Below are 288,358 nucleotides of genomic sequence, written 5' to 3'. Positions count from 1 at the left end.
AATGTCCCTGTCTTCCAGGTCAGACTCGCTATGGTATGCTGAACAGGCTGAGGCAAAGCTCCAGAAGTTTATTGGGAGAACTGAAGATCTGCGGAGATGGTGAAATTACTAGTCTAACAAATCTCCTTGGATCAAGGGAGGACACAGGTAGGTCATGAATGGCATCCAAATACCTGGGTTGGAACTGTTTGCGGGGGACAGACTGTGAAGGCAACCATGGGCTACAGTTGACCTGAGTATTTTTTTCTAGACCTGGGGTGAGATAGTAGTGGTCATACCTCTCCATTTGATGCCACTCTTTTCAACTCTCACCACCAGAATCTACCTGACGCCTGCAGTGTGGAAGGCAGAATAATCAGCCCTAAAAGATGTCCATGTCTTAATCCACCTGATCTGTGAATGTGTTACCTCACCCAATAAAAGGCACTTTGTTGGGGGTGCCTGGATGGCTCAGTTGGTTAAGCATCCAACTTTGGCTCAGGTCATGATCTCGCAGTTCATGAGTTTGAGGCCTGCGTCAGGCTTTGTGCTGACAGCTCAGATCCTGGAGCCTGCTTCAGATTCTGTGTTTCCCTCTCTCTCTGCCCTTTTCCTGCTCATGTTCTGTCTCTCTCTCTCTCAAAAATAAATAAACATCAAAAAAATGTTTAAGAAAACAAAACAAAACAAAAGGCACATTGCAGAGGTGATTAAATTAAGGATCGTAAATTGGGGAGGTTATTCTGGATTATCCAGGTGGGTGGGCCGACTGTAATCACATGGGTCCTTATAAGAGGAAGGCAGAAATGTCAGAGAAAAGGAAAATGTGACAATGGAATCAGGGATCAAAGTGATACAGTTGCTGGTTTTGAACGTGAAAGCGGGGGGTGGGGTGGGGGGAGGCACAAGCCAAGAAACATGGGTAGCCTGTAGTAGGTAGAAGGGCAAGAATTCTCACTTACAGCCTCCAGGAGGAATGATACCTGATGATGCCTTTTCTTTAGCCTCCTGGAAGTGATTTCAGACTTTTGACCTCCAGAACTGTAAGATAATCAATTTGTGTTAATTTAAGCCACTGTATTTTTACTCAATTGGTATAGCAGCTACATGGGAAACTAATACATGTGGTAAGAAAATATTGAAATAATTCTTTCAAGCTCCTAAAACCCCAGTTTAAAAAAAAAATCCTGATGAGACATCAGCTCCCCACCCCAACCCCGATCGAACGATACTATTTTACTGTGGGAAATCTCATTTTCAAATCTGGAAGTTTCAGTGTTGCTCATTCACATTTAGACTATCAGGAACATCATAGGGTGTCTCAGTGATGGGGATAGCTATCTTTCTTTATGGGCTGATACCCAGTTCCAGTGCAGTTGTGTTCTTGATATGAGGAAGGGTCCTCTTTCAGAGAGAAAGACCCAGGCTTCTAGCTCACCAATGATAACATTAGTTAAATGATCACGGTGATTCATAGGGTGGGGGTTGGAGTAAATGGCCAGTCTATATAATTTCTATATGAGAAATATCAACAAGTGCTAAATGACATATTCAAGTATTCTTGGAGGAAGAAATTAGGAAATGGAAATACTAAGAACAAAAATATACCCCACCCTAACTCAGTGTTAACATAATAAAACTATGTATTATTCCAAGTTGAACAATGCAGTGTATTATGATTACTTTATTATACAGCTTTTTGTTTTCTGTTAAGTTAGTATTTGCTTTGGTTTTGTTTTTTTAGTTTTCTAGATAAACATCACTATTTCATATTCAAACTTTGGGACTGAAGTATAAATCTCTCAAGATGGTCAAACACATGAGGTAATTTACATACTTTATTTTTTCTTGGTTACATCTCTCCTGAGTCTCTCTGTCCTCCTACTCACCTCTAGACTGGTCCCTCTCTACATTTACCACAAGAGCTCTTATGCTGGATTAACTCTACTTTAGGGTTAAGAGTACTAGACTGATGGAGAGGTGACCTCAAGGAAACTGCTTTGGAGTATGTGCCAGTTCTGATTTTTTTCCTGACAAAACTTTATAGCCTCAATTTCATACAGGGAATGTTCTCAATCATATTGTATTAACCCCAACCCCTGATCAACCCTCAGTATTTTTTAACTGGTAATGAGTCAAGTATATCCGGTAAACAAAAGTAGTTGGCAAGAACTCAAGGTGTAGTTAAGTGAACAAAGACTTGATAAGCTGTTAATGGTGCTCTGACAGTAAGTCTAGCTCCTACTATATACATGGTGGTCTGAGCCCACACCTGTCCCTGGCAAATCACCCAAAAGGGGTAAGTGTAGGGGCACTTTGGCCCAAGAAGGGAGCCACAGTATCAACTACATTCCTAAAGCCAGATTAAAAAAATGGGATGATGGATTAAAAATGATGATGTTATGTTGGATAATTGTTTCCCTGGATTCCTAGTTTCTTAGACAATTTTTCTAGATAGAGCATGTGTTCTCAAATGGGAGTGATAAAATCTTAGATATTATAATAACCATTGTTCTCCAAAGGGCATACTACATAAATAGATATACAGTATATTTATGATATTAAAATTTTATGGAGTGGAGAGTGATTTGGAAAATTTGTCAAAAAAAGATTCCTTAGAAGGGCAATAACAACAACAACAACAACAAAAAGATTGAGGAAAATATTGCTCTAGAGAAAGTTGGTTTCTATTATTGGTCTCCTCATAATATACTTTTAATATATTTTATTTGATAATTAAAATTTAAGTTGGATGGTAAAGTGGATTGTCTTCTATTGTGTTCATGATTGGAAAAATAATTCCTACAAAACCAGCCTCCTTTCAGGACACTTCAATAGTCATGGCCCAGGAAGCGGAGGTAAAACCAAGGTACCCCAGGGTTACCTATTAGTAGTTGTCCACATCTATAAAAACCAGAGATAGAGGAAAAAATTGTATATGAATTTCACCTGACCATAAGATGAGAGATGGGTTGTACATGCTTCCAGACCAACTTAGTGATGAGACTCATTGTATTCTTAGCAGTTGCCTGGAGCAAATTTCTTAGTGCTAGTGAGTGGTTTCCTTCCATTATAAGTTGTGCATTCTGTGAGTGTGTCCTGAGGACCCTAATAACCAATTATACTGCCACTTTAAAAAATATTGTAGTAAAAATTGAGAATAATTTCACATAACCAGCTGCCGAAGGCAAAGCTGGGAGCCCTGGGGTAAAACATTGGGTAGCTTGAATCCATTACTTGTTAGAAGAAGGAGGTCAAGTGTGCTCAAATCACAGAGGTCAGCAAACTTTGTCTGTCAAGGTCCAGATAGTAAATATTTTAAGCTTTGTGGGACACTTGGTCTCTGTCATAACTCTTGACTTAGCGTTTGTGGTACAAAAGAAGCAAAAGGCAATTCATGGATGAATAAACATAGTTGTGTTCCCAAAAAAACTTTACTTATAAAAATAGGCAGCAGGCAAATTTGGCCTGCCAGCCCTTGCTCATGTGTATTATTTACCATTTACAACCATGGAATTTACTTTCTTTAAAAGGGTGTATCTCTTATCTATGGAAATACTTAGAATGTCCTGGTATTTTTCCTGGTAGAAATGGAATGGAATGAGAAACTGGAAGCTCCAGCTGAAGGCCCCTTAGGATGCTAAAATTTCTTAGCAAAAAGCCCAGTTTTGGGTACGATTCTGGTGGCAGACATAGGGTGGGCGGTAAGTTTCTTCTTGGAGCATTATAACCTCAGGGGTCTCGATGGCCTGACTCATGGATGAATGAGGCCTATTCAGTGGTTCCTGTCCAAGCCCACCTATGGACTGCGGAAAACTGCTAGCTGTGCCAGATGGAATTAGTCTCAGGAGGCTGAGAAGGTTTTGGTGGGAAATTATATACTGTACCTTGTTTTATGATAGAATCCTTATGAACTCACAGGCCCATGTGACTTCTGTATTTACTACCCTCCCCTCACTGTGCCCCCACAATGACACTACTTTTCAGCAGGGTCTAAAGTAGAACAAGAGTGTGATGACTGGAACCCGTAGCCTTCTGGAGGGTGTTGCTTTCAGAATGAATGAAGTGGGTAGGCTCAAAGGCCACCTGAGTCCATCCCACATGCTGCAGAAGAGTCCTAAGAAATACTTGTATTGGGCCAATGAGTAGTATGTATAAGTCTACTATATGAACTGTGATAGAACATAGAGCCAGAATGTTTTCTATGTAAGCTATGGAACTATAAAGTGAACTTTGGAAGGACAGTAGAAATGTATTTTGTAAAACTGGAATGCTAAGAGCTGCTACATGAAGTCCAGCTCCTGAGGAATATTTTGTTAAAAAAAATGACCTGCCCACCACCTTTGGGTCTACCCTAGATGAATAACCCTTTCACTACAGAATTTGATTTTGAATTTAGATGAGTCTAAGTTGATTAAGCAGTTCCAAAAAATTAAATGACCACACAGGGAACCATGTGAGCTTGTATTCAAAAGGCAACATTTACATTCCACAGGAAAACATAAAGCCTCTGAAATACGTCCAGTGACTGATATGGGGGCTCCCCATGGTTTATCAAACCTATAGGGAGAATTAAATGTAAGGTGGATTATGCTTCAGTAAGGATGATTTCAACCAATGTCATTTTAAGTCTTGAGGATTTCTGCAAATACAGATGGTAAGTGATTATGTCATTAACCTTACATCATGTGGGTTTATGTGTTTTTCTCCTCATTGCTATACCTTTATTCTTCCTGGAAGATACTTTTGGGGGAATTTTTTAGAAGTCTATTAATATAAATTTATCTAAGGGATATCTAGTTAATCTGTTAATATCTAAAGCTTTATTCATTCATTTTTTTAAAAATCTCTGTTGAGCACTATTATGGCTGAACTATGTCTCCCTCCCCCTAAAATGCCTATGTCAAAGCCCTAACCTTCAGTACTTCAGAATGTGACTATATTTAGAGATAGGACCTTTCAACAGGTATTTAAAGTAAAATGGTGTCATTAGGGGAGGCCCTAACCCACAGTTCATATATGTAGACTTATACACACTACTCATTGACCCAATACAAGTATTTCTTAGGACTCTTCTGCAGCATGTGCAATGGACTCAGGTGGCTTTTGACTGGTGTCCTTATAAGAAGAGATTAGTAGAACACAGATAAGATGCTAGATACACACATGCAAACAAGAAAGGCCATGTGAGGACACAGCAAGAAGGCCACCATCCACAAGCTAAGGAGAATGTCCTCCAGAGAGACCAAACCTGCTAGAACAAAGGTGTGCATTTGGGGGGAGAGGAGGAGGCTCCAAGGTCCAAACATAGGCCCTCCTCTCTGGCAAATAATATATTCTGTGCATTTGCCTATCATTGCACATGGCAGTTTCTTTGCATATCCATGAGGCTGTGTTTGGGGGAGGACAGGACAGGAAAGCATGTCTTAACATTTGTATCCCAGCCCCTAACACTTAGCCTAGCACAGAGCTAGCACTCAAGCAACAAAGGGTCATGAAGGTCAGGCTTAGGACTCAGAACTGTTTTCTTGGGCAACTAGAGTTCCGGCAAAAGCTCCTTAGAGTCCTCAGACCTGAAGCCGGGAGCGATCCCAGAATCTGGGTCAGGACTGATTGAGGTAAAGAGTGGGTTTTAAGGGGTTCCAGCTGGACAACTATCATTTTACTTGATGAATGCTTTTAAAGAGCAGAGCCTGCAAAGAGAAGATCACAATGCTCGTGCTCAGATTATTGCAGATTCCAAGTGAACAGGATCTGAAAGCGTCGAGCCCTCTTAAATGTTGTACTATCTGTGAGACAGATTGGTGAGAATGATTAGTCTTTCTTTCCCATCTCCTCTTCCTCTGCCCCCAGCTTAGCCTAGATTCCATCACCTGGGCTGGAGGAGGAGCCTCCCAGAAGGCTGGGCTTCCCTGGAGTGCTTGCAGCTGAGGTCACCACATCAGTGTGCATATTTTCTGGAGAGACAACGACAGGTGAGTTCACTAACGATGGTCTCCATCCCTGCAGCCCTGTGGGCAGTCAGAAGCACAGGCCCTGCCATGTAACTTCTAAAAATTAACTGGTAAGATTTGATGTCAGTAAAACCAAAAATGACCCTGGCAGGACGAACACTGATGTGTATGGGAAGGTCAGGCAGGTTCTCCTCCCCTGCTGGTCCCATGGAGGACAGCCTTGCTGCTTCTGGCCCCAGAGGAGCCCGATCTGCCAGCAGATAAGACTATGGATCCCTTCCACCCCCCGGATTTAACAAAGAGGAAGAGGTTTCAGTGGTGACCTGGGACAAAGCCTGAGTGGAGTGGGCTTGGGGGTGAACAGAAGGAGAGGAAATTGGGGACGGTGAGAAATGACTACTTTTGGGGCACCTGGTTGGCTCGGTTGGGCTTGATTTCAGCTCAGATCATGATCTCGAAGTTTGTGGGTTCAAACCCTGCACTGGACTTTGTGCCGGCAGCATGGAACCTGCTTAGGGTTCTCTGCTCCCTCTCTCTTTGCCCCTTCCCTGCTCTCTCTCTCTCTCAAAAATAAATAAATAAAACATTTTTAAAAAAGAAATAGGATGGTAAGGGTGCCTGTGTGTCTCAGCGGATTGAACTTCTGACTCTTGATTTCAGCTCAGATATGATCCTACAGTCATGAGATCAAGCCCAGCATCGGGCTCTGCACTGCATGAAGCCTCCTTAAGATTCTCTTTCTCTTCCTCTGCTTCTCCCCATCCCCGCCCCGCGCTCACACAGATGCTCTCTCTCTCTCTCTCAAATAAACAATGAAAAAGAGGGAGGGAAGGAAGGTTGGGCTCAAGAGAAGATGGCACAGTTGTGTGCTCATGGAGAGTAGAGGGGGCAGGACTGACCATGTCAGACATAGATGGAACAAGTGGACTTGAATGGTGTGAGTTAGATATTAGAGGGAGAGCTGGGATGTACAACTGAGGGTGATAAAGGGCCCAGACACTATCTTGAAAACAGCCAGGGCTGATCTCACAGGGGGATGATCTTGCTGCTAGAGTGAGCATTCCTGCTTAAATTATGCTGTCAAGGCTTCTAGTGCCGTGGGGGAGGACCTGGCAGATGAGAGCCAGGTCCTGTGGATGGCTGAGTAGTGAGGCTGGAACACCTACGTTCCCAGGGGCGTGTGAAACAGAGCCACTGTGTCACCTCCCAGCTGCCCATCTCAGGACTTCCACGTAGCAGAGGAAGAAAATCTCTCACGTTGGCTACTGCTGTTTTGGTTCTCAATTCTTTGCAGCTGAACTTAATTCTAACTAATATAAATAGTAATAAAGAAAAAGCCAGTGTAGCAAAATTTCATTAGATAAAAAAGAATTTGGGGCTGAAAGTAATAAGTAGTGACAAAGAAGGGCAGTACCTAAATAATAAAAGGAATAATTCTCCTCCCCCAAAATCATGTTCTTAAATGAACTTATTAACATAGTATGTTGTATAAATATGTGTATATATTTAAATAGACTTCATTTTTAAGGGAAGTTTTAAGTTCACAGAGAAATTGAATAGAAAGTATACAGTTTTGGGGCCCCTGGGGGGCACAGGCAGGTGGGTGTCCAACTTCGGCTCGGGTCATGGTCTCATGGTTCGTGAGTTCCAGTCTCACATCAAGCTCTGTGCTGGCAGCTCGGGGCCTGGAGCCTGCTTCGGATTCTGTGTCTCCTTCTTTCTTTGTGCCTTCCCTGCTTGCATTCTCTTTCTCTCAAGAATAAATAAACATTAAAAAATTAAAAAAAAAAACAAAGTATACAGTTTTCCCATATACCCTCTGCCCCCACACATGCATAGCCTCCCCATTATCAACATTCCCAACTGAAGTGGTACATTTTTTCTGGTCAGTGAACCTACACTGACACATTATTATGACCCGGAGTCCATAGTTTACTCTAAGGTTCACTCTTGGTGGTGTACATTCTATGGGTTTGGACAAATGTATAATGACCTGTATCCCCCGTAATGGTATCATACAGGGTAATTTCACTGCCCTCAAAGTCCTCTGTACTCCCCCTGTTCATCTTGCACTCTTCCCTAACCCCTGGCAACCACTGGTCTTTTCACTATTTCCATAGTTTTGCCTTTTCCAGAATATAGCTAGAATTGTACAATATTTTGCCTTTTCAGATCGGCTTCTTTCACTTAGTAATATACACTTAAGTTTGCTTGATGTCTTTTCATGGCTTGACGGCTCTTTCCTTGTTAATGATGAATAATTTTCCACTGACTGGATGTGCCATAGCTTGTTCATTCACCTACTGAAGGACATCTTGGTTGCTTCCAAGTTTGGGCAATTGTGTGCAGGTTTTTGGGTGGTCATAAATTTTCAACTCCTTTGGGTAAATAATAAGAAGCATGACCGCTGGATTGTATGGTAGGAGTTTGTTTGTAAAAAAAAAAAAAGCCACCAAACTGTCTTCTAAAGTGAATATACCATTTTGCAATCCTACCAGAAATGAATGAGAATTTCTGTTACTCCACATCCTCACCAGCATTTTGGTGTTGCCAATGTTCTGGATTTGGGCCATTCTAACAGGTATGTAGAGATATCCTGTTGTTTTAATTTGCATTTCCTTAATGACATATGATGTGGAGCATCTTTTCATATGTTGACTTGTCATTTGTGTAGCTCCTTTGGTGGGGTGTCTGTTGAGGTCTTTGGCCCATTTTTAAAAAATCAGTTGTTTGTATTCTTATTGTTGACCTTTAAAAGTTCTTTGTATGCTTTGGGTAACAGTCCTTTATCAAATGTGTCTTTTGCAAAGGTTTTTCTCCCAGTCTGTGGCTGTCTTTTCATTCTGTTGCAGAGAAAAAAAATTTTATTTGAATGAAATCCGACTTAATTCTTTCTTTCATGGATCCTGCCTTTGACATTGCCTTGAAAAAGTCATCACCGAACCCAAGGTCTTCTAGATTTTCTCCTATGTTATCTTCTAGGAGTTTTATAGTTTTGCATTTTACATTTAAGTCTCTAGTCCATTTTGAGGTCAGTCTTGTGAAGAGTATAAGGAAGTCTGAGTCTAGATTCTTTTTTTTTTTTTTTTGCATGTAGATGTCCAGTTGTTAATCATTTGCTGAAATATCTATTTTGCTGCATTGTTTTCTCTTTGCTCTTTTGTGAAAGATCATCTTACTATATTTATGTGGGTCTATTTCTGAGCTCTCTCTATTCTTTTTTTTTTTTTTTTTTGACAGAGAGAGTAAGTGTGAGCAAGGGCCAGAGGGAGAGAGGGAGAGGGAATTCCAACAAGGCTCCACGCTGGGTGTAGACCCCAATGCAGGGCTGATCCCAAGACCATGAGATCATGACCTGAGCCAAAATCAAGAGTTGGACCCAGACGCCCCTGCACTCTCTATCCTGCTCTGTTGATCTTTTTTTTTTTTTTTTTGGCCAATGCTGCACTGACATGATTACTATAGCTTTATAGTATGTCTTGTAGTTGAGTAGTGTCAATCCTCCAGATTTCTTCTTCTTCAGTATTGTACATGTTATATTTTAATATACTCTTATCAGACATGAGTGCTCAAGTGAACTAAAAACTGGTAGTAAATAAATAGAGCATAAATATACAAAAACTGACCATGTATTATGTCCTAAAGTTTACCCTTAGTTGCAGACAACAGAATCTACCCAAGCTAATTTGAGCAGAAGAGAACTAATGAGATATTAGGTAGTTTCTTGATTCTCCAGGAGGGCCAGAGAGCCAGGCTTGTATAGCACATAATCAGCAGCGAAGTGTTCAGGGCCCCTACAACCAGGAAAAATGCCGAACCACATCATGGAGTGGCTTTAGCAGAAACCTCACTGCCTCACCTCTGCTACCTGCACTCTGTACCTTTGACATTAGGGGCCAGACGCCAGTCAGTGCTCCCTGCAGGAGCCTCAAGTCTAGCACGCAATGTGTGCTTAGTGGAAACTAGTTAAATAGGTCTCTCCACACTCAAAATCCACCAGCCCAAACAGTTTACCTGCCAAGCTCTTCTAAAACTTCATGCAAAAAAGCTTTAATAAATTATTTCACAGACTAGAAAAAGAGGGAATGCTACCCAACTCATTTTATGAGACTAGTATAACTTTGATACTCAAATCAGAATATAAAATTATAGGCCAATCTCTCTTATAAATTTTAAAAATTGAATTAAAAAATTGTAAATCAAATGTAACACTATATTACTGAAACAAAACAAAAACCAAAAACATTTATCATGACCAAGTAGGGCCTTTGGGGAACACGAGGTTGAGAGATGTAGTCCAGTGTATATTTAAGACAATAGGTTCTGGAACCAGTGTATCTGCTACTTCCTAGCTGTGTGACATTGGGCAATTTGCCTAACCTCTCTTTGCCTTGGTTTCTCACCTATAAAATGGATGTAATAATAGTTCCTACCTTATAGGATTATTGTGCAGAGTAAATGAGTGAAATAAATCAGGAACTTAGAAAAGAGCCTCAATTAAGTTGTCATTATCTCGTGCATGTGATTATCAATTGCAGTAGACATAGACACCGATAAAGAAAGATGACACTACAGACTGACATCTGCAGCAGGTGCTGGCCAAGGATGACGACAAACCAGAAACTGCCTTCCCTCTATGCTTACATACCAACCTAGGGGGACAAAGGAGACAGTTCTGGGATGGACGGAGCCCAAATCTGAATTCTGAACCTTAGGCTGACAAAGAAGTTACTGAATTGAACTGAATTTCCCTGAATGGGAGCAATCGAGTTTTTGCATCAGGCACAATAGGGGTTCAAAGTCAGATATCAAACTGAGTTATGGAAACTGAAGCTACATTTGAGCACTCCTGAGTCAGTGCTGTGAACAGAGCCGGCTATATGATTTGAAGGCTGGTGCAAAATAAAAATGCAAGGCCCCTTGTTCAAAAAGTAAGAATATCGTACTCTAAAAGATATTAAAGTGTAATACGCTTTATTCCAAGGTCCCTCTCTCAACTTGTCACGGTGTTTTTAATTTGCCATTTAATGTCATTCTGAGTAAAGAAATATTAAAGTTTTAAATTATTAGCGTGAATTTTACCATTCATCTTTATATTGTGCAATGACAGTTTTAAATGCAAATTTAAGAACTTTTAACTCCTTTGTGGAATCACTGAAATTACTCAATTCAGATTTCATAGCTCATATATGAATATGTATTTTGTTCTTACCGGAACAGTGGAAATACTGCATAAAACTAGCTTAACTGGCTTTATTTTACTTCATGATAGACACACATTCTGCCAACACTCTTCACCCTCACCTTACTGATGATTAAGGAAGGACTGAAAGAAAAGGAACTAAGGATCACTAAGTCTTTCCCTTTCTTTCAATAAAACAGCAGCATTTATAACCCACCTTTACTCACTTGCTGAAAATCCATGCATCGTGGGTCCATCAGAGTCAAGAGAAGAGAGTGTTACAACAAGGTTCAGCATGGAATGAAAACATGGATGTTGTGAATTACCTTAGAGAAAGCTGTTTTGTTGGAGTGATGTGGGTGGAAGCCACATTGAAGGGCTCACATTGAACTATGAGAGGAGGTGAGGAGACAGGGACAGTAAGTATTAACAAGAAGTTTGTCTGTGAAGGATAGGCAAGGGCAGCACCTATGGGGGTTGTAGGATTTTGAGGAAGGATTAGTTTTTGTTTTATTTTGTTTTGTTTTGTTTTTAAGTAGGCTCCATGCCCAGAGTGGAGCCCAAGGCCTGAGCTAAGATCAAGAGTCAGACGCTACTGGCACCTGGGTGACTCAGTCAGTTGGGTGTCTGTCTTCAGCTCAGGTCATGATCTCACAGTTTGTGAGTTCAAGCCCACATCAGGCTCTCTGATGTCAGCACAGAGCCCACTTTGGATCCTCTGTCCCCCTCTCTGCTCCTCACCTGCTTGCGTGCACACGCTGTCAGTCTGTCTGTCTCGCTCTCAAAAAAAGAAGAAAAAAGATCAGATGTTCTACTCACTGAGTAGGTGCCCTGAAAGAGAGAATCTTAAGCAGAACCCATGCTCAGTGGGGATCCCCACAAGGGGCTCCATCCCACAACCCTGGGATCATGACCCAAGCTGAAATCAAGAGTTGGTTGCTCAACTGACTGAGCCACCTAGGCACCCCTAAGAAGTTTTTAACTGACAAACTCCTACCTCATAGGATTGTGGTGATGATTAAATGCATAATCCACGTGAAGGGTTAAATCTAGTGCCTGGTACACAGTAAGCGCTCAACAAACATTAGCTTTAAAAATAGAGTGAAGTAGTATTAACATCTCCATTTTATAGAATTTCAACTCCACCTTATTCCAAACTTTCAAATGTTCCATTAAATGATTTCACATCATGGGATGCTTGGCTGGCTCAGTTCAGAGAGCATATGACTCTTGATCTCGGGGTCATGGGTTCGAGCCCCACGTCGGGTGTAAAGATTACTCAAATAAATAAGTTTTCTTTAAATCATTTTTAGAGAGAGAGAGCATATGAGCAGGGGAGAGGGGCAGAGGGAGACAGAGAGACTCTCAAGCAGGTTACACACTCAATGTGGAGCCTACCATGGGCTCGATCCCATGTCCCTGGGATCCCGACCTGAGCCAAAATCAAGAATCAGACACTCAATCTACTGAGCTCCCCAGGTGCCCCTAAATAACTTTTTAAAAAGTAAATGTGACTTCACATCCTGCTAAATTACCATTCTTACCTTCTGATTAAGCCACTCAGGCAAAGAAACTTGCTAAAGTGTCCGGAGTACTAACCAAGAGAAGTTGGACAAAATATTAACAATACTTATTCTTTAATACACTACTTACTCTTTAATTCTCATAACAATTACATATTCTTCCCTCAGCATATGTAATGAATGCAGGAGACCATCCTTTTCCATCCCCAAGTCTTTTGGAAAACCAGCAGGTTTGAGACCAGTCAACACTATGAAGAGAGCGCCACCTACTGCTGAGAAACTTAAAGGCATTCTCAGATAGTCCTAATGTCTTGATTTGGTTTAAAGACATTACTTGTCCCAGAGATCCTTCAGACGGATGAAACTTAGATGGTACTTATTTCGGTTAGCTGGCTAAAAAATTAAAACTTGAAAAGTTCTCTTTTACTTTCAACTAGTTAATTCGTTAAATGGCCAAATATCCCCCCTCCTGGAAAGTTTTAACTAGAAAATTTTATCTTTTAACTACTTAAGAGGTTTTAAGTTTTAAAATTTAAATTAAGTTGCTTTAACTTTGAGTGATTTCAGTAATTGGCATTTCTAAGACTAGCTTGATGGGCTTGCATTTTTGAGCTAACCCAAGAAATTTCAATTCTTCCTTCATCAGTCACTTTCTTTATGCCAGGCACTTGACACAAGGGGATACAGAGTTTTGAAAAATTATCTCAATAGAGAGCAACAATATAAAAATATTATTGGGGTGCCTGGATGGCTCAGTTGGTTGAGTGTCCGACTTCAGCTCAGGTCATGATCTCACAGTTCATGGGTTCCAGCCCTGTGTCGGGCTCTGTGCTGGCAGCCTGGAGCCTTGAGCCTGCTTTGGTTTCTATGTCTCCCTCTCTCTCTGCTCCTCCCCCATTCATGCTCTGTCTCTCTCTGTCTCTCAAAAATAAATTAAAAAGTTAAAAAAAATGTTTAAAAATATTATCAAATGTTAAATGCTAAAATGGAAATCTATAGGAAATAAAACCAGAAAAGAGAGGAGGGGACAGTTAGTTCTGCATGAGATTCTGCAGAAGTGACAGTTGATTTACAGAATGTCAGAACAGGAGGAACTAATTCTGGGTGCCTGGCTGGCTCAGTTGGTGGTGCACATGACTCTTGATCTCAAAGTTGTAAATTCAAACCCCACGTTGGGTGTAGAGATTACTTAAAAATAAAATCTTAAAAAACAAAGGAACTAATTCATTTGTCCATTCACTTATAAAGTGCCTACCCTGTGTACAAAGATAAATCAGACAATTCATTTTCTATAAGAGCTCACAGCTAGCAAGGGGCTTAGGTAGCAAGATATTTAAACAAGTTATTCACACCCCTGCCTTTGTATAAAGCCAGAATACAATTTGGTAATCTGGAATGGAAATGTAAACATCAAGAGACCCAGATACCTATGCATACAAAGAACTCAAGACCCAGTGTAAAGTGTTATAATAGGAGTAACTACAGTTTACATTGGTAACAGAAAGATGGCATGATTAACCCCACAACTCAGTGAGTCCTTCCACTGGACTATGAGTCCATTGAGGGTGAAACTTGGTCTTATTTATTTATTTTGTAACCCCTGGGCCAGCACAGGGCCTGCAACATAGCAACCAGTCAAGGCTGAGCAAATTGTGCCCAAGGGAGAGAAAAGACAAAGAATGGTTCACCAAGGAGAAGATTGAACTGGATGTGGAAGTTAAGAAGTGTTCAAGGTTAACAACAGGTGGAGACGGGACTGGAAAAAAGAAGCCAAAGAAGGGAATCTGAGCAAAGGAATTAGTACAGAAAAGACAGATTTGTGAACACGCATAGCCCACTGAGGAAACCGTCAATAGCTCGGTATATATGGAGTGTAGGGTGGGAATAGGGAAGTGATGGGGTATGAAACTAGAGAAGTAGGGGGAAACTCACTTCATGGTCGGGGGTGGTGCTTGCACACTATGTGTGGGAATTAGGACATTACTGTGCACAGACGTGTTAAAAGGGCAACTCTAATGGCATGGAGAGGATGGATCAAAGTGGGAAGGAAGCTAAATAGGAGAAACTTGGCAAGAAGGTGTGCAATTAGAGAGTGCAGAAGATATATGTGACCATTTTGGCAATATGGAGGTCTAGAGATCCTGAAATTTTTCTGCTGGATATCATCCAAAAATACTCAACAAAATACAATATACACACTCTCTCAGTCTCCCTCTTTTACATGATTAGATGAGTTGCAAGAAGGAAAGGGAAACCAGAAGAATCAGGAATGAAATGGGAGTTTAAAGCCTGGAAGGAGAGTAGGGAAAGGAAAGATGAAATCAGTGAGGGAAGTGAATGATGAAGTCGTCGGGCATCTTAAGGCACAGGAACCAAGGGTAGCAATGTCACTGCACAGAGGAACCTGGGAATAAAGACTTGGGCCCACCCAGGCAGGGAGATGGTGGAGACCACTCTAGGTAAAGCTGGGACACAGGAAACACTGTTGAAGGAAGCTGGGTGGGGGGAATCTTCTCCAGAAATGTGGAGAATAAAGAAAATTTTTTTTGGTTTGGGTTTGGAGAAAAGGTTTAAAACAGAAAGTCTCCGATGAGAATTTTAGTAATTGACTCTCACATGATTTGGGCCTGAATTTACATTTATTCTGAAGGTCTTAAAAACTGAAAGCCTCTCCTTCTCCCAAATAATTATTTAAAATGGATCCAGGTCTGGAGTGCCTCTGGGCGTAATTGAAGAAATCCTCCTTGGGAAAAAAGTCGGATTAGTTTTCTACGGCTGCTGTAACAAATTACAGTGGCTTAAAACAATATAAGTACTCATGTAATGATGTCCACTGGACAATCCAGAATAATTTTTTCATTTCAAGGTCCTTAACCTTAATCATGCCTGCAAAGTTTTTTTTTCCATGTAAGACAATATATTCATAGGTTTCAGGCAATAGGACATCAGCATCTTTGAGAGATCGTTATTCTACCTACCATAAGAACCCTCAACCCATACCTCAGAATATTCCTGCAGCTCTAGTTATGACAAATGTGGGCTTACAATCTAAAAGGACAAAAAGCAAAAAATCCGACACAAAGAAAAAGCCACCATGAGCAAGCGTCAATCAAAAAAGAAAAAAAAATCAATAGAACCAGACTGGAAAAGATTTCAGATACTGGAATTACTGGATAGAAAATTTTTAAATAACAGTATTTTATGGGGGCACCTGGGTGGCTCAGTTGGTTGAGTGTCCGACTTCAGCTCAGGTCATGATCTTGTGGTTTGTGAGTTCGAGCCCCATGTCGGGCTCTGTGCTGACAGCTTTAAGCCCGGAGCCTGCTTTGGATTCTGTGTCTACCTCTCTCTCTCTGCCCCTCCCCTGCTCATACTCTGTCTCTCTCTCTCAAAAACGAATAAACTAAAAAAAAAAATGTTTTTTTTAAATAACATATTTTATGTTTAAGTAAATGAAAGATAAAATTTAAGACATGAGTAAAGAGGGAAAAAAACCCAAATATGCAGACAGATGAAAACATTTATATATATATATATATATATATATATATATATGTATAAAACACACACACACACATATATACGTAACTTTAGGAAATGGAAAACATTACAAAGGAAATGAAAAACTCAGTGCTAGGGTAGATAGTGCTAAGATAAATAGCAAACTAGATGTACCTAAAGAGATCACTGGTTAAATGGAAGATAGGACTGAAGAAATTATGCAGAAATGGTGGTCAAATGCATATGAAAAATATGAAGAAATTAAGAGACATAGAATGTAAAGTTAAGGCAAGTTTATTAAGTATATCTATCTTTCATATACTACATATGAGAGTATTGCCAAATATTTGGCTACATTACTACTCTTTAGGCCTTTACCTGCTGTATAAAAACTACCCCCAAACACAATGCCTTTTTTTTTTAATCTTTATTTTTGAGAGAGAGAGAGAGAGAGAGAGAGAGAGAGAGAGAGAGAGAGACAGGGTGTGAGTGGGGGAGGGGCACAGAGAGAGGGAGACACAGAATCGGAAGCAGGCTCCAGGCTCTGAGCTGTCAGCACAGAGCCCAACGCGGGGCTTGAACTCATGAACCATGAGATCATGACCTGAGCCGAAGTCAGATGCCCGATTGACTGCACCACCCAGGTGTCCCCCAAACACAATGCCTTAAAACTACAACCATTTTATTTGTTCACATTCTGAAGGTCAAGAGTGTGACCAAAACTTGGGTGGATAGTTCTTTTGCTCCACATTGTTTCATGAAGTTGCATGTCAGATGGTGCTAGTGCCCTCCCATGTCTGATGACTTGGCAGGGCTGACTGGAAGACTAGAACTCTACACTGCCTTGCTACACATCATTCTCTTCACGTAGCTTGGTGGGCTAACTTTAAGGGTGGCTTGGTGCTGAGAGTGTCCCACACAACAAAGAAAGAATCTGTAGATCTCTTCGAGATCAGTCTTAAAAATTATAAAGTATCACTTCTACTACATTCTATCAAGCAAAATAGGTCACAGGGACAGGACAGCTTCAAGAAGAGAGAAAAATAGAACCTACGTACGCTACTTTGGGTTTTTACGGAACTTTACAATCTGATTCTTAAATTTACATGGAAGGGTAAAAGCTAAAATTAGATAAAACATTCTTGAAGTAAGATAGGACATACTTGTTCTATCAGATACCAAGACTTATTTCAAAAGTATAGTGACTATACAGGTAATTAATCCGGAAAATGTGTAAACAGACTCATATTTGTAAACAGATATATGACAGAGGTTTCTACTGATCCCTGGGGTAAGGATGGACTATTTAATAAATGAGCTGGGATAACTTTTTATCCATATGGAAAAAATAAAATAAAATTGGGTTCATACTTTAGATCACACACAAAAAATCTTTATTTAAAAGCCAAATGTAAAAACTTTTAAACTTTTTGAAGAAAATATTGGAAAAAATATTTTTAACCTCAGGATAGGAAAGACTAGATTGAAAATAAAAGGAAAAGCAAAAAAAAAAAAAAAAAAAAAAAAGCTAACCATAAAGATAAACCACAAAGATTAAGACTGATAAATTTGACCATATTAAAATTAGGAACATCTATTTATTAAAACAAAACATAAAAAGAGTGAAAAAGTAAATCTCACAAGTGTTTTTTTGTGTGTTTTTAGAAATCAATCACTTGATTCCAAATTTACATGGAATGCAAAGCAATTCTAGAATAGTTCAAATAATTTTGAAGAAGAACAAAGTCAGAGGACTGACACTACTTGATTTTAAGATTCACTATAAAGCTACGATAATCAAGATTGTGTGGTATTTGTGTAAGGACAGATGTATATATATTTTTTAAATTGAACATTGACACACAATGTTCTATTAGTTTCAGGTGTACAACATAGTGATTCAACAGCTCTATAGGTTATATTATGCTCATCACAGGTGGAACTACCATCTGTCACCATAAAATACTATTATAATACTATTGACTATATTCCCTATGGAGTTATCTTTCGTTTCCATTTTTTATTCCATAACTGGAAGCCTGTATCTCCCACTCCCCTTCACCCATTTTGCTCATCCTCCCAGCCCCCTCCTCTTGTATATATACACCACATCTTCTTTATCCATTCATCTTTCAATGGACACTTCAGTTGCTTCCATATCTTGGCTAGTGTAAATAATGCTGCAATAAACATAGGGGTGCACTATTTTCAAAACAGTGTTTCCATTTTCTTTGGGTAAATACCCAGCACTGGAATTATTGGATCATACGGTATTTCTAATTTTAACTTTTTGATGAACCTCTATCCTGTTTTCCACAGTGGCTGCACCAGTTTACATTCCTACCAACAATGCACAAGTGCTCCTTTTTCTCTACATCCTGGCTAATACTTGTTATTTCTTGTCTTTTTGATACTAGCCATTCTGACAAGTGTAAGGTGACATATCATTGTGGTTTTGATTTGCATCTCCCTGATGATGAATAATGTTGAGCACATTTTCATATATCTCTTGGCCATTTGTATGTCTTTGAAAAAATGTCTATTCAGGTCTGTTGCCTATTTTTAAATTGGATTATTTTGTGGGTTTTTTTTTTTTTTTGGTGTTGAATTATATAGTTTTTCAATATATTTTGGATACTAACTCTTTATCAGATATATCATTTGCAAAAATCTTCAGACATATATATTAATAGAATTTATTAAGAGTTCAGAAGCAAAAAAAAAAATAGAGTTAAGAAATAAACCCACATGTATATAATTAATTGATTTTTAACCAAGGTACCAGGGTAATTCAAAGGAGAAAATATGGTCTTTTCAAAAAATGGTGCCAGAATATCTATACACAAAATTGGATAATCTCAACTGTTATTTCACACCACATCCAAAAGTACTTTTCTACTTCAAGTAGAAAATAGAACTAAATATGGGAATACAAGCTGGTGCAGCCACTCTGGAAAACAGTATGGAGGTCCCTCAAAAAACTAAAAATAGAACTGCCCTACGACCCAGCAATTGCACTACTATGCATTTATCGATAGGATACAGGTGTGCTGTTTCAAAGGGACACATGCACCCCCATGTTTATAGCAGCACTATCAACAATATCCAAAGTATGGAAAGAGCCCAAATGTCCATTGATGGATGAATGGGTAAAGAAAATGTGGTATATCTATATCTATATCTATATCTAGATTATATAGATATAGATATAGATATAGATATAGATATAGATATAGATATAGATATACATACATACACACACAATAGAGTATTACTCAGCAATCAAAAAGAATGAAATTTTGCCATTTGCAACTACATGGATGGAACTGGCGAGTATTATGCTAAGTGAAATTAGTCAGAGAAAGACAAAAATCATATGACTTCACTCATATGAGGACTTTAAGAGACAAAACAGATGAACATAAGGGAAGGGAAACAAAAAGAATATAAAAACAGGGAGCGGGACAAAACAGAGACTCATAAATATGGAGAACAAACTGAGGGTTACTGGAGGGGTTGTGGAGGGGCGATAGGCTAACTGGGTAAGGGGCATTAAGGAATCTACTCCTGAAATTGTTGTTGCACCATATGCTAACTAATTTGGATGTAAATTTTAAAAAAATAAAAAATAAAATAAAAAAAAAGAAAATAGAACTAAATATAAGTGCTGAAATTATAAAATTTCCAGAAGAAAACATAGGAGAAAGTCTTTTTGACCTTAGGTTAGGCAACAATTTCTTAGATACAACACTAAAAGTATGAACCATAAAGTAAAAAGAATGATAAATTGGAATTCATCAAAATTAAAAATTTTTGTTTTTCAGAAGACATTGTTAAAAAACTAAAAGGGAAGCTACATAAAGCAAACATTTGCAAAATATATCTGATGAAAACTTGTATCTGGAATATAAGAAGTCTTACAACAATAAGAAGAAAATAACCCAATTAAAAAAATAGTCACAAGACTTGAACAGAAACATTGTTAAAGAAAATATACAGGAACACCTGGGTGGCTCAGTCAGTTTAGCATCCGACTCCTGACCTCAGTTCAGGTCATGATCTCACAATTCTTGAGATCAAGCCCCAGCTTGGGATCTGTACTGACAGCATGGATCCTGCTTGGGATTCTCTCTCTCTCCCTCTCTCTCTCTGCCCCTCCCTTGTGCTCTCTCTCTCTCTCTCTCAAAATAAATAAATACACATGAAAAATTTTAAAAAGAAAATATACAAATGGCAAACTAGCACATAAAAAGCTCTTCAAATTCATTAGTTATTAGGAAAATACAAATTTAAGCCACAGTGAGTTACTGGTTTTTTTTTTTCTTTTTTAAATTTATTTATTTAAGCCATCTCTATATCTAGTGTGGAACTCGAACTCACAACCCCAAGGTCAAGAGCCACACGCTCTACCCACTCAGCCAGCCAAGCGCCCAATGAGTTACTGTCTTATATCTTCTGGTTTTAAATTAAAGTTAAAAAATTTGACAGTCTCAAGTGTTGGATGTCTCAAGTGAGGATGAAAAGAACCAGGAATTCTTGTACATTGTGTAGGAGTACACTAGTATAAACACTTTGGAAGACAGTTTGGCATTATCTAGCAAAGTTGACATATACCATGAACAGGTGCATGTGTCTACTACAAGATATACATGGGTACCTATTAAAGGGAAAAAAATTGGGAATAATTTAAATGTTCACTGATAGGAGAATGGATAAATAAACTGTGACATAGTCACACAATAGAGTAGCACACAACCTCAAAAAAAATGAGTCAACTACAGCTATATCCAATAACATAGCTGAAGCCCTCCAACATGAAAAATAAAAATCAAGCTATAGAATGTTACTACTTATATAAACTTTGATACCAAATATGATGGGATAAGTTATCCCAATGCACATGTATATTTGATAGAATTATAAAGATAAGAGGAGAATGAATGCAAAGTTGTGGTTACCTAGGGAGAAAGGCTGGAGGATGGAATGGGGAAGGAGCCCAATGGGGAACCTTCAGATCTACTGACACCCAGCTTTTCAGTTGGTTTGTGGTTTCACAGGTGCTCATTTTATTATTGTGCCACAAGTTATATTCGTGTCTTGTGTATTCCATGTCTCTCAAATAGTTCATAATGAATAAAAAATATCTGGAAAGCAGGCTAAATGGGTGAAAAAGAAGAAGTGTGGGACAGTAACAAAAGTTACTATGTAGCAGGTAGAAATCTATGATGGGTAATTTTTTGAAAATTCTTGAAATTTGTCTTGCTCTACCAGATACATAGTTTTTCCTTCTGTGGAATCCTGCTTCTTCAAGCAAATGCTAGCTAAATTTGTGTTAACTAAACTTGTACTATGTCTGTTTAAAAGGTCTGGACAAGGAACATGAGGGATTTCTAATAAATATAGCTGCTTGGTGACAGTGCTTGTAGTTCTTATATCAGGTTATCTCAAGCTTCCTTAAAAGACTGAAGTGGAAAAATGTCAAAACTATCCCTTTTATGGGAGTTTTACAATATAGAATTGTGTCTGTCTTGCCTCCGGAGATAAGGGAAATTTTGATTATGCAGATGTTGTCAGTTCTTATCTTTTCCATCCTCTCCCTAGCAATTGTTGAAATGTTGGCCAAATTAAGGGTTATGAGTTTGAACCCCATGTTGGGAGTAGAGATTACATTAAACGTTTTAAAAAATATATTAGGGGTGCTCGGTGGCTCAGTCAGTTGAGTGTCCAACTCTTTTTTTTTTTTTTTTAATATATGAAATTTATTGTCAAATTGGTTTCCATACAACACCCAGTGCTCATCCCAAAAGGTGCCCTCCTCAATACCCATCACCCACCCTCCCCTCCCTCCCACCCCCCATCAACCCTCAGTTTGTTCTCAGTTTTTAACAGTCTCTTATGCTTTGGCTCTCTCCCACTCTAACCTCTTTTTTTTTTTTTTTTTCCTTCCCCTCCCCCATGGGTTTCTGTCAAGTTTCTCAGGATCCACATAAGAGTGAAACCATATGGTATCTGTCTTTCTCTGTATGGCTTATTTCACTTAGCATCACACTCTCCAGTTCCATCCACGTTGCTACAAAAGGCCATATTTCATTTTTTCTCATTGCCACGTAGTATTCCATTGTGTATGTAAACCACAATTTCTTTATCCATTCATCAGTTGATGGACATTTAGGCTCTTTCCATAATTTGGCTATTGTTGAGAGTGCTGCTATAAACATTGGGGTACAAGTGCCCCTATGCATCAGTACTCCTGTATCCCTTGGGTAAATTCCTAGCAGTGCTATTGCTGGGTCATAGGGTAGGTCTATTTTTAATTTTCTGAGGAACCTCCACACTGCTTTCCAGAGCGGCTGCACCAATTTGCATTCCTACCAACAGTGCAAGAGGTTTCCCATTTCTCCACATCCTCTCCAGCATCTATAGTCTCCTGATTTGTTCATTTTGGCCACTCTGACTGGTGTGAGGTGATATCTGAGTGTGGTTTTGATTTGTATTTCCCTGATAAGGAGCGACGTTGAACATCTTTTCATGTGCCTGTTGGCCATCCGGATGTCTTCTTTAGAGAAGTGTCTATTCATGTTTTCTGCCCATTTCTTCACTGGGTTATTTGTTTTTCAGGTGTGGGGTTTGGTGAGCTCTTTATAGATTTTGGATACTAGCCCTTTGTCTGATATGTCATTTGCAAATATCTTTTCCCATTCCGTTGGTTGCCTTTTAGTTTTGTTGGTTGTTTCCTTTGCTGTGCAGAAGCTTTTTATCTTCATAAGGTCCCAGTAATTCACTTTTGCTTTTAATTCCCTTGCCTTTGGGGATGTGCCAAGTAAGAGATTGCTACGGCTGAGGTCAGAGAGGTCTTTTCCTGCTTTCTCCTCTAAGGTTTTGATGGTTTCCTGTCTCACATTCAGGTCCTTTATCCATTTTGAGTTTATTTTTGTGAATGGTGTGAGAAAGTGGTCTAGTTTCAACCTTCTGCATGTTGCTGTCCAGTTCTCCCAGCACCATTTGTTAAAGAGACTGTCTTTTTTCCATTGGATGTTCTTTCCTGCTTTGTCAAAGATGACTTGGCCATACGTTTGTGGGTCTAGTTCTGGGGTTTCTATTCTATTCCATTGGTCTATGTGTCTGTTTTTGTGCCAATACCATGCTGTCTTGATGATGACAGCTTTGTAGTAGAGGCTAAAGTCTGGGATTGTGATTCCTCCTGCTTTGGTCTTGTTCTTCAAAATTACTTTGGCTATTCGGGGCCTTTTGTGGTTCCATATGAATTTTAGGATTGCTTGTTCTAGTTTCGAGAAGCATGCTGGTGCAATTTTGATTGGGATTGCATTGAATGTGTAGATAGCTTTGGGTAGTATTGACATTTTGACAATACTTATTCTTCCAATCCATGAGCAGGGAATGTCTTTCCATTTCTTTAAATCTTCTTCAGTTACCTTCATAAGCTTTCTATAGTTTTCAGCATACAGATCTTTTTTTTTTTAATTTTTTTTAATTTTTAATGTTTTTTATTTATTTTTGAGACAGAGAGAGACAGAGCATGAACGGGGGAGGGGCAGAGAGAGAGGGAGACAGAGAATCAGAAGCAGGCTCCAGGCTCTGAGCCATCAGCCCAGAGCCTGACGTGGGGCTCGAACTCATGGACCGCGAGATCGTGACCTGAGCCGAAGTCGGATGCTTAACCGACTGAGCCACCCAGGCGCCCCCAGCATACAGATCTTTTACATCTTTGGTTAGATTTATTCCTAGGTATTTTATGCTTCTTGGTGCAATTGTGAATGGGATCAGTTTCTTTATTTGTCTTTCTGTTGCTTCATTGTTAGTGTATAAGAATGCAACTGATTTCTGTACATTGATTTTGTATCCTGCAACTTTGCTGAATTCATGTATCAGTTCTAGCAGACTTTTGGTGGAGTCTATCGGATTTTCCATGTATAATATCATGTCATCTGCAAAAAGCGAAAGCTTGACTTCATCTTTGCCAATTTTGATGCCTTTGATTTCCTTTTGTTGTCTGATTGCTGATGCTAGAACTTCCAGCACTATGTTAAACAACAGCGGTGAGAGTGGGCATCCCTGTCGTTTTCCTGATCTCAGGGAAAAAGCTCTCAGTTTTTCCCCGTTGAGGATGATGTTAGCTGTGGGCTTTTCATAAATGGCTTTTATGATCTTTAAGTATGTTCCTTCTATCCCGACTTTCTCAAGGGTTTTTATTAAGAAAGGGTGCTGGATTTTGTCAAAGGCCTTTTCTGCATCGATTGACAGGATCATATGGTTCTTCTCTTTTTTTTTGTTAATGTGATGTATCATGTTGATTGATTTGTGAATGTTGAACCAGCCCTGCATCCCAGGAATGAATCCCACTTGATCATGGTGAATAATTCTTTTTATATGCCGTTGAATTCGATTTGCTAGTATCTTATTGAGAATTTTTGCATCCATATTCATCAGGGATATTGGCCTGTAGTTCTCTTTTTTTACTGGGTCTCTGTCTGGTTTAAGAATCAAAGTAATACTGGCTTCATAGAATGAGTCTAGAAGTTTTCCTTCCCTTTCTATTTCTTGGAATAGCTTGAGAAGGATAGGTATTATCTCTGCTTTAAACGTCTGGTAGAACTCCCCTGGGAAGCCATCTGGTCCTGGACTCTTATTTGTTGGGAGATTTTTGATAACCGATTCAATTTCTTCGCTGGTTATGGGTCTGTTCAAGCTTTCTATTTCCTCCTGATTGAGTTTTGGAAGAGTGTGGGTGTTTAGGAATTTGTCCATTTCTTCCAGGTTGTCCAGTTTGTTGGCATATAATTTTTCATAGTATTCCCTGATAATTGTTTGTATCTCTGAGGGATTGGTTGTAATAATTCCATTTTCATTCATGATTTTATCTATTTGGGTCTTCTCCCTTTTCTTTTTGAGAAGCCTGGCTAGAGGTTTGTCAATTTTGTTTATTTTTTCAAAAAACCAACTCTTGGTTTCGTTGATCTGCTCTACAGTTTTTTTAGATTCTATATTGTTTATTTCTGCTCTGGTCTTTATTATTTCTCTTCTTCTGCTGGGTTTAGGCTGCCTTTGCTGTTCTGCTTCTGTTTCCTTTAGGTGTGCTATTAGATTTTGTATTTGGGATTTTTCTTGTTTCTTGAGATAGGCCTGGATTGCAATGTATTTTCCTCTCAGGACTGCCTTCGCTGCGTCCCAAAGCGTTTGGATTGTTGTATTTTCATTTTCATTTGTTTCCATATATTTTTTAATTTCTTCTCTAATTGCCTGGTTGACCCACTCATTCGTTAGTAGGGTGTTCTTTAACCTCCATGCTTTTGGAGGTTTTCCAGACTTTTTCCTGTGGTTGATTTCAAGCTTCATAGCATTGTGGTCTGAAAGTATGCATGGCATAATTTCAATTCTTGTAAACTTATGAAGGGCTGTTTTGTGACCCAGTATATGATCTATCTTGGAGAATGTTCCATGTGCACTCGAGAAGAAAGTATATTCTGTTGCTTTGGGATGCAGAGTTCTAAATATATCTGTCAAGTCCATCTGATCCAATGTATCATTCAGGGCCCTTGTTTCTTTATTGACCATGTGTCTAGATGATCTATCCATTTCTGTAAGTGGGGTGTTAAAATCCCCTGCAATTACCACATTCTTATCAATAAGGTTGCTTATGTTTATGAGTAATTGTTTTATATATTTGGGGGCTCCAGTATTCGGCGCATAGACATTTATAATTGTTAGCTCTTCCTGATGGATAGACCCTGTAATTATTATATAATGCCCTTCTTCATCTCTTGTTACAGCCTTTAATTTAAAGTCTAATTTGTCTGATATAAGTATGGCTACTCCAGCCTTCTTTTGGCTTCCAGTAGCATGATAAATAGTTCTCCATCCCCTCACTCTCAATCTAAAGGTGTCCTCAGATCTAAAATGAGTCTCTTGTAGACAGCAAATAGATGGGTCTTGTTTTTTTATCCATTCTGATAGCCTATGTCTTTTGGTGGGCACATTTAATCCATTTACATTCAGTGTTATTATAGAAAGATACGAGTTTAGAGTCATTGTGATGTCTGTATGTTTTATGCTTGTAGTGATGTCTCTGGTACTTTGTCTCACAGGATCCCCCTTAGGATCTCTTGTAGGGCTGGTTTCATGGTGACAAATTCCTTCAGTTTTTGTTTGTTTGGGAAGACCTTTATCTCTCCTTCTATTCTAAATGACAGACTTGCTGGATAAAGGATTCTCGGCTGCATATTTTTTCTGTTTAGCACACTGAAGATATCGTGCCAATCCTTTCTGGCCTGCCAAGTTTCAAAAGAGAGATCAGTCACGAGTCTTATAGGTCTCCCTTTATATGTGAGGGCACGTTTATCCATTGCTGCTTTCAGAATTTTCTCTTTATCCTTGTATTTTGCCAATTTCACTATGATATGTCGTGCAGAAGATCGATTCAAGTTACGTCTGAAGGGAGTTCTCTGTGTCTCTTGGATTTCAATGCCTTTTTCCTTCCCCAGTTCAGGGAAGTTCTCAGCTATAATTTGTTCAAGTACCCCTTCAGCACCTTTCCCTCTCTCTTCCTCCTCTGGGATACCAATTATGCGTATATTATTTCTTTTTAGTGTATCACTTAGTTCTCTAATTTTCCCCTCATACTCCTGGATTTTTTTATCTCTCTTTCTCTCAGCTTCCTCTTTTTCCATGACTTTATCTTCTAGTTCACCTATTCTCTCCTCTGCCTCTTCAAGCCGAGCTGTCGTCGTTTCCATTTTGTTTTGCATTTCGTTTAAAGCGCTTTTCAGCTCCTCGTGACTGTTCCTTAGTCCCTTGATCTCTGTAGCAAGAGATTCTCTGCTGTCCTGTATACTGTTTTCAAGCCCAGCGATTAATTTTATGACTATTATTCTAAATTCACTTTCTGTTATATGATTTAAATCCTTTTTGATCAGTTCATTAGCTGTTGTTATTTCCTGGAGATTCTTCTGAGGGGAATTCTTCCGTTTGGTCATTTTGGATAGTCCCTGGAGTGGTGAGGACCTGCAGGGCACTTCCCCTGTGCTGTGGTGTATAACTGGAGTTGGTGGGCGGGGCCGCAGTTCACCCTGATGTCTGCCCCCAGCCCACCGCTGGGGCCACAGTCAGATTGGTGTGTGCCTTCTCTTCCCCTCTCCTAGGGGCGGGATTCACTGTGGGGTGGCATGGCCCATCTGGGCTACTTGCACACTGCCAGGCTTGTGGTGCTGGGGATCTGGCATATTAGCTGGGGTGGGTAGGCAAGGTGCACGGGGACAGGAGGGGCAGGCTTAGCTCGCTTCTCCTTAGGTGATCCACTTCAGGAGGGGCCCTGTGGCAGCGGGAGGGAGTCAGATCCGCTGCCGGAGGTTTGGCTCCACAGAAGCACAGAGTTGGGTGTTTGCGCGGAGCGAGCAAGTTCCCTGGCAGGAACTGGTTCCCTTTGGGATTTTGGCTGGGGGATGGGCGGGGGAGATGGCGCTGGCAAGCGCCTTTGTTCCCCACCAAACTGAGCTCTGTCATCTGGGGGCTCAGCAGCTCTCCCTCCCTTTGTCCTCCAGCCTTCCCGCTTTCTGAGCAGAGCTGTTAACTTATGACCTCCCAGACGCTAAGTCGCGCTTGCTGTCGGAACACAGTCCGTCAGGCCCCTCCTCTTTTGCCAGCCAGACTTGGGGGCTCTGCTTGGCCGGCAAGCTGCCCCTCCGCCCCGGCTCCCTCCCGCCAGTCCGTGGAGCGCACACCGCCTCGCCGCCCTTCCTACCCTCTTCCGTGGGCCTCTCGTCTGCGCTTGGCTCCGGAGACTCCGTTCTGCTAATCCTCTGGCGGTTTTATGGGTTATTTAGGCAGGTGTAGGTGGAATCTAAGTGATCAGTAGGACGCGCGGTGAGCCCAGCGTCCTCCTACGCCACCATCTTCCCTCCAGTATCGAGTGTCCAACTCTTGATTTCAGCTTGGGTCATGATCCCAGGGTCATGGGATTGAGCCATGCATCAGGCTCTGCATTAAGCATGGAGCCTGCTTGGGATTCTCTCTCTCCCTCTGCCCCTCCCCACCACCACTTGGACCTCTCTTTCTCTCTCTCTCTCAAAAAAAACAAAACAAAACACCAAAAACTAAAAATAAAATCTTAGGGACACCTGGGTGGCTCAGTCAGTTAAGCATCCGAGTTTCATTTAGGTCATGATCTCACAGTTCGTGAGTTTGAGACCTAAGCTGGGCTCTGTGCTGACATCTCAGAGCCTGAAACCTACTTCAGATTCTGTGTCTCCCTCTTTGCCTGCGTGCGCTCTCTCTCTCTCTCTCTCTCTCTCAAAAAAAAAAAATAATAATAAACATTAAAAAAAAACTTAAAAAAATAAAAAATTGGAAACACCAACATAGTTTATTTTATTCCTTGCAAAGATTCAGAATTTTTCTCTAAAGTTAAAGTAACTAAAATATTTGTGATGATACTTAAACAAGTATAAATGTAAGGTAAACATATTACAGTTGAGATATAATATCATTCACACACCCACTCTCATTTATATTAGTTCTTATAATTACATATGAAAATATAAAATGCAAACCTGTACAAAGTATTTTCTTTAATCTTAATGGGTAGTTTCTAAACTGTGATGTTTATGATGATTCTTAATTACAATATTAATTTTATTGTATGTTAATATTAAATTACCTTTAAAAATTCTTAATTGGAATGTAGAAGAAGTAGCTATATTTATTTAAAGACTTTTTAAACATTAAAAAAAATAGTGTAAGGAAGTGGTCCAGTTTCATTCTTTTGCATGGTGCTGTCCAGGTTTCCCAACATCATTTGTTGAAGAGACTCTTTTTTTCCATTGGATAGTCTTTCCTGCTTTGTCTAAGACTAGTTGACCATATAGTTGTGGGTTCGTTATCTAGATTTTCTGTTCTTTTCCATTGATCTATGTGTCTGTTTTTGTGCCAGTACCATACGGTCTTGATCACTATAGCTTTGTAATATAAAATCAAAATAGATGAAAGACCTAAATGTGAGACAGAAAACCATTAAAATCCTAGAGGTGTAGATCACAGGCAGTTACCTCTTTGACATCAGCAGTAGCACCTTCTTTCTAGATACGTCTCCTCAGGCAAGGGAAACAAAAGCAAAAATAAACTATTGGGACTTCATCAAAATAAAAAGTTTCTGTACAGTGAAAGAAACAACAAAACTAAAAGGCAACCTACAGAATGGGAGAAGATATTTGCAAATGACATATCTGATAAAGGGTTAGTATCCAAAATCTATAAAGAACTTATCAAATTCAACACCCAAAAAACAAATAATCCAGTTTAAAAATGGGCAGAAGACACACCTGGGTGGCTCAGTGGGATAAGTGTCCAGCTTAAGCAAAGGTCATGATCTCATGGTTCATGGGTTGGAGCCCTGCATCGGGCTCTGTCCTGACAGCTCAGAGCCTGGAGGCTGCTTGAGATTCTGTGTCTCCCTCTCTCTCTGCCGCTCCCCTGCTCACACTGTCTCTCTCACTCTCTCTCAAAAATAAGTAAACATCGGGGCACCTGGGTGGCTCAGTCGGTTGGGCATCTGACTTTGGCTCAGGTCATGATCTCACGATCCATGAGTTCGAGCCCCACATCGGGCTCTGTGCTGACAGCTCAGAGCCTGAAGCCTGCTTCGGACTCTGTATCTCCCTCTCTTTCTGACCTTTCCCCACTCGTGCTCTATCTCTCCCTGTCTCTCAAAAACAAATAGACGTTTAAAAATAAATAAATAAGCATTAAAATACTTTTTTTAAAATAAATAAATGGGCAGAAGACATGAATAGACATTTCTCCAGTGAAGACATAGAGATGGTTAATGGACACATGAAAAGATGCTCAACGTTACTCATAATCAGGGAAATACAAATGAGATACACTACAATGAGATATCACTCCACACCTGTTGGAATGCTAAAATTAACAACACGAGAAACAACAGGTGTTTGAGAGGATGCACAGAAAGGAGGATCCTCTTTCTTACACAGTTGGTGGGAATGCAAACTGATGCAGCCACTCTGCAAAATAGTATGGAGTTTCCTCAAAAAGCTAAAAATAGAACCACCTTCCCATTGCAACAGTTGTACTACTAGGTATTTACCTAAAGGACACAAAAATACAGATTTGAAGGGATATATGCACCCAAATGTTTAAATAGCACTATCATCAATAGCCAAATTATGGAAAAAGCCCAAATGCCCATTGACTGATGAATGGATAAAGAAATGGTATGTATGTGTACACACACACACACACACACACACACACACACACTAGAATATTACTCAGCCATCAAAATAATGAAATCTTGCCATTTACAATGACGTGGATGGAGATAGAGAGTATTATGCTAAGTGAAATAAGCCAGTCAGAGAAAGACAAATGCCATATGATTTCACTCATATGTGGAATTTAAGAAACAAAGCAGATGAACATGGAGGAGAAAAAGAGAGAGAGAGGCAAACCAGAAAACAAACTTTTAACTATGGACAACAAACTGATGGTTACCAGAGAGGGGCGGGTGGCGTTTAAATGGGTGATTGGTATTCAGGAGGGCACTGGTTGTCATGAGCACTGGGTGTTGTGTATGTAAGTGATGAATCACTAAATTCTACATCTGAAATTAATGCTATACTGACTGTTAACTAACTGGAATTGAAATAAAAACTTGGAGAAAAAAATTTTTTAAAAATAAGCATAAAAATAAATGTTCAACATTAATTGCCTGCAATAAAAGATTAAAAATAATACTAGGAAATATATATTTGCATATTTTAAAAACCCTATAGTTAAAGGGATACTTACCCCAAATCTCATATAAAATTCTATATCAAAATTAGGTCATCTGTCTGATATATCCCTTGTGAAAATTAATACAAGGAAACTCATTTAGATGGAATCTGGAGGCCAGCAAGGAGAGCTCTCACACCCTAGCACTCCTTGTCAATTGCAGACCCAAAGACCTTGCGCTTGGATGCTACTTTACCCTATCTCAACTGAAGAAGAAAGTTTTTCCTCCTCCCCCTGCAACAGCCCAGCCAATGAGAAACTGTCACAACTCATCCAATGAAAAGCCCCTATACTTTGAACTCCCAGTTTAATCCAATGGACTTGGTGTGTAACAGCCCTCCCAGGTTCCCACTCTCCTCTATAAAAGAGCAGTCTTTTCTTGTTCTCCCTGCTTGCCTATGGTTTTGCCTTAGCTTCCTTATCCCACATTGCAATTCTCTGCTATTCCCAAATGAACTTATTTTTGCTGGTAAAATAACTGGCAATTTTGTTTTTTCAGGTTAACATTACCTGATGATACGAAGTGCAATCCAGAGAGGCCCCGAACAGCCCCAAAGCAGGTGAGCAAACAGGTACCAGTACCCACAGAACCAACTGAGCTCACTGCTTTCTCACTGACCCTGGAGTTTGAGGATGAGTTTTCTCCTGGATTTCCAGCTTTGCTCTCTTTGTGTTCAAGTCCTCTAGGCTTTAATCAGGATCTCTGTTAAGGCCTTGTTTTTCTGGGAGTACTAATTTGACCTTCAGTCTGACTCCTTTTGAGAATCAGACTGTTTCTGTTGGCACTGTGCCAGTTAGAACTGTATTGGCCTTTGATCCAACTCCTCTTCTGCACTGGGCTGTTCCTATTGGAACTGTGCTGACCTTTGGTCTGATTCCTTCTGGACCCAGGCTGTTCCTGTTAAAACTGCTGTTTAGGAATTTTTATCTTTGCTTTAGAGAAAAACCTTCAAGAAATAGAATCCCAGCCATCAGAATGCTTTGAGGGTGCCTCACTTTCCTTTACTGGGACTCTGGCCAGTTTTATGTCTAAAAACCATGGTCCACCTCATGCACATGTATAACTAAATGGACTAACTTTACCAAAAGTAATTTGGGACACCAACATCCATTATGGGGAATTTTCAATCTCCCCAGACTTGTTTTATTAAAAAAAAAATGAATTAGAAAACTATGCAACTAACAGGCAAGAAACAGATAACTGAATGGGATGCCTATTGTAATTGGTAACATGAAGCTTCCAAACTTTTTCAGGATTCTAAGTTTGCCTCTTAACAAAATACTATTTCTAAATTAACTGAGGCAAACAAACAATTGAAAGAAATCAAAATAGCTTCTGAGACCTCCTTTCCCCTCCCTTATCTTCATCTACAGACATATGGCAGCCACCTTGTGCTCAAGCCCTGCCTCCAGCACCATTTTCCTCTTTCTCTCTGCCAAATTTCTCTTTTCCTCTGAATCTCTCTCCGCTTTCTCCTCTCCTGAACCTATTAAAAATTGCCTCTTTAAAGTTAACTCTTCTGAGGATCTAAATGTACTCTTAAGTTTTATCTCCCCCAGACTAGGGCTGAATCGCAAACCACAGTTAAAGGCTTTCCTAAAGTGACAGAGGGCCCCCCATAATTTGCTGAAGAATTTAACAGTTATTCAGACTCACCAACTTGGTTTCTCAGATTTCTTAAATTTTTTTTTTAACATTTATTTATTTTTGAGACAAAGAGAGACAGAGCATGAACGGGGGAGGGTCAGAGAGAGGGGGAGACACAGAATCGGAAGCAGGCTCCAGGCTCTGAGCTGTCAGCACAGAGCCCGACGCGGGGCTCAAACCCACAGACCGTGAGATCATGACCTGAGCCGAAGTCAGCTGCTTAACCGACTGAGCCACCCAGGCGCCCCTCAGATTTCTATCAATTAGTCCACATGCTTGTTGGTGAGGACCAGGCCAAACATCGGATGGAACTAACCCAATGGGAACATCCTGAAGCGAATTTAGAGAAACAAACCCCTAACTTTTGGCAAGATGGCTAGAATACTCGCTGGAAATCTCCACAGAGCAGTTATAATAGCTTTTCCTAAGCCTGCTGATTGGAACACATTTCAGGATTGCACACAAAAGCCTGATGGGCCTGTTCAAAGCTATTACAAAAGACTCTAAATTGTTTTTAAAGAATCTGGTCTTCCTTTAGATGTTGAATCCACTTGGGTAGCATTTAACTTTTGGCTTATAAATAGGCTGAACCAGGATCTTTCTCCTTTAGTTAAAAGGACCAAGATGGAATCAGAACCTATACCCATTTCAGATTTAGTTAACTTGATAAACTAGCTCACTCATATCCTAGATAAATCAGTCACCTAAGAGAAAGACCACTAAGATGCTTAATTTTAACTCTGGCAAATGAAGGCTCCTGAACTAACCAAACCTCCTAGTTTCTGTTATTATTGCAAAGAGCCAGGGTGTTGGGGAAAAAAAATTGCTACCAATTTATTTTATTTTATTTTTTAAGTTTATTTATTTATTTTGAGAGAGAGAGAGAGAGAACAAGCAAGGGTAGTGGCAGAGAGAGAGAAGAAAGAGACAGAATCCCAAGCAGCAGGCTCCACGCTGTCAGCACAGAGCCCAGTGCAGGGCTCAAACTCACGGACTGTGAGATGATGACCTGAACCGAGATCAAGAGTTGGATGCTTAACCGACTGAGTCCCTCAGGCACACGAAGATTGCTGCCAGTTTAAGAGCTCCAGGTACCTTAAGCCCTCCAGCCAGCCTTTCCAATGTCTTCCCAATTCCCAGTGGGGGGAATGGGAATTTCTCTTAATCAGCTTGCAGAATCCACTCTCCAGTTTGGGAATGAATCTCTCAGTATTGACACCAGAGCTACAGACTTGGTGCTCAGCCCCACTGCTATAAAGCAGTGCCTGCCTCAGAATACAAAAACAGTTCAAATAGCAGGGGTCTCTAATAAACTTTGACAGATCCCTGTCTCTAACCTATTCCCTTCAACATTTTTTATTTGTTCCATCTCCAACAACACTGTACAGCTGAGTCTGGGGACACTGGTTATTTGTTCCTATTGGATTAGCTACCATCCTCTTTACGGGCAAAATCCTGAATTGGTATTGGCAGAATCCACAGTGCACCTCCCGTCAAGATTCACATCAATTCCTCAAAAGCTCCCCCCAGAATACCCTATAAATAAAGAAGCTCTTCAAGACATCAAGCCCATAATAAAAGATTACAAGGCTCAGGGCTTCATTATCCTCTACACTAGTCCCTATAATATCACACTTTTATCTGTGAGAAAACCCAATGTCTGAGGCTTCAGGTTTGTCCAGGACCTCTGAGCAACAAATAATCCTGTTACTCCTGTTATTCTTGGCCCCCGGTTATTCCTGACCCCCATACGCTCTTGACATCCATTCCCACTGAAAGCAAATTTTTCACTGTAATTCATCTATACAGTGCGGTTTTTTTTTAGTATTCCAGCTGATAAGGGTAGCCAATATCTTTTTGCTTTCATTTGGGAAGAATGGAAATACACCTGGACAGTCATGCCCCAGGATCTTGCAGAATCTTTATTTTTCACAAACCCTAAAAATTGGTTTGGATGACAGAAAGTTTTCTGCAGTCTCCACTTTGTTACAATACACAGATGATTTGTTTCTCTGCTCTCCTTCTCAAACCTCTTCGCCAGAAGACAGAAAACTTTTGGCAGTCTTCTTAAACTCAGGTTCAGTACTGAACTGCATCTGATCTTGAAACAAGGGCAATGTTTGGATCCAAATGAAACCCCCCAGTTACTGCTTATGCTGACAGATTACCTTTGACTGTCTGTGGCAATTTACAGGAAACTCCTCTAACCAATGCAGATTTTTCATGACTTATTGATGGCTCTTATTTAAGGGATGAAAATGGCAAGTATTGTGCTAGGTATGCTATTGCTACTCCTTTTGAAGTCATTGCGGTAGCACCTTTACCTTTGGCTATTTCAGCCCAACAAGTTGTTATATGCCCTGACTCAAGCTTGTACCGTAACCAAGGGGAAACCCGCAAACATTCACACCAATTGTCAGTATGCCTTTGGGGAAGCTCATGACTTTGGAATGTTATGGAAACAACAAGGTTTCCTTACCTCCAATGGGGATAAAATTAAAAATGTTTCCTGTGTCCAGAATTTATTAGATGCCATACTTTTGCTGACTTCTCTGGCTATCACTAAGGTTCCTAGGCATTCCAGACTCATCTCCCTGGAGGTCAAATGAAACCAGTAAGCAAACCTATGTTATGGTCCAAAGGGATGATAATTTGGAGAAATTGACAATAAGAGATATCCAACAATTAGCCCCAGAGAGGGAAAAACAATATTGGAAAACTAGTAAGTCTGGTTTGGACCAAATAAGAATCCAGCCCCTACCAGAAATTCTAACAGTCCCACTAGCACTGAACATGCATTAAACCATTCATCTACTGACAAAATAATAGCAATTTATAAATCAGTATTGGTGGGGAAATACTAATAAGGCCACAGAAAGTGCCCACCTCAGCTGTTCAACCTGTCCAAAGCAGAATCCAAAGAAACCTGTTCGTACAAATGGATTTCATAGAGCTCATGGACATAAATATGTTTTAGTCATAATTTGTATGCTTTCTCTCTGGACCAAAGCTTTCTCTTGTAGACAGGCCACGCTTCCTTTGTTGCTAAACTCTGTTAGAAAAGATTACCCCTGGGATGCCTGGCTAGCTCAGTTGGTAGAGCATGCAACTCTTGATCCTGGGGTTGTAAATTTGTGCCCCACGTTGGGTGTAGAGGTTACTTACAAATAAAACCTTAGAAGAAAAGGTTACCTCTGCCTGGAGAACCCCTCTTGAACTTCATAGCAATCGGGGAACCCCTTTTACCAGTCAGGTGCTTCAACAAGCCTGTGCTGTTTGGCCAGTTTTACAATGCTTTTATTGTGCATGCCATCACCAATCCTCGGGGTTAGTGGAACATACTAATGGCACTATTAAGACTCAGTTGGGAAAATTTGTGGAAACCCTCAAAATACATTGGCCGAAAGGATTGCCGTTGTTCCTTCTAAATCTCAGTCCCACCCCCTTGGGAACTCACAGACTTTCATCCTTTGAGACAGTCACAGGCATCCAATGCACTTGCCCTCTGCCTCCTTTGACCCACAGTTGATAAAAGGAGATATACTTCAATATTGTAAAGGCCCAATTTCTTCTATTAAAACTAACCATGCTTTGGTAGAGCAATCTTTTCACTGTGCACTCCCAGGAGATGAAAACCTTAATCATCATGCCTTGGCAACATGGAGATTTCAAAAGATACCTCCAGAAAGACTCTCTTCAACCTCACTGGAAACTAACCAACCCTTATGCCACCAAAATTGGGGAAATAGACTCTTGGATTCATGTGACACATCTAAAGAAAGCAACAAGCCCTGACTGGACCTGCACATCATCTGGTGACCTAAAAGTAAAGATTTCCAGGAATCAAAACAGATGACATTTGATGGGACAGCTTTCCCAGGATGTCTGGACCAGGCCTGTATACCTTTTTCTCATTGTCGCTGCTTCTGTCTCTTTTGTGGAAAGACCATTCTCTTATCTGCTTTTTCAAATTCATACAAAAGGGAGAAACCTCTTACCATCTTTTGGAAATAGCCTCATCATGATCCTATGACAAATTAATTTTCACTTGCTTTTTCTGAAGGCTTGGAAAATTTAGAATTCACAAAAAGTCTTTTCTCATCTGAACCATTAACTGACTCTAGATTCTTATCCAAATTCATGGTTTCTGAATTTACAGCTCTACAATATCACTGAGAACACATTTGGTTCCAAACAGTTCTTTTGAGATGACACTTTCTCAAAAACACTTTTGCAGTTTTGCTGTTTTGCGAAAAGTTCATCAGCTATTGCTTCCTGTTTATACCTGTACCGTATCTTCCCAAATCCACTCAGTTAATTCTGTAGTGTGCCTTTGCAGTATTCACTATTTTGTGTTCATGGTTGCTTTAGGCAGAGGTTTCTAGGAGACATACATGACTACAGGTTTACCATCATGAGAGAGCCTTTTTCCCCTAAATAATAATAATCAGTGCCAATAAATATCTCAGTTGGCTACTTTCACACCTAGAGTCCTGGTGTAGAACCATCATACACGATTTGGAATTCTCATGTTACTTCTACTTCTTCTGTTTTATATAATTATTTTGAGTTTTGTATTTTGTCACCTGTCAAAAGTTTTTTAAATGATGTACCCAATAAGACGATGCTGGTTTGATGCTTTGAGACGATCTCCAACACTTACAGTTTTAATAAATATGGACTATAGATGGGAAGTGCCTAAGAGGTCTCCCCCCCAACCTTCCTTGTTACTCAGATGTGGCCTCAGTGTTTTTCAGCTGCTATGCTCCTTTTCTTTGACATGGGACATGACAACTAGGAAAGATTCTTCTTGGCACTGAGGGACAAAACTACTAAATATGGAGAATCTAACTCTTGATCAGTGATGCTTTCAAAGAAAGATCTTGAACAAAAGGGTGAAATATGAAAATTAATAATAGGAAATATCATTTTGAATGAAGCTGGGAGGCCAGCAAAGGGAGTGCTCTTACACACTGGCACTCCTTGGCAGCTGCAGAACCAACAAGAAGAGAGAGGGACCTTGCAAGTGGATACTGCTTTACTCCATCCCAGCAGAAGGAAGAAAGTTTTTCTTACTCCCCCGTCAACAGCCCGGCCAATGAGTGACTGTCACAAGTCAGCCAATGAAAAGCTACTATACTTTGAAATCCCAGTTTACTCCAATGGACTTTTTGTTTATAATAGCCCTCCCAGCTTCCCCTTTCCTCTATAAAAAAGGGTTCCATTCCTTCGTTCTCTAGATTTGCCTATGATTTTGCTTTAGTTTGTTCTAGATTGTAATTCTCTGCTATTACTGAACAAAACCATTCTTGCTGGTAAAATAACTAGCAGTTTTATTTTTTAAGGTTAACACCCTGAGTGATAGGACTTCTACTTTAAGATAATATTCACAGAAAGATTGGAGTAATTTGTTATATTAATGACCCCAGTGACTCAGGACCCCCCTCCTCCCCCATATCCATGCCTTTATGAAAACCCTTAACTTTGGGTTTGGCCATGGGATTTCCTTTGGCCAAAGGGAGTAATACAGACAGAGGGTTGGTACATGCTTGTACACTGGGTTTTGCCCTCGTGGAACTCTGCTTACCATGACTGTGTAGAGAAGCCCCATGCCACCTCTTTGAGGAGGAACATCCAAGGGAGAGGGAAGCCTAGTCAACCCCACTGATTCCAGTTCCCGGGTGACCCTCCCAGCTGAATGCATCCTCCAAGGGAACATAGCCAACCCACAGAATCATGAGAAATAAGAAATTGTTATTTTACGCCACCAAGTTTTGGGGTGGCTCCATACCAAGACCTACACAAAATCTAAATCTGAATTAGTTAGGCTGAAAGATAGTCATCATACAGTCCTCATGTTAGAGCCAACTATATTCTTCTCTGATTGAAAAATACATGCACTCTTTTTAAAAGCCCAGAATGAAATGGCAAAGTAATATACAGTGACTTATGACTTACTTAGATTTATTTTTTTAATTATGGTTTATAATAATATTGTGGTTTTTAAACATGTAATATGGTAAAACAACATATTATATAGTACATTCAAGTTAGTAAGAAAATATTTTTAAAGATGGACCTGGAATTCGCTAGAAGGCAAGGATGCTTTCAAAATGTTGAGAGACCAGAGTGCCTAGGTGGCTGTCTGTTAAGCATCCGACTACGGCTCAGGTTATGATCTTGTGGTTTGTGAGTTTGAGCCCTGCATCGGGCTCTGTGCTGACAGCTCGGAGCATGGAGACTGCTTTGGATTCTGTCTCCCTCTCTCTCTGCCCCTCCCACTCATGCTCTCTCTCTCTCTTTCAAAAATGAATAAACATTAAAAAAAAAAATGTTCAGAGACCTGGAAGCCTGTTTAAAAGGAGTCCCCACGGGTTAAAACAGGAATCTTATTTGCTTCAAAAATCCAATCAGAATTATACTTAATTAAAACATGTTAAGACTATAAAAAGCCATGAGTCCATAGTAATACTCATAATGATACTCTCTTGGAATTTATTTCCTCTCCAAGTACTTAGTACTTTATTAAAGTAAACTTTATTCAGAGTAGAAAAAATATTGAAGTTTAACTGTAGATCTCTCTTCAGGATGGGTTAAATATACAAAGGATAAGAGAATCTTAATGGTATGAGAAAGACAAGACTCCCTTTCCGTGAAATATAAATAGGCTCTTGAGACTTCCTGCTACCCCCACAGCACCCACCCCCTTACCGGACATTCCTCTACTAAATTGTTACCAAACATTAAAGAAGTGGAGCAAGGCATTCCCTGAATAGGCAAGGGAAGTCATTCCACCTGACCCTGGGGCTGTAGATTGGGAAACAAAAATTTTAAATCTTGAAGCCAAGTGGATTTTACCTTTTAAACAGACTTTAATTTGTGGAAAGAATCATTTATTTAAATTGAACTACTGAATGGTGGTTTTACTAGCTGTTTTGAGGTTGGTTGCCTTTTGTGGTTACTAAAGATGCTGGATTACAGCCAAATGTTCACATACTGAGCCTTTTTTTTTTTTTTTTTTTTTTTTTTAACTAGCACCCAGAAGGTGAGGTTGGAAGAATGGTCATTCCAATCTCAAATAATCTGTTCCTGTTGAGCTTATTTGCTCTATTTGCTCCTTTCCCAGGAGATGAAATCAGTGAATAATTCACTTACAGTGCTTAAATATGTGTGTGTGTGTGTAATATATATATATATATTTATAAATATATATAATATATGCATATATTATATATATAATATATATATTAGTCTTTAAATTTTTTCAAAGTTATACATGTGCCTGACTTAAAGAGTTAAATGCTTCCAACAAGACTTCATTTCCCTCAAGGCAACTACTTTCAACTTTAAGCTGATTCTTTGGTATTTACCTCCACTTATCTAAATAACATGCTCATATTTCTACTTCTTGGTTTTTCAGTCAGCCATTATCTACTGACTTCTTGATACGAAAGGCAAGGAGTCAGCTTTCTTCTGCACATTCCTCTGCACTCTACCACCACACATGTGCACTTCTAGTCTTTTAATTCTCCCGGTATTGTTACAGCATAATTTGCTCATCCTGCCCAATCAGCAGGAAGTCATTGATGTCAGAGATTATGGGATGCGCTTCAGGATATCCAGAAGGTGCAGATCTCTTTCGGGTTTTTTTGATCACACAGGATAGGAATGTTAACATAGCCCCGGGCCACACTGTAAATGTGTACTTTTGTCTGTTTTGTGGGAATGCCAACTGTTTCTGATCCTTTCTTATGATTGGAATAGAAAAGAATGCGTTCACTAAATCAACGATGTGCACCAAATACTGGAGGCTGTATTAATTTACTTTAGCAAGTGCACTACATCTGGCACGGCAGCTGCCATCAGACCTACTAATTGGTTGAGCTTTACAGTAATCTGCTGTCGTCCTTCAGAGACCATCTATTTTTTGCACGGCCACATAACGAGTTAAACGGAGCTATGATGGGAATCTGCAACTCTGTATCCTTTAAACTCCTAAGAGTGGCCCTAATTTCAGCCATCCCTTCTTGAGATACAGTATTATTTTGACTTCTGGTGCCATGGTTGGCTGGGGAGGGGGGGCTATTTCAGAGACCCCGACTTGGCATTCTGCACTATGATGGCTTTTTTACTTCACAGGCAAACATCCCAAGGGGTTTGTACCAATTGTCAAATACGTGAATCCCATTATAGTTTGGGGACTGGGGAAATGACCATTGGGTGAGACCACATACCCAAGGGACCCACTCTGAGCCAGACCTTGTCATCTATTAACTGGCCTCTATGCTCCCACTCTAACAGGGTCATGATGATGCTTTTGGTCTCTGGGTATCAATGTCAATTCAGACCCTGTGTCTAACAGTCCTTGAAATGTCTGGGTATTCCCATTTCCTCAAGGTACAATTACCAAGGTAAATGACAAAAGATACTTTGGGGATGGGCTAGGAAAATCATTACCATTTATACTTGAAATGTAATAGGGTCCTTCCTCCTGAGGCCTTCTTCAGTCAGTGGATTCCAGGTCTGTAAACTAACTCAGGTGTGCAAATGGATTAAGGAACAGTGGGTGACTTTATTGAATGAAGGATCTTAGTCTCCTGGTCATTATCCTTGATTTTTTCTTCTGCTGATACAAACTAAATAGGACCTTTGTTGGCTGCCTGTTTTGCCCCTAAGGATACTGTGTCCTGTTAACCATTTCCATAACTGTGTGGGTTAGGTCCACATTATAATACTTGTAATTTCCTGGCTTCTGGTCATTGAGCACTGCCACTTGGCCTCTACTCCTTTGGGGTCCTGGCATATGCATTGCTATCAGTGAACCAGGTTCTAGAGGCCTTTACTGCCTTCAGCCATGACTTGCAGAGAGTCACCACAAGTTTTGAGTGGTATTCCTGCCCTTTGAACCAATGCATTCCTTATGGCCTTGATAAATGGCCTCTGAGCTGTCCTTCAGAACAGAATTATCATAACCTTTGGGCTGTACATAGCACATCCATTCTAACATATTCACTTCCTTGAGCCTTTTAATCTTTTCATGTCCTACCTACCTGCCCTAGCACTTCTGGCATTTCAGTTTTAGTCAAAGTCACTGTTTTTTGTTTTTGTTTTTGTTTTTGTTTTTCATCCTTCTAGGAGCCATCACAGCAGTGAGTTCACACAACTCTTGAGACCCTGGCCAGGATGTTAAATATTTTGGGAGAGTGCTCCAGCATCAATAGTATTCTCCCTATCCCATTTTATGGTCTGGCCTCCTTTATCAAGCCTTCTGTGAATCCAGTCCCATGCATAGTCCCCAAGCTCCTGGTGGTACATGCTGGTTAGGTCTTACATCTTTTTTGGGGAATAGTCCTTTACCTCCATTATTAGGCACAGCACTTCTCAACTAGGTTATGCTATAAGCCCTAATTATAGGCCTAGTGGCCAGAAGATTTGTGTGTGTATGTGGCGGGGCGGTGGGGGGGAGGGGGGTCTACCATGGGAGGGGGAAACCTGTTGCCTTCCAGTTAGAAGCCTCTGCAAAGTCTTCTAGCACAGGAAAGTGATAGTTCTTGGTAGGGAGGAGTGAGCCACAGTCACTAGGCATCTGAGGAGCCCGAGGATTGAAAATCTTTAGGAGCACCACCCAGATGTCCCTTCCATGTGTTGGAATGCTAGGTTTTCTCAATCATGGCCCTGACCTTGGCACAACAGACCTGCCATTTTTGGTTATTTAACCATATTTTAGCCACTCTAAAGTTTGAGTCTTGTTGCTTGTCATTCTCCACCCCTTCCCTGCTAATGAGACCTTTTTTGTGTGTGTACAATAATGAGGTTCTCTGGCTTTCATTCCTCACTTGCAATTGCCTATTACCTATCCTCAGTTGTTCATTATTTTTCTGTAACCAGTGGAGCTTAGTAATAGCCATCCAGTTCTGTTATTCTTATCACTCTTACTTTTACCTCAAATATCTCAAATGCCTGAAATGTCACACCTTTGGTGTTCCCTTCCACCTGGTATATCACCCCAGTTGGACTATCACCTTGTGCCAGGGGCTGCCTGTGCTTCATCAGCAGGTGGTCCATAATCCATCTCTCAAATTCCATCTTATTGTCTACTCTCTCCAACCAATCCTGGTACCAGTTATCACAGGTAGGGTTCTTGGGAAGCAGACACTGGGACAGAGCATAGAAGATATGGAAGGAAGGGAGAGGAAGCAGGACTGGGCAGAGAAAGAAGTCAAATTCTAATACAGGTGTAATAAAGCTTTGAACAACCTGCCCAGAAGCTCCAGAGTGAATATCATACATCAGAGGTGTCCCATGGTGGGCCCTAATGGCTGAGCCTTTCTATTCCAGTCTTGTGCAATCACCCAATATTGGCTGCCGTGGAAATGTCATAACCTTGGGCAAGGCTTCTCTCTGCAGCTGAAGTAGACCCTGATGGAGCTGACAATTGGAGACAGTCCCCGCAGCTTGGGAGCAAGTCCTTCCTTGAAGGGTGTTCTGGGCATCATGTCCATATCTACTACTAGGGCAAACATAGTTATCGAGCACATCCTCTTCTGCAAAGAACCAACAATATGCTTTTTTTTTTTAATCTTCTGCTCCCCCACCTGGAGAAATCTTTTTTTTTTTTTTTAAGTTTTTTATTTTGAGAGAGAGAGAGAGAGAGAGAGAGGAAGCGAGTGGGAGAGGGGCACAGGAAGAGATAGAATCCTAAGCAGGTGCCACACTCAGCGCAGAGCCAGAGGTGGGGCTCAATCTCACAGCCACAAGATCTCGACATCAAGAGTCAGATGCTTACCCTACTGAGCCACCCAGGCGCTCAGGGAAATCTTTTATTGAATCAGGAAAGGAGAAGCATAGCAGAGAATATTTGTCCTCCAATATCAATTGTATACTTCTTCCTTGATTATGACCTCTTACTGGACATACAGACACAGAGAATAAATTTAGTTCTGGCCCATGGGTTGTAAGCAGGAGTGGTGTGTACAACTTCCAGGAAGTATTTTTCAAGGGAGGAGGCATGATCATCTTGCCCCTTTTCTCTTTTCTGCTTATTAGAATGTAGACAAGATGGCTGGAACTTAAGTAGCCATCTGGACCAGAAGGTAGAAGCCACACATGTTAAGAATGGAGGAAATTAGGTCCCTGATGGTCATGGAATCACCACTAATTAGACTTCCTACTTCTGCACTCTGTTTATGTGATGAAGAAATAAATGTGCATCTTGGCTAAGGACACTTAAAAAAATATTCTGTTTCTCATAGATTAACCTATTCCTATCTGATGCAGAATTTGAGCCCTATAAACTTCCTACAGCACATTACATGACCTTAAAATAAATGAACTGTCACTTTAGTGGAAGCATTAGGGCAATGTGTGGTAAAGACTCAGATATTGCCACATGGAAAACTGGTGACCCTTACTGTCCAGTTGCAAGATATTTGTAATATGAGGGAAATAATTGGTAAAATTTATAGAACTTGGTATTCGCTGGCTTTAAATTTTTGCCAGTTTCAGCAAAGTTCTTTGAGAGATTAACTCAGGCCAGAGCTAGTCAATCTGCAAGTAGGGATGGAAAGGTATTCAGCTTTCCTAAGAGGGGAACTCTGTCTATAATCTAAGTGGATTAAGAGTTCTATAATTTGGAAGGGCTGAAAAAACACCAACTACGTTTATACCTTTAAGTCAAAGCACACAGGAACTGCCTGTGAATAAAAGCCTTGCAAGGAAATGTGCCTGCCGTTCAGCCATACAAGGCTGACAAAAATGGGATAAAGAATGCTGTCCACCTGTTAAGTCCCCTTGTTTCAGATGCCCCCAAGGTAGCTGTCATTAAGAGTGAGGTAGTTGCACTGCACATGGAAGCCAGGAAATAAGAGTCTTTGGGCTTAAAAATTATATCTTGTCAAGAACTAGAGCTGTAATTTCTCCCACATAGTACTGAGTGAAAGGAAAAGGATCAGAGACCTTTTACATTTTTGCATCAGTTATATTGCCAGATACACCAAGCCTGCTATGCATCCATGGGCTTTCGCTCTTGCTATTGACAAGCACAGTTATGGAGGTTTTGGTATTTCTGGAGCAGCATTAGCAGAGGTGTCAATATCTAGCCACTAGTACTGTGGGCTCTAACATTCAGGACTGAACACATGTATTGTGCAAGAGTAGATCACAGTGTGTGTAGTGTGGTTCTGGAGTTGGCAACACGGGCAGCCTTCTGATGGTCGTGGTTCCTAGGTATTGCAGGAGCAATGCAGTTCAGGAGTTTTCATTTCCTGATCATAAAAGAGTCATCTTTCCCTTGGTGGCCAGTTCTGTGAAGACTTTGGGACTCATTCCTGAAAATTAATCTGAGTCTATTTAATCAACACTCCCAAGTATTTAATGCTCTTTTTGCTTATACCAGGGGAGTGGATTCTATTCTCTTCAACTGAATCTTGACTCATATTATGTAGCATAGAGGAAGAATGGTGGCTGCAGACAATAGGATCTCAGTTAAGATAAGAGAAGGGGTGGCTGGGTGGCTCAGTTGGTTGAGTGTCCGACTTTGGCTCTGGTCATGATCTTGCAGTTCGTGGGTTTGAGCCCCACGTCGGGCTCTGTGCTGACAGCTCAGAGCCTGGAGCCTGCTTCAGATTCTGTGTCTCCCTCTCTCTCTGCTCCTCCCCTGCTCCCACATGCTCTCTCTTTCAAAATTGAACAAACGTTAAAAAAAATTAAAAAAGAGAACTAGAATTAGGAAAATTATAATAGGAAACTAGAATTGGTTACCTATCCTGGTAGAGTTTGAAAGTAGCAATGATTCTGCTAGTACTAGAGAATGAAATTGTCTAGTCCATGATACACAATGGCAAACTAAGGGACTGACCTATAATTATATTTCTAGTTCTGTCCTTGTCTATTTTGGGTTATACTGGCTTCAAAATGAGTTGGGCTGCTTTCTTTTCTGCTCTCAAATAGGAATTATTAATCCCTTGAAAGTAGCTCAAACCCTAACTTTGAGCTTATTTTACCCAGTGATAGCAGCATTAATTTCTCTTTAGGCAGTGACTTTGAACTTTATGTTCAGTATGAACATGTCATACTGTTCTTTGTATAAATTCAGTGATTAGGACCTTTAATGTCTCACTTTTTTTTTTTTTTTTTTGAGATAGAGTCAGTGAGAGAGAGAGAGAGAGAGAGAGAGAGAGAAGAGAGGAGAGAAGCCCAAGCTATCAGCACAGAGCCCAATGAGGGCTTGATTTCACCAACCATGAGATCATTACCTGAGCTGAAACCAAGAGTTGGAGGCTTAACCTACTGAGCCACGCAGGCGCCCCTAAAGTCTCACTCTTAAAATGAGTATTTGTTATGGGTGTTGATTTTAAGATGGGTAAATTAAGAGGCAGTTACTTGGATTTAGGATTCTTGGCTGGGCAAGGGAAATGGTCATCAATGCTCTGCAGAGTTTTAGGATAAAGATTTCCACTCTAGGTGATTTCTTCCAGTCTTGTGATTTTAAATACCATTTGGTGACTCCTAAATTTATATCACTTGATCTAAATTCTCCAACCTTGCTGTTGGCTCAACTTCTATTTAAAATAGGCATCTGAGTTTTAGTGTGTGAGAACAATGTCACCTCACAACAAACCCACTGCTACCTAATGTTCCCCATTTTAGCAAGGGCCAACCACTATCCAGTTGCTTTGGGGAAAAAATAATCCTGGTCACTTTTGTCTCTTTTTTGTTACAATCTATCAAGGGATCCTGTTCACTCTACTTCAAAATATATTCTGAACTGGGGAGCCTGGGTGGCTCAATCAATTGGGCATCTGACCGTTGCTTTTGGCTCAGGTCATGATCTTGTGGTTCCTGGGATGGAGTCCTGCATCCAGCTCTGTGCTGGTGGCACAGGGCCTGCTTGGGATTCTCTCTCTCTCCCTCTCCCCCTGCTGAATCTCTCTCAGGATAAAAAAACAAAACCCCAAATACATCCAGAATCCTACCAGTTCTTAACATTTCTACTGCCACCTTATTGCAAGCCAAATAATTTATTTCCTGGAAGTCTGAAATAGCCTCCTAGCTAACTTTCCTGCTTGCATGTTTGAAGGTCAACAATCTATCCACCATAAGCAGCCACTTTACAAATTATGCCACTGCCCAGTTCAAAACCATCCAATGAATTCCATCTCCTTACCCTGCTTAATCAGAGCCCTGCAGATGTCACTACTCTCATTTCCCACAGTCATCACATCTAGGCTCATTTTGCTCTAAATACCCTAGCCTACTTGCTTCTTTCCAGTATATGCATATGAAGCTTGGACTTTTAAAAACTTGTTCTCTGCCTGAACCATTCTTCCCTGAGATTCCTCCAAGGCTCACTCCACTTTCATTCAGCTCAAATGTCAACTCAAAGAGGTCTTTCCAGACTCGTATCTAAAACTGTCCACTCTCTATCTCCTTTCTCTACCACTCATTATGTCCTATCATTTTAACTTCTGCCCCTCTCTAGAATGTAAAGCTCCTTTCGAGCAGGGAATGCATTTCATTCACGCCGTGTCCGTAGCGCCTTGAAAAATGCCTTGCAACTTGGTAGGCACCTAAAAACCAGCTTGATTAAATGCATTTGAACTGAACTTATCCTGCTTAACTTGCTTTGCGAGGTCACCTCACTAAGGTAAGCATACTAACAAAAGGAAGCAAAAATCAGGTAAGGCCTGGCTCGCCGCATTTGAGCCCCAAGTAAGGGCTCGCGCAGAAACACTTTCCAGCACCCGCAGCCGGAGCTGGGCCTTAAAGTGCTCTTTTCGTTTCCTTGTCTGGCCGGGAAGGGAAAGGAGTCAACGGGAGAAAATGAGGCGTGGAAGGGCTGAGGAAGGAGCCTCAGCGCTACCGTATACGGTTGAGAATACGCTGTTATCCACGACAGCGCTGGTTTCTATTGGATGGTCCCGGGGCTGGGGCTGCGATTCCGATCAGAAAGCCCAGGCACCGAGCACCAAGCACACCAGTCAGCCATTTTCCGAAACTAGTCTCCCTAGTAACCCCGCCCAAATGTGTACGCAAGAAAGGGGGGCGGGACTTATTGTGAGGGCCTCACTCCGGAAACCGCACCCGCGGAGGCGTCCCACCGTCAAGGATTCACAAAACGCGGAGCGAGATTTAACAGTCGGCAGCGAAAGCGCGCACTCGAACGCCAATGAGAGCGGAAGGAGTGGACCGCTCCTGAAGGGTACTCTGCATATCCAGCAATGATTGGTGGAGTCCTCCTGTCTTCTTTTTGGTATTGGCTGGACTTCCTCCGCCCACCCACTTGCTTTTGTCTAGGTACTTCTGATTGGCTCCTTCAGCGTGGTGGTGGGAGACAAGGTTTGGGGGATTGCTCATCGCAGATTGGTGGATTTGAGCACCTAGCGTCGTCTTCCCGAGGAAGGAGTCCGTCCCATCTTCTCTCTGTCCCGTCTCCCGACCCGTACGCCTTTCCTCAACTCGCGCGCACGAATGGTTAAAAAAAAAAAAAAAAAAAAAAAAAAGGGTGTGAGGCTCGAGCCCGCCAGCCAGGCCTCCAGCACCTAGCGCGCGCCCTCAGCGAGGACCCGCGCGAGCTGCCCCTGACGCTGCCTGCGCTGTTTGAAACTGCAGAACCCGTTAGGATCTTGGGAAAACTACCGTTCCAGCTGGTTCCGGACCCCGTGCGTGGCAGGGGGGCGAGTGGCGGTCGCGAGGCGGCTCTTGCCTTTCGCGTCCCTGCAGCGTGGAGACTAGAACTGGCACTTTCGAAGGACGCCACCTCCAATCGCAGTGCTGGCGCGGGCGGAGGCTAAAACACGGGGGTCCTGAGACTGAGGAAAACGCGCCAAGTTCCCCTCGGTGGTGGAGTGGGAAAGACCCTAGCGGTTCAGGCGCTTGGCGAGCGGGACTACTTCTGGCGCGCCTCGCCATCCCGGGGCGGGGGAGGGCGGGGGCGGGCGCCGCTCCGGGGATGTAGTTGGTGCCGGCGCAGGGCAGGACCGAGCGGCAGCCCGGGTTCCCGCTCTTGAGAGCGAATGGTCACTCCCCTGCGGGGAGGGCAATCCGGGCAGCTTTTCCTTGGGTCGGGGCCCCCGCGGGCTCGGGGCAGGGGCTCACCTGTCGCACCCACATACATCCCGGCTGGACTCGGGGCGTCACCGCCGCGGACCGTGCTTTGGGCCATGACCAGGTAAGGAGGGCCTGGGGAGGAGAGGCCGGTGCCTGGGCGCCGAGACAAGTTCGGCCGGCCCCCAAGGGGGTCGCCCTAGGACCCCGGCGTCGGTTCCGCGGGGGGGTGTGGAGGGGGAGACGCCGGGACCGCTTCGCTGCTGCGCCCTTGCGGAGCTGCCAGTCGAGCCCTCTGGGCACCGGTGGCAGGGAGGGGCGCCCCTCCTGCCGCCGCGGGGATACGGGGAGGCAGGTGCGGGCTGGGCGTCAATAGGCCGATTCCGCGGGCGAGGGGCCCGGAGCTGCGGTGCGGGCCGGAGTCGCCACCGGCCAGCCTCCCGCAGGACCCAGGGCTGTGTCTGACCGGCACGGACGGCAGCACAGCCTCGCCTTTTCACTTTTCGTTCCTAGAGGTGCGGCGTAGGGAGAGCATGTTTTCACTCACGTTGTCCGGTGTCGGGAATTGCTAAATTTTATCGCGCACTGTAACTTAATTTTTCCAGAAGTATTTAGAAAGCCACGTGTTTTTAAGCCTTTGTCGAGGATGTTATCCTTGTTTTACGTTTTTCGTGAAAAACTGGCATTGAGTGCTGTCGTCTTATAAAGGGAAGAACTTGAAACTAGTGGGACTGAATGTTCGTATTGTCATTTGTTCAAGAGTATCTAATGTTCGCTTTATTGTGTTTTCTGTGACATTTGATTTAGACTTCTAGGAGAAACGTTTTAGTTTTTCCAGTAATAAAGCCAGGAGTGAGAAATGGTGTAAGATACGGCATCTGGTAAAAATGTGGTATTTTCAGCAACGTTAAATGGTTAGTGATTTGAGGGAGCCAGGAGGGTTTAATTGCTTAGGATCTATCCGTTATTTCAACTGCTTGGTCGTTTTTTCTTCTACTTATTTAAGTCCGGTTACTACTCGGTGTCTTAGAGAATCCACTTTACATCATTTATAAGAATTGGCTCCCAGGAAAAATCTTTTACGAGAATCATTAATGCTTAGAGATCCCTGACAACTTCGCGTAGGCTGGTTTGTCGTTCGTGATAGCTTTCCATCAGTAGCAGTAAGTGGCTAGGAGGGTAAATTGAGTTAGGGAGGGGGATGGGGAAATTGGTCAACTTTGCAGTTACTCCTGAGTTGAGTCTCAAAAGTGTGGTTTCACAACCGAGTTCAATGTTGCGAATTCCCAGATCAGAGACAGTGGAGTGAAATGCTTGTTAGTAAAGATGGAGTTTGAATTTTGTTAGTTTCTCTGTTCATCCTATTACTGTGTCTGTATTGCAGTCATTGCTGAGGTTTTGTGCTCTAATACCCCAGATAATTCCCTCCCCCCTCCCCCCGATATCTTAAGAAAATAGGACGTGTGTATAAAATAAATACCACAAATACTGCTGGGGGGGTTTTCATCCAAAAGATTTAACAGTGAAAAAAGTTTTAAAAAGGTAAAATCTTTTTTTCTACTCAAGGGAGCATTTAACAAAATTTATAGTTTAAAAGAAGTTTTGGAAAATCAGTATATTGTGTCTAGTCAGTAACAGTTTGGTAGCACAAAGTGCAGCAGTTCTTTGCACCATTTTCTCAACTTTACATCTTTTATTACTTTTCACTCAAATTTTTAGGTATAATTGAAAACCAGATCTATGCCTTTGCTTGTATCCAAATTATATTTTTTTATTGGAGTACAGTTGACACACAATGTTACATTAGTTTCTGGTGTACAACATAGTGACTTGTGCAAGTTACATTTTATATAAGCTTTTTTAGAGACTATTTCATGTATTCATATTAATAACTAGAAAAGGCTTTGGAGGGAGGACTCCTTCACTTCCAGCACTCTTAATTTCCCATTCATCCCTTTCTTTTTTACCTCGTGCTTTAGAATTAGAGATGGTTGTTGCTCAATGTTTTCCGAATGAATAAATTAAAATAAAAATTAACTTCTTAGTCAATACTGCTTTACCGTAGGTCTACTCAAATGGGGGTATTTTGTGGTGTGACCCTTAATCTCGTAGGCTAATAAATAATAAAAGTTCAGTATCTGATATTTTTGTTTAAGAAAGCTAAGGACAAATGACAAGCTCCTTCGTTTAAGCAATAAACATTGAGTGCCTGTTATTGATCAAGCATTGGGTTTTCAAATGTGAAGATCTAATTGGTACCATTCCTTGGTAATTTTCAAAATTTAATGATCTTACTGCCTACAGCTGATAACTGAAAATAATGAAACCTTTTCTGTGATTAACAGATATGATTGGTGATTACAACATCCTTGTATAAGTTAATTCTTGTCAACTCCTTGGGATTTGAAGAGAAAATGCCTGGTGTCATACCTAGTGAAAGTAATGGGCTTTCAAAAGGTAGCCCATCCAAAAAAAATAGACTTTCCTTGAAGTTTTTTCAGAAAAAGGAAACTAAGAGAGCCTTGGATTTCACAGATTCTCAAGAAAATGAAGAAAAAGCTTCTGAATATAGAGGATCTGAAATGTATGTATCTTAAGTATATCTTGGTACTTTTAAAATTCCGTATCAGTGAAGAAGCAGTGAACTTTGATACCTCCATTCTGATCTGATAGTCTATGGAGGCAAAAACACACAGCAGTGAGACAAACCTAGCAGTGTATAGTAGAAACAGCAAAACTGTAAATAATCGTCCAAAAAAGGGGGGGGGGGCCTGGGTGGCTCAGTCGGTTAGGCATCTGACTTCAGCTCAGGTCATGATCTCACAGTGCATAGTGCACGAGTTCGAGCCCCGTGTGTCGGGCTCTGTGCTGACAGCTCAGAGCCTGGAGCCTGCTTTAGATTCTGTGTCTCCCTCTCTCTCTGCTCCTTCCCCATTCATGCTCTGTCTCTGTCTCTCAAAAATAAATGTTAAAAAAAAATTTAGAAACAGCAAAACTGGCTGGCTCAGCACAGGATCACATCCATAATGTTAACCCGTTAACATTGATGGTCAGCCAGTTAGATTGACTTGGAGAAATATTTGTTGGCTAAAATTATTTTTCAATTTAAACTTATTTGTAATGTAACACATTCTGTGTAAGGGTAAAGAAATAACGTGATTTGGGGTGTTTTTGTTTTTTTTTTGTTTTTTTTTTTTTGGTTCAGAAGACTTGACAACCTAGTGTATGAATTATCAAACCTATTGGCATGTAGTTGCCAATAAGATAAAAATAAATCTTTTGGTGCAAATCCTTTAGTGATTGAAATCTGAACAAAATGGAATGCTTACGTATAGTTGTAATTAGAGTCTATACTAGCTCGCTATTCAACAAATAGGTACACTGCTATATGACTAAAATGGGTTTGGTCCCATGTGTAATTTCCTAATATTTCCCAGTAATCAGTTTAGGAGATGTGAACCTTATGTTTACCAGCATTCATGCCTATAAACACTTTGAGGTGCCAGGGTAGTAGCTAGCTGCTATAAAATAAAAATTCTGTGAGGACCTACTATTTGTTAAAATAAGGTAAAAGAATAACTTGAACAATTCGTTTTAAAGTGAAGGACAACTGTGTAATTCTCTTTATCTACTCTTTCCTTTTACCAGAACCTGACCTCTTAGGTGGTGCATCCTCTCCTAGATATTGTCATAGCTTATTTCCAGGTTTCTGTTCAGAGTTAGACTACTTTTATTTTTTTTATTTTTTATTTATTTTATTTATTTATTTATTTTTGGGACAGAGAGAGACAGAGCATGAACGGGGGAGGGGCAGAGAGAGAGGGAGACACAGAATCGGAAACAGGCTCCAGGCTCCGAGCCATCAGCCCAGAGCCTGACGCGGGGCTCGAACTCACGGACCGCGAGATCATGACCTGGCTGAAGTCGGACGCTTAACCGACTGCGCCACCCAGGCGCCCCAGAGTTAGACTACTTTTAAAAATTATGTAGGTTTAACTAATCACAGTACCAGTCCCTCAATTTTCTACTCTCTAAAATGGGATTAATAGCTCAGGATGGAATTGAGGCTTGTTGTGTATAATGGTTTTAAAGTGTTTATAAAACTTTTATTCTGAGTATGTAGCAATTTTTGCACCTGTATAGATTTCTTAGAAAAGTGTCACCTGAATAAAATCCATATCTCAGTTCATACAATTTTTGGGAAAAGACTATATCTAAGGAAGTGTTCGTTCCACTTTGTTTCTTTAAGATACTATACTTCATAATACCTCTCTCTGCTTATATTTTATAGTGATCAAGTTGTTCCTGCAGCACAGTCCTCACCTATAAACTGTGAGAAGAGAGAAAACTTGTTACCATTTGTGGGACTGAATAATCTTGGCAATACTTGTTATCTTAATAGTATACTTCAGGTAAGTTGAGGATTTTGCTACATAATAAAGCTTTAGTAGGCAAAGCATGATGTAACATTTAATGTTTGAGAATTTCAGAGTGGAGTATTTTAATTGTCCATATGGTCTTTGACTGTAAATGAACTAGAATGGACTAAAGTAATGATTCTAAATTGCATGTTACCAGCTTCCTTTGGGGTAAGAGGAAGTAATATATTAAATAAAATTGGGCTAGCAAAATTGAATTGACATTGGTTAACTGGAAGATGACAAATCCTTGGTTTTTCTGCCTTATTCCTAGTACTATGGTGATGTGTATTTTAACCTTTGGAACTCTGTTTTATATTGTACTCTTAGAACCCTACATCCTAGCAATATGTGCCTGGGCTCACTGCTTTGCTGCCAGTGAGGGAAGACAGTGAGCTACTATGATGAAATATAAAACAATTTTTGACACAGTATTAATTTCAGAATTTTAACTAATGCACATTTAAAAATGCTCTACAGGGGTGCCTGGGTGGCTCAGTCGGTTGTCTGACTTTGGCTCAGGTCATGATCTTGCGGTTCTTGAGTTCAAGCCCCACGTCGGGGTCTGTGCTGACAGCTCAGATTCTATGTTTCCTTCTGTCCCTCCTTCCCTTTTCGCACGCTCTCTCTCAAATAAAAATTTTGAAAAAATTTTTAAAATGCTCTACAAAAAACATAGTACTTTAATGGTTTTAGTTACATTGTTGTTTGTTCAGTAAACACTCAGACAGTCTTACTTTTTATAGGTATTATATTTTTGTCCTGGTTTTAAATCTGGAGTGAAGCACTTATTTAACATTATTTCAAGGAAGAAAGAAGCCCTGAAAGATGAAGCCAATCAAAAAGATAAGGTAAAAAATAAAAGAACAGAAAATATATAAAAAGTAAAGTAATGGAAATTAACTTGCTTAGAAATTAAAAAGTAATAGAAACACAGGATTTGGGAGGAGGATAACAGACTAGTTCTCTGAAATGGAATTTCTTAGTATCCTGTGTTTTTAAGAAAGGCAATTTTTCCATTCTTGTAGGTTAGCTAACTAGGTTATCATCTTTTACAGTGTCTTCTCTTGCCCTCTAATTTATTGCTTACCAATAAACATTGTATATCACAGTCACAGTTTATCATGCCCTTGTATCTCCTGTTATTTATATATTGTGTTTTCAAATTCACTCACAACCTTTGATTTACACAGTCAGAAAACCATTATCTTCCCTGTAATTGAAAATAATCAAAAACTCAAAATTGTTTAAAGTTTGTATACCTCTATAGAATTAGTGTTAGAATGAAATTAAATTTAGCAAAGCTAGTATTGTCTAGTGAAACACAAGAAAAGGGGAAGGTACTTAATTTGTTCATAAATCAAAATAATGGTTTGTGTGTTTCTTTCTTGACAGGGAAATTGTAAAGAAGATTCTTTGGCAAGTTATGAACTCATATGCAGTTTACAGTCCTTGATCATTTCAGTTGAACAGCTTCAGGCTAGCTTTCTCTTAAATCCAGAGAAATACACTGATGAACTTGCTACTCAGCCAAGGCGACTGCTTAACACACTCAGGTATTGTGCCTATAATTTTAGGATTCCAACTTAGTAGCTTACTGCTTTCTTTGGGGGAGAGTGATATGGGAACAAATAGGGGGAGTGAAGGGCCAGGAAAATAGAAACTACAGATCCTATACTCACTGGTATCCCAGAGGCTCTGGAAATTAGAAATCTTTTTGTAAGTTTGGTACTAAATTCATTAGATGTGAATTGGTATGAGGCTATTAATAGTCTTTGTTCATTTTTATTTATAATGTGAATACTCACATTTTTAAATAGGAATAGTAATATGTTTAATTATGGGATACTGCCCCTTGGGTTAAAATAAATTTATTACATGCCATATGTATTTTTTTAATCTGAAAATTAGTGAATTCTCAGATTTGGTCCTAAGAGATTTCAGACTAGGAATTGTAGGTTTTTAGTCAAAATATATTATGCATAAGAACTATGAATACCAAATATTCCAGTTTTGTTGTATGTGTTTGCATAACTATTAGGTCACTGGATTAGATTTTTTTTGTATTGTCTTAAATGAAACATTATCCAATATATAAATAGCCTTACCTAATGTTACAGGGTAAATCTTAAAACTAAGTAACTTTTTAAAGAATAGACCTAGGTGAGGGGTGCCTGGCTTAGTTGGTAGAGCACGTGACTCTTGATCTCAGAGTTGTGAGTTCAAGCCCCACATTGGGTGTAGAGATTACTTAACAGTAAAAAAAAAATAGACCTAGGTGTAATTGTTATACGTTTGTTAATGGGCAATATAGCATGGTGGCCAACAGCAGGTTTGAATCCTGGCTTTGCATCTCTTTGACCTTGGGCAAGCTACCTTATCTGTAAAATCATGGTGATACAGTACTTACCTTATAGGGTTATTGTGAGAATTATGTTCTACATCTAATATAAAAAGCATCTTGAATAAACCCTGGTACATGGTAAACTATACAAATACTAGCTGTTACTAGTATTTGTGATAATGAATATGAGGTAAAATTTGTTTTTATTTTTAATCACAAGTTTAGGTAAGTAGTTTCAAATTAGTTGAATAAATGTTCTCAGGTTTTTAAAATAATTTGATACCCCTGTAAATGAATTAATTTCTCTATAGAAAGGATGTGTTTTTTATATTCTATCTTGAAAACTAGAATAGATGAAATGGAAATTTTTATTTATAGGGAACTCAACCCTATGTATGAAGGATATCTACAGCATGATGCACAGGAAGTATTACAGTGTATTTTGGGAAACATTCAAGAAACATGCCAACTCCTAAAAAAAGAAGAAGTAAAAAATGTGGTAGAATTATCTACTAAGGTAGAAGAAAAACCTCATCAGAAGGAGGAAATGAGTGGTATTAACACCACAGAGATGGACAGTATGAGGCATTCTGAAGACTATAAAGAAAAACTCACAAAAGGAAATGGGAAAAGAAAAAATGACATTGAATTTGGTAACATAAAGAAAAAAATTAAAGCCTCTAAGGAACACCAGTCACTGGAAGAGAACCAGAGACAAACCAGATCAAAAAGGAAAGCTACAGGTGATACATTAGAGATTCCTTCTAAAATAATCCCCAAGTATGTTTCTGAAAATGAAAGTTCAAGACCCTCACAAAAGAAATCAAGAGTTAAAATAAATTGGTTAAAGCCTGCAACTAAGCAACCCAGCATTCTTTCTAAATTCTGTAGTCTGGGGAAAATAACAACAAACCAGGGATCCAAAGGACAGTCGAAAGAAAATGAATATGATCTTGAAGAGGACTTGGGGAAGTGTGAAAATGAAAGCACAACTAATGGTTGTGAACTTGAATCTCCAGGGAATAATGTTAAGTCCGTTAATGTTAATGAAGTTAAGCCCATAAACAAAGGTCAGTATAATTTATTCTTAGACATTGATAGGTAGGATTAACAGCTGCAGAACTGCAGTGTTCTCTTAGATACATGAACAAGATAAATGTGGTTCAAGTTGTAAGAAAACTTTAACACTGTGAACTGTGTGGTGTTTTAACCACTGTGCTCAGATGTGTGTGTATAAATCTCACTAATCTTAAGGTAATGTTAATTTATGGTTTATAAATGAGGGGAATTCCATACATTTTAAGGAAAGAGAATTATTTTACCCCCTCTGTAGTACTAGACAATAAACTCATGAAAGAAATTGCATTTAATGAAATACAATTTTAGAGAACTAAGTAGTTCTACTGTAGTTGAACTGCGTAGCTACCTAATTGTGTCCAACTCTCAGAGAAAATGTGTAGTATTGATGTGGTTAATGGTTTTTACCAAAAGTGTCATACTTATTTTGGGGTTGTTTCTATAGGAGTTTCTTTGGGAAGGGACTTAAGGTGACAAAATTGTGACTTCCCTTTTTAGAGACCACAGTAATTCATCTTCAAAACGATCTTTACAGGGAATTTATGTATCATGAATAAGACACCTCTTAATGTTAATAAGAAAGTTTAGATCTAAAAGTCAGCTTTTTATTCATGATACACTTGAAACAATATTGGTTATTTGGGCTACGCTGAGCTGAAAATTTTTCCTATTTTTGTTTTAGGTGCAGAGCAAATTGGTTTTGAGCTAGTAGAGAAATTATTTCAAGGTCAGCTGGTATTAAGGACTCGTTGCTTAGAATGTGAAAGTTTAACAGAAAGAAGAGAAGATTTTCAGGACATCAGTGTGCCAGTACAAGAAGATGAGCTTTCCAAAGTAGAGGAGAGTTCTGAAAGTAAGCAAAATTGGAGTCTTGTATGGATGATAGAATAAGTAGTTTTCGTCAACAAAACACAGTCTAATAATAGCTTGTATAATTACTGGGAAAAAAAATAGTGTCTCTGGTATAATAAAATCTTTCTGCTCATATAGATTCACTTGTTAATAATTAACATTTAGAAGATTATGGTATCTTTATTTTGATGTGTAGAGTATGTTATAATGGGAAGTGAAATGCTTTATTAAGTTTTAGATATCTCAGTCTTAGAGCTACAGAGGATATTTTTGTTCACAATATTTGAGCCAGTGTTTTGTCTAGTATAAAAGGACAAGAAGTAGGGAAACGTTATGGGAGGTGATCATGAGACTGGCTTGTTCAGATATCGGAAGTTAGCCATTAAAGTGTAAACTAAAAAGTCTGTCTTAACATTGAATCAGAGACTAGGTTATCATCATTTTGCTGGCCCTGTCACCTAAATACTTTGTATTTGACCAGCCAAGTATAAGTATTTAAAAGATATGTGTCCTGTTGAGGATGATAAACTTAAGTTTCTGAAACTAAAATGTCTTTATTGTTTGGGAAGGATTAGTCAAATGAAATTGCATGCTAATTTTGAACATGGAACTTGTTTAATTTTTAAATGTCTGAGAGGTTTTTCATTTGTGAGTGAAAGGATTCTCTTATGTAGTTTCTCCAGAGCCAAAAACAGAAATGAAGACCCTGAGATGGGCAATTTCACAGTTTGCTTCAGTGGAGAGGATTGTAGGAGAAGATAAATATTTCTGTGAAAATTGCCATCATTATACTGAAGCCGAACGAAGTCTTTTGTTTGACAAAATGCCTGAAGTTATAACTATTCATTTGAAGTGCTTTGCTGCTAGTGGCTTGGAGTGAGTATTATAAATAAAAGCTATATGAAAAAAAATGAGCTGCTATAAGTTTTGTTCAAAATACTATAATAGTAACAAAATAGTGTAATAGCATAATATAAAGATAACCTTAGAAAAGTTTGTTATTAAGTTTACTTGTAAAAATGCATCAATATAAATCCTTTTGGTATGAATACATAGTCTAGGGTTCTTCCCATATCTTTTAATCTTCGTTCCTTACTAGATACAGTTTCAAGTTGAAGTGATTAAAGCAGGAAACAGATCTTGTATACATCAAGGTTTTTTGAGGGGTGAAAAAGGCAAAATTATATTTAAGGTAAGCCAAGAATCAAACTAGTCTTTGAAGAAAATTCAAGTATCTTTGTGACATGTATACATGTCATTGTAGATTTTATTCCGTCCCATATTAACGAATCATTTGAAGTTAGCACGGGAGCCTCCAGTAGCTCTCTACACACTTTATTATTACAGAAGAAGACATACAGTGTTTTCTTTCAGTGGATTTTTTCTTTGCTGTTTATTTTTATTCCCCAAATCTTGGTAGAGATGGCTGTCACATTAAAATTACTCTCTAAAGGATTTTGAAGTTAAATGGCATTTAAAACACTGGCTTTCTCATTGTACAAAATTAGGAAAGTTAAAGGGGCACCTTGGTGGCCCAGTCGGTTAAGTTATGCATCTGACTCTTGATTTTGGCTCAGGTCGTGAGCTCACAGTTTGTGAGTTTGAGCCCCATGTTGACAGGGACTCTGTCTCCCTCTCTCTCTGCCCCTCCCTCTGGTGCTATCTCATAAATAAACATTAACTTTTAAAAAATTAGGAAAGTAAATAAAAGGGAGCATGCCATATATTCTTCATAGAAACTGCTGAATATTAGCACTTACTTCAGTATTTCTTGTGTGCACTAAACATTAAGGATTCATTCAGACTTCTACTTGGTTTCACATTTGGATGTCAAACTGAATGTGTAAAGTGGAATTGCAGAAAACTTTTTCTTTTTTCCTTCCAAAGGTTTGATTGCTATGGTGGTGGACTTTCCAAGATCAACACTCCTTTACTGACACCTCTTAAACTGTCACTAGAAGAATGGAGCACAAAGCCAACCAACGACAGCTATGGGTTATTTGCAGTTGTGATGCACAGTGGCATTACCATCAGTAGTGGGCATTACACTGCTTCTGTTAAAGTCACTGACCTTAACAGTTTAGAACTAGATAAGGGAAATTTTGTGATTGACCAAATGTGTGAAATAGGTAAACCAGAACCATTGAATGAGGAGGAAGCAAGGGATGTGGTTGAAAATTATGATGAAGAAATGTCAATTAGAGTCAGTGGAAATACACAGCCAAGCAAAGTTCTGAACAAAAAAAATGTAGAAGCTATTGGACTTCTTGGAGGACAAAAGAGCAAAGCAGATTATGAGCTATACAACAAAGCATCTAATCCTGATAAAGTTGCCAATACAGCATTTGCTGAAAACAGAAATTCTGAGACTAACAGTACTAATGGGACTCATGAATTTGATACAAACAAGGAATCCAGTGACCAAGCAGGCCTTAACTTTAGTGGATTTGAGAACAAAATTTCATATGTAGTGCAAAGTTTAAAGGAGTATGAGGGAAAGTGGTTACTTTTTGATGATTCTGAAGTGAAAGTTACTGAAGAGAAGGACTTTCTGAATTCTCTTTCTCCTTCTACATCTCCTACATCTACTCCTTACTTGCTATTTTATAAGAAATTATAGAGTATTTTCCTTATGTATATATTAAACAGACCTGGACAAAAGCTGGTAAAGTTGATTACATCAAAGAGTCTAGCTTATCTTTTGAAGCTATTGGATATTATTGGTCTCTCTAAAGTTTTTATATAAATAGTGAAATTTGAATTACTGAAAACCATGTTAATTTTTAGAATTCATTTCCCATAGTAGAGACTAGTGATGCATTAGCTTCTGGGAACAAACTTGTATAGGTTCTTAATTGAATTATCCAAATGGAAGCATTTAAACACTTTTGAATTCACACCTATCTTTTGTGTTTGCTTTTTAAAATAAAGTGCTTGTATTTGTATCTCCATATTTTGGAGTAATTATCTATATGATGTTTATAGGTCCTGTGGGTTTCCAGCTAAGAAGAAGAATCTCATTTCAGTACCTTTAGTTTTTTAAGTCATGAAGCCAGATCTTTAATGGGCTGTATTTAGAGGCACAAAGTCTGGAGTATGTGTGTATTCACAGTAGTGTACATTTTGTGCCTTGAATCACTTTGAAAAGTGTCTCAGAAAACCTGGACAGCCAATCCCCCTTCTATCTTGAGAAGAATTTTATATGTATTTATGAAAATGATTCTGTATTCTAGTAAATCTTTTTGGGCATGGACTAATTTGTATCTCTTCATAGTCATATTCTGCACGATCTGTATATAGTATATCAAATTTAGAGGTGTGTGACCTTAAATTTAACTTTTTTTAAAAACTGGGAGGTCAATAAAATTTAAACTGCTTAACAACTACATGTACAACTGCTCATATTTGTTTTGCATATTTTTTGCTATAATATAGTGGCGTTCTCTTGAGAATATGTACGTATAATATATGTGTGTATATATACACACATACCTAGAAGAGAATAAACATGCATAATTACCTTTAATAATAGTTGGAGGTGAAGAGATTTTTCAAATAGGAGAAACTTAGTCCATCCAAGTTGTCATACTTAAAAGAGGTTTATAGTAAAAATTGTTGCATTCTTGGTTGCCCTTTAAAGTAGACATACTTTATGGAATCCGTAAGATGAGGCTTGAGGCGCACACAAAAATGTGGTTAAATTTTCATGTTAAATGTATATTGGCAAATGATCAGTTACCTTATGACTTGCTAAGACATTAAAAACCATTCTAAAAAATACACAAATACTATTAGAATAACACTTTGATACCCCCATTTCAAGTACCAATAAATTAGTCACAGTTAAATCATGTCTCAACATTCTTCCACAAGATGGTGTGTTACAAAAAGTCATGGTTCTCCCCTCACTCTACATTCAGAATCACAAATGGAACTTTTTAAAAGAAACACCCCTGAACACTACTCATAAGCTTCTGATAGAGTAGTTTCTAGGACAGAGCCTGGGCCTCTCACACTCCAGAGACAGTTAATGTTAAGAACTACTGGTACGAGTTCTTGATATGAGAACATTTTAAGAAAACTGAAGTATATGGAGGGTTGGGATGTGTTCAGTATCGTATCAGTGTTCTCGGAGGAAGTCTCTTCTTCAATCAGAAAATAGTGTTGCATGACAGTTAAATCATAGGAATTTTAGGGTTCTTGATACTGTCACTGAGATTCATGTTAAACACTTTAAACTCTTCCATAATATAACTTAATGAGAAATGACCTACAGGTTATTTAATATTCTTTCCCTTATGCATACCTTCCCCGTCCCTTGCCCTAAAGATGAGAGTATTTGTTACCTTAGTTTTAACGAATTTCCATTCTTGACTCCTGGGCTTTACTTATTGTGCATGTGGATCCTCTGTCCTCAAATGTATTTCTGAGGTTATGCCTTTCTGACTCCTTTAGTTCACAACCCTTTTGGTCCAACACTGTTGACTCACCTGAAAAATCTTTTTGTGATTCAGGCTTTGAATTGGTGTAGACAAGATGAATGTGACATAATATTGCCAGTTATAAAGGTAAACTGGAGGAAGGATGTCAACCATCTCCTATGCTCTCAGGAGAAGTAGACATTTTTTGAGATCTTGTTTCAACATCAACTAAAGAATAAAGGCACTGTATTTGATCAGTTTTTAAGTGATTCATGTCAATGGTCTATGGATCAAAGGGATAGATTTAAAATGTCTTTCTGTAAGATATATAACGACACAAAGAAAAACACATCGTTCAAAACACTCCTCAGAAAATCGTTAATCGGTAGTTTCTTGGATAAACCTGGCAAGTAATTGAAAATAAATATTCTCCAAAAAAATTTTTGCCTAGTTTTTCATGTCCTATATTTTAAATTAGTTCTTAATTTAACTAAAACTAATTTTACTTTTTACATATACTTCGTAAAATCTATACAAGTGTTAAAAAATATAACTTCTCATTCCTCTGGTAGATTAAAATCAAACACTAGCTCTCTGTCATTTTTATGGTGATCTAAGACAGCTTTAAAGCAGATTTCTGACTTACCAGTATAGCTCACTAGACTTATGAAAAGACCAGCTTGTTTATCTGAAACACAGGAATCTTCCATGTTAATTGCTGAGAGTCATGAAGTGCATACTTCTATCAGATTTGAGGATTAAAGATTTACTGTCACTGGTAGCAGCTATCCCAGTTTTTAATCATTATTTATAGACAAAAGTTTCATCAGAGAAACTTATTTCTGCAATTTGTTCTAAATCCCTTTTTTGAGTATCTAAATGGAAAATAACTTAGAAACCAGTTTTAAAATTTCACAAACCACTTATCAATATCTGTCTCTACCCATCCATTTATTTAACTTGGGGCTCTTTGGCCTATAAAAGGTCAATTTCATTTCATTTTTACTTTGCTAGTTTTGGAACAAGTTCTTGTATCAACTCAAGATTCTCTGCTTTTGTCAACAAAAATTTTTGAAGTCTCAGTAAAATTAGTGTAAACGTTCACATATTTAATAGTACCTTTAAAATAAGCATTACTACATTTAAAATGGTTCCAAAATGAATCTATAAATGGTAATATAAATTAAAAAATACAAACTTAAAGTAAATAAATTTAACATTAGCTATGGTATAAATAATAGTAAATGTATAGTGAGTCATTACTTTTGAGTCTTTAAAAAAAGATAACAGCATATTACCAGAACATGAGAAACCATGGCCATGATTCTCAAACTTCAGTGATCTACATTTGATAATGTTTTGGCCACTGCATTCTTCAATGAGTAGTAAATTAATGCTAGAATTTCCAAGTCCCAAGTCTTGTCTTTCAATAGATCTTAACTTCTTTCCACACTCAATGTTGAATACATGGCTCTTTTCAAATGAGTAAGACAAGTGCATTTATTTCAAAGATCCATTTTGCGCAGGCTCATCCGACTGAAGGAATCTCTGGAGAGAAAATGAAGGGATACAAGTAAACGATTTTCGTATATTCCTTTAAAATATGCTTTACGGTACTTCTTTCTGCCAGAGTTACCTCAAAGTTTTATCATCCAAAACTTAAAAATGTTTTTTTTGGCCAAGGTCTTTTTTTTTTTTTTTTTTTTTTAATGTTTATTTTTGAGAGAGACAGCACAAGTGAGGGAGGGAGAGAGAGAGAGACACAGAATCCGAAGCCGTCTCCAGGCTTCGAGCTGTCTGGGGTTCTAGCCCACCAACCCTAAGACCTGAGCCGAAGTCAGACACTTAACTGACTGAGCCATCCAGGTGCCCTTGTCATCAAAGTTAACGTTCAAGTTATGTGTTCATCCTATACATTCTGCCTTATATATTCTAATTTATAAACACCGCTACAAAGTATATTATAGTAACCACTTTGCCAAATCCACTGATCTTTATTCGTTTTTCCAATAAGTGTATTAGATATTGTGATAAGACGGGAACTAATGGGAGAGATTTCAGAAAAAGATTTGGGATTATTAAAAGGGAAAAAGGGCAGGTGTTTCTTATTTAAAATGTTAAATTCCAAGAATTCAGTGGTTCTTAAACTTCTGGGTTTTAGGTCTTTACACTTAAAAATCGAGGGTTGTTTATGTGGGTTCTAAATTGATATTTACCGTATTAGAAATTAAAATTAAGAAAATTTTAAATTATTACTTTACAAGATAACCCATTACATGTTACTATAAATAGCATTGTTTATTAAAAATAACGTAAGAATGTTAGAAGAATGGCATTCTTCTAATGTCTGGCTTATTAAAAGGCTAGATTTTCATATCTGCTTCTGCATTCAATCTTTTACAATATCACATTGCATGTAGTCTCTGGAAAACTCCACTATACTCATGAAAGAATGAGAGTGAAAAAAGTATTTGTTACTAATATGAAATTAGTTTTGATTTAGGAACCTCAAAGCATCTCAGGAACCCACCCCCTTCTTTGTGTTCTAGATCACACTTTGGGAACCACTATCTTAATATCTTTTAAGCCTACTGCACAATAATGTTCCAGATTCTGTTAATCAGCAAAATAAATTCAAGTTCTATGGAAATGCTATTTTCTAAGTTCTGAAGAAATTAAGAGTGAAGAGAATATTCTTCAATACCTCTTAATGTATTTTATCTGAAACTGGTTTCTTTTGTTTATCCTTCCTGCCATCAGGGTTTACCCTGAGGCTTATGATCTCCATGAAAGAAGAGGGCAGGTACAAAAAGATCATGTTCAGCTTTGAATCTCAAAGCTTGGTTGTTTGGTTCTGTGGAAAATAGCAGTCTTGAAAGCTAGACACTGCTCACCACACCAGCATCCCCAAAAAGCGTCCCCCCCCCCCCCCCCCCCCGGCAAAACTGCCTGCAAACATTTAAAAAAGCTTGGGGGACTGACCATAATAGATGGCAGAGGAAGGCAAAACTCAGGATTATGGTGTGAAGGGGAAAGCTCCTTCAGATAGAAAGGACACAATGTTTCCACTGAAATGGGCTACAGATTTGAAGAAAGCAAGACTAGCCTTAGCAAACGGCATGACTATGTGAGGGACCCAGCACTCTCTTCCCAGGACCTTAGACCGAGGAGTTTAATAATAGTTGACGTGGGTCGAGGCAACAAGAAAGCAACAATTCCAAAAAGATGGGGGGAGTACAAAGTAAAGGGGACTGGTGCTGCTTCCCACTAAGAATTTCAAGAGGAAACAGATCAGTATAAGATGGTGGATGCAAAATATATTTTGCCAGAGATAGGATTTTAAGAAGGCCGGCTTTGGATCCTCTGTCCCCCATCCCCTCCCCGACCCTCCCATGCTTTCTTTCTCTTTAAAAAGACCCCCCCCCCCCCCAACCCCGTCTTCCTCTGTTATTGTAGAGCTACAACAATGCTCCATGTCGGGGACATGACATGCAGGCACTTAGTAGACATTCTTTGATTTTTTTTTTTTTTTTTCCAGAGGTCTAGATGTAAAAATATATTGGATCACTGAAGAACAGGGACAAATTCCCAGATGATCAAATAGCTAGTTTGACTTAGCTGTATGTATTTATACCAAAACATTGTTTTCACATAAGCAACTTCAGAGGCCTTCCAGATATTAACTAAGTACAGTTTAAGAGCTTTACTGTTATCAGTTCAAAGAAAAGGGTGGTCAAGTATTGATGCCACAATAATTCAATAGTTGTATGTATATTTGGATTTCAAAAGGCAAAACAAGGGCAGTTAACATGCCATGTCCAGAATTCAGGTGCTAAAAAAGTAAAATGTTAAAGCACTACATGCCTAAAATTTAATTTCCATTAACAACCTCTTAAAGGTAGGTATTATTTTATTTGTCACAATTTGTGGAGAAAAATACTGAAACCCTCTCAATATTCCATGGGGTCACCTGTCTTAAAGATAATTTTTTAAATTTATTTTTGAGAGAGAGAGAGAGAGAGAGAGAGAGCATGAGCGGGTGAGGGCAGAGACAGAGAGACAGAATCTGAAGTAGGCTCCAGGCTCTGAACTGTCAGCACAGAGCCTGACACGGGGCTCGAACTCATGAACCATGAGATCATGACCTGAGCTGAAGTCAGATGCTTAACCAGCTGAGCCACCCAGGTGCCCCAGGTCACCAATTCTAATATAACCTAGAAGAACATACTGTATACTATTTACTGTTAGGGCTGAGGAAAATTAATTACCCAGTTCCTGGTACATTCTACTTAATTCTCCCATGAAAATAACAAAGTGTAACAGGACTTTAAAAGAAATAGTCTTAGGAGGTCAGACTTAGATGTTGTATCTTGGTTAGTATGTGTGCCTAACACAACTTTATTATTCTCAAATTACAGAACTGACTTCTATTAAGAGGGTTATTCACAATAGGCTACTTTAACTTGTTAGGTCTCAAGAGACAATATCTGAAACCATGTAATAAAGTTACACTAATTCATTATTAAAACAATTCAAGCAGATTTCATTTTCCTGAAGATGTCCAAAATAATAGAAAATAAATAAGCATACCTGTGGCAGGTGACAGGTAATACTGCCTTGTATAACTGAGGGATCTTTCGGTTTATCAGAGGCTGTAAGGCCTCTTTAAGGCGATGATAGTTTCTCTCCAGTTCCCTTTGATACTCCTTTTGATCTGGCCCAATTAAGCTCTTATTTTTTCTTAATGCATCCTCACACCTAGGAAAAACAGTGTGTTATCAAAAGATTTCTTCTGGCATAGTTTGAGGGCTTGATGCTATTATACATACTCGCCATGATAAGGTCAGTTCTTCAGTTGAATATTAAATATCCTCTCTTTGGGTTTAAGGCAGGGAACAGATGATCAACTAGAGTTCTTTTTTTTTTTTCTTACCATTTTATTTTTTTAATTTACATCCAAGTTAGTTAGCATACAGTGCAACAATGATTTTAGGAGTATCAACGTGAGTTCTTTTAAACTCTACCATTCAGTTTTCATTTAATTGAAAATTATATATTTCTTAATGTTAAATCTTAAGTCATTTTTCTCCACATCACCGCTAGACTAAAAGCTCTTTAAGGGATTCAACCCCCCTCATTTATGTAGCAACAATGGCTTCTGGCACCGTGGTTTGACAGTATTCAAATAACTTTCTTAAATGAATAGTTCTTGATAATAATCCTTTGTCCAGTTTATTTTAGATATTTAAGAAAACGTATCTGGACCCTAACATATCAATATAGTAGGATGTTAAACAATGTACACATATCATTACTGGCAGAATTGTAGCTAAGTGATGTTTCAGAGGAGAATGTGTAGCTTCAAATGCTTATATATTTTTTTTAAAAAGGCTAAAAGGGAAGAGTTAAGAAACTCAAAAAAACAAAACAAAACAACAAAAAAAACAAACCCGGAACAAACTCGAAGTCAACTCACAATCCGCCCACACAGAAAACAACCTGCAAATTCTACTACACATCCTAAGGATAGATAATTCCACTGTAACAATTATTCTACAGTAGAGAGGGGGAAAAGACGTATTTCTGAGACGAGTTTCCAACTCCCGTTTCAAGGCTGGGATATCAAAACCTAATTGGGACTCTAAAGGAAAAAGTGTAATCTCACCCATAAACACAGCTGCAAAACTCCTGAACAAGACAACAGGGAACTATTCTTCTAATATGTCACACATCCAAGCTCCCTACACTCCTTTGATAAAAATTTTAAGTTTGTCATGATGAAAATGCAGCATAACAAATAGGTGGGAACTTCTTTAACCTAAGTATCTAAAAAAAAAAAAAAAACCTGAAGAAAACACTATACTCAAAGGTGAACATTCTTTCCTTTTAGATCAGGAACAAGAAAGTGATACTATTCAACATAGTACTGGAGGTCCTAAACATTACTGTGAAAAGGGAAAAAAAGATTCTTTTTAGAATTAACAAGTGAGTTTGGCAACATCCTCATGTAAAACTATAAAATTCAACTGCACTCTGTATACCAGCAAACATAATATAATTCTAACGATACCATTCACAAAAGCATAAAAGTGTGAAATACCAAGAAATAAAACAAGATACAGAAGGCCTCTATAGAAAATTAAAATATTAAGAAAACAAAAGAGAACTATATCATATCTATGGACTGGAAAGAGTCCGGTTATAATAAAGAAGTTCAACTCTGTCAACTTATCTACAGACTCAGATTATTAGTTTGGGGGGGGGGGGGAGGGTGGTAGTGGGAATGATAATTTGATTCTCTAATCTACATCAAAAGGAAAAGAGCCAAAAATAGTCCTTGAACAAAAAATGAGAGAAACTGCTCTGCCAGATATCAAAGCTGCAGTAATTAAGACAGCATGATACTGGCTCAAGGAGAGAGAAACAAAACTGTGGAAGATAATAAAGTGCACACCAAAATGAGCACCTAATTTATGATAATACCGCAAAGCAGGAGAGAAAGGGCGATCTTTGAAATAAGTGGTGCTGTGTCAACTGGGTATCCATATGGAAAAGAAATCCGACCCCAATTCATGCCATATTTAATAAGTGGTATTGAGAATTATCAATTATTATGGACAAAAATCAAACTAATCCCACCTTGAACCATACTCAAAACTCAACCGCAAGTGGATTTTTTTTTAAAAAGCAAAGCCTTTTTTGCTTTCTTCCCCTTTGTTTAACCTATACTGAGTTTTAGAGATCCCATTAAGTTGGGTTTTAGAAGTTAATACAGAATACTATGGACTCAGTGGAAACGTAATTTCTTAAGACACAACAAGCAACAGTCATAAGAAAAAGACTGAATCCTTTAGCTACATTAAATTTAAGAACTAATGTTTATTTTTTTAAAAAGGGGGTGCTAAACCCTAAATTCAGAGAAGATATTTGTGATACTTAACAAATGATAAAATATTATATATCCAGATTATATAAATACTCAGAAATCGGTAAGGAAAAGAATCCAATAGGAAAATGGAACATGTAACTTTACAGACAGGAAAGGGAAATGGCTAACAAACACATGACAAGATATTCAACCTCTTTGAAAAAGAGAAGTGCAAATTTAATCCATAATCACATATTATTTCACACTAAATTGGTTAAAAGTCAAACTGCCAGACAGTAAGTAGCGGTGAAGTTATATAGCAACAGTAAGGCTCAAACGCTACTGGTGAGATTTAATTTTGGCTTACTTTGTTTTTATTTTTTAAGTTGTTAAAAGTTTTTGATTTTAATTCCAGTGTAGTTAACATACAGTGTTCTATTAGTCTCAAGTGTACAACATAGTGATTGGACATAGTCTAAACATTACTCAGGGCTGATCATGGTAAATGTACTGTTTAATCCTCCTCCCCTCTGGTAGCCATCAGTTGGTTCTTTATAATTAAGAGTCTGATTTTTGGTCTGCCTATCTTTTTTTTCTCTTTTGCTCATTTGTTTTGTTCCTTAAATCCCACATGAGTGAAATCACATGTATTTGTCTTTCTGACTTATTTCACTCGGCATTATATCTCTAGCTCCATTTGTGTTGTAAGTGGCAAGCTTTCTTTTTTACTCCATTGTAAAATACTCCATTGTATATATACACCATGTCTTGTTTACCCACTTATATCGATGGACACTTGGGCCGCTTCCATAATTTGGCTATTGTGAATAATGCTGCAATAAAAAAATTTTTTATTCACAATAAAAAAATATTGTGAATAATGCTGCAATAAAAATGTATCTCTTTGAATCAGTGTTTTTGTATCTTTGGGGTAAATACCCAGTAGTGCAATTATTAGACCTTAAGGTAGTTCTACTTTTAACTTTTTGAGGAATCTCCGTACTGTTTTCCACAATGGTTGCACCAGTTTGTGCAAGTCCCAGATTGTGCGAGAGTTCCTTTTTTTCCACATCATGGCCAACGCCTTTTTTTTTTTTTTCCATTCTGAAAGGTGCAAAGTGATACCTCACTGTAGTTTTGATTTGCATTTCCCTGATGGTAAGTGATGGTGAACATCTTTTCATGTGTCAGTTGGCCATCTGGATGTCTTCTTTGGTGAAATGTCTGTTTATGTGTTCTGTCCATTTTTAAATTGGATTTGTTTTGGGGGGCACTGAGTTTTATTAGCTCTTTATACATTTTAGATACTAACCCTTTATCAGATATGTCACTTGCAAATATCTTCTCCCATTCGTAGGTTGCCTATTAGTTTTTGTTGATTGTCTCCTTCACTGTGCAGAAGCTTTTAATTTTAATGTAGTCCCAGCAGCTTACTTTTGCTTTTATTCCCCTTGCTTCAGGAGACATATGTAGAAAAATGCTGCTATGACCGATGTCAAAGAAATCACTGCCTGTACTCTCTTCTAGGATTTATATGGTTTCAGGTCTCACATTTAGGCCTTTAGTCCATTTTGAGTTTATTTTTGTGTATGGTGAAAAAAGTGGCCTAGTATCATTCTTTCACATGTAGCTGTCCAATTATCCCAACACCATTTGTTAAAGAGACTTTCCCACTGCATATCCTTTCCTCCTTTGTCAAAGATTAATTGACCATATAATTGTGAATTTATTCTGGGTTTTCTATTCTGTTCCATTGATCTATGTGTTTACTTTTGTGCCAGTCGCATTCTGTTCTGATTACTAGAGCTTTGTAATATAACTTAAGTCTGGAATTGTGATACCTCCAGTTTTGTTTTTCTTTTTCAAGACTGCTTTGACTATTTCAGGTCTTTCATGGTTCCATACAGATTTTAGAATTATTTGTTCTAAAGTTCTGAGGAAAATGCTGTTGGTTGGGGCGCCTAGGTGGCTCAGTCGGTTAGGCGGCCGACTTCGGCTCAGGTCATGATCTTGCGGTCCGTGAGTTCTAGCTCCGCGTCGGGCTCTGTGCTGACAGCTCAGAGCCTGGAGCCTGCTTCAGATTCTGTGTCTCCCTCTCTCTGACCCTCCCCTGTTCATGTTCTGTCTCTCCCTGTCTCAAAAATAAATAAACGTTAAAAAAAAAATTTATAAAAGAAAATGCTGTTGGCAAGGCGCCTGGCTGGCTCAGTTGGAAAAGTGAGCAACTCTTGATCTTGAGATTGTGAGTTCACGCCCTATGCTGGGTATAGAGATTACTTAAATAAAAACACCATAAAAAAGAAAGAAAAACGTTGGTATTTTGACAGAGATTGCATTAAATCTGTAGAATGCTTTGGGTAGCAATTTTGTTCTTCCAATCCATGAGCATTCCATCTTTCCATTTCTTTATGTCATCTTCAATTTCTTTCATCACTGTTTTACAGATTTTTAAAAAATGCTTATTTTGAGAGCACACACAAGCAGGGGAGGGGCAGACAGAAAGGAAGAGAGAGAGAATCCCAAGCAGGCCCCGTGCTGCCGGTGGAGAGCCTGATGAGGGGCTTGATCCCATGAACTGTGAGACCAGAGCTGAAATCAAGAGTTGGACACTTAATGGACAGAGACACCCAGTTGCCCCAGTATTTTATAGTTTTCAGAGGACAGGTCTTTCAACTCTTTGGTTTATTCCTAAATATTTTATTATTTTGGTTGCAACTGTGAATGGGATTGCTTTCTCAATTTCTCTTTCCGCTGCTTCATTATTAATGTATAAAAATGCAAGAGATTTCTGTCCATTGATTTCTTACCCTACAACTTTACTGAATTATCAGTTCTAGTAGTTTTTTGGTGGAGTCTTTAGGGTTTTCTATATATAGTATTATGTCATCTGCAAATAGTAAAAGATTTACTTCTCCCTTGCCAATTTGGATGCCTTTTATTTCTTTTTGTTGTCAGAATGCTATGGCTAGGACTTCCAGTACTATGTTGAATAGAGAGTGGACATCCTTGTCTTGTTCCTGATCTTAGATGAAAAGCTCTCCAGTTTATCCCCATTGAGTATGATGTATGCTGTGGGTTTTTCATATACAGCCTTTATTATGTTGAGTTATGTTCATTCCCTCTAGACCTACCTTGTAGAAAGTTTTTATCATGAACGGATGTTGTACTTTGTTAAATACTTTCTCTGCTATCTATTTTTTTTATTTTGTTAATGTTTATTTTTATTTATTTTTGAGAGAGAGAGAGAGAGAGCAGGGGAGGGGCAGAGTGAGAAGGAGATACAGAATCTGAAACAGGCTCCAGGCTCTGAGCTGTCAGCACAGAGCCTGATGTGGGGCTCGAACTCACAAAATGCGAGTTCATGACCTGAGCCGAAGTTGGATACTTAACCGGCTGAGCCGCCCAGGCACCCCTCTTTGCCATCTATGAAATGATGATATGGTTTTTATCCTTTTCCTTATTGATGTGATGTATCATGTTGATTGACTTGTGAATAGTGAACCAACTTTGCACCCCAGGAATAAGTCCCACTTGATTGCAGTGAATGATTTTTTAAAACATATTGTTGGATTCATTTTGCTAGTATTTTGTTGAGGATTTTTGCATCTATGTTCATCAGAGATACTGGCTTGTAGTTCTCTTTTTTTGTGGTGTCTTTATCTGGATTTGGTATCAGGGTAATATTGGCCTCATAGAATGAATTTGGAAGTTTTCCTTCCTCTTCTAGTTTTTGGAATTGTTTGAGAAGAATAGGTATTAAATGTTTGGTAGAATTCGCCTGTGAAGCTGTCCCATCCTAGGCTTTTGTTTGTTGGAAGTTTTTTGATTATGGATTCAATTTCGTTGCTGGTAATCAGTCTATTCAAATTTTCTATTTCTTCTTGCTTCAGTTTTGGTAGTTTATAGGTTTCTAGGAATTTATTTCTTCTATGTTGTCCAATTTGTTGGCATATAATTTTTTGTAGTATTCTCCTGCAATTTTGTTGTTGTTTTGTTTTGAGAGAGAGAGAAAGCACATGAGCAGAGAAGTATTGTTTATACTTCTGTGGTGTTGGTTGTTATTTATCCTCTTTCATTTGTGATTTTGCTTATTCAAGTTCCTGCACGTGCGCTCTCTCTCTCTCTACGAGTCTGGTTAGAAGTTTATCAATTCTGTTGATCTTTTCAAAGAACTAGCTCCTGCTTTCCCTGACTATTCTATTGTTTTTTTGTTGTTGTTTTTTTGTTTTTTTTTTTTAGTTTCTATATCATTTATCTCTGCTCTAATCTTTATTATTTCCTTCCTTCTGCTGGTTTGGGGCTTTGTTCTTTTTCTGGCTCCTTTATGTGTAATGGCTTACACACTTTGGAAAAAAGTGGCATTATCTGGTTGAGGTTGAACCTATGAACCAACAACACTACTCTTAGGTATGTAACTCCTAGAAAATCTGTTGTCAATTCAGAAAAAGAAGGATATTTGAATATTACTCTTTGTAACAAAAACAAAACAAAAACACAGGTAACTACCAAATATACACCAACAGAAAAATGAATAAATTGTGGTATATTCACACAATGTAATATATAAAAATAAAGTAAATTTAGGTGTATCTCACAAACTTTGAAAACAGCAAGTCACAGAAAAATTATATTCACTGTCCATTTATATAAAAATATGCAAAATGAAAGTGTATTATTAAAGGATACATTAATTTATGAGAAACCATAAAGACAATAAAGGAAATAATAAATATGAAATTCATGATAGTGGTTACCTCTAAAGGAAAGTAGAGATGCTATCAGAAAAGAACATATGAGGAGGTGATCTCAAAGCAATGATAATGTTATTAAGCAGGGTGGGTAGGAACATGATTTTTTTTTCTCCCTGTTCTTTAATAACAAGTGTTATAAATATTAAATCCATTTAAGATTTAATGAAAATTAGTTTTAAAATATAAATCCCAAAATATAAGAAGTAAACACATGCAAAAGTGTTCACTGGTTTTAGGAATAAAAGAATGCAAACGAAAGTACCATTTAAACTGATTAACAAGAGATACCCTACCTAAATGGCATTACTTAAAGCAAGGTGTGCTGAGATTAGTACACTTGCATACTTGGCACTGTTTGATACTTAGAAACTTTTTGCAACGCATGATGTATTAAGGGCTCGTAAAAATGTTCGTGTACTTTGGCTTAGTCATTTCATGCTTAAAATAGTATGGAGGCTCCTCAGAAAATTAAAAACAGAAATACCATTTGATCCAATAATCCCACTACTGGGTATTTACCCCAAGTAAATGAAAACATTTAATAAAAAAGATATATACACCCCTATGTTTATTGCAGCATTATTTACATTAGCCAAGATATGGAAGCAACCTAAGTGTCCACTGATAGATGAATGGATAAGTAAGATATGGTATATACAAACAATTGAACATTACACAGCCATGAAAAGCATGTGATCTTGCCATCTGTGACAACATGGATGGACTCAGAGATATTATGCTAGGTGAAATAAGTCAGACTAAGAAAGACAATGATATGACTTCACTTATATGTCGAATCTAAAAAACAAATGAACAACAACAACAAAAGAGCAGAATCAGATCTAAGTGCAGTAGGAAGATGGGCAAAATGGGTGAAGGAGAGTATGAGGTACAGGCTTCCAGATACGGAATGAATATGTCACAGGCACAAAAGGCACAGAGAATGGCATAGAGAACATAGTCAATGATACTGTAACAGCATTGTATGGTGACGGACAGTAGCTACACTTGTAGAGAACACAGCATAAGGTATAGGAAATCACCATGTTGTATACCTGAAACTAATGAAACATTGTGTCGACTATAATAAAAAATATTTTAAAAAATCCAACACACTGGATAACTACATCACGCTTAAATTCAACTTAAATTCAAACATTTGATGAAATAAAGTAACCATTAGAAAGTTTTAACTTTAACTGAAAAACAAAAAATTCTATGTATATTGTAAGTGAATTTTTATAAATATATATGCATACTGATATAAAAAATTAAAGGTAACACAAAAGGTAGCATGACTTTAATAAAATAATTAATAATAAAAAAGGCTATAATTTTCTTGATAAGATTTATATTTTATAGTTTGTTTGGTGTTTCTGCCTTTTTGTCATTTAAAATGAAGAAAACCTTCTCTACAGTTGGTAACACTTAAGGAGACCTGCGCACTACAAAAGTTCATTACCTTATCATCAATATGCACAGAGGAGGATATATATGAATGTAATAATGTAAAAATTCCAAATAATGGCAAGAAAAGCCGTATCTGTCTCTAATTAAATGTGTATGACCTAAAGAAGTATGTATTGTTCCAAGACCATCTGGCTGACAGATAGCAGGGTGTTTTTGGTTGTTATTTGAAACTTTCCTAATAATAAAACTAATGCCAGCTATTAGTCAATTTTACAGGTATAAAGCAGATTTCCTTCTTTCACTACCACAGTTCATTTACTTCATATACTTGGAGCTGTTTCCTGCTGCTTCCTAAAATCAAACCTAGAAGGGGTCTAGGCCACTAATCAGATTATGGAATCTCAGACTTCCAGTGAAGCTTTTTGAAGTCTTTTAAAAGATATTCACCATGTTCAGGCAGGAGAGACTGATAGGAATTCATGATAGCTATTGCAATGAGAACATGGGAAATTCCGTCTTAAAATACTTGATTATGTTAGCATTCCTCATAATTTTCTGATGACAAAACTGATATAAAATTATCTCTACCCCTGATAAAGCTGTTCAATGAATGATTTGATAAGAGAAAGCACAACAGGGAGTCAAAGACTGGGTTCTGATGCTACTTTATTAGGTGATAGTCATTTACTTAATGGTACACAAGGCTCTTACAATCTAATCCCAGTCCACTTACCCAGTATTCGACTGTCTCTCTTCACAGATTTTATGGTTCCAGCTTCATTAAACTATTCACCTTTCTCCGAAGAGACTCTGAACTTTGCTCATGCTGGTTTTTCTTTTTTTCTCTTCTATTTAGTATATGCTTTCTCCCTGTATCTGTCTGAAAACTAATATTCTTCCTTCCAAGGTCCATATCAAATGTCGACTCCTGTGTGCAATCTTCCCTGGCATGACCATGTAAAATTAATCATTCTCTCTATTTTGCTTTCAGTGTTAGTAAAGCAGGAACCAGTATCAAGTTGATAAATGACTGTTTTTCCTACTGTTTCAAAATTTAATATTTACTAAACACCTATTTATTATGTGCCAAATATTATTTGTGCAGAAAAGAGTTAACTGTAGGCCGGAGACTGCTATCCTTCGAAGGCCTGTTTGCAAGGATGGCACTTGGTTAGTGTCTTGGAATTTGGACTTTGGGAGGTAATCATTCCCAGAAGATAAGAGCGGCTCAATGTGCCTAAACTATTTACACAAACATTATGGCTTATGCTGAATACCTGCTTTCATTCTGTGAGTCTGGAATTCTGGTAGATACCAGGGAGAAGGTGTCTATGTGACCAGCCCCCAGCAACAATCTTGGCACTGAGTCTCTACTGAGCTTCCTGGGTAGACAACATTTCACACATGCTATCCCAGCTCAGTGCTGGAGGCGTCAGGAGCTCCTGTGCAAATCCCCTAAGAGAGCATTGTGGAGCCTACAGCTGGATTCCCCAAGACTTCACTGTGCCTTTTTCCTTTGAAGGTTTTACTTTGTCCCTTCTCACAGCAACAAATCATAGCCATGACTACATCTATATGCTGAGTCCTGTCAGTCCTCCTAGCAAATCGTTAAAACTGGGGGTGGTCTTGGGGACCCCGACACACCCATATATTATTTCACTTAACTTGCACAAGCAGATATTATTATCCTTACTTTACATATTAGAAAATAAAGGATCATAGAGATTAAGTGACCTGGAATAGGACACACGATTACAAAGACAAGATCTGAACATAAATTTTTTGCTTCCACGTTTGTTGCTTCTGTGTTTCCTGAGGGAAGGGAAACCAAAACTTTCCCATTGAAGGTTCACCATAAATAATGATTCTCAGGTTAAATAGTTAAATGGTCTAATAATAGTTTCAAGTTAAAAAAAAATTTTGAGTCTGGGCTCTTCTAATCTTTAAAATAAAAAATATGGCATTACAGAGTATTGGATATGTAGGGGGGGATACATAGAGGCCCGGAAGGAACAGGAAGTAACGCACAAACTGTTTCTCACTGTGAGATGCTTTCCTAGATTCTCTCTTTTGAATAGTCCCTTAAGGACTTTATACCATTCTGTGGTTTGGACATTCTCAAATGTGAGGATCTTTATGTAGGAAGTCTTGAGTACCTTTTAGTAAAATCTTTGAAGCACAGTCGTAGTTTATTATGATGTCTGAAGAGTTTTGGATCACTGGGTATTTCAGATAGAAAAACCTGGGCAACTTCCAAAGGCCCCTGTAAAATAAGAACATAAAACAAGTGTGTTTTGGTCTTCTCTAAAATCAGAGGTAGAATTTACCCAAATGATTTTTTCTTAGCAATGAGATGGTTCCACTTAAGCTTAATGCATGTACGTCTATGCCTATATTAAAACTTCTCACAGACAGATTCTGGCAATTGATTTGCAGCTTCTCTTAATGCCAAATCTTATATTTTTAAGTACTGCAATTAAATTAGTGCATTTTTCAAAGAAAAGAGGAGTTCAAGGACTATCGTATTCATAGAAGCATTGTGCTTTGTACTTTTTATATTCCATAATTTACCCTGGATGCAGTCAGCTGTTGGAGATGACCTTTTGTGACTGTTATACCTTTTGGAAGTAAAACCCCCAAATCATGTATGTTTTTAGGGGTAAAGGTGTTAAAATATTTACTTCAGTATTGAAGTAAATCAGTATCGATAGGGCAGTATCAGTATTGATAGGGCACTTTTTGGTTAAAATATAAGATACATAATATGAAATCTTACTTGAAGCCTTTCTGGATTTTACCTTACCCTGGAATATTCCCTAATCATCAGCAAGAGAAGCTGAATGAACCCATCACAAGGAGATAATGGGGATGGCTTCTAATCTGCATATGACAAAACAACAATAATACGTACGTATGTTATTAAAACTTTCAAAGCGAATCCACATTATTTATTTCCTGCTCATGACTCACTGTGAAGGAGATGTGGAGAAGAAACACCAGGGAGTACTAAAGGGGCAGGCATTCGCATGTTTGTACGTAGCTCTGAAAATGAGGCCTTTTTAGATCACGTTCATTTAGGACAAGATTTTAAAGGAAAGGCCATTTTAAGTGAATCAGTTCCTTCTTAATAGAATGTTTGAGAACAGATGGGTAGACAAATACAGGCAGTACAGGAGGAGGCATGAAAACCTTAGTGACAGATCATACTAAAAAGATTTTTGTTTTTCAGTCTATCTTCATTTATCCTTTGTGACTTCTGCAAACCACTTCTAACACAAATCTTTTTCTCCCTGATCTGACACTTACCTGTGATCTCTGTGAAATGTAATCATGACATCATTCCCAATTCCACTTATGACGGAATTTACAGAGTACTAGTAAAAAGCACTAACCTGATTCACTGTTGTGCCTACAGACCCCTGGAGCACCATCTGAAGCATTTTGGGGTCTGCTGGATCCTGATGTGTTGCAAATGCCAACTCCTGAGTCTTTTTCTGCATATCTTCAATAGCAACTTCAATTGGGGTTAAGATGATCTGGATGAAATAACATTAGGTCAGTGTCCTGACTGAAAACTATTTAATGAGCTTTATATATAATCAATTTTTTAAAAAGTGGAGACTAAGTATAAATTATTGTCCAGTAACATAATTCCAAACTTTGGATGCCTTAAAAAAAAAAAACCAACCTTTTAAAGCATAAACTAAGGGTAAACTAGGGACCAAGAAAAGAAGCTGAAATTAATGACTCAAAAATGGGTAAACTTCTAGTACGTTTACACATGAGGGGCAGTACATAATGCTACATCCACACTGTTCTCACATGGCTGCAATGTATTGGTTTCATTAATCCTAGTTCCCTGTTTGGGGACTTACCTCCTCCTTGTGAGTGACATTGACCCTTGTTTTAATATAAGGAAAGGCATGAGAAGTAGTCAGAATGGTCTTCCGTTTGAATTGTTCATGAAGTTCCCCATGGGCACGGCCATCTAAAGTGAAGGGCGTACAGTACATGAAACGGCGAAGATTATAATTTTTGTCAAAATAGGTGATTCTGTCCTTCATCTCATATGTGTCAAAGTATGGCTCCACATAGGTAATCTGAATGTATGCCTAGGAAAGAAAAAAAGCCCTTCATTTTCTCACTGTTAAGTCATCATTTAGTCCTTCTCCCTCAAAACCACAGTCTCAGAGATATACGTATGTACATTCTGGTCTAATTAACCATACCTTGTTAGGATCTAATTTACACTTGTCTACAGGATTAGAGTCCTTGATTACTTCAACCACATCCTCTCCAAATCTTTCTCCATAAAATCCCTACAATAAAGAAAAAGAAACCTTTTACATGAAGTTAACATTAGAGAGTAGAGAAAGCCTCTCAGGGAGACTTCTGACCAAAATTAGGCTAAGTTCATGTACAACCATCCGAATAATTACAAAATAATTATTTAGGTTCACAAAAATTATACTTAGCCTATTAATCTGATTTTATTCCCATCACTCACTTTAACACAAAATAAAATAACAATTTTCTCCAATAAAAATACTGGATTCCATAAGAGGTCCTCAAGAAAAACAAAAAGGGAACAGAAAGCAGAAACAAAAGAAGCTCAGTATCTTTGATGTATAGAATCTTACTATTGAGTTTGATGTGGCCTGACTTCTTACAGATATGGGTCAATGAACCAGCATTCATTTTATGAATGATTTAATATTCCAGAATTTTCAAATAAAGGCATTGATCTGTTGAAAGTTTTATACTGGTTTAGATTTTGAAAAGTCAGCCCAGTCAAGAATGTAGTAACTTTGCCATTTAACACTGAGTAGCAGCATGGGCAATGGATGGAGATACTCAATAGGAAAAATTAAATCTGAATCTTCAAAGGAGAACCCCTGCTCTTCCCTCAAAGATAAGTTTTATGATTGAGTAAATTTGGAAGACACCATGTCAGCATTTCCCAAGACTTATTTAGCTCTTAAAAAATAAAAAGTCACACTTTAAGCCAATTTATGGAAGGTGAACACAAGCATGTAACAGTCAAGAAATTAACATCAGCTGAGAATAAAAACAAGCCCCAGAACATTGCTTCTCCAACTATTATGTGAATAGAAATAACCCAGGGATCTTGTTAAAAATGATGAATTTTTTTCTTTTGTTTCAAGTTTTTATTTCAATTCTCATTAGTTAACATATAGGGTAATATTGGTTTCAGGAGGAGAATTCAGTGATTCATCACTTACATATAATACCTGGTGCTTAACACAAGTGCCCCCCCCCTTTTTTTTAATGTTTTATTATTTACTTTAGAGAGATAGAGCACAAGTTGGGGAGGAGCAGAGAGAGAGAGGGAGACACAAAATCTGAAGCAGACTGCAGGTTCTGAGCTGTCGGCACAGAGCTCGATGTGGGGCTCGAACTCATAAACCGCCAGATCATGACCTGACCTCAAGTCGGATGGCTCAACCTACTGCGCCACCCAGGCGCCCCGTAAGTGCCCTACCATCACCCATCCACTCTCAGTTTGTTCTCTACAGTTAATGTCTCTTATGGTTTGCCTCCCCCCACCTCTCTTTTCTCCCCCCCTTCCCCTATCTTCATCTTTTTTGTTTCTTAAATTCCACATATGAATGAGTTCAGAACGTCTGGGGTAGGGTCTGAGACTCTACATTTCAAACAATCTCCTAGATGATGCCCGGTGCTTTCTAGTCCTGGACTGCCTTTTGAGTAAAAAGAATAAAGAAAGGTTGGAAAGAGTAACTACAGCAGAGAAGATTGGTAAACCTCTTAATATGAAAATTTATCATCTTGGTGAAAATGAATAAGGAGTGAAAAAGAAGGTTAAGGGGTTCTAAGAAGTGTTTTCAGGGTGTGATTTCAGGCTTTTAAGTCCTAAAGGAATCTCCCTGGGAATCAGGCCAAAGAGATAATGCACTTGGGTCAGAAATTTCTTGAGGTTCTAGTTCCAATTCTATTATTAGTTGCTACGTAACTGCTTATGTCTTTTTCTACAAAGTGCAGATAATACTATACACATTTCTCTGTAAATCACAGTAATTCTGAAGGGTGTAGGGCCTTCTAAGACAGATGTGAAAATAGAGCCTCAAAAAGAAGCAGTTAATATTATTTTACTGTTGCCATAAAAGATTTGAAGGATTAGAAAGCATATTACTGTACCTATCAAAAAATCTTTATTTTGTAAAGGAGTAGTTTGGCATGATCTGGCTTATTAAATGATTAGATCTGGATCTGACAGTCTATTCATCATAGAAAATACAAATTAAAGATGACATTTATAAACTACTGCAGCATTCACCTCCAATCTGTGAGAGATCTCCGCAAGTTTGGTTATTGCAGGCTCCTTGTAGACAAATTCCTGTTCATCCAAATCCCCGAACTTGGTTCCATAAAAACCAACACGAAAATAGGTGCCAAACATCCGCTTACCATCCTAGGTGTAGGAAAACAAAGAAACCTTAATACAAAGTTTTTTTGTTTTTTACATTATGTTTAGATTGCTACTACGGTATAAAATTCTCAAAAACTGCAAAAATATTTAATTTAAAATTACAATATTTTATTTCTCAAATGAACTTAAAACGAAGTAAATAATCTTTCTTTTTCATTTTTTTCTAACAAATAACGTTATGCAATTAGGACTTTTATCAAGTGACTAAGTCACATATGGTATAGGCTTTTCACAGTTTGTACCAAGTGACCACCTCAAATTGGTCTGTGTTTTTAAGTCCCTACGCAACTGAGATAAATTATTTTCCTTACTGTAAGAAAAGATGCTTGGGATACCATGAACTGTGTCTTAATTATTCTGAAATTACAGCATACTAAATAAAGTTAAATTTAAAAATAACACTGATATTTTTAGTTAGCATTTACCTTTATATATAATCCCTTTACAAATGTAATAAATGAGATCATGAAAGTTAAAAGCCGGGTATATAGCACCTGGCACAGAGGAGACAGTAAATGTCAAGACCATCAGGAAGCCCTGACATAAAAAATTTACAATAGGGAATCCCTCTGCCAATAAAAATATTTATACGTGGAAGAGTAACTAAAAATGGAATATAAAGGGGAAAATTCATGAATGAAAGATAAAAAGAGAAAAATTTGACATGAGTTGGTTATTCTAAAGTCCCCAAACCACCTACTGCATGCATTAACCACACATTCAAGTACAAAGTACACTAAGATCATCTGAACTCTTACACAGTGCATTTGAAAACAAATTCCTTCAATAAAGATAAAATATTTGGAAGCTTTCTATGCAGTCTTTACAGTTCATTTACAACGATATTTCAGAAGGATTTTATGGTAGTGCCTATATACAGAGCCACACATAAGTATTCAGAAACCTCTGAATTCTCTTTAAGCCTAATCTGTCTTATACTTATTTTTCCTATATTGAGTTCTTACTGGAAGGCAAAAGGATATGTAAAATAAGTCACAAATTAAACAGATAATTAAGCAAAACTCTGATCCTTAATACCAAAAAAAAAAAAAAAAAAAAAGTACAGTGACTAAAAATATCCCCACATTTTTACCCAGAAGAAATACAGTTTTGAAGAAAAAAATGTCTTTGGCACTAAAGAAACTTGAGGCTTTTAATTTAAAGTTTCTTTTCAGGTGGTGCCTGGGTTGCTCTGTCAGTTGAGCATCCGATTCTTGTTTTTGGCTCAGGTCCTGATCCCAGAGTTGTGGGATCAAGCCTCACATCTCTCTCTCCCTCTGTCCCCCTCCCCCACTCTCTCTCTCTCTCTCTCCCGCAATAAAAATTTTAAAAATAAAAATTTTTTTAGTTATTTCAAAATTTAATAGGCATAAAAATTAAGCTCTATAGCAAATTAAATCTCTGTAGACAAAAAGGTATTAAATTCTGATTAAAACCATCAGTAAGTCAATAAAATAATATAACAGCAAATTTTGACATAAGGAATGAAGGCACTGCATGGAAAGTGAAAATGGCATTTGAGAAAATCAACGATTTGTGATAGTTAGGTTTCAAAAATGTCATACACATGTGTAGATATACATTACTACTTTTTAAAAACCACAAATACTAGGGGCGCCTGGGTGGCTCAGTCGGTTAAGCGTCCGACTTCGGCTCAGGTCATGATCTTGTTGTTCATGAGTTCGAGCCCCACATTGGGCTCTGTGCTGACAGCTCAGAGCTTGGAGCCTGCTTCAGATTCTGTGTCTCCCTCTCTCTCTGCCCCTGCCTAGCTTGCTGTCTCTCCCTCTCAAAAATAAGTAAACATTTAAAAAATTAATTAAATAAAGAAAAACCACAAATACTAACGTTTTCTTATTCTGGCTCTATTCCTCTCAGAGGTTTCCAACTTCAAACACTATTCCAAATCTTTAATATTGTGGCTTTTTAAATATGTGAAGACTGCTATTAGGCCTTGTTTCCCTTAGCTAAACTTTCCAGTTGTCAATCATCTTTATATGATAGGAATTACTATCTTGTTTACATTTTATCAGTTTTTCAACGCCACCTTTCAACGTGTGGAATCCCAGAAATAGACACAATATTGCTGATGTGATCTGATCAGTGCAGGGATTAGTGGGCTCACTGACTCCCTCCATATAAACTTGAATTTTATTAATGCAGCTTGTAACTAGTTAGTAGGCTTAAACTTCTTATTTACTTTCTCATACTGACATTCAGATCAAGGAAAAAAAGTATTGAGTGCTGATAATATGTTAGACACTATTCATACTCAGTAATATGAAAATAAAAATAAAAATAAAAAGACTTGGCCTCTCAAGAAAGTAAAGGATATACTAAAATAATTACAGTAAAAATGGTCATGTGCTGTAATAAAAAGTGGTATTGAGAAAGGAAAGATTAATCCTGCTGGAGTCAGATCTCAAAAGAGGTGACACACAGGGTTCTACAACTCAAAAGAATGGCTAAGTGGATGTGGGAAGGAAGGAAAGAAGAGGGAGAAAGCAGAGAGAGAAAGAAAGAAAAGTCGTAGAAAGGCACAAAACAGAATGTGAGGGAAACCACTCATCCATTCACATATTTATTTAGTGCCTACTATATGTCGGCAAACTGTTCTAGATGTTTGTGAGAAATCAGTGAACAGAAGAGACAAAGAGTGTGGTCAGGGTGGGTCTCACCAAAAGGGGACATGTGAGCAAAGATGTGACGGAGGTGTGAGAGTGATTTATGTGGACCTGTGGGGAAAAGCATTCCAGGCAGAAGCCTACCCAGTATGTTTGAGGAACAAGGAAGGTGGCTAGTGCAGTTGAAGGGGAGTGTGCAAGAGGTAGAATGGAGTAGATCAGAGTTAACTCTGAGGAGTTACTGGAACTGAGAATGAATGTGTGTGCACTGGCATGGGAGAGGGAACAGCAGCAGAAGGAAGACTAAGAGTTTGAGGAAATTTAGCTTCAATTTACAAAGAGTTCCCTAGTGTAAAACCACTGACTCTACATGTTCATGAAAGCATAATTATACATATAGTTTCCTCCTCAGGAAAAACCTCACTTCATTTTATTTCCTCCTCAGTTCTGGACCACAGGATGACACTGGTTTTCCACTTTCCTATCACCTTGCCTCTCTTTTTTCTAGCATTACTTTTCCTTACGGCCATGAATTCTTTCTGAGATTCCTATCATTTCCACACTCCAACTTAATTCTTCCTTGGCAGTTCTACTTATTGGTTCCACAATCTCATGGGATGAAACCATGTCCCAGACAAGGAAATCCATCTACTCATCTATCCATGTCTCCAATGGCTGAGATGTCTTATGACAAATGGATTTCAAATCTTTTCTACTTTTGTTATCTTTATTTAGCAAGAACATTCTATTGAGTTGGTTGTGTACTTCTATAATAATATCACTACTAAAACTTTTATCCTCACGTAACTGTTTTCTGCTACACTTTCTTCAAGGTAATTGATTTCCAGAAAAGCATACCACTATTTCATACAGTGGTAATTTCTGTCCCTCCTCGTCTACCAGATCTATTTCTCTTATAGAGCACAAACATTTTTTATCAGTTTATTTAGCCATAGATGTCAGCTTGGAAACATAACACCTCTTAGACTTCATTAGCCAAAATGTGTTAACATAAGTAGCAGTGATGATGAGGATGATGATGATGTTATAGTAACAACAATAAAAATAATCTCTAATGTTTTTAAATGACTTACTATGTGCTACACACTGGCTATCCCCTTTACATGCATCATTGTTAATTCTTATCACAATTATGAAATAGGTATCATTTTTTCACTCTCATTTTATAGAGGAGGAAAAGTAATTTGCCCAAGGTCACACTGTTACTCAGTGTTGGAGCTGGGAGTTAAAGACCAATATATTTGACACCTTAAGTCCAAGTTCTTAATTAAGGTATAAAAATCCCAGGGGTGCCTGGGTGGCTCAGTTGACTGGGCGTCTGACTTTGGCTCAGGTCATGATCTCACCATTCGCGGGTCCAAGCCCCATGTTGGGCTCTGTGCTGATAGCTCAGAGCCTGGAGCCTGCTTTAGATTCTGTGTCTCCTCTCTCTCCACCCCTCCTCTGCTTGCACTTACCTTTCTCTCTCAAAAATAAATAAAAACATTAAAAAAAAAAAAAGCTATAAAAATCCCTATGCCCTATATACTGATACACAAACACTAGGACATCAGTATGATCTCTAAGCCATCTTCCACTTCTCTTATGTTTTCCTTGGTAATTTTTGACAATTTCCTTGAGTAAGCCTTTTGAGAATTACTGGATACCTCCCATCCTATGGTTTGTCTTTCTCTATGTTACAACACTGTCCTCTACCATAGTTGTTTTTGCATGCTTGCATTTCCTTCCTTCCATACTCTAATATGATAACCAGGTTGGTGATTCACCTACTGAACATATTCTAAGATATATCCTACTACATTTCTTATCAGAGGTTCAGTTTTTACCATTACATGGCCAGTCCGGGAAAAAGAAATCACATCTAATATCATCTACACAGTACATGTTTGCTGTCCATATCTTTCTTTTTCTCCCGAAGAGTAGCATAAGGGCAGAACACAATCAGCAGTACAGCACTGTCAGGTGCTCAGTCATGGGTCTGTACCAATTATCAGGGAGTCACTAACTACCCAAAAGGCATCTCCTCCTGAAGATAAGATTCTTCCTACCTATTATGTTTTCCTTAACTTTCTTAATATCTGACTTAACATTCCAGAGGTAAAGACTATGCTCTTGGAATTTTCTTCATTCCCTTCTTTCAGAGACTACCCCCACCTCCATTATATTGCAGTTTCCAATTCTGCTCTACCTTTACTTGCTTAGATAAGTTAATTTATCTCACTTAGCTTTAGCATGGCATAAAGCATAAAAAATTCAACAGAAACCACTGCACCAGAACTATAGCCAATATTTCTGAGCATATAAAAACCAAACACTGCCTCACATTCATGTCCATCCAGCCAAATGACAAGAGGTAAGACATAGCCTTTTTCCGTGCTTCAATCTCAAAAGTTAGGGTGCCCCACTTTTCTTTAGTGGTCCAGCAGGAAGAGTCTGGCTTCACAAAGCTAATAAGCCCACCTTCTCTAGCCTTTCTGGAGAATATAAGATATACTTACTAGGGTGGTGATATTCCCTTTAAAGAAAAATGTTATCTTTTAAGAAAAAAAATTGAGGGGTGCCTGGGTGGCTCAGTAGGTTAAGTGTCCGACCTCAGCTCAGGTCACGATCTAATGGTTCATGGGTTCATTCGAGCCCCACGTTGGGCTCTGTTTTGACAGCTCAGAGCCTGAAGCCTGCTTCAGGTTCTGTGTCTGCCTCTCTTTCTGCCCCTCCCCCGCTCATGCTCTGTGTCTCTCTCAAAAATAAATAAACATTAAAAAATTAAAAAGAAAAAAATTGAGAAAAGTGTCATATGACTATAGCCAATGTTTGGGGATTGATTATTCTGAAAAATTCAAACTTGCATTAATCTACTTCTGAAATTGATCACTGTTGCACATGGATAAATACATCTTTTAGAAATGAAACACACACACAAAATATGAAATCAGTATAAGAATTTCCATATAGAAATTCAGTATTTCTTTTTCTAAAAATATTTTTTAAATGTAGTCATAAGAAAGAAATGATTAGAAAACATTTTGTTTCCTATTATTTTAAGAAAAATATTTCCTATTATTTAAGAAAAATAAACGGGCTTGGGAAAAAGTGAATACTACATAGCCATTAAGGTACTGAAACTGCCAGAGCAGATAACAGCCACCATGATTTATGAAGAGTTCATGATTTGTTATTTTGCATGATTAAACACTTTACCAAACTGCTAAGTGTCAAGTTTTAGAGTTATCTTTTACACACAGACACACGCACGCGCGCGCGCACATACACACACATCCCTCAAAAGCTTTGCCAACTCAAATAATTTGTACCAAATCAAACAGCATAATGAAAAATGAAACACACTAATATATAAGCCCAGGTAGTGGGCTATAAGTCAGGTAGTGAGTTACCAATTCAAAGAGCCTTTCTACAATGTATAAGTCATCCTTACTGGATATTAAACCAGTTAGACTTCTTTGAGAATACTAGGATATTAGCTAGGAAACATAGCTTTCAGAAAAAAATGAAATCACTGAAGTTTTCCCAGAGTCAAAAAGAAAAATATTCACAAGATAGGAACTTACCACAATAGACAATAGTAAAAGTAGGGAGTAGGGTCAGCAACCAGGGGCAAGAGAGAAGAGAAAACAGAAAGCATTTTAATTAGGGAAATTTCAAAACAAATAAGCAGCAAATGGTAGCAAACACATTTTTAAAATGCAAGCATCCATTTAAGTTTTACAAGGGAAAAAGCAAAAAACAAACGTGCAACAATTTTAGAAGCTACAAAGCTAAAAGTCCAGTGAGAGGCAGTGACAAGAATATAAACAAAAAAAAGTCTGTGTGACTTTTACCATGCAATCAACATGATGACAGAATGGTATTAATGTCATAACCAGTGAAAATTATACCTTTCAGGGGTCGATTTAGCATCAAGCAGACTAGTGATAAACTGCTCAGAGGTTTCAATGTGTCTTTTCTCATGCCTACTTTTCAGCTAATTTCATTTCATGTTAGGAAATCCCTAAGGAACTGTACCACTCACAGATTAACCATGGCAAGTCTCTTTCTAGATCTCTTCACTGAGCCACAAAAAATGAGGAATTATATATTAGATATTAATAAGATCATATGCATTTAATCTGGAGAATTAAGGTAGATGTAAAAGACTGGCTTCATCTGAAGAAAAGCAAAAGGTGGGGACTAATTCAGAAATGAAAGAAACATAGCAGCAACGTTTATTCCCAAGGTTTTCTATTTGGGTCCCCAAATAAGGACTGTAGTACAAAACCAGAGAAAGCCTACGCTGTTGAACCAACATAAATCTGACCTCAAAGTGAGAGGCAAAGCAGACAACTGTACAAATATACCTAGCTTAAAATAAACCTGATTAATACCTTGCTTTACCTCGTCAACATAAAGTAGGGCACAGTTTATAGAATTCTTTCCTTCCCAGAAAGATTTAAAACAACAGCAATCAATTCTTCCTGGCTTTTTTTCAGGTAAAATCTGATTCACATAGAACTTTTCACAAGCCTACCTACTACATAAAAGGAAGCATATGTAGTCTTCATTAAACACGAATTATCAAACTGTCAGTACAGGAGGTCAAAGTAAATTTCATGTTCTCTCAGTCTCTTTATCCCTTCTGCCAACAAAATTTAAATGACAAAGTGAATTTCCTTCCTCAGTATTGCTTCTACTCAAGGTGAAGTGACTCCAGATCAAATCAACACATTATTTCATCAATTCTAAGACGCACGTTTTTTGGGGCCCACATTTTAATATCTCTGTAGTTAGCATTCATCTTTCCACTGATGGCTGTTGTGCTTTAATATGTTTTTTTTCTTCTTTCTTAAAGGCATATAAAATAATGGTATGTCTTACAATTGATGGCGTCTTTGATCAGATGAAATATGGTATTTTTTAGTTACACCTCTGAGCAATAACACATAAATCGACCTCTGTAAAATGAGGTGAAACAGTATGGTTAAAAAAAGAAATCTGTGTGTAAATGTTGATGAAAGAAAATGCTTCAAAGGATAAAAACAAACTAAAGTGATGACAAAGTGGCTCATTTACCAAAGAATCTCATTAGTGTAACATAGGAATTTCCATGCACTGCCTGCAACCTCTTAATAAATTGCTTAAAATAACTTAACAGTATTTTAACAAAATTTCTTTGGTTAATGAATTCAGTTGATAGCAGATAGCAACAGAATGCCCACAGCTAGCACATGTGGGCAAAGCATTGGCATAAGAAATCTGATCAAATCAATCTATTAGTGTCTTTAACTAACTAAAACATTACCTACCTCCCAGCCAGTACTCTGTATAATAAAAAGTAAAAAAGGGCAAGTCATAAAAAAAACTGTTTCAAAAGAACAAAAAAAGGCCAAAAGGAACTTCAGCAGTGTAAGGTACCATATATCGTAAATTCTTCTCCGTGAATAGAAGACAGCAGGATATTTTAAACACCATATTCTTTCACTTGAGATCTGTGATAATTTTATAAACTGCTTGTTCAAAACCTAGTAGTTAAAATTTCATCTTTTAAAAACTCTAATAAGGGAAAGTACACATTTTGGTGAAAAAGAGACAGCTGCTTGTTTCATGAATGTGTCTGAATTAGATCTCTAACTACGGAGTTGCGCTTTGCTGAACTACCCAGGGTAAACTGGAACAGAAATCACAATTTTGCTCAGATGCTTATGATACTAATGTATGAAAATTTCTTGCAAACTACCAGCTCCAGGTGTTCCAGACCTGCCGTGTAATTTGCACTTTACAGCTCTAGAAGCTGGGATGAGGCTCCTTTGACAGTATATGTACAACTGACTATAAAAAGACCCACCTGTTACCATTATGAATCCTAATAAATCTCTTGCAACTTCAATGTTTTAGTAGTGATAATAAAATAGTGGCTTAACAGTGTAGCAGCCCTGTTTTAAGACGATTAACATTTTTCAGATTCTATCAATTCATCTAGAATAGCTTAGTTCATGGCAAGAAAGAGGTCAAGCTGACAGAGGGTACAGCAGGACTAGTAATGAATACAAAAGTAGATAATCAATACTCCACTTCCTTCTTAGATGATGGTAGTAGCAGATAACAGCACAGGTAGCCCAGAGAAGGGAATGGAAAAATGGGGAAGGAGGAGGCTCAATAAGATATTTCAGAGTATTTTAACAGAGCCCAGATTTTAGTTTCATTTTTTGTTAATCAATTGCTAATAGTTGACTTCATTTTTTAAACCAAGCTTATGCTAATTTTAATTTTGGTGATAATATGTGGATTCCATGAACTATAAACAAGTACTAAAATCATACTATTATAATCGAATAAACATAAGATAACAGTTTTATTCATTATTTTCACTAAATACTATTTTCATGTTAGAAATATATTAAAGGATGACTGAATGGAACATCTAGGAAAAACAGTTACTGTTGAGTTGAAAACATTAACAATATTAGTTTATTAGACTTTAATATCATTTAATAAAAAACTACCTTACATATAAAAATTTTTGGCAGCAAAAGAAATCCATGTAAAAATCAGATTTATAATTTTAACCCATACTGTGAAACAAAAAGAACTCATGATTTAAAAAAAAACTTGCTAACTACTAATTAGTGTTTAAAAGTGAAGAAAAAAACTGTGTAGAAAATTTAGGATGATCATTATCTACCCTAAGTAAATTCATTTTTTGTTAATGAGTCTGCTCTGGCCATGAACCATCATTTTGACATTGTTCATTTATAATCTGATTAAAATGGTCATTTCATTGGATCTAGTTTGACATCAGTACAAAGCAACACTAATGCTTTTAGACAGTTTTCTCCATTTACACTGAAGCTAGAAATTGCAGTCATTACCTGATGAACAATTTTGCTGAATGCTTCTTGAAGTTTACCATGAATTGTGGATAGTTTCTTTGCATCCCGATTAGCTTCATGAATAGGAATAAGTACTTTGTAAACCTCGTTTACTGCTTCATACATGCCAGCCTATAAAAATAATGTTATATGTTTTCTGTTACATTGATATGAAAGTAAATAATTACAATTTATGAATTCACAATATTTCTACTAAGGCAATACCAATGACACTTTCCCAATAGGACATAAAAATTAACACTACTAATGTTTAATTTTATTAACTCTTAATAAAAGAATTTTGCACAACGTATTGATTCCTCCAGATGGATGGATGGATGGATGGATGGTGTGTGTGTGTGTGTGTGTGTGTGTGTGTGTGTGTGTGTGTGTGTGTGTGTATTTAACATATGTTAAGTTTAAATTTCTGTTTAAGTTAAATTGAATATTTTGCTATCTACCCAGTAATTACTTCACTAGTGTGTATGTGTCGGTACTTACACAGGCATATAAACTATTGCAGAATTCTGAGCAGTGGAATAAAAGAAATCTAATTATTAATTATTACACTGGTCACAGATATCAGATAACTTGTGGCCTCCTGGCAAACTAAAATTATTTACATTTCTAAAATATTAAATTGGCACAGGAAATCTTACTGGAAATATCCGATGGGAAAATATCAGTTATCTTTCACAAAATGTAAGAAGATTCTAAGCTACCAGATTTTATTCCACTAGGGGGCAGTTAGCCAGTGGCTGGCCAAGGGTTGCTCTGCCTATAATCAAAGTGATGGACAAAATGTGTTTGTACTGCTATTCTGTTTTCTTGTCCTTAATAATGAATTGGTGGCTGTAGTGAAGGAAGAAAGAGATGTTTTCCAAGAGCTGCTGAATTCGTATTACCACACAAATCAGCAAACATATTTTCCCAAGGAAATAAACATACGGTTCTGATATTTTCCAGTAAAAGTTCACAGGAATTTATGCAATCATATAACTATAATAGTGAAATAAATACAGTGTAACTAAAATGCCCCAGTAATTATTATAATTAAGATTAAACGGATTCACTGAAAAACAGTGAATTTCATAATTATATGCTATTACAAAAGAACTTCTGTAATACAGGCCACTGCACTACTGTGAATTATTAAAATTGCACACATATACACAAACACAGAGTGTGTATTTATTAAAATATTCCATTAATAGCAAAAAAACATTTTTTCCCTGCTAGTTCAGATCACGTAAAATGAAACTCAAGGAAACTCTCAGTTCTTAAGGTACTTGGAGAAAACTAGCATAAAGGAAGAGCAGGGTCACAGGCAGAGAGAATACACATGTCATTCATAATCCAGAGGTATGTATCTGGTGAAAGAGAATGAACAGGAGTCATCTACCATAGAGAAAGAAGCAGCTGCTTGTTCCAGTAATCCCACGAGTCCTGTCTCAGTAAAGTACTTTCCAGAGCAGATACCTTCTTCATCTGGAGATACCACGTCATCTGAGACTGCAGATTCTTCTAAAACATTAGAGGAAATATTCTGGGGGAAAAAGTTGAAATGGCTTTAGATATGGAATTTCTTAGCATGAAAGATGTGTGTGAAGAAGGAACTGAAAATGAAATATAAATAGCAGCTTCGGTTTAAAAAGGGGGTGGGTAGTCAATGCAAAGATAAAAGACAAATTTCCAGAATCTTTCTCTATTTTGGAGATGACAATCAAATGGTACCATTATTGTCAGGTAACTTTTCCATTAATAAAAACCATGACAATTAAAAATATGAAAAATCATGGGCTAAGGAAAATAGCAATATGATACAGGACATCTCGAGAGACTTAAACAGTCTTAATTTTTAACTTCAATGATCTTGTCAAAACTCCCCAAGAGGAAAATTCAAGTATGAAATGGTGTTTTGGCTTGCTTAACAAACATTGAGTTAATGAAAAAACTCAGGTAAAACTCTTACCCAATGAGATTGGGATCAGCTAGTATTTCCAAAAAAGAAATAATACATACTACCTTAAATATTTTAACCTAAACATTTACAGCAGATAGACTCATCTGACATTTTTTTGAAGTTGATCTCAGGCTTTTTCTTTGTGTATGGGTCTCCAGATCAGATTTTCATGTAATCTCTCTTGACTAGACAGCAATAACGCAATCTTCATTTAATATTTCCAGTTCTGGGGGTGCCTGAGTGTCTTGGTCCGTTGAGCATATGACTCTTGATTTTGGTTCAAGTCCTGATCTCAAGGTTGTGGGATCAAGCCCTGCTCTCCGGGCGCCATGCTGAGTGTAGAACCTATTTAAGATTCTCTCTTTCCCTCTGCCCCTCTCCCCAGCTCATACTCTCCCTCTCTCTCTCTAAAAAAAAAACCAGATTTCCAGTTCTGGTTTCTTCAGAGTAAAAACTTGAAACTTAAAAGGTTATCAAATTATCCTAGATTTCTAGGAGATTTCTCCCCAATCTTTTGTAGTTGGTCCAAAATTAATTCAATAGCAACTGTTGTGGAGACTCACTTTTATCAAGTCTTTGCAAAACATTTAACTTAGTTTTCAGAGAAACAATGACTGACTTTCTTTCTTCATTCAGATTTCACCAGAGGACATAACATGTAATTAAATTTTGTAATTTCCCAGATCTGGCATTAACGGGTTTTGAAAAAAGCAAAGAAAGCATAACTGACTTCTGGTAAGCAAAGATTTCAACTAGTAGGTCAGAGGTATGTAACCCTAGTAGGGAGCAAACTATCATCTCTGAGCCATGGTATCTGCACATTTTATACAGGTATTGGAGAATGTTGGGTTATCTGATGTCTTAAGTAAAAGCCAATTAAGAGTTTCTACTGTATTCTGATTCTCAGCATTTTGGGTATATTTCATAGATGCTATGAAGCCCCTAGCAGTATAGGCAAAGAGAATAAATCTACTTAGCACTGATATTTAGAGGTAAAAAAAAAATGAGGAAAGAAAACTAACACGGAGTACTCTTTAAAAATGTATTCATGACAGTGACAGAGAACTGTTAATTTATCTTGTGAAATATCCCCTTTAGTCTTTATGCTGTCCTTACAAGCTGAGTGAATCTTAACAGCGGTGAGAAAAGTTAAAAGTATGAAGGACATACCTCGATTTAATGTAAACCTGGCAGATTCCTACCTGAAATGTTACACATCCCACAGGAAGGTATTTGCGGTCCTCCAGCATGCTCAAATACTCAGCAACAAGGGCTGCAGAGTGGACAAGGCACTGGGCAGCTTCAGCATGATTGCTGCGTTCTGAGTGTTTGCCAGCCATGTTCTGCAACCAGGTCAATCGCAGATCTGGAGAGGTCTGGTAGCCCTTGGCAATTCTAATTAGAACACAAATTCTTTTCAGTTAGCATTTGTTTCCCAAGCTGGAAGAGAACTTAGACTGCTTGTTTAGTGTTTACCTAGAGAGGTTTCCGCTATTGAACACAACCTATTAAGACAAGTTTTCAAATGGTATGAAAGTGTCTTTAAGTATGTTTAAAGAAGTAACTGTGGGCCCATGCAATGGTTAATAGATGTTTTTTTTGTAGGGGGACTAAAAAATGACATGGTATCAGTAAGGGAAAGCTATGGGAATTTACGTGTTCGTTAGGGGAATATAAAGAAATTTCATCGTCAAGAAAAAAAGATCTGTAAGATAGTATCATTGCATCATATTTATTTTAAGTAAAATGTTTGTTTTATTTGTCTTAAAAGACTCCAAAACTGTAAAAAGAGAGGGCTGTATGGCAAAGTTTTACTTGCATCTTTCAAGATATAAATAGGAATTACAAATTTCTCAAAATGTGCTCCTGCAAGTATCATGTTATAGGTACAACCATATTTAAAATCAGGAAAATTAATGTTAGAACATTAATACACTGTATTTTCTTCCCAAAGGGCTGATTTTTACATTTAAAATATGGGTCTTGGGTGTCTGCATGAAATCTAGGGCATGTGATCCCAAGGTGCTAAATATGTATCAATTATTTTTAAAAATCCTCATTTTTGATAATCAATAAATATACTAAACAATTATGCATAGTTCCCAGAGAAGTGACACAGGGGATCTGATCTACCATTAGAAAATGGCTTAAGTAATTCTGGTATGTTTATTTTTTTATCCAATGTTTTCTGTATGTTTTACCAATTTATTTTTTATTTAAATCCCAGTTAGTTACCATACAGTGTAATATTAGTTTCAGGTAAAGAATTTACTGATTCATCACTTACATACAACACCCAGTGCTCATCACAACCAGTACCCCTCTTAATGCCCATCACCCATTTAACCCATCCCCCTGCCCATCCTTCCTCCAGTAACTATCAGTTTATTCTCTACAGTTAAGAGTCTTTTTGTGGTTCTTTTTATGGCTGAGTAATATCCCATTGTGTATATATGCCACATCTTTATTCATTCATCAGTCAATGGACATTTGGGCTATTTCCACAATTTGGCTATTGTTGATAATGCTGCTATAAACATCGGGGTGCACGTACCCCTTCAAATTAGTATTTTTGTATCCTTTGGGTAAATACCTATTAGTGCAATTGCTGGATTGTAGGGTATTTCTATTTTTAACTTTTACCAATTTAAATCCATTATACGAGGTATAAATGAATCAAACAAATGATACCTGTACATCAGATCAATCAACATTTCAGGATCTTCCTGGTGTTCCTTCATTTTAACAGTATCAGAAAGAATCATATGGAGATTGAAAACCAAATCTTGAACCTGAAGCAGAGAATTTTATAAAAAACATTCTTTAATTATCATTTATTCACAGTCACCACATTAGTTTGGAAGATATTTTAGATAAATATCTGAAGATTGCAAAACAAATAATATGATACTGATGTAGTTCTAAAGAATGCGGGCATGCTGGGGTATGGTGAGTAAAGGGTAGTAAACTTTATACTAATTCCTGAGCTGGCTGGGTTTCGTTTTTTGGGTTTTTTTTTTTTTTTTCTTTCAGTTTTCTCATCTGGAAACAAGTAGAACTAGAACTAGAAATAAAATGTAGGGATATACAGGATTCAAGAGGAAAACACAAAAGGATATTCTCTCCTATGTTTCTGATTCTACCAAAACGTAGTTTGTAAAAACCTTACTTTTTAAGGGAAATTACTGTTTCATTAATAAGTAGGAATAATATTTCATCATAAAGTTTCCTATTTATTTATACAGTGTCTATTTGTTGTATTTGTTATGAATTCACAGACTTACATACCAAAGATATCAACCTTTCCAAGAAGGAAGCATGGCTTATTGAAACAAAAAGATTCAGCACTATTTATAGCCTAGGATACGTGGCTTGAAAGAAAAATACAGGTTTTAAAAAACAAAATTTGATTTAACAATTTAGAAACTGTCTATTTATAATTCTATTTCAGTTAATTATCTAGAAAGCAGTGTTTCTGACCTGATCAGGAAATGTTGTTTCCCTCAATTCCAGATCTTCTTCAGCATATGTCAATATAGTCTTTAGAGAACGTCTTAAGAATTCCTCATTAAAATTTTGAGATGTGCCCACCAAGGAAGACAGTGACATGGTTACCTGCATTTTAACCCTAGCAAAGTTCTGTAACAGAGAAATTGTCAGGTCAGCATTTAATACAGAAAAGCTTAAAAGAAAAAAGTTTATACTTTTTTTACTTGCTAAATGAAAAAGTAAAAAAAAAAAAAAAAAAAAAAAAAAAAACCATTCCAAATAGTTATAAAAAATTTTTAGAAAGTAATAAAATATACATATTAAAATCTTATTTTAAAACCTTAAAACAAGACATAAAACAGAGTTTTGCTAAGAATAATATGCTACAAACAGAGTAAAAAAACAAAGCCATGTCTTAGAATTGAATTAGGGGCTCCTGGGTGGCTCACTCGGTTAAGTGTCTGACTCTTGACTCTGGCTCAGGTCATGATCTCATGGTTCGTGTTCGAGCTCCGCATCTCTACCAGTGCAGAGCCTGCTTGGGAGTCTCTCTCTTCCCCCCTCCCTCTCTCTGACCCCTCCTCCCCTCATGTGCGTGCTCTCTCTCTCTCTCAAAATAAATAAATAAACTTAAAAAAAAAAAAGTATGGGGTTGCATGCTTGGCTAAGTTGGTTGAGCATCCAAGTCTCTCTTGGTTTTGGCTCAAGACATGATCCCAGGGTCAAGGTATCAGCTCCATGCCTTAAGATTCTTTCTCCACCTGCCCCTCTTGCCTGCTCGCATGCATGTGTGCTCATTTACTCTCTCTCTCTCAAATAAAAAACATATGAACTTTAGGAAGGAAAGCAGAAATAAATAAAAGGCAGAATAAATAAGAAACTCAAGGCAAAAACAAAAACCAGAAATAGAGGACATAAAATAGGAGGTTACATGTGAGCTCACAATACTTGAAAAAAAAAAAAAGATAAAAGACATTTAAACTTATAATTGGTAAAAGAAAGAAAGGATGTCATGGAGAGCACATAAGGGATTACGGGACAGAGAAATTCTGAGAAAAGGAACCACAATAATTGGAAATTTTAGAAGTGTTAAAAAAGAAAAGAAAAATGATAGACAAAAAGTAAAGCAAAACAAATCCAACATATGTATGTCTGTTTGGGAAAAACCCTAACCCTGGAAGAAAATATTCTATTTTACATTCAAGAAAACATTCTGAAATAAATTGAAAGCAGACATCATGTGGCTGAGAAAATTAACAAACATTGGTCAATACCAAGACCCATTCTAAAAAAGGTATTTAATTTTAAATCTAAAGAAAGAATCCCTAGAGCAGCTGGGAGGGGAAAAGTTATTTAAAAGGGAAGAAAGTATCAGGTCATCTTCAGATATCTCTACAACAATATGTAAAGCCAGAAGATGATGATATTCAAGTATCTTTTTTTTTTCTTTTTTTCTATTAAGTGTTCTTTATCTGGTACATTTTACTGATCTTTCCCACCACCACCCTTTTTTTAAATTCAGTCTTAGGCAAAAAATTTCATAACCATCTTTGTTGTCCTTTAAATATAGAAAACACTAAACAATCAAGAATGTGAGAAATACTATTCCCAAGAACTATCTTGAGTAAACAACTAAAAGACAATATTTAGCCCAATAAGAGAGGATTAAAGCAAAAAAAAAAAAAAAAAAAAGTAACAAAAGATGTAACAGTTATGAGTATCAGTTTACTAAATAGATAATAGAGATAAGAGAAATAAACTATGTGTAGGCTATAAATCATCTCCTTCAGTCCAAGTGGACCAAAACCAAAAAAGGGTATAGAAAAATAGAATAATATAACTAATACGGTATATTTAACTCAGTACTCTGAAATAAAGAACACCTTTCTTTTTAAATGCTTAACATTTATTTCATGTCCACAGTACAAAAAATGAGACACAGTATCTACGTTGTATAATCACACTGCAATAAAACTGATAATTAATACCCAAACTTTGTAACAAAAAGGACTGTCAACTCTTCCAGTTAAAAGTACAAACTGGGGCCTGGGTGGCTCAGTCAGTTAAGCATCTGACTTCAGCTCAGGTCATGAACTCGCGGTTTGTGGGTTTGAGCCCTGCGTGGGGCTCTGTGCTGACAGCTCAGAGCCTGGAGCCTGCTTCAGATTCTGTGTCTCCCTCTCTCTCTGTTCCTCCCCCACTTGTGCGCTCGTTCTCTCTCTCTCTCTCTCTCAAAAATAAAGAGGAAAAAAATTTTTTTTAAAGTACAAACTGAAATTACAAAATACCTACAAAACAAGAATATGGAAAACTGTATATCAGAATCAATGAGATACCAATAAAAAGTGCTCCAAGGACAATCCTGGGCCTTAAATACGTACATAACTAAAAAAAAAAAAAAAAATGATGTAAACATTTGACTCAAAATTGCAAAAAAATACAACACATGAATATATGATCAAAAAAAATACTTTAACAAAAACATGGAATTCTTCAGACTGGTATATAGTCATAAAATATCAAATCAAGATTTTGATTTGATTTTGATTTTAATTTTCTTTATCTGTATTTTCTTTTTACTTAATAATTAAATTTTCCAAAAGCTCAAGATACATTTATATTCTAATTTTTACTACTATATTTTATCTTTAGTGCAGGAAGCAAAATTGGAGATTCAGATTTTTAAGATATACACGCAATGAGAAATATCAACAGTCTAAGATTAGTCTCAAAAAAAAAAAAAAAATTCCATGCTTCCCCCAAAACATATTTACCAGATATTGCAGGAGTTATATTTCATTACGAATCCAGAGATAAATACTTACATTACCAATTTCAAAGTTCTGTCTCATAAGTAGGTACAGTGAGGCACTGGCATGTGACCGTATTGTACTAATGCTGCTGCTACAGTGTCGGAGAAGCCGGAGGCATAAGTCAGCACACTGCTCTGTTTCTTCTTCAAACAAGAGTTCAGGGAACTGTAAACAGGCAAACAAAAACAAAAACACCAACACTGAACTGATGCAGTAGAAGTTCCAGAGATATATTAACATAGCCTGAACTAGAGATGTGTTAATATAGCCCAGTTTTCAAAAACAGTTCAGCAATGTTTGCTAATCGGCTAATATTGACAGATTGGGATTGAATACTGAATATGTCACTTATTAGCCAGTAGTGTAATGTTGGACAATGTCTCATCCATAAAATGGACCTAACGGTATTATCTACACGGGACTATGGGACTATCTGAGGAAGATTAGACACTATGCATAAAACAATATAGTAACCATAACCAACATGTAATAATTCTATTAATATGTTTTATTATAAAATGCTATATAAGTAATTTTCATTGGTTCAAGTTTTAACAGCTCTGCATTCCACATTAGATGACTATGATGAAATAGATACCTTCAAGATTTAAAAATATACCTACGTTCAGAAAACCAACATAGGAAATAAATATCTGAAGTAGTTGAACAAATGGAAGTACCTCCTATTCATCCACGGGGTAAGTTAATGTCAACGGAATGAACTACTTATACCTTAAATTGTTAAATAAATCAAGTTAATGACAGAAGGAGATTAAGAGAAAACAAGGAAAGCCCCATATTTTAAATCAGTTATTAATTTCAAGCTCTTCTCCACAACAAAACTTTTTTTTAATGTTTATTTTTGAGAGAGAGTGAGACAAGAGCGTGAACAGGGAAGGGGCAGAGAGAGAGGGAGACACAGAACCCGAAGCAGGCTCCAGGCTTCGAGCCACCAACAGAGAGCCCGACGCAGGGCTCGAACTCACAAACTGTGAGATCGTGACCTGAGCCAAAGTCAGACACTTAACTGACTGAACCACTCAAGCGCCCCCAAAACTACTGTTTTTTAAGCCCCAAACTGGTTACAAGTGATCCAAATAAGAGAGAACTGAAAAGGCAACTAGTAGAAGAGAGGCAAAAAAGAATCATGGGTCTTAGGTTATTATTAAAATTTGTTTTCAATTTTTTAATCTGTATTTATTTTTGAGAGACAGCATGTGAGCAGGGGAGGAGCAGACAGAGAGGGAGACACAGAATCTGAAGCAGGCTCCAGGCTCCGAGCTGTCAGCACAGAGCCTGATGCGGGGCACGAATCCATAAACCGTGAGATCATGACCTGAGCCAAAGTCGGAAGCTCAACCGACTGAGCCACCCAGGCGCCCCTTAAAATTTTTACTATATTAACCAAGGAGTGTTAAACGATCTTAGACAATATAAAGAAAGAAAGCCAAGTTGGACAAGACTGAAGGTACAAAAATAACCTACCTTTGAAACCAGGGCTCTCTGTGTAGCGAAACAGTGTTGTAGATAAACTGCACTTTGGTTACAGGCCATGCTATGCAGTAGGACTTTTAGCACCCCACCAAGGATGCTCTCTTTGGATTCTGTTACAGAAACTGTCTGCAATTTAAAAATAAATAAATTTTAAAAATAGATGAATTATGGCTCAATAAATGTTTTTTGCACAACCCCAATTCACCAAATCTATACTTTAAATCCTTCTTGTTTGTGTTCTTACCTGGACAACAATCTCTAATGTATCCAAAATGATTAGGTTTGCTTCAGTAGCCAGATTTCCATCAATCAGTGCTTCATGCTCAATCTCTGCTCTTGATCTAATACAAAATATTATAAGGATATTTACCTTTTAAAAGAGCCATAGATCCACAATTCAAAAAAGACTTAAAGATACATAGAAATAAAAAACTTGGAACCATTTGTCAGTATTTGCCTTAAAGAAAACTTGTAAGAGAATAAAAAGACAATTATTTTACACATTATAAGTGTTTTCTTTTACCCTACATTTTGTCAACCACGTCAGTACAGATTTTCACATCCCATTGTAATTCTACAATACCACTGAAAACAAATGTTTAGCTTTCAGAGATGTGGCAAACGCAGGAGCGTATTTTTTATTCTCAATGGCACAGACACTAGGTGGTGCTATGTGGGCTTGTATTTAGGGCTGCTTCATGTAAAGCAATACTCAAAATGTTTAGTGTTCATCTTACTGCTTCAAGGATTTTCAACATATTTACTTAGGATAAAAGTACTTATTTTTTTCCAAATTGTCACCTAATTTTTCAGTATTTTTGTTATCAAAAATACAAAAAATTTTGCTATAGATTTTTGATACAGCAATTTTGATACAGAAAGTGATTTAACTCTTCCCCAAACTCTGGACAGAATCACTCAATAGAAACAAAACAAACTGATGCAATAAAGTGGTTTTCTTAAAGACTAGTAGTTATTAAAAATATAAAGAGCAATATTAAGAATAGCTCCATATGATTTATGGGTAAAATTGATGTTTATTTTAGTAGTGATAGATAGATATAGAAACAATTACACCTACATAGACAAAACAAACACATAAATCAAGGTGGAAGAACAAGAACATTTTAAATGTTAACTTTTCAAAGTTTCTGGATGTTTAAACCTCTGAATCTTTATTACTACCACTTAGGAGAATAGTTCATGAATTTACATTTTATAAATTAAAGGAGAAAATACAACATAGTTAGAATTAAATTGGGAAATATATGTATGTTCAAACTTAAAATTTCAGCAAGATTTTGTGAAAAAACCTGACAATAACATGATGGTTTAAACAAAAAGAATCGGGAAAACACCAAAAAAAAAAAAAAAAAGCTTCCTTAAAACACAGCAAGACATGCAGAGAAAACACATTATACAAATGCAAAAGAAAGCAATATACTAATATCATAGCATCTCACTGCTTTGTGATTTCTTTTTTTTTTTTTTTAAGTTTATTTATTTATTTAGAGAGAGCGAGCAAGTGCACACGTGCACACCAGCAGAGGAGGGGCAAAGAGAGAGGGAAAGAGAATCCAAGCAGGCTCTGTGCTGTCAATGCAGAGCCCCACTTGGGGCTCGAACTCACAAACCGTGAGATCAAGACCTGAGCCAAAGACAAGAGTAAGATGCTCGACTGACTGAGCCACCTGGCAGCCCTATCCTTTGTGATTTCTAAAAAACAAAACACACCTGGAAAAAATAAAGAAATGGACTTGAACAGACAAGGAGGAGAGAAAAGTGGACATACTCAAAGTTTAAGAATTTTTAAGTATTTATATTGTATTCAATACCTGCTATAGTCTGAGTATTTGTGTCATCACAAAATTCATGTTAAAAATCTAATGCCCAAGGTGATAGTATTAGCAGGCAGGGTCTTTGGAAGGTAATTAGGTCATCAGGGCAGAGCCCTCATGAATGGGGATTAATGCCTTTATGAAAGAGGCCCAGGGAGTCTGCTTGCTCTTCCACCAAAGACAGCATTCTTGCTGTAACCCTGATGAGGGCCTTCACTAGACATCAAACCGAAGGTGCCATGATCTTGGAATTCCCAGCCTCCAAAACTATCAGAAATAAATTGCTGTTGTTTATAAGCAATGCACCGTGTTCTATTTTGTTACAGCCTGAAGAGACTACGACAGTTTCTGGTAATCCAAACTCTCATCTATATGGTAGCAAGTCTGTGATTTCTCACTCTACTGGCTTGCATAAGGCAGTGTTTCCTATGGTCTATGATGTTACTATCTGTGTACTTCTGCAAGTTTATCTGTGAAAATCCTTGAAAGCCTGGTCTGAAGATGGTCCTCAGGTAGTGTGACTGAGCAGCCTGGTTTACTTTAGGACAGGACTGAGGGATTCCCTGGGATGAACATTCAGTGCTAACACTGGGTGTAGTACTAGGCAAACCTGAATGAGCTTGTCATCATATTCTCAAAGTTTATTGGGCCAGTCAAGCTACTTGAGGCCTAACTTGTAATTACAAATTCTCAAGACAAAAATTTCAGCCCCTTGACTCAATGCCAAGTTTCAAGCTAAGCAATTTTACCTGAGGTCACATGGGCAGTAAGAAGGGATTACTTTTGGTGCCCCTTACACTGAAGGTCCAGCTCATTAGGTACAAGCTCTCAGGAAGTGCATTTTTAGTTGTTTTTGGCAGTAGGGGTCAATTAGTGTTCCTAGCTTACCTCCATGCTAGAAACAGAAGACCTGTAGTGTTTCTGTCTTTCTCTTAATTATATTTTAAGCTCCAAGAGGACAAAGATTAGCTTTCTAATTCTTGGATCCCTGAAATATGAAGTTCAGTGCACTCCCAAATTACATTAAAAAACTGTTGCAGAATGTATTTCAAAGGCATATTTTTGGAGACAGTTGTTAGAGACAAAATGGGTAACATTTTGCTTTACTATACCACATGAAAAATTCTTCCCCTAAATATTTTTTAATCTAAAATTTAAACATTAAATATAACTGGGTGCCTGGGTGTCTCAGTTGGTTAAGTGTCCGACTCTCAATTCTGGCTCAGGTCATGATCTCACAGTTCATGGGATTGAGGCTGTCAGCACAGAGCCTGCTTAGGACTTTCTCTCTCTCTCTCTCTCTGCCCTTCCCCAATCACACACATGCGCTCTCTCAAAACAAATAGACATCAAAAAAATTAAACCTATTTTGTTGTCTAAGATTTGAATACCTAATATATATATAAAACAATAAAATTAGCCATTTTCCTCCTGCATTTGAAATCCAACAAGCCCATCAGTAACATAAAATACGTTATATTACTTGTCAAGCTTCTCAGTGTTTTGACGCCAGTGAGTCATATCCTTTCTCCACCTCAGATTTTCTTGACTTCCAAAGGCACTTCCAGATGGGCTTCTCTCTGTCAAATAAATTTCAAAACCATTTTTAAAGTGCGGTTTCATTTGGACCACCTATATGTATATTTGCAAATATATAAGATATACTGCACAACGTTAACTTTATACACAGCCATTTTATCCTCACTACAGGTCGCAAAAACTAACAATGGTACTCTTTATTAAAAATGTTTTATGGGGCGCCCGGGTGGCTCTGTCAGTGAAGCATCCAACTTCAGCTCAGGTCATGATCTCATGGCTCTTGAGTTCAAGACCCACATCAGGTTCTGTGCTGACAGTCTGGAGCCTGCTTCAGATTCTGTGTCTCCCTCTCTCTCTGCCCCTCCTCTGCTCACGCTCTGACTCTCTCTCTCTCTCAAAAATTTTTTTCACTTTTTTATAACAGTTATAACAGAAATATATTACCTGCATTATATATAAAAAAACCAAACGCTGTTTTATATAAGCAAACTTTCTAACACTGTTTTCTCTGAACCTAAACCATGGCTTATTAGGCCCTACGTGGGTCTTATAAGACCTTATTTCCTACCACACTCTCTCTCCTACTTATGCCACCACACTTACTTTGTGTGTGTTTTCTATATATGCTCCTGATTTAGGACCTCTGTAACAGTGGTTGTTCCTCTTATGTGACTGTGCTTCCCACAAATTTTCATTGACCAGTCATTCATCACCTCCACATAAAGGTCTTCCCCAACTCCCCAACACTTCCTTTCCTCTTAATTGGCTTTAGTTCTCTCCACAGCACTTATCATCACAAGAATATAAGCTACTTAAGAATGGAGATTATGCCTATTTTGTCCACCCCTTTATGTTTAGGGTTGACAAGGTGTCTGGCAATACTGAAGTTCAATAAGCTTTTCTTTAATATAGAAACAAAGTAAGAAGGATTCCTAAAACAATTAGGAATTATTATTTGGTCCACAGAAGACAGGACAGGAGAAAGAAGAGGGCTTTCATCCAAGGATTCTGGGATAGAAAGCAGACAGAATGCTGTGGGCTCCCAGAAGGGGCAGCAGTGACAGAACTGGTTCATACAAATCCAGCAGAAGTGAAGAAGGTATTGAGAATTGTGGAGAGATTTACACTTAAAGGAAGGAATTAGCCATGACTTCAGACTTTCAACTAGAAAACTAATGCTTCTTTTTGAAAAGCCTGAGATTTTAAATTGGTTGGGAGAATGCAAAGAAAAAGGAAAGTAAAAATTTAGAGTCCAAGTAGAAATTTTAAAAATAATGAGAAATGAGGCACCTGGGTGGCTCAGTTGGTTAAGCATCCAACTCTTGATTTTGGCTTAGGTCATGATCCTAGGGTTGTGGGATTGAGCCTCGAGTTGGGCTCTGAGCTGACAGCATGGAGCCTGCTTGGAATTCTCACTCTTTCCTCTCCTCTCTACCCCTCCCCACACTTGTGTGCGTGTGCTCTCTCTCTCTCAAAATAAATAAACTTAAAAAAAAATAATGAGAAGCAAATATGCTACACAATAAAGGACATGTCTGGATAAGTCTTCTGCTTTCTCTCCCCTCCCTTCACTTTCCTTCTCTTCCCACCTCTTTTTTTATTATGAAACCTCTACCTTTAAAAAATTTGGTAAAAGAAAACAAAAAAGATATGCCTGTATTTACCCAGTTAACAAAACAAATATCTGGGATCTATTTACATTTTTATCATTAACTTTCTTCCCCCCATGAAATTGTCCCTCATCTCTTATCACCCAATGTCTATCATTGGGTGACATAACTTGGGTGTCCAAATTCAAATAAGAATTGCAAAGGTCTTATTTTTCTAAGAACTTCAATTTTTAAAAAATTAAGATACAACAGACGTATGTCATTATATTCGTTTCAGGTGTACAATATGATTCAATATCTGTATACATTTATGAAATGATCACCACTCTAAATCTAGTCAATATCCATTACCACATAATTTTCCTATGATGAGAACTTAAAACCTACTCTCTTAGTAACTTTCAAATGTACAATATGGTATAAACTGTAGTCACCATGCTATACATTACATCCCAGTACTTAAGTATTTTATAACTGGACATTTGTACCTCTTGACACCTCCATCCTCTCTGCCCTCCTCTCCCCCCACACCTAGGGCACCACTAACAGAGGTATCTAGGAGTTTATTCATTTATTTCCTTTAGATTCTACATATAGAATTTCAGTTTCTACATTCAAACAAAGATGACTGTCCTAAGGCTACAGGTTTAAAAACATAACATACTACTAACAGTGCCACTCTCTCCAACAAGAAACTTTAGAAAGAGGTGCAGTAGAATATACAGAACACTACATCGGAAGTCAAAAGAGCCTGGTTCTGTCACTTAGTTTATGATCGTAGGCAAGTTATTTACCTCTGGTGAGTTTTATTTTCTTTAACTTAAAGGTTGAAGATAATCTTCATTAGATTTTGGTAATAATTAAATGAACTAAATAAAAGTTCATTTTCATATATATTTTTTAAATGTTTATTCATTTTTGAGAGACAGAACACGGTGGTAGAGGGGGAGAGGGAGGGAGACACAGAATCCAAAGCAGGCTCCAGGCTCCCAGCTGTCAGCACACAGCCCAGAGTGGGGCTCGAACCCACAGTGAGGTCATGACCTGAGCCGAAGTCAGGCACTTAACCGATTGAGCTACCCAGGGGTCCCTCATTTTCATTCTTTTTTAGAAGGTTGTTGTACATAATAAATCTGTAAGTACACTATACATTGCATACAACTAAAGTGGGGGAAAAAAAGCAAACGGTGCTCTTAATTCCAAAGGCAAAGATTCTGTATTATTATGAAATTCCAACCATAAATAGCATATAAAAGATATTTAAGTTAACTTGAATAAATGATCACTATGTTTATGGCTTATCAGAAAACATTAAAAATATTCACGTAAATGTGCATTCCTCTTTTAAGTCAAATATACATTGAACTATTAGCATATGTCATGTATACAGGTGACTAGGCCATGTCCCTGACCCTAAGGAGCTCTCAGCAACATCATTATTTGTGACTTTAGAATTTACGAAATGTTTAAACGCACGTGGGTCACTACAATGATGAAAGATCAGTTAGTTACACTACCTTCTAAATTCTCAAAACAATCAAAAGCGGATAAGGAAAAGGAAAGTGAGGAGATGGAGTGACCTGGCCAAGGTTATATGGCTAAAGGATAGCAGTATCTGGAAGTAGAAACAGGCCTCAAATGCTACTAACTGGTTTCTCTCCCTGATACCTGAGGCTGAGGGACAATATCTTTCCCTGAAATACAGGCTATTTTAATTCATTGTACAAACTAGGAAGTTTATTTTAAGAGTAAGAAGTGATGCAATGTAGCAAGTATGAAACTAAGAGTGAATCCTAGTGTCAATTATGGACTTTGGGTGATAATGATGTGTCAGTGCAGGTTCACCAGCTGTAACAAGTACACCACTCTGCTGAGGGATGTTGATAACAGGTAAGGCTATGCCTGTGTGCTAGGGAGTATACAGGGAATCTCTGTACTGTTAGCTCGATTTTGCTATGGACCTAAAATTGCTTTTAAAACGTCTATTTTAAAAGATAAGGGATGCTATTCATAATCACATAAGGACAACAGGAATAAACTGAGACTGTCCAGAACAAATCAGGAAATATGTTCACCCTACTCAGGACTCGAACTTGAATCCCTAGAGAGATGTGGTTATTCAAGTTAATTCAGAGTTTCATTTAAAACACTTTTTTTTAAAAAAGTGTCGAATCACTGAAGATTTGCAACAATGACCATTGTAATAAATATTTCAAAGAAACTGAAAAAATTCTCACCAGAAGGAGAAGATAATGTGTACGTACCAAGCTGTCCTCGGCTTCGGCGCACCATTTCTTGCCTAGCACCTATGCTCCCAAGAATAGCTTCTTCAAGCTTTGCTCTCATGTCTTTTGATTTCTTAAAGGTCAAACTATTCATTCTTTCAAACACTTTCTTTCCCTAAAATTTAAACATTAGCAAAGAAGAGCCATTGAGGAAATTTCCTTCTTCCTTTTCCACATTATGTTTTCTTTCTCGTTTTTCTCTGCAATGGCATAGTGATCACTTACTTTGTACTCAAAGCAAGATACGCAGAGATAAAGCAAATCTAATAGCCGGTTTAGCTGTAGGACTGAGAGATCTGTGAACCACTTTTGTAGAACTGTCTCATCTGCATTCTTGAGAACCCAAAGTAGACAGATCAAAAGGCTCCGACTCGATTCTGCTGAAAAGGTAGTGTGTTGCCTACCACTCTGAAAATAAAGAACAGTAGAATGAGACAGACTGATCAATAGCCATTTCTTTTCTGGGGTTGTCAACTGTTTTCTTCTAACTGTAATAAAACAAAAATTGCTTAAAAAATCAAATATTTAAAAAGAACCATTTGATTTAGACAATACTTGAATAAGTCATATAGAGCCTTAAACTTCAGGTCTGAAGTTTAATAACTTTTCCTGGCATTGAAAGATTGTTTTAATTTATATGGTAGGGTTTCCTGTAGACAATAAACACTGAAAGAAACAAGGGAAAAACATAACAGATCCACTATTAAAACTAAGATATCTGTGTTCATCATGTCTGATATAATATGGTAAAAGGAAAAGCAAATGACTCCATAAAGTGGTATAAGAACAGAGTAGAATAGTAATAACAAAATGTTTATCAGGCTTAAAGAACTATGGATTCCTCTCAAGAGCCACTGACAAAAGGGAAGAGTCTTAGACCATACGTAAATAAAAAGCACTTTCACTTAGAGAAATAAGGTGAAGGTGCTATCTTCAGTCTTCAATCTGTACTTGTAATACAGCATGTGAAAATGAAAAAAATGAAAAAAAATGAAAAATTAGGAATAAAAACTTGTCTACGATACCATTTATTCCATATTTACTCTGTTCTAATCATCATGCTAAGCTCTTTCTGTACATTATTTCATTTAGTCCTCCAACAGTATTACCAAGCAGGTTGTATCATCTTAGTTTTACAGACAAGAATATAGGATGACAATTAACGGTGATGATGATGACAAAACAGAATATTTGAGATGTGCTAGACACTGTGCTAATCATTTCTCATTTGACTCTCACAATGATTTCTGAGATGGTATTAATCACTGTTATTTCTAGTTTAAACGTAAGGAAATGAAAAGCTAGAGATTAAGCCAAGATTTAGGTTAACCAGACGCCAAAGCTTATACTCTTTACCATTATACTACATTCTAAGCTTTGGTTAAGTAAATATACTAACTAATAATAAGAAAGCCTTGGAAGGGATGTTGAGAAGAGAAGACAAAGGGAAGTTTAACATACTTAACTGTTGGAGTCATGATCTCAACTACTACCTTACTCTCCCCTCCATCCTACATGATAAAAATGATAGCAGTCGACTCTTCTATGATGCTTACTCTGTGCTAGGCACTGTACTGAACACTTTATGCATATTAACTTATTTATCCCTTGCACCCATCCAAAAAGATAAATATTATTACTCACCACATCTTACAGTCAAAGAAAACTAAGACACTGAGAAGTATTCTATACAGGTATTTTGCAGTAAGTAGCAGGCCTGAGATTCAAATGCAGAAGAAAGGGTGGCTCCAGAGAGAAATCAAACACTTACCTATGTTCACTATGCTTGCACATATAAGTGAATTCACCTACATAAACTCACTTAACCAAATCACACAATAACCAAATTAAGAACTCAATGGAGTGATTTAAAGTAATATTAGGTAGAATTAAGGAGAGAATTAGTAAACTGGAAGATAGATCAAAAACAACAACCCAGTGTGAAGAACAGGTTAACAACAAGATGGACTATACAGAAGAAAAGAGACACAGAGGATGCAATAAAGAGGACTAACATAAGCTTAACTGGAATATAAAAAGAGGAGAGACAGAATGAAGAAGAGGACATATTTGGGCAGGTAATAGTCTAGAATTTCACAGAACTGAAGATGCTGAACTACAGATTTAAGAAGTCCAAAAAAAAAAAACAAAAACAAAAAAAACAAAAAAAAAAAACAAATACCAAGCAGAACAAACATAAAGAAATTCAAAACTAGATGCAACAGAATGAAACCACAGAAGACCAATTCTAAGGAGAATATCATAAAAAAGAGGTGGAGGGAGAGACAGATTATCTTTAAAGAAGCAATAGCTCAACACCTTTTTTTTTTTTTTTTTTTTTTTTAAGAGAGAGAGAGAAAACATGAGCAGGGTAAGGGAAAGGGCAGAGGGAGAGAGAATGGGTTTTTTTTTAGTTTATTTATTTATTTTTGAGAGAGAGAGAGAGAGAGAGAGAGAGAGAGAGAGAGACAGAGCACACGTACTTAAGAGTGAGCTGGGGAGATGCACACACAGAGAGACAGAGACAGAGACAGAGAGAGAGAGAGGGAGAGGGAGACAGAGAATCCCAAGCAGGCTTCGTGCTGTCAGCACACAGCTCTATGTGGGGCTCGATCTCATAAACCATGAGATTACGACCTGAGCTGAAATCAAGAGTCAGATGCTTAACCAACTGAGCCACCCAAGCACCCAAGACACAGCTAAAGCAGTAATTGAAGTGTGTTTGGGTGGTGCAGTTAAGTGACCAACTCTTGACTTCGGCTTAGGTCATGATTTCACCATTCTGGAGTTTGAGCCCCATATGCAGCTCCCCAGAGCCTGATTGGGATTCTCTCTCTCTCTGCCCCTCTCCACTTACATTCTTTTTCTCTCTCAAAATAAATAAATGAACTTTAAAAATAAAAAAGTAGCAGTAATGGAAATGAGAAGACAGTGGAGACAATGCCCTTAGCATGCTGAAAGAAAACAGGATACTCAGATGCTATTTCAAAAAAATACAAAATACAAAAACCTTAAGAATGAAGGTCAAACAAAGATATTTTTCAAAGAAACACAAAGTTCATCACCATAGCACAGAAAATTCTAAAGGATACAGTATTTCTTATGGAAGGTCACAAATTTGGGAAAAAAGCAAATACAGTGGTGAACACATGTGCAAATTTAAATGATAATTAAATTTATATAGCCATACAAGTAATAATAATGTCTCTTGAAGTTTAATGATATATACTATTAAAAATGCATGAAAATAGCATTTAAGTAGGCAGAAAGGTAAATAAATAATCAACCTGTTCTAAGATCCTTCTATTAACCAATGTGAAAGTAAGGGTAATGATTAAATGAGATGGAATTTAATTTAAGGAAGTATACAGTGATTTGTAATACAATGAAAAAAAGAAACAGAATGTATAACTTCTAAAGTAGAAGAAAGGAAAAAAATAGAACAAGGAAAATGAATGAAAGGAAAAAAATAATCTAAAAAAACACAATAAATGAGACAAAAAGGCATACGGGGTGGGACAATATGAAGTAAAATTAAAGAATGTTAAGTACATTAAATTTAGTTATATCAAATTAAGTGGATTTTATTAAAAAAAATTTTTTAATGTTCAGTTTTGAGAGAGAGAGAGAGAGAGAGAGCTCAGATGGAGGAGAGTGAGAGAGAGGAGACACAGAATCTGAAGCAGGCTTCAGGCTTTGAGCTGTCAGCACAGAGCCCATTGAGGGGCTTGAACCCATGAACATGAGATCATGACCTGAGCCAAAGCCGTACGCTTAACCGACTGAGCCACCCAGGCGCCCTAAAAGTTTTTTTTAATGTTTTATTATTTATTTTTGAGAGAGAGAGAGAGAACAGGGGAGGGATAGAGAGAGGGAGACACGGAATCTGATGCAGGCTCCAAGCTCTGACCTGTCAGCACAGAGCCCAATGCAGGGCTCAAATTCACGAACAGCGAGATCATGACCTGAGCCAAAGTTGGATGCTTAACTGACTGAGCCACCCAGGTGCCCCTAAATTAAGTGGCTTTTAAAAACTCTAGTGAAAGACAAAAATGAACAGACTATATTTTAAAAGCTTAAGACAAAAATCTAACTACATGTTGATTATTAAAGACACATGTAAAACATAATTTTCAAACATTTAAAACATAAGAAAAAAATGCTGAAAGGAGAAGGATGAAAAAACTCATATATATATATATCTATATCTATATCTATATCTATATCTATATCTCTCTCAGAAGATAGATATCTTCTACTAATACAATACAAAATAGACTTGAAGGCAAAATAAAAAGTCTTACAATTCATGTTGATAAGAGGTGCAGTCCATCAAAAAACTAACAATTAAAATTAGGTATTTCATAATAAGGCCTCAAAGGAAATGAATCCTTAGGAAATGACAAGCTATTAAAAAGCCATGATTTTAATGGGATATTAGAATAAGCAGACAGAATTCAGTAAAAAGAACAAAGGTTTAAACAAGAAGACTAACAAATTTGAAATAACAGGTGTAATGGACAAATACAGAACACTGAAATACACTAAAGAATATGCACTTTCAAATACATGACCTATTTGCAAAAACTGACTAAATACAAGACCATGAAACCAGCTGTCACAAATATAACAAACTGAAAAATTACACAAAGTTCTCTGATCATGAAATCAGGTCAAAATCAGAAACAAAGTATTATGAGAAATTTTCCTATGACTAGATATTTTAAAACAAAAACTTAGGGCATAAAAGACAAAAATAATCATAATGAACTTCAGATATATTTTGAACTGAATAATAAAAATGCTACATATAAACTGTGGCATGTAACTAAAACAATAATTAAAGGAAAATATACAGGCTTAAAATATGTACCAAAGAAGGAAGGATGAAAATTAGTAGGTTAAACATCCATCAAGAAGTGAGAGAAAGAAAACTATAAATGCAAAAAAAGTAGAAGACATTAAATAATGAAGATAAACATTCAAAAGAACCCAAATTGGTTCTTTATAAAGACTAAAGATTACACAAATTTCTACTGAGACTGATTTAAGACAAATGTACAAAAAAAATCAGACACAGAAATGAAACCATTTATATTTACTACAGATGGTATAGACATTAAAAAGATTATAGAAGATATTTGAATTTTGTATGCCAATAGATTTTAATAAATTTCTATTAGAATAAAATTTACAGAAACCAGTATAAAAGGAAATAGAAAACTTCAACAGTCTTAGAGTCATTAAAGAAATTAAATCAGTACTTTTTAAACTTTCAAAAAAGAAAACTCCAAGTACAGATGGCCTCACCCACAATTTCCCCAAATACTCCAGGAAGAAATAACTCCAATTTTAAACAAGTCTCTACAGACAGCATAAAAGGGCAAATTCCCTGGCTCATTTAAATTGGCTTTCCTAACCGTGATTCCAAAATTTGTAAAGAACATTATGAGAAAAACATTACAAGCAATTTTACTGACAAACATAAATACACGTATCTTAAATTACAGCACATAAAATCCATTAATACACAATCATGAAAAAAAGCTGGGTTTAATTCAGGAACTGAAGGTAGGTTTAATACTAGAAAATCAATTGAAAGGGGTCTCAGTAAAAGATTAAAAAGCAAAATAACAGGTGCCTGGGGGGCTCAGTTGGTTAAGCATCCAATTTCGGCTCAGGTCATGATCTCATGGTTCGTGGGTTCGAGCCCTGCATTGGACTCTGTGCTGACAGCTCAAAGTCTAGAGCCTGCTTCAGATTTTGTGTCTCCCTGTCTCTCTGCCCCTCTGCTTGTGCTCTGTCTCTCTCAAAAATAAACATTAAAAAAAAAAAAAAAAAAAAAAAGGCAAAATAACATGAGTGTCTCAGTGGAGGCAAAGAAAGCATGATTAAAATTCAACTACTTGTAATTAAAAAACAAAACTCTTAGCAAACGAGGAACAGAAGAGAACTTCCATAATGTAATGGAGGATAGCTTAAAAAAAAAAAAAAAAAATCCAAAACAAAAAATCCCCCAAAACTACATCACATACGTTTAAGAATGAAGTGTTCCAGTTTCCCCTTTAAGGATGTTATCACCACTTGTATTCAACAACTGTACTGGAGGTTTTAGCCAATAAAATAAGTTATGAGAAAAACTTGAAAGAAACAAACTGCCATTATTCATAGATGACTGGACTATGTATGTAGAAAAAAAGCCTATACATATGTTATTAGTTTAGCAATTCTGCTAAAAATAAACATCACTGTATAAAATCAATTCCATTTCCACATGAAAGTAATCAACAGTTGGAAAAAATAATTTTTGAAAAATATGACATTTATAAGATTATATATAATTATATGTATTATATAATTTTATAATATTATAAAAGTAAAAAAATATCAAGGACCAAAAAACACATCTACAAAAAATGTACTAGGACTCTTTTAGTGAAAAGTATAAAAGTTTATATATTTATAGACATTAAAGAAGGCCTAAATAATAGGTAGATCTTTCATGTTCAATGATTAGGAGATTCAGTAGTGTAAAAGTATCAATTGTCCTCAAAATTAACCCACAGAATCATTACAATCTTAACCAAAATCCCCACAGATTCACCGGTTTTTATTTACTTTAGTGAAACATCATGAGCTAATTCTAAAATTTATGTAGAAATGCAAAGGGCCAAGAATTAGTCAAGAAATTTGTTTTAATATGCATGAGGATTTTTTTTCTTTTTTTTCAAGCTTTTATCTGAATTCCAGCTAGCTAATATATAGTTTAATTATTAGTTTCAGGTGTAGAATTTAGTGATTCATCACTTACGTAAAACACCCAGTACTCATCACAACAGTGCCCTGCATGAGGATTTTTTTCTACATGACAGACCATACATAGATAGTACTGAGGAGTAAGGAAAATAATCTTTTAATAAATGGTGTTGAGAGAATTTGGTATTATATAAATAAATGAATGAAACTGGCTCCCTAAATTCTACTGTTCATAAAAAAATTCCAGGTAAATTTTAGGATTAAAATGAAAGAACAAAAAAAGCATTTAAAAAATAACATAGGGAGGGGCACATGGGTGGCTCAGTCCATTAAAGCGTCTGACTCTTGATTTTGGCTCAGGTCATAATCTCATGGTTTGATGGTTTGTGAGTTTGAGCCCCTCAATGGTCTCTGTGGAGACCCTCAATGGTCTCAGCCCGGAGCCTGCTTGGGATCCTCTCTCTCCCTCTCTGTCTGCCCCTCCCCGCTCACTCTTTCTCCTTCAAAAAAAAAAAAAAAAAAAAAGTCATCAGGTTAAAAAAAATAACATAGGGAGTATCTTCATAATCTTGAAATAGGAAAAAATTTTAAAGATACAAAAAAACACTAGCTGTACAGGAAAAGATTGACAAACTTAAGTATTTTAAAATAAGAAACTCTAATCACCAAATTCACTGTTCAGTGTGTGATAAAAGCAAGCCACCAAAAAGGAAATATTTGAGCCACTTATAATTGATAACGGGCTTGATCAAGAACATATAAAACTCATACAAATCGTAAACAATGGCAGAAAACCAAATGGCAACTGGGCAAAAACTCTAGACACCTCAAAAGAGAAAATTCAAATTGTCAACATATATATGAAGAAGTGCATACCCTCATAAGACATCAGGAAAACAAAGGCTAAAATGAGATACAACCATAAATTACAGATTAACAAAAATTCTAAAGTCTGAAAAGTCTAAATGCTGATGAACATGTGAAGGAATGGGAACTCTCATACTACAGGTAACATATAAACTGAGACAAACCCTTTGGAAAATACCCAAGTATACTGGTAATAAAGATACACATAGGGGCGCCTGGGTGGCGCAGTCGGTTAAGCGTCCGACTTCAGCCAGGTCACGATCTCGCGGTCCGTGAGTTCGAGCCCCGCGTCAGGCTCTGGGCTGACGGCTCGGAGCCTGGAGCCTGTTTCCGATTCTGTGTCTCCCTCTCTCTCTGCCCCTCCCCCGTTCATGCTCTGTCTCTCTCTGTCCCAGAAATAAATAAAAAACGTTGAAAAAAAAAAAAAAAAAAAAAAAAAAAAAAAAAAAAAAGATACACATAGATTCTATAACCCAGCAAATTCCACTCCTAGGAAATATCCTGAATAAAAGTATATACATACAGGATACATGTAAAGGAATCTATAGGGCTACTATTTGAAATAACCCAAAATCAGAAACCATTCATGCATCCAAGAATAAAATAAGTTAAAAAAAGGTAAATAGTTTTATATATAGTCAGACAAATGAATGTCATCAGAAACGAGTATCAGTAAATTATAGCTACATTTTATAATATGGATGAATAATAAAAATATAAAATTAAACTACAGGATTTAGGGATGCCCACTTGAACGTTAAAACGATAAGCAAAATTAAGCAATTAGTTAGAAGAGAGGGTGGCGTGGTGGATAGCTGTGGTGGAGAAGAAAATCCAATTGGCTGAAAGGCAGCTAATGTTCTATATTTTGTCCTGAGAGGTGGTTACAAAGGTGTTCATTTTATGTTTTGTAAATATGTACATTTATGATTCATGTAATTTTTAATATATAGTATATTTCATCTAAGAAAAGTTTTAAAAAGTGAAAAGGATGGTCAACAAAATGGTGCACAGTGTTCCTTCTGAGAGGAGAGAGGGATTGGACTGAGGGCAGACTGGGAACTTCCAAGGAATTTGCAATGTTCTATTTCTGAAGTTGGGTGGTGGGTACATTATTGTTTCTTTCATTGTTATACTTTAATTGTACACGTACTTTTGATGTTATACATACAAAATAATATATAAAGTACAAGGGATAAAAGAAAGTTGATAAATTGAATTCATCAAAATTAAAAACTTGTGCACTTCAAATGACACAATCAACAAAGCAAATAGATAATCCACAGAACAGGAGAAAATATTTGCAAATCACGTATCTGATAAGGGATTTGTACTCAATATATAAAAAAATCCTTTTAACTCAATAACAAGGAAGTAACACAATACTAAACTGGCAAAGAATATGAATGAACTTTTCTCTAAATAAGACATACGAAAAAGATGTCTCAATAAGCAAACGAAGATGCTCAACATCAGTAGACATTAGGGAAATGCAAATCAAAACCACAGTGAGATACTACTCTATACCAAGGTGGTTATAATAACAAAAAGAGATAATAGCAAAGGTAGGTGAGGATATGAGAAACAGGAATCTTAATTTATTGTTGGTGAGAATGTAAAATGGTGCAGCCACTTTGAAAATTCCGAAGTTTCCAAAAATGTTAAACACAGAGATACCAGATGACCCAACAAATCCACTTCTAGATATCTACCTAAGAGAAACAAAAACATGTGTACACAAAGACATGTATACAAATGTTCACAGTAGCATCATTCCTAACAGTCAAAAAGGGAAAAGGATCCAAATGATCATCAACTGACAAATGGATGAAAATCTGGTATATCAATACAAAAGAGTATTATTTGGCAATTAAAAAAAAAGGAAGTGCTGATATACATTACAACATGGCTGAATCACAAAAATATTATGTTTGGTAAAAAAGCTAGACATAGAAGATCACAGTATGTAATTCCATTTTCATGAAATGTCCAGAATAGGCAAATCTAGATAGATATAAAGTAGACTAGGTGCTGCCTAGGGCTGAGAGGAAATAGGGAGTGGCTACAGAACAGGCCTCAGGGTTCTTTATGGGGAAATATTCTAAACTTAGATTGTAGTGATGGCTGCACAATTCTGTAAATATATCAAAAACCATGAAATTGTACAGTTAAAATGGATGAATCTTTTGATATGTAAATTATCTCAATAAAACTAAGTCAACAGGCTAGCTTCCATAAGTATTATTGCATTTTTCTGAAAGAACGTCATTTGAAACTTTAAGAACTTGATCTTGGTCTACTGTTTGTTTCCTCTCTGCTCCCATATCCTTTGTTCCTTAAGGGGGGAAATTACAGGGGCAGAGAACCTATCAATTTTCTTAAACATGAAACAGGATAAATTTTAACAGATTAAAAAAAATATTTTCAATTGCTAAACAGTGAGAATATTTCTTAGGGTTGATAAAGAATAAAATGGATTTTGAAAATAGGGGCGCCTGGGTGGATCAGTCGGTTAAGCGTCTGACCTTGGCTCAGGTCATGATCTCGTGGTTCATGAGTTCAAGCCCTGTGTCAGGCTGTGTGCTGACAGCTCAGAGACTGGAGCCTGCCTCGGATTCTGTGTCTCCCTCTCTCTCTCTGCCTCGCTCCTGCTCACGCTCTGCCTCTCTCTCAAAAATAAACAAACATTAAAAAAAGAAAGAAAGAAAAGAAAGAAAATAGGCTATATACAATAAGGCAACTTTCAAATTCTGAATGACAGAATACAGAGTTCTATACCATAAACCTTGAGGTATTAATTTTTAAAACAACTTAGTATAAAATAAGCAGAACCTTAATGTTTCCACAAATAAAACTCACAGTACTTTTGCATCAGTTAATACAATAACCTCAGTTATTTAAGAGGATATCCTTGTAAGTATCTGTCTTTCCAGGAAAAAACTTCTGCAGGAGGGTTGTTCTTACCGATGATGTGAGGAGGAAACTGCCAGGCCTGGTTAGCTGAGGTACTGATGTTCCTGCAATTGCCATGGCAACTGTCTGGCTTATCATGCTTCCGCTCTCACTTTCATAGTCATCAGTGGCTATACAAATTGGTCTTCCTCTTTGATTGTGAGTTTCTGGAAAAATCATCCCAAAGTAAATAAATAAAATTCCATTTAGGTTAATTAATGGTTACTGAGCATGCAATTTCCTTTCCTATTCTCCATTACCCTTTAAAGGAAAAACCTATTAAGATGTAGTATTTATCATTAGATTTACTTATTTTAGACAATATTTTAAACATTAACCCATTCCTACAACAATAATGTATAGTTTTGTAGAGAACTTTAACTTGCTAGTAAAAGAAGATATAATAATATAAACATTTCTGCCTTCAAACAAAAGAAGCCCATTTTAGTGATCAAAATACTGGTTGAACACTCAAGAACCAGTCCCATAAAGGCATGGAGTTGGTTATCTTTGTATCACCAGTTCTGTTGAAGTTCTTAATATGTATTAGGTACTTAGTAAATGTTTGTTTTTATTTTATTGAACTGGAAGCACTTTATCAGATTAAATGTTAATTTAAATGCAAACTACAGTATTTCTTTTAGGGCAAGTAAATTCTAAATATGGAAAGCAAGAGCAATAAAATTTTGTGAGTTCTAGGTTTTAAAAAGCAACGGAACTTCAACTTATAAACCCAGTATTAATGATAAACATAATTCTTAATATTCAGGGGAATATTAATTTCAGTCTTATATATGAATAAAATTGTGACTGAAGGTGGTAGACATCTGTCAAGTTTTCTTACATATTTTCTTCAGATGAACAGTATAGTCTCATACCAAAAATCCTATTTTCTAATAGGTAGGTACAGAAAAGTCTTATATCATTAAAATTCATCTTAAGAACCAGTTAAGAAAAGTTTGCAGTGAATTCTCTCACATAATCGAAAGTTATTCAGTAATATGGTTAAATATTTATAGTTTACTTATGTCAGTGTACATTTTCTTATAATTCTTTCCCTAAAATAAGATCTTTATCCTCGAGCTATTTCTAATATTTTTAAACACTGAGATTTTCTTTAAAAATTTGTTTTAAATATACTAAGTACCTGTAAAGTCATACAGCTGAGGAACAGTTTCCATGATAATGCCAATCAGAGGTAGATACAACATGGCCACCCTAGCCTTTATCTGGGGGTCAGAGTACCGTGGGTCTGAGTCGTGACTGGATAGTAAATTGTGTACCATATTGATGACTTTCTTGTGCAATCCAAACAGTCTATTTTAAAAAGAAGATGAAGAAGAAGCAGCAGCAGTAAGGTCACAGAGATTAGTAAATATCGTTAAAGCAAATAGTAAGTCATGGTACTGAGTTAATTTTAACTTAAACTTTGCCATATATTTGCAGGTCTTTCTATAAAACATTTCTCATAAAATTAACAAATGTCTGTATAAAGTAAGGATAGAGGGAAAAAAGAAATGCTAAACAAATTCACTCAGGAGTAAATCTGAGTGTTTTTACATTATCTCCTTATTAGTGCATACTCATATTGAATATGAACAGTATGGTTATGTTTTAAAACAAAAAACAAAAAGTAAATCATAAGTAGCTTCAAATTTTATTTCAAATTAGATCTTTTACCAAAAGTTTACATTTACCAAAACTAAACTTTTATTTCCTTTTTCTAATAGAAAAATCCTCTACTTAATGGATTATGCAGTCCATAGGCTCGAGAGTTGCCTTTGATGTCTCTTTCGAAAGTCAACTTCCTTGCTCCTTCTACCTCACTCAGGCCCTACACCTTCCCGATCCCTTCAGTTTCAACTGGGCTAAAATACTCATCGTCACTTTTTTTTTTTTTTTTTTTGCCTCTTTTTATGTTAAAGGTGCTTTGAGTATGCCAACTATTCTAATTAAACATTCGGCCAACTTCCATAGGCACTCTTAAAGCAACACCTGGCAGTGGTGTCACATCTCATTCTCTCCCCTGCAGCCTATCACCATCAGTATGAGGTTAAGACTTTACCTCCAACTTCTGTCTTTTAGTAAAGAAAAACCATTCAGAATTTGCTCTGGCCAGATCTTCTAACACATCTGCACCTTTGTATCTCCATCATTCCTTCTGTCTCAGAAAAAGTTGTATCTTCTCTCAAAAGGAAATTTCTGCATTATGTTCAATGAACCGCATGTTTCTTCAACAGCTTCAATGCCCCCCTCATAAACTCTTCCCTTCTTTCTTTCAAATGAGACTTTCCTATGTTGAAAATACAAGTTTACTTAAAACTAGTTTCCTCTAGCTTATATAGTATCCCTTCGTAATAAACTACTATAATAATTTCCCCAGTAATAAACTTCCTGAATATACAGTCCATAGCATGTGCTTACTTCCTAGTAAATGGAATTTTTAAATAAATTTAGAAAATTTATTTGATTTTTAATTATTTAAATAAATGTATGCTTTTATTAAACAAAATTAAATTAAATTTAAATATTTAAAATTTAAATTAAATTTAAATATATAAGCCCCCTACTCCCTTTTTTTTGAAACTAACAGTTTGAATGTTTACACATGGCACTGTAATATCTTTATCATTTAATAGCTAAATAATTTTTTAGATATTTAACTTGTTTACCTACTTAAGATATGAGGGTAATTACCTACCTCATAAGGCAGCTGTGAGAATTAAGCTGCGTAGTTTATGTAACATACTTATTAGCACACTATCTTGCACACTGCCTTCTGCAGTATATACTAGCTTTTATCACTTTTTAGATCACATAGCTAATTTCAAAGAGGGATTGGAAACCAGTTAGTCTTACTCCAGAGTCCTTAATCTTATCTGCCACTTTACATTGCTATATATGAAATCAAGCTGGAGATTTTTCTTCTTTCCATATTTTTATTCAGAAAGTGTAGTTTTAAACACTGTCCAGAAACACATCTAAATGACATATCTCAGATTTTATTCTCCAGTTATCTACTCGACACTGTCATCTTATCTTTTTTCTTCTCAATATTTTCTCCAAATAGTTCCAAACCTTCCTCATACTCTCTCTCATTTCATCCAAATCTCAGATTCTGGTCATTTGCTTTTTATGTTCTCCCTTGTGGATTTTTTCATTACCAGTGATGACTGCCAAACCTGGGTGCATATTCCTTAGCTGTCTGCAGCTACCAGACCGACTTCAACCCACCTATAACCCACTCATCTTCATGAAGCTTTTCCATATGTCTACATTACTTAATCATATGCAACTATTAAATATATGTTTATGCAGGACCTGCAACATCCTATTCTACGTGTTAGGGTAAGACACGGTCCCTGTTTTTAAAGAGTTTGAATAGCAACAAACACAGACACGAAAATAATTCAGTGTCACAAATGCAGTAGTAAAGGTATTCATGTTCTATAGAACTATGTCTATGCTACAAAATTAGCATTTAATCATAGTGTATGGTTTCACAGTCTTGATTTTCTAACTATAATGAAAGTTTCTAGGGAGCAACTCTTTGGTTTTAAAACATATTATTGCCACTCAAAGAATTATTCTCATTAGTAAGCAAATGAAGTAAAAAAGCATTCCTCTCAAGGATCTAAGACATTGTATGCTGTATTTTATCTATATACCATTAAAGAATATAAAATTTAGAGATGGGATCTAAGTCTCTTAGTCACTCATTCATTGAGTTAATATCTATTTATGCATATGTATTCATCCACTTTGTACTAGACACAATTCTAAGGCATTGGAAGGATGGTAGTGAAAAAGAAAGATCAAGTGCATGCTCTCATGAAATCACACTCTAATGGGAGAAGACCGAAATTAAGCAGCAAATTTCATATAAGTGTTTTGTAGAAAATAAAAGAGGGCTACATGTTTAAGAATGATTGTGGCAAGGTAATGTGCTCTAATTTTGCCTGGATGGTCAGTGAAAGCCTGAGAAGATGCTATTTGAGTGGAGACCTGAAGAATCACAAAGAGCAAATGGGTACATGACAGTCATAGAGTAATGTGAGCACTGCTTCAGGCAGAGAAAAGAACCAAGTGCAAATACCCTAAGGTGTGAATGACTTTGGCACATTAAAGAAACAGAAAGAAAGACCAGGATGGCTAGATTTTAGGATGTGGGTAGGGAAGACAGTGGCAGAAGCACACAAAAGCCAGGTAAATAGGACTTTGAGGACCATTATTAAAAGTCTGGATTGGGGGTGCCTGGGTGGCTCAGTCGGTTAAGTATCCAGCTCTTGATTTTGGCTGAGGTCATCACACAGTCATGACATCGAGCCCTGTGTCAGGCTCTGCACTGGGAGTGAAGCCTGCTTGAAATTCTCTCTTTTCCTTTCCCTCTGCCCCTCCATTCATTCTCTCTCTCTCTCTCTCTCTCTCTCTCTCTCCTCTCTCTCTCTCTCAAAAAAAAAAAAGAAAAAAAAAAAGAGAGAAGAAAAGAAAAGAAAAAAAAGTCTGGATTTTACCCAAAGAATATGAAAACACTAATTCAAAAGATATATACACCTCTGTGTTTATTGCAGCACTATTCACAATAGCCAAGATATGGAGGCAATCATCCATTAACAGATAAAGAAGATATAGAATATATATATGCATACGTATACATATATACATATGTATACATATACGTGTGTGTGTGTATATATTGAAAAAATATATATTTTTGAGAAGAAAAAAATAAAATGACAGATACAGATACACACACACACACACACACACACACACACACAGTGGCATATTAGCCATAAAAAAGAATGAAATCTTGCCATTTGCAACAACATGGCTGGATCTGGAGGGTATTAAGCTAAGTGAGGGGTGCCTGGGTTGCTCAGGTTAAGCATCCAACACTTGATTTTGGCTCAGGTCATGAACTCATGGTTTGTTAGTTTAAGCCCCATGGATTCTCTCTCTCCCTCCCTCTCTTTCTCTCTCTCTGCCCCTCCTCTGCTCATGCTCTCTCTCTCAAAAATAAACTTAAAAAAAAAAAAAAAAACTACACGATATAAGTCAAAGAAAGACAAATAACATACAATTTCACACATAGGTGGAATTTATGAAACAAAACAAATAAAGATAAAAAGATAAATAAAACCCAGCCTCTTAACTCTGTACAACAAACTGATGGTTACCAGAGAGGGGATGTGTGTGGGGAGGGGTGGAAGAGGTGATGGGGATTAGAGTGCACTTGTTGTGATGAGCACCGGGTGCTGTATCAAGTGTTGAATCACTATATTGTACACCTGAAACTAATATTACAGTGTATGTTAACTGGAATTTAAATAAGAATTAAGAAAAAAAAAAACTCCTAAAGATCCTATTATGAGGATAAAAAAGGAATTATTATCCAAAGGAATAATGATCATGGAAATTTTTAACAATAACTATTAAGATAGAAATACCCTATAGGGAAGCTGCACCATAATACTCAAGCTATTTCTATAAATTCAAATCACCAGACAATATGCCCTTTCCTTACTGTATCAATTTCCAAAAATTCTACAGAAGTGTACACAACTTTGGAAGTTCTTAAAACCTAAAGACATTTGTTTATAGGACAAAGTTTGAAATAAAATGCTATATAGTATGATGGCAAATGACACATTTTCTGTACAAGGAATCAAATAGAAAACCAGACCATTTTCAATTGAAATGTGTCTACTGTATATACCAATAAATCCATGAGTTAACCCACTAATATGCACAAATATTTTGTATAACCATTAAGAAGGGGGGAAAATGCTACCAAATAAACCACAATACGCCACTGAGTTCAAGATAAACCTCAAATTCGGAGATGATAAAGTATGAAAAAATGGCTTTCTTGAAATCAATGAAATGCAGAAATAACATGGGTATGGAACTTAGTAAATACAGAAGTAGATTACAAGTGGTGCAGAGTATTCTTTCGATTCTTAGAAGTATCGGTGTGATACTTCTGTCCCATTATCCAAAATCAAACTGATATTCTACAAGGCAAAAATTAGTCTACTTACCCTTCAGCATCAGGGTCTAAAATGACAGCCAGCTCTGTTAACACAAGTCCTGCCAAATAATGTTGTTGGCGAAAAGGCACAGACAATTCAAACATATTTGCAATCTTCTGGTCTTGTACGTTTGTGGAAAATCCAGAACTCTGTTTGGGAGTGAGGTAGGACAAAACAATAATAGCTGTGCAACAGAACATCCTACAGACAGAACATTACAACAAATGCAGTACGAGCATTATCTCAATATGAGATACACTTTGTGTAGGGTAGTTTATTTTACATTACTATTATTCGCACTGGAAAAAGTAACTGCTCCTATTTTTCATACAGGAGACTATGATGAAAAAAACACTTTTAATTATTTTCAATTTCCCTTTTCTCATACTGAAACTTTTCCAACTGTTTTTTTTTTCCCTTTATTCTTTTAGCCACTTAATGTTTCAGTATCATACCCTGAAGGAGAAAAAAGTAACTGAATCCAAATGACGTATTATTGAGTTTTTAAAAGATTTTTAATACTGCAAATAGCATCCCTCCAAGACACAGTTCAAGGCAAGAGTGTTTACAATCTCATCTCCCTCTAATCCACATTCAAGACCATCCATGTGATATTTTTCAGAACAGGTTTCAGATTTCTCTATAGAGAAATCATCTTGCTAGTAAGTATATAAAATTATTCTTGCCTACCCCTACCCCAGAAACAGTGAGGTCTCTGTCACCCATTAGAATCTGAAAAATATATGTAATTAAGAAAGTAGGGAACAAGATAATGGAAGACATTCTATTAATTTTTTGCCTGAATGAGATGTTCAAGGGGGGAGTTAGGTATAAACAACTGTGTTTCATTACAGGTTTTAGGAACAGTACTTACGATTAATTTGTTCTTCACTGTGTGGCCACATCTTTGGCAGAGGATGTGGGAAGAAAGCAAAACACTAGCCTTATCCATTCTAGGAAGAAGCGTACGCTAGCCAGGTAAAAGAGTATGTGAAAATAGGCCAATCCCTAAGACTTTTCATAAAGGTAAAATGAAAAGTTGTGGGTGCTCTCTGATGTTTTCCAATGTAAATAAAGTTAAAATTTTTTTTCTATCAAACATCTGAGATTGAACCAGGCTTCTCTGATACTAAAGCCACAAAATCCTTTAATCTCCATCTGTATGATAAGATACATAATAATTGCTACAACAACCTTTTTTTGCCTTGAGAGAAACTACTAACTGTTGAAGTCAGTTGTACCCAAAAAAACCCTATGAACATCCATCTGGTTTCCTTTGGGTTACCTAGGTACAAGAGAGGTAGGCAGGACTTTCCCAGGACTGCACTGCAGTTTGACTTCTTTCTTTGCTAAATTATGCTTCACTTTTTTTCCTTTCACAGGTCTTGATCCCTATTTAACATCTTCCATCCCAAGCTCAAGACAACCTTGCATCTGCTTCAAGAAAACCCATCTTGTGAAAATATCTAAAAGGCTTATATAAGTGAATTCACTCACATGGATGTGTATAAATCTCTAAGAAGAGTACAACATAGTAGATAAGAACTTGGGCTCTAGAATAAAGTCTACCTGTGCCTTGATTCAAAGCCTAGCTTTGCCACTTATTACTGTTCGGCCTTGGGTAATTTAATGACCTTTCTGTATTTCCTACGTAAAATGTGTTTCATATGTAAAATGAGAATAACAGAACTTACCTCCTAGAATTGCTCTAAAGGGCAAATGATCTATACTTTTAAAGCATTCAGTATGGAGCCTATCACATAGCTATTATTCATAGTGTTACTTATAATTTTTTTCAGTGTTTAGAATGCTTTCTTACAAACATGGGCTTTAAAATTTTTTTTCGGACACTCTGCATACCTGAGATGTTGCAGAAGAAACAGAAGGTGATGGTGATGCAGGTGGAGTAAGCAGGCTGCAGGGCAAGTTTAATGTAACATAATGCTCATGGCTGCAGACAATTCGCAGAAAATCCAGTCTCAAGGACACGAGGACACTTGGATTTGGTAATGAATAAAGCTTTGAAGATACCTTGTAAGCATTATATAAACAAAAGAACACCAATTGAATATACCATTTCTCTAAGCCAGCATCAGAATGACAGATTAAGGAATTAAAGAACAGTATTCAGTGGACAGTTTTTGGATTTTGTGGTTTAAACATTATCAGCTTTTTCCAGAGTTACTGCTAGAATAAAAACTTTGGAACTACAAGATCTATTAAGATTTATAAATCCACTGACTAGGCCAGAAGCCACATTCTTTATATTTCCAATACAGCATTATTTCCACTTCTCAAAGATGCACTTTATGAAGCAAAAGTCTACCACCAAAATAGCTCCATGAAAGAAATGATACATTCTTTGGATAATTAGCACCTTGTGTTACTCTATATTGATGATTACCTATTTGTCTATATACCCAGCTACACCATAAGCTACTCTCAGGAGACTATATACACTGACTTAGGAGCTCTGGCATCCTAGGGTCTGGCTCAATGTCTGCTAAATATAGGATGTCAATGCTTGAAGAATAACAACAGATTTGAGGAGCAACAGAACATGAAGTTTGGGGGGGAAAGTAAAAATAATACGTATTAAAATTTTTTTTAATGTTTATTTATTTTTGAGAGACAGAGTGTGAGCGGGGGAGGTGCAGAGAGAGAGAAGAGACACAGAATCCAAAGCAGGCTCCAGGCTCTGAGCTGTCAGCACAGAGTCCAATGCAGGGCTTGAATCCACGAGCCGTGAGGTCATGACCTGAGCTGAAGTCAGATGCTCAACTGACTGAGTCACCCAGGTGCCCCGTCAGTGTCTTTTAAAACAACACTTAACTGAGTGAGCCACCCAGGTGCCCCCCCCCCCACCAATACATATTATTACAAATATTTGGAAGTGGGTCAGTGTCCACATGTAGTTTTAACTTCTCTATTAAAAGAAACATACAATAAAGGCATCCAATAGAACAGAGCTTCAAGATTCTAAACATTAGACTGCCAAATAGCATTTCTAAAGCAGTTCTCAGAAACGAGACTGTGGACCAGCTGGGAAATGTTGCACACACACTATGTCCCACACTCCCCACCCCCAGGACTCAAAGTACTCAATAATGCGGGGATAGTACCCAGAGAGCTATATATTTTTAAATTTCCTTTAAAAGGTAATTCTAGGATGATTATATAGCTCACTTACCCAAATGGCCTGTCAGGACCAATAACTAATGTTTTCCAAAAGGCACATTTCATTAATCAGTTGATAAAAATTTTAAACTAAAGTCAGCTTTTCAGTGAAAAGTTCCACAATGCCTTTTTTTTTTTTTTTTTAACATTTATTTATTTTTGAGAGAGAGACAGAATGTGAGCGGGGTAAGGACAGAGAGAGAGAGAGACAGACAGACAGACAGACAAAGAATCCGAAGCAGGCTCCAGGCTCCATACTGTCAGCACAGAGCCTGACACGGGACTTGAATTCACAAACCATGAGATCATGACCTGACCCAAAGTCAGACACTTAACCTACTGAGCCACCCAGGCACTCCTATGATGCTTTTAGTTTAGTAAAAGCAACATAACGAATGACACTGGGGATTTGGGTAAACATCTGTCCATGATTCTAAGCTCTACAATGTCTAGGTCTACATTAGAAGGAATACAAAGCAAAACGAAGCTGCTTTAAAAATCACCCAGTAAATACACAAAAAAGTTCACGTGGCTGTTCATTCAGTATAACTGCTACTCTTGCATGGCATCTTGGGGATGCTTTACATTTAGACCACTGACTTGATGATCTGTTTCAGAATGGGAATCGAAGAGTCATGAGTGGGCCAGTATAACCCAAGAAAAAGTCAGCTGCACAGGTATCAGCCTGCCATTGTCCTGTAGCCTTATAAAACAAATGAAATTTACTTTTTTCTTACTAACAAAAATACACTGCTTTTTAAAAACATCAGTATATGAATGTATTTTTGAAGATCTCTTAGCTGCAACCCTAGAAACAACAAACACAGTATTTAATTGTTAATTATTACTAACTACACATTACCTGTTTGTAGCAGGTCTTAATAAGGCTAAAGACAAATCCTCTGTCCATAACAGACAGCAGATCGTTGAGAAAGAATGCAAGGCTTGTGTTGAGTCTCTCAACCATTTCTGTGTCCTGGAAAACAGAATAAAAAGCAAAAACAAATAAAAGTATGATAGTTTAATGTGAGCTTGAAAGAGATTCAATTTAAAAAAAAGTTATCATTACCTTCTGAAATCGTGAAACTATATCACTAGCAATTGTGCTGACAAGAGCAGCAATGTCATCCATGAATCGTTCTGGAAAACGACTTTTCCTTGGTGCATCAAGTTTATCATTAAAGTATAAATGGTGCACCATGCTCTTTACCTGAAAAAATAAATAAGCCATTAGTTTAATTTCTTATGGATGTAATTAACAGCTAATCACATTAGGGCTATTTTTTCAAATTGCTGAGTGATTTAACAGATAGCCGAAATGCTTTTAGCTCCTCAAGTATTTTGAAAATTTCCCTGCAATATTTTGTATGCTCCCAAGAAATATGACACACTGTACAAGTCAATCACTGCATCACCTCTGTAAAATTCTCCTGGCTATCAACAGGAAAAGAATTATGAACATCAACAGAAAAAAATTTCACTCTTTAAATTGTTTTAAATGAAATCTTTCCACCGCTCAACGTTTTGACATTCCATATCCCGCAAACTGCAGCTCTAACAGCCTAAACACATTGACTTCACTGCAGTGTCTTCAGCCTCTAGCATAGAGTAACACAGGGTGAGGGTACATGAATTACTGATGACTCAATATGAATATTAAGATATTAGATCAAAATTAAAGTGATTTATGTGTACAAAATGCTTCTGGATATCAATTCTTAACACAACAATGTGATAACAGTAATAGAGAATTCAGGGAAATTGAAGCCAAGTTTCAACAATTAGTAAATAGCACAGCCAAGACTTAAACTGCAGCCTTTTGACTATTTTAAAGAATTTGAACATACATATAAGACTCAAAAAATAAGTCAAAATTTCAATGTGATCTTATATTAAAAGCACAAGAATTACAAAATTAGCTGCCTATCACTTACATAGGGTCCCTGACTTATTTTCTTTTGTAGATTAGTAAATCTTTAGGAAAAAATGTCTTCTTATCCCTAATATAGGCAACATTCAATGCTGAGAATGATCCTATGATATACTCTGAAAACTCCTTTTGTTTCTTCCATTCTTTTGTTGTTTTGTTTTCTTATTTTTGTACACATTTCTCTTTTGCAAGGAAAAATTTCAAGGACTTCAGCTTTCTAGAGGCTGAACAGGAAGATCCCTAGGACCTGAACACCTGAGTTTGAATCACAGTTCTGCTATCTAGAAGCTACATCAACTTCGATAAGTTACTTAATCTCTCTGTGCCTGGGTAACACGCAGCTCACAGGGACGGTGCCACCACACTGTATGCACTCGGTAAATTTTTATTGCTTTTGTGTATATATGTGTTTATGTGTGTACAAATATATATTAAGATATTAATTCGTTTGTTTTTAATACCATTTATTGAATTGAGTGACAAGCGTTGTGGGTTTTTTTTTTTCTTTTTTCTTGGCTGTAACTGGCATTTCCCTAAGAGCTTTCTAACCATAAAAGCAGTGAGTACCTTATAAAGCTCTTTTAATCTGTTTGGGATGAAGTCTATAATACCGCCATCATACAGTAGCCACATTCAGACAAAAGAACAATGTACCAGGTTTCCTTTAAAAAGATAGCTGTTTCTGCAACCATCTCTAGAAAAGTGGTTAACGAGAGCTTCCTAAGTCCACCTCAATTGTGCCGAGTATCCACAGTGTTTATTTAGAGATGTAACACACATAATTTTGTCTTGGACACACACGTCAAATCATGCGATGGCATTAGAAAAAGATTTTTAGGAGAAAATAATGAGCTAGCACAAAGTTGTTAACTAAGGAAAACAATATTAAAAGTGTGTGTAGGTTGCTCACCATTAACTCAAAAAAGAACCAGGCTTGCTGCAAAGCTGACTCCCGAACGCTGCCACTGCAAACCACCCACTGCAAAGCCAGCTCCTCATGAAAAAGCTATCCAGAAGTAAATCCAAAGTTATTATCAAAGTCATATCTGCTGATAACACAAACCAAATAATAATGCAATTACAAATGAAGATATAATGAGAGTAAGCAAAATAAGGCATGTGAACCATTCAATGATGCAGTGAGGACACCCATTAACGAAACGGCTGTTTATACATGTAAGACAGTGGCATGTTGAACAGCTGAAAAAATTACATGTTATCTTGCAGTAAAATGTAATTTTAAAAGGACAGGTGGGAAAATAGCCTCCTAAATTGTACCTGCAAACAGAAACTAGACCAAAAACTCACAGTTACAAATACTATCTTCTCTGTGCCTTAAATACATATTTTAACATATGCAAATACATTCATGAACTTTGCTGGTACAATTTAGGAAATACCTTTAAAAATTTTAACTTTTGATGTAAGCCATTAATTTTCAAGTTTTCAGGTATTTGAAGTCTTTTTATAAACATAGAAATTTCCTGCCTTATAATGGATATGCATACAAAGCATTTGCAAAATAGTGTATATCAATATGAAAAAGGACTAACAAAACTGTGCATAAGGGAAGCAAATCAACATATCTTACTAAGAGTGATAATTTTTCTAACTCATCTTCCTTTCCCTGGAAATTTAAAACACAAAACAGAAGCAGTTACAGAAACAGAATTCAGAGTTGATACATTTTTTTGGTACTAAAATTTGATGATCAAATTTGATTTCAAACAGTCACTCCCAAAGATATAAATATTATAATAGCATAAAAGAGCATACACTGAAGTGGTATGCCCAAAAAAGGCATCAGACAAGCAGAGCTTGCTGAAAGGTATTTTTAAACAAATAATTTAAATGCAATTATTATAACATACTGGTTTACTTAAAGAAATCTTACATCTATTTAACTGTTGGAATTTTCCCCCTATATGGATTGTCTTCATATGAATCTACCTTTTTAGTTGGTAAGCGTCCCGTTAATGTTTGTAAGAAACTTGACGTCTCTGTGTGCGAAGACATACGATTACAACTTCGATCCATAGCCTATGGAGTGAAGGTGGATGAATGACGAGATAACATTAAAGTCCGCTGTGGATGACTTTGCAGCTTAAGGATTACATACAGTTTTTAAAATCATTTTACTGTGTTTTCAACAACTGTTTTATTGTTCATCTAATTTTCACCATTTTAAGCTGCTTTAATGACAGTAAGTTAGAAGTATCAAAATGGCTTCTATATATTTTTAGTAAAAAGAGTATTTTAACCACTATATAAATTCAGAGTGCTGCAAAGAATGAAACTTTTATCTCTGTGATCTATACACATGCACACATCTAGTAAGAGAAAGCAAAAAATAAAAACATACTTCTCACTGGTCTCAGATCAAAAAAATCAAGAATTTTATATTCAATAAAGAAAATTAAAAGATTAGAATTGTTTCTCCCACTTTCCAGTAGGATCAAAACCTACTATTCGGTTTTGTCATATTCTTCAAATATAAAACACTGTCGATATTAACCATGGAATTACATTCTTCCAGAACAAGAGTGTTTTCCTCCAAAGCCAACACACAGATGAGAAGTATATTTTGAGGTATCATGCAATAGTAGCTATCAAGCAACTTGACTTAAGTAAGCAAATCCTAGTTCAATTAATCTAGAAACAAATTTCATACTTTGCAACACAATATAAATTAAAATTCAGTTTGGTTCTGGTACTAAGTCTTACAGCATGGGGATTATATACCGTTCAGATTTAATTTCAGTTTGTTACCAATATTTCCAGTCAGTAATTATGAAAAAAAAAAAAAAAAAAAAGACAAGATAGTAAATGTTGAATGAAAATGATACAACAGCTACACTTTAAACCAAAAGCCAATGGAAAACTGTCAGGTTTTTTCCATACCAATTTTTTTTTTTTTTTAATTCCTACTAAAGATGTACTAGCCCTAAAGTAGAAACTGTTATAAAGCCATTGATTGCATAAGCAGCAGGCACTGAAATACTGATAGGGTATACAAGGAGGGAAGGGAAAGAAGACAGGAAGTAGGAAAGGAGAGCATTACTGGTACAATTGGTGGTATTCATGCATAGTAGTTGGAAAATGTGCTAAGTAAACAAAATACACACTTTTTAATGATTAAAAAGCAAGCCACTGAAATCATAGTATGTACTAAAAAGTAACGTTCTAAAGGGAAATATCAGCAGCCAATAAAGAAACCTCTAATATAAACACCACCTGTGTTGACTCTGCACTTGGACTGGGGTTGGATCCCCATGGGGCAGCTTTTGGACCACCAGTGTTAACCCAGGAATTGGAGCGATCTAAACCCTAAGCATATAATAGAAAGCAGTTGGAAAGGAAAGAAATATTACATGTGGCATGCTATAAATTATTCCTAAAGAAATCCAGACTTTCCAATGCAAACATATTTTTAATTAGTACTGTTAAAGCAACCAAAATTCTTAGGCACCTAGAAGTATTAGTTCACCAAAATTACATTCATTACATAATGTTTTTTTTTAATTTTTTTAATGTTTATTCAATTTTGAGAGAGAGAAAGAGCGACAGAATACAAGCAGGAGATGAGGGGAGAGAGAGAGAGAGAGAGAGAGAGAGACAGAATCAGAAGCAGGATCCAGACTCTGAGCTGTCAGCACAGAGCCCAACGTGGGGCTCAAACCCACAAACCGTGAGATCATGACCCAGGCCAACGTCAGATGCTTATCCAACTGAGCCACCCAGGTGGCTTTTAAATCACAAATATTAAGTATAGCATTTAAAGATAATTTCTCTTTATGTAAAGGGATCACCTTAGAGAACCAACTAAAGTTCCCATAGTACCATCCCCCCAAACTCTCTTTAAAGATGGCACAAATTAGCAACAGATTATTTCCTCTGAACCAACTAGGATTTAAAAGGAAAAAAAATGTAAGAAGAAAATCATTCTTGTCTAAAAGACTTTACTTTCATTTTGTCATGATTGAAACTTCTGTGCACTGATATTCCATAATTCTATTTGACCCTGCTTCCTCTTTCACTTTCTTTTAGGGACCAATAGGAGAAATCAAGCAAGAAAATTAAGGAAAAAATTAAGAAAATAAATAGGATGACTAATATTTGCTCCTACCTAAAAATGATGGTGGATTTGGAGTTGTGCTCAGTTTTACAGTGACTGTTATAATGAAACATAATGGGCTACTATTTTATATAAATATTATAAAGAAAAGCATTATGATGGTACTATCTACAGGAATTATATCTTCATCATTACTATCACTGAAGTTAAGTTAACATGCTACTAATGTGTATGGCCAGAAGAGAATTACATCTGTTCTTCTCTCAAAGAAGTTATGATCCCAGGTGAAGGGACGTTTTAATGTCTTAAGCCTGACTGATCATTACAATCACTGGGAAGTTTTGTAACATTCAGATTCTGGGCCCCAACCCCAGAAAACCTGATTCAGCAACCCGGGCTGTAGCCTGGAATCTGCTAAAAGAACTACAGCCAGTTGTAAGGGACTTTTTTAAGAGGACTCTTGGAGTAAGAATAAAGAAGACAACCCAATACAAGGAGACAAAAAATAGGGTGTCAGTATGGACCCAAACCAGAAAGCACCAAAGGAAAGGTAAAAGAAAAACAAGAGTAGTAACAATAATAATCAACTGTGTAGACATTTATATCACCTGGGAAGGTCAACACAAAAATGTGCAGGGCCTTATGTCTAAACAAATAAGAATCTCTGGGATTGAAGCCCATGTATCAGTATTATGGGAGGGAATGAGGATTAGGGAGAGTGAGGGAGGGAAGACAAACTAACTCTCAAGAGCTTAGGTTTTAGGGAGAATATGTGCCCTATTGTTCTAAAAATAGAGACTGACTGAAATGATATAATAATCACTCATTTCCACTCATTTTTTATACTGAATGTGTAAGATGAGTGAAGTTGAAATCCAAGTTCAACTGCTTACTAACTGTAAAATCTAAGGTAAATTACCTAATCTCTTTTTCAGTTTCTTTGCAATAAAATAGGAATAATGATAGTCTCCCTCATATTGCAAAGATCAAATTAAAAAATGGAACTAAAGGATGCCTGGGTGGCTCAGTCAGTTAAGTGATCGGCACTTGATCTCAGCTCAGGTCATGATCTCACGGGTCATGAGTTTAAGCCAAGGGGCAGCACAGAGCCTGCTTGGGATTCTCTCTCTCTCTCTCTCTCTCTCTCTCTCTCTCTCTCTCTCTCTCCCCCTCTCTCCCCCTCTCTCTCTCTCTTTGCCCTTCCCCAACACACACATGCTCTCTCTTTCACTCTCTCAAAATAAATAAATAAACCTAAAAAAAAAAGAATAAATATGGAAGTAAATATAGAAAACTCTCAAAAAATAGATCTAGCAGGCGTGCCTGGGTGGCTCAGTAGGTTAAGCATCTGACTCTTGATTTCAGCTCAGGTCATGATCTCACAGAGGTGAGACTGAACCCCCTGTCAGGCCAGAGCAGAGCACGGAGGCTACTTGGGATTCTCTCTCTCCTCTGCCTCTCTGCCCCTCCTCCGCTTATAAGCATGTGCATGCATACTTGCTCTCTCTCTCAAAATAAACTTAAAAAGAAATACTTTTGTTTTTAATGTTTATTTTTGAGAGAGAAAAAAAGAGCATGAACCTGGGAGGGGAAGAAAGAAAAGGGGACAGAGGATCTGAAGCAGGCTCTGCAGTGACAGCCCAAAGTGGGGCTTGAACTCACAAACTGCAAGATTATGACCTAAGCCAAAGTCAGACACTTTAACCAACTGAGCCACCCACGTGCCCTAAAAAGAAACAGTTCTAACAAAAACTTTCTACATGTTTTTTAAATGCTTCCCAGCAAAGTAAAAGACAATATTCAAATACTAGTAACATTATGTAATCACATTTAAAATAAAATACCTACCTTCTCATAACCTTATGTTATTTCAAATAAAAGCAAATCAGCAAATAATGTTTTTCAAATATGTTAAAACTAAAGTTTTCACCAGACTCCCAAGTTAGGTTTCTCCACTGTATAAAGTTCTTTCTGCCATTTATAATTTTTACAACCACTACTCATGTTATAAAATTAATACATAAGTATCTGATTTTTGCAAAATTACAACTGTGCTCTTCACTCTACCATAAATTTCCACAATACCAATAATTTTTCCATACTCTTAAATTCACTTTTCAATTCCTTAATTTCCTTTAAAACTAAGTCACAGGCTAATCAATAATGTGAGAATAAATAATAAATCTCTTTGTGCCATTAACTGTATATTATATTCACAATATTGAGACTGAACAGTTATAATTACCAACTCAAAGCTAACTATTTAAAGAAAACCTGTGACCAATTATTTTGTAAAGCAAATAATTACCATAATTTGTTATAAAGCTAAGAATTATATCAAACCACCCTTACGTAAACAAATTCATCACATACATTTACTAATGTCATAACTATGTTTACTAATCTTCAACTAATATAGAACAGATTAACCAAATGTGTGCACATGTGCATGAAAGTGGGGTTTTTTTTGTTGTTGAATCTCTGTAACCGTATTTTGTCCCATTAGTACAGATAGCCTCCTTCCTTGAGCAAGGCTCATACTGTATTTGACAGGACATCAACATTCTTGTTAGAATACAAAGATTTGGCTTGGTACCCACAAGTTCTCAGCATAGTGCCCACACAGTAAGCTCTCGGTATTTAAAAATAAATTTAAAAATAGGGGATGACACATTACAAAGAAACTATTTAACTACATAAATTGCACTGGCATTTGATTAAAAGCAATAAAACTGACAGTTGTTATAATAATATATTTACATAATTGAACGTTAAAAGAGTATTGCTAGGGCAAAGAGATCAGCTTTGGTAAGATAATTATGAAGAAAGTCTCGCAAATCTCATTTTACAGTCACTAGAGTAATAAAATCCTACTGATAGAAGTATTCTTGAATTTTAGGAGTTCTGCATTTTACATTAAAGAATAAATTATGAAAACAAACTTTCATAAAGCCAAATCTTTTAAGGTAATTAAATATATAATTAATGCTGACAGCAAGAAAGCAAACAAAAACATAACTTTTAAAGAAGGAAGTTATTCTTGTAATAGATCTCTATGCTTACTAATATTCATTTATTGAATATCTATCACACATCTTCAACATGCTGGCCATTATGGGTGCTTAGGATACACTACTCAACAACTATGCCCGACCTCATGGAGCTTATACTCTGATAAAGGTAAACAAACATAATAACTAATTTATATGCCACATTAAAAGGTAGTAAATGTGGGGCTCCTGGATGGCTCATTTGGTTGACCATTCAATTTTTGATTTCAGCTCAGGTCATGATCCCAGGGTTTGACCACCTTATTTAAACGTATAACCAGTCCTTCTTTCTCTTCAGTCTTGTCCTGGGGGCTTTTGATCCCCTTATTATGTTTCTTTGTCTCATAACATTTACTACCTTAAAAAAATTTTTTTTTAATTTTATTTTAGAAAGTGCACATGAATGGGGGAGAAGGGCAGAGGGGAAGAGTGGGAGAGAGGGGGAGAGGGGGAGAGGGGGAGAGGGAGAGAGGGAGAGAGGGAGAGAGAGAGAGAATATCTCAACCAGGCTCCATGCTCAACACGGAGCCCAACATGGGGCTCGATTCTGTGGGATCATGACCTGAACTGAAATCAAAAGTCAGATGCTCAACCAACTGAGGCCCCCAAGCACCCCTATGACTTAGGTTTTTAAAGCAGCATTCTGTTTGCTACGTTGTGAAGAGAGTGTAGGTTGGAAGTAGGAAAACCATCTTTCAGGTTATTACATTAATTGAGAAAGAGACGACAGTAGTTCAGAACAATGGTAGCAGTAAAGGGAGTGAGCAGTGATTCTATCTTTAGCATATATCCAAATCTGAACAAAAGGATTTCAGAAAGGCAGCTAAGTTTACAATTTCAGAGAGAGGTTTGTACTGGAAATATAATTTTGGGAGTCATTAGCACATAGTGGTATTTAAAATGATGGAACTTGGTAACATCAAGCAAGTGAGTATAGAGAGAAAAGAGAAAAGACAAGAGAAATAAGGAAAGAGGCCTGGGGCACTTGCAGATTAAGAAATCAGGGAAAGAAGAATCCACAGAGACTGAAAAGGTATAACCAGTAAAGTAAAAGGAAAACTAAGAAGAGTGCAGAGCCTGAAAGGCAAGTACATAAATAAACTAAGGAGGAAAGAACGTGACTATGTTCAAATCTGCTATAAGGTCAAGTAAGCCTAGCGCTGAAAATTAACCACTAGATTTGGCAACATGGAGACCTCTGGTGACATAAACAAAGGCAGTTTGCATGGAAGATGGGAGCAATACCTGACTGAATTAGGGAAACTTTTTTAAAGAATTCTACTACAAAAGGTAGCAGAGAAATAGTGAGGAAGCTAGCAGTTGAAATACTAGAGAGATTTTGGGATAAATAAAAATGGGATAAATACTAGCATGCTTGCATGTGGATGGGATGTTTTAGCAGATAGGGAGCAAATGATGATGTAGTACAGAGATGAGACAATTGTTGTAGTGAGGAATCCAATAAGCAAGAGGGGACAGGAGCTTGTTTACAAATGGATCCACAAAACTGGACAGTCCATCTACAGTAGAATACTATATTAAGTAGTGGGTAGTCGTAGATGGCAGTAGGTAAGTAGATGTGGTTTAAAAGTCTATAAAAGTATTCTTTTGATGGCTTCAATTTTCTCAGTGAGGTAGGAGATAAAGTGAGAAGGAGGACTGGTGGGCAGGTAAGGGAAGAAGGCATGAAACCTTTTTCTGGGGAGAATGGGAAAGTAAATGGAATACAGAAATATAGTGTCATTGCCTGACAGCACTGAGTGCTCTCTGGAGGTCCATGGCTTTTAAATTCAAATGAGAACAGTCATCACGACACTTCTCAAGTCATGTTCACTGGCACAAGTGCTGACATGGCACAGACAGATGACTGAGTTCAACTATGGCTGGAGGTTTGGCTAAGCAAGTACAATGAAATAACAGAAGGATAAGGCAATTGAGGTTTGACTATAATAGGGATAACTATAATGATTGGTCATGGAATTTAAGCAAGCTAAATTGGAAGAAAGAATACTAAGGGATGGAGGCACACACAGTAAAAGGTCTCAGATTAAGTGATGGGAGTTTGCAGAGAAATAAGAACTTGTTGGAATTGGGGTATTAGAGAGAAAAACGGGAACAAACAGTTAAAGAACAAGATGCATGAAATAGAGATTATGAAGGTTAAAGTTATTAAGTAATGACAACATCTAGGACATGACCATGGCTGAGGCAGGGTGGAAAGACCAAATTATTCAAAAAAGAGTTTCTTGATTGGAAAGGCCAATGAAGTCAGAATAAATAAATAGTAGTTATAAATAAACTTCAGATTCCTTTCAATTTTAATAAGGAGATAAAATTATACACCATTATCATTAGCAATTATGAGTAAAATGATAGTCCAAAATAAAGTAACTATCAGAAAATTTTCCAGCAAAAAAAAAAAAAAGAAAGAAAACATGAAATCTATTTAAATAAAACTTGAGTAGGATGAGGCTGTGTTGTCATAAGACAAATTCTCATCTTATGATGGCTTTCTTAGAAGTTTATATATATACATCATTATATTTACACTACAGATCATCAGATGTTTATGTCATTAGGTCTCATTTTATGAACTACTGGAAAAAAGGCAAATAATCATCCCAATACATGTAGAAGTTTATTCTAAATCTCGAGATTATAATCTATCAAATACATCATATAAAGAAAAACTCTAGAATCATCCTAGGTGAGGCATAATGCAAATCTTACAGAAATTAAGAGGCATTTTAAAAACAGAACCTTGGGGCGCCTGGGTGGCTCAGTCGGTTAAGCGTCCGACTTCAGCTCAGGTCACGATCTCACACTCCGTGAGTTCGAGCCCCGCATCGGGCTCTGGGCCGATGGCTCAGAGCCTGGAGCCTGCTTCCATTTCTGTGTCTCCCTCTCTCTCTGCCCCTCCCCCATTCATGCTCTGTCTCTCTCTGTCTCAAAAATAAATAAGCGTTAAAAAAAAAAAATTAAAAAAAAAATAAATAAATAAAAAATAAAAACAGAACCTTGAGGAAAATGTTCTTTTTCATTTCCATAACTCTTTACTTTCCATAACTCTTACACTACTCTTTACCCCAGGACCTAGAGTTGTACATAAATAATGCTAAGTACTACCTCTATGACAATGAGATACGATCAAGAATGAATACAAGGATAAAAAATCTGAGTTCTTTTCCTAAAGGTGGAAATTTTATATGCAGGGGGTTGTTGGGGAGCCTTCTCATTTACAATTGCTATACTCCTCAGGTTACTCTGCCTGCAGAATCCCATGTAAATACTTCTGCACATCACTCTCTTGGGCAGTTCACAAAAAATCAAAATTGTCTAATTAGAGTAACATCTATATGGATCTTTAAGTTATTGAAATCCACGTTTATCATTTAAAATATAAGACTACAAAATATATTCTTGATCTGTGAGCAATTACTTTAAAAATTAGTTGTTACTTTAAATGAACAATGCTGAGTTCATTGGAAGCTTCTGAATGTAAAATTTCTATAGCTGTATGAAAAGATAAGAGTATTTCTGATGTTTCTGATCAATGTTCAAATACTTCACATAAAAAAACCCAGACTGTTTAAAAAAAAAACCCACAAAGATCTATTACAGTTCAGGCTAGGGGTTAAACACAGACTGTAGAACATATTCATTAATTCTTCCTCAGATCCTAGTTAACAGGCTAAAAGTGCCAAAGAGAAGTTGGCTATGATTCCACAACAATGGTATATGTATTTGAATGGTTTGGTCAAAACACAACATACCATGATTTATTGGCCTCAGTCTTACTATTCTTTTTGCCAGCTTGTTTAAACTCAGTTATTCGTGTACTTTACCTATAAAGGTAATAATTATTCCTTAATTTTTTTAAGGGGGCTCAATAAAGATGCTGTAAATATAATATAGCTGGATCTTAAACTAGCTGGCCTCTCCCTTGTTACCTGAAATAACCATTAACCATCATTAAATAAATCATATTTTTTGTGTCCTGGTGAATTTTCTATAGAGTTTTCCATGTGAAAGGTAGCTATATTACCAATTAAGCCTAATCAATGTTCTTGATATTTTTCAGAGAAGGGATGGGGGTCTGTAGTTTAAATCAATGATGTCGTGTCCCTCTACACAGCAGTCACATAAGTATCTTTTAATTCTATAGGAAATTAATCTAGTCATTTTTCACAGGATGGAGTATCACACAGACAAAAGTAAGTTACACAGACTGGTCATCCTGGACAAATTTCTGAACTTGGCAGATTTTCTTGAGCAGAATGTAGAAACCAGTTTGTAATAGCAAGCTTATTTAATAGAAACATGAAACACTCAGTGTGCATAGTGATAGAACAGAAAGATACAATTTCTTGCCTATTACTAACCCAAATACATTTTAAAATAAGGATAAATTAAAATTAGACATTGCTCACTTGTTCATAAACCGAAAATCAAAAAGGTACAGATGACTATCTTCAGTTTACCTTACTGCCGATGATTGACCGTACTTCGTCATCTGGTGACGTGGGCGTCCCAGATATGTCTGGATTACTATTACTAAGGCTCCGAGAACGATTTAAATTAAGGCTTGCAGGTCTCACAGCAGATCGAGCCATTGTGGCATAATGCACTGATCCTCCCAAACCCCCAGGACCTAGAGTTGTACATAAAACAGCACATAATTAAAGAAAATCAGTCAGGAAAGGACCTGAAAAAAATTTCTGCTACTTTACAAAAATCTATATAAGTCCTGAACTGCTTTTATTTCTAAATGAAAAATACTATAACTTAAAAAAACTCAAAACTTAATGATAGCTACACAAAGAAACTTTTATAGCAGTGGACAAAACCATACGCAATGATAAAATCGTGATCTTGTCAATGTTTCTGACTATGTATTACTTGTACAACGAACAGCAAGAATAGAAAACACACACATACACATGTATTATTTTCACTTTAGATATAAGGGTATCTAGGACCCCAAATTTTTCAACTAATGGCTCTTCCTTTTTCCCACCTCTCCTACTCTGTCCTTGATACACAGTCCTAGAGGAACAGCCAATTTACTGCCAACATTTCTTAAATGAGACTATTTTTTTTAATATTTATTTATTTTTGAGAGAGAGAGACAGACAGACAGAATATGAGCAGGGGAGGGGCAGAGAGAGAGGGAGGAAACACAGAATCTGAAGTAGGATCCAGGCTCTGAGCTGTCAGCACAGAGTCAAATGTGGGGCTTGAACTCATGAGCTGTGAGATCATGACCTGAGCTGAAGTCACACCCTTAACTGACTGAGCCACCCAGGTGCCCAACAAGACTATGTTTTATTTCTCTGTCTTCATCAACAAGAATTTGAACTGTAACAAAATGGCATCTTTATGATATACAGACATAGATATATACTCCAGATAATTCTAAGAGCCCAAGTTATAAAAGCAAGAATTCCTCTTAGTCTAAAATCAACCATGTTCTATGAACATAAAAATACCCCACAATTGTACCCATAATTGATCTCCATTTTCCTAAAGAAATCCTTCCGAGTGTCATGTTTGCAAATGACACATACCTGTCAACTCATTAATTTACACAGTCTTTCAGGTCAGTATGTAAAAAAGATGTTTTGCAAAATCTGTGGAATTCTAATAGTGTACTGAATGAAAGCATAAATGAAGAGCACTATATACAGTCCACAATATACATTCAGAGCCTCAAGTACTAGAATTTTCAAAATCAAGATATGAAATTACAACCCAGAATGAGTCAATTATTTCTCTTTTTGCAATTAAGAAATGAGGTAAAACTTAGAGTCAGATTACTATTATGCCTAGTTTTCATAATGAATGTCATAATTATTTATCACCATTATTAATGTTAATATTGCCAATAGCTGGAAAAGGGCACTTACCATTATCATTAGTGATGAATGAGGACTCATACAAATATGTTAGCAGGTTGAAAGGTATGCACAACACAATCATTAACTAACTGAACTGAAGAGTTATTGAAACTACAACATTCACCACCACCCCCCACCTCCCCACCCCACCCCCACCACCAATGTCATACAAAAAGCAAGTAACCACTTTGGGTCCTGATATTCAGAAAGGCTATATATTTTATTTGCCATAAAGAGATCAGGACTTTTCTAGGGAATAATCTTTTATATTACTGTAGGTTTCACATGGTTATCAGGGTACTACTACACCATCCGATTTCTTCTTTAGTGTCCAGCATTCCAGATGACAAAATAACAGTCCATTTATCTTACCATAACAGAGAAGGATAAAATGCTTCCAGAGAAACAGAACTAATTTTCAAGATTCATTTCCAAGAATTAAGTCAACCAAGCTCTCATTCAAATTAAAGGAAGCTGTATAAATAATGATGCCTGAATATGTAAGCTAGTTATCCATTTAACTCCAGCACCTAGCATAGTCCATGCCACTTAGCAAGTACTCAATAAATGTCTACTGTTGAATGAATGCATCCCACTATGACTACTGGATTATTTCAGACTTGCCATGAACATACAATCTATGCAAGACAGTTTCAAATAAAAAGAATAAAATACCTGGTGATGGGGAATTAGGATAAGTATTCGGTAGGCGAAAAACATAATAGATGTATGATGCGAGAAGGCTGTTCCTGCCATGCTGGTCATGATTTCCTTCCAAGTTTTTGTGAAGCCGATTTATAATTGATGCCATGGCTTCAAAAGATGCTTGACCTAGATTAACTTTTAAGAAGGAGGAAAATATTTTTGTGTTAACTTTTTTAAACTGCAAATTCCAAAAAGATCAAGGTTTTGTCATCTCTGTATGTGTTAAGTATAGTGATTATACACAGTAAGACGATAAAGATGATATTTGATGTTGATTTTAATGATGTATTTATTAGCTGAAGCAAAACTCCTTTTCTAAAGATTTTAAAACACTAATTTTACTAATTTAACATGAACACTGGATGGGTTTGCGTAGTCCAAAAAAAAGAAACATCAACCAACAGGTACCCATTATTTTGTAAAATAATACAAAGCACATAAGAAAAAAAAAAATTCTATCTTGTGTATCACCTTCGAAAAGTCACTTCTTGTTTTAAAGGTGACTCTGAAAACCTAAATTAACATACAATGAGCAGATGTTACTTTTGTTTTCAAAAAATTAACAATGAAAGCGGATTATTAAAAGTATCAACTTCAAATCATAAGAGAATAGTGAATTAGCTATTTGAGTGACATGAGTGAGTCAGCAGAAGGACTAGGTGGCTAGAAAAAAAAGTTGAGGTAAGACTGTATAGCATTTTAAACACCAGGCTAAGCAATACCTACCCAGTCATTCAAGTTAGTAAGTAACAAGAATTTTGCAAAAGTTGGAAAATTCTGGTAGCACACTGAATAAATGGATAAAACAAACAGCCATTTTGAGCAATAAAGCCTCAGAATCTAGGATTTATTTAATCAAGACAGGAAATTATGAACAGAAATGAGGCCTAAGTTTTCCTAAAAGTGGAATAATCCAGTAAAGTGGTCATTTAGGAACTAATATATATATACGGAACCAGAAAAGGAACTAGAGACACAGAGGCCTAAGTGGGCTATAGAAATTTTACCTGTGTTCTACTTAATTCCTTTTCCTCACAGTAGCTATTCCAAACCATCAGAATCCTTCTCAAAACTCAGGTTCACTTTCCTCCCTTCTCAGGAAATCTTGTTTTTGTTTTTTGTTTTTTTATCTCACAGTACAAATTTATCAAGTCCTCAACTTTTTACTACCCAAATCTGAAACCATTTTTATTTCCCTTCCAAAAGAAGCAGTGCTCCTCTCCTATACAGAAGAATGATCTCTCCACCTTCACTTGTGTCCTACAGACATGCTTCATTAATTAAACCTTTTAGCACCTCTTTATCTTATTTTTCTCTGCACTCCACTAGTTTCACAAAGCACATAAACATGCTCAAACTTCTCCATCTTTATGCTGTAATCAACCCTGGTTCCTCTTCTAACTGAATTTCTTTGAAGAGTAGTGTATACTCTTATATTCCTTTCATCATGTACTATGCACGACTTAATTCTCTGTAATCTGGTCTCCACTTCCACTCTTTGACTACAACTATTCTTGCCAATTTCACCAGTGGACACTTCTTTAGTAGATAAGACTGGGACTCTGGAGTCAGTTGCCTGGGTTTGAATCCTCAGCAAATTTTCAAGCGTTGTGCTCATCACTCTACTCATTTGTACAATAGTGGTACTAATGCCCAGACACAGAGTTGTGAGGAATGCATACATTAATATAAATAAAGCACACAGCACTATTGCTGGCATATAACTAGTGCTGGGCAAATGTTTGTTACTAGTGCCATCATTATTACATTACTTACATAATCTACAAAAATGAACAATGCTAATTTTTTTTCTTAAAATCTTGAACGACTCCTTTGACAGTACTCTGTACAATTGCTCTTCAGTATTTCTTGACCTACCCCTCTTCTTCATCTCACTGTCACCTGTTTTTTGGCAGGACTTCAGAGTTTTTTGTATGAAATTCTGTAAGATTCCTAATTCGTCTTCCTGTCTCCAGATTTCCCACTTTCAACCCATCTCCATGCAGCACACTACACTCATCTTTGTAACAGTCAAACTGGGTCACATTACTTCCCTAATTAAGACCAGACCTTTCAAAAGCTATTGATTTCTTATAGAATAATAGTCCCGGTTCCCTAAGTGTCATCATGGAAGAGCCCATCTCCTCTCTCTCACCACCAATATCATTTCCAATCACCAACCCTCCAATTTGTGACTACTTACAATTCCCCCCAAATTTCCCAGTTTATTTGCCTGTATACCATGCACATACTATTTCATCTCCCTGGACTAGTTATTTAACTGTCAGACTCCTACTCATCTTTAAAATGTTTGACCCAAGAATCACCTCTACTGACAAGTCTGCCCTAAGATAAAAAATCCCAAGTTGCTGAACATTCCTCTCCGTTGTGCAACCAGTTAACACAAAATTTTTATAACCCGTTAGCTGAAATTTCTTACAAGCTCAACTACTCCGCAGGATTTGGGTGGAAGCTCTTAGCACAAGCAGAGGAATAACTCTTGGAAAAAGAGTGGGAAACAGGAGTACCTCTAGTTCCAGAACAACACAGAAGAAAATGAGAATATAGAGATTTTGAGTTGATGAAAAAAGCTATTTTTAAATAGAAGATAGCAAATGAGTCAAAATGTAGGCTACATAGAGCACATATCATGTAAAATGCAAAATCATTTATCTAGTTGCCTGTTTTCCAAACTGGTCTGTGAGATCCTTAAAATCAGGAAATAATAAGCCTTGGATACAACCTATCAGTATCTGGCACATAGTAAATGCTTAATATTTGCCGAATGAATAAATAAATGAATTTGTTTCCATAATCTGAGTTGAGGTCTATATGGCACATTTTATGAAAACAAAAAGAAAGCTCTTTTCTGGCATGAGAAACAATAACACCCCATCTTTTCCTCCCCCAAATCAAACACAGTCATTACAGATAACAAACAGTAAATCATGGTTCTATTTCTGCAAAAGTTAGAAATGTACAATTATAAATTTCATAATTCCCCAAACATAAGTAAATTACCTATTTGGCCAGCAATGACAGGAGGTCTAACAACTAAAAGTATCAGTTTATCAAGCAGAAGATGAAGAAATCGGACCACTGGTTCCAACTGAGATGAATTCAGTGCTGAAATACTGCTCTTCAGTTCATTTTCTAAGTTATTTTCCATGATTCGCATGTCTCCAATTCGGACTGGGAACATGTGTTCGTCCAGAGCATTAACCAGAGCAAAAAACTTGTCAAGATAAGGATCCTAAAACAAAGAATGAACAAAAGCACTATAACTGGATATTCCTCAAACTTTGGACCACTAAAATAAAATAGCTCATATGAATCAGTAATACAAAAAGTACACAAGTATATATGGACATTGTTTCCAATTAAACACTACCTCTGCTCTCATTTATCATTGTAAAGTGGCCATTTCGAATGCTATTGAGTACTCAAGAACTCTGATATGAATTAAGGATTTTTTCCCCCAATGTGAATCTGCCTAATTGTTTTAGAACTTAATTATTGTGCAGCTCTGTTAGTGCATGGCCTGTGCCCATTATTAATTTATTATCTCTCAGCTCCATCCAAAGCCACCATCTTTGCCACATTTTGTAACAGTGGAGCTAGACCCTTCAAACTGTGTTTCTCCTTTGCCAGCTGGCCTGTGGTCTGGCTCTGACAATACAGGGTGCAGGAAACAGCCTTCCTTCCTCCAGTTTGTTTCCTGACAGCGGCTAGCAGATGTGAATGCTGTGGCTCAGAGGTGAGGGACATGGCAGCAGCATTCACAACAGCCAAGGTGGCTCTTTTTGCTCCTCAGCAGGTGCCCTCCACACCACAGCAAGGCAGGCAATGTGTTCCTGCAGCAGTAGTGTTCCCTCCTCAGGGGTCTGATTCGCAGCCTTCAGGATCCTCCTCCAGGTTTCTAAGTTCCTTCCTTATCACTTTCTACAACTGCTATCTCCATTACAATCACAGAATTTTCTTTTACCCCATTAGAAATGAATCACCTTTAACCCAGGTAACAATTATTTATATATAAATTGTCCCCATTCAAATTAATGGCAGCTTCCATCTCCTGACTAAATCCTGACTGCTATTATTTAACCTCCTTCTACACTAACAGAACTACAGTCTTATTTTAAAGTAATCATGTGCCCAGTCCCAGGGTAGGCGCTTGCTCTCTCAGCTGCTTTATGCCTCATCATAACCATGTGTACAGTTCTGACCAAGAGATGTGAGCAAAAGTCTGTGGGAACTCTGGGAAGACTTTTACTTAGTTAACAATGAAAATAAATTTGAAGACAGTAATGCTGAAAATCTTCATTCACATTTATAGTTCTAATATTGTTCTATTTTGATGTGTATGTTTTAAATAAAAAATTACCGAGTTCTAACTATATATTTCTCCAGTACATTTCACATAGCTATAAACAAAGTATGAAAACATCCGAACTGGAGAGTGTTATGCTAAGTGAAATAAGCCATACAGAGAAAGACAGATACCATATGGTTTCACTCTTAGGTGGATCCTGAGAAACTTAACAGAAGACCATGGGGGAGGGGAAGGAAAACAAAAAAAAGGAGGTTAGAGTGGGAGAGAGCCAAAGCATAAGAGACTGTTAAAAACTGAGAACAAACTGAGGGTTGAGGGGGGGTGGGAGGGAGGGGAGGGTGGATGATGGGTATTGAGGAGGGCACCTTTTGGGATGAGCACTGGCTGTTGTATGGAAACCAATTTGACAATAAACTTCATGTATTGAAAAAAAAAAAGTATGAAAGCATCTTAAGAAGGGCATCTGGGTGGCTCAGTCAGTCAAGCTTCCAACTCTCACTTTTGGGTCATGATTTCGCAGTTCATGAGTTTAAGCCCTGCGTTGAGCTCTGCGCTGAAAGCATGCAGGCTGTTTGGGATTCTCTGTCTCCCCCTCTCTCTGTCCCTCCCCTGCTCATCTCTGCTTTCTCAAAAATAGACATTTTTTAAAAAACAACAACATAAGAAACATTATTGTCTTCAATTGAAAAAGATAATACATGATGAAACTTACAGAATTACAAAAATTTATAAAATCTTGAGTATTAGTCATCAGGACTGTGAATGCCGAATGCCACAAAGTAGATACTTCCATTTTATCTTCCCCTACACTCTATAGATTCTAAATCATCTATATAATTTGCCTAAAATCCTTCTTTGTCACTTAAGACAACACATGTATCTGCCTCCAAAAAACAAAGGTAGGAGTTAAAGATAAATATGCTATCAACTCTAAAAGGAGAAAACTAATAATGATTATAGGACTTTAAAAAACATGAAAAATACTGTATTTTTATACTTACTAGGATACTATTAAGGGAAAGAATATATTTCAACAGTATACTAGAACACCAATCTTAATCATTATCAAAAGAGTAAGGACTATAGGAAACATAGAACATATCCAGTATCAGAAAAGGAAAAATTCTCCTGGAGCCATTCTTTTACTGGGTTCTACCTGTATACTGCTAAATAAAACCTATCTACTACTGTTTTTTGTTGTTGTTTTAAAACTTAATATAGAAATGCTCTGTCTTATTTTTCCCAATTTCACTGCAGAAAAGAGTTCACTAGCAAGGTTAAGACTGCTACCATTTGAAAGGACAGCTTACACAGTTGGCTCTTGGCTGGCATCTCAGAACTTGGATTTCAAGAGAGTTCCAACTGTTAGGGGATGATGGCTCACCATACCTAAATTGTTTGGGCAGACAATATGGTTTATGCTGAAAATGTGTTTTCCTTATGGTAATGAAGAATTCTGGTATGTGATAGCCAGCGGGTACCTATGTTACAAGCCTACAGTAAAAACCCTGGGAACTAAGTCTCTAATGAATGAGCTTCCCTGGTATACATTTCAAATGTGCTGTTTCAACTCACCCTATGTGACCACTGGGAAAGGACTCTTGGAAGCTTGTGCTTTGTTTCCTCTGAACTTGACATCTTTTCCCTTAGCTGATTTTATTTTGTATCTTTCACTAAAATAAATCATAGCTATGAATATGGCTGTATGCTGGGTCCTGTGAGTTCTGCTAGAAAATCACCGAACTTGAAAGTGGCCTTGGAAATCCCCATATACCACCCCCTCCCTTTTCAAGTTGGATTCCATTTTCAACACTTGCCTCTTCTCACTCTTACATTTTCTCCCTGGAAAAACACTCACCAGTATAGTTTCAGCTATCACATTTATTCTGTCACCTTCAATGCTAAACTCGAACTTAATTACAACTGCCTTGGGATATTTTTATCTGAAGTACATAGGCACTTCAAACTCAACAGGCTCAAAAATAAATTCACTATAGCTCCAGAAGCATCTTGATTATCTCCCAAATCTCTCTTAGCATGCTACCAAATTTACTTCTCTGATGTTTCCTATTTAGGTTAGAAATCACCATCTACCTAGACCCTCAACTCTATAGCATTAAAAGTCCTTCACAATCTGTAACTAGCCTAGTCTTCTATTCTCATCTATCACGATTTCCCATGCACTATAAATTACATTCACACCAGATTACTTGCCTGTCCTTGAATAAACTACTATCTCTTTGCACATGCTTTTTATCAACTGAGTAGCCCACTCTCTCTCTGTATGGTAAATGCCTACTTATCAATACAGTATCTCAGTTCCCAGCAGAACAGACAACTCTCCTCTTGAAAGGATTTCGTTCATATATCTAACACAGTCATAATTTTATTGTACTGTAATTATTTTTACATTTTCCCCTATTATACTGTAAGGTCTTTGAAGGAAAGTTTCTTTCCTTGACAGGTAACAACATCCCTGACTTTATGGAGCTTACAGCCTAATGGGGAAAGAAACAATAAATAAATGCATAAATATGTATACATACATACACACGTACCACACACACACACACACACACACACACACACACACACACACACAGGAAAGAAAGCAAAAGTGCAAGAGAGTACAGGTAAGAGCCAGAAGCAGTAGTAAGTGCAGGTTAAGACGATATGGAATGATGGGGCTGCTATGTTTAAAAGTCTCCAGAAAAGGCCTAAGGTAAGCAGAAGCCTTGTTGAAAAGAAGTGCATGTCAGGAGCAAAGTATTCCAGCTAGAGAAAGAGTAAACATACCAGACTTTGAGAAAAGCCTGGTATATTTCAGATCTATAGTGAGGAATATGGAGCAAATGATCCCTAAGAACCCTTTCTCTTAAATTATCTGAGTCTATGAGGAATAAAATGAGTTGGATGATGGTTTTTCAACTCTAATTCTGCAACACACCAGAAACTTAACAAAAAAAGTCACTTAATTGTTCAAAATGAAGTTGATGACATTTTGAAAAGCAAAAATTTTGCTTGTGTTGATATTAAATGACATTTTGTTGATTCCTTTAAAAAGTTAACTTCTAAATCTTACATTCCTGATATATAGTCCCATAATTCTTACAACAGATAACTGTACTAAAACTGACTTAAGTACTAGATAATATATTCTATTCATCATTCAAGTGAAAATTGATCATATAAATTATTAAAACTTACTTACTTGTGTATGGATAGATGAAACAGCAACAACTTCCACATTAAAAACACCTTTGTGATTATCTACCCATTTCATGCCAGGTAGAGGAACCTGTAAGATATTAAATTTAATGATCACAGATACTTAAGTTGATAAGATATTCTGAAAACAAAAATTGTAACACCTCAATGAGAAAAAAAATACCATGGAAATCTATTTATATGCACTGTAAATAAATGTAAAACTTACATTTTGTTCTTATTACAAAATTATGTTTTCTACAAGAGAATTAAAAGACTCAAGGAGCAAAAAAGCAGAAAATATGCACTCAAAATGCTATCTTCCCAAAGATATATCCTTTTATATCATTCTAAATCTTCCTCTGTGCATATATTTATATGCACCCTACCTTTGCATAAATATGTACAATATATAATGCATAATACAGAATATAAAACATTATTTTAAACCTATTTTTCAAATATCACATTGTGAATCGCTTTTCATGTCAATAAATTCATATCTACAATATCTTAATGGTTTGTAATATTCTGGTTTTTTCTTACGAAAACTACTATTTTGTTTTAATGGAGCTGTAAAATATTTACAGCAACAGAATTCTGTTGTAAGGAATAGAAAACTTTTCTTTTGATGTAAATTGCTAGGAATGTTAATTTAAATTAGATCATAAAAAGTATTTTTAAAAAGACAGTACATTACTTCTCTCTATTCCTCCTGCTAAGTACGGCTAAAAACCCTGAACATGATACACAAAACGCTGAAAGGTGGAGATAATGCAAATGGCTAGTGACCTCAGGATGTGAGGAAACAGAAAGTAGTGTTTCCTTGGTTTTATTATTGCTTCACAGATCCTGGACTAGCCCCTAGAGAAGATGGCAACCCGGAAATGCCGAAAGAAGCAGAGAAAAACAAGCTTCAAGAAGAGCCTGCTCTCTCTAATCAAAGCCAATAATTGCCCTACTCTGGCCAAACACATGGAAACAAGTTGCAGCCCCACTGCCCCCAACCCCACCCTCAGCCACCACAGGCTGAGTAGAGAGCCCAGGTGTCCGTCCACCCTCGGCTGACTGTAATAAGGTGCCCAGATTCCCTTAGCACATTGGGTGGTATTAGAAAAGACGGAGATGGAAAGCCCGGTCTCAGTCCGGTGGTAACAAGTACCACCTCCAAATGGGTGTCAGTGGAATCCAAGCAAGGAAGGAGCAGTACCAAGGTGCCCTTCCTCTTCGCATAGAGAGGTATCTGCGCAGGTCTAGTGGGGAACCTGAAATCCTACCTCTATCCAATAAGCATCCTCAACCCACTGCAAAGTGAGGAATGTGGACTTTTACCTGTGGCATGAATGTGGCAATAGCGCCTCCCCCTACTGCTAAAACAGAAGGCTTAAATAAGATCTGAGATCACAATAATACCCAAGATGTCCAGGTTAGAATAAAAAATCTTGCATCATACCAAGAACCAGAAAAATCTCAAATGAGAAAAGGCAATCAACAAACACTAAGATGACACAGGTTGGACAGATTTGACAAGGATGTTAAAGCAGTCATCATTAGAAAATAAAAAGCTGTAACAAGGAATTACAAATATCTTTGAAATAAATGACCAAAAACAGAAAGTCTTAGGGGAAAAAATGTTTTAGAGATTCTTTCCCATGGTTGCATTTTCTTTTTTTTACCATGTGTAGAAACGAAAACCAATTAAAATCAGTCCTCTTACAAAATTCAACATTATGTAGGTAAGAAATGCAATGTCTCTACTGAGGTAAGTAACACAGGTTTTGAAACTTTTGTAAAAGAAAGATGGTAAGGTAAATTGGAACTGCTCAAAGCAAAAAATTAGTACTAGCTCTTTCAACCCAAAACATTTGCTTTCAGCTTAAAAACACAGAATACACAAATAAAATGTGAACACATACTGCTTTAAAAATAGTGGTTCTTAAAGTCTGATCTGAGCATGAACAGCATGAATATTACCTGGGCACTTGTCAGAAATGTAAATAATCAAGCCCCAACCCAGACCTCCTGCATCAGAAACTCTGTGGGGTAAGGTTTAACAGTTGGTGTTACAACAAACTCTCCAGGTGATTTTGATGCATGTGAAGTAAGAACTGCTGTCTTAAAACTCTTACAAGCAGTGCAGCAAATAGGAATCCCATAATAGTAGCAAACACTGCTTTAACACTTTTGATGTGGCACCATTCTAAATGTTCTACAGACTACTATCATCAACATAGCCCTTTATTATAAGCATTAATTATTCTCAACTTACAGATGAGAAAATTCAGGCACAGAGAATATTTAGTCAGCTCAGTCTGCCATAACAAAAGATCATACATTGGTGTGGCTAAAACAACAGTTATTTTCTCACAATCTGGAGACTAGAAGCCCAAAATCAAGGTGCAACATGGTCAGTTTCCGGTGAAAACCCTTCCAAGCTTCCAGACGACCACCTTCTCACTGTGTCCTCACATAGCCAAAAGAAAGAGTATTCTGATGTCTCTTCTTTTTAAGGCACTAATCATGAGGCCCACCCTCATGACCTCATCTAAAACTCATCTAAACCTAATTGCCTCCCATCGGTCTCATCTACAAAACCTATCACATTGGGGTTGTATATGAATTTGGGGGTTACATATGAATTTGGGGTTTGCAGTGGGAAGATGAGGTGGGGATTGGGGAGACATAATTCAGTCCATAACAGAGAAATTAAGAAACTTATCTGAGGTTACACAACTAATAAATGGTGAGGCCACAGTGAAATCCTGAAAATAACTATATACTACCTTTCAAAAGTATATGAAATTTAAAACAACAATAAAAACTTCCACAATCCCTTACCCTTTGAAAGTTAACCTTGGTAAACTTGATATGTATTTTCCAAATTATTTCCCGCAAAATTACTGATGTGTATCTGATATGTGAGTTTGGTTGTCATTATACTGTTTGTTTTTACATTTGTATTATAAACATCCTATTGGGATATTGAAATCCATATTACTCTTCTTAACTACTGCGCCATTGTATGGATGTACAAAAATTTAATTAAATATTAAACTCTTGGGGCACCTGGGTGGCTCAGTCGGTTGAACATCTGACTCTTGATTTCAGCTCAGATTATGATCTCACATTCATGGGATCAAGCCCTAAGTCAGGTTCTGCACTGGTTGTGGGCCTGCTTAAGATTCTCTCTCTTCCTCTCCTTCTGCCCCCCACTCTCAAAAAAGATACTAAACTCTTCGGTGATCCATGTAACTTTCCTTTTTGCTGATACCAATAGTCCTATAATTTTTTTCCGTCTTTTCAGAAAGAAACATATTTATTAAAAATATTACACAGTCATACACTGTCTACCTCCATGTTAATACTTAAATACATCTCTGCTGACATGTCATGTCCTGACAATGCCTGATACAACCTGGTGTGCTCTTTATAAAAATGAGGACACAGATGTATCAAGTGCGTTCAACTAATGTAGTTAAAACTAATGAGTTACTCAGGATGTCACAGATTTAGTCAATCTCTAACCTAGGTTAGAGATACCCAGGGAACTCGGGCAAATGAGATATTAAAAATACTTTTTTAAAAGTTTGCTAAGGGGGGGCGCCTGGGTGGCTCAGTCGGTTAAGCGTCCGGCTTTGGCTCAGGTTGTGGTCTCGCGGTTTGTGGGTTCAAGCCCCGCGTCGGGCTCTGTGCTGACAGCTCAGAGCCTGGAGCCTGCTTTGGATTCTGTGTCTCCCTCTCTCTCTGCCCCTCCCCCGCTCATGCTCTGTCTCTCTGTCTCTCAAAAATAAATAAACATTAAAAAAAATTTTTTTTTTTTTTTAAAGTAAAAAAATAAAAGTTTGCTAGGTTATATCCTTTACTGCATGTTGGTGGTGGTTCACTGCAAAATGGCACTCAGGCTTTGGAATGGGAGTGACTATGGCTGGATCTGGCAAATAGGTTTGTATTTCACAGCCCAGAGCCCTCTCTCTCCACATGCCAGTGAAATGCCTGTCCTACCCCTGTGGGGGAGTGGGAGGAGGAAGATTCAAAGAAATGGCCAATGTTTCTGTGGGGGAAAGAACACAGCAGATATTCATCACTGCCAAATGACTAATCACTTCGGGAAACTTTGGTCTCAACAAAATTTCCATTTTTTAGTTTTTGCTAATAACAACAATCCTGCAACTTTTTTATACTGAATTCAAACAACACATATTTACTGAAGTCTCTACACAGTTTTCTGGGTACTAGAGTTCCATTGTAAACATGTCTGCTCTCAGGGAGCTTACCCACCATTTCTTATAGAGAAAAATAAGGAAATAAATAAGATAATTTCAGATAGTGGTAAGTATTAAGTAAACAAAATTGTATTAAAAATGATGGAGCGTATCAACAATGTGGTGGAGGAAAGGGCTGGAAATTCATGGAGTCAGACCTCTCTGAGGAAGTGCTATTTTATATAAAATTCAGATAATGAAGAGAATCCAGCCATGTGAAATTCAGGAAGACGAAAGAGAAAATTCAAAGGCCTAGAAGCAGGAAAATATTTGGAAGAAGGTATAAGTACAGAAGAAGGGGCTCAGTGATGGTAGAAGGTGATGTTAAAGAGACAGAAAAGCTCAGATCATTCAGAGATTTGGAGGTCATGGAATACAAATCTAGATTATATTCTAAGTACAGTGAAATGCCAGCAAAATATATAAACATCATATATGATCATAAAGAAACACTAAAGCTTGGCAATATCATGCTGAATGAAAAAAGCAAGTTCCAGAGGATTCTATACAGCATAATAACCTTTTCATTAAATTCAAAATATAAGCAAAGTAAAATGTATTCTCTAAATACACATATACCTCAGTTATAAAGTAGGTTTAAGGGGTGCCTGGGCAGCTCAGTCAGTTAAGTGTCTGATTCTTGATTTCAGGTCAGGTCATGATCTCACTCATGGCCTTGGGACTGAGCCCTGTGTTAGGCTCTGCGCGGAGTATGGAGACTGCCTGAGACTGACTCTCTCTCTCTCTCTCTCTCTCTCTCTCTCCCTCTCTCTGCCCCTCCAGTGCTCACATGCACTCTCTCTCAAATAAGTAAACATTTTTTTAAAAGTAGTTTTAAGGGGTGCCTGGGTGATTCAGTCAGTTAAGCGTCTGACTCTTGATTTCGGCTCAGGTCATGATCTCACGGTTTGGGAGTTCAAGCCCGCACTGGGCTATAAACTGGGCAAGGAGCCTGCTTGAGATTCTCTCTCTTCCTCTCCCTCTGCCCGTCCTCCACTTGTGTACTTGCGCTCTCTTATTCTCTCTCTCTCAAAAAAAAGTTGTTTTTAAGAGGCCAGTTTTCAGGGGTGCCTGGGTGGCATAGTCAGTTAAGTGTTCAACTCTTGAGCTTGGCTCAGGTCATGATCTCACAGTTTGTAATTTCAAGCCCCGCACAGGACTCTGCACTGATGGTGCAGGGGCCTGCTTGGGATTCGGTCCCTCCCTCTCTCTGCCGCTCCCCAGCATGTGCTCTCTTTCTCTCTCAAAACAAATAAATAAACTTAAAAAAAAAGAAAAAGAGGCTAGTTTTCAAAACAACATGAATGCACTTTAAAAAAAATGGTTAAAATGGTAACTTTTTATGTATATTTTACCACAGTTTTTTTAAAGACTAGTATTTTTATAATTACAGGTTATTCTTATGTGGAATAGGGGACAAGTACATAAATGATGTGAATTATTATCACTGTTCTAGCTCTGGATTAGGTAGTAGATTCATGAGTGTTTATTATTTTATTAAATAAAAAACCAATAAATTGAAAAGCCTAACTACACATATATGTGTAAACACTGCTGAGTTTTAAAACATCCCTAATGTTGATTTTTGCATACCTACACAAATATATTTGTAAGTTAAATACTCAGACATATAATTCATGAGATTTTTAAAGGGTATGTATATTGTTTCATTGTGACATATTTCAGGCAAAAATAATCAAACAAACCTTTTTTTCTTTTTTTTTTTTTTTTTGAGAGAGAGAGAGAGAGGGAGAGAGGGAAGGGCACAGGGAGAGGGAGAAAGAGAGTCTCAAACAGGCTCCAGGGCCAACACGGAGCCCCATGAGGGGCTTGATTTCAAGACCATGAGATCATGACTTAAGCTGAAATCAAGAGTCGGATGCTCAACTGACTAAGCCACCCAGGTTCCCCTCAACCAAGTCTTAAAAGTCCAGGTGATTATAATGAGTGCCCCAGGATGAGTACGACAGTCCCATGGACAGAAAAATCTGGTGACAGATTGCCATGCGTGCCCATGCATCAATCGATGAATTTTATAAGCATGAATTTGTTATCTAGACCTCAATAAACACTGATCCTGAAACCTGATGACACCAAACTGAGGTAAATTCTCCATAATACCATAAACAAACACTGTTGAAACACATTCATTGATTAGGCTTTTCTCTCAACATGATTCCTACAGTATTCAACAAAAATGAGTACAATTTTGGACATTTTATGTTTGAGATATCCTGGCAAAGGTATCAATAAGCGTTTTAACTTACTAGACAAATAAAAATGGATGAGCAGAGATGCAGATTTAGGATTCATCAACTAACAGCAGGAGTCAAGAGCATCGTGATTTTTGTGCAAGTTGTATACTACATCACTCTATGAGTACTGTTCACATAAAAGGCAGTCAGTGGTCCTGACAGAGAAGAACGCTTACAGATTCGGAGTGAAAAAAAACATGAAAATTCAAAGGGGAAAACAGGTTAAAACCCAAATGATATGAAACAAAGCCACACAAAGATTTACCTTCCTTTTTACCCAATTTTAAAAAGAAAATGATCCCCTTATGATTGAAAATGATCGAGACAAGTATCATAAAGTAATAGTGTGCTGGTTACAGAAATTTGTTTATTACTATGTAAACTTAGATGGCAAGCTTCACATTCTAAGGCCCAAAAACCAGTTGAAGTTAATACATATTGGGAAGGTCTCTGACCTTCTGAATCAAAGAGAGCTCCACCATAACCAGGAAAGTAGATACAAAATTGCATGAAGCAATTATCTGTAAAAGCTGAATGTTTGTTTATTTTATGTTTAATTATTTTTTATTTTTATTTATTTTATTTTTAAATTTACATCCAAGTTAGTTAGCTATACTCCAGCAATGATTTCAGAACTAGATTCCTTAATGACCCTTACCCATTTAGCCCATCCCCCTCTCCAGTAACCCTCTGTTCTCCATGTTTAAGAGTCTCTTATGTTTTGTCCCCTCCCTGTTTTGATATTATTTTTGCTTCCCTTCCCTTGTGTTCAAAGTCCTCTGTGTCTTAAAGTCCTCATATGAGTGAAGTCATATGATATTTGTCCTTCTCTAATTTCGCCTCGCATAATACCCTCTAGTTCCATCCATGTAGTTTCAAATGGCAAGATTGTAAAACCTGAATGTTTGAATAATGATCTCTCACTTGGTTTAAATTCAGCACTAAAACTAACAATACATACTGTTCTTTTTTTTTTTTAATTTTTTTAACGTTTATTTATTTTTGAGACAGAGAGAGACAGAGCATGAACAGGGGAAGGGCAGAGAGAGAGGGAGACACAGAATCTGAAATGGGCTCCAGGCTCTGAGCTGTCAGCACAGAGCCCGACGCGGGGCTTGAACCCACGGACCGTGAGATCATGACCTGAGCCGAAGTCAGACGCTTAACCGACTGAGCCACCCAGGCACCCCTATACTGTTCTTTAAATATAATAATAACGACTGAGCCACCCAGGCACCCCTATACTGTTCTTTAAATATAATAAGAAAGCTAAGAATATATACTGTTTTTGTTTTTATAATTGTTTTTAAGATTATTTATTTTGAGAGAGACAGAGACACTGTGAGCAGGGAAGGGGCAGAGAAAGAGGGAGAATCTGAAGCAGGCTCCATGCTGTCAGCTCAGAGTCCACACGGGGCTCAAACACATGAAACCATGAGATCATGACCTAAGCCGAAATCTAGAGTTGGACGCTTAACCGACTGAGCCACCCAGGTGCCCCTATACTGTTCTTTTAATGCTGTAATTAAAAAATACAAAAGTTTTGATCACTTAATCACATATCAATCAGCTATACATCTATCGTTAAATCCAAACCATGACCATATTCTTTATGTTATATATGAGCGTATATACACAGCATAGTAGCTAGAAGAAAATCATCAATCTCCCTTTAGAAAGTTGACCTCGTATTTGCAAATCAATTAAGTAAGAATAAGTACATAATTTCCATAAAATCAATTTTCTTTTAAAATATTTCCTTTTGAAATATATAATGCTACCCCTGGCAGAAGACTACCTTATTTTACTGAGGAGATGTGTTCCTGGAAAATCGAATGAAAGATTTGGCAGGGGATGAAAGGCAAGGAGGAAGGAAGGAGTCATATTTCTTTCCTACTGTCTTTATCCATTCATTTAAAAAATACTTATTGACTGGGGAGCTTGGGTGGCTGAGTCAGTTAAGCAACTGACTTTGGCTCAGGTCATGATCTCACAGTCTGTGAGTTTGAGCCCTGAGTTGGGCTCTGTGCTGACAGCTCAGAGTCTGGAGGCTGCTTCAGCCTCCCTCTGTCTCTGCCCCTCCCTGCTCATGCTCTGCCTGCCTCTCTGCCTCTCTCTCTCTCTCTCAAAAATGAACGAACATTAAAAAATAAAATACTTGGGGCGCCTGGGTGGCGCAGTCGGTTAAGCGTCCGACTTCAGCCAGGTCACGATCTCGCAGTCCGTGAGTTCGAGCCCCGCGTCGGGCTCTGGGCTGATGGCTCGGAGCCTGGAGCCTGTTTCCAATTCTGTGTCTCCCTCTCTCTCTGCCCCTCCCCCGCTCATGCTCTGTCTCTCTCTGTCCCAAAAATAAATAAAAAACGTTGAAAAAAAAATTTAAAAAAATAAAATAAAATACTTATTGACTGCCCATCATGAGCCAAGCACTATTCTAAGTACTTGAAGATACAGCAATGCACAAGAAAGACAAAGTCCCTAACTTCCTGGAATTTATACTCTGTAGACAATAAATAGATAAAGATATAAGAAGTATAAAGTCAATGATAAATATTATGAAGTCATATCAAAGTAAAGGGATAAAAAAGTGCTGGATGCTGCAATTTGAAACAAAGTTATCAGAGACGCCTTCTCTGAAGAGGTGGGATTTGAGTGGATGTCTGGATGAAATGAAGAAGCTGGCCTGGAGATGGGGCACCACCACCAGCATAGGGAAGTGCACCACCAGCACAGGGAAGTGCAAAGGGCCAGAAATGGGAATGTGCTCTTCATATAGAAGGAACAGCCAAGGCACTGTGCTCTCTGTCTGGCGCAGAGTCAGTGACAAAGAATAGTAAGAAAGGAGATCAGAGCAGTAGCCTTCTGTTGTCTTTGTGTGTGTGTGTGTGTGTGTGTGTGTGTGTGTGTGTGTGTGTGTGTGTGTGTTTTAAACAAAAACAATACAAATGTATTTGTGAATACTTGTATTTATTTTTTTTAATGTTTTTATTTATTTTTGACAGAGACAGACAGAGCATGAGTTGGGGAGGGGCAGAGAGAGGGGGAGACACAGAATCTGAAACAGGCTCCAGGCTCTGAGCTGTCAGGACAGAGTCCAATGCGGGACTCAAACTCACGAACTATAAGATCATGACCTGAGCTGAAGTCGGATGCTTAAGTGACTAAGCCACCCAGGCGCCCCTATGAATACTTTTTGAGTTCTATTCTGAAAATAAATGCTACCAGGAAAACATTCCCAAGATATATTTCAGACTAATCTATACAAACAGTTACATTCAAGGCACTCATATTAATAATCATCATGTAACAGTTCTCCCAAAAAGCACTTTGGTTTTTGAGTAGTGGCTACTGATTCTTGATTGAGATTTTTCCAATGTTTTTGTTTAAGTCACATATGTCATCATCACAGTTGCTAATGGTTCTTGTATTACAAGTTTGTAGCTACTTTATCTTCACATACATGATTTTTAAAAATTTTTTTCACATACATGATTAATTACAAAAAGATTCTAAAAAATTAATTGGTTTGTTCTTTTTCCTCCAGACTTTCAGTGAAATGTTCTTACTTATTTAAAGCTTATGTTACGTTATGAAAATTCTCCAAATTTGCCTTTTCTTTAAGTTAATATTTCACATATTATTTTGGTTTTAAAATCAATATACTTATTTTAAAAGCTTCTAAGTATTCTATAGAGTAATTTTAACTATAGTACAAGATAATATTATTACTTCATTATCTACATACTTCTAGATAGAACAGCAAAGTCTTGTTTGAGAAAAACACTTCTGCAAAAAACTCATTCACTCCATCTGGAGAGTTTCACCATAAGAGATACTGACCTCAGGAGATAGTACAGAATAAGCTTGTGGTGGTTTTTCCAGTGAAACTGGTAGGCAAAACTGCCCAGTCTTTAATCGTCCATTCTGAAGCATTGGTATCCACTTTTAATTAAAAAGGAAACAATATTAAGTTAAATACATTTGCTACAAAAGTAAGTACTTGGAAAATCTGTTTTAAGAATTTGGAATGAGCCAAATTTGTCTCACAGCGCCAAACACCAAGGGGATTTAATTAAGTAATAATAGGTTTCATGATTCCTCTAAAGAAAAGCCTCCCTGACAATATTTTTATTAAGGAGCATTCCCAAAACATTATTATTAACTATGCAATATTTAAGCCAAAAGAGTTCCTTACTATCCAAGAAAAAGCTGGAGTAGAAAAAGGCCGCAAAGTCAATCCATTACACATGGCGGTAATAGTGTCAATGTATACAGGGAAAGGTTTGGTTGAATATGAATGCTGACAACAAAACTAAAAAGCATGAATTTATTTGCTTACATTTAGCAAAATCCATTTCATAGACAAAAAAATGAGTCAATTGTTAATTTTTCTCTTTTGGGTAGCAGCATGATTTTTCTGACAAAGTTGTGATAGCACATCATGATATCCTTCATGATATCTCAGGTTTACGTAAACCTCACGTAAACCTCAGGTTTACGTTTGCAATTCAATCATAATGATTTTCAAATAATACTCAAGAGTTTTAATTGCTTTTAATTAAAGCCAAGAGCTTTAATAGCTAAGGGTCTCTTTTAATCATTTTACACTGAAACCATTCTCTTCTGAAGAACCCTTAAAATTAATATATTTATACTGTACTGTTTGATAAACACATAATAATCAGGACCAACACCTAAGTGTTTATACATGTTAATTAATTGCATTAATGAGTATTTTCTTATTACGATGAACTCTTCCTAACCAATATGGGGAATCAAATAGGGAATACTCAACAATAATGAACACCAATTACATCTCAAGCATTCAAACTACTTTTAAGACTGAAAAGCTAAATATTAAACAAAGATATACTTACTGTATATCCAACAGGAGTTTCAAGAGGAGTATTTTGTTTTTGCTGACAACTAACATGATAAAAAGTAAAAAGCAAATGATGATGGTCAGTTAAAGTAGCAGGGAGTTTAACCTTGATTTCTTCATGAAAATCAGGAGACCTTCATACAAAAAAAAAAAAAAAAAACAGATCAATAGTCAGTAATTTGTTCAAAATAAATAATTACTGCATTTGTATATTTGAGTAATTTTTAAATTAATTTCACAATTCATGCTCAATTTTTCTTCCAGTACAAAATATTTTTCTCTATTCCCAAACTGTATGTAACTAACTCCTACTTCCAGTTGAGGGAGTTGTCTTTGTTTCTGAAATTTCTCGTCTCATTTTTATTAATGGGCTGAGTGATCCTATGATTTGAAAATTCATTAATAATCACCACCTTGATGCCGAGATCTTCATTAGATGGGAAACTGTATAAATGAGGAGACTAGGGCAAGGCCTTCTATATTCTGATACGCATTACATAGAAAAGTAACAGGAGTTTTTGTAAGTATGTATTTTAAAACCATACCATAAAAAAACATTTTTCTATTATAGGAGTGACTTCATATTAAAGATTAATTTGTATTATCTTTTTGCAAAAAAGAAAAAAAACAAGTAGCTCTAGACAGCTTAGTATCAAGTTGGGCTCTCTATGGAATATCTTATATCAATTATTCCATTGCTAAAGAAACAGATGTTAAAACATAGACTAATGTATTAACTGCTCAGAAAAAAGGAAAAAAAAATAAAGAAAAAATCAGGGAACACCTATAAATTGCATTTGTCTCACAGTTTAGAAGTGTTCCCAGCCACTACACAAATACAACGAATATCATATTTGACTTAACCAATGGCATTTTCACCTCAATATCCATTGAGAGTGGTCCCTAGGAGCATTTTTATAAAAAAGCATTGCTGCTATTTATGATTTATGATTTAAAAGGGACAGAATCTTAGCATCCCAACCTTCCATATTCAGCTAGTATCTCTCAGTTACATTCAAAGAAAATATATCCAAACCATATGGCTCCAACTAATTAAAAGTGAAACCTTTCCCACCAATTAGGGTCCCCCCCCATGCTAATAAGTCTAATATCTTTCCATTTCAAATAAGTCTCAAAAACACTAAAAGTGTAGATCTGATCACAGAAATATTAGGTTAATGAAAATTTTAATACCCCCAAGAAAGATAAGTAATGGTAGCCATCTGAGAATTTGATGATTTTGGTGAATAAAAGATGCTATGTATCTTATTATTGACCTCGCTAATCACCACTAAATCATGAGAAAGTTGAATTTCCTCATAGTGTTAGAGAGTATTGTCATTTTAATTCCACGAATACTGAGAGCAACAAAAATAAAGATCTAGCTATAAACTGAGATACTTTAAGAAATTACTACCTTCTTCATCAATATCATTCCTAGTACTGAGTATTCATTTCTTTTCTGAAATCATACTATGTGAAGGCTTTTATGGAAAATTAAGCATCTGTGAGTTATTCATCAACAAGTACGTTTTAACTGTTCACCTTTTTAAGTATTGTATTATTTCTGTGGTGGTTTTAAAGATATGAAAAAATAATTACCCTCAAAAATATATAATTTAGTAGAAATATAAATAAGACACACATATATCAATAGCAATGCTATAAAGCAGGGGTTGGCAAATTATGGCTACAGGTCAAATCCAGTCCACTGAATGGTTTTGTATAGCCCTACAGACTAAGAATGATTTTTATATTTTTAAGTAGTTAAAAAAATCAAAAGAATAACATTTCACTTGAAATATTACATGAAATTCAAATTTCAGCATCCATAAATAAAATGTTATTGGAAGACAGCCATGCCCATTCATTTGCAACTTCACTTATTGTCTGTGGCTCTTTTTGCACTACAACAGCGGGGTTCAGTAATTGCAACAGAGACCGTATGGCCCACAAGGCCTAAAACAAAACTACTGGGCCCTTCGCAGAAAATGTTTGTCAACCCCTGGTATACAGCATATAGCATATAAGATTAAGTGCTTCAAGAACAGAGCTGAACAGATTACTTCAAGTTTTGGATCAGGGAATTGTATTTAGGAGGAGATATGTGATGTGGGCCTTAAAGAACAAATAGGAGTTGAATTAATAGAGGGAATCAGCATTATAATAGAAAAAGGGATCCAAGAAAAGCCCAGAAACAGGATACTTTAGCAATAAGGCAAAAAGAAAATCATCAAGATGTAAAAGATGATTGGATATTAGAGAAAAGAAGAAGGAAAGCAAGGATGTTTTAAATTTTGAGTCAAAAGAATTATGGTACCGTTAATAAAAATAATCAGACAGAGATAGCTTCCAGAAGAGAATCGGGGATAAATACATGGAAATTGAGAAGGCAGCCAAAAGAACATGCTTACTAGGCTACTAAAAATATATGTCTGCACCTCGGAAAGAAGGTTATGACTAAAAATAAAAAGTTGCGAAACAATCCACATAAAGATAAAAGCAGTAACATTTTCATTGAATGTAACTCTGAGAAACACATATAAGGTTATTTATGGAGAGTATAGTGTAGAAAAAGAGGGTCAAGAGTGAAACTGTAGTGTTTTGTATGGAATATCTATTCTCAAAAAAAAAAGGAAGGAAGGAAGGAAGGAAGGAAAGAAAGAAAGAAAGAAAGAAAGAAAGAAAGAAAGAAAGAAAGATTAGAATAATTGCTACAGAAAAATAAACTGTCCAAAGAGATGGGAGGAAAGTGAGAGCGGGTCACAAAGGGTGAGAAACAATAAAGTTTTAAAGAGTGCAAGGAAAAACCATGCTACACAACAACACTGAAGAGAAGTTTTTGTTTTGTTTTTTAAGTATAGGAGACTTAAGTTTCTTTTTGACAGTAACAGATGGAGCCAGGGAAGTGGGGACTGATGGTACAAGAGAAGGGTTAACTAACTGATGGAGTCGCACTCTGGAAGAGGAAGAATGAGACTGGTAGAAAGCAGAGATGAAAGACTCACACTGAGCCAGGTTCGGGCTCTGACTGCCCTTGAACCAGAAGGAAAGGCAGATCCATGCAGAGATAATCAGAGGTGAAGAGTAGACAAGTGGATGGTTCTCAAGTTGGATGGTCTGAAACCACTTAATAAAGTAGGAACGCTAAGAGTAAGGCAAAAAAAAAAATAAGTAGGAGCTAGAGAAAGAAGAAGAAAGGCTTAAAATATCTCCTGCCAAATGACAGAGGGTAAAAAAAGCGATGACAAGAAGATTACCAAAGAATGGTGGGGCCAAAAAGAAAATAAAGTAAAATGAATTACTGCAGTCCCATCATACAGATAAAATAACGTCAATTTGTGATAGTCCTGATCGGTACAATTTTGTGATTTTTCTCCAATAGCATTCAGTAATCAAAACAAAAACAAAAAAGAGAAGAGAAGAGAAGAGAAGAGAAGAGAAGAGAAGAGAAGAGAAGAGAAGAGAAGAGAAGAGAAGAGAAGGCAAAGAAAAGAAAAGAAAAGAAAAGAAAAGAAAAGAAAAGAAAAGAAAGCAGAGATTAAAAGTTATCCAAAGTTAAGAATTTCTCAAAGAAGTAAAATGGAAGGGCACTAAATCAAAGTATTATTAGATGTTGAGAATACCACCAATTTAACTAATGGTTATAAGCTTAGTAAAGAGTTAAGTAAAACTACAAAGTGTCAAGGGGAAAATAACAGGGAAAGTCCAAAGGACCAGAGGCTACAATGATAATCAATAACAATATAATAAAAATGAAAGGGTCAGAGAATTTGATATGAAAGACCTTTTGTATATAAAGTCTAAATTTGATGTCTATAGAGAATATGCATCTACAGGCAGAAAATTATAACTCTGATGTCAGCTGTCTTGAATTTGCACATTCAGTGCAGCAAAGCATTTGGTAAACACACTAACGTGAGTGCTTAAAATGCCACTGAGAAGGGAGTAACTTCGAAAGAAATATTTGAATTCAGTACCTGTTATGATATACTACGGCTGTATAGGCTTCCTTTGAAAATTCTGAACAGCTAGATTTACCAAAGATTACCTGTAACAAATAACAGCACGTTGAAACTTTGTTGTAATAAATGCTGGATGTTCATATCTATGTAAGAATTTGTCTGATTTAATAACTACTGGAGAACAATGGGCAAAATCAGCCCAATGAAGAACAATGTGCCTACTGACGTTCATTAATAAATTCAATTGCTTAGCCGTAAATTTCTTTTCAACTATAGAACCATCTGACATTCAAACATTCAAAAAATTTCTACCCATTATATTTCCTTTTTCTTAAAGAAGGTGAAGAATTCATTTTAAAATCTGGGTGTAGCATATCATTTGGAATTTATATAAGAAATATGGTCTTAGAATAGTAGCATGTATCTACTATAAAATTGGTGGCTTTTCCACTAAAACAGTAATCATTCTGTAAGCCAAATATAAATTTATAAATGATATTTTAAAATCCTATTTTAGGTGAAGCTATGTATCCTTTGCTTCCAGTACTCCTTACAAGCTACCCTATTAAGAAGGAGGAGCGCCATTCTTATGTTCTTATATATATGTCTTAAAAATAAAAAATCCACCACATTAAAACAAATACTACTTTTGGAGAAGGTTTAAAGGTAAAGTAATTCAGTCTTGTATATCTGCCTCTGGCGTTCTAATAGCAATACTACGGTTAATTAGGGCAGCTGATAAGATACATGGCTTATCATTCCTATGTGAGACAGATTTGCAACGCTACCTACCCATAAATTAGCCTCTTATGTCTGGCCAGCCATCTCTACACGTGCAGAAATAAGTACATGGACATATCATCGCACTTACATTAATACAACTGGTAAAATAACTCAAATTTTACATCTTATACAGAAGGATTAATTGGAACCATCCACAAATAAAAAGAACTTTTTAACAGATTATTTGTGTTTCTTTTTGTGACACAAAAGATCCTTTTATTCACACAGATCCTTTCATTTTAAGGCTGTGTAAAAGTGTAATGACTATGACTCTCCTAGAGAAGTCTAATTTCACCAATTTCCAAGAATACGTTGCCATGTTTTTATAAAATGTTGTTCCAATGCCAGAATTTGAATTTTATGATTTTATCACACCAACATTATATGATCCAAAAATTATCTTAGGATCCATTTGAGTAGTCCTTATTTTTTTACAGAATTAAGCAAAGACAATGTGTCTATGTTTCTATACTTGCAACCAGTCATAGGATAAAGATAAAAGCATTATATTTGCATATGACTAATAATACACAAGTGAAAGGAACACAGTATCCTCCCCATCCCCCACCCCGGCCACTGAGAAGATCCCATTTTTCACAAAGTAACTCATTTACTTTCATAACATGAATGACATAAAGTAGAAAGTGTTCCTTTTCTGACCTTGTGACATGTACATTTAACGATTCATCAACATGGACTGTGCATCAATTCTGTGACAGGCACTTTGGCAGGCATCAAGATATAGATATGAGTAAGACACGGTCCCTGCCCTCAAGGAGCTCACAATCTGGTAGACAAGATAAAGAAATAAACATATAATCTTAAAGTGATAAGGCCCATAAAAGAAATGAGAAGATGCTATGGTAGCACCAAAAGAGGGAGTGGTCTAACTGTCATTGTGGCTGGATGCAGCTGGGACTCCACAGAGGCCATATATGTGCTAAGACAAGGAAGAGTTTGTTAGGCAATCAACAGAAACAGATTATCTTACATATACTACATTTGTCATAAGCTCAATTCATATGGTAATTCACATATAACAAAGCATCTATTTTCACAATCCAGTACCTTTTCATCAACTGTGATAGTATATTCATTCTTTCAGCAGGAATAAAGAACTAGTAAAGAATATGAAATGCTAACTCCAAACCTCAGAAATAAATTCTACATTTATTAGCAAATACTTATTCACCATGTATTATATGCAAAGATCTGAAATAGCAGCCATAGAAGAATATAAAGATGCATAATTTGTGCTCGCTGCTGTCAAGATCTATACATGCTGATAAAACTGAGGCAATGGGAAAAGAGAAAATATACAGCTTTCCTAGTAAGTAGAAAATCAGAGGAATGCGATTTAATGACTGGCAGAGAAGGCTAAAATAAAACTGTTAACAATGCACCTATTCGTAAGCTCATTTTCATTCCATTAGGGTTCTCAGAGGTTGAACATCTATAGTGACAGGTGTCCCTCTATTCCATATGTTACTAACTTTAGTTGAGCTTAAAATCTACTTTCATGGAACTTGCATTGAGTAGTGTTCTACAAATCCTAAATGATAATTTGGGCAGTCAGGAATCTCTCCAGTCTGGCCTCAATCTACTATTTCTGACCTCTCTTACACTGCTCTGGCTCACTGGCAACTCGCCACTGTACCTCTGTGGAAGGACATTCTCCAACTTGAGTTGCTTTTCTTCCCCAGCTATCTAAGACCCAACGCCATCTACATTTTAACTATCTCTGGTTTTAGTTCAGATATACCTCCTCCAGGTGATACCTACCTATTACCTCAGCAAGACATTCTCTCCTACCTCTGTACACTTCTGCCTTTGAATCCCCTACAGCCGTCTTCTAATACTTAGCATATACCTTGGTTCTCAATATTAGCTGCAAAATGTAATCCCCTTAGGGAGATTTAAAAATACTGATATATGACTAGTTCCCACCCCCAGACACTATAATTTAATTGGAGTAAAATTCAGTCTGAGCACTGGTATTTTTAAAAGCTCCCTAGGTAAGTGTAATATGCACTATTACCAGAGTTTCTTAACAAAGATGGGAAGAATCATACATATTAGAATCACCTGGGGAGCATTTCAACCTATACCACAACCTCATATACTACCCATCACTTTCTACTTCCTTTGGCCTCTCATTCTCAAGGAGAAGAATCAGAATCACAGATGACAAGAGCAGAAAAAACATATCTGCGCTTTGTTAGAGTTACCTAGGTGATTCTGTTCTGATCCTTTCTTGAAAGTCACTATTTTAGAATTTTATGTGTTTATCCCATATCCTTTAGATTACAAGTCTTATTCATCTTTGTATCTCTGGGAGGGACTAGTATGTACTAAGTCCTCAATATTTAAGACTTCAATACGGAAGTGTTGAATCACTATATTGTCCACAGGAAACTAATATGAACTAATATGACACTATATATTAACTAACTAGAATTTAAATAAAAACGGGAAAAAAAAAGACTTCACGGAAACTCATACTATCTGTTACAGGAAGTAATGCAGTTAGAAATTTGGTTTACAAGATCATTAATTTCCAGTTTAGAGCTGCCAATCAAGTAAAACAAAAACAAAAACAATGTCTATTTGAACCATACATGAACAAGAGGAAAAGTAAAGAACACTTCTTACCGGCATAGCATTGCTTGGATCCTCCCCATACATGAACTGTACTTTCACTGTTATATTTCTTGCAGAACCCTGACGATTGGCAAAGTTGAGACTCTGAGGGTATATGTAGAGAAGATTTCTGTAAAGGCAATAGTATGCACGATAGTAAATATATATCTAAAAACACTATGTATCACTGCAGGCCACAAAAGAAAGAGATGGAACAAATACTTCATTATTAATATATGCTAGCCACCATATATTTTCACATACAATGTTTCATTTAATTCTTACGGCAATCATTCAAATAGATAGCAATCAAATATACCCCAGTTTTGCAGATGAATTGAGGCCCAGAAAACTTAAGTGAGGTTCACACACAACTAAGTAAGCAGCAAAGCTGAAATCAGAATATAGGTCAGACTTCAAAACACATGTTCTTTCCTCTGCAAGAGACTTCTGGGAAATGAATGAGTAAGGACTGAATCATTATTAAGAAGTTAATAATGTATTATGTTAGCTCCTGCAAGCAGATATAAAAAGGATAACATTTATAGGCAAGACTTCTGTATATATATGATCAAGGACATAAGAGATATAACATTCCACATTATTTGTTCAAAAACATGTATGGACAATATGCTAGGTGTAACAGTTGCTATGAAATAATCACATATTACTCTGTATTTATTTTACTTCATGTCCAGTCCCTGCTTCTGCCACACAGAAGATAAATAATTCAAGAAAAGACACCAAAAGAGAGGGCTAAACAAATAAAAAGAAATAGAACAAGATTTACTTTACCTGAAGACTAGTACTGAGATATGATGAACAAGACTTCAAGTATAATAAAGTCCTGCTAATCAACTGCTGAAGCAATGAAAACACGTCAAAATTTTCCGGAATGTGGTAGGGCAATATAGAAATTCTAAATGAACACAACCTTTGACCTAACAAACCTGCCTCTAGTCTAAGGACAGAATTACACACATGTATAAATGGATGTGTTAAAAAAATTCACTACAACATTTTTTGTAGTAGAGAATAATTACAAATAATTATAAAGAAATATAATATGCATCAGTACTGTTCTAGCTAATTATATTAATATATATTAATAAGAGGGAATCCGATGGAGTCTCTAAAATGACAATGTGCAGCAACATTTATTGATGTAGAAAGAGATACCCAGCATGTTGGATAAAGAAAAAACGCAGGTTCCATAGCAGGATGTATAGTGGCATATCCTACTTACGGAAAATTGTGAAGAAATAATAGCTGAAAATTCCCCTAACCTTGGGAAGGAAATAGACATCCAGATCCAGGAAGCCCAGAGAGTTCCAAAAAAAGATGAACCCCAAAAGACTCACACCAAGACACATTATAATTAAAATGTTAAAAGTTAAAAAGGAGAGAATCCTGAAAGTAGGAGAAGAAAAACAATTTGTTACACACAAGAGAACCCAAATAAGACTATCAGCATATTGTTCAGCAGAAACTTTGCAAGCCCAGAAACTTTGCAAGCCAGAAGGGAATGGCATGATATATTCAAAGTGCTGAAAGAAAACACCTCCATCCAAGGACACTCTAGCCAGTAAAGTTATCATTCAGAAGCAAAGTAAAGACAGTCTTCCAGACAAGAAAAAGCTAAAGGAGCTTATCACCACTAAACTGGCCTTCCAAGAAATAGTAAAGAATCTCTTTAAGCTGAAAAGAAAAAGTGCTAATTATTAACAAGAAAACATGAAAGAATAAATCTCACTGGAAAGGTAAATATATAGTAAAGGTAGCAGATTAATCACTTATAAAGCTAGTATGAAGGTTAAAAGACAAAAGCAGTAAAAATAATTACAATACTTAATTAAGGAATACACAAGATAAAAAGACATAAAATATGACATCAAAAATATAAAACATGGGAGAAGGGAGTAAAAATGAAGAACTTTAAAACTGTATCAAACTTAAGTTGTTATTGACTTAAAATACACTGTTCTAGATACAAGTTGTTATGTGCAAGCATCATGGTAACCACAAAGCAAAAACCTATTGTGAATACACAAAAGGTAAAGAAACCTAAGCATACCATTAAAGAAATTCATCAAACCACAAAGGAAGAAAGCAAGAAAGGGAGAGTGACAAACTACAAAACAACTGGAAAACAATAAAATGGCAATAAGTACATACTTATCAATACTTACTTTAAATGTAAATGGACTAAATTTTCCAGTCAAAAGACAGAGTGGCTGAATGGGTTAAAAACAAAAACAAGACACATCTACATGCTGCCTAAAGAGGCTCACTTCAGGTGTAAGGACACACACAAACTGAAAGTAAAAAAAGGGAAAAAGAGATTTCATGAAAATGAAACCAAAAGAAAGTTATATCAACAAAATGGACTCTGAAATAAAAACTATAATAAAAGACAAAGAAGGTCATTACATTGACACAGGGGGGTCAGTCCAGCAAGAGGAAAGTTGGTGGGGTGAGGGGAAAGAAAGGAGGGAGGAGAGAATAGATAAAAAGATACTTCTGGTTAACAGTGAAGGCTCTAGTTTCTTTTTTATACTTTTCTATTTTGTTTGAACTGGTGAGAACACATGACTTTTATAATTAGAAAAAACAATTTCCATGGGGGGAGAATAAGTGTATGTAACAAAAAGCCTACAATCTCAAAGTCACTAAAAACATGGAGAAGAGTCAGTTATTCTCTGAACAGTCAAAAGTATAAAAGACAAATGTGGAAATGTTACGATGATTTGTCAGTTTCTTAATCAAAAGAATTAAAGATCAAAGATGACTGACTATTACTAACCACTGAAGTCACCAAATAAAATCTGCACAGGAAATATTTATTGATTCTGCACACAACATCAGTACCGAGTTACATGCAAGGGAAATAAAGGAAAATTAAAGAGTCCATTCCCTGGTCTTGAGGAACATATAATCTAATGGCACAGAAATGCCTATAAACAGACCACTTCACAATAATGTTGTGTTGTGAGAAAAGTTATGCAGAAGTTATGAGAGGAAGAGATACTTGGTTGACTGTGGGGAAGTCTTTCCATCTTCTACCTTCACAATATAGTTGTTGAAGAAATGGGATTATTTTTGTGTAAATTTTTCTTGAGGCTATAATTTGTTTGTATCCCTGTAGTGACATTTAACATATTCTTGTTTTCTATAAATTCAGAGTTGGATCAAGAGCCTTGGTTATATTTAGGCCTGAGGTTTTTTTTGGTAAGATCATTCCATAAATAGTACCGTGTCCTATCAGGAGGAAAATATCTCTTTTTGTGCAGTTAGATGGTGATCAATGCCTAAATCCATTAGCTCCATTAAGGGCTGCCAAAAGATAATACCCTCTCAGTCTTTATTTAATAGCTGGAATATCTCTATGAAGAGCAATTATCCTCATCTATTATTTGCTTAGCCAGTGAACCATTATGTATTATAGAGAGGAATAAATGCTGGACTCTTTTCCATTATTTTCCAGTTTTCAAAATAAGCAGTAGGTGCATTACAATCCTCTAAGAGAAATTAATTTTTTTTTTTTTTTTAGCATCACTTATAAACTCAGGGACCAAATATATGAATGGGTTTCAGTACACTGCAGGTATTATCTTTATTGATGCTCAAATTGTTCTATATTTAACAAAGGAAAAAGCCAACTCAAACTGGCTCCTGCATCCTTGTGAGTCAGTCATAGTAGTCCTTGATGACTTCTTGCTATCTGTTATAGCAAGATGTTCCAAGGTCTTCTATCATTTCTCCTCAGACCCAGAATCAACCACTTCTCCAAGGAGCTTTGGTTCTCTGCATGAGAAATGTTTTTCCAAGCCACAGTCTGGGCATTCATTGTGAGTTAGTCATTGTTTCTAGGCCATTTAAGTACAAAGGGTGAGGGGGAAATGCTTTTAACGTGAAATACATTGAGTTCATACTGATACTTCAAATTCCAATTTAAGACTATTTATTTAATTTTATTATAAGATTTTATTTAATCTTTTATCTTGTATCTACATATCATCTTCAAACACTGAGAATCATTTTGGAGGACATCAAGTATGAAAGAATTAGAATATCACTTAATTATTTATGCAGATTATTCAAAAACTGGAGTCTAAGGAACTCCAGTTTTCTATGGCTATCCAGAAGAGGATAAGCCTACCAAGACCGAGAAGGCACCTACCAGAAGAGGATAAGCCTACCAAGACCGAGAAGGCACCTACAGAGAAGTAGGGAAAAAAACCATGAGAGTGCAATGACATGGAAGCCAAGGGAAAACAGCATTAAGAAGAATTAAACAGTTAAGTGTCAACACTACTCAGGGGCCAAATGAGTTAAGAATCAAAAAAGGTCAACTAGGGGCGCCTGGGTGGCGCAGTCGGTTAGGCGTCCGACTTCGGCCAGGTCATGATCTCGCGGTCCGTGAGTTCGAGCCCCGCGTCAGGCTCTGGGCTGATGGCTCGGAGCCTGGAGCCTGTTTCCGATTCTGTGTCTCCCTCTCTCTCTGCCCCTCCCCCGTTCATGCTCTGTCTCTCTCTGTCCCAAAAATAAAATAAAAACGTTGAAAAAAAAAAATTTAAAAAAAAAAAAAAAAAAGGTCAACTAGACTAGCAACATGAAAGTCACTGATAATATCAGGCTGGAAACAGATAAAAGTAGGTTCAAGAGCAAGTTGTTAAGAAAATGAAATAAGTGAAACTCTGAAAAGTGTAGCTGTAAAAGAGAGAAAGATCATGCAATAGTTGAAGACAGAATATGAGCATTTTGTAAGCTTTTTAAGACTGGAAAGGTTTGAGAAAAAAAGAGACTGAATCTACCAGGAAGAAAATGGGAAAACTGGAGAAAAGATAGGTGGGTGATTGCGAACGGGGGTGGAGATAAAAAAGGCCATGCGGGCACGGAGGGGGAGGGACCCCCTTCTGAGAAGAAACAAAGGGAAGAGAAAGAGCAGCTAGGGAAGTGTAGGGCCATATCTGGACAGGAGAAAGACCTGGGACTGAGACTGAGAGGGATCCTATCTCCAACTGCAGAGCTTTCTTCGCACTGGGACCGGCTCCCAGTTCACGCATCTGGTGAGGAGGGAAGCCAGCCCTGGGTGTGGTGGTAAGTCAGGGGCACAGTCTACAGTTGGAGAAAGTGGTTCCCTGCCTAGAGGGCTGCGCAATAGTACAAAGCCTGCTTGCGTCCGTCACCCCCCGTCCCCCCACCCCCAGCTCAGTGGCTGGGCCGAGGGCGCAGTCTGCAGTAGAAGGCAGCCCTCTCCCTGGAGTGCTGTAGGAAAAGACAAAGCCCTGCCTGCATCCACCACCCTGGGGGCTACGTGGTGAGGTCGGCGGAACAGTCTACGGTAGGACAAAGTTGCCCCCTCCCTGGAGCGCTGTGGAAAAAGACAAAGCCTGCGTCGGCCACCCCCGGGGATCGGCGGCGAGGTCGACTGCACAGTCCGCAGAAAGCGGTCCTCCCTGAAGTGCAGCGGCACAGACAAAGCCAGCCAGGGCCACATATCCGGCCGCGCTGAGAGGAGCTTCCCCAGTGCCAGAGCGCCTGGAGCAGGACTTTGAATCCTAGACAAGCACGGTGTCAGGGGAGGGGGAGGAGACAGACGGACCACCCCGTCTGCGCCTGCAGCACAGTGAGGATGACTCAGAGTCCACCGGGTCCGCTCCGTGGAAAAGAGACTGCGGGGTCACCATTCCCCTACCACCAACCACCACCACCAAGGTGGGGCTTCAGGGATCACTCCCCGGGCCCATAGTGGAGGTGGGTCCAGACTACACCAAACCACGGCCCTTCGCACTGGGTAACTGCCTATGTACCGGAGCGGGGCAGACCCTGAGGACAGCTCCTCCAGACAAGTGCAGCAGCATTGCCTGGATGAACTCTAGGTCAACTCTGGAAATATAGATATATTCTCCCCCCAACTCCCATTTCTCCTCCTTATCTCTTCCCTCCCCTAGGCTGGTTACTCTGGTTATTGGTCTGTCTAAACAGACATATTTAATCCATTGTTTTGATACATATTCTACATCTCCTTCTTTACACTCCTTTCTCTCTCTCTGGAACAATTAAGCCATATAGTTTCTATGTCTGGGTAACTTTATCCTCCTTTCGTTTTTCCCGCCTCCGTCTTTATTTTCTGTTCTCTCTATGGATTGAGTCTTTTAGTCTCTCTGCCTAGTCAATGTTTATTTTTCTCCCTCCTCCCCGCCCCCCACCCCGCTCCTGTCATTTCTCTCTTTGTATATACTCTTCAAACAGCACCGCCTCCACCCTCTTCTTTAGTTGTAATCGGTGTTTTGGGGTTTTTTGTTTTTACCCTTTAGTTTTCTGTTTTTGTTCATTTGTTTGTTTGTGTTATTTGTGTGTTTGCATGTTTTTGTCTCCTGTTTGTCTGTTTTCCTTTACAGGGCTACTCCAAGAAACAAATCAAAGCACACCTGGTAGAGGGTCCAAAATATCACTACGAGTAGGGTAATAAAATAACCAAAGTCACAACAACAGAGAACAAGTAACAATCTCCGAAAAAACACCTCCTGAAGGGCCAGGCCCTGAACAGTGTATGACCTTCCTTTAACAGAGCAGTGCTCACAGGTGCAGAGCACACAACAAACTTTCAAAATGCATAAGGGACAGAAAACTAGCCAAAATGATGAAACGGAAGCATTCTCCTCAAAAGAAATTCCAGGAAGTAGCAACAGCTAACAAATTGATCAAAACCAATTTAAGCAATATAACTGAACAAGAATTTATAATGATAGTCATGAAATTAATTGCTGAGCTTGAAAAAAGCATAGAGAATAGGAGAGAATCTATTGCTACAGAGGTCAAGGGACTAAAAAATAGTCATGATGAATTTAAAAATGCTATAAATGAGGTGCAAAATAAAATGGAGGTGGACATAGCACGGATTGAAGAGGCAGAGGAGAGAATAGGTGAATTAGAAGATAAAATTATGGGGCGCCTGGGTGGCGCAGTCGGTTAAGCGTCCGACTTCAGCCAGGTCACGATCTCGCGGTCTGTGAGTTCGAGCCCCGCGTCAGGCTCTGGGCTGATGGCTCGGAGCCTGGAGCCTGTTTCCGATTCTGTGTCTCCCTCTCTCTCTGCCCCTCCCCCGTTCATGCTCTGTCTCTCTCTGTCCCAAAAATAAATAAAAAACGTTGAAAAAAAATTAAAAAAAAAAAAAAAAAAAAAGAAGATAAAATTATGGAAAAAGAGGAAGCTGAGAAAAAGATTTAAAAAAATCCAGGAGTACGAGGGGAGAATTAGAGAACTAAGTGATGCAATCAACTGGAACAATATCCGTATCACAGGAATTCCAGAAGAAGAGAGAGAGAAAGGGGCTGAAGGTGTACTTGAACAAATCATAGCTGAGAACTGCCCCGATCTGGAGAAGGAAACAGGCATTGAAATCCAACAGGCACAGAGAACTCCCTTCAGACATAACTTGAATTGATCTTCTGCACGACATGTCATAGTGAAACTGGCAAAATACAAGGATAAAGAGAAAATTCTGAAAGAAGCTAGGGATAAACATGCTCTAACATATAAAGGGAGACCGATAAGACTAGTGACGGACCTACCTACTGAAACTTGGCAGGCCAGAAAGGAATGGCAAGAAATCTTCAATGTGATGAACAGGAAAAATATGCAGCCAAGAACCCTTTATCCAGAAAGTATGTCATTCAGAATAGAAGGAGACATAAAGGTTTTCCCAAACAAACAAAAACTGAAGGAATTAATCACCACTAAACCACCCCACAAGAGATCCTAAGGAGGATTCTTTGAGTGAAATGTTGCAAGGACCACAAAGTACCAGAGACATCACTACAAGCATGAAACCTACAGATATCACAATGACTCTAAACCTGTATCTTCAATAATAACACTGAATGTAAATGGACTAAATGCTCCAATCAAAAGACACAGGGTATCGGAATGGATTAAAAAACAAGACCCATCTATTTGCTATCTACAAGAGACTCATTTTAGACCTGATGACACCTTCAGATTGAAAGTAAGGGGATGGAGAACGATCTATCATGCTACTGGAAGTCAAAAGAAAGCTGGAGTAGCCACACTTATATCAGACAAACTAGACTTTAAATTAAAGGCCGTAACAAGAGATGAAGAAGGGCATTATATAATAATTATTGGGTCTATCCATCAGGAAGAGCTAACAATTATAAATGTCTATGCACTGAATACAGGAGCCCCCAAATATATAAAACAATTAATCACACACAGAAGCAACCTTATTGATAAGAAGGTGGTAATTACAGGGCACTTTAATACTCCACTTACAGCAATGGAAAGGTCATCTAGACAGAGAATCAATAAAGAAACAAGGGCCCTGAATGATACGTTGGACCAGATGGACTTGACAGATATATTTAGAACTCTGCATCCCAAAGCAACAGAATATACTTTCTTCTCGAGTGCACATGGAACATTCTCCAAGATAGATCACATATTGGGTCACAAAACAGCCCTTAATAAGTATAAAAGAACTGAGATCATACCATGCACACTTTCAGATCACAATGCTATGAAACTTGAAATCAACCACAGGAAAAAGTCTGGAAAATATCCAAAAGCATGGAGGTTAAAGAACATCCTACTGAAGAATGAATGGGTCAACCAGGCAATTAGAGAAGAAATTAAAAAATATATGGAAACAAATGAAAATGAAAATACAACAATCCAAATGTTTTGGGATACAGTGAAGGCAGTCCTGAGAGAAAAATACATTGCAATCCAGGCCTATCTCAAGAAACAAGAAAAATCCCAAATACAAAATCTAATAGCACACCTAAAGGAACTAGAAGCAGAACAGCAAAGACACCCCAAACCCAGCAGAAGAAGAGCAATAATAAAGATCGGAGCAAAAATAACAATATAGAATCCAAAAAAACAGTAGACCAAAGCAATGAAACCAAGAGTTGGTTTTTCGAAAAAATAAACAAAATTGATAAACCCATGGCCAGGCTTCTCAGAAAAGAGAGAGGGCCCAATGTTTATAGCAGCACTTTTAACAACAGCCAAATTATGGAAAGAGACTAAATGTTAATCAACTGACAAATGGATAAAGAAGATGTGGTTTATATATACAATGGAATACTATTTGGCAATGAGAAAGAATGAAATCTGGCCATTTGTAGCAACGTGGATAGAACTGGAGAGCGTTATGCTAAGTGAGGTAAGTCAGGCAGAGAAAGACAGATACCATATGTTTTCACTCTTATGTGGATCCTGAGAAACTTAACAGAAGACCATGGGGGAGGAGAAGCGGGGGAAAAAATTACAGAGAAGGAAGGAGGCAAACCATAAGAGACTCTTAAATACTGAGAATAAACTGAGGGCTGATAGGGGGTGGTGAAGAGGGGAAAGTGGATGATGGGCATTGAGGAGGGCACCTGTTGGCATGAGCACTGGGTGTTGTATGGAAACCAATTTGTCAATAAATTATATTTAATATTAAAAAAATTTTTTAATTAAAAAAAAGATTGGAAAGGTTTGAGTTTGATTAAATACTAATGAGAAGAATCCAGATGAGACAGAGTCTGCATACATTAGAACAAAAAAGTAAAGATTCCTGAAATGATAGGAGAGAACAGGATTCAAAGCACGTAACAGATTGCCCTTAATTATGCTTGTAATTCCTCATTGTAGCAAACATTTGCTGAGTATGCAGTGTGCTAGATACTAAGAATATAGAGATAAAAGACAAAGTTACTGACATCACAGAACTGCAGTCTAGAGGGAGAATCGGACAAGCAAATAATTATAATGTAGTGTAAGTGCTATGAACATAGAATATCACTGAAGCCCACAAGAGGACCTGAGACTAAGGAATCTGCCAACAAGTTTCAATGAAAAATTTGTAAGTAGGATAAACAAGCAGAACACACAGAAAAGCAAAACACACTATGCTTCCCCCCACCCCTCAGAATCTCTACATTATCATTACTACTGTTTTAGCTTTGTGGACATAGACATGATTGGCCTTTTCCCATCTTTAAAGTCTCAGAAAACCTCACCTTTACCCTCCCCTGCCATCACATCACTTTGTTATTCTATTTACAACTCTTAAACAATCTGCTTAAAACAATCCTAAAATATCTTATACATTTATGTATTATTTCTTGTTTATATATCTCCTTTAATAGAGTCCAAACTCCATGAGAGCAAGAACTGTATCTATCTGGTTAACTGCTATATTCCCAGTGCCTAAAACAGTGCCTCATATTGAACGAACGAATGAATGAATGAATGATACAGAATGCACATACTTAGTTACTTAATACTTCAGGGAGTTTGGATTCCAGATTAAATGGAAATTAATTAAACATAACCTATAAGCTATGTTTGATTTCCAATAAAAGACAAACAGTTTTAAATTGAACTTGTTTCCAAAGATAAAAAGCATACAACTGAATCCAGATTCTTTTCCATTTGACTACTAATTCCACTAACAAGTTCCCACATATAACTAGTAAGTCTTTACCTTGCACTTATAATACTTCTTCAGAAGAATTTCAAATCAGCAGTGAGAAGGCAGACTAATGAAAAGTGTTGAGATAGCACCTAGCCATTTAGGGAAAAAAGATGAATTCATATTTCACTCCTCCTCAAAATAAATTCTAGAATAATCAAAGGTTTAAATAATAAAAATAATGCCAACAAGTACTAGAAAAGCTTTAAAGAGACCACATTTTATAGGTGAGAAGGTATTTCTGAGCATGAGCCACAAACATAAAAGACAAATTTTAAAGCCTTTGCAGAAAAGGTGGTATCAATACCCACAGGTGGAAGACAAATGACAAACTGGAAAAACACTATTCACTACACATAAAATAAGGACTATCCAAAATATGTAAACAATTCCTACAATCAGTCAGAAAGAGACAAACAAAAAAGGGGGGGAGGAATATGGGAAGAGGGGACTTCTATAATACTCAGGTAATTCACAAAAAGAGCAAAATAGATGGCCAGCAAAATACACCAGATGTTTTTTACCTATTAGATTTACTGATATCTTTTGTTTTTCTCATTCAAAGCATTGGTAAAAATTCATGGGAAAAGCGCAACTCTCATTACTCTTGGCAGAGATGTAAATTGGCGCAACTCTTTTGAAGGATCATCTGACATGAGAAATCATAATGTGAAATTCAACACCACGACCTTGTTGTTTAAAAACATTTATACACACACGGGAAGACATTTCTGTGAGTATTGTTTGCAATTAGAAAACTGGAAACAACTTAAATGATCATTAACAGGGGAAGACTTAAATTATGGTACATCCATATAAATAAATGATTATGCAACCATTAAAAAGGATACATCAATCTACAGGCACTCAGGAAAATAAATTTTAAAATATGAAGGTCTTGAACCAATTTTTTTTTTTAATATTTATTTTCGTGGGAGAGAGATTGCAAGGGAGGGAAGAGAGAGAGAGAGACAGAGGATCCAAAGTGGGCTCTGAGCTGTCAGTGCAGATCCCAATACAGGGCTTTAACTCAAGAACTGTGAGAACATGACCTGAGCTGAAGTTGGACACTTAACCCAGTGAGCCGTCCAGGCACCCCTATATATGGCATGGATTATATATAACACAATCCCATTTGTGTTAAAAAAAAAAAATTATATATAGCTACTCATCTAAGGGATCTAGTATGACAGAGCCCAAAATGTTAATAGTGAAGAGTCAGGATTTTTATTTTTTACAAGTTTCAGAAATACCTGGATTTCCACAATAGGTACTTTCACATAAAAATTTAACATTTATCAATAATGAACATGGAAGAAAAAAAGTAAGATAAATGAAATTTCTTTAAAGGTCACTCATCTTCTGGATCTGCACCGTCCAATAAAATAGTCTAACGAGACTACTAAGCACTTGATGTGTGCCTATTCTAACTGAAATATGCTCAAAGTACATAAACATACCAGATTTGGAAGACTTATTAAGAAAAAAGAATATAAAATATCTAATTAATGTTTTTATATGGATCACATATTGAAATAATTTTTGATATACTGGATTAAATACACTATTAAAATGAATTTCACTTGTTTCTGTTCACTTCTTTTATGTATATAACTCATACTATATTTCCATTGAATAGTGCCTGTTCTGGACAAAGAGAGGAAAGGGATTATTAATGTATTAATCTGGCAGTATTCTTCACCTTGGCTAATATAAATATTTCTATTTATAAATGTGTTTCTCTCAAGCTATTACTTTCAGAATCTTCCTACCAAACATTAATTCAAAAACAAATGATCACATTTTGTAAAGGAAGAAATTAAAAGGATTACATTCAGAAGATCCCAATGCCTTGTGTTTTATTTGGAAGTCACATCTCTGGAAGATTGCACAACCGGGGGAGGATAAAGGACTTTGCTTTGCTTGAAGCTTAAACAAGACTTCTAAATGTCCTAAAATGCCATGTAGCTAAAGTTTTGTATATTAGTTCTTAGAAACTAGAAATCCTTAGATTAGAGTCCGATTTTTAGTTTCTTACTTGGCAGAAATCATTTTAACTTTCATAACATTACTGGTTATATTTGATTAGGGTTCTATTTAAATAGGCACAAATTCAAGCAAAGATTAGATTCTGCCTTTGACAATGTGTACTCAGACAGGAGGTGGATGAAAAGGTAGATGTAAAATGTGTACTCAGACTGGAGGCATGAAAAGGCCAATGGAAAATCACTTATAAAATTGCTATTTCCGTTACACTTCCCATGCTGACACTCTTCCACAGCTCATAAATAGGCAAATTATTTACTTTATGTATATTCAATAATATGTCAAACTACTATAAGAAAAGAAAATTATCCTGATATTTCTACCCAGGGACGGTATACTATAAACCAAGAATATGTGATGACTGCCTTTAATCAGCTGTGTTACATGTAAAGGAATTATATAAATTGTGCAAAAAGTGTTAATATTCTAATACAGTAACCAAAATGGAAGGAAATTCCTTCCCACGGTAAGAGTGTCCAGCTACTTTCATGTACTAGAAGAGACAAACTCAAAAATCTTTTCGAATTCTTTTCTCTAAAAAGTACCTCCTATGTCAAAAATGGTTGAGCATCTACTATATGCAAATGTTGTACTTGGAAACTCCCATGTTAAGGCCTTATCATTCTCTTTTTCATCCCATATATTTATATTGTTTCTCAAATATGTAAGGCATTGTACTAAATAAAGTACTATAAGGGATACAAATTAAAAAACGATACAGATCTTGCCCATAAACAGCTTACAGTGCAAAAGAAATGAGAAGCTGGCCCATCTCAATTTCCCAACTAGAAGGTGGATGAAACATCAGGGTCGATAGTGTTAAGCCAGAAAAGTAGACAGTTTAGTTAAGAGGAGTTTCGAAATATGCCCTTCATGACCAATGATCACAACACTAACTTTTTCCTTTAAAAAGGAAAGAAAAAATTCAAATTTCTCCAGTAGTTCTATATGCACTTTCATAATTCCATAACATTTAACAGTGGTGAAGGGAAGATGAAAATGAAGACTTAAGAAATTTTTTTTGTTGTTCTTCTTTATTAGCAGAAGTATTTGCATATTTTTATTTACTTGGATTCCTTATTTCTCTTACAAATAGAAATATTCAGGGGCGCATGGGTGGCTCCGTCAATTGAGCGTCCAACTCTTGATTTTGGCTCTGGTCATATCATGGTTCGTGGGCTAGAGCCCTGTGTCAGGCTCTGCACTGAGAGTACTAAGCCTCCTTGGGATTCTCTCTCCCTCTGTCTCTCTGACTCTCCCCCATTTGCATGTGTTCTCTCTCGTTCTCTCTCAAAATAAATAAACTTAATAAAAAATGTATATGGTTCTGTATTAGACACTTAAACTATACAAAGGCTCAACAAAAGATGTAATTCCTTGTACCTACCAAGGGACTAAATGCAGAGAACATAGATTCTAGCAAAATTTTTCAACTCATGTCATCTTAACATGAGATTAAACAATATTCACCAATAAAACATTACTGTATGGGCATAAATGCATTGATTGTTTCTAATTACCAAAAATAACTAATATATAATATCAGGATTATTTACTATACACCAGATAATGTTCTGTGCTTTAAAATTTTTAATTCTTAATCTTTATACAATCCTGTAAGTAGGTATTATCTTCACTTGACAGCTGAGAAAATACAGGTACAGAAAAGCTAAGTAATTTGACCAACAGTCACAGAGCTGAAGAACGGCAGAGCCAGATTCCTAGTCAGCCAGCTTCTCTCCAGAATCATACTCTCAACCACTGTGGTAAACTACTTGACTGTAGCTCTTAAATCTAAAAGCCCTTAATCCTAAATCGTCAAAGGAAATGGTCTTTATTTTATACCAGGAAGAGGCATTGCTAAGAATAGAAATTTGGAAATGGTTCATGTTGTAAAGTTTTGCTTGACAATTTACTATTTAAACCGTGTAAGTACATTATGTTAAAACCTTTTCCTTTACAAAAAAGCTATTAACTTTATTCAAAAATTTCTCTCAGGCCTGATTACACACACATACACTGGTTCAAAGATCATTCATGTGATACAATAACTAACACTTTGAGTACTTCCTATTTGCCAGACACTGTTCTAAGTGCTCTACACCTATCATTTCTTTTAATTCTCATAACCCTATTTAAGTATGTACAATAACTATCTCAGTTTACAGATGAGAAGACTGAGGCATGGGAGGTTGCATAACTTGTCCAAGACCAGAAAGTTAGAGCTGGGTCTTGGATATGGATGACAGTATGATTCCAGAGCCCACACTCTTATTTTACTATATTCATTTGTCAAGATAATGCATTGTTTTTTAAGTTGGCTTCACACCCAGCACAGAGCCCAATAATGCAGGGCTTGAACTCACAACCCCGAGATCAAGACCTGAACTGCAATCAAGAGTCGGACGTTTAACTGACCAAGCCACCCAGGCATCCAAAATAAGGCATTTTTAAAGGATTTATTATCTTCTCAAAAAGTTCTCAATGAGCACTCAAGAAGGCTAATCAGTAATAATTAAACAAGGCATTTGATATTTTTCCTTTTAATACTATGTTAGAAGCACAGTAGAACATTTGTTTTTGAACACACTATTAATTTGTTGGTTTTGTTAAATTTACGTTACCAAAATTGTTACCAATCTCACAAAGTTCAGAAAAACTTACAACAAGCAAATTGTTTCTGACACTGGAAGTATATAATTCTGGCTTGACTGTACAAGATCACCTAATCTATTGGTCTTTCAGTGGGCACATGGAAAAGAAGTTAGAACATAGACACAGCTTTATATAACACAAAAAGGGAGTGAAATGCCTTTTAATGTATGAGATTTTATGATAATATAAAAATATGGTTAGGGGCGCCTGGGTGGCTTGGTCGGTTAAGCGTCCGACTTCAGCTCAGGTCATGATCTCACGGTCCGTGGGTTCGAGCCCCGCGTCGGGCTCTGTGCTGACAGCTCAGAGCCTGGAGCCTGTTTCCGATTCTGTGTCTCCCTCTCTCTCTGCCCCTCCCCTGTTCATGCTCTGTCTCTCTCTGTCTCAAAAATAAATAAACGTTAAAAAAAAAAATTTAAAAAAATAAATAAATAAAAATAAAAATATGGTTAGGAAAGATATTCTGAAGCAAAAGACATACTAACAATTATAGTGACAAATAATAAGGAATGTATAATCATGTTAGCTTATACAGAGTATCACAGGAATGCTGCATTGAGAGCCCTTAATACCACCTGAGGCAGTGGAGGAAGGCTTCAGAGAGAAACCATTTCTGGGAATAGGTTGCTGTTTCCAAAATAACTAAAATACAATTTGGGAAACACATCCTTAATTCGCTAATCTTCCTCAACCTTAATGTTAATTTACCAGTCAAAAGAGTTCAATTGTAAATCTCTTTTAAAAATCATGGTAAATTAAAATAAGCGTTTAAAAAAGGCAGCTCTCACAACCCTGAAACTGAAGTTTATAATACTGCAGAATTAAATACAGTAACAATTTAAAATGAAGGTTAATTGCTCATTTCTTTGATTTCATTTAGCACTGATCTAACTCAATATAGAAGGTTACATTCGTACAAGTTTACACAGCTTAATGATTAACTACATTCACCTGCCAACCTTACTGTTTGCAGTGTGGCAAATAGTGGTATATATAGAGTTTAGAAGTCTAGGTCTGCCTACAGGAGAAAATTAGTTGAATAATTACGATAAAAATGCACACGATTAAGCTCTTTCTTTTTATTGTTCCTCTAGTTATTTCTTCCAAAATTGACCAAGACTATTCATCATATGATTCTATGTCTCCAGAGCCAAAATCAAGATTTGCTATGTTAGATGATGTAAAAATTTTAGCCAATGGCCTCCTTCAGTTAGGACATGGTCTTAAAGACTTTGTCCATAAGACTAAGGGCCAAATTAATGACATATTTCAAAAACTCAACATATTTGATCAGTCTTTTTATGACCTATCACTGCAAACCAATGAAATCAAAGAAGAAGAAAAGGAACTTAGAAGAACTACATCCAAACTACAAGTCAAGAATGAAGAAGTAAAGAATATGTCACTTGAACTCACCTCAAAACTTGAAAGCCTCCTAGAAGAAAAAAATCTACTTCAACAAAAAGTGAAATATTTGGAGAAGCAATTAACCAGTTTAACTAAAAATCAACCTGAAATCCAGGAACACCCAGAAATAACTTCACTTAAAGTAAGTAGAAATCAAAGAGGGTTCATGATTATGTTTTCAATATGGATCTTTTTTAAAAATGTTTTAGGACATGCTACTTTGTTGAATCATTGAAATACTATACTTTTCTCAAGGAAAAAAAGCTTCTAGGAAATAAAATTTCCTGTTATAATTTCAAGTTGTTTTTTATGATTCTACACTTATTTCAGATGAAAATTATAAATCAATTAATAAAATTTTAGAACACTAAATTATTACAATATTGCCAATTACTAGAGGCAGGTAAAAGGTTAGAGGAAGATAATTTGAAACTATCCTCCCATATTGAAAATGGATAAAAGTATAAATAAATAAATAAATAAATAAATAAATAAATAAATAAAATGGATAAAAGTAGTAAGTAAATGGTAAAGATTAATTCCTATTAAAATACTATGGGTTTTTTTCTTTTTTTCATTTAACTGAACTACTTTAAAGTTCAGGAAATCAGGTTTTAGAGATAGTACATTTTAAATCGTAAAAACAAAAGGATTTGAAGCATACAAGAGAAAATGGTTGCCAATATTCAATTATCTAATCCACTATTAGTTTTAAAAATTTAGATTGTAATAGTTACAAAAAACAAAAAAGACTCACTTAACAAAAAAGCAAAGAAAAAAGAAAGAAGAAATAAACTTCTAACCACCCTACAATCTATGTCCAGAATTTTGTAGAACAGCAAGATAACAGCATCAAAGACCTTCTCCAGACCGTGGAGGAACAATACAGACAATTAAATCAACAGCATAGTCAAATAAAAGAAATAGAAAACCAGGTAAGTCAATATTTTAATGGCTCGTCCAATCTTTTACATAAAATCTAGGTTTATGGGAACATTAAGCCCTAAATTTATTTTTAAAACTTCTAGTTGGGATAGTGAGTAAACCCATCACATTGGCATGATCGTTAAGATTGGAGACTCTAAAGCTCATAAACCACCTCAGTTTGAATCTGGGCTCTAAAACTTTGGTGTGACCTAACTCCTCTGTCTCTCAGTTTCTTCACTTATTCTATGAAGAAAATAACAGAACCTATCTTATAGGAGTGTTGTGAGAAAAAAAAAAAAAACAATTAATTTATGTAAAGTATACCTCCAACAGACCCACTAACATGATTCTATCAAAAGTTAAAATTGGATCACATCTCTCTTTGTTTAAAACCACACAGTGGCTGCCCATCTCACTTCCAGTGGCCACAAGACCCCCAATGACTCATCTCTCTGACTTCATCTCCACTACTCTAGTCATACTGGGGTACTCTTCCCCGTTACTCAAACACATCGAACATGCTGCTGTCTCAAGGCTTTTGCCCATGCTCCCCATAACTGGAATGCTCTTCTCCCTGATATCTGCATGGCCCACTCTCATTTCCTTTAGGTCTTTCTCAAATGTAAAATTCTCAGTGAAGCCTTCCCAAGTCACTTAATCAAAAATTATAATCCCTAAGCCCATATTTAAAAACCTGCTACCTCCTTCATTACTCTCCTTTTTTCCTTTACATGTAGCTCTATTTCATGCAATATATGTATTTTTTAGTTATCTGTCCCCTCACGAGAATGTAAACTCCATGAGAACAGGGATTTTCTTCATTTTTTCATAGCTGATGCCCCAAAATATAGAATATTGTCTGAGACATAGTAGGAACTCAATAAATATGTTGAGTAAATTTAATGTCATATTTAACACAAAGAAGTCAACAAAAGCATGCTATTATTAATAGTATTAGAAACTGTGTGCCTATGTGGATGGAACTGGAGAGTGTGATGCTAAGTGAAATAAGCCATACAGAGAAAGACAGATACCATATGGTTTCACTCTTATGTGGATCCTGAGAAACTTAACAGAAACCCATGGAGGAGGGAAAGGAAAAAAAAAAAAAAAAGAGGTTAGAGTGGGAGAGAGCCAAAGCATAAGAGACTCTTAAAAACTGAGAACAAACTGAGGGCTGATGGGGGGTGGGAGGGAGGGGAGGGTGGGTGATGCGTATTGAGGAGGGCACCTTTTGGGATGAGCACTGGGTGTGGTATGGAAACCAATTTGACAATAAATTTCATATATTGAAAAAAAAAAAAAAAGAAACTGTGTGCCTGATAATTAAAGTTCAATACCCAACAATATAATTAATCTACAATGTAAACAGCTGGCTAGGTGAGGGAGATACCTGTCTTGAATAAAGCTATGTGAGAACCTACACATTTCAATATGGAATACCACAGTTCGAAAATATTAATTAGTAATGCTATGGAAAAGGCACTCAAGAGGGTTCCAAAACTAATACAAACTTGGAGAAACTTGTAAAAAAAAATAGTTGCCAAGAATTATAAAACAATTTCCACTAAACAAACATAATTATATGTTTCAGTAATTTTATAACTCATAATTTCAGGTTATTTTTGCTAATTATGAGACATAATTTACTAAGTTATTTTATTATTTTTCCTAACTATCCAAAAGGGTTTGTTGCCAACAACTAGTTTTGATTTCCATAATTTCCTCATTACATTATTTTTCTTATTTCTTTTTTCTTATATCTTTTATAACAGTTAAATGAGCCTACTCACAGAAACAAAATGTCACTATTATCAAATTACATACATCCTAATAATAAAATGTATGAAGAATTCAAAACAATGAATATCTGAGTTGGAAGAAGCCTTAGATCATCTGATCCAACTTCCTCAAATTTAAAATAAGAGTCTAAAACTCTATGTTAAGTGACTTTAACATCACACAGTTACTTAGGGAAAAAAGGTTAATACCCAACAAATGAACTTTGCAACAGATCCTTATGAATTACGTCCTAAAAAATGCTGATATCAAAAAACACTAATAAGATATTACATATTCTGTGTTTCTCAGTCCAACAATAAGAAAAGCTTTCAGTCAATAAAATGCAAACCCAGCACACTTTACATAAAAGTAAACTTGCTAAAACTAACAATGAAATATTGAATGTATTGAAAGTAAGCAAATAAAGCTGCCAATCTGTCACCTCTACAGATATATTTACATTCCAAAAAAACTATTAAGAAAGCAGCCTTGTTCAGGGTGCCTGGGTGGTTCAGTTGGTTAAGTGTCTGACTTTGGCTCAGGTCATGACCTCACGGTTCGTGAGTTCGAGCCCCGAGCCCCGCATCGGGCTCTCTGCTGTCAGCTCAGAGCCTACTTCAATCCTCTGCCTCCTCTCTCTCTCTGCCCCTCCCCCCCTCAGAAATAAATAAACTTGAAAAAAGAAGAAGGAAGGAAGGAAGGAAGGAAGGAAGGAAGGAAGGAAGGAAGGAAGGAAGGAAGGAAGGAAGGAAGGATAGAAGAAGCCTTATTCAAATTATGTGCTAAGTCTTTAGGCAGGTCTGAGAATCAATCAATAAGGCCTACAACTGAGAATTATTAAAGCTTAAAATCTGCCTACTACTGAATAGCATATATATTCTATTCATGTAAATAAACAGAACATGTTAAAATATGCTAAGCAAAGTCTCTACCTTTGGTCTTGCTGTTTTTTGACTAATTTCTGGTTTGTGCTTGGCTCTCTCTAGTTTTTTAAACCTGTTAAACAATGTGCCTGATTACATATTTTGAGAACAAGTCATCTATATAATCTGTACAGCATTGTTTATCCCTCTTAACATCAAGAGCAATAACATATTATGAACTTAAAGATGTATATAAATTGTAATCTTAATATCCTCCCTCAGATTCCTCTAACTGTATACTCCATACCATTTTTATATTCTTTCATCAGCTAAGAAGAACTGGTGTTCAAGAATCCACAGAAAATTCTCTTTCTTCTAAACCAAGGGCACCAAGAACTACCCCTTTTCTTCACTTGAATGAAACAAAAATTGTAGAACATGATGGTAAGTTAATTTGTTGGGTTTCCTTCTTGAAGGTATTATCATCAAATTCTTTTCCTATCTTAGACATTCCCATAAAAAATAATTGCTATTCTTGGGACCTGTTCTAAACTAAACGAGAGTAAAGAGACAAATCTACCAAATACAATGTGTCAACCTTAATTGGATCCTGGCAGCTCTTTTAACCCTATAAAACACATTTTTAAGACAATCAGGAAAATATAGTTGTAGACTTGATACTAGATAATATGACATTATTTTAAAATTTCTTAGATGTAATAATAGTATTATAGTCATGCAATAAAATAATTTCATGTTTAAGAGATACATGTTGAAACATTTAAGTGGCTAAGGGTCATGATGTTTGCAAATTTCAAATAGTATAGCAAAATACATGTTTGTATATATGTATGTTTATAAAGCAAAAATGGCAAAAGGTTAACAATTCCTGAATACAGGTGGAAAGACTATGAAGTTCTCTCTAATGTTTCTACCTTCCTGTTTCCTTGAAAATTTTCATAAGAAAAACACAAAGACAGGAGAACAAAGTCTCCATTCCTGACGATACTTTAACAAAATAATAATACTTTCAAAATACACTTACTTTTATGTAATTCATACACATACACAAAAGGTCTCTGTAAGTTTCCTTCATGTATGTTCACTCTTTCCACCTGTTGACTATGTGCTATACACCAAACACTGTAATAATGTCTTATGTAGTATTATATTTATATTCTTCCTGGGGAGCCTGGGTGGCTCAGTTGGTTAAGCGTCTGACTTCCTCTCAAGTCATGATTTTATTGCTCCTGAGTTTGAGCCCCACATCGGGCTCTGTGCTGACAGCTCAGAGCCTCAAGCCTGCTAGGATTCTGTGTCTCCCTCTCTTGTCTGTCCCTTCCCCGCTCACACTCTGTCTCTCTGTCACTCTCAAAAAAGGATATAAAATAAATTTATATCCTTCCTTTATCTGACAAAATATGTGTCTAAAATTCTCATTTTGTCACTTTTCTTAAAAAGAAATCAGTTTGAGGGGCACCTGGGTGGCTCACTCGGTTAAAGGTCTGACTTCAGCTGAGATCAAGATCTCACAGTTCATGAGTTTGAGCCCTGCATGGGGCTCTATGCTGACAGCTTGGAGCCTGGAGACTGCTTCAGATTCTGTCTCCCTCTCTCTCTGTCCCTCTCTGGCTTGTGTTCTCTCTCTCAAAAATAAACATCAAGAAAAAATTTTTTTAAAAATCAGTTTGATAATAACTATTTTAATAGTATTTGTATAACATGCCGTCTAATAAATCTGCTTTAGCATAAAGTACTTTCTAGGTAATACATTACTGAAAAAGGCTAAGGGCTACATTCACCACAATTCCATAAAATGTCAAGTAAAAGCCCAAGCTCTAAAGATACAATTCCTATTACTGTATCTTATGTAATAAACTTTCTTGATTCTAGACATTCCTGCTAACTGTACCACCATTTATAACAGAGGTGAATATACAAGTGGCATCTACTCCATTAGACCCAGCAACTCTCAAGCTTTTAATGTCTACTGTGATGTTAAATCAGGTAAAACCAGCCTGAAGAGAAAATGGACTATAATTAGCTCAGGTTACTCACTGCCTATTAAGTAAAACTCAATCCTGTCATCTTTGTTGTGAATATAAAATGAAATATAAGCAACATGAGTAGTTATAGAGCTCTAGTACTTATATTTGCTTTGTTTAGTTTCATATTCACTCATGCACTTATTCAATTATTTTCCATAAAGTAATCTGAAATACTATTGTTAATAAGTTTATTAAGACAAATTCATTATTTGCCCTTTACTTAACTTCTTGGTACCATAATAAATAATAAAATGGTACCACCATAGCAACATTAATAACTATATTACAGTGCTACCAATTAAAACCAAAACAAGAAAACAGTATTTTGTTGCATCTGTCAGCATCAATCTACTAAAGTACACAATTACGTTCATTATATTCAGGTAGTTCATGGACAGTGATTCAACACCGAATAGATGGATCACAAAACTTCAATGAAACTTGGGAAAACTACAGATATGGTTTTGGGAGGCTTGACGGTAAGGTGACTTCATTCATTCATTTGTAAAAACTATTGGGGTGCCTGGGTAGCTCAGTCAGATGAGCATCTGACTTCGGCTCAGGTCATAATCTCATGGTTCATCAGTTCAAGCCCCGCATTGGTCTTGCTGTCAGCGCAGAGCCCGCTTTGGATTCTCTACCCTCCTTTATCTTTCTTCCCCTCTCCTGCTCACACTCTCTCTCTCTCTCAAAAATAAGTAAAAACACTTAAAAAATATATTTACTGAGAAGCTATTATGGATTGGGCATTAGGAACGCAACAACGAATGAGGAATAGTCCCAGCCTTCACAGAACTTCATAGAACACATAATTACATATCTGTCAGTAATCTATACTTATTACAAGCGACTGTTTGAATTATGCTTACCATAATTTCATGTCTGCTCTTAAGTATATGTATCTCAATTTAATTTGATGGCTTCTAATTATCATAAGTATAATTATTAAAGACAATTATGATTAAGTGCTATGTGCTCTGATAAGTGGTAAATGCTATATTTGAATGAGCTCTGAAGAAAACCATCCTTATTACAGGTCACTCTACTTTCTTTTTTTAACATTTTAGATATTAATTATTTGGAAGGTGAAAGGAACAAGGAAACTGTCAGATGTACAGTACTAAATGTTTAAATCTTAATTGTTTAAATATTATAAATGTATACTATAGGATGTGTGATTTAAAGGAAATTAGTTAATACAAATTACTATATTTTGATCACAAAATATAATAAAATAAAATAAGCATAACAAAAATGGTTTTAAACCCAAAAAGGCACATTATAAAAATTCACAAATGTAAGCACTCATATATAAAGTGGAAAACATCCATTATGATATCAAATTTTGACTTAACATTCAGTACTATTTGCCCATTTAAGAAATTTTGTATTCAAACTACTAGTTAAATCCCTAACTAATCTTCTAAGAATGATTATTTGTAACCCCAAAATAAAAGGCTAACTGTTAAGCCCAGAGTATTCATTTACTTCTATAAGTAAGCCATTTGTACTTGTAATCCTTAAAACTGTCTTCTAATTCAATAGCAATAAAACAGTTTGTCTTTTTTCCTTAAATACTTTAACAGAAGACTGTGATAATTCAAAAGTGTCTATATTTGCTATGCTTTTAGTTTCAAAGAAAAATAATTTTTAAAACTATAGAGAAGTTATTAAGAATTTTTTGACTTAAAATGTCTATAAAATTCTATTCCCTTATTTTTCTACAAAGAAAACGTATATCAAGCAAATATCAAAGGCCAAGACTATATTTGAAGAAAATGACACTACTATCCAAGTAATACTGGATATAATAGTAGAAATCCTTAACAAAACTTTTGATAGTATATGGGTATTAATAAATTCTTGATAGCAAAGCCAGTACACATAAGGACCCAGAAATGAGATAATATTTTACCAATGACCAGATCTAAAATATCTACAATTGCCTAATATATTTCATCCAAGAAATACACCTCACAATATTCATTTTAGAAAGGCTAATCAAACTTTAGGCAGGCCTATTAATATTTTTTATATTTTTTGTACATTTCACTATATTCAATAAAATTGTTTTAAAAAGAAATATTTTAAGAGACTCTAAAATAACCACGGGATTCAAGGCTAAAACAATTCATTGATTTGCACCAATAAAAAACACTAAAAAAAAAACGCACAAAAACTGTTCGTGCCTAATCCGCAGGTAACAACCCACAGATTTTCACTTTCTTTTCAGGAGAATTTTGGTTGGGTCTAGAGAAGATATATTCCATAGTAAAGCAATCTAATTACGTCTTACGAATTGAACTAGAAGACTGGAAAGACAACAAGCATTATATCGAATATTCCTTTCACTTGGGGGATCATGAAACCAACTATACATTACACCTAGTTGAGATTACTGGCAATGTCCCCAACGCACTCCCGGAACACAAAGATTTGGCATTTTCTACTTGGGATCATAAAGCAAAAGGACATGTCAACTGTCCAGAAAGTTATTCAGGTATCTTTTTCCTAACATCAATAATTCATTTTCATATCTACAGAATGTCTTCCCAAAGTATTAGCTAATATCTACAATGTCAACTCTTTAAAAACTGAATCCCAAATAAACATTTTGACTATAGGTAAAAATGTCTTAACATAAGTATTAACTGGATTATGGTTCAACTAGGTATTTTACCTAGAGATTTTATTTTATAAGAACTTATTTTATAATAATGTTTTATAAATAGCCTAAGATATTTTATTTTGGGTGGCATACATGAGACTTACACAGATTATTTAAAATTGGGATACATGCATAAGGCATACAATACTGTCATATTGTAAGAAATGAAGATGTACTCATAGGGAAATGCATTAACAATAACTAGAGTTTGTATTCATTAAATTCCATATCTATCTTCTTTAGGAGGCTGGTGGTGTCACGATGTATGTGGGGAAAACAACCTGAATGGTAAATATAACAAGCCAAGAGCAAAAACTAAGCCAGAGAGGAGAAGAGGAATATACTGGAAGTCTCAAAATGGAAGGTTGTACTCTATCAAATCAACTAAAATGTTGATCCATCCAACAGATTCAGAAAGCTCTGAATGAACTGAGACAAATTAAAGGGCCAACAAATCAAACATTAAATTCATCTGAAATTACTGTGGTTTAATAATCTGATATTAAATCCCTAACACAAGGATTCAGAAATAGACTCTTGATTTTAAAGCCACTATCAACTTGAAAGTAAACATACCATCAAATCACCTCAAAGAACACCATTTATCTTTCCCAATCAAAATTCTTATATCATTTATACATATATTTTGTGATATGAGTATCAGTTTTATATAGTCACAATCCAAATTTTAACCAATGGGTGAATTTTTAAGTAATTTTTTTAAAATAAAAAACTTACAAGGACTTTTATTTTAAAAGGCATCATGTAAGCTAATTTTACAACTTCCTCAGTTAAAAAAATTTTCTTGCCAAAATTCTGAACTTGAATAAATATAAAAGACTGATAATTGTATAGTTCCTAGATTCTGTAATATTATTAATTTAAAAATTAAAATTCAGTCAGTTCAGAGTACACATAAAAATCTGTAATACTAATTTTAAAACTGATGTTTCATTTTGCTACAACAAAATGTGAAACAAATGTTTGGTATGCTTTATTTAGGAAGTCAAATGAAGCAGGATATAATACTATATTGAAGTAGATTAACTGTCTTAAATGCAGTAGATCATGATTATTAGGTCATATTGACTTTAATATCAGGTATCACTGTATCGTAACATATTTGTTAACTTATGTATATACTGCATACATTTTATATGTTTTAACACTTAATGATGTGAAAACAATTTAAATGGATCTTGTCAGAATGTAATGAGAAAGAATGTATTTGCAGCATCAAGTTAAAGTTTAATAATTTATTCTCCCTGGGCACAGTATGAGTCTAATACGTTTGTGTAGGTTGTCATATAGAACTAAAAATCATAACAAGTTGTTGAATGTTTAAACAGCCTGACAGATGTGTATGTACATTTTCAAATTCAATAAAGACTCATCCCTTAATATATAGAAATTTAAATTCTTGTAGTTTTTTTAGTGACATGTAATAGAAGTATGACTATGCTATTTCTAATTTAAATCATTTAAATTCTAATCCTCAAGGATTACAAGATGCCAATCTTCTGACCAGAATATCACTTGTCAGTATTTATTTCTAAATAAGGTTTTTAAAGAAACTAGCAAATGGAAATAAAATTTTGAATTAAATCCAGTTTTTAAAGAATAAAATGCCCAAGTTACATAGTGACTTACCTTAGTCAATAAATATTCGGCATTATGTATTTTTCTCTACATGTCATATATGTATAACATGTCATATGTAAACATGTATGATCTATGTGGATCCTACATAAATATTTTGTTTCCAAAGAGTACAAAAGAACAAAGGCAAGAATAGGTTTTAGTTTTTAAAACCGCAGCCGAACTGTCAAAATTGACTTTGGAGCCAGAATGCCAAAATGACTTTTTTTCACAAAAAAATTGGAAGCTTTCAAATACAAAATAATGCATTATTTAATATATCAATTGCTTCTTCTATTCGTCCTTTTTTTTCTTTTTTTTTTTTCACAATTCTTACACAGTAAGTTTCATTTTGTTCCTTTTAGGAGTACTAAGTTAGTTTTTTTCTGCATATAAAATATGCTCAGTGGAGAGATAATTCTGGAAGAGAAAATTTTTTTTTTATGATTCACAAATCATGTCCTTCTGTCCTCACTACTTTGCCAAGTATTCTAATTACACCACTAACTCACAATTGTCTAATCAAATGGCCTTTCCTCAGTCCACATTCTCTTGGATCTCTCTGCTACTTACTAATAAACAATATTCTTCTTCCAAATTTCACTTTCATTTCACTTCCACACTACTATTACACTCTCAGGATTATCCTTAGCCTGGATGCATTTTTATAGCCCTATTCCCTCCTAGTAAGTGATATATTCGGGCCAATGCACACTCTTCAATCATCTCTTCTACTCTGATCCTCAGAAAATCTATTTACTCTCATGGACTCCTCTATTTTCAATGAGTAAAGTTCCCAAATTTATATATTATTCCCAGATCTCTCTCTGGTTCCCCTTCTTACATTGCCTGTTTGCCATTCCTCCTTTTGATACCCTATAATCTCCTCAAATTCAACATATCAAAACTCATTAAAGCCTTACTGCCCCTGCTGGTCCTTCCTTTCTACCTTATCACACTCCTCCTTACTTCTGCATATTCACTAATGGTAGTATCATGCTTCCAGTCATCCAAGCTTAAAACCTGGAAGACATCTCTGTTTTTCTACTTTGTAAACCACCTCTCCTGTATCTGAAGCCACTAAATGGAATACAATCTTCCTCTGAAAGGTCTGTTAATATGATACCATTTCTTCCCATGTCTACTGCCCAAAGCCCACCAAGACCCACTTTTACCCTGAGTTTTAAATTATCTAAATAGTCTCCTAAGTTTGTCTATCTTCCTTCAATTTTCCTAAAACAAATTTACAATGGCTACATCCTACTTTGACCTATGATGTTCAAACTTGTCTATTAAGAGTTTAACAGAAAAAAAAAAAAAAAAAAGAGTTTAACAGCTTGAGAATAATGAAAGCATTTCCTTACAGTGCTGGGATGAAAATGGCTTTATATAAACACAAATTTTAGAATCTTACTAGGATTTTATCTTAAATCTTACAATTTATCTTAAAATTGCATGTGAATTGTGTATTCTACTCTATAAATCATCTCCATATTTAAAAAAAGTTATTTTTTCTCCAAGTCTTCTAAAAAGTTATGTTCCTGGAAGATATGTCATGTTTACCCTGTGGTCTTGCAGATTTCATATAGCAAGAATGTATACCCCAATTCAAAGGGCATAAACCTACAGAACAAAATCCCAATCTCTTTCACGTATTCAAGAGTTTCTACAATCTGACCCCAAGGTATCTCTTCAACCATTTCTTGCCCAACACAAACCCTCTGCACTAATCAAAATTATCTACTTTTTAACACTGCCTATTTCCTAAAAGTGCATTTCCTAATGCCACTCCATTTATTTAGAATGCCTCTATATGACTATCTGGTTGGGTAGGTCCTACTTCAAGATCCAGATGATCTCACTTCCTTTACAAATATCTTAGTAAATGGGGGCTCCTCCCTCAATATTTACAGCATTACTGTCTGTACCCCTCAACTGGCATTTAGCAAATCAAGAAAAGACAGAAAAGTACATGTGGCAAATGATAAAAAAGAATCATGCAAAAATAGTAATAAAAACTCCAAGAGCATCAAAAAAGATGGTCAATCTACTTAATTTTAGTAAATCACTGCCAAATTTCTATACCAAGAGTTCACTCTGAGCCAGTGTGAATTTTACTAAGAGCAAGTATACACATTACTCATTTCAGAGTTACCTACTGTTGTATAATCTGTTTCCTCCCCATCATCCCTTTCCCTCCTAATAGCATAACTCATGGAAATCAATTAGCTCATAAATTAATCAAAACTGTATGCATTAACCAGTATTTACTGAATTCCTAGTATTTGTCTTCTTTATAAAAACTATTCCAAATATGGATTGTTACATATTTGACCTTCTATTATAGGATAGTCAAATTTCATTGTGATTTTTTCCATCATAAACAACCATAATCACCGTGTTTGTGTTTGTGATGTTGAGTGATCATCCAACACAACAGTTTTGAAAACTGAAAACAAGAAACATTATAATTAAAAATAATTTAAGGCAAAAAGAAAAAAAAAATTAAAAACAAAATGACCAAACAGTTGGCCCTCTTATCAAAGTCCAAGTGTTCTCAAGGCAAATCAGCTAGGACAAAATTACTCAACTGGTGTGAAATGTTGAGTTCAAGGTCATGAAAGTAGGATTAACAATCTCCCATAGTATGCCTTTATAAAATCAGGTTTCAATGACATTTTAGAAAACATAAAATCAAGGATGCCATCTCAAACAAAACTGTTTTTCTAAATTCATATGTTTAACCCTGGAACAATCATACATCCAACAAAATGATTAGGTATATCTCAAAGAGCAACAATCTACAACCTTAAAGATGTAAAGCTGTACGTATTTTCATATAAACAACAAAGCCTCAGTCTCCACATTCCACATATGAGAATAATAATAATGTTGCCAAATGTACCCCACAGGGTTGTTGTAAACCTCAAGTAAAATATGGTATTTGAATGATTTTATGAACTAAACAATGTATATACGACAATAAATTTCATATATTGAAGAAAAAAAAATGATTCTGTAATTGTAAAACAAAACAAAACAAAACAAGGTATATACTTATAAAAACTAGATCTTGGATATCGCTCCATATCGCTATAAGTAAAGAATCTGTACAAATTTTTCCTAACTGAAAATACACTAATTCTCAGGATAGGAGAACAAAACTGCTCTCCTACTCTGCTCTGCTACTGTTCTAGAACTTTATTCCTTCCCTCGCAGTCTGAGATAACACGCTTCACATTCAAATGCAAGCCCTTAACTAAAAAATCTTGGGTGGCTATGTTAAAATGGTAGAAAACAGAGCTCTCAACTCATAAACTTTTGTATTAAAATAAACTAGGACCAATCAAGATAGAATAAAAGCAAGACTGGTATATCTAGTGCAAAACTGGAAGAGTAGAGTACTACCAATAGCTTGAGACATCCATGAAAACTAAAAATAAATATAAAAACCTATACTCTAAAGCAGGGGCTATAAACTTGAATGGGGAGTAAAATACTTCTTCATTGTCACTGAAATTTGCATTTCCTTAAATAATGAATGCAGGAAACTAACCACACCAGTATTAACTATACCTGAGACTTTGTTATTAACAGAAATGGTACATATTTTTATATCACAACCAGTACTGGTATCTCAGAATATTGTCACATGCTTATTACTGCTTAGAAAATATAGTAGTTTTTAGACATGTGGCTAGATATTTAACTCATTAGGAAAGAAACATGTCAGAACTTTAATATCTTGATAATTATAATTCAATGTAATTAATTTCCTTTGTTATTCTGTTTTATTTTATGCATGTAAAAACATTATTCCAAAAAAGAGAGTCATAGGATTCAAAAGACTGCCAAGAGTACCATGATAAAAAATTTTAAGAACCACAAATTTAAGCAAGATCTACTGTCATATAACCTAGTTCAAGAAACATGAATTACATGGGTCATAGTATGAATATATACATTTTGAGTGGTGGCCAATCTGCTTCTAGCAACAAAACACTAGAGAAAAAATTCAATCAGTATGTAATAAGCTTATTAAACTACTTAACAGAAAAGATACTGAAGGATGGACAGGTAAATGATACCATGACTAGACTTTGTTTTTATAGAACTACAGTAGTGCCTCCTGGGTGGCTAAGTTGGTTAAACATCTCTCCGTTTCAGCTCAGGTCATGATCTCACAGTTTGTAGGTTTGAGCCTTTTCTTGGGCTGTGCACTGACAATGCAAAGCCTGCTTGGGATTCTCTCTCTCTCCTTCTCTCTCTGCCCCTCCCCCATTCGTGTGTGTGCATGCTCACTCTCTCTCTCCCTCAAAATAAATTAAAAAAATTTTTTAAAAATAAACTACTATAGGGAAAAAGGGAACAGGTAATACATAAAACAAGAATGATAATGGAGGTTAATTGTACTGTTCTACTTATTTATTATTTTTGAGAGAGAGAGAGAGAGAGAAAGAGAGAGAGAGCGAGACAGAGACAGAGAGAGAGAGAGAAAGGAAGCCAGGGAGGGGCAGAGAGAGAGAGAGAGAGAGAGAGACAGAATCCCAAGCAGGCTCTGCTCTGTCAGCACAGAGACCAACAAGGGGCTCCAACCCATGAACTACAGAGTTCATGACCTGAGCCAAAACCAAGAGTCAGACATTTAAATGACTGGGCCACCCAGGCACCCCTATTCTATTTACTTTTGTGTATGTTTGTAATTTCCCATTATAAAAAGGTTAAGACTATATTTAGGTTAGTGGGGCACCTGGATGGCTCAGTTGAGTGTCCGACTTTGGTTCAGGTCATGAACTCATGGTTTGTGGAATCAAGCCCAACGTCTGGCTCTCTGCTGTCATTGCAGAGCCAGCTTTGGATCCTCTGTTCCCACACCCCCCCCCCCTCCCCCAGTCTCTCTCTCTCTTTCTCAAAAAAAATAAATAAATAAAATATTTTTTAAAATGACTATGGGAGGGGTGCCTGGGTGGCTCAGTCAGTTGAGCATCCGACTTCGGCTCAGGTCATGATCTCAAGGTTCGTGAGTTCGAGCCCCACGTCGGGCTCTGGCTGACCGCTCAGAGCCTGGAGCCTGCTTCTGATTCTGTGTCTCCCCCTCTCTCTGCCCCTCCCCTGCTCACGCTCTCTCTCTCTGTCAAAAATAAATAAATATTAAAAAAAAATTTTTTTTAAATAAAATAAAATGACTATGGGAGCGCCTGGGTGGCTCAGTTGGTTGAACATCTGACTTCAGCTCAGGTCATGATCTCGCAGTTCATGGGTTCAAGCCCCAGGTTGGGTTCTGTGCTGACGGCTTGGAGTCTGGAGCCTGCTTCAGATTCTGTGTCTCCCTCTCTCTCTGTCCACCTCTCATACTCTCTCTCAAAAATAAATAAACATTAAAAAAAATTTTTTTAAAGACTATATTCAGATTAGTAAACCTATAGGTTTACAAACGATTATTAAGAATTGTATGGGGCATATTCCTAACTGCTAACCAAGGTCCAAATCAAAATGAATGGCATCCTTTCATTTTGTTTCTTATACTGATTGTTACCAGGTATGAACCACTGCATTCATTCTTATATTCTTAGTAACACAATATTTGCTAGATACAGTCTTTCTAAAACTTAGAAAAAAAAACAAAGATATGAAAGTTCAGTAGGTGATTACAACTAAGGCTACTGTTAGGAAAGAGGCCAATTCTAACAACCTTGCCAAGAATAGCATGTGCTCTGTGACATAGCTCTTAAAAATCAAACACACAAGCATTTGCTCAATTAGATATACTTTGATCTTTATAACTCAAATGCAACAGTGGAGCTCAAGCACGAATTTGGAGCATGAGTAACATTACACATAATCCAGTATCTAACTTTTAAATGATTTCAGATACTCAATAAAAAACATTTTTCCCACTGGTATTATTTGATTATCTTAATGTGACAACTGGACTAGTATTTTTCTGTGATATTGTGATAGCATAAGTATTTCCTTGATAAAGTAAGCACTTGCTGCAAATAACCTCCATTTGGCACAATAAGAAATACATGACATTAGCTAAAAATTGCCATATACCTATATACCCTCATTTATCCCTATAGAGGGTTTGAAAAGACCAGGCCCTTCCTGGATTAACACTATACAAGAATAAGTGAACAACTAATGTGTAGGGGGGAAAAAAAACTTATTTAAATACAAAAATCTCTAATTTTAGGTATGGCTTAATAACAGATTTTTTAAAATATCTTTGAGAAATCTCAACAATTTCTTCAAAACATATTTTGAGGGGCGCCTTGGGTGGCTCAGTCGGTTAAGCGGCCGACTTCGGCTCAGGTCATGATCTCACAGTCCATGAGTTTGAGCCCCGCGTCAGGCTCTGTGCTGACAGCTCAGAGCCTGGAGCCCGTTTCAGATTCTGTGTCTCTCTCTCTCTCTGACCCTCCCCTGCTCATGCTCTGTCTCTCTCTGTCTCAAAAATAAATAAACGTTAAAAAAAATTTTTTTTTAAAAACATATTTTGAAAAAAATAAATAACAAATTAAACTAAAAAATATATTTTTTACATATATATCCTTTCAGACAGCTTTTTCTACATTGTCTGATAATAACCATAAAAATCAGAAGCCAAAGGTGTTCAATAATAGGAAATCTGTCATTTTCAGAATATACCTCTTTTTAACCTATGTTCTCTCACCTCAGCCAAATGTTTGTTTCAATCACATCCATTCATTCTCCCTCTATTCAGACGATAATTTTTTAAAATCTTTTTTACCTCATGAGACCCTTTAAAATACACTCAAGTTTTACACTAAAAAATAAATATAATGTGTAAATATCTTAAAACTCACATTAACAATGCTGAAATTTCTGGGTTTTTTTTTTTTTTTCGGTTACAAATGTGAAAGCCCTCTGGAATGTCAGCTTTGTCATCTATAAAACAGAGATAATCATACTGTTTCTATGCAGGTTGCTAAGCACAGTTAATGAGATAATGATGGTATATGAACTAATGCCAACTTTTCTTTCTTTTTTGAACATTATTCACTGGGATAATGTACACCTATATATTTGTGTAATAACCACTAGTGTGTATTACCCCAAATTACGGCCTCCTGTGAAACATACCTTAAAAGGTTAAAAAGAATTCAGACTGAGCTAGAATATTATTGTGATCCAGCAACAATGTAGTCAGCAAATATATATGGAAACTTATGCAAATTTTTTACGATATCTATATGTTAGCTGGTATCTGCCGAGGTTTCATACATCTCCTTTTGTAATTCTAGAATTATTTCTATGCTAGATTTTCTAGATATGATAAAGGTTTTTTTAAACAAACTACAAATTCCTAAAAATTTTAACTGTCATGACACTCAAATTTTTTAACAGTATTAAGTACAATAAGCAACCTATATGATTTGATGTTCAGGTTACATGAGCATATAAGGCTCAAGTAATAATACAAAGCAAGATACCTTCTTGCTTGGGATAACCTCCCTTCTTATTCTTAAATCATCCTCTTATCTAATTATACCCCCCAAAGCCCAGTATCCTTATGCCTTCAAACTATTCTCTCTCGAGTTGTGTAATACTTGGATAAATGTAATTTAATAAAGCAAATGATAATAATAATGACTTAACTTTTATCAAGCATTTTTTTTTAAGTTTACTTATTTTGAGAGAAAGAGAGAGAGAGAGAGAGAGAGACAGAGCAATGAGCAGGAGAGGGGCAGACAGAGAGGGAGAGAGAGTATCCCAAGCAGGCGCTGTCAGCACAGAGCCCAATGTGGGGCTCAACCTCACCAACCGTGAAATCATGACCTATGCCAAAATCAAGAGTCAGATGCTTCACCAACTAAGCCACCCAGGCACCTCTTTAATGGAGCATTTAATATGTGCCAGGCACCTTACAAAAACCTTTATATGTATTACCTTATTTAGTCCTCACAAATTTCTATAATATAGGTACTTTTATTATCCCTATGTAAAAAAAAAAAAAAGAGAAAGAAGAAAAACCAGTCAATCTCCAGTTTAAGATAATTCCTAAAAAGAAAATATGGTTGCAAAATATTGGTTACAGGAACCCATTTCCCACTTTTTCATGAAATATGCATTTCAAGTAACACTGAAACTATTATTTCCTTATATATCTTGGAGATTGATTTTATAAAAAACAACAACTGCATACAGTCAAATTTACAATTATTCATTTTTAACATCAAAGAAGATTTTTGGCAAAAAAGTAACAGGAGGAAAAATATCAACAAAGTATAGAAACCATAATTCTGCTTCTATATTCTCGTGTGCCTAACTTTATTTACTTCTTTGAAGACACCCTTATAGCAGAAAATTATTAATCTCTTTCTTAAACAAAATAATGCATCTTTCTTGCTTCAACAGCTTTCATGGGTAACCTACTACTAACAGAGCACTTAATGATCATTTCTGCACGCTAAGAAAGTTAGCAAACTTGACATCCTGTATCACAATTTACCAAAGTATGTTAATGAATTAAAGCATTTTACATAAGATCCTTAAAGGCTGCACATAAGATGAAAAAAGATTATATAAAATTCTAACGTGAAACAGGGCGCCTGGGCAACTCAGTGGGTTAAGCATCCCACTTGTGATTTTGGCTCAGGTCATGATTTCACAGTTTGTGAGCTGACAGTGCAGAGCCTGCTTGGGATTCTCTTCCTTTCTCTCTGCTCCTCCCCTGCTCATGCTCACAATCTCTCTCTCTAACACAAATAAACTTAAAAAAAAAATTCTAACCTGAAACTAATTTATTTTGATGAAAAATTTTAGAACCTAAAACAGTAGCTGTTTTCACTAAATGTTTAATAGGAATAAACCTAAACTTATTGATAAGTTTAGCTGATTCTACTATTTCTGGGAATAACTGCTCACTCATGAGAGAACAGTTCTTCTTTACACATTTGATGAATCGTTAATGCCTGGGATGAGTATCAGCTCTTTAATTAATTGAGTATTTAGATACAGTGCAAGCTAAAGCCACTGAGATATGTTAAAAGATATCTCAAGATCACTGTCAAGTTAATTAGCTATGAATGCATTCTTACACTTGAAAAGTTTACTGCCAGAATAGAAAATAATTATAGTTTTGAACAATCAATTATCTTTACTGATGCTAAACACTTCAAATGGTAAGGCATTCAGTCATAAAAACCAAAATCAAATACAAATAAACAAGTTACCTGAAACAGCTACTAATACATGTTTACTTAATTTCCAAAAACTCATACAGCTAAACCACAGTAACTTATAATTTATTAAATTTACACTTAAACCTTTTGGTGTATTAACTTATCCTTCTTCTCCAGGAGGAGTACCTGATATATTAAAACTGGATACATACTTAAGAGGAAACAATATGCTTTCTTATTTAGTGAGATGTGTACTCACTTGATACAGGTTCTCTACCCAGCTCCCATTCAAATCCTGAAACACGTCTAGATTTTCTATTTTGGCCCTTGTTTCCATTACTTCTTAGATATAATACTCGAGGATGCCATTCCTATCAACTGTATACTCAGCTCAATTATAAGACATTAAGGGGCGCCTGGGTGGCTAAGTCAGTTAAGCATCCAACTCAATTTGGGCTCAGGTCATGTTCTTGCGATTCGTAAATTCAAGCCCACGTCGTGCTCTGCACTGACAGTGTGGAGCCTGCTTGGGATTCTCTCTCTTACTCTCTTTCAGCCCCTCCCCCACTCTTACTCTCTCAAAATAAACTTAAAAAAAAATAAGGCCTTAAAAAATTATTAAACAAGGATAAATAATGATGTACATTTTGAGGCAAATAATAAGGTAAATAAAAGTGTTCTACCTGCTTTAATAAAAATATAACAATTATCTAGCAATAAGAAATTTTAACTTTATTCATATTGTCAATAAGTATAAATGTTAGATGTACTACCTCCCAAAGGATGAATAACATAGAAAATAAGACCTGGGTTCAAGTCCAGATAAATTTCTTAATCTCAGCCTTATTGTGGAGAAAAATAAATACAGCCAGAATTAAAAGATTCCTTTGGAATTGTAAGATTCCTCTGACACTGAATAAATTAATTTAAATGAAAACAATTACATACTATAAAGCACTAAATAAATGTTGTCATATCAGTACATCACATGAAAGTTCAAAACACCAGGGATAAAGAAAACAACTCAAAAAAGCCTTGAAAGGAAAAGATAAGAACCAAAGATTAGCAGTCAGAAGTATACTGGACCACTCAAATGCTTCACTTAAAGTCAGAAGACAGTTGTGTCCTGTTTTCAAAGTCTTGACAGAAAATAATTTAAACCTTAGAATACTGTATCCAGCAAAATTAGTAATTCTGGAGTAAAGGTAAGATAAACGATAAACATATCATCAGATATAAAACTCTTAGAGAATTTACTCCTATACATCCTATTTCAGGAAGATACTGAAGGCTCACAGTAAAATAACTAAAACAAGAAAGAAAAATATATGGGATATAAGGACTCCATCGCAAAAGAAATGCAAAGCAAATTTCCAGCATAATGGTCAACAGGCTCCAATATGACAACTGCACTGAGTCTAGCGAGCCTAGGAAAGTCCCTCTGCCGCACTTACAATTTAGTTCCCAGGGGAACAGACTATCTGATGCATTCTACTGTACTGCAAGAAGCTTTACAGAGAATTTTAGTGACAACACACTGAAAAGTAGGGAAAACTAAATAATGTAGCTATTCCAAGAAAATAAAAAGCTATACAAAACAAATGCAGGAATAGAATCATAGTAATCCACATGGCTAAGCTGCTAAAATTGTTACATAAGAATCACAAACGTAAAAAAAAATAACATTAATTTAATGAAAAACTGGGATATAACTATACATGGAAGAGATGACAAGTGTATGTATTTTTTCCTGGATTTATGCAAGCATATATATTTCTAGGAAGGAAAATATAAGAGTTAAATCTTCATCTTCTGCAACAGTCAATAGATATTTAAAATTGAACAAGAATCAAGAAATAGTAGCATGGATGTGTTATTTAGAAACAAGAAATAAAAAAACAAAAGAAAGAGCAAAAAGAGTTGCCAGTGATTGACATACTGAAAATTAGATATCAAGGTAGGGAAAAGCTGGTAAAAATGAGATGAAAGACCTCCGTTTTTAATTTTAAGCCTACAGTACTTATAAAGTTTAAGTATAGTCATAAAATCATTTTAAAATACTTAAATATGCAAATAACAAAAATAAGCAGGAAGATGAAAAAAAAGACCACTCAACGTCCCCAATTTCCAAGCAGAAGCAAAACAGATAAACACAAGTTAGGGATGCTCTAGATAAGATACCTGTACTAGATAAGAGGTACAGCTGATAACCTCAAAATGGTTTCAGACACACTTTAGATTATATAATTTCTCCTTTATTCCATGTCCTTGTAAATACTTAAATCACAATTTATAGAAGAATAATTTCATGTTACTTTGTCTCTCTTAAAAACAATATATATTTTCTTTAGCCTATCTTCCAGAAATTTTACTCACACTAAGTGTCAATTACATGTAGTGTTTTGTACTCTGTACCCTCACAAGAAGACAGATATTATTATTATCTCCCATTTTTTAAATAAGATAACTGAGTGGCCAATAAATTAACTTACCTAAAGTCACCAAATAGTGCAAACTGGAGTCAGAAATCACACCCGTATCTCTATGACTGTAAATGCCACTCTCATAACACTACACAGTTCCTTATTTCTTAACTAATCGAATCAATATTTACTGTGTGCTTCCTGTGTGCTAGCACACTATTCTAGATGCTGGAGATAAAGTGATAAAGGAAAGGAGCTCCTTGCTGGCTCAGTCAGTAGAGCATGTGACTTGATCTCAGGGTCCTGAGTTCAAGCCCCACCTTGGGTGTGGAGCTTACTTAAAAAAAAAAAAAGTGATAAAGGGAATAGACAAGTCCCTCTTAACAGTAATTACATTCTAAAGAAAAAGACAAAAAAAAAAAAAAAAAACCCAATCACATAACTATATAATGTAACGGCAGAAAACGACAAATACAAAGGGTGGCGAACTAGAGGAGAAAAGCAGTAGATCTTTTTACTGAGGGTGAAGAGAGTGAGCCTCTCTAGACAGTGACCTTTCAACACATATACATCTGAATAAGGAATCAAACCACATGAAGATCTGAGGTAAAACATGTTAGGCAAAGAGAAGAACAAATGGAAAAGCCTTATGCAGACTGGAATTTTGTTTGTTAAAGGACAGTAAAAAGACCATTGATGTTAAAGCGACATGAGCAAAGCAGAATAGGATATGAAGTTAGAGACAGGCAGGGGATAGAACATGTAGAATCTTATAGAGTATTACAGAAAAAGCATTTTTCTGCTTGTAATGGAAGTCACTGGAAGGTTTTATATTGAGGAATGAATAATCTAATTGATAATAATTAAAATTTCTCTGGCTAGGGGCGCCTGACTGGCTCAGTCAATAAAGCGTGTGACTCTTGATCTCAAGGTCATGAGGTCAAGCCCCATGTTGGGCACAGCGATTACTTAAAAATAAAATCTTCAAAAAAAAAAAAAAAAATCTCTGGCTATAATGTTGAAAACTGATTTGGGCAGGGTGGAAGGCAGATGATCAAATTAGAAAGGTACAGAAAAATCTGGGGCACCTGGGTCATTGGGTTTGAACCTCTCATCAGGCTCTGTGCTGACAGCTCAGAGCCTAGAGCCTGCTTTGGATTCTGTGTCTCCCTCTCTGTCCCTCCCCTGCTTGTGCTCTGTGTCTCTCTGTCTCTCAAAAAATAAAATAAAACATTAATAAAAAAAATTTTTTAATTAAAAAAAAGAAATGTACAGAAAAATCTGAGATGAGCAGCTGCCCAATATGCTAAGCCTCTAGCCTCCATGAAGCAACTGAGCATCCGAAATGTGGCTTATCTGAAACTGAATGTGCTTAGAGTATAAAATACACACCCAATTTTGAAGACTTTTTGTAGGAAAGAAAAAAAGTAAAATATCTCAACAGTTTTTTACATTTATTATATGTTGAAATGATAATATTTTAGATATATTAGGTTAAATAACATGATTAAATAACATGATTAAAATTAATTTCACTTGTTTCTTTTTGTTTTTTTTAATGTGGGAACTATAAAATTTTTAATTACAAATGCAATTCCCATTATATTTCTATATGACCATGTTGATCTAGATGGTGACCTGCCTAGAGTTTTAAAAGCGGAGAAGGTAAGATTTGGGATACATTTTGAAAGCAGAGCTTATAAAACTTGTCTGCAGAGTAAATGTGAGGACTAAGACAAAGACTGGGTGGCTCGGTCGGTCAAGCATCGGACTCCTGATTTCGGCTCAGGTCATCTCACAGTTCGTGAGTTTGAGCCCCATGTCGAGCTCTGCACTGGCAGTACAGAGCTTGCTTGGGATTCTCTCTCTCTTTCTGCCCATCCCCTGTTTTCACTCTCTCTCTCTCTCAAAATAAATAAAGAAAAAGAAAAAGAAAGAAATCATTTCGATTTCAAAACTTTGGGCGTCAGAAACTGGGCAACTAGGTGGTGAAATATGCTGTGATGGGGAAGTCTGGGTTGGAATCCTATGTCTGAGCTGCCCTGTTGGATATCCCAATGTCAAGTCATGAACTCTTAGTGTTAGAGAGTGGTGAGCCTATAAAGCCTACCCACAATCTCATGTCAAGTATTCTGAGCAGTACATCAGTAAACATTGTTGATTATTGGTTAAACCACAGTGCAGGCACATATATTTGATTCCTGTGTAATACTAGATTCTGCCAATAAGAACACTTGAGGGCTTTTTGTCCGACATCTTAGTGAGACTGCAGGGGTGGCTGCTGCTCTCTGAGCTTTGCAATGTCACCCAAGGATGAGAAGAAGAAAGATGCTGGAAAGTCAGCCAAAAAAGAAGGACTTAGGGAACAAATCTGGGGTCAAGGCCAAAAAGAAGAACTGGTCCGAAGGCAAAGTTCAGGACAAGTTCAATAACCTAGTTTTGTTGACAAAGCGACGTATGACAAACTCTGTAAGGAAGTTCCCAACTATCAGCTTGTAACTCCAGCTGCTGTCTCTGGGACACTGCCAGGGCAGCCCTTCAGAGCTCCTTAGTAAAGGACTTTTTAAGCTGGTTTCAAAGCACAGAGCTCCAGTAATTTATACCAGAAACACCAAGGGTGCAGATGCCCCAGCTGCTGGTGAAGATGCATGAACAGATCCTACCAACTATACATTTTAGAAAATAAAACTTTATTAAATTAAAAAAAAGAAAAAAAGAACATCTGCAGAAATATAGTAACTGGGAGTTCTAATGTTTTAACCTTAACAGCTTACAATTCCAATGCTAGCTCTGCCACAGTGAAGTATACTTAACTTAACCTCTCCATCCCTTTACTCATTACTAAAATGAATGCAATACCTACACCTCAAGCTGTGAGGATTAAATAAGATAACATATGTAAGATAATTAACATGTGACCTGGCACATAGTATAAGCTTAATACATTTCAGCTATTAATAAAATTATGTGATAAGAAATCAAATAAGTAAAGCTACCAAAGATTTTTGGAAAGTTTATTCTAGTTCTACTTTAAAAATAGACTGTACAGTATCTGATTTCAGAAATATCCAAAATCAGGGGTGCCTGGCTAGCTCAGTCAATAGAACATGCAACTCTTGATCTCGGGATTATAAATTCAAGCCCTGTGTTGGGTGTAGAGATTACTTTAAATGTCAAGTCATGATAACAATAAAAAATCTTAAGGGGTGCCTGGATAGCTCAGTCAGTTAAGCATCTAACTCGTGATTTCGGCTCAGGTCATGATCTCATGGTTCCTGAGATCGAGCCCCAAGCGGGCTCCACACTACAGGTGTAGTGCCCCTCTTCACACTCACACGTGCACTCGCTCTCTCTCTCTCCCCCCAACATAAATAAACATTTTTTTAATCTTAAAAAAAAAAAAAAAGAAATCTCCAAAATTAAAATGTGTTACCTGTAAGTAGTGTTTGGAACATAGACATCCCTGGCAGGAAACTCCAAAATTTCTCTGGTAGGTCTAACTCTACTGTCTGGGTAAAGCTTCACCTGAAGCAGCTCTGGAGTTAGGCAATAGTGGGGATTTTCAGGTGCAGGAGAAATGTCTATCTTCAGCTGAGCTGGGTATAAAAATATATTATAAAAACAACATAAACAAATAAATTAAAATTTCATGTTAAAAATGTTCTTGGAAGGATTTAGGTCCTCTTTTTGCAAGAAGTCTGGAAAGAAATCAAAATTACTGTTATCTCAGACCTCTAAATTATTTCATTTTACCAAGTCTCAAACTTACTAATTACTGATACAGACACAGTACATGTAAAATAATAAATGCCTACTGAATGAATAAATGAGTGAGAAGGAAAAAAAAGAAGCAAAAGAAAACAAAACAGAAAAGGATCTAGCATAGGATCAAGCCAACATTTTGAAGGTTAAGTGATTTAATTTAAACTTCTTTACTCTAAAACAACAAACAAAACAGTTTTACTCTGTAATGGCTTGTTCTGACCATAGTATCAATCTGCTTCAGAATATTTACCATCCTATGTACATTTTTTCACCTAAAGAATAATTGTAAGCCACAAAATTACTCATCATTCTCAAGTCAGTACTCAAATTATCAAAAGTACTGAATCTTGCATATAAACTGTTAAGACCACAAAGGCAGAATAATGAAATGAAGAAGACTGACAGGCATTGGGCAAAGAAAGACACATGGACCAGATAAGTGAAAAAAGAAATACATAATTACTAAAAATATGACATATTAGGGATGAAAGGGTTGTAATGATGTCTACTCAAAATTTTAAAATACCTGTAATAGGTCTTAGTCGCCGTAAAACAGAAGATGGCCTTCTCATATCAGCAAGAAATTTGTACAGATCTTCATCACTTAAGCGGTCTCCTTCCTGAGGAAAAAGCATTTGAGAAAACAAATAGAGTAGATTGAAAAAAAATGTATAGTGCCTGTTAATATTCTTACCCTCTGCTGTCCATTTAGAATGAAAAGATTAAATTAATATAATTATGATTAAAAACAAATAACGTACTGATTTCCTTCCTTTTATGCTTTCAAATTTTATTGAGTTATGATACTATTATCTGTACCTTAAATTTAAATATTTACTTATAGCCCATTATTTATGTCTATAAAGTATTACAAGACACTCTAAAATAAATAAAATCAATAGAAGTTAGAGGAAGATGAAATGGAAAAAAGAAAAATAAGGATATAGACAGAAAAGGGGCATCTGGGTGGCTCAGTCAGTTAAGCATCCGATTTCAGCTCAGGTCATAATCTCACAGTTCGTGAGTTTCAGCCCCGTGTCGGGCTGTGCTGACAGCTCAGAGCCTGGAGCCTCTTTCGGATTCTCCGTCTCCCTCTCTCTCTGCCCCTCCCCCACTCATGCTTGCTCTCTCTCTTCCTCTCCCAAAAATAAGTATTAAAAAAAAAAGTTAAACAAAATATATAGACAGAAAAGAAACATACATAAACGAGTCTTAAAAAGTCATTGCACTTGAATTTCTGTCTTTTCAATTTTATACTACCACATTTCTCAAATACAAAATATACAGCATTCACTAAATTGGAAAAAGAAAAAAGTAACAAAAAGCTACTTTTTTTTCTGACTGCAAGTACTTAAAAAATTTTATTTTTCATTTGAGTATAGTTAACACACAATGTTACTTTACTTTCATGTGTACAACATAGTGATTCAACGAGTTTATACATTATGCTGTGCTCACCACACTACCATCTGTCACCATACAATATCATTACAGTATCACTGACCATATTCCTTATGCTGTCTTTTATTCCCATGACCTCATTCATTCCATAACTGGAAGCCTGCATCTCCCTCTCCCTTTCACCCATTTTGCCCATCCCTCCACCTCACAGCCTTCTGGCAACTATCAGTTTGTTCTCTGTATTTATAGGTGTAATTCTGCTTTTTGTTTGTGTATTCATTTGTTTACATAAACTACTCTTAAAGAGAAGAATAATTATTCTGATATTAAGACCAGAGTGAAAACTATGAAACAACCTCAATCAATGGGAAAAGAGACAAGCAAACCAACAAATAACCAAACCGTACCTAATTAATACAAATTTTCTATTTCATATATTTTTTCTTGCAACTAAAATAGGTAAGAATTTATTTCATTCTTTTATTCAAGAGTAGGTCTTTAGATTTTATTAATCCAAACCTCCTGCACTTGATATCTTTTTGTTTTTAGTGCAGAGTTCATATACTTATGTGGTAATCAACATATTTAACATTACTTTATTACTGTGACCTCACCTTGAGACAGATTCCATTTGTTCACTATTATATTCTAAACATGGTACAGAACTGATCTTCTTTTATCCCACTATTTAGAAAAGTGATTTTTTTTTTTAATATTTCCTTTTGAGAGAGCACAAGCAGGGGAGGAGCAGAGAGAGGGGGACAGATGATCTAAAGCAGGCTCTGGAGCTGACAGCAACAAGCCCAATGCGAGGCTCAAACTCATGAACTGCAAGATCATGACATGAACCAAAGTCAGGCACTCAATCAACTAGGCCACCCAGGAGCCCCTAGGAAGGTGATTTTTTTTTTTTAATTTCTAAGTGGTTCAAGATTTTTGTTATTACTTTTATAAATAGCTTTTAGTTTTATTGAGTTATGATTAGAGAATTTCATTTTAAGAGGATTTTTTCTGTGGCCTAATTGTTGTAAATGTTCCATCAGTTGCTAAAACAGTATACTCTCTTTTTGAATACAGTATTAACATAACTTTTTAAGTGGTCCTTATTGATAGTACATTCAGATTATCTCTACTTAATTATTTCTGTCTACTTAACCTGTTAAATTGATTATATTATTGGCCTCCAATCTTTACTCCGTTTCCATGACATTTGTTGGGGTGAGGCATAATTCCCTCCACTTGGGTGGGCCATGTGACTTTCTTTGGGCCAATAAGCAAATGTGATACAGAGATCTGAAAAACGTCTGTACAAGTGAGCCTGCCGCCTCTTGAAATTCTGCCACTGCTATGAGAACATGACCAAGCCAGCCTGCTACAGGATGAGAAGAGAAGTTGAGACACATGGAAGACGTCTGAGTCATTTCAGTCTTCCTACCAGAAGTCAGTCTCAATTTCCAAATGTGAATGAGCCTAGCTGACACCCTCCACTTCCACACAGCGTATTTTACCACTATGTACTCCAACTTATATATACTCATCAACAAATAAAACATGTTCCTGAAACTAATGTGTGGGCTTAATTTTGTTTTTATATCTCTATGTATTTTTAATAATTTTGCTTAACAACTTCAAATCTGTACAGAAGCACTCCTAATTACTATATCCCAATCACAGATAGTAATCTCTCATCAATTTAAAAGAACTGCCTTCTGTATCTCATTTAGGGGAAATTCGTACCATGAATTCTACTTTACTAAAATTGTAATGTCTGCTTTTTCCTTAATTTGCATTTGCCTAATGCACAGTATCCTAGCTATTTAAAAATACATGGGGCGCCTGGGTGGCGCAGTCGGTTAAGCGTCCGACTTCAGCCAGGTCACGATCTCGCGGTCCGTGAGTTCGAGCCCCGCGTCAGGCTCTGGGCTGATGGCTCGGAGCCTGGAGCCTGTTTCCGATTCTGTGTCTCCCTCTCTCTCTCTGCCCCTCCCCCGTTCATGCTCTGTCTCTCTCTGTCCCAAAAATAAATAAAAAACGTTGAAAAAAAAAAAAAATTAAAAAAAAAAAATACTTATAAGAATTATAGATGCTAATAATTTTTAACAAATACACCATACAAAGTCAAATATAAATGCTCTCCATTGCTGATATTTCCAACAATCATTCATTTTAAGTTTTCACGATCACTTTGTGCTAGTTTCTAGTTACCAGTCTCCAACACAGTGTCCACTACATGGTGAATGCTCAAAATATATTTGCTAAATCAATAGGTAGGTAAGTGGATTAATATTCAGTACATGCTGAACATTCAAAAACTATTTGTTGGATCAATAGGTAGGTGGGTAGATGAATGACTTGTTGATTTAAGGTTACAATACCAGTTCAATAATAAAGTAGGCTGAAGAAATGGAAAAAGAGCTGTAAAAATAGTGCAGAAGTGATGCAGCAGTTAAGGAAATAGAAAGAGAAAAAAATGTCATAGCTGCAAGGCTGTGTCATTGTATCAGGTAAATCTACTGTCCATAGCTTTATTTGGCCTATCACTTCACCCAGCTAACACTGTGACCTTTTCTAGACTCTTCCTCATACTACTGTCCATAATAAAAAGACCCTCACCACTTCAGACACTTCTCACCTGCTTTACTCTCCATATGAATCTCACCGAGCAGCTGTCTATAAATGCTATTGATATCAAACTGTGAAAGGAGCTTCAAGCAGATTGCTGTCTTTCAATCCATGGCACATCCTTTCCTAAATCCTTGTCCTCTTTCAAGTTATTAGGTATTATAGGCCAGGATTTCCTCCTCTTATTAAGAATAAGACCTCAAATGAAGGAATTCTAAAAGAATACTTAGCATTTCCCAGTCATCTGTTCCAAAATATAGACATGGTACCAATCCATTTTATATCAAAATCCAGTATGTACATGCATACATGTATGCACTCATACAAAAAGCAAGAGGAAAAAAGCTCACTGAAGCAATATTTAACTTCACTATGTGCAATGCACTATTATTTTTCTATTCTCCTGAGTCTGTTCATTTGTTTTCAAGCTGGGTATTACCTATTAAATTTCCATTACTGTTAACGGATCATGATCAGCATTTGAAAACTACTGGTTTGATTCATAATTTGAAGCACAGAGAATATATTTGCAAAGAATAAAGTGTCTTTTATCAAGAACTTCTTGGACCTATAAACTCACCTAAACAAATAATGTTGACTACATTTTAGCAGAAAAATATACTAGTAAGGCCTGAAAGTCCTATTCCATATACTATAGATGTGGTAGCTTCAACTAAAATAAAACTTGGGTAGGGAAGAGAGATACAACCGCTCAATGACTAAGAAAATTCATAAACCATAAATGTTTAAAAGCTAAAACATTACATTTAAGAAATAGGATATAAATGTGGAGGATTGATGTTGATGCATTATTAGTGCTAACATTTAAATATAATTATACAACAGCAGATACAATATTATTTTATTCTTATACTTTTTACTCTTAAAAGTTTTTTTTAATTTCTAGAAATCACAATTATTACATGTACATGTACTACATGCAAATTTACAATTATAATTTTTCTGAAACCAAAATAATATTATGTACAAATATCCCCATAGAATTCCTACATGACAGAACAATACCTGCTTAAAAAAATTCGTCACTGTGAGAGTAGCAGGTCGAAAGCTGGTCAAGTTACAAGCATCATCTCCACTTGTTGTCCTTTCGAGTGATCGTCTGCCAACAATGCTAGAATTCCTCCTCTCTGACCAAGACCCTTTTCGTTCTACCAAGGGAAAAGAAAAGTCTGGTATTCATTTTCATAATATTTAAATTGTTTTAAAAGCAGCTTTCCAAACACAGGAAAAAAATTCATTTGAGTTGAAAATTATCTACCCGACATATTGATTGTAGTAAAGAATTTCATTTCTGGAGAGATCGGTAAGGAAGCACCATACCTAAATCTCCTGGTTCTCTTTTAAAACTTCTCCAGTGGAAACTAAGTTTCTACCACACAAAGACTATGCATATGACCAAAGATGAGCTATAAGATGCAGCTACAGAGAAACTATGCATTTAATAGGAAATATTCACACAATGAAAATTTTAGTTACCATCTAATGGTCCTTCAGTCTTAGCACCTGAATTTGAAACAGAATTTTAAGATAACATTCATTTAAAGTCCTTGCAAGATACCCTTATTATTCAAAACCAACTGGAAAACAACAACAACAACAATTGAACAACTATGCTACAGATCAACAAGGAAACTGAAGACTTAAAACCATAAACAAACTAATACATGTCACTAAGGAAAAGTAGAATATGTGTTCTTCTCTAGCACACACAGGGCATTCTCCAACATAGATTAAGCTATAAAACAAAATAAATTCAAAAGGACTGAAATCATATAAAATGTTTCCCAAGAACAGTGAAATTAAATTATAAATCAGTAACAGAAAAGTATATGGGAAATTCATAAACATGTGGAAGTTAAACATACTCTCGATTCTCGAAAAACCAGTGGGTTAAAGGAAATAACAAAGAAAATTAGAAAATACTTAAGATACATGAAAATGAAAACACAATATCCCAAAACATATGGCATATCATTAAACCCGCACTCAGAGGAAAATTTATAGCCATAAATGACTATAAATAAAAAAGAAAAGCTCTCAAATAAGTAACTTAACCTTTCATTTTTAGAAAGTAGAAAAAGAGAAAACTAAACCCAAAGCAAGCACGAGAAAGGACTCAAAAACAACAGCTGGATGACAATAAAAGAAACAGAAACTACAAACATAAGAATGAAGCCAAAAACTGGTTCTTCAAAAAGTAAATTTTAAAAACTTTGCTAAATGGGCGGTTAAAAAATACAACATCTCAAATTACTAACATCAGGAATGAATGAGTAGACGTCACTACAGCTCTTAGAAAAGGAATTATATTATAATATTTTGAATAACTATAGGTCAAAAATTAGACAATTTATACAAAATGAACACATTTCTAGAAACACAGTACTGAAACTGATTTAAGATGAAACAGAAAATACGAAAAGATCTAAAACAAGCAGAAAGATCTAATTAGTAATGAAAAAACTTATCACAAAAAGACCAAGCCAAAATGGCTTCACTAGTGAATTCTTCTGATTTAAAAAAAAAAACAGATACCAATCCTTCACAAACTCCTCCAAAATAAAATTTATAAAAAAAGGAATAATTCACAACTCATTCTGAGGCCAGTGTTACTCTGATACCAAAACCAGACAGAGATTTATTTCACAAGAAAGAAAAACTACAGACCAATATCCCTTATGTATATAGAAGAAAAATACTAAACAAAATATTGGGAAACATATTCTAACATCTACAAAAAAATTATATACCATGACCAAGTGGGAATTCTCCGAGAAATGTAAGATTAGTTTAACCTCTAAAATCCAGTCTATTAATGCAATACACCCTACTAAAAGAATACAGGACAAAAACCATACAAGTCAATTCAAAAGCAAAAAATGCATTTGACAAAATCCAACATCTTTTGATGATAAAAATACTCAAAGAGTTAGGAATGGATGGGAATTTCATCAATCTACTAAACTACATTTATGAAAAACCTACAGTAGACATCATACTTGATGATAAAAGACTGAATGCATCTCCCCGCCAAGGTCAGGAACTGAATGCATTGCCCCCCAAGGGCAGGAACACTCCTGTCACTTCTATTTAATATAGTATAGAAGGTTCTAGTTAAGATTGTTAGAAAAGAAAAAGAAGTCATCCAGATTGAAAAAGAAACAGTAAACCTTTTATTATTTGCAGAGGGCAATATCTTGTATATAGAAAATGCTAAAGAATCCAAAAGAGGAAAAAAAAAACACTGCAATTAATAAACATGTTCAAATGGTTTCAAAGCACATAATCAATATTCAAGTCAATATTATATACATAAGAAATGAACATTCTAAAACTGAAATTAAGAAAAAAATTCCATTAAAAATATCATAAAAACAATAAAACAATTGGGTATGCATTTAACAGGAGAAAGGCAAAGACTTGTACACTGAAAACTATAAAACACTGAAAAAAATGTTAAGATCTCAATATATGGAAAAACATTCCATGGATTGGGAGATTTAATATTGTTAAGAGGGCAACACTTGGGGCCCCTGGGTGGCTCAGTCGGTTAAGCGCCGACTTCAGCTCAGGTCACGATCTTGCGGTCTGTGAGTTCGAGCCCCGCATCAGGCTCTGGGCTGATGGCTCAGAGCCTGGAGCCTGCTTCCAGTTCTGTGTCTCCCTCTCTCTCTGCCCCTCCCCGTTCATGCTCTGTCTCTCTCTGTCTCAAAAATAAATAAACGTTAAAAAAAAATTTAAAAAAAAAAAAAAAAAAAAGAGGGCAACACTCCCCAAAATGATTTATAGATTTAATGTAATGTCTCAAAATTCCAGCTACCTTTGTGCAGAAATTTACAGCTGATTCTAAACTACATATTAAACTACAAGGGCCCAAGGACGCCTGGGTGGCTCAGTCGGTTAAGCAGATCTCAAGATTCATGGGTTGAGGCCCACATTGGGCTCTGTGCTGACAGCTCAGAGCCTGGAGCCTGCTTTGGATTCTGTGCCTCCCTCTCTCTCTGCCCCTCCCCTGCTTGCGCTCTGTCTCTTTCTCTCTCAAAAATAAAACTACAAGGGCCTAAAATAGGGACACACACACACAAATCTGTAAATAAAATAATAAAGTTGTAGAGTTGGAGGACCACTCTTCCCAATTTCAAAATTTACTGCAAAGCCAAAAAAATGAACACAGAATAGTACTACCATGGGCTTAGACATATAAATCAATGGAATAGAATTGAGTCCAGAATTAAACCCATACATCTATCATAAACCAATTTTCTTTCTTTCTTTTTTTTTTTTTAATATTTATTTTTAAAAGAGAGAGCGCCAACCGGGGACGGGCAGAGAGAGAGGGAGACACAGAATCTGAAGCAGGCTACCGGATCTCAGCTGTCAGCACAGAGCCCTACACGAGGCTTGAACTCACAAACAGTGAGACCATGACCTGAGCCAAAGTCAAATGCTTAACCACTGAGCCACCCAGATGTCCCGTGAACTAATTTCCAACAAGAATGACAAGACCATTTGCTGGAGAAAGAATAGTCTTCCTAGCAAATAGGTGTTGGGACAACTCAACAGCTACATTAAAAGAATAATATTGGACCCCTACCTCTCACCATGTAAAAAAAAAGTAACCCAAAATGGATTATACCTAAATGTAAGAGCTATACCTATAGAACTCTTAGACAAAAACATACAAACAGATCTTTCTGATCTTGAGTTAGGTAATGCTTTCTTAGATAGGACTCCAAAAGCACAAGCAACAAAAGAACAGAGAAAATGAATTTAAAATTTCTATGCTACAGGGGCACCAGGGTGGCTCAGTCAGTTGAGTGTCTGACTTCAGCTCAGGTCATGATCTCACGGTCCCATGGATTTGAGCCCTGCATCGGGCCCTGTGCTGACGGCTCAGCAGCTGGAGGCTGCTTTGGATTCTGTGTCTCCTTCTCTCTCTGCCTTTCCCCTATTCATGCTCTGTCTCTATCTATCTCTCAAAAATAAACAAACGTGAAAAAAACAATTTTTTTTTAATTTCTATGCTACAAACACCAGCATTAAAAGAGGAAAAAAAAACCAAAAGGAAAAAAAAAAACCCCACAGACTGGGAGAAAATATTTGCAAATCCTTTATTAGATAAAAGATTTGTTGGGCAAGGGGCATTAAGGAGAACACTTGCTGAGATGAGCACTGGGTGTTATATGTAAGTGATGAATCACTAAATTCTATTCTTGAAATCATTATTGCACTATATGTTAACTAACTTAATTTACATTTTTAATGTAAATTAAAAATAATAAGAAAAAAAGATAAAAGATTTGTATCCAGAATACATAAAGAACTCTTAAATTCAAAGACAAGAATATAAAAAAGCGGGGCACCTGAGTGGCTCAGTCACTTATGCATCTGACTCCTGATTTTGGCTCAGGGCATGATCTCACAGTTCATGAGTTCAAGCCCCTCATGGGACTCTGTAATGACAGCATAGAGACTGCTTGAGATTCTCTCTCTGCTCTTCCCCAGCTTGTGCATGCGTGCACTCACTCTCTCTCTCTCTCTCTCTCTCAAAATAAATAAACTTAGGGGTGTTTGGGTGGCTCAGTCAGGTCATGATCTCATGGTTTGTGAGTATGAGCCCCACATCAGGCTCTATGCTGACAGCTCAGAGCCTGAAGCCTGCTTCAGATTCTGTTTCTCCTTCTCTCTCTGCCTCTCCCCTGCTCACACTCTGCCTCTCTCTCTCTCAAAAATAAATGAATGTTAAAAAAAATTTTTTTAATAAACTTCAAAAAAAAGAATATTAAAAAGCCACATAAAAAATGAGCATCCACTAGATAAAACAAAAACACTAAAAAAATGAGCAAAAGACATGACTACATATTTCTTCAAAGAAAGTATACACATAACCAGTGAACATAAAATTATACTCAAGATCATTAAATATCAAGGAAAAGCAAATCCTAAACCACAATGACAAACCTCTTTGCCTACACTAGGATGGCTGTAATCAAAGGGCCAAATAATAAAAGTGTTCGCAAAGATATGGAGAAATTGGAACCTTCACACACTACTAGAAGAATTTTAAATGGTGCAGCAACACTGGAAAACAACCTGATAGTTCTTCAAAACGTGAAATATAGAATTGTCACTAATATCCAACAATTTCTAGTATATGTCCCAAAAAATGAAAACATGCCCATACAAAAGCTTGTTCCTGAACATTAACTGCAGCATTATTCATACTAAACAAAAAGTTTAAACGACTCAAAGGTCCATCAACTGATGAATGGATAAATAAAATGTGGTATATCCACACAATGGACTATTATTTGGCAATAAAAAGAAATTAAATAGTGACACATGCTACAACATGGATGAACTTTTAAAACATTATGCTAAGTGAGGGGCGCCTGGGGCACTTAGTTAAGTGTCCAACTTCAGCTCAGGTCATGATCTCCTGGTTCATGGGTTTGAGCCCCGTGTCGGGTTCTGTGTTGATGGCTCAGAGCCTAGAGTATGCTTTAGATTCTGTGTCTCCCTCTCTCTGCCCCTCCCCCACTTGCACTCTGTCTCTCTCTCTCTCTCTCTCTCAAAAATAAACAAAATATTAAAAAATAATAATAATAAAATAAAACATTATACTAAGGGAAAGAAGCTTGTCACAAAAGACTGTATATTGTATAATTCTATTGATATGAAATGTCCAGCATAGGCAAATCCATACAGACCTTATAAGGAGATCAGAGGTTGTTTAGGATTGGGTTTGTGGATTGGGGGAGAATGGAGGGTTACTAATGAATACAAAAGTGTTCCAAAATTAAGACTGTGGTGACGGTTGCAGAACCTTGTGAATATATCAAACAAAACAATAAATTATACACTTTAAATGGGTGAATTGTATAGTATAGGAATTGCATCTCAATAAAGCTGTGGGGAAAAAAAGGAAAAAAAAGAAAACCCTTTTATGCCTCACAACACTGTAAAGTCTATAAATAAAACAAGCCTATATAAAAAAAAGAAAAATTAAACATTTAGAAATATTTTATATAAAACACTCTTACCTCCAGTGCTTATTTCCACCTCTGTAGAATCTCTTTCCAAACTCCCCGCACTGCTAACAATATTCATTAAATGGATTGCAGTCCAAGCAAAAGGCATGCGATATTTCCCAAGTCTTTGACAAAACTGATCAGCTTGACTTTTCAGCTTCTCCAATTTTTCCTTATTCTGCAAAACAAAACTTTATACATTATATGATTATGCTCGAAAGAAATGAATCAAAGACTACTCCATTGTATATAAAAAGACAGCTTAGGAATTCTCAATTCTCAACAAAGATGGAAGAATAATCTATACCTTTCAGAGATCAATTAGCACTGTATTATCTTAACCACTAAATAATTTTAACCCATTCTATAAATGTATGTGTAGAGTAAGTCTTTCAAATTTATTTTCGTGATTATCTCATTTTGGTAGGAAAGAACGTAGAGCAAGTGTCAAACATGTGTACGTATTACAAGTACTATTTTATGAAAAGAAACATAACCATGTTCAAGTCAGCAACTGCTAACTACAAAATATTCTAGGTTAAACTTACTAAATTGTACTACTCTGAAAAAGATGGGAGCAGTTGAGCCATTTTGAAATAATCCTTATGGCAAGAGAAGGAGTGAGGTAAAGTGGGATTGGGAGTACAAATAGGCTAATAACATATAAGACCAGAACTGTAATAAAAGAAGCAAACAAAAAAAAATATTGCAAAAAGACTAAACCCTAGAAACAGACTGATGGTCCAAACAGTATGTGCCTATCTGGAAGACATCCTGAAGCTGGCCCAACTTTTAGGCTATCCCTGAAACAAACACTAAGGTAACCTGCAATAGCCAACTAATGGTCCAAAAGTAAAAATCTACACCAAATATCTTACATACTCTTTCCATACAGGATGTTGTCAAGGTATATATACACTAACAATAGAGCCCTACCTTGAGAGTCAGGCCTGGGATAAGATGGATGGATAACTAAATGTTAGCGCTGTTTATTGCTGTATATATTATACCTCCAAAATAGGTGATTGCTTTAAAAGCCTAGATATCAAGTATACTTGATTCTATCAGCTTATGTAGGCATGTAATAAGCTGCTATTGTAATTATGAGCTCCACACAACAGCAAATTTAAAAAATGACAACCCGGGGAAAGGTTATAGAATACTTGAACCCTAATTTCAACCAGCAAGCCAGGGATCAGAGGAGAGTATCATGTACTCAGTTCTACCTATATTAGCAGAAAAGGCTCAGTTACTGTTCCAAATTTCACAAAAATAGAAAGCAAAACATATTCTAGATTTTGGTAACTTATCGAGTATTCCTCAAGCATACTCCTGGATGTTTCAACTATTAAATCATGTATTCAATCATCTGTTATTCTTGTAGCTAACTCAGGGTATCTGAAATTTGGTACCAACTTTGTATCAATTGCTTTTGCTTTACATGTGGACCCAAATTCTAAAAATTAGTCATCTGATGGCAAAAGGGAGATAGTATTTTCTGTTTTTACCATATTCCTTAATTATCGGTGGCATTCCTTAATTATCAGCAGCTAGACAGAGCCCCAGAGTACTGCTATCTTACTATAAAAAATTATACTATATGGGGCACCTGGGCAGCTCATTCGGGTAAGCTTCTGACTCATGATTTCAGCTCAGGTCATGATCTTACGGTTCATAGGATCAAGCCCTGCATCAGGTTTCAGGCTGACAGCTCAGAACCTGCTTGGGATTCTCTCTCTCCCTCTCTCTCTCTGCCCCTCCCACGCTCATGTGCAAGTGCTTTCTCTCTCTCTCTCTCTCAAAATAAATGAACTTTAAAAAAACCTTTTATTACCAATATCACTATTTTATGAAAAATACTATTTTTGAAAATTTTAATACTTAGGAATGAAATGAAATTAACTTAGTTCTCTCCAAGGAAAAAAAAGTCAGGAGTCACTTAGTTTGGGGGTAAAGGAGATTTTAAAGAATAACACAGCATATGAAAAAAGCTAAGTGACAAAAAAAGAAGAAAGTAAGAAAGCAGGTAGTCCAATAGAAAATAATGAATTAGTAGTTAAATTCTTTAATATGCTTCATAATTCTCCCAAATAATAACTTGGGAAATGAGAGGTTATTTAGTGTTGGGTTCAGGGACTGGGGGAGCATTGGGAGGGACTATATGACTATACAGGTGGGAAAAATGAGAGGCATGATACTCTACCTTTGTGGCATCTGCTTCTTTAAAAATCATATATGGTTCTGCACACTCTCCGATGTCACCTTGCTGTAGGACTTTTTCTAACTGTCAAAAAATAAAACAGTAAAGACTAATTAAGCTTAAAAAAAAAAAGTAATCAGACTGGAATGTGAGGATGGTTTAACATAAAAAAAAAATCAATCAAGGTAATACACCACATTAACAGAATGACAGGAAAAAAAACACATGATCATCTCAATTGATACAGAAAAATAACTGGGCAAAATTCAGCACCCTTTCATGCTAGGAACATTCAACAAACTAAGAATACAAGAAAACTACCTCAACATAATAAAGACCATATATGAAAACACCACAGCTAACATCATATTCAATGGTGAAAGGCTGGAAGTTTTTCCTCTAACATTAGGAACAAGATAAGGATGCTCACTTTTACCAATTCTATTCAAAAAAATACTGGAAGTCTGAGCCAAAGCAATAAGGCAAGAAAAAGAAAAAAAAATGAGTCCAAATTTGAAAGGAAAGAGTAAAATTATGTGTTTGCAGACATGACCTTTTGTTCAGAAAACCTTTATAGTACACACACACACACACACACACACACACAAATGATTAGAACTAATAAATAAATTCAGCATAGTTGCAGATACAAAATCAATATGCAAAAATCAATTACATTTCTAAATACTAATAATGAAAAATCTGTAAGAAAATTAAAAACACAATTTCACTTACAATAATATCAAAAAGAAAAAAAATTAAGGTATTCCCCACTTTTAGAAAGCTAACATTATGCTACTTTGATCTTACAAAGACCTACATTACTACCTGTTTTTGCTAACTGAAAGAAATCTGAAGAGGATTTTCACTTTTACAAAAAAAGGAGAAAGTAAAAATAACATTCAGCATATGCTTTGCAAATACAGGCAGCACACACCCGGGGCAACAACAGTGGCACTGCCAAGCTCCTTCCCTGGGAATTACAACTCAGTATCTCAGCATCAAACCACCATAGTTCTGCACTGTGTCTATGAGCATCTGTCCTTTATCTCAATTTATTTTGTGCATCTGTTGGCAAGATATGTCCAAAGGCATCATGAAAGACTGAGAGAGTTATTTTTTGCGTCTAAGAACATTCAAATACTTTTCCATATAAATTAATGTTAATTGCTTTGTCACTTTATAAAATTTCAGCTTACAAAAGTTTCATCAAAGCACTCTTCTTCTAGATAGCAAGGAAACATATACTGAGAAATTAACTTAACCAAAAGGGTGAATGATATAGAATCTGAAAACCATAGAACATTGGTTAAAAAAAAAAAAAAATTAAAGAAGACATAAACAAATGGAAAGATATCCTATATTCATGAACTGGAAGACTAAATTGATATTAAGAGGCCAATTCTATGCAAAGCAATCTACAGATTTAATGCAATTCCTATGAAAATCTCAAAGATTTTTTTTGTAGACATAATAAAATTCACCGTAACATTCCTGTGAAATTTCAAAGAACCCTGAACAATCAAAACAAACCTTTAAAAAAGGAACAGAGTTATAAGTCTCATACTTCCAGACTTCAAAACAATACAAAGCTACAGTAATAAAAAATATATATATGATACTGCCATAAAGACATACATATAGATGAATGGAACAGAATACAGTCCAGAAATAAACCCTCATATATGTGGTTAAATAATATTTTGTTAATATTTATTTAGTTATTTTGAGAGAGAGAGGCAATGTGCATAGGGTAGGGGCCAACAGAGAAAGAGAGAGAAAATCTTAAGCAGGTCCATACTCAGTGTGGAGCCCAATGAGGGGGCTCAATCTCACAACCATGAGATCATGACCTGAGGTAAAATCAAGAGTTGGATGCCTAACCAACTGAGCCACCCAGGAGCCCCAGGCTAAATGATTTTTAACAAGACTGCCAAGGCCATTCAATGGGGAAAGGACAGTCTTTTCAACAAATGGTGTTTAAAAAACCATATACCCAAATGCAAAAGAATTAATGGTGTTTAAAAGACCATGTATCCATGGGGCACCTGGGTGGCTCAGTCAGTTAAGTGTCTGACTCCGGTTCAGGTTAAGGTCTCATGGCTCATGACTTCAAGCCACGCATTAGGCTCTGCGCTGACAGCTCGGAACCTGGAGCCTGCATCAGATTCCGTGTCTCCCTCTCTCTGTCCCTCCCCTACTCGTGCTCTGACTCTCTCTCTCTTTCAAAAATAAACATTAAAAAAAATTTTTCTTGGGGGTGCCTGGGTGGCTCAGTCGGTTAAGCGTCCGACTTCAGCTCAGGTCATGATCTCGCAGTCTGTGAGTTCAAGCCCCACGTCGGGCTCTGTGCTGACAGCTCAGAGCCTGCTTCAAATTCTGTGTCTCCCTCTCTTTCTGCCCCTCCCCTGCTCATGCTCTGTCTCTCTCTGTCTCAAAAATAAATAAAAACATTTTAAAAAATTAAAAAAAATTTTTTTCTTAAATCATATATACAAATGCAAAAGAATAAAGTCTTTACTCTCTATCATATACAAAAATTAACACAAAATGGATCAAAGACCTAAATGTGAACCTAAAATTATATAACTCTTAACAGAAAAAAAGAGAATCTTCATGACACTGGATATGGCAATGTTTTCTTGGATTTGATGCAGAAAAATACAGGTAACAAAAGCAAAATACAGAAATTGGGCCACATTAAAACTTTGTGCATCACAGACATAATCAAGGTGAAAGGGCAACAAATAAAAAAATATATACAAATAATGTATCTAATAAGGAGTTAATATCCAGAATAATTTTTTTAAGTTCTACAACTCAACAATAAAATAAATACAGTAAGCCTTGGTTTGCAAGCATAATTTGTTCTGGAAATATGCTTGTAATCCAAAGCACTCAGATATCAAAGCAAATTTCAAGAAACACTGGCTCAGCTGTGATCATGTGACGTTCAGCGTCATGTACAACTCATATTGCAAGACATTGCTCATTTATCAAGTTAAAATTTATTAGAAATGTTTGTCTTGCAGAACACTCACAGAACAAATTACAATCCAAGGTTTTACTTTAATCTGATTTTTAAATGGCAAAGGACTTGAATAGACATTTTTCCAAAGAAGATACAAAAATGGCTAACAGGATATGAAAAGATCCTCTACATAACTAATCATAAGGTAAATGCAAATCAAAATACAATGAGATTATCACTTGATAGCCATCAAGATGGCTACAATCAATAAAACAAAAAATAACAAGTATTGGCAAGGATACATAAAAACTGGAACTCATGTGCACTATTGGTGATTATGAAAATGGTACATCCATTATGGAAAACTATACAGAGGGTCCTCAAAAAATTAAAAATAGAATTACCACACAATACAGAAAATCTTTTTTTAAGTATATATCCAATAGAATCAAAAGCAAAATGTAAACCATTATTTGTACACTCATGTTCATAGCAGCACTATTCACAAAGCCAAAAGGCAGAAGCGACCCAAATGTCTACCAAGAGATGTGTGGACCCGAAAAACAAATAATCCAGTGAAGAAATGGGCAGAAGACATGAATAGACACTTTTCCAAAGAAGACGTCCAGATGGCTAACAGACACATGAAAAGATGCTCAACATCACTCCTCATCAGGCAAATACAAATCAAAACCACACTCAGATATCACCTCACGCCAGTCAGAGTAGCTCAAATGAACAAATCAGGAGACTACAGATGCTGGAGAGGATGTGGAGAAACGGGAACCCTCTTGCACTGTTGGTAGGAATGCGTACTGGTGCAGCCGTTCTGGAAAACAGTGTGGAGGTTCCTCAAAAAATTAAAAATAGATCTACCCTATAATCCAGCAATAGCACTGCTAGGAATTTACCCAAGGGATACAGGAGTGCTGAGGCATAGGGGCACTTGTACCCCAATGTTTATAGCAGCACTTTCAACAATAGCCAAATTATGGAAAGAGCCTAAATGTCCATCAACTGATGGATGGATAAAGAAGTTCTGGTTTATATACACAATGGAATGCTACTTGGCAATGAGAGTGAAATCTGGCCTTTTGTAGCAACGTGGATGGAACTGGAGAGTGTTATGCTAAGTGAAATAGGTAATACAGCGAAAGACAGATACCATATGTTTTCATTCATATGTGGATCCTGAGAAACTCAACAGAAGACCAGGGCGGAGGAAAAGGGGGGTGGGGAGTTACAGAGAGAGAAGGAGGCAAACCATAAGAGACTCTTAAATACTGATAATAAACTGAGGGTTGATGGGGGGTGGGAGGGAAGGGAAAGTGGGTGATGGGCACTGAGGAGGGCACTTGTTGGGATGAGCACTGGGTGTTGTATGGAAACCAATTTGACAATAAATTTCATATTTAAAAAAATAAAAAAATAAAGTTAGGTAAATAGGTTATGACAAACTGAAAAAAAAGAGATGAGTGGACAAACATATATATATATTAAATATTATACAATGGAGTATTATTCAGCCTTTAAAAGGGAGAAATCCTAAAACAAGCTACAACCTTGATGAACCTTGAAGACATTATACTAAGTAAAATAAGCCAGTCACACACAAAAACAAAAACCAAATACCATATGATTCCATTCATATGAAGTATATGAGGTCAAATTTCATAGAAAGAGAGCAAACTGGTGCTTGGCAAAATCTGATAAGAGGAGAAAAAGTCATCTAATATAATATCAATGTACAGAATTAACAATTTTTTTAAAATTGCTCAATTGGTTGAGTGTCCAACTCTTGATTTCGGCTTAAGTCATGATCTCACAGTTTATGAGATCAAACCCTACTTCAGGCTCTGCACTGACAGTGTGGAGCCTACTTGGGATTCTTTCTCTGTCTCTGCCCCTGCCCTGCTTGTGCACACATTCTCTCTCAACATAGGTAAGTAAACACTAAAAAAAAAAAAAAAAAAAAAAAAAAAAAAAGTAAAAAAATCTCACAAAACAGTATTGAGTGACCAATACAACAGTTTCTACTTCTAATTTTTTTCTCCACTTCTAATTTAATGTCTCACGTTAACCCTATATAACTTAATATTTTCAAAAAGAAAAGAAATGTAAATAAAATAGGGTGAAAGTCCAGAAACCAAATCAAGCATACCTGATTTGTAGGAATTGTGATAATTCCTTGAAGGAATTTAGCACATATAAAGTTGATATTTCAAATTAGCAAGTGGAGGACAAAAAACTCTTACAAATAAAATAAAATAAAAATAATCCAATAAAATGGATAGGATTACACAAGTGTATATATTTTTTCACTTGAAACATATGTATCCTACATACACTTAAAATTCATGTTTTTTATATTAAAAATCACTTACAAACAAGTTAAAAATGAGCTATTTGAATAAGTACTTCATAAAACAGAATATCCAAACAGCCAATAAATCACTCAACATTCTTAGTCATCACAGAATATAGACTAAAATTGAGGGGCGCTTGACTGCCTAGGTCAGTGGAGCATGGAACTCTTGGACCTGGGGTTGTGTGTTCAAGCCCCATAGTGGATGTGGATATTACTTAAAAATAAACTCTTAAAAAAATTGATATAACATGACAAACATATCAGAAATAAAATACAAACCAAAATATAAAACAAAATTAATAAAATTTAAATGTCAAATACAATAAAATCCAATGATAGCAAGTGTTAAGAAGGAAATGGAGCAGCTGATATTCTCAAAAACTGTTGAAAAGAGTAAAAATTGGAATATCCATGTAGGGAAACCGGTTGTAGAAATAAACCCAATGTCCAACAATGAGAATGGAAAACAGTGATATATTCATATAACAGAATATTATATAGGATAAAAAACAACTACTGCTACACACAAAAAGCCTAGATGAATCTTAACATAATTCTTTAGAATACCAGAGACAAGAATTTATACTATACAATTCCTTTCCTATGAAGTTTCAAAAGAGGCCAAGATATGGTAAAAGTCAGTATAGTAGGAAAGGGCACAAAGAAGGCCATTTGCTAATATTGTACATCTTGATCTAGATGTACATAAGTATGTAAAAATTAATAAAGATGGACACCCTGTGCATACTGCTAATTGTAAACAAAGCTTACAAAGAAAACAATTTCTATATACCAGTGACAAACGAAATTTTGTATTATAATTTAAAATGAAAAATGTTAAGTGATACCATTTATAATATAATCAAAAATATCAAATCACCAAGAATATATGAGAGGAAAAGACCTAAAAACATGAAGGAATATATCATGTTCATTGACTGAAAAACAATAGTTTAAAGATGTCAACTTTCTCAAATTGATCTATATATTTAATGCAATGCCAGTCAACATCTCAGTACATTATTTCTTGAGAGAAAGAGAGAGCATGCCTATACTGAGGGGTTGAAGAGGCTGACAAGTAAAAATTTACACAAAAATGTAAAAAGTCAAGCTGGAAAAAAAATACACCACTTATTATAAAGCTACAATAATGAAAAGAGTATAGTAGTGGTACCAAGAAAAGACAAATAGACCAGTGGAACCAAAAAAGGTTCTAGGGGCACCTGGGTGGCTCTCCTCCTATGGAGGACTCTCACAGCCATTATATTGAGTGAAAGAAGCCAGGCACAGAAGACTCATTGTTATGCTTCCTTTCATATGAACTTCAAGAAGAAGAAAAGCTAACAATGGTGACAGAAGTTAGAATACTAGTTATCTAGAAGGGCAGGGGTAGTCACTAGAAAGAGAAACACAAGAACCCTCCAGAGTAATAACGCAATGGAAATATTCTATGACTTGAGCTCAAGAGTGATTACACAGGCAAATACACATGGAAGAATTCACCAAGCTGTTTACTCCAGATTTGTAAATATCTCATTGTACATATTTTATACTTCAATTTTTAAAAAAACTGATAAATATCAAGTATGACTAGCTGAAACTCTTATTCACTGCTGGTGGGAATGCAACTGTCACAGAGACTGAAAACATTTATTTGATAACATCTACCAAATCTGACATACAAATATTCTGTGACTTAGCAATTCTACTCCCAAGAATAAACTAAATACAAATGTATGCATATGTCTATCCTCATGGAATGCAAATATTTACAGAATTTCTGATAAAAACCACGAAATTAAATTAACCAAAATGTCTATCATCAGTAAAATGAATTATGATATATTCATACAATACTAAACAACAATGTAAAGAATTTTACTTTTATTATCTTTTAATGTTTATTTATTTCTGAGAGAAAGAGACAGAGCATGAGCAGACAGAGGGACAGAGAGACAGAAGGAGACACAGAATCTGAAGCAGGCTGCAGGCTCCGAGCTGTCAGCACAGAGCCCGACATGGGGTTCAAACCCATGAACTTTGAGATCATTACCTGAGCCAAAGTCGGACGCTTAACCAACTGAGCCACCCAGGAGTTCCAGCAATGTAACTGAACTTAAAACTGTTGCATACAGCAGTATAATCACACAATCATGTAGCAAGTCACAAAATATATATAATGTTGGATCCTATTAACATAGTGTTCAAAAACAAGCAAAAATTTTGAGGGAAAAAAAAAGGAGCGGTGAATGGTACATGGGCAGTTTCTGGGATTCTAGTAACGTTTTGTTTCTTAACATGGGTGGGTGGTAACATAATGCATTTATTTGGGGATAATTCATTAAATCATATATTTATGACTTTTGTGTATTTTCTGTAATTATGTCACACCTCAATAAAAAATTAAATTAAATTAAGCTTATTTTGTTATCATTACCTTATTGTAACCCACGTTTTTCTTCATCTCTTTGTGGGTTTCTTTCAAAGAGCTTTGTTTTTGTTCTCTAAAATGTCAGTCTTCCATAAACAATAATCCAAACACAATGATATTACCCCTTCACCTATTTACCAGAAAGTATGCTAATAAACAGGACACAAAAATGAGCAAGGAAGACCTAATCCTGGCTGAGCCAGAATTCCCGTATCTCAGACAGTGATAGATTGCACTTAATAGCCCCAATTCTTCACCCTTCCTTTACCCCCCTCACTGCTCCCTGACACTGGAATTCCTCTGAATAAAGACGCCAAGTATATATCCTAACTTCTTGCTTTTGTGTTCTGTCATATGATTTGTCTTGGCCAATACAATGTTAGCCTGTGTGATGCAACCAAGGGCTTGAAAAGTGCCTGTGCAGGGGGGTCTGCTCTTTGGCATTTCTGCAATTACCATGAGAATAAACCAAGCTAGCCTGCTAGAAAAGCAATACACAAAGAAGTACAGCTCCAGCTGAATCAAATGAGCCCCAACCAACCAAAAGACGGTTTCAGGAGCACAGCCACCTCGAGGAGAGTACAACCTACATCAACTGACCACCAGACAACTTGGATGCATGATCTAAACAAACGTTTGTTGTTGCATGCCACTGGGATTTTCTCTTTCTGTTCTTGAATAGCAGTAGCTCACCAATACACAGATCAATGGCATTTTTCCTCTCAAGAAACAAAAACATCCTGCTGCACCAAAGTGATTTAGCAAAACCTCCTAAATACATCTCCTTTAAATTTTTTTTTAAATTTTTTTTTTTAACGTTTATTTATTTTTCAGACAGAGAGAGACAGAGCATGAACGGGGGAGGGTCACAGAGAGAGGGAGACACAGAATCCGAAACAGGCTCCAGGCTCTGAGCTGTCAGCACAGAGCCTGACGCGGGGCTCGAACCCACCCACCGCGAGATCGTGACCTGAGCCGAAGTCGGACGCTCAACCGACCAAGCCACCCAGGCGCCCCTCTTTTAAATTTTTAATAATATTTTAACTTGTTCATTTTTTTGAAATTACAGGGAAGTCATTTTCTATGTATATACATATTTTTATGTACATATATATTCTACACAATTGAAATCATTCCATAGAGAGTTTTGTGCCAGACTTATTTTTCACTGAATATTATATCACACATGCGTTTCTATATCATTAAAATTTCTTCCAGGGGCGCCTGGGTGGCTCAGTCACTTAAGCGGCCGACTTCGGCTCAGGTCATGATCTCGCGGTCCGTGAGTTCGAGCCCCGCGTCAGGCTCTGTGCTGACAGCTCAGAGCCTAGAGCCTGTTTCAGATTCTGTGTCTCCCTCTCTCTGACCCTCCCCCGTTTATGCTCTGTCTCTCTCTGTCTCAAAAATAAATAAACATTAAAAAAAAAAATTTCTTCCAAATAGTGGTTTTATTTGCCATAGTATCCCATCATATGAATGTACACTGATTTATCTCCCTATTTACTCATATTGAACATTTACAATGTTTCTTATCCTTAATCCTATCTAAACTGTTCACTCTCAACCAAATCTTGTCACTAAATAATCTCATTTTCATGCAGTCAATATTCGAACCATCAGCTGTATCTTTTCATCTCGTTTCCTTAAATATGTTCTATTTTTATGAAAATGTACTATTTTCCCATGTAAAGGTAGTGTATATACAGTATTTCTCAACTGTATTAATATTTAGAACTTTATTCTGAGTTTCTGAAGACCACTGCTGCTAAATCTGTGCTTGTAGGATTCATTGTAGCTAAGATCTATTTTAAGCTGAATTCAATGGGAATGTGTCGACAAATTAGGACATTATTCCTGTGGGTAAACAGGATTCATTCCGTGACAATCCACTTTATAACCTTATTGTAAAATTCATTACCTTTTATAATTTTATATAAATAAAGATAAAATGATTAATGAATATATTTTAAGCTTCTTTCAAGTCAAGGTCAAGTTATAGTAAATTATTCCTCAACTTAAGGTAAGCAGCTTCATAATATTCAGATTTTAGAATTCATAATCCTTATTCAGTTTTTGTGTTTATTTTGCTTTGTTTATTTCAAATTTTTAATTTAAATGTCAGTCACTTAATACATAGGACAATATTAGCTTCAGGAGTGGAATTTAGAGATTCATCACTTATATAAAACACCCCGTGCTTATCACAGTAACTGCCCTTCTTAATACCTGTCACCCATTTAACCCATCCCTCAGTCCAACTCCCCTCCAGCAACCCTTAGTATGTTCTCTATAGTTAAGAGTCTGTTTTACAGTTGGCCTCGTTTTTTATTCTTCCCTATGTTTGTAATCCTTATTCTTAATTGGAGGACAGTCAAATCATAATGTTCCGTGACCTCAATGATTTAGATATTAGTATTTATATAATTTAGAAACTGAGTGATAACATCATAATAAAGCTCCTATGATACTTAATTTTATATGCCAACTTGGGTAGGCTATAATGCCCAGTTATTTGATCAAACCTACCTAGATGTTGCTGTAAAGGTATTTTTTAGAGGTGATCAGCATTTAAATCAGTAGAGTAAGGCAGACTACCCTCTCCACAATGTGAGTGTGCCTCATCCAATCAGGTGAAGGCCTTGAGACCAAAGATGGAAATTTCCCAAAGAAGTAATTTTCAAGACTGCAACACAGAAACCCTGCCTGAGTCTCCAGTCTGCTGCCCAATTCAGACTCAAGACTACAATACCAACTCTTACCTGAATTCCAGCCTGCCAACCTGCCCTACACATTTCAAATTTGCCAGCCCCCACAATCACACAAGCCAATTCCTTAAAATCAATCAATCTCTACCTGTATGTGTGTACATACATGTGTGTGTATTTCCAGCCTACTGATCTGTTTCTCTGGAGAACCCTAATAGAGTTCCCACTCAAAAAAAAAAAAAAAAAAACTTAGGTAGTTTTTTTTAGGTAGACTACAGTCTACATCCAGTATTGTGTTAAGAAGTTTTAAGACAAAAAAAATACATGAAGATAAAATCCTTACCCTTAAAAACCTTGTGATATTAATAGGGAGACAAATATACAGACACTACACAAACAAACTAATTTATTTAACATTACTCTTACCTTTATTACAAGAAAAACATCTTGGGAAGGATAAGTGATAGAAAAAATAGCTGATCTTGCCAAAGTGGTAATGGCAGCAGGTGGTACATGGGGACGTAATAATCCTTTCATCTGCTCAGAATTAAGGTCAAAATAAAAGTTTTCTGAAATCTAAAAAAAATAATAAAAATTCACATATTAAATTTTAAAATCTGTACATTTTGCAAATATCAAGCATACTCAGTCTTAAAATATTACAGATATTATAACATTACACTAACATACTGTATATCATATATTTCATTGACCAATCTTTATATGTCTAAATAAAAGCAAAAAGAAATATACAAAACTATCTGAGAAATATACAAGAAATATATTCTAAAGAACTCTATCCCAAGCTCTTTTGATTAGAAATGTAACCTGTAATAAAGTACACAAAGAAATTATTGAGATGAATTACCTCAAATTGAGAATTAAAAGAATTATACAAATAATATTTTAGCGAATTTGATTTAGCAAATACAAGTTGCTGGGGCAGAGTTCCACAGCAGAAATCTATAATATGTTGACAGTAGAAGTCACTGAAAGTAGTTAGTTTCTACCACACATTAAGCTTAGAATATTAAGAAATCCTGTATGAGGGGCTCCTGGGTGGCTTGGTCACTTGAGCATCCAATTTTGGCTCAGATCATGATCTCACAGTTCATGGCTTCAAGCCCCACCTGAGGCTTTGCACTGACAGCATGGAGTCTCCTTCAGATTCTCTGAGTCCCTCTCTCTCTGCCCCTATGCTATTTGTGCCCTCTTTCTTTCTCTCTCTCTCTTTCCCTCTCAAAAAATAAACATTATTTTAAAAATGCTGCATGAGATAGCCCTCTGAAAGACTCCTAAGTATAATAAAGATACAATGGTAAAACTAAAGCAGTATTTAAGATAAAAGACTTCAAGCATATATAAATGATCTTTTTAGCTAGTGTGAATTTTTAAATCACATCAACAAAACTTTATTATGATTCTAATCCTTTATACGTTATTTGCCTAAAATGCTTTTCTTGTATTAACTTTTCCTTAATTTTAAAGAAAGTTGCTTCTGCTATTTGCTTTTGGAATTCTTTCCATTAAATAAAAACTGGGTATCAACTAAACTATTTTATAGTAAGAAAATATGTTTAACAAGTCTTAATAAATTAAATTTCTACTTTCTTTTGAAAAGACCCATATTTAGGGGCAACTGTATGGATAGTAAGTTAAGCATCTGGCTCTTGGTTTTAGCTCAGGTTATGATCTCAGAGTTCATGAGTTCAAGCCCCAAGTTGGGCTTTCTGCTGTCAGCACAGAGCCTACTTGGGATTCTCTCTCTCTCCCTTTCCCTCTGCCTCTCCTCTGCTCATTCTCTCTCTCTCTCTCTCTCTCTCTCTCTCTCGATAAATAAACTTTAATAAAAATAAATAAATAAATACTCATGTTTAACAATTCTCAAAAAATTATTACTTATAAAACAACTTGAAAACAAGTTTCTGAAACCTAGGAATGTGACAAAAGACTATGTTCAAATCATATAATCTTACCTTTTTCTTTTCCTTGACATCATATAAAGCCAAACTTGCAAAAATAGGTTCAATTTCAATCTCAAACCTTTAAGAAAAAAAGCAATTAGTTCAACATTTCTACATCTGTGCTATACCATCTATGCTACCCCTCCTTCTGAAACACTTTTGCAAGTATATCTTTCAGTCTAAATCAACCACTACTTCCATTAGGTAATTTCATATATTCAATGTGAAAAACTAAGAAAACACATTAAAAATTTCAGAGAAAAACAGGAGCATACAAAATTCCACCACATGGAGAGAACCAAAATTAACAGTTTCAGTGCCTATCCGTCTAGACTTTTGTCTATGTATAATTGCACTTGGTAAATGGATTTATTTTTTAACATTTATTTACTTTTGAGAGAAAGAGACAGAGTGTGAGTGGGAAAGGAGCAGAGAGAGAGGGAGACACAGAATCCAAAGCAGGCTCCAGGCTCTGAGCTGTCAGCACAGAACCCAACACGTGGCTCAGGGCTTAAACCCACAAGCCGAGAGATCATGACCCGAGCTGAAGTCGGACGCCTGACCGACTGGACCACCCAGGTGCCCCAACTGGATTTTTTTTTAAATGAAGTGTGTCACTGTATATTTAGTAGTCTGCTTTCTCAACTTCATATTTTATGGGTATATTTCCCTGTCATAAATATTAATCTAACCATGCTTTTTAATGCTCAAATACAAATTTTCACTATTTGAATATGTAAAAATGTATTTTATAACTATGCTTAAATCAAGATGTCTAATTTCATTTCCAAGAACTTGGCTTACATACGGTAAACACTTAGTAACTATTTGCTGAATAAAATAATATGTGGGGCACCTGGGTACTCAGTCAAATACCCAACTCTTCATTTCAACTCAGGTCATGATCTCACAGTTGTGAGGTCAAACCCCATGTTGGGCTCCACACTGAGCATGGAGCCTGTTTGGGATTCTCTCTCTACCTCTTTCTGTCCCTCCCCACGACTGCACACTCTAGCTCTCTCTCTCTCTCTCAAAATAAATGAATTAATTAAAAATATTTTAAAAAAGGGAATAATATGTAACATGAGGTTAACTAAAACTCTAGAGCAGTGATTCTCAATAAAGGATGATTTTTCCCCCAATAGGACATTTGGCAATGTCTGGAAGCATTTTAAGTTATCATTACTGCAAGAATATTACTGATATTTAGTGAGTAGAGAGGCCAGGGCTGTGGCTAAACATTCTGCATTGTACAGGAGAGCCTCTGACAACAAAGAATTATCCAGACAAAAATGTCAATAGTGCCAAGGTTATAAAAACCCTGTTCTACATTGTTCATTTTTTTTTTTTTTTGTCATGAGAGTATCAAAGTCTTTACAGGAGATAACACACAACCGCATTTGGTTGAGTTGAATGAAGGGGGATTCACAAAGATTCCGATAAGATTTAGGAAAACAACTAGAGAGAGTACAATTCTCTGGAGACAACAATAGCAGGGAGTCATTACCAATCCTTGACCTAAAGGAGACCTTAGAAGTGGTAAACCAAAACTGAGAAAGAACAGGTATACAAGGGGCTTTCACAGAAACACTGGCCTTTGGAGGAGAAGGCAACCAATCAACATGACCTAGCAGGGAATGAGTAAAAGGATATAAGTAAATACCACTGATTTCACTCTCTTCCATCCTCTGACTTCTGCTGATGTCTCTCTTAGCAGAACCCAACCCAGAAGCCAAAAGAATAGAAATTTTGGTGATACTGTCTACATGGTTCAACCTCTACAAAGCCCACTGTACAAACTCTCTAACACTTGTTACTGTCACTCTTTCTGATTCTGCAACTTCAGTGGGTATCTGTTATCACACTGGACTTTTATTTTTTTTTATTTTTTTTTTTTTTTTTTTATTAATTTTTTTTTTTTTTTTTTTTAATGTTTATTTATTTTTGAGACAGAGAGAGACAGAGCATGAACGGGGGAGGGTCACAGAGAGAAGGAGACACAGAATCCGAAACAGGCTCCAGGCTCTGAGCTGTCAGCACAGAGCCCGACGCGGGGCTCGAACCCACGAACCGTGAGATCATGACCTGAGCCGAAGTCGGACGCTTAACCGACTGAGCCACCCAGGCGCCCCCACACTGGACTTTTAATATGCATCTTCATCTATTTATGACCACACAGACACCCTCTTTTGGACCATGTTTCTATTTTTTGTTTGGCATTTTCCTCATCTATTTATACTTCTTTATGCATTCTGTATACAGATGCTTTGTCAAGTGAATGTATTGAAAACATCTTCTCCCTCTGTATGACAGAGAAAGATAGAGAAACAGAGAGACACAGATATCCAACTGTCCTGCCAATTTATTGAAAAGATTACCTTTCCCAACTGTCTATATAGTTGTCTCCCCTTATCTGCAAAAAATATGTTCTAACACCTCCCATGGATGCCTGAAACCTTGTAGACAGTACTGAAACCCATATATACAATGTTTTTTTCCAATGCATACGCTACCTGTGATAAAGTTTAATTTATACTTTAGGCACAGTAAGAGATTAACAACAATAACTAATGACAAAACAGAACAACTATAACAACATACTTTGATAAAAGATATGTGAATGCAGTCTCTCTCTCTCTCTCTCTCAAAATACTTTACTGTATTATATTAATCCTCCTTTTCCTTACAATGATATGACCTGATAAAATGTCTACGTATGAAATCAACTGAGGTAAATAACACAGACATTGTGACATAGAGTTAAGCTATTACTGATCTTCTGATAAGTCAGAAGGATCATCATCTGCGCCTGGACAGCAGTTGACCACTGGTAACTGAATACATGGAGAAGAGGGGGACTACTGTAGTGCCACTGTAATTGTAAATCAAAAATACACACATAGGTCTATTTTTTAGCCCTAGTCCATTGGACTAATTTTCTAATTGTATGTCAGTGCTATATTGTCTTCATTAGCTTCTGTCTTAGGTAATTAGCTTACTGTAGCTTTATACTAAGTATTAATACCTATTTTGTTTTGTAAACTGCTTCAAAACTTCCCTGCCTCCTTTCAGCCCTTTGCATTTTCATACAAATTTTAGATTCAGATAAAAATAAGCAAAAATGGATCAAAGATAAGAGAAATGTTAACTGCTTATTCAGAAAATGAGTATCCTATTTTGTAATTTAGCACCATAAAATTCATGCATAATAACTTTCTCTATGATATTCTTGGACAGTATTTAAAGATCCCTATTGTTAGTATGATGAACAAAGGTTAAAAGTCTTGAGGAAACAACGAGTGTGCTTCACATTAAGAAAAGCTACTAATGCATGACAAGAATATTTTAAATGAGATACATCATTTCATTTTTTTCTTTAATGTTTCAAAAGGCTCTTCCATTATACAAAAGGACTGCCATGGTTGTATTTTTTTTTCTTTTCTGTTTTTAAATGTATACCTCTCATATATTCAGTATGAAAACTTAAAAAACGCATACTATGCTACTCCCAGGCAACCAAACATACACGTGTTTGAGTTTGTCAAGAAATACTATTTGAGCACCAGATACTCAATGCAAGTGCACCAAGCTGCAAAAAAGGTTGCTTTTTTCCCCACTGTTAAGTGCTCATTTATTTGAAATTTTGAGAATTCAAAAAACACTTTTTAAAAAGGCAATTTCTTAAAATACTTATTTCTTTTGAGAGAGCAGGAGAGGGGTAAAGACAGCGGGAGAGAGAGAATCCCAAGCAGGCTCTGCGCTGTCAGTGGAGAGCCCGACATAGGACTTGATCTCACAAGTTGCAAGATCAGGACCTGAACCAAAATCAAGAGTCAGGTGCTTAACCGACTGAGCCACACCGGCGCTCCAAAAAAGCAATTTTTAATCACTCCAAGGCCTACCAAAACACACTACTGACAAAATTAGGGTGAGACCCTAAGCCAAAAAGACTGGTGTCTTTATAAAAAGAAAAAGAAACATCAGAGAACTTTCTCTCTTCATGCAGGAACAAAGAAAAGGTCATATTGGGGAACAAGAAGAAGATGGCCATCTACAAGCCAGGAAGAGAAGTCTCATCAGAAACCAATCCTACCAACACCCTGAACTTCAACTTCCACTCTCCAGCACTGTGAGAAAATAAATTTCTGTTGTTTAAGCTACCCAGTCTATGGTATTTTATTATGGTAGTTGGAACAAACTAATACAGGTATGAAGTTTCTCTCTGGGGTGATGAATATTTTCAAGAATTAGTCACATCAATAGTTGTACAACTCTGAATTTACTAAAAACCACTGATGTTAGACTTCCACGGAAGATGGTGGAGTAGGAAGACCCTAAGCTCACCTCTTCCCATAGATAACACCCACATAAGTGTAAATAACCCAACCCAAAGACTGGCAGAACAGACTCTCCACAGCTAAATGTAGAGAAGAGGCCACATCAAAGGAAGGAGGAAGAGCAGGTGAGGAGCTAAATGAACCCACAGGACCATCCACAGGAGGGAAGGAAACAGTAAATGCAGAAACAAAATGAGACTCTCACTAAGCACCCCGGCACAGGGAACCCAGAGGGGGCAGACTAATAACATGTGACTTTGAAAATGAGAGAGGCCAGGGGTGCCTGGGTGGCTCAGTCAGTTAAGCATCCGACTTTAGCTCAGGTTATCTCATGGTTCGTGAGTTCGAACCCTGTGTCAGGCTCTATGCTGACAGCTCAGAGCCTGGAGCCTGCTTCAGATTCTGTGTCTCCTTCTCTCTCTGCCCCTCCCCTGCTCATTCTCTCTCTCTCTCTCTCTCAAAATAAATTTTTTTTTAATTTTTTTTTTTAAATCAGAGAGGCCAAATTTTGTGAGTTCTTACAGTGAGGCTAAACACCTCGAATTTTAAAAATCAGCCAGGAGGGCAAAATGAAACTGAGTTCCCACTCTTAATGAGACAGCACAACAAACAGTCCCTCAGATTTTACAGCACAGAAGTATCACCTTGAAAAATTCCTGGTGTATTCAGGAGGAAGATTTGTTTACTAATCTCAGAACATTGCTGGAGGGGCAGGGATCATTGAGAGACTTCTCCAGGAGCAAAGGAGCTGGTGGGTGCCTTTTCCCTCCCTGATGCCCCAACCTAAGTATCTGCAGGAACCAGCATACTGCCAACACCTGCACCTAAACTGCTAAGAGCACACCATGCCTCTGCATTCTCCTGCAGACCTGCCCCCTGCAATATCCCTTGGCAGAACCCATCCAAAGCGGTGCCACAAGCCTGACAGTGTGCAAGCAGCCCTGATAGGAGCCAACACTACTATAAAGCGACTCCTACCCTGGGAAGAGAGAAAAATAACCAAACATACCAGTCCCCCTGTGGCCCCAGCAGGGGGCTGGGGGCAGACAGCTGGTCTGACTGCAGGCCTTGTCCACCAACAAAAGCTTCTCAGGAGACAACATGGAAGGTGTCCGGCAGTTTGGTGCTGCTACATTTCTGGCAAATACCTGGTCTGACTCAACTTAAGCCCAAGGTGCCCTTAGATTCACCCACTAACAACAAAGGGACAAAATCCTGTCCACAAGAGGCAAAGAGAACCATCACAGATGACAAACTAAAGGCAAAAGCAGCTTAGCCCTGACAGACACCTGAATGACACATAGGAGACCTCCTCAATCACCCAGGATCTGGTGAACAGGGGACACTACACTGCAGGGCATTACAAGACCTCTTCTTAAGGCCACTACTTGAAACAGCAGGAGACATAGCCAACTTTCCTAACACACAGAAACAGACACAGAGAGTTAGACAAAATGAGGAGACAGAGGAATTTGTCACAAATGAAAGATATAGGACAAAAGAGAGCTAAACGAAACTGAAATAAGTCATATGCCTGACAGAGAATTTAAAGGAATGGTCATAAAGATACTGACAGAACTTGAGAAAAAGTGGAGGACCTCAGTGAGACCCATAACAAAGAGATAGAAAACATACAAAAGAACCAATCAGAGATGAAGAACTCAGTAACTAAAATTAAAAAGACACTAGATGGAATAAATAGGAGACTAGAGGAAACAGAGGAAAGGATTAGTGACCTGGATTAGAGGATCAGAGGACTGAGAAATGGAAAGCAATCAAGCTGAAGAGGAGAGAGGGAAACAAAATAATAAAAAATGAAGACAGACTTAAGGAACTCAGCAGCACCATCTAGCATAATAACATTTGCATTACAGGAATCCCAGAAGAAGAGAAAGGAACAGGGGCAGAAAATTTATTTGAAAAAATAATAGCTGAAAACTTCCCAAATCTGGGGAAGGAAACAGAAATCCAGATTGAGGAAGCACAGAGAGCCCCCAACAAAATCAACCCAAGGAGGTCCACACCAAGACGCATTGTAATTAAAATGGCAAAAAGCAGCGATAAAGCAGAGAATTTTAAAAGCAGCAAAAGAAAAGAAAAGTTACATACATACTAGGAAAACTCCATAAGGCTACCAGCTGATTGTTCAGCAGAAACTTGCAAGCCAAAGGGAATGGCAAGATATATTCAAAGTGCTGAAAGAAAAAAACCTGCAGCCAAGAACACTTTATCCAGCTATCATTAGAACAGAATGAGAGTAAAGAGGTTCCCAGACAAATAACAGTTAAAGGAATTCATGACCACTAAACCAGCCTTACAAGAAATTTTAAAGGGGATTCTTTGAGAGGAAAGACCATAAGCAGGAATAAGAAAAGTAGGAAGCACAAAAGCAGCAAAATTAAACATATCTGTAAAACTCAGTCAAGGATCCACAAAATAAAAAGATGTAAAGTAGGATACCTTTTATAAACATAGGTGGGGGGGGTGGTAAAGAATGGGTTCAAACTCAAGCAACTTAATATAGACTGCTTAGTCATAAGATGTTATACACAAACTTAATTGTAACCACAAATCAAAACCCAGTAACAGATATGCAAAAAATAAAGAGCTAGGGATCCAAGTATATCACTTAAGAAAGCTAGCAAATCATGAAAGAAGTGAGCAAGAGAAGAAAGGAACAGAGAGAATATAATGCTAAGTGAAATAATTCAATCAGTGAAAGAGAAAATCCATATGATTTCACTCACATGTGGAATTTAAAAAAAAACAAAAACAAACAAAAAACCAGAAACCAAACTGTTAACTACAGAGGACAAACAGATAGTTACCAGAGGGGAGGTGGGTAGGGAAGGAGGATGGGTGAAATAGGAGAAGGGGTTAACTGTACACTTATCATGATGAGCAATAAATAATATACAAAACTGCTGAATCACTATATTGTACACCAGAAGATAATATAATACTGTATGTTAACTATATTGGAATTAAAATTTTTAAAATAAATAAAAACAAATAAACCACTGACTTTAAAAGGGTGAATTTTATATTTAAATTATATCATAAGAAAGCTGTCAAAAAAAGCAAATAAAAAAACAAAAAAAGAATATGATCTTCAAAAGACTCAATGCACTAAAGCTCTAACAACTTTCTAGATAAATCTAACTAAATACATAATGCCTTAGCTTTCAAAGGAAGAAAACTGCCTAAGTTATCCAGACACGGAAGTGGTCTGTCCCTATGAGTTGCTCCTTTTAGAAAGTTCTATGTATTAAAACTTCCTTTTTCTTAAGTCAGAACTGGTAATTAACCATAATATTAACATGATACAATGAAAACAGCATCAAGGTGTTTTGTTTTTTTTTTTCAGTTACTGGGTGCAAAACAGTGAGCATGCCAGTCAGTTCACTTCCGCTAATGCTTTTGAATCTTGATTTCCTCATTTGTAAAATGAAGAAAATAATATATACCTTATAGAATTACACTGAAGACAAGATGAGTTAAAATAGAGAAATTAAAATAAAATAAAGCACTTTGTGAAGAATATAAATTCAGGACATTATCACTTCGATGACGTTAGATCAAAAGTCATTTAACTTTTTTACATAAAGAAAAATATAGAAACTCAGAATCTTCAAAACACCCACAAAGCCTACCATGTAGGCTTGTATAATCAAGTCTTTAAGGGAAAAGATACTTTGCCTTTATATTCCCCAAGCCAAGTACAGTGTCTGGTAAACACAAGAAATTCAGCAAATTTTTGTTCAAGTTTTAAGACTAATTATATAGCTGTGACAAAAAGTCATCTTCACCTGTGAGGCAAAAATGTTCTTAAAGCTTACCTTCATACAATAGTTTTAATGCTTAGTAGCATTTAAAATTACATATAGAAGAACAATACTTCTCAAAAGGACACAAATACAAGCATAAAATCTACTAGGATTGTTATACTAATACTCAAAATGTTATTTGAAAAATAAAAGCTATACAGTAAACAAAATAAATACTCACTTGAGTGATAAACATTTTACAAGAAGTCTTTGACCAAAATGCTCTTTGGGCACATCAGGAACACTAAGTCGTTCTATTGGCTCTTCCTACAAATTGACAAGCAATATTAAAATGAACATTCTTATCATATGTCAACCCTTTATAATTTTCTAAAAACTTATTTTATTAATCTAATACTTTTAGTCTTCACAACTGAGCAGAGAAAATAAGGACCAATTTACCCTCAAAGAGAACTCGTTAGATCCTAAATGTGCTCAATTCATAGAAATTATATTAAGTTATATATTAAGCATAATATATATATATTTCATTTACTAGAAGTTATACCTATGTTTCAGTTGTTTTATTCCCTATATTATTAGAATACTTTATGTGATATTCCCAAAATATCTATCTTAATAATCATCTGCTTCTTTATATATAAACATCTATACCTCATCTGGTGATGGGTGCAGAGCAAAGAGTTCCTTGTGACGGTTTGATTTCCTTTGGTCATCATTCTGACGGTCTATTTCTTCATTGGGCGTTCGATCAAGTAAATTAGGAAGCAGAGCATCAGGAAGCGAATTTTTCAAGTCAAAAATACTGCAGGCCCAGCTACCCCTTGGAGTATCATCTATTGACATTGAACGTCTTTTAAGATCATCCTGTCGTGCAAAACATTAAATATATTAATTAAGAAATTAAAAAATAAACTACTTTAAAATAATTTCTTGTAATAATTTAAAAATAAAAGTATTACTTGCTCATCCTGGTAGTTGTTGCCATCTGGAGCTTCATCAGATTCAAAGACCTGTTTTGGCAAACCTTTTTGCCTTTCTTTCTGTTTATCTAATGTATTAGGATTAAATCCTGTTCCCAGTTTATGATATCTATTCAAAATAAAATAGTTAAATACATATCAGTTTTTGGAAATTTTTCATTTTCATCATGATGTAATAAGCCCACTGTTCTCTGTATTACTTCTTTACATTAATAAGGATACATCCCAGCAGTTTTGATTGTGTCAAACATTTAACCAGAGTGATCGATTAGGAAGACTTCCATTCACAGTTCCTTTATTTCAACTAGAGAACAGATAATGAGATTCCAGAAGTAAACTATATTCTCCTTCTTTCCATGGGAACCATGTATATATAACTTAAGTTGTACTTTCAATTCAGAGTTGTACTTTCAATTCAGAGAACTTTTTTCTTTTCAGTAAAAAGAAAGAATGAGAAACCAGGTTAAAGAATAAAGTGAGAGAGTAGAAAATATGTATTACATTCATAACAATGTAAATTTTTTAAAGGCAGAAAAATATAAAGCACTGAATCTTAAAATTTCAAATAGCCAAAAAAGTTCCTATATCTCATTATGTATAAATGATCTTAAACAAGCTAAAACTGCAGACTTTAAAAAAATTTTTTTTAATGTTTATTTTTATTTTTGAGAGAGTGAGAGACAGAGCACAAGTGGGGGAAGGTCAGAAAGAGAGAGGGAGACACAGAGTTTGAAACAGGCTCTAGGCTCTGAGCTGACACGAGGCTCAAACTCAGGAACAGGGAGATCATGACCTGAGCCGAAGTTGGATGCTCAACCGACTGAGCCACCCGGGTGCCCCTGAGGCTGCAGACTTTTAAAATAAAAAACAGCAAGATCTCCACCACTGCATACATATATTACGTAACATATATTGTTACGTAATATATGTATTAGACTTAGAATAACTCTGAAATTAATGTAACTTTCTTGCCTAAAAACCCAATATCCAAGAGCATTCAACAGACACCAAAATCCAAGAGCAATTATTGTTCCACACTTCATATAGCCCAACTGGGGAAAATTTTAATTGGAGCAAAAACAATTATGATTACCAGAGGATGATATGGTTCTTGCCACCAGTGAATTTATGAAATAGTAAGGAATCACACTTGATATGAGTCATTCATATTGTGTCTTGTTGCTAAAGATATTAAAATAGCAGCTACACGATCATATCACTGCATAATCACAAAATAAAAGACAGCATTTTCCTCTGGAAGAACTAAAATAACGATATTCAATGTAATAACATAAAAGGTATTACTCAAAAGCAGATGTTTTACTCTTTCATGAAATTTTTAAAGTGTCTTAATTTGTGAAGTTGCATGTCTAAGCTGCTCTAACAAAAGAAATGTGTTGCATTCTGCCTCCTTTATGTCCTAAAAAATTAATTGACAGTATAAAATTCAAAAGAGCTGAGAATGACATGATTCATGATCAATAGTCTTTTTTCTTAAAGCTTCTTTTTTTTTAAGTTTATTTATTTATTTTGAGAGAGAGAGAGAGAGAGACAGAGAGTCAGGGGCAGAGAGAGAGAGAGAGAGAGAGAGAGAGAGAGAGAGAGAGAAATCCCAAGCAAGCTCTATGCTCTCAACGCAGAGCGCAACACAGGGCTGGAACTCATGAACTATGAGATCATGACCTGAGCCGAAACTAAGAGTCAGATGCTTAACCAGCTGAGCCACCCAGGTGCCCCAATCAATACTCATAAATTAACACTCTGACCTCCGGCTGGTTGCTATGATAAGGCTCTACAGGATTACCCATCCAACCCCATACACACACCACCATTGTTATGACCTCTTATCTCAGCATTCTCTCCCTCATTTATTCTATTCCAGTCACATCGACCTCTTTGCTATTCTTTGAACACCCGTAGCAGGCTTCCAGTATGGAGCCTCTGCATATGCTGTTCTCCCCTCTGCCTAATACATTCCTGAAATCCAAAGGGCTCACTTCCTTACTCCCTTCAGGTCTTGGCTCAAATTCACCTTATTAGTAAGGTCTCTTCTGATTAGTTCTACAAAGTAGGAAATTCAGCCCCTCTTCTTGGCTCTCCCCATCCCCCTCACCCTACATTTTTTTTCTCCATAAGAGTTACCTCCACCATACCTTTTGGCTTACTATTCCACCCTTTGGTCATGATGTCCACTTTGCCAATAAGACCATCTGCTGAGTTTTTTATATGTTTTCACTGAATAAAATATTAATTTCCAAAGATAACTAGTTGATTTTTACACGATTACCATATCCTTTCATGTCTCCTTGAGGATATATATATGTTTTAATGTTTATTTATATTTGAGAGAGAGAAAGAGAGACAGTGCACGAGCAGGGGAGGGGCAGAGAGATGGACACAGAATCCAAAGCAGGCACCAGGCTCTGAGCTGTCAGCACAGAGCCCGGCGCAGGGCTCACACTTACGAGCCATGAGATCATGACCTGAGCTGAAGGTGGACACTCAACTGACTGAGCCACCCAGGCGCCGCTCTATTGCCAACTTTCAATTGTTAGTTCTGTTATTTGTAGTTTGATAATTCTTTTGAAGCATGCTGATCTTCATCAAATAGCTGGCAATTTGGGGTTCTGTGTTCATTTTTAAATTTATAACCCCATATCTGTCTGGAAATACTGTATCTGCCTCGCTCACCCCATATCCGGTGGTTGTGGAGAAGAAGCAAATCATGCTGCCAGGCAGAATCTGCCAGTATCTACTTTTCCAGGAATGAAGGGTTCCTTCTTCTTCCATGGCATGCCCACCCTGGCCACTATATTAACAGCTCAAGACCCATAATGCTCTAAAATGAGCTCTAAAAATGATGCTCTAAAAATGAGGCAGATACCTCTGCAGCAGCCACTCCTGTATAAACAGGGTACAGGGGATTTCAAAGTAACCGAATGTCAAACAGTTACCCGAGGTCTCCCTTCCATTGCCTCAATTCACTGTTTCTGAGCTTAAAGTGCTACCAAGGCTTCTTCATATATCTTCTCCTTAGATTATTCTGCATTATGGTTTCCTCTTATGTTCCAATCACACCTATCTTCTATCTTTCAGGGATACTTTATTTTTTTTTTTTATTTTTTTTTTTTTTTAATTTTTTTTTTTAACGTTTATTTATTTTTGAGACAGAGAGAGACAGAGCATGAACGGGGGAGGGGCAGAGAGAGAGGGAGACACAGAATCGGAAGCAGGCTCCAGGCTCTGAGCCATCAGCCCAGAGCCCGACGCGGGGCTTGAACTCACGGACCGCGAGATCGTGACCTGAGCTGAAGTCGGACGCTTAACCGACTGAGCCACCCAGGCGCCCCTCAGGGATACTTTAAAACTTGTAGTCCAATAAAAGTACCCCCTTTGCCATTTACTATACCGCCAATAATAAATAATATCTGATGTAACAGAAAAAATGTAAGCATCAGAATCTGATGCTCCTAGCTTCTAATCTTGGCTATCCTATTTTCTGGTTGTGGGACCTCAAAGACATTACTTAACTGCTCTGAGCCTGAACAATCTTATCTGTTGGAAACTTAACTGAGATAAAGTGCCCAATAAAATGCCCTACACATAGTAAGTACCCAAAAATGTTAACTAACTTACCTCTTTGTCTAAACCAAGGTCAGCACCCCATGATGGGAGTTAAGTAGCAGACTCCATGATTCTGAGATTAATGTTTATATTATATTAAGATTTCTGATTAGAAGTTTTCAACATACATGCATAGAAGTAAAGATTTTTGAGTTATTTGACAGAGAAACAGTTTTATTCACTAATAAATCTAGTTATTGAAATCCTTATCAAAATTGTAAGTTCATAAAAACAGCTCTTCTTTATAATGGGTAACAGACTGGCTTTTATTAGGTCACACTAAAACTAAAAAGCATGTCAGCAGTATCCCCAAGTGATGCTTAACATAATATTAAACCCAGTGAAATAAGACAGCAGCCTTAAGGACAAAACAATAAGCAAAGGATACATCACTGTTGCTAGTACAAGTTAGCACAGATAACTTCATTTTTGAAAACTATGTCATAACAGAATTCTCCACTACTTCAGTCATTATATTTCCTTTAGAAAAATAAAAGAAGGCTAAGAATTTTCAGTATGAAGACTTTTAATTATGCAAATTAAAATTAGCAAAGGAAACTTTTATTTCTTAATCTGATTTGATATCTCAAACACCATCCATTAGAAAAATAAATTTTGTGGGAGAACAAAACATTATTTTTTTAAAATATTTACCTGATTAGACGTACAGGTCAAGGATCTATAAATATTTAGTTAGTTAATAAAGGGTAGAGGCCTTTCAAACAGCTTGATCTAGAAAACAGGCTATTCAATTTAACTTAACTATTTAAGTTTCAATAAACTGGATTCTTTTTGAGAAATACAAATTATTCATCAATACCTACCCATGAATTCCCAAAAGAATTAGACTATAAGTTATTATAATTATATATTATTAGTTATTAATGACCTATGATAATACAGAAATACTACTGACAAACATATTGTTTTACAAGGAAAGTAAGTGAAGTAAGCAGCAGTAATTGCAGAACTCCTAACCAGAACAGATCTATAAACAAAAGATTCTTCTTGCTTCTTCAACTGTTTTTTCAAATGAATTTTCAGGTCTCATAATTTTTTTTTTTTTAAGTTTTATTTATGTTTGAGAGAGAGCAAGTGGGAGAGGGACAGAGGAGGGTCTGAAGAGGGCTCTGCATTGACAGCAGCAAGCCCAATGTGGGGCTTGAACTCATGAACCAGGAGATTATGACCTGAGCTGAAGTCAGAAGCTCAACCAACTAAGCCACCCAGGTGCTCCAGGTCTCATAATTATTATTAATCTACCTTAATACATTTATACATCCTACTCAGTATTTTTTAATGTTATAATAAATATATGACTTACTTTCTGATCACAATTGCCCAGTCTTCTGTATAACTTCTTATACAATCTCTAACATGTGGATCCATTTCACTATTTCAAAAAAGAAAATACATTAGTAATTTCGTAAGGAAAGCATTGATGTCTGTGAATTTGGTTGCTGCAGTTCATGGTCATATAATAGGAAACACCACCACCACAAGAAATAGGACCCAAGTAAAATCAAGCAAGGTAATCTTTCCAGTTACACTAAAATCAAATATAGGTAAAGGTCTCCTTACCTTTCTTCAGGTACAGCTGAAACAAGGGTTCTACAGTCCCTAGGACTATAAACAACTTCAATGTCATCTGGAGGGAATTCAATCAAATCCCTTAAAGGCCCAGAATCCACAGCTAAAGGATGAGTAATGAGGTATTCTTCCAAATCCACCGGATCCACTGCTTCAGTAAGGGGCACCTATTTTTATAAAGAGGGGTGGGTGTGAGAGGTGAGTAGAAAAGAAGAGGTGGATGTGAAAATTTTACACTTTAAGCAAAAGAAATTTATTATTTTAAAAAAGACACATTTTTGTAGTCATTTCTAAACGTTACTTCTAAAATGTCAGCAGAGGGGCACCTGGGTGGCTCAGTCTATTAAGCACCAGACTCTTGTTTTCAGCTCAGGTCATGAACTCGCAGTTTCTGAGATCGAGCCCCATAATGGACTCTGTGCTGACAGCTCGGAGCCCGTTTGGGCTCGCTCTCTCTCTGCCCCTCTCCCACTCACACACGTGCATGCATACACACACACTGTGTCTCTCTCAAAATAAATAAATAAACATTTTAAAAAATATAATAATGGGTACTTGGGTAGCTCAGTCAGTTGAGCATCTGACTTCAGCTCAGGTCACTATCTCACGGTTGGGAAGTTTGACCCCGGCATGGGGCTTGCCACTGTCTGTGCAGAGCCTGCTTCAGATCCTCTGTCCCCCTCTCACTCTGCCCCTCCCTCACTCATGCTCTGTCTCTCAAAAATAAACATAAAAAAAAAAGGATAAAATAAAATGTCAGCAGAAGTTCAGCCAGATGTACTAAAGAAACCACAAAGTGTTGGCCGCCTTCTACTTGTTTATTCTTTGGGTCATACTATAATCTTCTGGCTTAGATTTTGCCCATTCCCCTCACATAAAATTGGTAAAGATAATTAACAGTTTTAGAATACAGTGACAAAATGCTCTTCAGAAGGATTCTTTTTTTGTTTTTTATATCTTTGAAATTATCATTGCTAAGTTCCTAAGCAGCGCTTTTACCTTATTGGTTGTTATTGTTAATTATTCTAGTAAAACTACATAAACCAGTCTGTGGTAGGCTGAAAATGGTCCTCCAAAGATCTCCACATCCCAACCCATGGACCTTAGATGACAAAAAATAAAAAATAAATACAAATAAAAGGGTATTTGAAGATATGATTAAGGATGTTAAAATGGGGATATTATTCTGGATTATATGAGTGGGTCCTAAGTGCAATCATATATGTCTTCATATGAAGACAGAGGCTATTTGGACCACACAGAGGAGAAAGCCATATGAAGACACAGCAAAGAGAAATTTGAAGATTCTGGCCTTAGACAGAAGTGATACGGCCTCAAGCAGCCACCAAAATCTGAATGAGGCAAGGAACTGATTCTGAAGGAAGCCTCTGAAGGGAGTGTATATAACTTCACCAAAACCTTGATTTCTGCCCACTGATATCAGGATCTGGACTCCAGTACTGTGAGAGAATAAATTTCTGTTGCTTTAAGCCACACAGTTTGTGGTAATTTGTTCCAGCAGCCACAGGAAACTAATAGTAAAAGTATCTATTAGCAATAATAGAATATTCTCGGAATTCCTTAGCCACAATGAAATTATACTTTTTAATAAGATACTCTACTTCCTATCTGACACAAGAAAAAATTTTCAAGCAAAACCATGAAGAATTATATAACAAATGTGCAGTTGTAGAACAATGAAAATATGAACATGTAATTTCACAGGATGTTCAACTGGATAAAAACACTGAGACTTGCAGGTATATGTCACTAAATAGAGGTGCATTAATCTATGCTGCTTTGGACTGAACAACTAGCAACAGGTAAAGCAACATTTTAAAGACAGTTAAGTAAAACAATAAATAACTAGCATATCATAAACACTCAAAGACAGTAGCTATTATTATCATTACATGTGTTTTCATTCAAACTCTCCTAAACCCTGTACGCTAGAGATAATCAGTATTTCAATTCTACAAATAAAGGCATTTGTGCTCAAAGAAGTCAAACTCCTGAAAATAAAGGAGCCACAAATGACAGAGCAAAATTTTAAAATGCGTCTTCAAGGGGTGCCTAGCTGGCTCAGTTGGTAGAGCAGGCAACTCTCAATCTCAGGGTTGTGAGTTCAAGCCCCACGTTGGGCATGGAGTCTACTTAAAAAAAGCGGGGGGGGGGGGGGGGGGGAGGTCGGTCTTCAAGTTCTTAAATTCATGGGTTTTCTCTCATAAGCATCCTATCTTACCTATTCTCTCAAGTACATAATATGCTATCATGGTGTTCTTAATACAGGGAAAGAAGCAATTCAATAGGGAAATGGAATATTTTTCAACCAAATTGCTGAAAAAACTGGATATCTATATTGGGGGGAATGAATCTCCATCCTTACATCACAATATATTCAAACTGAGATGGATCATAGACATAAATATAAATACTAAAACCATAAAACTGCTAGAAGGAAACATAGGAGAACATCTTCATGATTTGGGAGTAAGCAAAAGTTTCTTAGACATGACATAGAAATAATCATAAAAGAAAAATCTGATATATCTAAAGACAGTTAAGAAAATGAACAGACAAGGGGCGCCTGGGTGGCTCAGTCGGTTAAGCGTCCGACTTCGGCTCATGTCACGATCTCGCGGTATGTGAGTTCGAGCCCCGCGTCGGGCTCTGTGCTGACAGCTCAGAGCCTGGAGCCTGCTTCAAATTCTGTGTCTCCCTCTCTCTCTGACCCTCCCCCGTTCATGCTCTGTCTCTCTCTGTCTCAACAATAAATAAATGTTAAAAAAAAAAAAAATTAAAAAAAAAAAAAAAAAGAAAATGAACAGACAAGCCCCACTGAGCGAAAATATTCACAAAACATATTTAACAAGAGATTGGTGTCTAGAATATATGAAGAAGTCCTACATCTCGGGGCGCCTGGGTGGCTCAGTTGGTTGAGCTTCCGACTTCAGCTCACGTCATGATCTCACAGTTTGTGAGTTCGGCCCCATGTCGGGCTCTGTGCTAACAGATCGGAGCCTGGAGACTGCTTCGGATTCTGTATCTCCCTCTCTCTCTGACCCTCCCCTGTTCATGCTCTGTCTCTCTCTCTCTCAAAAATAAATAAACATTAAAAAAAAATTTTTTTAGTATTAAAAAAAAAGAAGTCCTACATCTCAATAATAACAGAACAAACCACCTCTCAAATGGGGGAGAAAAGCTGATAAGACATTCACAAAGGAAGATAGAGGAATGGCCAGTTAGCACATTAAAAAGTGTTAAACACTCAAAGTCACAAAAGACACACTTCCACTTCCTGGCAGATGGAGTAGACATATTTTTCCCTATTCTTCCCACTAATTAAAACTACAAACCCTGGACAGTCTATATAAAATAAACATCAGAAGACTCCAAGGGCAGCTGGCTGGCTCAGTCAGTTACACGTCTGACTCCTGGTTTCGGCTCAGGTCATAATCTCACAGTTTCATGAGTTTGAGCCCAGTGTTGGTCTCTATGCTGGCAGTGCGGAGCCTGCTTGGGATTCTCTCTTTCCCTCTCTCTCTGCCCCTCCCCTGTTCATGCACAGTCCCTATCTCAGAATAAATAAACTGAAAAAAAAAAAAGACTGTATGGGGCCCCTGAGTGGCTCAGTTGGTTAAAAGCTTCTGACTTCAGCTCAGGTCATGATCTCATGGTTCGTGGGTTCGAGTCCCACGTTAGACTCTGTGCTGACAGCTCAGAGCCGGGAGCCTGCTTCAGCTTCTGTGTCTCCCTCTCACTTTTTTCCCCTCCCCTGCTCACACCCTGTCTGTCTGTCTCTTTTTCTCTTTCTAAAATAAACATTTTTTTCAAGACTCTAAAAGGTAGAGGGGCGCCTGGGTGGCGCCGTCGGTTAAGCGTCCGACTTCAGCCAGGTCACGATCTCGCGGTCCGTGAGTTCGAGCCCCGCGTCAGGCTCTGGGCTGATGGCTCGGAGCCTGTTTCCGATTCTGTGTCTCCCTCTCTCTCTGCCCCTCCCCCGTTCATGCTCTGTCTCTCTCTGTCCCAAAAATAAAAATTAAAAAGGTTGAAAAAAAAAATTAAAAAAAAAAAAAAAAAAAGACTCTAAAAGGTAGAGAAAAAGGCAAATCAGCAGGGATCTTGGAATGCAAGGAATGGCACAACAGTGGGTTACCTAAAATTTCTTTTTGCCTTATGTACTCCAGACTTGTAGCTAGAAAAGCTCACAAACCAGAAACACCAAAAAAGATGATGCAAGCTGGGGTTAGCGGAAGCCCCAACAAAATCCTGTTCTTCCCAGCCAAAGGACCAAGAAAGGGGCAACAAAGCAAAATAGAAAAGTTTTAGACAATAATCACTCTACTGCAGCCAAACACAATGTGAAAAACTGTGGACCCACCCTATCTACACAAGCAAGGCCAAGTGGAAAGCTAGACTTCACCCTCACAAAGCTGTGACAAGGCATCCAACACTCCTCACCAAGCATGGTATCACAGAAATCAGAGGAGGGAACTAAGATTCTCATACCTCCTGGGAGGTATGAGCCTTCCACCCCCACAGTGTCAGTGGAGACCACATAGGGACTACTCATATGCAGTAATAACAAGGCACTTCTTCCTCTTACAAGGCACTTCCTCCTCTTATTGCTTATCTAAGAAGGTCTACATATAATACAATAAAGGTAAAGGGATGGAAAGGTACATAAAATTTCTAGACTTCACCTAAATTGGTAAAATGTCAATACCAGTTTTGTGATTAATTATGTGCATATAATATCTTAAGCAACCATTAAAAAGGCTATACAAAGACACGCAATCAATAACACTATAGATAAATCAAAATGGAATTATAAAAAATGTTCAGGTAACCCACAGGAAGATTAAAAAAAAACAGAAAAACAAAAAACAGAGAGAACAAACAAAAGTTAAAATGGCAGACTAAAGCCCTAGCAGAATAATAACATTAAATGTAAATGATCTACATACACCAATCAAAAGAGAATGACAGAATGAATTTTAAAATATGACCCACCTGTATGGTGTACAAAATATTCACTTCAAATAAGACAATATAAGGAAGTTAAAATAGGGGAATGGAAAAAAATATACCATACAGACATTAATCAAAAGAAAGCAGAAGTCACTGTATTAGCATCAGTTAAGTAGACTTGAAAGCAAAGCAAAGTAGTATATAAAAAGGGCCATTACCAGGGTGCCTGGGTAGCCCAGTCAGTTAAGCGTCTCTTGATCTCAGCTCAGGTCATGATCTCACAGTTTGCAGAATGGACCACAGAGCCTGCTTGGGATTCTTTCTCTCCCTCTCTCTCTCTCTGACCCTCCCTTGCTTGTGCACGCTCTCTTTCTCTCTTTCTCAAAATAAATAAATAAACTTTAAAAAGGGGGGGAGGACATTACCTGATGATAATAGCTATGATCCAACATGAAGACACAGCAATCTTAAAGGTGTATGTACTAAATAACTATAAATTATGTGAAACAAAAACTAACAGAACTGAAAGGAAAAATAAGACATATCTACAATTATAACTGGAAACTTCAAGACATCTCTCTCTCTCGACAACTGATAGACAACCAAAGAGAAAACCAACAAGGATATGGTAAAACTCAACAGCAACATCAACTAACAGGATTTAACTGACATTTATAGAACAGTCTACCCGATAACAACAGAATAAACACTCTTTTCAAAACCCCAAAATGCATAGAGGTGCCTGCATGGCTCAGTCAGTTAAGTGTCTGACTCTTGATTTCAGCTCAGGTCCTGATCTCAAGGTCATGAGATTGAGCCCCAGGAGAGATTCTCCTATCCCTCTCCCTCAGCCCCTCCCCTACTTGCTGTCTCTCTCACAGAATAAATAAACATGGAAAAAAAAAAAAAAGCCCAAAAAAGCATATACCAAGACAGACCATATCCTGAGGCATAAAACCAACCTCGACAAATTTAAAAGACCTGAAATCAGAGTGTATTCTCTGACCATAACATAATCAAATTAGAAATTAGCAACAGAAAGATAACAGGAAAATCTCCAAACACTTAGAAACTAAATAATGCACTTCCAAATAACCTATGAGTCACAGAAGTCTGAAAAGTGAAATTTAAAAAACATACCGAACTAAATGAAAATACATAATAAAATTTGTAGAATCAGGGAAATGCAACCAAAAACACAAGATACTAGTTCATATCCATCATTGGAAAACAAGTGCAGGAGAGGATATAAAGAAATTGGAAACCTTTTGAATGTTCCAAAATATCACACCAAAAAAGAGAATTACCATATGATCTACTAATTCCATGTCTATGTACTCCACCCAAAAATTGCAAATCAAGACTCAGATTACTTGTATGCTCGTATTCATAGCAGCAATACTACCAACAGCCAAAAGGTGCAAACAACCCAATGTTCATCAACAGATGAATGGATAAACAAAATGTGATATACACATAAAATGGTATATTCTTCAGTCTTAACATGGATGAAACTTTGAAGCATTGCTGAGTGAAATACACCAGAGACAAAAAGACAAATATCATATGATGGTACTTTATGTGGTACATAGAGGAGATAAATTTATAGAGACAGAAATAGAATAAATATAACTGGGGACTGGAAAGAGAGGGAAACAGGGAGTTATTATTTCATGAGTACGAGGTGTCAGCTTGGGATAATGAAAAATTTCTGGCAATGGATAGTAGTAATAGTGGTGATAATTGCACAACATTGTGAATGTACTTAATGCCACTGAACTGTATACCTAGAAATGGTTAAAATGATCAATTTTATGTTATGTATAGTTTACCACAATACAAATAGATACTATACAAAAAGATAGATAGATAGATAGATAGATGATTGATAGATAGACAGATACAAAGACACACAGACAGACAGATTTAAGTGAACCTTTTTTTTAATCTTTTTAAGTCAATGCTTCTCTGCCCAGGTATTACTTGCAGGGCAGCACACCTTTCAGGATTCAAAGTGTCACAAACGACTATTCATTGAAAATAAAGACAAAATTTGGGAGTCCTTGTATATGTCTAATTCAGAATTAATCTTCCCTCAAAGAATGACCAGCCATATCAAAAGTAAGTCTTAGGGTAGGGAAGGAAGCTATGACACTCTCTTTAAAACACTAAATATAGGATAAATGATCTTGTTCCCCAAACTCACACAGGTCACTGGCTTTCAAGGTACGGTATTAGTTAGACTTGGATCATGGAAACAAATTTATTTTTGATACAACTATCTCCCTTCTTTCTGATGCCCAGCAGAGACAGATGCTTGGGTTAGTCTTGGAATATGATGATGAACTGATTACAATTATAAATTATTTTGCAAGGCTCCAAGGAAAAATCCTGTATTCACTGACCCAAGGCAAGAGACTGCAACATGATTTTATAAAAGAAAGTGGCTGGGCAATACCTAGGGTTAAAGGGTGATGAGAAGCAATAGTGAAACACTACAAAACCTCTCACAGGCAATGTTAAGATATTGTCTTATTTCAACAATCATTGTGTTGGAATTTGACATATTTAGTGTTTAAGATCTCTTTCAATCCTTTCTGGTACACCATCAAAAATTCTGGTATTTGATCAGAGATTGTTTTGGGCTGGGGCAGAGGAGGATACAAGGGTGATAAGCTGAAGAGTTTCTTTTTGAGGTGATGAAAATGTTCTGAATTGACTGTGGAGATTGTTGCACATTTCTGTGAACGTATTAAATCCACTGATTTTGTCAATTAAATGGGTGAATTGTTTGGTATGTGAATTAAAACTCAATAAGGCTGTTAAAACAGAATCTAATCAGTTATAGGAAATACAGAAGATAGAAGAACGAGTCTATAAGGGAAGAAATTTCAAAAAGGTTGAACCAGAATCTAATCAGTTACAGGAAATGATACAGAAACAAGTCTACAAAAAAGCAAACATAAAATCCAAAAGGCAGGCAAGTCTATAAGACAACTAATTTGATTTTCTCAACAAGTCAATGGCATAAAATCAAACAAAGTTAGAAGCTGGGGGAGGCAGGGGCGCCTGAGTGTCTCAGTCAGTTAAGGATCTGACTCTTGATTTTGGCTCAGGTCAACATCTCATGAGTTCGAGTCCCACAAAAGGCTCTACACTGACACTCCAGAGCCTGCTTGGGATTTCTCTCTACCTCTCTCTCTGACCCTCCCCACTTTGCTCTCTCTCTCTCTCTCAAAAAAATAAATAAATAAAAATTAAAAAGTTAAAGAAGAAGGAGAAGGAGAAGAAGTAGTAGTAGTAGTTGTTGGGGGAGGGAGAAAATGCTTTGTTTGTTTTTGGTTTGGTTTTAACATAAGTGATCTAAGACTAAATCCCATCTATAAATTTTATTTGGATCTCCATTTGAATAAACCAACTATGAAGATATTTATGAGATAATCAAAGAAATCTAGCATGTACTGTATATAAGATGATACCAAGGAATTACTGATAATTTTGTTAAGTGTGATAACAGCATTGTGGTTAAGTAAGAAAATAACAATGTCTACACTAGTCTATTTCTGTGTATGTTTAAAGATTCTCGTAGTTTAAAAAAGTACTTTACCAGTGAGAATGCAAGAAGAAAAATTGCAGTCATCAAGCTCTGACAACCCTTTGAAGGAACTGTGTTGCAAAGAAGAGCAAAGATATACCGGAGGCTGGGGACAGGTAGAAAGAAATGTAGGGCAAAATAGCAGGATTTTTTTTCATGGGAGAAATAATAGTATGTTTGTATACTGATGGGAATGATCAGGAAAATAAAGAGCAAAGGTGATAAAAGAGAAGAGAGAATTCTTAAAGTACTATATTTGAATAACAGAGAAGCAGGGATTAACTAATCCCTCCACTTGTTCACTAGTGGTTCATCTAGAGTAACAAGTAAACAGGTAGACTACATGGGTACAGATGACAATCGGTGAACACAAATGCTGGTAGGAGTATGTGGAAGTTCTTTTCTGACTGTTTGGATTTTCACAAGTGCAATATGAAGCCAAGTCATCCTAGGAGTGAAAATGGGAATCAGCAATTAGGGGTTAAGAGAAGGAGGCATGAAATAAATCAACTAAAACAGTAGGAGAATGAATGGACTAGGAAAATATACTATTTGCCTGGAAATGTTAAAGCCAACGTAAGTGAGTGGTCATAAACTGAGACCAGTCAATGGGATTGTGTTTTCTCGAGCCACACTCAGCTAAGTGCAGGTATGAAACAAGCAGAGAGCTGGATTTGAAAAGCACTTCTGGGTGTGCTGATGACATGAGAAGTTAAGGAACTCAAGGGTATGTATATGCAAGAGAGTAATTATGACAATCAACAAATAATTTAAGTTTGGTAAGGAAAGAAAAGAAAACATCGAAAGGTGAGGGGCAGGAAAAAGTTAGTAGAATCATGGATTCTAGATTCTGGTGGGGGTGAAAGACAGCTGGGAGTCAGGATACCAAAACAAGAGAGCAAGAAAGACGTAGTAGCCAGAGAGTAAGAAGCATAAAACTGAGATTACAAAGGGGTTAAAATTATTTATAATGACCAAATCTAAGGTATGACTATGGAAGTGAGTAGCCGAGGTATGATACGAGACATAGGTTATCAGTACAGAAAAGGAGTTCAAGATTCTGAGAGGGTATTAAAAGAATCACCTCCATGTACATTGAAATCACCCAGAAATCCATATATTCTAAAGTTTCTCCAATCAGCATGTAACTGTTATTAAATTTCATCTTTAAAACTTTTAAAAACACAAACATTATAAACACGTCATTACAAGGCAATCAAACTGTTATATTCTGTCATACCATCTTTTTTCAATAATTGGTACCATTTAGTACCTAAATGAAGTGTTAATAGGGCGCCTGGGTGGCTCAGTCGGTTAAGCCTCTGACTTCAGGTCAGGTCATGATCTCACGGTTTTGAGTTCCAGTCCCGCATAGGGCTCTGCTGTCAGCGCAGAGCGTGCTTTGGATCCTATCTCCCTCTCTCTCTCTGCCCCTGCCCTGCTTGAACACGCATGCACGCACTCTCTTCCAAAAATAAATAAGCTTTAAAAAAATAAGTGTAAATACATAATTCCACCAAAGTCACTTTTTTTTTTTTAATGTTTTTATTTATTTTTGAGACAGAGCGAGACAGAGCATGAGCAGGGGAGGGGCAGAGAGAGAGTGAGACACAGAATCTGAAACAGGCTCCAGGCTCTGAGCTGTCAGCACAGAGCCTTATGCGGGGCTCAAACTCACAGACTGTGAGATCACGACCTGAGCTGAAGTCCGACACTTAACCAACTGAGCCACTCAGGCACCCCCAAAATTTTTTTTTAATGTTTATTTATTTTTGACAGAGAGAGAGAGAGAGAGAGAGAGAGAGACCATGAGCAGGAGAGGGGCAGAAAGAGAGGGAGACACAGAATCCAAAGCAGGCTCCAGGCTCTGAGCTGTCAGCACAGAGCCCGATGCGGGGCTCAAACTCACCAACTGCGAGGTCATGACCTGAGCCGAAGTCAGACGCTCAACCGACTGAGCCACCCAGGTGCCCCCAAAAGTCACTCTTAACTACTTTTTTAATTTTTGACAAATAGAGGCATAGTTTTAATTTATATTCTTACTCTAATAAGTATCCATTTTTTATCAAAATTGATTATCCTCATGCCAGTTTCCTTAATAAGAAAACCCATATTTAGGGCCACCTGGGTGGCTCAGTGGGTTAAGCATCCAACTATTGATTCTGGCTCAGGTCATGATCTCAGTTTGTGAGACGGAGGCCATCAGGCTCTATACTGACAGCATAGACACTGCTTGGGATTCTCTTTCTCCCTCTCTCCCTGCCCCTCCCCCCCTTTCACCCTCAAAATAAATAAATAAAACTTTAAAAAAAGAAAAAAACATGTTTATGTCTCTGACATAGCACCTGGTTAAGGCAATGATTCAATAATTGTATATTCCCTTCTATTAAAGGGGACATACAATACTACAAATCCACATATTTATCTAATGCTGCCTTCAGTAACTATTTCTAGAACAGATTCCTAAAGGTTCCTGTAATGAATCAACTTGGATCTGGGAAGTCTTACCTATAAAGTTCCAGAGTTGATAAATCCTGAATGTAAAGTTTCAAAGCTGACTCAGAAATCAACACCTGTATCACACCTCCTAACATTATTCTCCAACTCAAATTTCAGGAAAGACAGGGGTAGCAACAAGTAAGTTTATGAGACTACTGATGGAACCCAAAATCCATTGGTCTTGTCTTTCCACTATTTTGTCATGGCCTCGTCAGTAACACACCAGTAACATCCCATATTTTAAATATGCTACTTACTGTGGTATGATGGGATATATTACCAACAATGTTGAGGTTTTTGAGCAGTTGGGGAGAACCACTGTATTGTCCAGAGATCTGCTTCCTGACTTCAGCAGCCACAGTTCTACAACAAAGAAAGCAAATATATTATTTTAAAAAGAAACAACCGGGGCGCCTGGGTGGCTCAGTCGGTTAAGCGTCCAACTTCAGTTCAGGTCATAATCTTGTAGTTCATGAGTTCGAGTCCCACATAGGGCTCTGTGCTGACAGCTCAGAGCCTGGAGTCTGCTTCAGATTTTGTGTCCCCCTCTCTCTCTGCCCCTCGCCTGCTTGCATTCTGTCTGTCTCTCTCTCCCTCAAAAAGAAATAAACATATAAAAAAATTAAAAAGAAAACAACTTAGTTTAAAATGGTAAGAAACTAAGTATATTAAATATCCATTTAAAAACCAACAAAATCTCAGAGTATCAATAGGGTCATAAATTTGTAAGATATTTCAGTAAATACTGCCTATAATTACAGTACAACATCTTTATGCTGATGTAGGACAGAAAAGTGAAAGCCAACTTACAGAAGGTTTTTTTTGTATATGGCATTTCAGGGAACATATTTTGGCTTACGACAGAACAAGAAGCTATAATAACATATATATATTAAAATGTGCATATCTTAAAGATATAAAATTCTAAAATATTTTATAAACAAAGAATTAGGAAGAAAAAAACTCTTCTTTCCTATCTAATATTGTTAGCTCTTCATTCATGCCCCAGAAAACTATTCCCTATTTTTACTTAAGTAACAGAAAATCACCTTAATACTATGGCATTAATGGCTTTCCACGATCTGACCCTAATCACCTGGTTCCAGCCTTGCATGTCCTTTCCCAAATTCTTGTCAGTGAACATAAATTGTTTTCCACAATGTTGTTTCTGTCCTGTATCCACAAATTCAATTCTTAACTAGTTTTAAGAGTAAAACCTAGGGGCGCCTGGGTGGCGCAGTCGGTTAAGCCTCCGACTTCAGCCAGGTCACGATCTCGCGGTCTGTGAGTTCGAGCCCCGCATCAGGCTCTGGGCTGATGGCTCGGAGCCTGGAGCCTGTTTCCGATTCTTTGTCTCCCTCTCTCTCTGCCCCTCCCCTGTTCATGCTCTGTCTCTCTCTGTCCCAAAAATAAATAAAAAACGTTGGAAAAAAAAAAAAAAAAAGAGTAAAACCTAAATGACAGGAACTGTATACAAACTTATGATAGCTCACCCCAAACAAAAATAATTCCACCTTTCATTAAGACTTTCATTTATAATCTAATGCATTTTCCTCCTTCCTAGTTATTTTTTCCACATTTTATATACACTCTATATAAAAAGAGGCAGTGTTTAATTCACCATTGTTTTCCCTAAAATATTTAGCATGTGGCACTCAAAACAGGTGACTGGTTAGCCCTATGAAATATACAATATTACTGAACTTTTTGACAAATGAAGTAAATCACAAAAGAATTACCATAATACAACAGATAAATCTTTATTTGAATTCGGATTAGAGTTTAAAAGTTCTACAATTTCAAGCTGGTTAGTGACCCTTGGGGGCATACTAGTATTTCAAATTTACTGAAATAGCATTCCTGAAACAGAAATATTTTAGAAATTCAAATGACTTTTGGGGCACCTGGGTGGCTCAGTTAGTTAAGCATCCAACTTCAGCTCAGGTCATCATCTCACATTCCGTGGGTTCGAGCTCCAGGTCAGGCTCTGTGCTGACACCTCAGAGCCTGGAGCCTGCTTCGGATTCTGTGTCTCCCTTTCTGTCTGCTCCTCCCCTGCTCATTCTCTCTCTCTCTCTCTCTCTCTCAAAAATAAATAAATATTAAAAAAAGAAAGAAGAAATTCAAATGACTTTATACCTCATTAGTCTCCCATTTTCCTTACATTTTCCAAAACTATAAAGCAAAATATTCAGTGAGTCCCAAATCTAATAAATAACTTCCCTGCATTAGTAGCATTTTTATTAAATAGAAATTATAACCCCCCAAAAAAGAAATTATAACACAACATAAAATAAACACCACTATCCATAGATTTTGTGCAATTAACTTTCTGTAGTCACTATCTAACTTCTACACTACGATCACCAACTGGCCACTTCCTTATTTTACAAAACTAGCCTTCTGGGTTTTGCTTTTTTTTTTTACTCTTTTCCAAAATCTAAATCCTACTTTCTCCTACCATTTTACTGCAAATGAGCTGAAACAGGTCTAATGACCTGGTTTCTGGGCCAGCTTGATGATACTTGCGTCCTGCAGTGTTCTCATGCTCTGAATTCAGAGCCCTTTGCATCTTGGTCCCCATTCAAATTTCCAGCTGAATTTCTACAAAATCTTATTTTCCAAAAATTATCCAAATTTATGATACAATCTTTCCCCTCTTTCTTCTCTTCCATACCCCTTTCCTTTTTTCATATTCAATCATTCCACACATTTGTCAAGCACTGTTTTGAGCCTACTGCTCAATTAGAAACTTTTCATACAAAGGTGAAAAAGTTTTTCTTTAAATCTCAAGATACTGAATTACCTCAGTGATCTGAGGTACTTTAGAACATTTTTGTGTGTTATAAAAGACTAATTCATTATTCATAACTGCTGGAACCTAGAAGTTTATCCTTCAGTAGGTAAATGGATATACAAAGTGTGGTACATCCATACAATGCAATATTATTCAGCAACAAGAAGAAATAGGACATCAAGTGACAAACGACATGGAAGAACCTTAAAAGAATACTGCAAGTGAAACAATCCAGTCTGAAAAGTCTACTTACTGTAGGACTTCAACTATGTGACATTCTGGAGAAGGCAAAACTATGGAGACATTAAAAAACATAGGGGTTGCCCAGGTTGGGATGGGGAGGAAAAGAGACAAATAAATAGTGCATAGAGAATTTTTAGGGCAACAAAACTATTCTGTATGATTCTACAATGGTAGATAGATTCCTTATACATCTGTTAAAACCTGCAGAATGTACAACACAAAGAGTAAACCCAATGTAATCTAAGGACTGTAGTTAATAATAATGTATCCATATTGGCTCATCAATTAAAACAAATGTACCACACTAACTCAGGATGTTAATAACAAGGGAAACTTGCTGGGGAAATATAGAAGGGAATTCTCTGTACTTTCCACCAGATGTGAGAAGACAAGAAAGTTCACTTCAGTTTAGAATTTCCCTTAGTCCTCTTAATGAAGCCTATATTATGGGTGCTCACTATTGTGTTTAGTTTAAAGGCCTTAAAATCTCCTGATTCTTTTAAGACTTAGATGAGAATATGAAAAAGTTTTTCGTAGGGCAACATAGAACAAATATTCTGTGTCTCCCTTCCTCAGAGCTATTCAACTCGGTCTACCAATCTCAGCACTACCTCACTGTTTCTGGGGCTAAACCATGAGTAATCTGAATTTTATCAAACACAGGATGTCATTAGTTGTTAAGACCTGCTACTACTTCATGTACAGCTAAGAAAAAAAAATTGCCAATTAACCACCATACCATCAATTAAGTGGAAGACATATCCTGTTTTCAGAAGATGTTAAGCAGTGAAACTTAAGTGAAATATGGTTTCCTCAAAAAGAGATGATCTTTTCTTTATTAAAAGAGACATACAACAAAAGATAATCCCCATGCTACAAATATTTGTCTTATTTCTATATGACAAAATTTCCCCCAAAAACAAAATTAGTAGTAACTTGAAAATAAAAACCATTTCCATATGGGCTATGATAGCAATAAAAATATTGCCCAAACAAGGGATGTATTCATACTGAGACCCTCTGCATGAAAAGATTTCATGGAATGGTACTGAGAAAATTTTCCCAAGAAATAAAATCTCTTAACCACACTATGGCCCGAAGTATTCAAGACAAAAAAAAAATGCTGAATAAATATAGTTCCTATATCAGTTAAAGTCCTTTATCATAAAAGAGTCCTTACTTACCCATAGTGAATAGTTCTAAGACCCCCAGTGGATGCCTGAAACTCTGGATTATACTGAACCCTATCTATATGTTTTTTCCTATACATACCTACCTATGAAAAAGTTTAATTTACAAATGATGAGCATTAAGGAGGGCACTTGTTGGGATGAGCAATGGGTGTTATATGTAAGTACTACACTGTATGTTAACTAACTTGAATTTAAATAATTTTTTTAGAAGTGAGGCAAAGAGATTAACAATAACTAATAAAATAGAGCAATTAAACAATATACTGTAATAAAAGTTATATAAATGTGTTCTCTCAAAATATCTTATTGTACTGTATTCTTTTTTCTTGTGATGTGAAATGATAAATGCCTACATAATGAGACGAAGTGAGGTGAATGCTGTAGGCACTACAACGTGACATTAGGCTACTACTAAAATGAGACATGCTGGATGGTCAGAAGGAGAATCATCTGCTCTCTGACTAAGGTTGACAGCGGAAAGTAAAACTGTGGATAATGGGAGACTACTGTAGATTGCTTTTTCCAATAATTATTTTTCCTACTCCTAGTGATAGCTCTATAGCAGGGAAATACAGGGAAGCCTTTTTTACTTCTAATAAGCTATTAATATTAACTGCAAAGTGGAAAGAATAAATCAAAAATTCCATAGGTACTCATGCTCCTAAATTATGAGAGAATACCGTCTTCCCCACCCAAAAGAACATGATGGAATACTTGACCTATTTGCCTTCTTATCAATTCTCTCCATTTCCACAAGCTCCCTCATTATGTCAACAGGCATTATAATTTTCACAAGAGAAAGCACTCACTAAGGTCATTCACCATAGGATATTGGAAATAACCAACAAAGGACTCACATCCTGAAGGAAATTATGTTGCATTTAATCTTTCTTCTAATCTCCTCCCACTTTCAGATGCCCCATCTGACTATGATTTCCAGAATGACCAATCTGGGCCTCTCTCATCTCTAGTCATTCTTCATGGGATCAGAAGTAAAACCCTAGTAAAGATGAGTAAGGAGAGGGGAGTCTGGTAGACCTTAACCTCTCTTGATCTCAGGGTTCTAAGTTCAAGTCCCACGTAGAGCTTACTTAAAAAATAAAATAAATCTAAAAACAAATAAATACAATTTAACAAAAAAAAGGAGTAAGGAGAGTTTAGACAAAAATAAAAAAGAGCTTAGTTGAGCTTTTCCTATAAAGTCACAGAAAAGAGCCACAATGTTCTATGTCAAAGAAGAAAATAAGATCTCTTGGAACTGGCACTGTTTATACATAACATAAAAGTCAGAGAAGAAGGGAAGGGTAGAAGGATACACCAGGCAATATATCAGGTAAGAGAATACATCAGAGACAAGGCAAAAAAGGACTAGCTAAAAATCCCCAAAAGAAAATGGAAAAGAGCAGCTGACAGATACTCCAGTGTTATGACTATCCAAACCCAAGATTGGTGACTGACGGGTTGAATCATAGTTGTACCACTGTGTATAGTTGGCATTAAAGATAATGAAGAGCAAAACCAAAAAAAACAATCGATTAGATCTAGGCCACCTCTGACCCGGTAAGGATGTGGAAAGAGGGGCCGTGAGCCTCACAGTTAGCAATCTTTGGGGGCTGCGGTGGGTCAGTGACAGGCATGCACCTGGCCAGCATTTCTGCCGCTTTGCCTGGGAGGACTCAAACTGGCACCTGGAAACTTCAGGAAGACGTGATTTTCAAAAGTAATTATGAAAACATTTGTCATTGGAATTAGTGGTGTGACAAATGGCAGGAAGATAACACTGGCTAAGAAACATCTCCCAAACTGCAGGATCATATCTCAGGATGATTTCTTTAAGCCACAGTCTGAGATAGAGACAAATACAAATGGATTTCTGCAGTATGACATGCTTGAAGCACTTAATGTGGAAAAAATGATGTCCCCCATTTCCTGCTGGATGAAAAGCCCAAGACACTCACTGGTATCAACAGACTGTGGAAATGCTAAGGGATTTCCCATATTAATCCCTGAAGGCTTCCTTCTCTTTAATTATAAGCCCCTGACACTCTATGGAACATAGGAGTTACTTTCTGACCACTCCATATGAAGAACGTTAAGGGGAGGAAGAGTACAAAGGTCTACGAGCCTCCAAACCCTTCCAGAGTACCTGGATGGCCACGTGTGGCCCATCTATCTAAAGCACAGACAAGAAATGGAGACATCAGGTGGGAAATGGTTTACCTAGGCAGAACAAAATCTGAAGAGGACTTCTTTCCACAAAGGTATGAAGATCTACTATAAGAACTAGCAAAGCAAAAGTGTTTGCAAGTAGCAACATAAAGATGGAGTGGACTGAATCCTTCCTGAAATGAATTAGGAAACTCAAAGGAGTATGTTTAAGAACCTTTAACAATACACAATATGTAGTTTGGTTGATGACAGCCGTTGGTTCATTTGTTTGTGTTATCACACATGGTTTCCCCAATATGTGGAACAGTAAATAGTGGTCTATACCTTTGGTATAGGAATTTACCTTGATAAGCTGTTCTCACTCCAAGGGGTGCAGAGACACAGCATAGCTCACAAACAATGAGTCAGTTCCTCTAATGATTGTCAAACTTTTCTGAATGGGACCCAGAGTACAAAATAAGGCTTACATCACAATCCAGTATATATGCAATCTATTATGTCTGTATGTGTCGATGTGTTTGTATATATATGTGTCTCTGTACATACAAATACAAACGTGTATGATGTGTGTGTATATATACACACATATCAAGTAACACAAAGCATTTACCTTAGATATAATGCACGGTGATATTTTTCTACTTGTAATTTTTTTTAATATTCATTACCATCCAATGCCACTGCCTACCTCCTGCAAATAAAGGCTTTTTTAGGAGTAGCAGTCACATTGGATAAATCAAAATTTACTAGAAAAAACAAAGAAAACAACAGATTAAAGAAATGCAACATTGTGTTACCTCCTAAGTATCTGTGCCAAAAAAATGTTTAACCTGAATTAAATCAAACCTATACATCTAACACCCAGTTTACAGGAAATACAGAGAACACTAAAACAAACTAGTGCCAAAGGAAGCAATCAGACAAAAACCAGAAGGCAGGTCATTCTGTACCACAAGTCTCTTCAACAAATTAGCATGATGAGTATCTAAAGACAGAGTAACTTTTAGCATAAAAAAGACATCATATGAAAAAAGCAAAGTCTACTTAAAAGAAGAAAAAAAGACTGAGAGATAAAACTAAATGTAATGAATGGTTCCTAACTGGATCCTGATTTGAACAAACTAGCTACAAAACACATTGTTGGGGATAATGAGAAATGTGAATATGGACAAGGTATAACACAATGAAGAATTATTGATTTTTTAATGTGTGTAACAGTATTATTATAGTAATCCAAGAAATGTCCCTATATTTCAAAGATACAAATGATGTCAGCAATTTAGCTTTAAACTCTTCAGTTATTATCAATCTACCCCAATGGACAAAACTAACTAACTATGGAGTACAGATGAGGCAAATACCCTTCGAGAAGCATATCATGTTCTCTATAAAGCCCTGCCTGATTATTTCTGTTCTGTTCCACTCAGATTAGATACTCCTCCTCTGTCCTTTCCAAGTACTCTGTGTTCATCCATATACATTCAAGCAAACAGTTTCCAGGAGGCTAATTCAGCCAGGCAGCAGACCAGCCACACTGCTTTTCACCATGGACTAAGAACCTGGCCTTGCTGACAACGTTTGATTTCAAGAGTAGGAAAGCCCAAATGTTTGTAAACATTCTCTTTGATAGAAGCACATAAATTGCAAGGCAGGTTCTTCTGGAATACTAATGCAACCCTCCAATTTTATATAAAAGTATGGTTGAAGAAAAAAAGGTACAGTGAAGGATTTGAGAACTTGGCTTCTCAGGCTTGGCACATTCTCAGTCTTCAGAGGCACCTTTGCAATTTCTTGAGGAATTAGGGAGGACAAGGAAACTTTACTTCTGATTGGAGTATGCTATTCTGGCTCTTATTTCGTACAAATATCTCAAAGCATGTTAATTTCTGCCATTAAAGAAAATGTATATTCTTTAATTCTGTCTGGTGGCACTTTTCTATCTCCTTGTGATAACCAAACAATATCGCAGACATAGCATCTATCAAATTGTTTTGAAATCTATTTACCAATCTCCTTGCAAGAAACCAAGCAGTAAAAGGTGGGACTTCATTTACTTTTGCACCCTCTAGCAGAGTGCCTGGCATATCCTGAGTACTTAATAAATGTTTAAGCTGAAGTGAAAAAATGGGAATAGAGAGAAATTTTCATAGTTCCTTCCCCACAGGAAAGTAGTTAGGTAAGAATGCTAGAATGGAACAACAGATGTGAGCTTCTTAAAGACAGGGACTATATCCTATTAATCTTTACAACCTCATATTTGAGACAATGGAGAGAGAAAGAGAGAAATGGAGACATGGGTATAAGAGTACAAACAGAGAAAAGGAGATAGGGAGTAAGAATGAATTTTGAGACTACTCAGTTTATGAAACTTCCAAATACCTTTTACAGAAGACTAATTTGTAAGTATGGTTGGTTTTTAATTGATTGGGAAAGGACAAGGAATTATGACTTTTTATCTATTACTGCCAAACAGGAAAATATTTGCTGGGGGACAGGGGGGTGAAATCTGAATCCACAGAAGAAATCTAAATATATAACCTTTTTTTTAAGAACCTTGCTGACATCATTATTGTCCCATTTGCTAAGTGAAACACGGAAACACAATGTTCTATTCCATGTGAAACTCTTCTTTTTAAACAAGATATATGATATTTTCACTTATCTCAAAATAGTCTCTAATATGTCTTTAGCATATCTGCAAAGGTCTGGTTCCAGAACTATGTTCAAACCCTACAATTATGTAAATAAAGTTACTATGAGAAGCAGAGGAAATACGATTTTCCAACCTGGAGAAAAAAAAAAGAAACAACTCTATAAAAGAAGGCATCTTTTGAAGTAGGTTCCACACCCACCCAAAGTGGGTCTTGAACCCATGACCCTGAGATGAAGAGTCACATACTCTGACTGAGCCAGCCAGGCGGCCCAGAAAGACATCTTTTAAGACAGTAAACAGGGGCGCCTGGGTGGCTCAGTCGGTTAAGCGGCCGACTTCGGCTCAGGTCATGATCTCATGGTCCGTGGGTTTGAGCCCCACGTCAGGCTGTGTGCTGACAGCTCAGAGCCTGGAGCCTGTTTCGGATTCGGTGTCTCCCTCTCTCTGACCCTCCCCCGTTCATGCTCTGTCTCTCTCTGTCTCAAAAAAATAAATAAACGTAAAAAAAATACTATCTCCAACTAAAGACAAAAAAAAAAAATTAAAAAAAAAAAAAGACAGTAAACAAAAGGAGTATGTACCTGGCATTAAAAAATTCAAATTTCACAAAGAGATAAAAACAAAAGGTACATCTCTCTACCATCTCCAATCCCCAGTTCTATTCCCCAAATGTAACCACTTAATATTTTATCAGGTATCCTTCAAGAAAAAGATGTGACGGGGCACCTGGGTGGCTCAGTCAGTTAATCGTCTGACTCTTGCTATCAGCTCAGGTCATGATCTCAAGGTGCATGAGTTTGAGTACCACACTGGGCTCCCTGCTGATAGCGCAGAACTTGCTTGGGATTCTGTCTCTGCCCCTCCCCTGCATGCTCTCTTTCTCTCTCTCTCTCTCTCTCAAATAAATACATAAACTTTACAAGAAAAAAAAAAAAAGATGCATCTACTTTTTAATGTCCACATATGACACTGTACAATAAAAAACCTTTTTTGATACCTTATATTATACACTTAATATATCTTGGGAATCTTTCCATATCAGCATATAAAATTAGTAATGGTCTAACACTACTTATCAAGCATTTACAACTTGTGTGCCAGATACTGTGTAAAGGGTTAGATTTGTTATACCTCATTTAATCCTCAGAAAAACTCTATGAAGTAGGCATTATATCAGGATACTTAAGCATCAAGAGGTTAAGGTCACATAACTAATAAGGAATAAAACCAAGATCTGAACATGGAGCCCCACTCTTAAACACTGCTCTCCTAATTTTTACCTGCTACAGAGGTCAAGATATGGGTAAACCAGAACATATTTAGCCAGCAGTCTCTATTGGTAAATATTTAGGCTATTTCTAGTTTTTGCAAAGATTATCACTGGAATCCAAGCTCCATTAGAGATTTTTGTCTAAATCTAAAATTATGAATGATCCTTATTTTCTCTTTTGGGCCTTTTGTACTTCCAAATTTTCTGTAGCACCATATATTATTTTATAGTCAGAAAAAAACAGATATTTTTAGATAAACGTCAAAAATAAAGTAACTTCCCAAGCTCATTAAAGGTAGAGAGGCAGGGTTTGTATTCAGATCCACAAAGCTCCTAAGGCCTATTTCCTTGGAAGTAAGTTTCCAAAAGTCGATGATTCTAGCTACAGTTCATATTAATGAGTTCTCTAGTCTCAAAAACCTAGCCTATGAGGTCAGCTAAAGATACTCAGTGAAAATGTCTAGTGTATACACTAACATATTAATAGGAGCACTGTAACTACAACCACCACCACTGTTATGATCTGCTTCCTATCTTTCAAGGATGGCCAAATAAAACTCCTGTCTGAGGCCCTGTCACTTATCAGTTAGCCTGTGTTGAACTCTTCAGGAATTTAGGTTCACAGTGGACCAGTAACCACTAAAGGTCTAAGAAAACAAAAACAGATAGAGGTTGATTTGTTAAAACCAAAGAACAGAAATCCTTCTATATAATACACTTAACATTTAAGACATAGTTCCTTTTTGGGGGAGGATAAGGAAAAAAAGATTTCGATGACTCATGTATCCCATCTGACACAATTTTGGAATAGCATATAAGTCAAAGATTTAGAAAGCACTATTTGAAAGGGACGTGGATGTCTCCATCACTCTGATCTAGAATATTCCACCATAACTCAATTTCCTCAACTAAAAACATGGTGATAACATTGTTGCCTACCTCATAGAACATACCATCTTATAACTACACACAAAAAGAATTTAAAAATTTACCATTTGAAAAAATTAACACTGATCTGAAATTGGCAACTAAAAAAAAAACTGAGGGTGGGGGGGGCGGGGAGATAACCTCTACTGTAAAAAGTCAATCTTCCCAAAAGGAGATAAATGTATCTTCAATTCCACCCCACTTCATAAAAATAAAGCCAGAATCTCCCACAAACATATAAACTATATCCTGTATACAATTAGTTGCTAAGACCTATTCATGCTCTTAAATACTTCTCAAATCTTTTCTTCTCCTTCCCTTTTCTACAGCATCTGCCTACAAACAATATCATACTTAATGGTGAAAGTCTGAATGCTTTCCTCCTTAGACTGGGGAGAAAGCAAGGGTATCTGCTCTCACTATTCAACATTGTACTAGAGGTTCTAGCCAGTGTAGCAGGGGAAGGAAAGAAAGAGACAGAAACAAATCAAGGGTGTTCATATTGAAAAGGAAGAAATAAAACTCTTTACTCACAGCCAACATAATTCTATATGCAGAAAATCTAAGGAACTCGCAAAAAAACTACTAGAAATGGGGCGCCTGGGTGGTTCAGTCAGTTGGGCATTGGATTCTTGATCTCGGCTCAGGTCATGACCTCACAGTTTGTGAGTTCGAGCCCCACACTGGGCTCTGAGCTGACAGGGAGGAGTCTGCTTGGAATTCTCTCTCCCTCTCTCTCTCTGCCCGTTCCCCACTCATGCTGTATCTCTCTCCCAAAATTAAACAACAACAACAAAAAACCCACAAAAAAAAACAAACAAAAAAACACTACTAGAACTAACGAGTTCAGCAAAGTCAGAGGATACAAGTTCAATATTCAAAAATCAATTGTATCCCGATATACTACAATGAACAAACCAAAAACAAGTTTTTAATTCCATCATGGTAACATCAGAAGCAATACTTAGAAACAGATTTAGCAAAAGAAGGACAAGACTTACATACTAAAAACTTTAAAACTTTGCTGAGAGAAATCAAATAATACCTAAATAAATGAAGACACAGTCTGTTTGTGGATCTGAAGACTCAATATGGTTCAAATGGAAATTCTCCCCAAACTAATTTACAGATTCAGCATAATCCCTATCAAAATCCCAAAAGGATTTTTGCAGAAATTGGCAAACTTTATACTGATGTTGATCCTGAAATGTTTATGGAAATGCAAAAAGTCCAGAATGAGTAAAACAATTTTGAAAAAGAAGTAAAAAGTTGGAGGACTCACACTTCTGGATTTCAAAATTCACTATAAAGTAATACTATTCAGAACACTGGTACTAGTCTAAGAATAGACATACAGATCAATGAAACAGAACTGAATGTCAAGAAATAACCACATTTACGGTCAACTGATTTTTGAAAAAGGTACCAAGGCAATTCAATGAGACAAAAAATAGTCTTTGCAACAAACAGTGTTGCAAAAGAACATTCACACACAAAAGATGAATTTAGACCCTTATCTCACACCATGCACAAAAATTAATGCAAATGGATCATAAACCTAAAGTAAGAGCTGAAACTATAAAACTTGCAGAAGAGAGAAGGAAATCTTGACCATGAATTAAGGAGAGTCTTAGAGAATGACACCAAAATCATGATCTATAATAAGAAAAAAAAAATTTGACGCATTGGACTTCATCAAAATTTAATATCTCTGCTTAAAATTCACCATTTAGAAAATAAGAAACTAAGCAGACAGGGAGAAAATGTTTGTAAATCATGTACCTAATAAAAGACTTGTATTCTGAACATATAAAAAAACTCCTACGATTCAAAAACAAGATTAAATAACCAAATTAAAAATGAGAAAAAGACAGGAATAGATATTTCACCAAAGAAGATATGTGAATGGCCAATAAGCACAAGAAAACATCACAAAATCATTAGGGAAATGCAAATCAAAACCACAATGAAACGCCACTTCACACTCATTAGAATGCCTACAATCAAAAAGAAAACACCAGTGTTAGCCAGGATGTGGAAAAATCTGAACCCTCACATATTGCTAACGAAAATGTAAAATGGTGCAGTTGCTATGGGAGAGTTTGGCAGTCCTTAAAAATTAAACATAAAATACCAGATGACCCAGAAATTCCATTCCTAGGAACATATTCACAACAATGGACAATAGGTGTTCAAAAGAAGCTCGTACATGAATGTTTGCAGAAGCACTATTCACCATCGCCAAAAGGTAGAAACAAGCTAAACGTCATCAAGTGATGAACAGGTAAACAAAATGCATGACAGACATATAATGGATTATTCAACTATAAAAGGGAATGAAGTACTCATACACGCTGAATCATGAAAATATTATGCTAAGTGAAGGAAACCAGGCACAAAGAGCTACATATGTAGAGGAAAAGCAAATCTAGAGAGAGAGGCAGGCAGAAAATGGGTTAGTGGTTGCCTGGGACTTGGAATGGGAATAGGAAGTAAATGGGCACAAGGGATTTTAGGGGGTGATGGAAATGCTCTAAAAGTAGATTGTGGGTGATGGTTTCTCATAACTCTATCAATTTACTAAAAATCACTGAATGGTACACTTAAAGTGAATTAATTTATGGTATGTAAAGTATACCACACAGATTCTGTGTCTCCCTCTCTCTCTGCCCCACCATTGCTTGTGCTCTCTCTCTCTCCCTTAAATATAAATAAACATTAAGAGAGAAAGAGAAAGAAAGAAAGAAAGAAAGAAAGAAAGAAAGAAAGAAAGAAAGAAAGAAAGAAAGAAAGAAAAAGAGTCGGGGTACCTGGATGGCTCAGTCAGTTGAGCAGCCGACCTCAGCTCAGGTCATGATCTCATGGTTTGTGAGTTCTAGACCCACATCAGGCTCTGCACTGACAGTAAGGAGCCTGCCTGGTATTCTCTCTCCCTCTCTCTGCCCCTTCCCCACTTGCACTCTCTCTGTCTCTCTCTCTCTTTCAAAATAAATAAATAAACTAAAAAAAAAAAAAAAAGAGCCTAGGAATGACTGGAATTGCTCTGTGAAGGTAAGAGGAAGAAATTGCTTCCCAGTCAGAGAAACAATGATAAAGGGAGGAAAAAGAAGAGGAAGAGTGGAGTCTCTAAGAAAGTCTTGCACCCTTCAGCTCCTTCCCACAATCCCTGTATCTTCAGCAAAGTTTATGAAAATCATTAAATGGCTGATATGATTGCAGTTTTTGGTGTCAGAGGACAAATGAGATGCAGGAGTGCAGATGCAGAAAAGAGGCAAGGGAAGTCCAAAACACAAAATCGAAGCAGACCTCCTTGTGAGGGCTAGGGATTGGCATTAAAGTCAGAGCTAAACTCGGGGCGCCTGGGTGGCTCAGTCGGTTAAGCGGCCGACTTCGGCTCGGGTCATGATCTCACGGTCCGTGAGTTCGAGCCCTGCGTTGGGCTCTGTGCTGACAGCTCAGAGCCTGCAGCCTGTTTCGGATTCTGTGTCTCCCTCTCTCTGACCCTCCCCCGTTCATGCTCTGTCTCTCTCTGTCTCAAAAATAAATAAACGTTAAAAAAAATTTTTTTTTTAAATAAATAAAGTCAGAGCTAAACTTAAAGTTTTAAGGAACAGGGATCCACGGCTGCATCAGGCTACAACGCTTTTCTTTAGATTTTTGTATTTACCAGTTACATTTGAATTTTAGCAGGTAGCACAATTGACTATATTGCTATATGTTTAGATAATTTTAGTGATCTCAACAAGTTACAATGAACAATTTGAAGGAATATCAGTTGTTTTGGTGTGACCAGCACTCTAACCCTCCTCCTTCTTTTGGTTAGGAACCCCTTCTTTTTGGTAAGGAACTCCTTACTTAGGATTGGGTGGGGCTGACACCATCACCTCTCTCCTCCAAGCTGAGGTGAACAGGTGACCAGGAATGGCCAGCAACCCCTATATCCCTAAACACAGTAATTTGTTCAAGGAAGGACATGTGATACAAGCCAGACCAATAATTGAGTTCCTGAATGTTTTCTGCCAAAACTAAATGGTAGGATTTAAGCCTAGGGCTGTCAACAATCATTGTAACCATTCAGTGGAAAATCTATCAAAGATGCGAAGATGAGAGGCTGCTGATATCATCTGTATCCCTGGACCTGACATACTCAGTTATATGCAAATTAATCTGACTGGAGATTCTGTCAAATGCAACCAAAATGTCTCCTCTGTAAAAAGCCACTGAAAAATTAGTGACACATCTACACTGGTTGCCAAAGGGGTCAAAATGACACAACCCAGAAGTGAAGGGGAGTTCACTCTCTGAGGAGATTGAATTGACTAACGGAAAACAGGATGCAAGAGAAGAGCAGGGAGATAAATTTCTTCTTCTAGACTCCCATCTACTGATGTGAGAAACTGTTCCTCTGTCCAAAGATACCCTGTGTGACCAAGCAAGCACACCTGCCAAACAATGTCTCTCCAGTCCTTTGTGAAGCACTGGCCAATGAGATAAGGTATCACCTTACATTGTTTCCCATCTCTGCCTCACTTCCCTTTTCTCAGGATCCCTGGGATTATGCCTCCCAGATAAACCCTCAACCTTAATCCTTGTATCGGTCTCAGTTTTCTAGGGAATTCAGATTAAGAGTATCTACAAAAAAACCTACAGCAACCATTAGGCTTACTATTAAGTGAAACATAGAAAGCTCCCCTCCCTCTGAGATCATAAACAAAATGAGGACACTCAGTATGAATACAATGTTAAATAGAAAGGGTTATAATCTACATAGTAATGCAAGATAACCATCTATAGAGCAAGACAAAAAAGCAAATCAGCTATAAGGTTTGGAAAGGAAAAAACAAAAATTCATAATTTCCAGATGATATGGCTGTCTATATAGAAAACACAAAAGTCACAGATACATTTTTAGAATTAACATGAATTTAACAAGGTATGTAGCTAGATACAAAATGGTTATATACTTAGAAATAAATCTAACAAAAGATATGCAAAAACCTTACAGAGAAAATTATAAAATTTTGTCGTATGATATAAGGAAGACCTAAATAAATGAAGAGATACACCATAATCAGGGATTGGAAACTCAGTATTATAAGGACGTCATTTCTCTGTCAAATTGATGTTTAGATTCAACGTAATCCCAATCAAATTCTAATAGGACTTGGGGATTTTTGTTTGGTTTTTGGTGGATTCTAAAATATACAAGGCAATTCAAAGGACTAGGGGAAAGCAAGACACTTTTTTAAATGGTGGGGGGAGTTATTCTACCAAATTCTAAGCCTTATTATAATTAAGAGTATTTATAATTGGTGAAAATATGTATAACCAGCCCAAAAAAACAAAATAGAGAACCCAGACAAAGACCCACAAATAATGACACAATCTATTATAGAAGTGGCAGGGCAGGTCAATAGGGAAAGGATAATCTATTTGGAAAAAAATTAAAATTCTTATACACATATCAAGTCCAGGCGGAATATAAACCTAAATATAAAGGAGCCAACTAGAAGGTTTATGATAATATACATGAATATCATAACGACCACAGGTTTATAAAATATTTCTTTTCTTTTTTAAGTTTATTATTTATCTTGAGAGAGAGAGTGAGCGAGCAGGGGAGGAGAGAGGGAGAGAGAGAGAGAGAGAGAGAGAGAGAGAGAGAGAGAGAATCCCAAGCAGGCTTCATGTTGTCAGCACAGAGCCCTACCCTAGGCTCGATCCCACAACTGTAAGATGACCTAAGTGGAAACCAACCAAGAATCAGACATTTAGCTGACTGAGCCACCCACAAGGTAATAAAATATTTCTTAAAGAAGACCTCAAAAGTACTAACCATTAGAAAAGAGAGAGAGAGAAAAAAAAAAAAAAGAAAAGAGAGAGAGAGAGATAAACTGATCAATTATATTAAAACTGAGAACTTAGTTTTCAAAAGACTCCATAAAAATAATTTCTTGAGAGAGAGAGCATGCACGAGACAGAGCAAGGGAGAAGGGTAGAGGGAGAGAGAGAAAGAGACACCTTTTTTTTTAATGTTTTCATTTATTTTTGAGAGAGAGAGAGAGAGTGCAAGTGGGGATGGGGCAAAGAGAGGGGGACAGAGGCTCTGAAGCGGGCTCTGCACTAATAGCAGTGAGCCCAATGTAGGGCCTGAACTCATGAACCCAGAGATATTACCCGAGCCAAAGTTGGGCACTCAACCAACTGAGCCACCCAAGCGCCCAGAGAAAGAGACTCTTAAGCAGGTTCCACATTCAACCCGGAGTCCAATGTGGGGCTCAATCCCATGACCCTGGGATCATGACCAGAGCAAAAATCAAGAGTCAAATGCTCAACTCACTGAGTCACCAAGATGCCCCTCCATAAAAAGAATTTTTAAAAACCACAGGGTGGGAAAAGATATTTGCAAAACATATAATCAATAAGTGGGTTAATACATTGAATATGTACAAAGTACTCACACAAATCAATAAGAAAAAGAATAATACAAAGGGAAAAAACAAAGGGGGAGAATGGCAAAAAATTCAAATAGGCAATTTACAAAAGAGTAAATCCAAATAGTCAATACGCATACAAAACAGAGCTCAATCTCATTAGTAATCAAGCAAATACAAATTAAAACTTTTACAGTAAGACAGCATCATGCATGCATCCACCAGATTGGTAAAAATGAGAAAGTTGGCAGGACCAAGTGATGGCAACTAGGTAAAATAACACTGTTGTGGGAGTGTGTATTTCTTCAGGTATCTTTGAAAACAGTTTGGCATTACCAGATAAACTTAATGATGAATAACACTGCTAAGACAAGCAATAAAAAATACTTAAGGACCAGCAATACCATACCTGAATATATACCCTAGAGAAACTCATGCACATGCATACCAAAATACATGTATAGGAATGTTCACAGGAACATTGTTTGTTTTTTTTTAAATGTTTTATTTATTTCTGAGAGAGAGAGAGAGACAGAGGGTGAGCAGGGAGGGACAGAGAGAGAGAGGGAAACACAGAATCCGAAGCAGGCTCAAGGCTCTGAGCTGTCAGCACAGAGCCTAATGGCCAGGCTCGAACTCATGAACTGCGAGATCAGGACCTGAGTCCCAAGTCGGAAGCCCAAATGACTGAGCTACCCAGGCGCCCCCGGAACATTGTTTGTAATAGCCACAAACAGGAAACAATCCAAATGCCCATCTACTGTAGAATGAAAAACTGGGGTATATCTATACAATGAAATAATATAAACCAATAAAAATGAACTCCAACTATCTATAACATAAATTAATCTCACAGATAGAATTTGAACAAAAGAAGCATCACAAAAAAAGACAATATACAATATGATTGTATTCAAATGGAGTCAAAAACAGAAAAAAATATATTGTTTAGAAATGCATTTATAGGGGGCATCTGGGTGGCTCAGTCAGTTAAGCATCCGACTCTTGATTTCAGCTCAGGATATGATCTCACAGTTCATGAGTTAAAGCCCCACATAGGGCTCTGCAGTGACAGCACAGAGCCTGCTTAGGATTCTGTCTCCTTCTCTCTGCCCTTCCCCCCGCTTGCTCTCTCTCTCTCTCTCAAAATAAAAAAAAATAAACTTAAAAAAAAAGAAAGAAATGCATTCACAGGTGGAAAGAATAAAGAAAAGCGAGGAAATGGTCATCCCAAAAGTAAGGATAATGAATGGGAGTGGTCTGCAGGAAAGTGTAAGATTGAGAAGAGAAAGGATATATCAGAAAGAAAAAACAACAGAACAGTTACAGAGATGGGATTGAGCAGAGCATTTGTGGGGGGTACAAGTAAACTAGAGAGTAAGTCAACAAGAGAAGGACCAGATTATAGATGACTTTAAAATTCAGGCAAGAGGGCAGGGCACCTGGGTGGCTCAGTCGGTTAAGCGTCCGACTTCAGCTCAGGTCACGATCTCACGGTCTGTGAGTCTGTGAGTCCATGAGTTCGAGCCCCGCGTCGGGCTCTGGGCTGATGGCTCAGAGCCTGGAGCCTGCTTCCGATTCTGTGTCTCCCTCTCTCTCTGCCCCTCCGCCCATTCATGCTCTGTCTCAAAAATAAATAAACGTTAAAAAAAAAAAAAATCTTTTTTTTAAATAAATAAATAAAATTCAGGCAAGAGGGGCATGTGGGTGGCTCAGTCAGTTAAGCGGCTGACTTCAGCTCAGGTCATGATCTCACGGTCCGTGAGTGTGAGTTTGAATCTCACATCAGGCTCTGTGCTGAAAGCTCTGAGCCTGGAGCCTGCTTCAGATTCTGTGTCTCCCTCTCTCTGCCCCTCCCCTGTTCACGCTCTCTCTATCAAAAATAAATAAACATTAAAAAAAATTTTTTAATAAAATAAAATGCAGGCAAGAGTTTGGGTTTAACACTTTAACAAGCCACTCTATATTCTTGAACAAAAGAATGCCATGATAAAAGCTGTATTTTAGGGAGACTTCATTTGCAACACATTTGAATTACAGGAGGTAAGAGATTAGATCAGCTCTAGCCCCACTGAAGTCATCAGGAAGTGAGGTAATGAAAGATGCTCCAAGGTGGCAGAGCGACATTCACTGAAACACTTCTTACATGTCCAGTTTACACAAGATTCTGTGTTCAACTCTAGAGATAAAAAGACACAGACCAGCCATCAAAGAGCTCTGAAAAGCAGTATAAAGTAGGGGGAAAGGGGGAATGTGGGGAATTGAGGGGGGGGGGGGGGCAAGAAAAATTACAAAGACAAACCCAAAAAACAAGAGCTCATGAAATCAGTGATGAAGAAAAAAGTCAAAGACCCCTAATCCTCAAGCGTTCTCTAATTCCAGTACACGTAAAAGTACCAGGGGAAGCACAGTAATATGGCCCAAGGGCCAATGAGAACAAGCAGGAAGGGGCTGTGACTGTACCACATACATGTGAGAAATGTGACCAGAAAAAAGGAATGACTGGTTGGCAGCTAGAAATGCCAGAAGATTCAATGTTTCTTCGTTTTATGATGAGAAAAGCGTAATAAGTCTTACGGTTTAAGGGAAACATATATGAAAAGAAACAGACAGAAGATGATAGAAAGGAAAGGAAAAAATTATGAGAGCAAGATTCTGAGAGAGGGGTGCTTTGGTGGCTCAGTTGGTTAAGTGTTCAACTTCAGCTCAGGTCACAATCTTGTGGTTCGTGAGTTCGAGCCCCGCGTCGGGCTCTGTGCTGACAGCTCAGAGCCTGGAGCCTGCTTCAGATTCTGTGTCTCCCTCTCTCTGACCCTCCCCTGTTCATGCTCTGTCTCTCCCTGTCTCAAAAATAAATAAACGTTAAAAAAAAAATTAAAAAAAAAAAAAAAGATTCTGAGAGAGGTGGCAAGGTATGGGGTTCAAAGGACAAAACACGAGGTAAACTTTAGGGAAGGCACACCTTCAAGCTCATAAGAAAGATGGTTTAATGACATATAGGAACAGTAGCATGCTGAGGTTATAACGGACTCATGTTAGATGGTCTTGAACTTTTCAGCAAGAGATGGGGGTAGGGAAACAGACATTAATAAGAGAAAGGATTTAGAGTAAACCTCATTTCAAATGAGAAGACATTCATTAATAAAAGATCAACTCTGCACTGTTCTGCTCTGCCTCTAACACTAATATGCAACTAAGGGGCAAGAAAGAGGTTAGACACTGAAATACTACTCCTGTAGGATTTTCCTCAAAAATAAAGATCTGATGAAAGCCTTTCAAAGTCTGCTTCTTAGGCAGCAAAATGATAACAAATTAACAAAGGAAAGATGAAGTAGGTAAGGGTAACTTTGGGGATGCTAACTGTAGCACTGTTTGAAAATCTGGAAGTATCATAGAAAACATTTTGCAGAAAGAAAATACAGTCAATTAAAAAAAAGTGTAATCTGAAATCAGAGGATTAGGGTTTGAATCCCAATTCAGGCAAATAATTTCATGCTATGTAGGCCTCAATTCTTTGTCTGGATTATGGGAATCATAATAACTGTAAATGATATAGGAATAACAATAGCAGCAGCTAACATTTTTTAATGCTTATAATGTTTCAGTCACAGTTCTAAGTGTTTTGTATGTATTAACTCACTTAATCTTCATGATAACCCCATGGAGGCTTTTATCCCCATTTTACTGGAAAGAAAACCAAGACAAGGAAGTTAGATCAACTGCCCAGAATTACATAGCTATTCTGTGGTATATGCAGAATTTGAACCTGTACAATGTGACTGACCTGCTATGTTCTTCACTATGTTCTTTCCCCTTCTCTGGGTAATAAAGATGAGAATATAGTAATAAGTGCTTTAAGTATATCCAAATGTTCATTATTACTGCTGAGTATCAAGTAACAAAACAAAATAATCCAAACAAAAGCCTAGATCATTAATCTACAGTCAACGTTCCACAAAATTATATGCTAGGGGGTGATTATAAGGGGAGTAATGAACAATGTATATGCCTTGCCCTCCAAAAGCAGGGAGAACAGACAAGAGGCAATAATTGATATGAACAAAATATACATGCTGCTTTTCTATAATGAGCTGAGTAAAGTAGTACAATCAGTGATAAAGAATAAAGAGCTTTCAGAAATCACAAAATCACAGCCTCAAGAAATAACAGCACTAAATGCAAAGGGTTAGGAAATGACTGAACCAGAAAAGAAATCAGTATAATTCTTTTTAAAGTAAAGATTTTGGAACAATCATAAAGCTTTAAACAGAAGAAAAAGAAGGCTTCGAATAGCAACAGGCTTTTCACAGAGCAACAAATTTCATATATGCACATCACAAAATGACTTATCACTCCCAAGAAAAGGTCCAACATCACATTATGAATATTATAATAATAAAAAATAATTGATGCTGGGCACTTATTATGTAGAAAGCTGTGTTCTAAGCACCATACAGGTACTGATCTGTTTAATTCTTTTTTTTTTTTTTAACGTTTATTCATTTTTTAGAGACAGAGAGAGACAGAGCATGAGCAGGGAAGGGGCAGAGATAGAGGGAGACAGAATCCGAAGCAGGCTGCAGGCTCTGAGCTGTCAGCACAGAGCCCAACACGGAGCTCGAACTCATGAACTGAGAGATCATGACCTGAGCTGAAGTCGGACGCTCAACCGACTTGAGTCACCCAGGCGCCCCTGATTTATTTAATTCTTACAACAACCCTATAAGGTAGGTCCTACTATTATCCCCAGTTTATAGATAGGGAAAATGAAGAAGTAAGGTGAAGTAACTTGCCCAAGTTTATTCAATGCAGGCCAGTGCTGGGATGTCAAACCTAGGAAGTTTATCTCCAGAGTATGTGCTATATATACTTCCTCTAGTAGGAAACTAATCAACAGAACAAGAATTTATTCAGAAGTGTTATTTGACCATATTTAGTAACAAGAATGAAAGTACCTTTCAGTCACAATAAGCAGATAATAATTCATCATCTATAACAGTTCTGTCCTCAGTCTTCCCTTCAAATTAATCTGCACATTCCTCCAATACTATCTCATCTACTCCTCTGGCTTCAATTACAATGTATTTGCTGATTCCCCAATCTAGACATCTAGCCCAATCTCCTGCATCTTCAACATCACCAACAACCTAATAAATATCTCTCCTTAAATGCTCCAGGAGCACCTCAAAATCAATAGGTCCAAAACTGAATCATCATCTCTTCCCATCTTGTTTCCCACCCTCAAATCCCATCTTCCTCTTGTACTCCCTTACCTCAATGACTGCCTCCATCATCCACCTGACTGCCCAAGTCAGAAACTTGTATGTCATCCCAGACTCGTCAGTCATCCTCATCTTCTGTACCCAATCACTAACCAATCACCTAAGTATCTCTCCAATCAATGCATGTCTCATTTCCACTGCCTTACTTAATGTGACAACTCTACAAGGCTACATTAATTTGAATTTTTGTTGTTTTGTGAAACTTCCTTTTTTTCTTGTATTTTGTCCTCTCATCTCAGCACAAACTCCATGAATGGAGAACAGATATTGTATATATTTCATATGTAACTCCCTAGTGGGCAATTTCCTGATCAATAAATATTCTCAGTGAAACTTGGTTCTATTAAAGAGAAATGAATACTAAGTATATATGTCAAGCAATACATTTTTAGGGATATTGCCTTCACAAACAAGACCCAGTTATTTCACAAAAAAATTAAAAAGAACAAAAGTAATAATTTCCTATTAACTCTAAGGATATACTAATTATTGTTCAGTGTTCAATGATAGTTACTAAAGGCCATGCACCATGCTAAACACTTTACACAAAGTATGCCACTTAATATTCACAGTGCTATGAGCTGGGTACTGTTACTGTACCCATTTTCCAGATGCCAAAACTGTAACTTAAAAGAGCTTAAACAATTTGATTAGAGTGCCAAGTTAGAAAGTAAGTCAGGATTTGAACCCATGGCATAATAGTCCGACACCAGAGCACATGTTCTTACACACTTTTTATTTTGCCTCTTAAAATGAAATGTGTTTTAAAGCGCAAAAGAAAAGAATAATTACGCACAAAGCTTAAATCAAAAAGATGTTAGTTTTAAATGAAAAACGTGCCAAAACAGAGTAACCCTATGGAAGTTCAGGCAGTTAAGAAAAGACCTGTCTGGTCGGTCCAAAAATCGTTAAGATCAGCAAACTAAAAAGATCCAGAACCACAGAAATAAAATTGTCAAAAAAAGTAATGCATTCGAATGTTTCTTTCTTTTCTTGGGACATCATAATAAAACCAACACTGTCTAGTGTTTTACACATTAGTATATTTCACAATGAAATTCTACAGATATTAAAATCCCCCGCCGTATTTCAATTTTTGGTTCTGGCATCCTACCCGCCACAGGCTGGTAAAAGGTTCGGAAACCTCAACCATGATCACATGCTTACTTCCAGACTCCTAAAATATGAGCCAAACGGCCAGTGTAAAAAGAACACTGCCTATCATCCATCTTCGTCTGGTGCCATGAGAAACAGGCACACATTTAAATTCACATGCTACTAAGATGAAGCTTCAGCCTACAATTCGCCCAAGATTCGGCAGCTGCACACCCGAGGTGCAGACCACAAGCTCTCAACTTTTCATTGTGCCTATACGTTTTAGATTCTGGGTGCACAAGCCCACTTTGAATTGTCCCTAGGTTGCAAAGAGGAATCCTGTCAGATTTCTCCGGAAGGGTGGGAGGCGTAAGAAGGGGCGGCCTCCCACCGGCCCCGAGCCCGCCGCGCGCGGAACCTTTTGTTGGGGTGGAGAAGAGGGCGGACCCCCGCACCCTCCTGGGGGCAAAAGGGGGTGGGCGGGGAGAGAGGGGGAGTTAGACGCCGCGGCGGCCCCAGGCAGCTCGGGGGTGGGGACACAAAGAATTTGGGGAGCGCTGATCCGCCGGCCGGCGAGCTCCCCCACCCGCCCTGCAGTAAGCCGCCGCGAAACTCCAGGCCCGGGCCGCCGAGGAGCTGGCAGAGGCGGGCGCGCCGGCGTGCGGGGCTCCCCGCGCCCCGAGGCGAGGATCGGCGGCGGGTGCGGGCTGAGAGCCCGGGTTGGAGGGCGGCGCGAGGCCTCGGCGGCGCCCGCCACAGCCGCGACCCCCCTCCGCCCAGCCGCGGACCAGGCCGCCGGATCCCCGCGCCCGCGTCGCCACACCCACCCGTCTCCTAGGCCGGGCCCGGGAGGACTCCCGGCTCTTCCTCCCGCTGAGGCGGCGCGCCCCGCGCCTGAGATTTACCTGCTGATCTTCTGGGCAAAGGCGCGGCGCTCGGCCATGGCTGCTAAGGCGGCGGCGGCGGCGGCGGCGGTCTGGGCGCGGACGGGCGGGCGCGTGCCTCCTCGCTCACGCTCCCTCCCTCGCGGCCTCCGCCAGTCCCAGCTCCGGACCGGGGAGGCTGGGGCTGGCGGCCGGAGAGCCGGGAACGAGCCCTGCCGTAATGCTCCTGAGAGGCGCGCAGCAAGAAACCGCTCCTCCCCCAGCGCGTCAATGCCCTCGGGAGCCCGGGCTTCAGAACGCAGCTGCGGCCGGTTGGAACCAGAGGGAAGAATGGGGCGTGGAGGGAGCGACACGCCAGTCCCGGCTGCCTCGCTGCTGCGGGGCCCGCACGACCGAGAGAACACACAGAGCAGCCAGAGAGGGGCCAGCGACTTGGTGAGGCAGGAAAATAAGATTACAGAACGCGTGGGGGGAGCTTGGTTTTCCCGAAAAGGAAGGAGAGGAAATGGAAGATGGGTTTTGCCGAGGGGGGCTGTGCTCTGCCGCCCTGGATGGCTGGGTTCTTGCTCCTGCAGCGCCCATCTCCGAGCAGTTGAAAGCACTTTCTGTCCTACTTCGACCTTGTGAATGGGGTCTCACCAGAGAAAGAACAGTTTTTTCTTGTAGAAAAAGAGCCAAAAAAGATCTTTCTCCTACAGAGGTAACAATAATAATAGTTGACTTGTGATGCTTAGCAAGGCACAGGTTCAAGTTTTACATGCATGATCTTAACTTAATCGTCACAAGAGCCCCTTAAAGTAAGTTTTATCAACATTTTAGACAGAAGGAAATTATCCCAGAGAAGCTAAGAGTCTAGTCCCAGGTCACACAGATGGGAACCTCTTCAACTAAGATGTTCAAACC

The 288,358-nt window shown here is 36.8% G+C and overlaps 3 protein-coding genes and 2 pseudogenes across 16 annotated transcripts; 4 read left to right on the top strand and 1 right to left on the bottom strand.

Moving 5' to 3' along the window:
* The first annotated feature begins 48,645 nt into the window (after window positions 1–48,645).
* Window positions 48,646–60,713, top strand: USP1 (ubiquitin specific peptidase 1). 2 transcript variants are annotated; one of them, XM_019449063.2, is made up of 9 exons: window positions 48,646–48,760; window positions 50,982–51,220; window positions 52,928–53,048; window positions 53,801–53,905; window positions 54,450–54,610; window positions 55,777–56,141; window positions 57,158–57,328; window positions 58,002–58,203; window positions 59,215–60,713. In XM_019449063.2, the coding sequence occupies exons 2-9, from the start codon at window positions 51,051–51,053 to the stop codon at window positions 59,945–59,947; spliced, it is 2,028 nt and encodes a 675-aa protein (XP_019304608.1). In that variant the 5' UTR covers window positions 48,646–48,760; window positions 50,982–51,050; the 3' UTR covers window positions 59,948–60,713. The 2 variants fall into 2 exon arrangements, with proteins under 2 accessions (XP_019304608.1, XP_019304607.1); XM_019449062.2 differs by having other exon boundaries at window positions 55,777–56,468.
* A 2,123-nt stretch (window positions 60,714–62,836) lies between these two features.
* Window positions 62,837–287,637, bottom strand: DOCK7 (dedicator of cytokinesis 7). 12 transcript variants are annotated; one of them, XM_019449050.2, is made up of 51 exons: window positions 287,477–287,637; window positions 262,766–262,871; window positions 251,435–251,610; window positions 251,178–251,246; window positions 246,209–246,338; window positions 245,901–246,113; window positions 245,467–245,552; window positions 237,134–237,200; window positions 235,584–235,733; window positions 224,686–224,766; window positions 222,495–222,660; window positions 216,457–216,599; window positions 211,934–212,027; window positions 211,076–211,238; window positions 169,560–169,677; window positions 166,140–166,210; window positions 162,155–162,293; window positions 161,118–161,219; window positions 150,768–150,854; window positions 146,248–146,479; window positions 143,197–143,361; window positions 141,106–141,275; window positions 132,734–132,826; window positions 131,450–131,539; window positions 131,091–131,126; window positions 130,410–130,505; window positions 128,639–128,779; window positions 128,432–128,545; window positions 126,253–126,423; window positions 124,402–124,541; window positions 119,505–119,674; window positions 118,370–118,524; window positions 108,008–108,190; window positions 107,762–107,897; window positions 103,832–103,928; window positions 100,755–100,851; window positions 100,502–100,636; window positions 99,029–99,181; window positions 96,195–96,353; window positions 95,406–95,506; window positions 93,917–94,109; window positions 92,154–92,297; window positions 90,752–90,883; window positions 89,189–89,203; window positions 81,094–81,219; window positions 79,007–79,096; window positions 78,653–78,889; window positions 78,170–78,313; window positions 76,934–77,040; window positions 66,339–66,506; window positions 62,837–63,296 (listed from the first exon to the last, which is right to left on the bottom strand). In XM_019449050.2, exons 1-51 carry the CDS (start codon window positions 287,512–287,514, stop codon window positions 63,254–63,256), a joined length of 6,432 nt encoding a protein of 2,143 aa, XP_019304595.1. In that variant the 5' UTR covers window positions 287,515–287,637; the 3' UTR covers window positions 62,837–63,253. The 12 variants fall into 12 exon arrangements, with proteins under 12 accessions (XP_019304595.1, XP_019304592.1, XP_019304593.1 ...); XM_019449047.2 differs by having other exon boundaries at window positions 107,735–107,897; window positions 287,477–287,585; XM_019449048.2 differs by lacking the exon at window positions 89,189–89,203 and having other exon boundaries at window positions 81,094–81,228; window positions 107,735–107,897.
* On the top strand, window positions 185,742–195,849 carry ANGPTL3 (angiopoietin like 3). Of its 2 annotated transcripts, XM_019449064.2 has the most exons (7): window positions 185,742–186,286; window positions 186,969–187,079; window positions 190,046–190,160; window positions 191,610–191,723; window positions 192,148–192,243; window positions 193,998–194,264; window positions 194,676–195,849. In XM_019449064.2, the coding sequence occupies exons 1-7, from the start codon at window positions 185,792–185,794 to the stop codon at window positions 194,858–194,860; spliced, it is 1,383 nt and encodes a 460-aa protein (XP_019304609.1). In that variant the 5' UTR covers window positions 185,742–185,791; the 3' UTR covers window positions 194,861–195,849. The 2 variants fall into 2 exon arrangements, with proteins under 2 accessions (XP_019304609.1, XP_019304610.1); XM_019449065.2 differs by lacking the exon at window positions 193,998–194,264.
* Window positions 209,943–210,301, top strand: LOC109266757 (40S ribosomal protein S25-like; annotated as a pseudogene).
* On the top strand, window positions 268,468–269,060 carry LOC109266756 (nicotinamide riboside kinase 1-like; annotated as a pseudogene).
* Window positions 287,638–288,358: the final 721 nt, after the last annotated feature.

This window comes from Panthera pardus, unplaced genomic scaffold, assembly GCF_024362965.1.
Source record: "Panthera pardus isolate Hobbes unplaced genomic scaffold, ASM2436296v1 HiC_scaffold_11, whole genome shotgun sequence".
In the NCBI taxonomy this organism is placed as follows: Eukaryota; Metazoa; Chordata; class Mammalia; order Carnivora; family Felidae; genus Panthera; species Panthera pardus.
This window is presented reverse-complemented; position numbering and strand designations above follow the sequence as displayed.

What these genes read in the sequence shown, in the direction of transcription:
- ANGPTL3 (XM_019449064.2), top strand. Translation starts at nt 185,792, where the DNA reads ATGCACACGATTAAGCTCTTTCTTTTTATTGTTCCTCTAGTTATTTCT. An exon ending in TGGTTTTGGGAGGCTTGACG is followed by an intron (nt 192,244 to 193,997) that starts GTAAGGTGACTT and finishes CTTTCTTTTCAG; the next exon opens with GAGAATTTTGGTTGGGTCTA. An exon ending in CTGTCCAGAAAGTTATTCAG is followed by an intron (nt 194,265 to 194,675) that starts GTATCTTTTTCC and finishes TATCTTCTTTAG; the next exon opens with GAGGCTGGTGGTGTCACGAT.
- USP1 (XM_019449062.2), top strand. Translation starts at nt 51,051, where the DNA reads ATGCCTGGTGTCATACCTAGTGAAAGTAATGGGCTTTCAAAAGGTAGC. An exon ending in GAATATAGAGGATCTGAAAT is followed by an intron (nt 51,221 to 52,927) that starts GTATGTATCTTA and finishes TATATTTTATAG; the next exon opens with TGATCAAGTTGTTCCTGCAG. An exon ending in AGTAGAGGAGAGTTCTGAAA is followed by an intron (nt 57,329 to 58,001) that starts GTAAGCAAAATT and finishes TCTCTTATGTAG; the next exon opens with TTTCTCCAGAGCCAAAAACA.
- DOCK7 (XM_019449047.2), bottom strand. Translation starts at nt 287,514, where the DNA reads ATGGCCGAGCGCCGCGCCTTTGCCCAGAAGATCAGCAG. An exon ending in TAGTTTCACGATTTCAGAAG is followed by an intron (nt 128,546 to 128,638) that starts GTAATGATAACT and finishes TCTGTTTTCCAG; the next exon opens with GACACAGAAATGGTTGAGAG. An exon ending in TTACCTGTCACCTGCCACAG is followed by an intron (nt 63,297 to 66,338) that starts GTATGCTTATTT and finishes TTTTCTCTCCAG; the next exon opens with AGATTCCTTCAGTCGGATGA.